This window comes from Eublepharis macularius, chromosome 5 (genome assembly GCF_028583425.1).
Source record: "Eublepharis macularius isolate TG4126 chromosome 5, MPM_Emac_v1.0, whole genome shotgun sequence".
Classification (NCBI taxonomy): Eukaryota; Metazoa; Chordata; class Lepidosauria; order Squamata; family Eublepharidae; genus Eublepharis; species Eublepharis macularius.
This window is the reverse complement of record NC_072794.1, coordinates 114996653-115246934: the sequence shown is the minus strand read 5'-3', so window position 1 is coordinate 115246934 and position 250282 is coordinate 114996653. Positions and strand designations below refer to the sequence as shown.

Sequence of the window (250282 nt, the reverse complement as noted above, 5' to 3'; positions counted from 1 at the left end):
TTACAACATAAACATATCAAAACACACCTATCTACAGGAAATCTCTTACAATATAAGGGGATATTTGAAATCAACAGTGAAATCCTAACCAGAGTTACTCCAGTCTAATCCTGGGGCACCAACTTGATAGGGGACCCAAGTTAGATGTTATTAGAGGTCTTGTCTGCAACGTTAGACTTTAAGATAATGATTCAGAAGCTCTTTGGAGACTGACTGGTCCAACTCAGGCAACTACCTGATTTTTTTTTCTCTTTTAAAAAGCAGGTACATAGATCCTAATTTCAGATCAGGACCATGATGCAGTGGGGGGAAGGAACCATACGGTTTTCTCTGAACTGAAATAGTTTGCAAAGCTGTTACTTGCTCCATTGCGGTAATGAATGTTCCAAATCAGGCCCCCACATATCTGCTTTTTAAAATCAGTCCTATGAACATTTATTTATTTATTTTGTTTATGCACCATCTTTCCCATAAGCGGGGACCCAAAGCAGCTTACATCATTCTCCTCTCCTTTTTATCCTCACAACAACCCTGTGAGGCAGGTTAGGCTGAGCAAGTGTGACATGGCTAATGGTTGCCCAGTAAATTTCTGTGACAGAGCAGGGATTCAAACCTGGGTCTCCCAGATCATAGTCTGACACTGTATCCACTAGACCACACTGGCTCTCTAATTTACCTGAGAATAAATACCATTGAAAACATATACATGAGCTAATTTGTTTCCAGTGCTGCATTAAAGCATATTGCTTCTCTGTCCAAATGTGCTTTAAAAAGATCCTTTGTGCTGGACACACACTAACCCAGTCTGCAGCACCTTTCTAAATCATCATTATAAGACTGTAACATATTGCTGTAGATCACAAATTCCAAACTGATAGTTATTTTAGCATGTTACAGCTAACACACGCAAACACAAAAGAGAGTCATGGTGCCTTAAAGCCTAATATTTATCATGGCATGAACTTTTGTGGACTGAAGCCCATTTCAGTAGATGTATGAGGTGTGTCCTTAGATAGCAGATATATATGCACAGGCCTTTTGCCATGTATAACCACATGGAGATAGGCTTAATAACCACCAGGTGGGGCCTGGAGTTCTCATGGGATTACAACTGATCCCAACTACAGAGATCAGTTTCCTTGGAGAAATCTGGAGGATGGATTCCATGGTATTTTACCCCAGTGAGGTCCCTCCCCCAGGCTCCTCCCTCAGATCCCCAGGAATTTTCCAACCTAGAGTAGGCAACCCTACATAAGCATATTTTTCTCCCCCCTCCTTTTTGTAAACATCTGGAGTGGTTCTGCTCTGCAATAATGCTCCTTTTCTGCATTTAGCTGCATACATAATTGCAATGAAGAATCCATGTGGATGCTAAGGCCTTTTTTGCAGGAGCAAGTTTTGCCACTTCTGGCCCCATACCTCTTTGGGTTTTCTTCTGAATTCCGGAAGCTTAACTCACCGTTCAGATTTCAAGGCAGCATTTCAAGGGTTCACTTCCAAATTTTCTGCCTGTGTGGAACAGAAGAACCCTTGAAACACCACACTGAAATTTGAAGGGGGAGATGAGCATCCAGAATTCAGAAGAAAACCCAAAGAGGTATGGGGCCAGAAGCTGCAAAAATTGCCCAAGTGAAAATGGCCTACGCCATGGAAATCATTCATCTCCTCAGTCTTCCCATCCACACAAGAAGGTTGTTCTCTTCAATCTGCCCCTTCCACTGTTCACCAACAATAGTGCAGATATCGCTGTATCATCTTTTTAAAAAATGGGAGATGTACTAAAAGGAATGACAGAATTGCCCATTGAAAATAATGGGAGAGGCTTGAAGGCCCATTGGAAATAATGGGAAACAGGAATGCCCATTTACTTACATGGGCTCCATTGAAATACATTGGGGAGTGGGGGAGAAAAAGTTGCAAAGAAAATGTGGAATGGAATTTGAAGGAAAGTCTCTGGGCCCAGATAGACTATTCAGGGACTGGAATGACAGGTCCCTGAGTGGAATGATAGCCCACAGGTGTGATAGAAGGGCTCTGAGATTGGAATGACAGGCCCTTGCATGAAATGACGGCCCCCTGGGTGTATCAGAAGGGCTATGGAAGTGGAATGATGGACCCTGGGTGTAACAGAAGGGCTCTGGGATTGGAATGACAGGCACCACAGTGGAATGACAGCCCTTGGGTGGATCAGAAGGGCTCTGGAACTGATGTTACGGCTCATTCTTTTGGGCCAAGATAGGTTGAAATTGCTGCTTGTTTTTCCCCTCCCCCCTTCCTTCCCATCATGATGTATAGCCCTTTGTGAAACAAGGTGGCAGGGAGCTGCTGGGAGGAAATGAAGCACCAGTATTTTGATCCTTTCCTACTTTGGCTCTAACAAAATAAATGAAAGAAGAACAAGCTTAAAAATACAGGTTTTCCCCAGAATGCCACTACCAATTGCCTCTCCAGCAGCCACGGGACAGCCCAATCAGCAAATATGGTGGAGGGAAGGGCTCCAACAATGCAACGTTACCACAACTGTGACATCAGGTCCAGCCCCCCCCCCCAATGCTGCTCCAAACAGACACATCTCAACATGTCAGCAGACACCAAATCGCCTTGAGGTTGTGCAGTGCAGAACGATGGAACCACAAACCATTTCAACATCAATCAATGTGAATGCTCAGCATAGCCAGCTTAAAGTGTGCCTTGCAGACTAGGCCATGGTTTTCCTGGTGCCCACCAAGTGTTTTAAGAAAGAGGGTGGCCAGATGTGACACCTACCCAGCAAGGCTACTGCTGCGCTGTGCAGATTTTAAAAAATATTCCTTTGGCAGCAGCTGAAACCTCATCACAAGGATCTTCACTGTGCAACCGAAGGAACACTGTGGCCAGTCTTTCTTGACTAGATCACCTGCTGCAACAGTAATTTTGTGTCTGCACCCACCATGGTGTGTCAGAATTGCAAACGTGCCTGCAGGCTTCAAAAGTTTGCAAGTTTGGGGACCCCTAAAGTATTTATTTGTTTCTTTTATTGGATTTATAGTCTGTTATCCCTGCAACCAGACTAAACGTGGATAACAACAAAGTAAATAAAGAGATAAAACAGTAATAGTATACAACAAGATAAAACGATTAGTTTGTTAACTATTTGTTAACTTGAGTATGAGATGGGATTTTTCACAGAGAGACTATGGAGGAGTGTTCTGGGTCAGTGGTCAAGAGAGTGAGCAAAAGTGAGCAAGGAACTCATGCAGGATGTGACACTTAAGGGGAACATGGAGGTCTGGAAAGCTGTGGAATAGGCCAGGGAAACAGGAAGGGGGACAACAGAAGAATACATGTTTGAAAACAGAGGAGGTGGCCAATATAAACCTCATGAAAGTATAATGAAATTGAGCAGGTAACAGGAAGGATAAATATACAAATGGAGCTGATATGGTGATAGCAACACATCTCCCAAAAATATCAATTAAAATATAAGTCTTGGTGACTCCAGCTGCAGACCACTATCTCTACGCCCAGGTGCCATCATTCCACTCAGGGGCATGTCACTCACAGAGTTCTTCTGCAATATTCAGGGAGCATCATTCCATTTAGGGATGAGTCATTCAGGTCCCAGAATGCTTCTGCTACACCTAGTGGCTGTCATTCCACTCAGGGGCCTGTCATTCCAGGCCCAGACCCCTTCTGTCACACCAAGGGGGCATCATTCCATTCATGTGTCTGTCATTCCAGTTCCAGAGCCCTTCTGATACACCCAGGGGCTGACATTCCAGTTAGTGGCCTTTCATTCCAGTTCTACAGCCCTTCTGTCACACCTAGGGGCCATCATTGCACTCAGGGGCCGGTCATTCCAGTCCCAGAGCCCTTCTGTCACTCCTAGGGTCTGTCATTCCAGTCCCAGATCCCTTCTGTCACTCCCAGGGTCCATCATTCCAGTTAGGGGCCTGTTATTCCAGTTACAGAGCCCTTGATACACCCAGGGGCTGTCATTCCAGTTAGTGGCCTGTCATTCCAGTTCTACAGCCCTTCTGTCACTCCTAAGGTCTGTCGTTCCAGTTAGGGGCCTGTCATTCCAGTCCCAGAGCCCTTCTGTCACACCCAGGGGCTGTCATTTCACAGAGGGGGGCTGTCATTCCAGTCTCTGAATAGTCTATCTGGGCTCGGAGACCTTCCTTCAAAATCCATTCCACTTTTTCTTAGGACCTTTTTTTTGCTGTAATGTGTTTCAATGGAACCCATGCAAGTAAACGGGCATTCCTGTTTCCCATTATTTCCAATGGGCCTTCAAGCCTCTCCCATTATTTTCAGTGGGCAATCATGTCATTCCTTTTAGTACATCCCTTAGTACATTCCCATTTCAAGATGATGCTGCCAATGTGCCACAACTCAGGGCAGCAAGCCCTTCTTCCAGACCACCTGTCCCCAGTTGGCCAAATACTGCATTTAGTTACAATATTTGCACCCAGTTCTTCTGCCCCATCAGGGCCACCACTCCTGGGTACCAAAGGAGTAACACCCTTTTCCAGGAAGCCCACTTAGCATCTTTGCCAAGGAGGGGTTATTGATAGACAGGCCTCATCCTCTTTAATAAAGAAAGGAGCCAGAGAAGGCACTAGTGAGGCTCCTGCTAAAAGCCAGAGATTACCAGGAATGTGGGTTTATTTGGCAGCCCCCCCCCCTCCTTTTAGGGTTGCCCACGCAAAAGAAACACTGTCCTTTTAATAGGGGCTTAATGCAGAAATGGACAGCTGAAGCTTTTCATGGCAGGGAGGTAAACAGCATCACCGGGTCATTGCTGCAGCTTAAACAGATCCTAAGGGGAGGAGGCCTAGAGGGATTAGTTAGCAACCTTACTTGGCAGAACCAAAGACGGTCCAGCTACTAGGACACTCAAAGCAAAACTTGCAAAGTTTAGAAAAGCAGCATGCTTGCTCAGGCCAGTAAGGTAGACTGCCTTTCTCCTGGAGGTTTGCATCATCCTTCAGTTCTAAACTGCCCCCCCCCTCTATTTTGCCATGCTCCAAAGGCCGGTTTGTTAACTACCTTTTTAAAAGAAACGGAACAGGGCAGGAGTCTCTCAACAGGGACAGGAGTGGCCTAACGGTGCAAGTCATGCCTTTCTGATAGGTCTCTGGTAAAGGCTTCTCATTGTGGCGGGAATTTCCAGTTACAGAACCCTTGATACACCCAGGGGCTGTCATTCTCTCTGGATCCCCCTCGCCACTTCGGTTCTTTGTTTTGGGGAGCCCCTCACCAAAGGCTTATATGGATGTAAGTGCCAACCTGGCTCTCCCTAGCACTGATCTGTGCTGCTGCTACAGACAGGCACCTTTGTACAGACAAGACCTTAACCAAAACTGTAAGTTTATTTAAAAACAAGAAAAGAGATACAAAGTAGCAGGACAAGGCTCTATAGCCAAGCCTGTCTGCCCTTGACTATTTCACAGCTAGCAAGAGAGAGAAAACACAATCAAGTAAGCATGCAATAATACAATACAAAGTCCCTTCCCCCCAACAAGAACGCTCTTGTGACCCCTGTTGGCAGTCACAGGACCAGACAGGTCTCTGTGTGCTACCAAGAGAAAGTGCAGAGTGCCTTTTGCCTAGCACTTTTATAGACCGATTCTCCAAAACTCATATGTAGTTTGACACCTCATCAATTGTGTAGGCTTTGTTCTTCAGTGGTATTTCTGACATGGGGATCTAACAAAAACATAATTTAGGACATTCATTTCTTTTTAAAAAAAACAGTTTTCTTAATATACTTACTAGCTAAAACTGTAAATAACAAAGGAATTTTCACGCTCAACCAGTCTTTGACAAGATCATACTGCTCCAGCTATAGATAAGGTGCTCACTCAGCCCTCTCTCTCTGTCCTGTTGCAATTTACATGTAAAGGCCAATAGGCCTCATGCCAATTAGTGTTATTTTATAGCTCTATCTGGTTCCTGTCACAGGAGGGGGTTAAGACCTTCAGCCAGCTCCCAAGAAACAAAACTTATATGGAGAGCTTTAGGAAGGTGCTTGTCAAGCCAAAACTGGTTTCATGCTACAGTTTGGGCCTAGCTGCAATCCAAACTCCAGAATTCTCATGGCACTCGTCATCAACATACTTTCCAGCTGGCCAGGTGAAAACTGCCCTGTCCCGGAGGCCGAACATGTGCAAAGGGTGAGCTGAGCATTCTCCGGGCATTTAGATAAAGACCCACACACACACACTGGTGATTGGGATGCTGAAACAGATCCCAAGGGTGCAGCAAGGGTTGCCAGCCTCCAAGCGGTGGTGGGAGATTTTCCCAGAATTGCAACTGCTCTCCAGCATTGGGTAGCGGATTCTACATGGGCTGACTCCCCGTGCCCCAGAAAAGCCACCCGTGCTTGGCCTGGAAGCCAGCGCCCTCCCTTTTCCTGGCACACAAAAATGCAGCGGCCCCTCTCCGGTGCACCCTTCTCGAGCCGACGTGCTCTTGGCTGGTATCCCAGCGAGAAGACAGACACTGCCAAGAGCAGGTGGGCTAACAGGGCTAGGGAGGCTGGGCAGGGTCCCAATGCCCAGCAGGCAACAGAAGAGGCAGGAGCCGGGGCAGGATGAGGCGGAGGTAGCAGGACATGGTATGGCTGCTGCACCAAGGATCTGCTGCATCTTGCAGCAGTCCTCCTCTGGTTCCTCCAGCCTGGGAGGCTGCTTGTCTGTCCTTCCTCCCCAACTCCTGCCCGGCTCCACCTTGTCTGGACCGCAGCCGGCATTCCCTGTAGCCTGCTCCAAGCTGCCCAAACACGATAGCTGGTGTTCCCCCTGGCCAGCAAGGCTTGAGGCCACCCCTCTTCTGCACACCTGCTGGTGCCAGCCGCTTAGCTTACAGTCTAGGCTGTTGGAGCAGCCAGCGCCGTAGGCAAAGTGCGTAAAAGGGAGTCTTGAGCTTTTGATTAACTTTCCTTAGAGTCTATTTGTCATGAGTCAGCCTCAGCCTTGACTGGCCACCTTACTTCTTGCACCAGAGTCCTCCTCAGAGGATGAGCAAGAAGAGCCAGAAGTTGCTACTCTAAAGCCAGAGCCAGCCATGGAAGAGCCAGCAAGATCTACTCTGGAGCCAGAGCCAGCTGTGACAGCTGCTGCTCCGGAGGAAACAGGAGCAGCCAAAAACCTCTGCAGAGGCTGTTGGAGACAAAGACTCCCCCAGAGCAAAAGAGAAACCTGAGCTCCCTGGGCCAACTAAGAAGAGGAAAAATAAAGCAAAAGCAGCTCTGTTGGAGAGGAGGAAAAGTGCTCGTTTGCAGGCACAGCACCGGCTGGGGCTATCAGGCAAAGAGACAACACCTGCTCCTTGTTAGGACAGTATAAGAGAGAGAAGCTGAAGAAGCCAAGTGTTGAAGCAACTCAGCTCACTACTCCCTGTGACCAAAGTGCTGCTCCTGGAAGTGCCTGGCCTGGCCTGTCCTTGTCTTGTGCCCTGCTCTGCTTCTTGATTGATCAGACTCTGACCTCGGCCTGCCTTCTGACTTCCCTTCTGCCTGATCCTCCCTCTGACTGATGTATTGGCTCTGACACTTGGCCTGACTTCTGGACTCTCGTTTGCCGGCTACTGACTTCTAGGTAACTAACCTTGGAACCATCTGTAGTACCAGTGAGCCACCTGCCTGTCATGGCCAGCCCTGAGCGTGACACTATTCTGTTTTGTCTTCTTTTGAGGCCTGCGGATGTTTCACGCGGAGGGTTGCGAACTCTGGGTTGGGAGAGAGAGTGCTGGAGATTTGGGGTGGAGTCTGGAGAATAAGGCCATAGAGTCCACTCCTGAAGCTCTCATTTTCACTGGGGTCTTGAGAGTGGAGGTAATTTAGGGAGGTCCCCAGCCCTCACCTCAGGCAAATGCTTCCTAAAAGGAAGTCTTTTTCCTTGCATAAAACTATGGGTTTGAAAAGCCTGAGGAATTTTTTAAAAGTATTCCACTGGAAAAACTTAGAAAATGGGGGGGGGGGAGGTGTTGAAAAAAGTCAAGGGTATTATTTTCTCTTTTGTCATGAAGTAGGTCTTCCTTATACATGGGATTTCCTCACTTAGAATGCTGGGATTGAAAAGGATTTTTTCAGGTATTCCAATGGAAAATCATGGAAATGTGGGGGTGCTTGGGGGGAAAACCCATGGGAACTTTTCCTCTTATGTCATGAAGTAAATGCTTCTTTAGACAAGGTTTTCCCCTGCACTAAGCTGAGCTTGAAAAGTGTGAAGACTTTTTCAATTCCAATGGGGAAAATGTGAGTGGTATGGGCACTGGCAAAGAGAACCTAATAAGAACTGTTTCCCCTTTTTTCATAAGGGAAATGCTTCCTATAAGGAGTTTTTCCTCTCACTAAACACTGGGGTTAAATAGCCAGAGGACTTTTTCAGTTATTCCAAGGGAAATCATGGAAATTTGGGGGATGCATTAAAAAAACTCTCATGGGAACCTTTACCTCCTATGTAAGGTAGCCATCTCAAAGTTGGCTCAGCCTTCCATCCTTCCGAGGTTGTTAAAATGAGTTCCCAGTTTCCTGGGGGTAGAGTAGATGACTGGGGAAGGCAATGGCAAACCACCCAGTAACAAAACGTCTGCCAAGAAAACGCTGTGATGCGACGTCCCCCACCCCACCCCATGGGTCAATAATGACTCGGTGCTTGCACAGGGGACTACCTTTACCTTTTTAATGAAGTAAATGCCTCCTTAGACAATGTTTATCCTCACACAAAATACTGGGTTTGAAAAACCTGAGGAATTTTTCAGTTATTCAATGGAAAACAACATGCCTTTGGGGGGAAGGGAATGGACAAAAGAACCTCATGGGAACTGTTTTCTCTTTTTTCATAAAGTAAATGCTTCCTATGAAGAGATTTTTTCTCACACAAAATACTGGGTTTAAATAGCCTGGGGACTTTTTCAGTTATTCCCATGTAAAAGTCTGGAAATTTGGGCATACACTGAAAAAACAAAAACCCTTATGAGTCCTGGCTGTCACAACTATTTTGCTAAGCTGAAATTGAGGAAGGAGGGAAAGCAGCTACACTCATGGGGGCTAATTGGGGAGGGACCAGATTGCAAGCCCCCCTCCCCTTAATTTTGCTGGGGTGCCAGTTGCTAGCTTTGTGAGGCAGGGGTAGGCAGTGCAACTGGTGTGCTCAAGACACAGACTGCAACTGTCTCAACGTTGAGTTATTTGCTTCAGTTGTACCCTGCTTTTCTCCCCAGTGGGAAACCAAAGCAATTTTACCTCATTTTTCTTTCCTCCATTTTATCCTTACAACAACCCTGTCAAGTAGGTTAGGCTGAGAATGTCCCTGGCCCAAGGCCCCTCAGGAAGCTTCCATGGCAGAGTGGGAATTCTCACAGATCCTAGTCTGACACTGTAACCACTACCCCGCACTAACTGTCAGCCAGTAAATTATTGCCAGTTACACGCTCTGAGCATAGACTGCCTCACAGGGTTGTTGTGAGGATAAATTTGGAGGGGAGGAGAATGATGGAAGCTGCTTTGGGTCTCCAGCAAGGAGAAAGACAGGTTATAAATGAAGTAAATGCATAATTTCCACACACACCCCATGACAAAGCTTTTTTCAGTTTTTTTAAATGCAGCATTGGATATCATATTGTCATAACAATCTGTGGAGTAATATGCCACCATCCTCCATTGGGTGGGGGTTGCCTTGGAGTAGGGAAGGACTCAAATGCCCCAGTCTTGCTAGCTAGATTTGATTGCCCTCATTTCCCCCTTGGAATAATTGCCGTGTCCTACCATGGAGAGGTTTTTGAAACTCAGAAAAACCAGGGGTGCTCCTTTCCCCTCCCCCACTGCTTTCCTGCCTTTCCCCAGTCTTTGGCAGGGGTATCCTTCCCTCAGTTCTCCCTCTGCCACTGAAAGATGTTCCCTTTCCTGAAGCACCTTTCCAGTGGGCAAAAAACAACTAAAAAGGCCAGCAATGGAGTGTTTTTGGAGAGAAACAGAGAGGAGCTAAGTCTTTAAAAAAAAAAATGGCACAGCTGGCTTTTTTCAAAAACTGTACATCTGTGACTCACTGGCTGTGAGGCAAAAAGTTCCCTCACACTGACAACCATACTTTTTAATGCCACAAATTGGTAAAGAACAATGAAACATATTATAGCTGCATTGTTGCTATGATATAGATATTAATGTAGCAGGATTTCTCCCTCCTCCCCATCACCACCCCATTCCAGAATCTGCCTGACAAAAAATAATGTGGGTTTTCAAACCCTCCTCACAGGGACTTTTGTGCCCTGCAAATCTCCCTAGTGTCTTGAGGGTACAGTTTCCAATTGTGTGGTGTTGCGTTCCAGCATGAAACACAAGCACATCCTCAAAGTCAGTGCAGAATAGCAAATTTCCTCCTCCTCCTCCTTAGGACAAGGCTTTTCTCAGGCAGAATGTACAGTATTAAAAATTCTGAGGGCATTTTCAATGTTTCCAGTGGACAAAACAAGAAATGTTGGGTGCACTGAATAAATACAGCTGTAGAAGGGGGGGGGTTGTTTGTAATGAGGCCAATACTTCTAAGATGAGGTTTTCCTCAAAGAAACAGTTGGGTTTGAAAAGCCTGAGGACTTTTTCAGTTATTCCAGTGGAAAAATATGGAAATCTGAGGATATGATGGGAAAAAACCCTCATAGGAACTATTCTCTCTTTTGTCATAAGGTAAATGCATTTCCTCACACACAATCCTGGGGTTTGGAAAGCCTGAGGGATTTTTCATTTATTTCAAATGAAAAATATGGAATTCAGGGGCACTTTGAAAAAAAAATCCCAGGAACTGTTTTCTCATTTGTCATGTAATGAGGTCAATGCTTCTAAGACTGGGTTTTCTCTCAAAGAAAAAGCTGAGTTTGAGAAGTCAGAGGGCTTTTTCAATTATTCCAACGGAAAAACGGAAATGTGGGTGTACACTAAAAAAAAAATCTCATGGGAACCATTTTCTCTTTTGACATGAGGTAAATGTTTCCCAAGAGAGGGTTTTCCTCACACACACTCGTGGATTTGAATAAACTGAGGAACATTTTAATTATTTTATTCCAATGGAGAAAATGGAAATTTGGGGATGCATTTTTTTAAAAAAAACCTCATAGACACTATTCTCTCCCTTGTCATGAGGTAAATGTTTCCTTTAACAACAGCAGCAGCAGCAGCTCTTATATACCGCTCTTCTAAACAGATTAGTGCCTCACCCAGATTGGTGAACAAGTTAGTGTTATTATCATCCCCACAATACAGCTGGAGAGCTGGGCTGAGAGGAGTGGCTTACCCAAGGCCACCTACTGAGCTCATGGCTGTAATGGATTCAAACTAGTAGAGTGCTGATTCACAGTCAAACCACTTAACCACTGTGATGTAGCAGCTTCTGTGAAATATGTATATTTTGTAATGAGGGAAATGTTTTTTAAGGCTTCTCACAGGCAAAACGTATAGTATAGAACAGTCTGAGGACCTTTTCATTAATTTTGTGGGGGGGAATCGTGAAATTTGAGGTGCACTAAAAAAACCAGGAATGATTTTATTTTTTATAATGAAGCAAATGCTTTTTAAGACAAGTTTTTTTGTTTGTTTTTTTAATCAGGCAGGTCTGAGAACCTTTTGAATTAATCCAGTGGAAAAAATGGGAAGTTTTGGAGTGAACTGATCATAACTCTGTGAATTATTATCTCTTGTGTCATGAGGGGAATGATTCTTAAGATGAGGCTTTCCTCACTTAAAATGTATAGCATTAATAAAGTCTGAGGTAAAATGGGGAAATTGAAGGGAGTACTGAGAATTCCACAAACTAATGAACTTTGTGCAGAACCAAAATTGGGACATTTCTAGAGCTAAGATTTAGGAGAGAAAACTTCCTACTCCCAAAATGTTCTTCCTGCCTCCCTTGTACTTGGTGAAGGGCCAGCATAAGGCTATATAAGCACCTGGCCTCAAAGAAAGGCAAGCTAGATAAAATAGAGGGCTCTAGATATGTGTCAGAAGAAAGAACCATATTTATTTTAGCAAGGAAATAGAAACAAACTGGCTAATTTACAATTTGTTATCACTCCACAGAAGACAAAGAAGGCATGCTTATTCGCCACAAGTGCTGAGAAGATTTCATCTAGAAAGAACCACAAGGCTTGGACTGGCTTTAACCTTAAACAGATTTCTTCCATATTAACGAAGTGGGATTCTCTGTGTTTTCTTGCTGGACCCATATCTATCAGATAAAATAAAATGGCCAGCTAATTCCATAGTCTGTGCAAAATCTGTGGACGATTCCTCTGTGCCTGTGATCTGCTATCAACTTTTGGATGTGGTGCTGTTAACAACTTCCAGCAGGGTAAGCTGGTCTTCTGTCAGTTTTCCACTGAAAGGGACTTCATTTCATTGATGGAATGAATGTCCAGAATATTTTAAAATTGTCAAGCCACTTTTTAACAATGACCTCACTTTTAAAAAGTGAGGGCCAGCATAAGTGAGGTCATTGTTAATTTTGTCAGCAGTAGTGTATTTTCTAGCCCTATGTGGTTGGGACCAACACTCCTGAAGGACCGCTTTGGGCCTTTCAACCTACTGGCCCGCTGCAGTCATCTTCAGAGGCCCTGCTTTTGGGTTCTCCTGCCTTCTGAAATTAGGAGGGTGGCAACCTGGGAAAGGGCCTTCACAGTAGGGGCATCGAAACTGTAGAACTGCTTCCCCAAGGGAGATTTGTCTGCCCTGTCTATTACACTCTTCCACGAACAGGTGGAGATGTCTTTGTTTTGCTTAACATTCTTTCTGTGATCCCTCCTCTATGCCCAATATTTTAATTGTAGTTTTTAGCTTGGGTATGTATTTTAATGCATTAATATTTTTTCAATGTTTCTGTCTAAATACAGACTGTTGTCCTGCTGTGCCTGTGAGGTTCAGGGGCAGCTGTGAGGGGAGGTTGGAGGCTGCATAGTTCCAGCTTCAAGGAATGTCTGCAAAAAGGTAAGGTTATGTCTCTTGTTCTCCAGTACAAATATATCTGAATGTTTACAAAATTTGAATACTTTTTTAGCATGCTTACGTTTGTGGATGTATAGTTTGTAACATAGTCAAAGAAGGGGAACCATCTTTCCATGAAACTTGATTGATAGTCTGGATTGTCATTTGTAGCTAGGTGTTCTGCTATTTTGTTTGTTGCAATCAGGTCCCAAATTTTATCTGTCCATTGTGATTGTTGGTATCTTGTTGATTTTCCACATTTGTGCTATAAGAAGTTTAGCTGCCATTATTAGTAGAGCTATTAGCTCCTCTCTTAAAGTTGGTAATGGTGAGTGGTTCCAGAGGTTCAAAAGTATGGTTTCAGGATTGTATGAGATTGAGCTTTTTGCAATAGATTCTATAGTTTTTACAACTTTGTTCCAAAGCACTTGAGTTTTTACACATGACCACCAGCAATGTATAAAAGTTCTAGTTTTTCTACATCTTTTACAACATTTGGGATCATTACCATTTTTATAGTAGTGTAAAATTAAAAGTGTAAGATACCATCTAGTGGTTAATTTAAAAGCTTGTAATCTAATGTTTAAAGATACATATAAGAATTCCAGATTGATTTCCATTGATTTCTGTTCAATGTTGTCTTACAGTCTTTTTGCTGCAGAGTAACCCTTAACCATTGTTCTTGATTCAGTTGTTTATATATAATTGAGATTAATCCTTTGTTTTGAATGTCCTTACTTTTTAATATAACTTCAAAAGGCTTCAGTTCTCTATCAATTATTTTTGCTAAGCCCATTTTGATTACCATATGATGGACTTGGTGATGTTGCAGCCAAGGTATTGTAATGTTGTTTTGGTGGTTTAGTTGATTTTTTGGCATAATATGCCCTTTTGGAATGATGTCACAAAGTCTAGTTATGCCTGTTTTCCTCCAGATTCTATAGGCTCCAGGATTTCTTCCAGGCTCAAACCAGTGTTGGCCTAAGAAGGGGGTGATTGGAGATACTCCTGGTGCTAACATTTTTTTAAACTTGTCCCATATTTTGAGAGTTGTTGTTAGATAGGGGTTTGGTTTAATACTCTCTGGCCTTTTGTTTGGTTTGTTCCATATGATCTCTTGTAAGTTACTTGGAGTTATGTATGATAGTTATATTTGTACCCAGTTTATTAAATTGTTTTGTTTGGTATAATTTAATATATATTGGTATAGATTTGGGAATCCCAGTCCACCCTGGTTTGTGGGGCGTGTCATATAAATAAAATTTACTCTTGGTTTTTTGTTATACCATGTGAATTTGTTCAATTTGGCATGCCACTGTTTTGATTTCCTTTTGCTGTAATATAATTAAGTTTTGGAATATAAACAAAAATTGTGGGAATATGGTAGATTTTTCCCAGTCTTTTCAATAAATTGTTTATTTTTGTTATAAGAGGTTTGTAGTTATAATCAAAAAGGTTTTTCAGATCGGTAGTGATGTTTGTACCTTGATGCCTCCATGTCTTTGAGATCAATTTGTACTGAAAGTCTTTGATAAGTCGCTGATGTGTGTTTGGTGATACCAAGATTGGGTATATTTCTGTTTTTGTTTTGTTAACGTTAAGTCCTGATACCTTGGCAAAATTTTGAACTGTATTTTGTAATCTGTGAACTGACTGAATTTGGTTACTTGCATATAGCACCATATTGTCTGCAAATAAACTTAATTTGCATTCCAAGGTGGTGATTTGGATGCCTTTAATTTTTTGATTGTGGTGTATTGCCCAGGCTCATGGCTCTAAGGAGATGGCAAATCATATGGGTGAAAGCGGGGCACCCTTGTTTGGTTCCTCTGGTCAGAGTCAAGTTCTCTGATCTGTAGTTTTCTTTTTATTTCAGCCTTTGGACTTGAATGAAACGTTTCTATTATACATAAAACGTGTGGGCCGAAGCCCATAGTTTTTAAAGTTGCTTTTAGGTAGGGAATTTCTAATCTTTCAAAGGTTTACTCAGTGTCTAATGCCACAATGACTGATTCTATATTTTTTGACAACAACAATGGATAATATTGAGGGTTTTCCTGATATTATCTGTTACAGATCTGCCAGGCATAAAATCAGTCTTGATGTATATAATTCAGGATAATTTTGTTCAGTCTTAATGCAATGATGAATGAGAATATTTTCAAGTAATGGTTTAATATTGAAATTAGCCTGTGGCATCTTTCCCTGGTTTTAAAATCACTATCACCCTTGCTTCCTTCCTTGATGTGGGCATGCTGCCATATTTCATTAAAAAATTACATGTAGCTGTTATTGGTTTTAAAAACTGTGATTTAAATCAATTACTAAATTCATTTGTGATACCATCTAGTGCTAGGGATTTGTTATTTTTAAATTTTTGGATTGCATCACCTACTTCAGATTGTAAGATTTGTTCGATGGTTGCCAAATGATTCTTGGAGAGCTTGTTTGTATAATGTATTGATTTTAAATATTCTTCAATAGACTGTTCTTTAGGATTGTCTGAATTACAGAGTTTTTGGTAGTAATCTTGAAAAGTTTGGACTATTTCTTTCGCGGGTGTTACCTGGAGAGTTGCCTATTCAGTAAATAAAATGTGACTTCTTACTAGTTACGTTTTTGTGTAACCATCTAATCAAACATGGAGTTTTCATTACTGATTGTTCTTCTCTTAAATAGAGAAGACTCTTGTACAGCCATCACGGCTGACAACATTTCCCTGCACCTTACAAAAGTAGGAGTTTTGTAGCTTTCATAGTCTTACAAGATATTCCTCTTTTTGGCTTCAGGCCTGAGGAAAAATAATTTCATGGAAGAGAAATAAGACTTGATTGGAGCTTTCAAGGCTGACTACATAATTTATTACATTAAAAATTTGAAATCTTCAGGTGGCTTCATGCAGGAGAAGATTTCCTTTCCTGTAAAAAAAAAAAAAGAAGAAGCTCCTTCTGGAACTCTAGAGAGAGAGTCCTATATTCTGGCTTGTAAAACCAGAAAAGAATTCTGTGCTGCCTTCATGGCTGACAACATTTCAAAGAAACTAACAGGAACAAGAGTTTCGTGGCATTCACAGCCTGAAAGGACTTTCCGCTTTTGGGGCTCAGGCCTGAAGAATATTTATTTCATAGAAGGGAAATACTCTTGATTGGAGCCTTCAAGGCTGACTACTTAGTTTAGTACATTAAAAAGTTGAGATCTTCTGGTGGCTTCATGCTGGAGAAGATTTCCTTTCCTGTAAAAGAAAGAAGCTCCTTCTGGTACTCAAAGGAGAGAATTCTATATTCTTGCTTATAAGACCAGAAAAGAATTGTGTGTCGCCTTCATGGCTGACAACATTTCAATGCAACTAACAGAATCAAGAGTTTCGTGGCATTCACAACCTGATAGGACTTTCCTCTTTGTGGCTTCAGGCCTGAGGAATATTTATTTCATAGAAGGGAAATAGACTTGATTGAAGCCGTCAAGTCTCACTACATAATTTATTACAGTAAAAAGATCAGGTCTTCTGGTGGCTTCATGCTGGAGAAGATTTCCTTTCCTGTAAAAGAAAGAAGCTCCTTCTGGTACTCTAAGGAGAGAATCCAATATTTTTGCTTGTAAAAGCAAAAAAGAATTGTGTGCCGCCTTCATGGCTGACAACATTTCAAAACAACTAACAGAAGCAAGAGTTTCGTGGTTTACACAGATCTATAAGATTTTCCTCTTTCTGGCTTTAAGCCTGAGGAATATTTATTTCATAGAAGGGAAATAGACTCGATTGAAGCCGTCAAGGCTCACTACATAATTTATTACATTAAAAAGGTGAGGTCTTCTGGTGGCTTCATGCTGGAGAAGATTTCCTTTCCTGTAAAAAGAAGTCTATTGTGGCACCCTAAAGAGAAATCCTATATTGTTGCTTCTACCAGAAAAGAATTCTGTGCCACCTTCATGGCTGACAACACTCAATGCAACTAACAGAAACAAAAGTTTTGTGGCTTTCACAGATCTATAAGATTTTCCTCTTTCTGGCTTTAAACCTCAGGAATATTTATTTCATAGAAGGGAAATATGACTTGATCGGAGCCTTCAAGTCTGACTACATAATTTATTACATTAAAAATTTGAAATCTTCAGGTGGCTTCATGCTGGAGAAGATTTCCTTTCCTGTAAAAAAAAAAAAAAAAGCTCCTTCTGGAACTCTAGAGAGAGAGTCCTATATTCTGGCTTGTAAAACCAGAAAAGAATTCTGTGCTGCCTTCATGGCTGACAACATTTCAAAGAAACTAACAGGAACAAGAGTTTCATGGCATTCACAGACTGAAAGGACTTTCCGCTTTTTGGGCTCAGGCCTGAAGAATATTTATTTCATAGAAGGGAAATACTCTTGATTGGAGCCTTCAAGGCTGACTACTTAGTTTAGTACATTAAAAAGTTGAGATCTTCTGGTGGCTTCATGCTGGAGAAGATTTCCTTAACTGTAAAAGAAAAGTCTATGGCGGCACCCTAAAGAGAGATCCCATATTGTTGCTTCTATCAGAAAAGAATTCTGTGCCGCCTTCATGGCTGACAACATTGCAATGCAACTAACAGAAGCAAGAGTTTCGTGGCTTTCCCACCCTGAAAGGACTTTCCTCTTTTTTTTTGGCTTCAGGCCTGAGGAATAAATATTTATTTCATAGAAGGGAAATAAGACTTGATTGGAGCCTTAAAGGCTGACTACATAATTTATTACATTAAAAAGTGGAGATCTTCTGGTGGCTTCATGCTGGAGAAGATTTCCTTTTCTGTAAAAGAATAGTCTATGGTGGCACCCTAAAGACTGATGCTATATGATTGCTTCTACCAAGAAAGAATTCTGTGCCGCCTTCATGGCTGACAACATTTCAATGCAACTAACAGGAGCAAGAGTTTCGTGGCTTTCACAGCCTGAAAAGACATTCCTCTCTTTTTTTGGCTTCAGGCCTGAGGAATATTTATTTCATAGAAGGGAAATAAGACTTGATTGGAGCATTCAAGGCTGACTACATAATTCATTACATTAAAAAGGGGAGATCTTCCGGTGGCTTCATGCTGGAGAAGATTTCTTTTTCTGTGAAAGAAAAGTCTATGCTGGAACCCTAAAGAGAGATGCCATATTGTTGCTTCTACCAGAAAAGAATTCTGTGCCGCCTTCAAGGCTGACAACATTTCAGTGCAACTAACAGAAGCAAGAGTTTCGTGTCTTACACAGATCTATAAGATTTTCCTCTTTCTGGCTTTAAGCCTCAGGAATATTTATTTCATAGAAGGGAAATAAGACTTGATTGGAGCCTTCAAGGCAGACTACATAATTTATTACATTAAAAAGTGGAGATCTTCTGGTGGCTTCATGCTGGAGAAGATTTCCTTTTCTGTAAAAGAATAGTCTATGGTGGCACCCTAAAGACTGATGCTATATGATTGCTTCTACCAAGAAAGAATTCTGTGCCGCCTTCATGGCTGACAACATTTCAATGCAACTAACAGGAGCAAGAGTTTCGTGGCTTTCCCAGCCTGAAAGGACTTTCCTCTCTTTTTTTGGCTTCAGGCCTGAGGAATATTTATTTCATAGAAGGGAAATAAGACTTGATTGGAGCCTTCAAGGCTGACTACATAATTTATTACATTAAAAACTGGAGATCTTCTGGTGGCTTCATGCTGGAGAAGATTTCCTTTCCTGTAAACGAAAGAAGGTCCTTCTGGTACTCTAGAGAGAGAGTCCTATATTCTTGGTTGTAAAACCAGAAAAGAATTGTGTGCCGCCTTCATGGCTGACAACACTTAAATGCAACTAACAGAAGCAAGAGTTTCGTGGCTTTCCCAGCCTGAAAGGACTTTCTTCCCTTATTTTGGCTTCAGGCCTGAGGAATATTTATTTCATAGAAGGGAAATAAGACTTGACTGGAGCCTTAAAGGCTGACTACATAATTTATTACATTAAAAAGTGGAGATCTTCTGGTGGCTTCATGCTGGAGAAGATTTCCTTTTCTGTAAAAGAATAGTCTATGGTGGCACCCTAAAGACTGATGCTATATGATTGCTTCTACCAAAAAAGAATTCTGTGCCGCCTTCATGGCTGACAGCATTTAAATGCAACTAACAGGAGCAAGAGTTTCGTGGCTTTCACAGCCTGAAAAGACATTCCTCTCTTTTTTTGGCTTCAGGCCTGAGGAATATTTATTTCATAGAAGGGAAATAAGACTTGATTGGAGCCTTAAAGGCTGACTAATTTATTACATTAAAAAGTGGAGATCGTCTGGTGGCTTCATGCAGGTGAAGATTTCCTTTCCTGTAAAAGAAAGAAGTCTATTGTGGCACCCTAAAGAGAGATCCTATACTGTTGCTTCTACCAGAAAAGAATTCTGTGCCGCCTTCAAGGCTGACAATATTTCAGTGCAACTAACAGAAGCAAGAGTTTCGTGTCTTACACAGATCTATAAGATTTTCCTCTTTCTGGCTTTAAGCCTCAGGAATATTTATTTCATAGAAGGGAAATAAGACTTGATTGGAGCCTTCAAGTCTGACTACATAATTTATTAGATTAAAAAGTGGAGATCTTCTGGTGGCTTCATGCTGGAGAAGATTTCCTTTCCTGTAAAAGAAAGAAGTCTATTGTGGCTCCCTAAAGAGAGATCCTATACTGTTGCTTCTACCAGAAAAGAATTCTGTGCCGCCTTCAAGGCTGACAACATTTCAGTGCAACTAACAGAAGCAAGAGTTTCGTGGCTTTCCCAGCCTGAAAGGACTTTCCTCTCTTTTTTTGGCTTCAGGCCTGAGGAATATTTATTTCATAGAAGGGAAATAAGACTTGATTGGAGCCTTCAAGGCTGACTACATATTTTATTACATTAAAAGTTGAGATCTTCTGGTGGCTTCATGCTGGAGATTTCCTTTCCTGTAAACGAAAGAAGCTCCTTCTGGTACTCTAGAGAGAGAGTCCTATATTTTTGGTTGTAAAACCAGAAAAGAATTGTGTGCCGCCTTCATGGCTGACAACACTTAAATGCAACTAACAGAAGCAAGAGTTTCGTGGCTTTCCCAGCCTGAAAGGACTTTCCTCCCTTATTTTGGCTTCAGGCCTGAGGAATATTTATTTCATAGAGGGGAAATAAGACTTGACTGGAGCCTTAAAGGCTGACTACATAATTTATTACATTAAAAAGTGGAGATCTTCTGGTGGCTTCATGCTGGAGAAGATTTCCTTTTCTGTAAAAGAATAGTCTATGGTGGCACCCTAAAGACTGATGCTATATGATTGCTTCTACCAAAAAAGAATTCTGTGCCGCCTTCATGGCTGACAGCATTTAAATGCAACTAACAGGAGCAAGAGTTTCGTGGCTTTCACAGCCTGAAAAGACATTCCTCTCTTTTTTTGGCTTCAGGCCTGAGGAATATTTATTTCATAGAAGGGAAATAAGACTTGATTGGAGCCTTAAAGGCTGACTACATAATTTATTACATTAAAAAGTGGAGATCTTCTGGTGGCTTCATGCAGGAGAAGATTTCCTTTCCTGTAAAAGAAAGAAGTCTATTGTGGCACCCTAAAGAGAGATCCTATACTGTTGCTTCTACCAGAAAAGAATTCTGTGCCGCCTTCAAGGCTGACAATATTTCAGTGCAACTAACAGAAGCAAGAGTTTCGTGTCTTACACAGATCTATAAGATTTTCCTCTTTCCGGCTTTAAGCCTCAGGAATATATATTTCATAGAAGGGAAATAAGACTTGATTGGAGCCTTCAAGTCTGACTACATAATTTATTACATTAAAAATTCGAGATCTTCTCGTGGCTTCATGCTGGAGAAGATTTCCTTTCCTGTAAACGAAAGAAGCTCCTTCTGGTACTCTAGAGAGAGAGTCCTATATTCTGGCTTGTAAAACCAGAAAAGAATTGTGTGCCGCCTTCATGGCTGACAACACTTAAATGCAACTAACAGAAGCAAGAGTTTCGTGGCATTCACGGCCTGAAAGGACTTTCCTCTCTTTTTTTGGCTTCAGGCCTGAGGAATATTTATTTCATAGAAGGGAAATAAGACTTGATTGGATCCTTCAAGGCTGACTACATAATTCATTACATTAAAAAGGGGAGATCTTCCGGTGGCTTCATGCTGGAGAAGATTTCATTTTCTGTGAAAGAAAAGTCTATGCTGGAACCCTAAAGAGAGATGCCATATTGTTGCTTCTACCAGAAAAGAATTCTGTGCCGCCTTCAAGGCTGACAACATTTCAGTGCAACTAACAGAAGCAAGAGTTTCGTGTCTTACACAGATCTATAAGATTTTCCTCTTTCTGGCTTTAAGCCTCAGGAATATTTATTTCATAGAAGGGAAATAAGACTTGATTGGAGCCTTCAAGGCAGACTACATAATTTATTACATTAAAAAGTGGAGATCTTCTGGTGGCTTCATGCTGGAGAAGATTTCCTTTTCTGTAAAAGAATAGTCTATGGTGGCACCCTAAAGACTGATGCTATATGATTGCTTCTACCAAGAAAGAATTCTGTGCCGCCTTCATGGCTGACAACATTTCAATGCAACTAACAGGAGCAAGAGTTTCGTGGCTTTCCCAGCCTGAAAGGACTTTCCTCTCTTTTTTTGGCTTCAGGCCTGAGGAATATTTATTTCATAGAAGGGAAATAAGACTTGATTGGAGCCTTCAAGGCTGACTACATAATTTATTACATTAAAAAGTGGAGATCTTCTGGTGGCTTCATGCTGGAGAAGATTTCCTTTCCTGTAAACGAAAGAAGCTCCTTCTGGTACTCTAGAGAGAGAGGCCTATATTCTTGGTTGTAAAACCAGAAAAGAATTGTGTGCCGCCTTCATGGCTGACAACACTTAAATGCAACTAACAGAAGCAAGAGTTTCGTGGCATTCACAGCCTGATAGGACTTTCCTCCCTTATTTTGGCTTCAGGCCTGAGGAATATTTATTTCATAGAAGGGAAATAAGACTTGATTGGAGGCTGACTACAAGGCTGACTACAAAATTTATTACATTAAAAAGGGGAGATCTTCTGGTGGCTTCATGCTGGAGAAGATTTCCTTTTCTGTAAAAGAATAGTCTATGGTGGAACCCTAAAGACTGATGCTATATGATTGCTTCTACCAAGAAAGAATTCTGTGCCGCCTTCATGGCTGACAGCATTTAAATGCAACTAACAGGAGCAAGAGTTTCGTGGCTTTCACAGCCTGAAAAGACATTCCTCTCTTTTTTTGGCTTCAGGCCTGAGGAATATTTATTTCATAGAAGGGAAATAAGACTTGATTGGAGCCTTCAAGTCTGACTACATAATTTATTACATTAAAAAGTGGAGATCTTCTGGTGGCTTCATGCAGGAGAAGATTTCCTTTCCTGTAAAAGAAAGAAGTCAATTGTGGCACCCTAAAGAGAGATCCTATACTGTTGCTTCTACCAGAAAAGAATTCTGTGCCGCCTTCAAGGCTGACAACATTTCAGTGCAACTAACGGAAGCAAGAGTTTCATGTCTTACACAGATCTATAAGATTTTCCTCTTTCTGGCTTTAAGCCTCAGGAATATTTATTTCATAGAAGGGAAATAAGACTTGATTGGAGCCTTCAAGTCTGACTACATAATTTATTACATTAAAAATTCGAGATCTTCTGGTGGCTTCATGCTGGAGAAGATTTCCTTTCCTGTAAACGAAAGAAGCTCCTTCTGGTACTCTAGAGAGAGAGTCCTATATTCTGGCTTGTAAAACCAGAAAAGAATTGTGTGCCGCCTTCATGGCTGACAACATTTCAATGCAACTAACAGAAGCAAGAGTTTCGTGGCTTTCCCGGCCTGAAAGGACTTTCCTCTCTTTTTTTGGCTTCAGGCCTGAGGAATATTTATTTCATAGAAGGGAAATAAGACTTGATTGGATCCTTCAAGGCTGACTACATAATTCATTACATTAAAAAGGGGAGATCTCCTGGTGGCTTCATGCTGGAGAAGATTTCCTTTTCTGTGAAAGAAAAGTCTATGCTGGAACCCTAAAGAGAGATGCCATATTGTTGCTTCTACCAGAAAAGAATTCTGTGCCGCCTTCAAGGCTGACAACATTTCAGTGCAACTAACAGAAGCAAGAGTTTCGTGTCTTACACAGATCTATAAGATTTTCCTCTTTCTGGCTTTAAGCCTCAGGAATATTTATTTCATAGAAGGGAAATAAGACTTGATTGGAGCCTTCAAGGCAGACTACATAATTTATTACATTAAAAAGTGGAGATCTTCTGGTGGCTTCATGCTGGAGAAGATTTCCTTTTCTGTAAAAGAATAGTCTATGGTGGCACCCTAAAGACTGATGCTATATGATTGCTTCTACCAAGAAAGAATTCTGTGCCGCTTTCATGGCTGACAACATTTCAATGCAACTAACAGGAGCAAGAGTTTCGTGGCTTTCACAGCCTGAAAAGACATTCCTCTCTTTTTTTGGCTCCAGGCCTGAGGAATATTTATTTCATAGAAGGGAAATAAGACTTGATTGGAGCCTTCAAGGCTGACTACATAATTTATTACATTAAAAAGTGGAGATCTTCTGGTGGCTTCATGCTGGAGAAGATTTCCTTTCCTGTAAACGAAAGAAGCTCCTTCTGGTACTCTAGAGAGAGAGTCCTATATTCTGGCTTGTAAAACCAGAAAAGAATTGTGTGCCGCCTTCATGGCTGACAACATTTAAATGCAACTAACAGAAGCAAGAGTTTCGTGGCTTTCCCGGCCTGAAAGGACTTTCCTCTCTTTTTTTGGCTTCAGGCCTGAGGAATATTTATTTCATAGAAGGGAAATAAGACTTGATTGGATCCTTCAAGGCTGACTACATAATTTATTACATTAAAAAGGGGAGATCTCCTGGTGGCTTCATGCTGGAGAAGATTTCCTTTTCTGTGAAAGAAAAGTCTATGCTGGAACCCTAAAGAGAGATGCCATATTGTTGCTTCTACCAGAAAAGAATTCTGTGCCGCCTTCAAGGCTGACAACATTTCAGTGCAACTAACAGAAGCAAGAGTTTCGTGTCTTACACAGATCTATAAGATTTTCCTCTTTCTGGCTTTAAGCCTCAGGAATATTTATTTCATAGAAGGGAAATAAGACTTGATTGGAGCCTTCAAGGCAGACTACATAATTTATTACATTAAAAAGTGGAGATCTTCTGGTGGCTTCATGCTGGAGAAGATTTCCTTTCCTGTAAAAGAATAGTCTATGGTGGCACCCTAAAGACTGATGCTATATGATTGCTTCTACCAAGAAAGAATTCTGTGCCGCCTTCATGGCTGACAACATTTCAATGCAACTAACAGGAGCAAGAGTTTCGTGGCTTTCACAGCCTGAAAAGACATTCCTCTCTTTTTTTGGCTCCAGGCCTGAGGAATATTTATTTCATAGAAGGGAAATAAGACTTGATTGGAGCCTTCAAGGCTGACTACATAATTTATTACATTAAAAAGTGGAGATCTTCTGGTGGCTTCATGCTGGAGAAGATTTCCTTTCCTGTAAACGAAAGAAGCTCCTTCTGGTACTCTAGAGAGAGAGTCCTATATTCTTGGTTGTAAAACCAGAAAAGAATTGTGTGCCGCCTTCATGGCTGACAACATTTAAATGCAACTAACAGAAGCAAGAGTTTCGTGGCATTCACAGCCTGATAGGACTTTCCGCTTTTTGGGCTCAGGCCTGAGCAATATTTATTTCATAGAAGGGAAATAAGACTTGATTGGAGGCTGACTACAAGGCTGACTACAAAATTTATTACATTAAAAAGGGGAGATCTTCTGGTGGCTTCATGCTGGAGAAGATTTCCTTTTCTGTGAAAGAAAAGTCTATGGTGGAACCCTAAAGAGAGTTCCTATACTGTTGCTTCTACCAGAAAAGAATTCTGTGCCTCCTTCAAGGCTGACAACATTTCAGTGCAACTAACAGAAGCAAGAGTTTCGTGTCTTTCCCAGCCTGAAAGGACTTTCCTCCCTTTTTTTGGCTTCAGGCCTGAGGAATATTTATTTCATAGAAGGGAAAAAAGTCTTGATTGGAGCCTTCAAGGCTGACTACATAATTTATTACATTAAAAAGTGGAGATCTTCTGGTGGCTTCATGCTGGAGAAGATTTCCTTTCCTGTAAAAGAAAGACGCTCCTTCTGGTACTCTAGAGAGAGAGTCCTATATTCTTGGTTGTAAAACCAGAAAAGAATTGTGTGCTGCCTTCATGGCTGAGAACACTTAAATGCAACTAACAGAAGCAAGAGTTTCGTGGCTTTCCCAGCCAGAAAGGACTTTCCTCCCTTTTTTTGGCTTCAGGCCTGAGGAAAATTTATTTCATAGAAGGGAAATAAGACTTGATTGGAGCCTTCAAGGCTGACTATATAATTTATTACATTAAAAACTGGAGATCTTCTGGTGGCTTCATGCTGGAGAAGATTTCCTTTTCTGTAAAAGAATAGTCTATGGTGGCACCCTAAAGACTGATGCTATATGATTGCTTCTACCAAGAAAGAATTCTGTGCCGCCTTCATGGCTGACAACATTTCAATGCAACTAACAGGAGCAAGAGTTTCGTGGCTTTCCCGGCCTGAAAGGACTTTCCTACCTCTTTTTGGCTTCAGGCCTGAGGAATATTTATTTCATAGAAGGGAAATAAGACTTGATTGGAGCCTTCAAGGCTGACTACATAATTTATTACATTAAAAATTTGAGATCTTCTCGTGGCTTCATGCTGGAGAAGATTTCCTTTCCTGTAAAAGAAAGAAACTCCTTCTGGTACTCTAGAGAGAGAGTCCTATATTCTTGGTTGTAAAACCAGAAAAGAATTGTGTGCCACCTTCATGGCTGACAACATTAAATGCAACTAACAGAAGCAAGAGTTTCGTGTCTTTCCCAGCCTGCAAGGATTTTCCTCCCTTTTTTTGACTTCAGGCCTGAGGAATATTTATTTCATAGAAGGGAAATAAGACTTGATTGGAGCCTTCAAGGCTGACTACATATTTTATTACATTAAAAGTTGAGATCTTCTGGTGGCTTCATGCTAGAGAAGATTTCCTTTCCTGTAAAAGAAAGAAGCTCCTTCTGGTACTCTAAAGAGAGAGTCCTATATTCTTGGTTGTAAAACCAGAAAAGAATTGTGTGCCACCTTCATGGCTGACAACATTAAATGCAACTAACAGAAGCAAGAGTTTTGTGGCTTTCCCAGCCTGAAAGGATTTTCCTCCCTTTTTTTGGCTTCAGGCCTGAGGAATATTTATTTCATAGAAGGGAAATAAGACTTGATTGGAGCCTTCAAGGCTGACTACATAATTTATTACATTAAAAACTGGAGATCTTCTGGTGGCTTCATGCTGGAGAAGATTTCCTTTTCTGTAAAAGAAAGAAGTCTATGGTGGCACCCTAAAGACAGATGCTATATGATTGCTTCTACCAGAAAAGAATTCTGTGCCGCCTTCATGGCTGACAACATTTCAATGCAACTAACAGGAGCAAGAGTTTCGTGCCTTTCCCGGCCTGAAAGGACTTTCCTACCTTTTTTTGGCTTCAGGCCTGAGGAATATTTATTTCATAGAAGGGAAATAAGACTTGATTGGAGCCTTCAAGGCTGACTACATAATTTATTACATTAAAAATTTGAGATCTTCTCGTGGCTTCATGCTGGAGAAGATTTCCTTTCCTGTAAAAGAAAGAAGCTCCTTCTGGTACTCTAGAGAGAGAGTCCTATATTCTTGGTTATAAAACCAGAAAAGAATTGTGTGCCACCTTCATGGCTGACAACATTAAATGCAACTAACAGAAGCAAGAGTTTCGTGTCTTTCCCAGCCTGAAAGGATTTTCCTCCCTTTTTTTGGCTTCAGGCCTGAGGAATATTTATTTCATAGAAGGGAAATAAGACTTGATTGGAGCCTTCAAGGCTGACTACATATTTTATTACATTAAAAGTTGAGATCTTCTGGTGGCTTCATGCTAGAGAAGATTTCCTTTCCTGTAAAAGAAAGAAGCTCCTTCTGGTACTCTAGAGAGAGAGTCCTATATTCTTGGTTGTAAAACCAGAAAAGAATCGTGTGCCGCCTTCATGGCTGACAACATTTAAATGCAACTAACAGAAGCAAGAGTTTCGTGGCATTCACAGCCTGATAGGACTTTCCGCTTTTTGGTCTCAGGCCTGAGGAATATTTATTTCATAGAAGGGAAATAAGACTTGATTGGAGCCTTAAAGGCTAACTACATAATTTATGACATTAAAACGTAGAGATCTTCTGGTGGCTTCATGCTGGAGAAGATTTCCTTTTCTGTAAAAGAATAGTCTATGGTGGCACCCTAAAGACAGATGCTATATGATTGCTTCTACCAGAAAAGAATTCTGTGCCGCCTTCATGGCTGACAACATTTCAATGCAACTAACAGGAGCAAGAGTTTCGTGGCTTTCCCGGCCTGAAAGGACTTTCCTACCTTTTTTTGGCTTCAGGCCTGAGGAATATTTATTTCATAGAAGGGAAATAAGACTTGATTGGAGCCTTCAAGGCTGACTACATAATTTATTACATTAAAAATTTGAGATCTTCTCGTGGCTTCATGCTGGAGAAGATTTCCTTTCCTGTAAAAGAAAGAAGCTCCTTCTGGTACTCTAGAGAGAGAGTCCTATATTCTTGGTTGTAAAACCAGAAAAGAATTGTGTGCCACCTTCATGGCTGACAACATTAAATGCAACTAACAGAAGCAAGAGTTTTGTGGCTTTCCCAGCCTGAAAGGATTTTCCTCCCTTTTTTTGGCTTCAGGCCTGAGGAATATTTATTTCATAGAAGGGAAATAAGACTTGATTGGAGCCTTCAAGGCTGACTACATAATTTATTACATTAAAAAGTGGAGATCTTCTGGTGGCTTCATGCTGGAGAAGATTTCCTTTTCTGTGAAAGAAAAGTCTATGGTGGAACCCTAAAGAGAGATCCTATACTGTTGCTTCTACCAGAAAAGAATTCTGTGCCGCCTTCAAGGCTGACAACATTTCAGTGCAACTAACAGAAGCAAGAGTTTCGTGTCTTTCCCATCCTGAAAGGACTTTCCTCCCTTTTTTTGGCTTCAGGCCTGAGGAATATTTATTTCATAGAAGGGAAATAAGACTTGATTGGAGCCTTCAAGGCTGACTACATAATTTATTACATTAAAAAGTGGAGATCTTCTGGTGGCTTCATGCTGGAGAAGATTTCCTTTCCTGTAAAAGAAAGAAGTCTATTGTGGCACCCTAATGAGAGATCCTATACTGTTGCTTCTACCAGAAAAGAATTCTGTGCCGCCTTCAAGGCTGACAACATTTCAGTGCAACTAACAGAAGCAAGAGTTTCGTGTCTTACACAGATCTATAAGATTTTCCTCATTCTGGCTTTAAGCCTCAGGAATATTTATTTCATAGAAGGGAAATAAGACTTGATTGGAGCCTTGAAGTCTGACTACATAATTTATTACATTAAAAATTCGAGATCTTCTGGTGGCTTCATGCTGGAGAAGATTTCCTTTCCTGTAAAAGAAAGAAGCTCCTTCTGGTACTCTAGAGAGAGAGTCCTATATTCTTGGTTGTAAAACCATAAAAGAATTGTTTGCCGCCTTCATGGCTAAGAATATTTCAATGCAACTAACAGAAGCAAGAGTTAAGTGGCTTTCCCAGCCTGAAAGGACTTTCCTCCCTTTTTTTGCCTGCAGGCCGGAGGAATATTTATTTCATAGAAGGGAAATAAGACTTGATTGGAGCCTTCAAGGCAGACTACATAATTTATTACATTAAAAAGTGGAGATCTTCTGGTGGCTTCATGCTGGAGAAGATTTCCTTTTCTGTAAAAGAATAGTCTATGGTGGCACCCTAAAGACTGATGCTATATGTTTGCTTCTACCTGAAAAGAATTCTGTGCCGCCTTCAATGCTGACAACATTTCAATGCAACTAACAGGAGCAAGAGTTTCGTGGCTTTCACAGCCTGAAAAGACATTCCTCTCTTTTTTTGGCTCCAGGCCTGAGGAATATTTATTTCATAGAAGGGAAATAAGACTTGATTGGAGCCTTAAAGGCTGACTACATAATTTATGACATTAAAACGTGGAGATCTTCTGGTGGCTTCATGCTGGAGAAGATTTCCTTTTCTGTAAAAGAATAGTCTATGGTGGCACCCTAAAGACAGATGCTATATGATTGCTTCTACCAGAAAAGAATTCTGTGCCGCCTTCATGGCTGACAACATTTCAATGCAACTAACAGGAGCAAGAGTTTCGTGGCTTTCCCGGCCTGAAAGGCCTTTCCTCCCTTTTTTTGGCTTCAGGCCTGAGGAATATTTATTTCATAGAAGGAAATAAGACTTGATTGGAGCCTTCAAGGCTGACTACATAATTTATTACATTAAAAATTTGAGACCTTCTCGTGGCTTCATGCTGGAGAAGATTTCCTTTCCTGTAAAAGAAAGAAGTCTATTGTGGCACCCTGAAGAGAGATCCTATACTGTTGCTTCTACCAGAAAAGAATTCTGTGCCGCCTTCATGGCTGACAACATTTCAAAGCAACTAACAGAAAGAAGAGTTTTGTGGCTTAGACAGATCTATAAGATTTTCCTCTTTCTGGCTTTAAGCCTCAGGAATATTTATTTCATAGAAGGGAAACAAGACTTGATTGGAGCCTTCAAGTCTGACTACATAGTTTATTATATTAAAAATTTGAGATCTGCTCGTGGCTTCATGCTGGAGAAGATTTCCTTTCCTGTAAAAGAAAGAAGCTCCTTCTGGTACTCTAGAGAGAGAATCCTATATTCTGGCTTGTAAAATAAGAAAAGAATTGTGTGCCGCCTTCATGGCTGACAACATTTAAATGCAACTAACAGAAGAAAGAGTTTCATGGCTTTCGCAGCCTGAAAAGACTTTCCTCTCTTTTTTTGGCTTCAGGCCTGAGGAATATTTATTTCATAGAAGGGAAGTAAGACTTGATTGGAGCCTTCTAGGCTGACTACATAATTTATTACATTAAAAAGTGGAGATCTTCTGGTGGCTTCATGCTGGAGAAGATTTCCTTTTCTGTGAAAGAAAAGTCTATGGTGGAACCCTAAAGAGAGAGGCTATATTATTGCTTCTACCAGAAAAGAATTCTGTGCCGCCTTCATGGCTGACAATATTTTAATGCAACTAACAGAAGCAAGAGTTTCGTGGCTTTCCCAGCCTGAAAGGACTTTCCTCATTTTGGCTTCAGGCCTGAGCAATATTTATTTCATAGAAGGGAAATAAGACTTGATTGGAGCCTTCAAGGCTGACTACATAATTTATTACATTAAAAATTCGAGATCTTCTGGTGGCTTCATGCTGGAGAAGATTTCCTTTCCTGTAAAAGAAAGAAGATCCTTCTGGTACTCTAAAGAGAAAATCCAATATTCTTGCTTGTAAAACCAGAAAAGAATTCTGTGCAGCCTTCATGGCTGACAACACAATTTATTACGTAAAAATTTGAGATCTTCTGGTGGCTGAAGATTTCCTTTTCTGTAAAACAAAGAAGTCTATTGTGGCGCCCTAAGGAGAGGTCCTATATTGTTGCTTCTACAAGAAAAAAATCCTGTGCAGTCTTCAAGGCTGACAGTATTTCAATGCAACTAACAGAAGCAAGAGTTTCGTGGCTTTCCCCGCCTGAAGGGACTTTCCTCTCTTTTTTTGGCTTCAGGCCTGAGGAATATTTATTTCATAGAAGGGAAATAGGCTTGATTGGAGCCTTCAAGGGTGTCTACATAATTTATTACATAAAAATGTTGACGTATTCTGGTGGCTTCACGCTGGAGAAGATTTCCTTTTCTGTAAAAGAAAGAAGTCTATAGTGGCATCCTAAAGAGAGAGTCTGTATTCTTGCTTGAAAAACCAGCAAATATTTCTGTGCAGCCTTCGTGGCTGACAACATTTCAAAGCAACTAACAGAAACAAGAGTTTTACGGTTTTCACAGCCTGATAGGACTTTCCTCTTTTTGGCTTCAGGCCTGAGGAATATTTTGTTCATAGAAGGGAAATAAGACTTGATTGGAGCATTCAAGGCTGATTACATAATTTATTACTTTAAAAAGATGAGGTCTTCTGGTGGCTTCATGCTGGAGAAGATTTCCTTTCCTGTAAAAGAAAGCTCCTTCTGGTACTCTAAGGAGAGAATCCTATATTCTTGTTTGTAGAACCAGAAAAGAATCCTGTGCAGCCTTCATGGCTGAGAACCTTTCAATGCAACTAGCAGAAGCAAGGGTTTTGTGGCTTCCACAGTCTGATAAGATTTTCCTCTTTTTGGCTTCAGGCCTGAGGAATATTTTTTTCCTAGAAGGGAGATAAAAATGGATTGGAGCCCTGAAGGCTGATTACGTTACTGATAGGTTAAAAAAACAATGTTTAAATCTTCTGGTGACTTTAGACTGGAGAAGATTTCCATGTGTGTATAAGAAAGAAGTCTGTTGTGGCACCCTAAAGAGAGATCCTGTGTAATCAATTCTAAAGCCCGAAATAAGTCCTGAATAATCTGCACGGCTTACATTTCTATCAGTTGAGGAGGAGTAGGAATTTTGCAAAGGCTCTCACATCCTAACAAAGTTTTCCTTTACGGAACGTTGTGTCCTTCTGGCTTAAGGTCCAAAATGGTCTTATTGCATAGAAAGGAAAAAGAAATCTATTGGAGCCTACAAGTCTGGCCACGTTATGAGACCTGTTTCTGGCTACCATAAGTCCTCTCATGCTGTGTGTGAGGAAGATGTCATTGAATATAAATGACATTGAATGCTTTTTATCAGCTGTAACCATGAAAAGATATATTCCTTATTAATGCTACTGTGGCTTCATGCTGGGCCCATATTTATTAAATAATGAATGAACCAAGGTCTTCTGTGCGCTTCACGCCAAAGAAGAGTTCCTTTTCGGTAAAGAACAAATGAGTCTCCTTCTGGCTTAAGCCCAAAGAAGGTTTTAATGTGTAGAAGGGAAGCAGGAGTTTAATGTGGCCTTCAAGGCTATCACATTGCATGATTTTTTCTTAATCTCTGTGTGGGTCACACGGACGGACATTGCTCTTGCTCACAGCCACAGTTTGGAAACTTCTGGAGGAAGGTATTAGGTGGGAAAGTTTCCGCTCCTTCAGAATTTTATTTCTGCAGCCCTTGCTTTTCGTGACAGGGCAGTGCTGTGCCATAGGCCTCAACAGTCATATCAGCCACATACAAGATAGGTGCTCTTAACAGAAAGGGAGAAAGGTACCTAATAATATTTTAAATGTGTAAATAAAGTAAGAAGTGTTTTCAATAAAAAATAAAATAATAAATGTCTTAAATATAATTAATTAAGCTAAAATTAATGAATGGTTAAATAACTATAATTATCATTAATAACTTTTTATAATTAAATAGTTTACTTAATAAATGACTAACATTCTTGAAGTAACTCAGGAACCCACACAGGGACCTTTTGAGGTTACGCTCTCCCAGCCAGCACATCTGGAGGGAGCAGTCTTTCCCACCTGACTTCCAGCTCCAGAAGTTTCCAAATGATTGAAGCAGGGTAAAGTCCATCAGGGTGACCTCTGGGAGAACAACAGTTAATAGCTGAGCGACTTGTTGTTTCCTGTAAAAATAAGCAGATGTCTGTCTGCTGGCTGCTTGAAGCCTGCTACTCTTTGCTTAGATAGAAAGCCAGTGAGATGGTTTCTGTGCCTGACCCCTTTTTCCTAAATGAAAGAGCAGCAATGAATGCTGTGGTGGCGTAAAGCCTCACATGCATTAATGAACAATAACTAGGCAGGGATTCTCTTTGGGGCTACAGTCTGGCCAGTTCCTCTCATAGTCTGTGCAAGATCTCTGAAGGACTCTTCTGTGCCTGTGACCGGATGTCAGCATTTGAATCTGGGGCGGAGTGATTCACATCGGGAGGAACTCTATTCCAGTAGGGTAAGCTGGTCTTCTGTCAGTATTCCACAGAGAAGGACTTCATATCTTTATTGGAATGAATGTCCAGAATATTTTAAAATCGTTAAGCCACTTTTTTTAAAAAAAGAGATCATTGTTCATTTTGTTCACAATGGTGTATTTTCTTGCCAAACGTGGTTTGGAACTGACATTACTGGAGGACCGCTTTTGACCTTTCAACCTACCCTCCCGCTGCAGTCATCTTCAGAGGCCCTGCTTTTGGGTTCTCCTGCCTTCTGAAATTAGGAGGGTGGCAACCTGGGAAAGGGCCTTCACAGTAGGGGCATCGGAACTGTAGAACTGCTTCCCCAAGGGAGATTTGTCTGCCCCTTCTATTACACTCTTCCACAAGCAGGTGGAGACGTCTTTGTTTGCTTAACATTCTTTTTGAGAGCCCTCCTCTATGCCCGATGTTTTAATTGCCCTTTTTAGCTCGTGTATGTATTTTAATGCATTAATATTTTTCAACGTTTCTTTCTAACTAGAGATTGTCGTCCTGCTGTGTCTGTGAGGTTCAGGGGCAGCTGTGAGGGGAGGTTGGAGGCTGCATGGTTCCTGCTTCAAGGAATGTCTGCAAAAAAGTAAGCTTGTGTCTATTGTTGTCCAGTGTGAATATGTCAGTATGTTTTTATATTTATTTTGCAGGAAAGACTTTATGGCTGAGAAATATGTTGATGGGTACTGAATAGAGAGAATGAGAATAGTATTTATGTAATGTTTCTGAGTACTCAAAGTAGTAGCAGTGGGAACTTCAGGTCCAGAAGCACCTGAAAGACCAACTCAATTTCCAGGGTATGAGCTGTCAAGAGTAAAAAAATCCCTTCCTCAAAAGCTCATGCCCTGGCCCCTTACCATTAAAAAATGTGAACCATGTACAAGAGGGGTACCTTAACCATAGACTGAACTAGCTAGCTCAATAAGACTGAACAAGCTGAGTGTTTTTTTTCTGGATAATTTTAGAGAAGAACTGGGAACAGCAACATTCCATGGCATGCGTGAAGAATTTCTTGCATTTACAGGAACCAGGAGGCTTGGACTGGCTTTAACCTTAAAGAGATTTACTCTACATTAACAAAGTGGGGTTGTAGCAGTGGCTTCCTGCTGGACCCATGTGTATTAGATAAACAAGTTGAGGTCTTCTGGTGGCTTCATGCTGGAGAAGATTTCCTTACTTGTAAAAGAAAGAAGTCTGTTGTGGCGCCCTAAATAGAGATCTTTTATATAATTGCATCTAAAACCAGAAAGGAGTCCTGTGCAGTCCTCACGGCTGAAAACATTTTAATACACTGAGCAGGAGCAGAAATCTTGGAGAGGCTTTCACAGCCTAACAAGGTTTTCCATCATGGAAAGGAGTGTCCTTCTGGCTTAAGGCCCAAAGTGGTTTTATTGTCTAGAAGGGGAAAAGGAGTCTATTGGTGCCTACAAGGCAAACCATGTTATGAGACTTGTTTCTGGCTACCATGGGTCCTCTTGTGTTGCGCATGGAGAAAATGTCAATGCATGTAAATGACACTGGATGCTTGTACTAGCTTTAACCATAAAAAGATATATTCCTTATTAATGCTACTATGGATTCATGCTGGTTCCACGTTTATTAAATAAAGAACAAGCCAAGGTTTTCTGCGGAAGAAGAGTTCCTTATGGGAAAATTAACAAATGAGTCTCCTGACTTAAGGCCAAAGAAGGTTTTAATGTGTAGAAGGGAAGCAGGGTCTATTGTGGCCTTCAAGGCCTATGACATTGTATGAATTTTTCATAGTCTCTGTGAGGGTCACACGGACAGACGTTGCTCTTGCTCGCAGCCACAGTTTGGAAACTTCTGGAGGAAGGTATTAGGTGGGGAAATTTTCTTCTCCTTCAGAATTTTATTCCTGCTGCCTTCCTTTTTGTGATGGGGGGGGGGGCAGTGCTGTGCCGTAGGCAACCAGCCTAACAGTCATATCAGCCACACACAAGACAGGTGCTCTTAACAGAAAGGAAGAAAGGTACCTAATAACTTTTTAAATAGTTAGAAATGTTTTCAATTAAAAATAAAATAACAAATGTTTTAAATAATTAATTTAGCTAAAATTAATGAATGGTTAAATAAATATAATCATTATTAACTTTATAATTAAAAAATTTACTTAATAAATGACTAATATTCTAGAAGTAACTCAGAAACCCACAGAACCATGTATCGTTGCTGCACTGTCCCAGCCAGCACATCTGGAGGGAGGAGACTTTCCCACCTGTGTTCCAGCTCCAGAAGTTTCCAAATCATGACTGAAGCAGGGGTGAAGTCCATCAGGGTGACTCTGGGAGAACAACAGTTAACAGCTGAGAGACCTGTTGTTCCCTGTAAAAATAAACAGGTGTCCGCTGGCTGCTTGAAGTCTGCTGCTCTTTGCTTAGATAGAAAGCCAGTGAGATGGTTTCTGTGCCTGACCACTTTTTTCCTAAATGACACAGCAGCAAGAAATGCTGTGGCGGTGAAAAGCCTCACATGCGTTAATGAACAGTAACAAGGAAGGGAATCTCTTTGGGGTACAGTCTGGCCAGTTCCTCCCATAGTCTGTGCAAGATCTCTGAAGGACTCCTCTGTGCCTGTGACCTGATGTCAACATTTGAACCTGGGGCAGAGTGATTCGCATCGGGAGGAACTAGCCACTCTTCACTCAGTATACAACAGAGAGGGACTTCCTTTCTTTGTTGGAATGAATGTCCAGAATATTTTTAAATTAAGCCACTTCTTTAAAAAAAAGATATACAGGAAAGTTACTTTAAACACTGTGAGAATTAGCTAACTAACTAAGGTTGAGCAAGCTTATGTTTTTTCTGTATTATTTTAGAGAAGAAATAGAAGTGTCCATACATCTTCTCATGGCACGTGTGGAGAAGATTTTATTGCCTCTACAAGAACAGGAGGCTTTTTCTGGCTTTAACTTTCAAGAGGTTTATTCTGTATTAAGCAAGTGGGATTCTTGTAGAGGCTTTGTACCAGACCCTTGTTTATTAGATAAACAATATTGAGATAATCTGGTGGCTTCATGCCTGAGATTTCCTTATCTGTGCAAGAAAGAGGATTGTATTGGCACCCTAAAGACTGCTCATAGATTATTGTATCTAAACCAGAGTGGAGTCCTGTGCAGCCTTCGTGGCTGACAACATTTCTGTGCAAGTAACAGAAGCAGGAGTCTTGTAGCTTTCACAGGAATTGAACCTGTGAACCTATATTCTTCCACTCTCTCCCTGGGGACCTGTCCTCTTTTTGCATGACTGCTAAATTTTCTGAGGAGGGATTTTGTCAAAAGCTTTTTTGAAGTCCAAGAATGTCTCCTGTATTGTCCTTATACATGTGTTTTCAATTCAGAAAAAAGATATCTACAGGGGGAAATGCTGGAATTTTGTAAAATTATCCCTCAGTAATGCTTCCTTTATGTGCTTAATCTTTCATTAATTACAGTTTCCAACACTACCTGGAACAGACTAACTAAACTGGTCTATAATTTCCTGCATCTTCTCAAGATTCCCCCCACCTTAGCTTTTAATAACATTAGATTAACAACCTTCTAATTATCAGGGGGGCTGATTTTAGCAGCCGGATGCACAATTCTGTTACAAGTTTAGGAATTTTGCATTTGTGACCTCTAAGTGCCTTTGGGCATATGCTGTTTGGACCCAGTGACTTTTAGTTTTTAATTTATCCATCAGCCTCAGAACTTCATCTTTCATCACCTCTGTTTAATTCAGTTCTTTCAACACCTTCCCAAATACATGCTGACAGACTCCTGTATTCATTGATTGGATGTTGCATCCACATTAAAGATAACTGTGTCTATTCCTTGAAGCAAAAGAGTTATCGAACTGCTTATTAGCATGCTGCATTTAGCAGTGCTGTGATACATCTTTAGTTCTCCCTGGCATTACCTGACCTTTGGGCTTCATTGGAAAACCTGTCTTCTCACTGTCCCAAGGGTTACCAAACCCATCCACCAAGGCAACATCTTGCAGCATCCTTGGCCCAAGGAACTTTAGGCCACAGTAAACATGTTAGTTTTTAAAACACCACAAGAGGGCTCGCTGCAATAAACTAACTCAAGCCACCTCTCTGGAATTGTAATGGATTGCAGTTGTCAGAGAGCCCTTGGCAACCTCTTGTGCAGTTTTCCTTCCAAGGGCAGGATCCAGCGCTCAGGCAGGATGCTCATGCTGGAGGCAAAATGCCATTGATTGGGGGGGGGGGGTAACTAAGAGCAGCAGGCTCTCAGAGCGTGCATGGGAATATGCCTCGCCAGCTACATGATGCTTTCTGCCAATGGAATATCCTTGCAATCCTATGAAAGCCACAATGCAGGTCAGGGTTTTGCTTTCTTGGTCTGTGCATGCCAGTGTTGTTTAGAGATAAACCCCACTGCTTCTCATTTCACCCCACCAGAGAAAATAACAGTTTGACCGTATATGGATGTGAGAAGGGGAGGCTGCCGAGTGCTTCACCATGAAACTGCCCACCCAGAGATCTCAACTAACATAAAACACTAGTTGGAGGTAAACCAAAATTTCTTACACATTCATAAACATATGTTTTCTGGAAAAGTGCAAGGTGCTAAAGTGCTAGACAAAAATATATAGGTATAGTATGTATAAATCTAATCCAACATCCAGTAAATCATTTTCCTGTCAATCAATAATACATCCACACACATACAATAATACATCCAATAATACATCCACATAGATAACACACAAAAGACTTCAGTTCTTAATAGAAAATCTCATACATTACAAACAACCGGTGAAGAGAATCCTACTTAAGGAGAACCATAAGAGGTAAATTGTAAAGTAGATGTAATAAGAGTTCCAAAGATTATATCTCAGACTTTTTTTCTTTTCAGGTGGTATAGTACTTTCTAAAGTGAGCAGATTCTCCAAGGTGATAACAGCAGTCTAGAAAATCATGTTGAAAATGGAGTTGAAGCTGAAGAGCCTAACGGGTTTTGCCAGCATATCACACATCTCGTTTTGCCATAAACGTTTTCAAAGGCTCATATTCAACAAAGCATTCACTGTAATAAAAATATGAATATCAATAAACTCAAAAGCTTCCGTCTCTTGAAGATACTGTCCTTATTCATACTAAACCCACAGTTATTTACTTACAGCCTGTAGGCACATTCTGTCACAACACCAAGTTGGTCTAAAACTGACCAGCAAGGCCATATGAGGCAACATTTGCAATTCTCATTTAGGCAGCCATCAATTTGCTAACTCCTGACATTTTAAAGAAACACATGCAATTTCATAAAAAACTCGGTTTCATTATTTAGTCCATATGGGGCAAGAGAATTTAATCTTAAAATCCATTCAGACTCTGTAATTTTTGTTGTATATCATAATTAAGAGAAGCTTTTATAATGCATAGTACTGAGATCTTAAAAGTCTCTGCAGTCCTGATGGCACTGTATAAAATGAGAAACTAGAGGGGCTTCTATGTTCTTATTCTTAATTCTTTGTTCTTGAATTCTAATATTTAATGGACAGGAAGTGCTTCCTACATATAACAAAGGGCAACTACACTGTATCACATAAACCACATTGGGCGTCTTACATGTAGAGAAAGCAGAATTATATAAGGGTTTGTTTGTCTTGGGGTTCGTGATAAGTGAAACCTTAATGGAAAGACTGCATATATTACAATTTCCACAAGGGAAATGTCCTTTTGGCTGTTGCACTGTGTTTGGAGAATCCTGGAAATTAGACTGTACAAGGATATCCCTCAGATTCCTTGTTCTCCTATATCCAATAGTGGGTGAGCCAGCTATGTCCCTCACAATATGTCACAATATTTTTAGGGATAAGCAATTAGCTCTGGGGTATATGAGCTGCTTTTCTATTAGCTTCTTGAATGATCCTCATAGGGTAACCCCATGCCAAGAAAGAGCTATCTAGAGTTTTGCTTCTGCTCACAAAATCCATGTTTCTGGATGAGTTTCCTAAGGTATTGCCTGCCGATATATTCCTTCTCAGATGTCCTGGGTGGAAGGATGAGAAGTGTAGGAAGGAGCATCTATCTGTCAGTTTCTTAAAGGGATGTACAGCTAATTTACAGTCTCTATGTTTAAAGACAGTGATGTCCAAAAAACTGTTGCATTGTATGTTGCCCTCCCTTGTGAAATGGATATTGGTGTCAACAGTGTTTAGTCATTCAACTAGTGCCCCAGCATGATCTGAATTATTCATAATCAAGAAAACGTCATCTAGGTACCATTTAAAGAAACAAATCTTTTTATAATAAGGGTTAATTCCCCCATTCAATACGTGACTCTGTTTGAGATGTGACATATATAAGTTAGTTATGGAGGGGACAGCGGAACAACCTAGCACCACCCCCTTTGTCTGGTAGAAATACTCTTCACAAAAACTGAAATAGTTCTTTTCCAAAACAATATCAAGGAGATCAGGGGTGGGGGACTAATTCTTCCAGGCATACAAAGCTGTTTCACTGTTCTGGCTCTTTGTGTGTCATAGTACAGCCTGAGCTTGACGAGTCCTCAGAGGAGGAGGAGCTGGAACAGCTGACGCTTGCTGACAGCCTTGCTCCTCCTGAGGAGGAGCAGCCTGCCTCCCAGCAGCCGACCACAGCTGAACGGTCAGATGCTGAATCCCAGCCAGAAGCTCCCCTTCCCCACCCAGAGCCACCAGCCCAGACGCAGCCAGCTTCCTTATCCCCTCCAACATCTCCAGACTATCGAGAGCAACGTCGGCGTAGCAGGGAAAGAAGAGACTTAGACCCGACGTCAATCTGCACGCCTCCAGGCTCTAAACAGGCCAGCCTTCTCAGAAGAAGGAGGGGCTTCAGAGGAGGAGACTTGAAGCAGCTGTGCGAGCTGACTGAATGCTCTCAGAGTATAAAAGCCAAAGAGAGGGCTCCTTTCAGCGTGGCTTCAACGAGTTCTCTAAGCTGCTACTGTGCTGCCTGTGTTTGCTCCTTGGAACTGTCTCTCTGACCTCCGACCCGGCCTGTCCTCGACTACTCCCTTGATTTACGGACTTTGCACATTCCTCGCCTTGCCAGCTGGACCTTGTTACCTGTCAGCAGCACTCTGCAGACTCGGCAGCCACCGGAAGCAGGACATTGTGGGGGGTTGAGTTATATAAAATTTAACATCTAGTGCAGTTTTGAGGACTTCCAAGTTTTCTGTCATCATGGTGTCATTAATATAAGCAGGGGTTCTTTGCACAAAAGAGTGGAGAAAACTGTCAAGATAACAAGCCATTCAAAATTAGAAAACAAGAACATCTATCAAGAATGAAGAATAGTAACATAGAAGCCCCCTTATTTTCTCTTTTTATACAGTGCCATCTGGACTGCAAAGACTTTGTCTGGCTTGGAGGGGGGGAGTTCTACAGTCAGGGTGCAAATTTCAGCCTTTCCCCCGCCCCGACAAGTCTGTATGCAAGACAGGCTGCTTATTGCTTTGGGGGGAGGGGTAAGTGTAGCTACTGTCTGTTCCTTCCTCCTGTTTCTGGATCCCTGGTTATCAGTCAATTAGTTCAAGTGAAATGTTTATCTCAGGTGAATGCTGCCTACCTATTTCACAGTGCAAGGACTGAAACCATTGCCCCATTTCAGCCTGCCTTGCCTGGCTTTCAGTGGGTCCAACCACTGTTTCCCCTACCCTAGCATGTGGTCTTGGGAGCCACATTTACATTCAATCAAAGTTGTTGCAGAGTCAGTAAGACTGCACAAATCTCAGCACAAATGTGCCATTCAGAATCATCCAGTTTGGTGGCACGTCTGCAGAGTCTGTTCCAGCCTCTCCTGCCACCCAGACAATTAAAACCTGACAGTGAGTTGCCAAAAAAGTAGGCTGACATTCTTCTGCCTTGCCAAAAATATTGGAAGCCATGCTCTTAGGAGTCAGAGCACTTATATTTCTGAATGAGATATAGTTCAGGTCAGATTGTGGCCCAGACTGAGGCTTCAGGTCACCTCCTTCTCCTGTAATTCCTTTGGTGGTGCCTCCTTTTGCAAGGGGAGTGAGACCTGGGCATGCAATCAAGCCTGAGATGTTTAAGATTCCAGCAGGGAGTACAAACTCGTGTTAAAAGAGTTAATTTAACAGAAAAGAAGTTAATAAGTTCTCCAAAGAATAAATTGCTTGCTGATGCTTTGGTCAATGAAACATATCTCACTGGGCTAGTGGAGCAGAGACAAGAAAAGGATCAGGGGTCCCTCATGTAGCTTTAGCTGAACTGATCCCTAGTTCACCTGTAGATTTCTTTATCCAAATCTGGGCCAATCAATAGACTTGTGCTCTTTGCCTTTGGGGACACCTTCCCATCCACAACAGCTGCCTTGCTGAACAACTACAGGAAGTGGAGAAGAATCTAATGAGTTTTCCAGAGTCCCTGCACCTTGCTGGAGGCTGGCTGCAGTCCCCCTTCCCTGCCAGAATGAGTAAAAAGGGCCCATTTAGATGCTTGAATTTTGCAAGGATTAAATTCTCCCCAGAGAGTGAGAAGCTGCCAAATCTTATTCCTAAGATAAATAAATACAGAGCTCATTGGCACTTGAAAGACCCGTTCTCTGGCCATGACACCCAAGTGACTGGCTAGGGAAGCCCAATGAAGAGGGTGTCTGCTGGAGAAGCCGGGTCTCCCTCTTCTCTGCCCCCCAACACTTGGGCCATTTCCACATGGCTTACCTGCTTGCATTATGTCCCGGCAGATCGCGCAAAAAACGCAGAAGATTGCGTTTTTTCACGTGAGATTTGCGCGACATCACATAACGTTGCTCAAATCTCGCGCGAAAAAACACGATCTTCCGCGTTTTTTGCACGATCTGCCGGGACATAACGCAAGCAGGTAAGCTGTGTGGGAAACGGCCTTGATAGAGCAGTGGGGAGAATAGCCAAAAAAGGCATGATGTCACTTCTAACATATACTTGGAAGTAATGTCACATTGCCCCCAACTGTATGGTTTGACCCCAAGTGTATGGTTTACTGCAGCATTTTAGCAAATCCCATAGTGGCACATTGTCTGATGTCACTTCTGGATACTTGCCAGCAATGACATTGTACCATTGGCACAATGTCATCACTCCTCGTCCCCACACCTTCCCTCTGCCACGGTGCCTGCCGATACACCACAGGAAAAACCATGGGCGGCCCTGGAGCAGTTTTTGCGAAGAAACCACACGATGCCAGGAAACCACTATAGTAATTGTAAATATATTTCTATTCACATATAAAAGTGCAAAGTGCAATGTGTTCAAGTATACAATTCCTAAATACACAAAACAAGAATACACAGTATAATCATATACAGCACATATATTATTCAAACAAGTCTTTACAGTCCGTATAGTTCCTTGCTTTCATTTAAAGTGCAACATGCAAAATTTTATACGGAAGCCCATGGAGAGTGTCGTGGAAGATGTTCTAACATTCCCAGTCCCAAAATTCAAGATATGTCCAACAACGCCGATGGGGATGTGCAGGCAATTGTCATTAACCCGTTTCGTGAGAGAAAGCTCACTTCATCTTGGGCATGAAAAAATTCAGACTGGATACAAGAAAATTGCAAGATCCAAACTCATACTCTGGGGGCTTGAGAAGAAGGTGGTGTTAACGGACTAAGTTTGCACTTCGCACTTTTATATGTGAATAGAAATATATTTACAATTGCTATAGTGGTTTCCTGGCATCGTGTGGTTTCTTCGATACACCACAGGAGGCAACCAGCATCCTTTTCTGGGCCTACTAGGCCCCTCTTCCACAAAAGCTTTGCCTTCTAAGGCACTACTCCCAAATCTTCAGGAATTTCCTAAGCCAGAGTTGGCAATTATAGGGCCCATAGTACTATTGGCTGGGTCCAAGCCAAGTAGACATGGGCACGAACGGGGAAAAACCCCCAAACATGCCGTTTGTTGTTCGTTGCCTACGACGAATGTGAACAGATGAACAATAACGAACATGTCCCCTTAACTAACATTTTCTCTGTTTGTTGTTTGTGGGATCCAGAATGGCTCCCGTTGGACTTAGAGAGCCCATATTCACAGGGAGTGTTCAGCAGGCTCTCCTCCAGCCATCACCCAAGTTTGGTCAAGATTGCAATACAGATCTTGGAGTTATACATTCAAAAATCCAACGCCCCCAGGAAACTCCCATTCAACACAATTGGAGCCACCAGTTGACTTTGGCCCTGTGTACAAGTGGTGGACTTGAAGGCGGGCCACTTCCCCTCTAGGGGGCAGGGGGGTTGGCTGCTCACCGGTGGCACCCCCCATGTGCCCGGCCACCAGGCCTCCCAGTGGCTACTTTCCGCCAAGGCATTAATGTGGGTCATGTCAGCAGCCGCCGAGCCTGGCGGGCTGGGGGAGGCAGAGGCAGGCTGCCTCCCCTCTAGGGGGTGGGGGGTTTAGCTGCTCGCTGATGGCACCCCCCATGTGCCTGCTCACCAGGCCTCCCAGAGGCTACTTTCCACCAAGGCCGGAAGGTGGGTGAGGTCAGCAGCCGCTAGGCCTGGTGGGCTGGAGGATGTGGTGGTGGGCCACCTCCCCTCTAGGGGGTGGGGGGTTTGGCTGCTCACTGGCAGCACCTCCCATGTGCCCACCCACCAGGCCTCCCAGAGGCTACTTTCCACCAAGGTATAATGGTGGGTTATGTCAGCGGCCGCAGGGCCTGGCAGGCTGGGGGAGGCATTGGCGGGTCACCTCCCCTCTATGGAGCAGGAGGTGTGGCCACTCACCAGTGGCACCCCCCATGTGTCCACCCGCTAGGCCTCCCAGAGGCTACTTTCCACCAAGGTATAACGGTGGGTCATGTCGGTGGCCACCACATAACCAAATGACCCAGCAACAGTCTGCAAAGAAAACCCTCCAGCAAGACATGATGGCATACCTGGAGACCTTGCACACACAAACACCCTGGTGGGTCAGAGACACCAACGTATGTCCACCAGATGGGGACATCATGGCATCGGGGCCAAAGCTGTTGTCCACACATCGCGTGTTGCTGCCCAAACACACCAGCTGGGCATGGAGCATTGGATGTTTAGGTACATGGGATAGACAGGTTTCTCAATAGACAGGTGCATAGCAGTGTGGGATAGGTGTATAGGATAGAGGGATGCATGGATACATTAAATACCTGTATTGGATTGACAGGAGAGACAGATATCATGTACGGGCATATTGGGGAGACGTGGATTGCATAAATATCTGTGTTATCCCATCATTAGAAAGTTGGAAGGAAAGAACAAAGGGCAGGAGGTGGGGCCCGCCCCTAACATGTAGAAGTGGAGGCTAATGTGCTAGCCGGCTAACGTGCTAGCGGGGGGATGCCTCTCCCCCATCGTGGGGGAGGCATTGGTTCCCCTAGGAAAGGGGATTGTGGGCAGACAGGTAGGTGCCCACGTGGGGAGCTGTGGGCTGCCCCCTGCATCACCCACCTGCCTGCCATCACAGACATGGCAGTCTATTCAGTGCATCCTACAGAAGACAGCAGTTCCACAGAATCCACACCACTCAGAGACAGCTTACCTGTGCAGGCAGTACAGACAGGCTGCCGCCACCATCACCCACCTTCCTGCCTTCGTGGAAAGGATGGGTGTTGCAGCTGGGACCCATTTCCCACTGTTCAGAGGGGACAGCAGGTGCCCATGGATAGGGGGCCCTGTGCTGTACAACCATATGTGCAGCAGCAGCTGAGCTGTCCCTTGTGCCCAAAAGCAGCAGCAGCAGACAGCACCCACCTTCCTGCCCTCATGGAAAGGGTGGGAGTCACGAGACCCATCCTCCCCTGCCCAGAGGGGGCAGCCAGTGCCATTGATAGGGGGCACCGTGCGGAACAACAGCTCCTGAACTGCCCCTCATGCCCAAAAGTGGCAGCAGCAGACAGCACCCACCTTCCTGCCTTCACAGAAAGGGTGGGAGGGACCCATTCCCCCCTGCTCAGAGGGGACAGCAGGTGCCATGGAATGGGGGGCGCCATGCAGCAGAACTGTATCAGCAACAGCTTTTGAGCAGACCCTTGTGGCCAAAAGCTGCGGCAGCTGACATGACCCACCTTCCTGCCTTCGCGGAAAGGACGGGTGGGCAGGACAGGACAGGTCATTGGGAAGGGTCGTATTGGTTCTATCCACAGAGAGCGAGGATGAAAGAGGAACTTGACCAGGAACTTGTCAGGGAGAGGACGCGATGGGCAGGACAAGTTGTGGGGAAGGGTCGTTTGGGCACCATCCAGAGAGGGAGAGGTTGAAAGAGGGACCGGGACCTTGTCAGGGAGAGGGGAACAAAGGGTGATTGGCTGTATTGAGGGGCAGGACCATGAAGACCCCTTCATTGGTGAGCCATGAGCCAAGAAACCCAGTGAGTTGTGGGGCAGCAGCAGCAGCTGACATGACCCACCTTCCTGCCTTCATGGAAAGGACGGGATGGGCAGGACAGGATAGGTCGTTGGGAGGCATCTGAGCAGTTCTGGAGAGGGAGTGGTTGAAAGAGAGACTGGGAACTTGTCAGGGAGAGGAGGACTCCTGCCTTCACAGAAAGGATGGGATGGACAGGACAGGAGAGGTCGTTGGGAGGGGTCTGAGAGGTTCCAGAGAGGGAGAGGTTGAAAGAGGGACCGTTAGGGAACTTGTCAGGGAGACAAGGACAAAGGCTTCTTGGCTGCATTGCGCTGCAGGACTGGGAAGCCCCCAACAATTGCGAGCCATGAGCCAAGAAACCCACTGATCTTGTCAGCGGCGGCAGCGAACATCACCCATCTTTCTACCTTCACAGAAAGGACATGACTGGTTGCGGCAGGACCCATTCCCCTCTGCCCAGAGGGGACAGCCGGTGCCATTGACAGGGGCCACAGTACCGCACAATTGCATGTGCAACAGCAGCTGAGCTGTTCCTCGTGCCCGGAAGCCACCACAGCTGACATTGCCCACCTTCCTGCCTTTGCAGAAAGGATGGGATGGACAGGAGAGGCCCTTGGGAGGGGTCTGAGTGGTTCCAGAGAGGGAGAGAAGGACCGGGAAGGAAGACCCCAACATCCACCATGAAGGATTACGCAGACTGCTCCGGGAGAGGGTTGTCCGCCCCTCCTGTGTCTTAGTGGAGGCTGTCGACAGCATCACTCACCTTCTTGCCTTCACAGAAAGGCCGAGATGGGCAGGACAGGAGAAGTCATTGGGAAGGGTCATATTGGTTCCATCCAATACATCCTTCACTACGAGAGATGCGCCCACTGTGCTGCAGCCAACCACACAGCCCACCAACAAGGCCCAGAGATCAAGTGGGGCCATTTGCGTGGGTCTCTCCTGGCGTGGCTCTCTTCCCACCTCCTCCCACCTGCTCCTCCTTCTCCGCCGCCTGCCCCTCGCCCCTGTCCGGTTCCCTCCGTCCTGACTTCTCTTTCTGGAAATGGAGCACTGCTGTGTGGAGCTCCTTTTTCCAGCGCTGCATCTGACCTGCCCGCATGGTGATGCTGCCCTTGATCTGGAAGTCACAGAGGGAGGCCATTTGGTACAGCACCTCGTGGCGCAGAGGATGCAAGCGCTCGGCCATGCATGCCTGCATCCTCCTCACAACTAGAATCTAGATATAAAAAAGACAGAGATCTCTCAGTGTCACAGTGAGAGACTGTGACACTGAGAGATCTCTCTCTTTTGGTGCTACACCTCTGAAGATGCCAGCCACAGCTGCTGGCGAAACGTCAGGAACTACAATGCCAAGACCACGGCAATACAGCCCGGAAAACCCACAACAACCATCGTTCTCTGGCCATGAAAGCCTTCGACAATGATCCTATAGGCCTTGTCTATCTCTGTTTCCATTTCTTCTGGTTGAATATTTAGTGCTATTGCCAATAGCCCTGATGCCACCTTTAAGGTATTTTCTCCTTCTTCCTCCTTCACATTCTGCAAACGCAGCATCAGTGCTGCTTTCTCCATCTGTAATGTTATCAGTTTAGTTTCCATCGTCAACTGGCTTTTGGATACCTTCTCAATCTTATCTTCATTCTGTTGAGTCTTCTCCGCTTTTCGCACCTTAGATGTTAGTTCAGCTGCATCCTTCTTGGTTTCTCTCATCTCATTCTGGAACTCTTCAAACCTATCATTCATGGTTTTCATTTGGTCAAGCAACTGGGCCATGCTAGCCTGTATTGTCTGGATTGATGCCTGTGTGGATATAGATGTCTGTGCCATAGCTGATGTCACAGATTTGAGGCTTCCAGGAAATGGTTTTTGGCCTTTTTCTTTTTCTTTACCTGACAACATCTTTAAACAAATATCTCCACTCTATTATTTTTACTATCTATCCTCAGATCAGTAACTTAAAAGTAGTCAGGTCTCATTTACTCCACTCCCTCCTTCTAGCCGCTTAAGATAGAAAAAAAGTTTTCTTTCATAAATCACAATGTTCCCAAACAGTTCCCTTCCCAGCCAGACAATATTTAAATATCTCTCTAGGAGAAAAAACACAACATTCTCTCTTGCTGAACCAATTTATGCCCCAGAAGTTACAGTCGTGGGAGATCTTCTTCTTCTTGAAGCTACAAGAAATGGGAGAGGCACTACGCAGATTCAATTATTTTGTACTCCATTTTGGGAGCCCCCCCCCCCAAAGAAACAAAAAATAAAAAATAAAGAATGAAGATCCAACCAAGTAGAGGTCCAGCCAAACTTCAGCAATAAAAAATAATCCACCATTAAGAAAAGGGAAAGATGAAAAGGAACAAAAAATGCAAAAATATATGTTTATATCCTGGAATGGGAGAAAGAAAAGATACAGGGACCAAAATCACAGAAGGCAAAAGGGAAACAAACAAACAAAAAACACGCAGGCAAAAATCACACTGTAAGCCAGAGAGTCTTCATCAGTAACTCAGAGGTCTTTCTCTTTTTCTGTCAATCCCAAAACTTTTCTGAAAATTGGCAACGTAGATCATATGTTGATGTTACTAAATATAAATTGGTGACCATATAGAAGTCTATTGAGCCTCTTCTCTTATTTTAAGGGTAGTCTTAATTTGTCACTTAGTATAGAATAAGCAAAAGTCTGTCCTTATGGTACCTTGGATCTTAAGCAATTAGTTTCTTCTTCTCCCCCCCCCCCCCATGATTCAAACAAGGTAAAAAGAGAAGCACAAAAAGAGAAGGGGGGGATACTTGAAACTTCTCTAGGTTGGTAGCCACTTCAGTTAGGTTGAAAAGAAAAAAGATTAGATCTCACCCATATGTTCAGAATGTATTAAAACATTTGCTGTTGCAGATTCATGGTGCTTGTCATTTTCAGTTGTGCTAAGTTATGCAGAGTTCAGGATTCCCAGCTCACAGGCCACAAGGCTTCCTCTTCACCCTCCGCCAAACGAGCAGACTGGGGGTCGCAAGCCAAGCTGCCACTCCACCTGATGCCCCCTGCCGCGCTCCAGCTTAGCCCTCCTCTCCGGGCGGGGGGCGGGACTTTTAAAGCTCAAGAGCTGACCCTCAAAGAGGATGCGAGGATTGGGTTTCTGAGCTGATGCTCAGCAAGCCCGACAGTACTGCGCCATTTCCCGGAACCCGGGAGCAGCTCTTTCTTGTGCTCAAGCTCCTTGGCCAGCAACTGGTCGAGCCCATGGATCAGGGGAATGACCTGACCCAGGATGGCCCCATACACGCACAAGAGCTCGGTGGCCTCCTTAAAGGGTTTCAGCATCCGGGACATCTGGGCAAGGATTCTCCATTGCATGGAGCTGAGGCTCAGATCCTCTTCCCTCCTCAGAATGTCCATAGATGACAGGATGTCATGCAACAAGCCCTTCTGCTCCACCAGATGACATATCATATCGTAGGTGGAGTTCCAGTGGGTGGGCATGTCCTGAAAGAGTTGATGCTCAGGGTTCCCCCTCCCCCTGCCTCTGGAACAGCTCGGGGGAAGAGTTGATGCTACGGGAGAAGTGGGAAGCGATGCAGTGGCAGCTCTCCAGCAGATTGCACGTCCACAACATTCCCTCATCCCAGCTGTCCCTTGGCTTGCTCCCCAGCATGAGCACATCCCTCATCACTAGGTGCAGCTTGTGCGCCATGCACACCAGGCCTGGGAGGGATGCCTCTTTCAGGGCTGCCAACATGTTGCTTACCATGTACGTCACCCTGAAGCAATGGACAAACGCTTCCCCCCCAGCTGTCCCCTCCCTCAGTGCCACCTTTACAGTGGTGGCGATGTTCTTCCCAGTATGGACATCATCCATCCCCGGGCCTGGAGAAGAACTACCCTGTAGCCCGGTGTCAAGCATGGCACCTTTTTCTGGGTGCCAGTTCTTGGCCTGGCGAGGCGGAGGTCCTCTGGTTGCAACCAGTGGGCGGTGATGGCAAGGTACCCATGATTTCAGCCGCTCCAGAGGCCAGCCGTCAAGTGTACTGTATGGCCTTTGGCGGCCGACAGCTCCCTGAGCACCATGTCTTGCACAGACTGGTAGAGGGCAGGCAGGACTCGACACCCAACAGTGTGCCGTGATGGCATGGAGAACCATGGGCAAAGTGCTGAAGCAGCCTTTGGACGCCCACACCCTCCATGACGGATAGGGGGAATCCTTGCAGGGCAATCGTCTCTGCCACCACATGAATGCCCGCCTCCTGAACCCCTGACCTCACCCTTTTCAATGGCACTATCCCCGACCCGGATGGAACAACCTCCCCAAGAAGGCCTGCCTGACCATCCCACTCCCACCAGCAGCACCCTCGGGGCAAGGCTTCTTGCTTGGGGTGGATTCCAGTGACCCTCCCACTGATCCCGGCTCAGAGGAGCTGGTAGCCCTCTGTCTCCCCCCGCCAGATGTTTCGCTGGCCAAGGATGGAGACCACAGGCTCAGGTGGCATGTCTTCAGGTGCCTAGTCAAGACCATCAATGACAGGTGCTTTGGGTCATTGCCCCTGTGCACCAGGTCATCACAGACATGGCACTGCACCACACGGGGGTCATTTGGAAGGGCCCGAAAGTGCCTCCATACAGAAAGTTTGAACCATGGCCCACTAACTGTTCCAGGGGGAGGAGGATGAAGGGTTACTGGCTGCGCTGCAGAGCTGGCAACAGAAGACAGAGTGGGGGTGGACTGCAGGCAGGGACAGAACCAGGAGTTTGGAATGGGGAGGGGATGGATGTTTCATCAAACCCCAACCGTTCCTCCATGGATTCCTCACCCTTCTCCTCCTCAAACAGTTTAAAGAGTTCCTCTTCCCCCGGTGGCAGGAGCTCTTTGGCCTCCTCCACGGCCCCCACAGGTGATTTTTGGGGAGCGGGAGTCTCTGCTGCCCCAGAGCCCTGCCCAGTACTGTTTCCCACACCGGGACAATCTTTGCACTTCCCCCCATGACCACTCTTGGCCCCCACCTCAAGCCTCATTGTGCCAGCAAACAAGAATTAAGGAGGAAAGAAAAGGAAAAGAACACTGTCAGCCCTCAGCCCAGGTGCCCACTGAGCTTGGCCCCAGGGCCTGGCAGCAGCCCTGGAACCAGAGGGGATAGCTCCCTATCCCACTCACCACACACAGAAAAAATCCCAGCTCCAATGCACTCTCCCTCTCTCTCTCTCCCCAAAGGCTAGCAACAGCTCTTTCCCACTCCCTGCTGAAACTGAAAGGCCAGAACTGGGAGCACAGTGCCCTTTTATAACCAGAGGTCTTACAGAGAAAAGCAGGAAGTCTGTGGTTGGCAGTCAGAACTGCCTAACAGGGTTCGCAGGGATGAGATTGGAGTGCCCATGGCTACAGAACACCACCCCTCCCCCTCCCTCCCCCCTGGTCTCTGGTCCTATGTAACCAATTGTAACCAATTTAGAGCTCCACACTTTGAAGGAAGACCTGCCCATTAAGCTAAGTTGGGCTTAAATTGGGGTTTCCAGGGCGACAGAAGGAGCGCAGACAGAGTTCAGGTAGTCCCTGCCTCCGTTGCCAGGGGAATTGATTGAAGGTGCCTGACTGTCTGGCTTCATGAACAGTGGACGAACACAACAAATGAGGCTTGTGACAACCACTTGTTCGTCTACAGTAGGGTCTCACGAACAGCTTGTTTGTGAACCGCTGAACAGGCTGTTTGTGGCTTTTTTGCATTCATAATGCTGTTCGTGCCCATGTCTAAAGCCAAGTCCTTGTGCTGTTGCTGCAGGGGCTTGGGTTGGACTGGGTCAGTTGTAGCAAGAGCCCAGGAAAGGATGGTATAATTGGAGTCAACAAAGGACCTTGAATCTGCTAACAAAATTCTTGCATCACATTTGGTGAGCCACAAGGCACTTCTGCTAATTCCCTGGAATTTCTTCCAAGAAAAAAATGTAATTATGGGCTGCTACTCTTTTCCAAAAATGTATTGTTTTAAATCCAAAATCCACTTCGGACATGAGTTTTCCTGGACTGAGATGAAACTGTAGTTAACTTTTCCCCTAACCTTGCTGTAATGATTTCAAGTAAATGTGTGCATGTGTCTTTAAATGATTGGTGTGAGATAGGTGAAGAGTGGGGGTGAGAGGGATGAGTGAGTGATATGATTGGCTGATGACTGAGAGTGTGGGAGGAGTGAATGCAGTTTTAGACTGAGAGTGGAGAGCAAAGTTTCAGTCAGGAGAAAGCAGGCTAGCTGTGTGCTGCCTGAGCAGATTTAAGCAGTTCTGTGAGAAATATTGAGTCAGGAGAAAGCAGGCAAACTGTGTGAATGAGTTTAAGTGAAGTAACTTTCAAGAACTGAGAACTGCTCTTATGAAACCGATACGTTTCTTGAAAAAATAAAAGTTTACTTTTTGTTGTATCCCGGAGTATCTGTCATTGCTATATCCTATTCCTATCCTCAGGGCCACATAGAACCACAAAGGAGCCTGACGCTTGGGCACATTACTAAAAGGGAAATTTAAGTAAAATATTTTGGAATATAATATTCCTGGTAGCAGCAATCTACCCAGAGGGTGTAAGGGAAAGATTAAAGGAAACATCTACCCTAGAGAAAGAAAGGGTCATAACACTTGCTAACAAAATTCAACAGAAATATTATTAAAACTAATGCCTGTTTTTGTGCCGGTGATGTGTAATGGGCATAAAAAGGAACTAATCAGGATAGCAGCAATGAACATGAGTGGAAAGGAAAAAGTTCTTTCAATGACAACATATGAAAATGCAAAAGAAAAGGCCATTTTTTGTGACATGGTCACTGCAAGCGGACTGACAGTGGCTGCAGAAGCCTTTCTTGTATGGGAAATAAGCAGCTCTGGACTTGGTAATAGTTCTCAGTTCTTTTCACTAGATGGCACTAAAGCACCAGGATTGTTTGGAGGGGCTGCTGCTATTGTGCTGTGCTGGAAGAACAGCTGGACGTGCAGGTGAGCAGAGACAGGTGTGCTGGCAGGCTGGGATGATGAAGCAGCCCAAGAGTTACTGATAGCAATGCCTGCCCTAATTCCTGCAAGGAGCAATAAGTTTGGACCTGCACTGCACCCAGTTTCCTTTTGGCCGTGGGTGCTCTTCACCTGTATCTAAACTCGTATGACCTGGAAAATGCTTATTTAAGAATAAGAAAACTGGGAATCAAGGATGATAAAGCAGTGTGACTGGAAATGAAAGGCAGTTACAAGGGTTTTTTAAATTGTTATTTATTTTTTATTTATATCCCATCTTATTCTCCAATGGGGACCCAAGGTGGCTTACATAATTCTCCTCTCCTCCTGTGAGGTAGGTTAGGCCAAGAGTGTGTGACTGGCCCAAGGTGACCCAGTGAGCTTTCATGGATGTGTGGGGATTTGAACCTGGACCTCCCAGATCTTAGTCCAGCACTCTAACTACTACATAAAACTGTCCTTTCAAGAAATGGCAAAACAGCTGACAAGCCTATTGCAAGACCTCTGTTGTAATCCCATGCCCTCTTATTCAGGAGTTTGCCCCATTATACAAGACTTTCTTCTGAGTAAACACATCCAGATCGCGCTGAACAGAAAGGAATGGCAGGAGATGAGCCTAGCAAGAAAAGCTGGTGCTCAGAGCTAATATGTTGTGATGGCCCCAAAGGTAGGCCTGACTTCCACAAACTTCCTGAAAATTCCTATGCTTTTGTTTCCACAAGGAAGAAGCACTACAAAGCAAACCACCACCATATTGCAAAAGGAAACTAGAGTCCGAAGTCACAGACAAAAACAATTTTTAGCATTACAAGAATAACAAAGCTAAATGTAGTCGGGAGTTATTAATCCTTAGAAGTGCCGCTAAAGTTTCTTAAAAGCAAATATTTCCATTAATGCTGCCTTTATAGGGACAGAGAAGACCCAGAAATACAGTGAGGCAACTTTTAAGGGCTAGAATCCACTTTATTTTCTCATCCTCAAAGTTGTCCTCTGGGATTCAGCAAAAGCTTGTGGGTATCTCCTAATATCATCTATTGAAAAGCCATATTTCTTTTATATTGGTAGCTGTATGCCAAAAGCACATTTGATCCAGGCTGACCCAGATCGCGCCCTTCCCCATAAAGTTCCTCTTATGCCTGTCTCTTTTCCTTGATTCTTCCTGGAGGCAGGCTGAAGTTAAGTTTCCTCACAAAGCATGTACGATGTGAGGACAATTCACGGCTGATCTTTGGGCTTTTGATGCTTGTAATAGTGTTTTGCATCCCTTCTCCTCTGTTTCTCCCTTAAAGGATTTAAAGGGGTCCTGCTCTGCCTTTGTTACTCCTCGGCTTCATTTCCACTGTAACAAGAAGACACAAATTAACTCTTGCAGGATAGCAGAGAAGCCCATTTTATTCACTTTGTTTAAAATGGTGGTATTTTTTATTCCTAGTTTTCAGGAATATAAAACTTTACTGTGCTTGCAGCCAACCTTCATACTTTGCTTTGTCTTTTATGGCTCCCTCTGCAGATATTTCTTACACATAAATAAGACTACACTTGTCTAAGAAGCCACAGCCACTCAGAGCAGTTTCATTAATGAGCCTTTGCCTATGAATCTTCCTTTCATTCATACCATGTCCTGAGATTGGCCTGGCTCTGCAGCATCCATGAAGCTTCTCAGCAGGAGAGGAGGAGAAGCAGCTCAAGAACTAACAGAGCATAGTGGTGAAGAGAAGGAACTGTGATCACCTCTCTGCCACAAGCTCCCCAGGTGGCCTTGGGCAAGCCCCTTTCTGTCAGCCCCAGGACAACAAAGACAGCATGGGGGGATTACACATGTGACAGAAATGTCTCCAGCTCTCTTCCCGATTCAACCCCTCTCTAGCACTTCTAGTGCTCCTGTCATGTGCAAGAGGAACCAGCAGTTCTAAAAGATGAACAGATTTGCTAAGAATTCTGGGAAGCCCAAATCTTGCCAGGAAACAGACCTCATGAAGAGTTTGGTGACGCCTTAAAGATGAACACATTCATTGTGGCAGAAGCTGCCATGAGCCGGTGCCCACTCGCTGGGTTAGTCTTTCAGGCATCGCACTCTGCAGGGCTCCTCCTCTGCAACTGGTCTGGGCCGAGGGAAAGCAGCTCTGCCGCCTGCTGCTCGCCCTTGGCAACCTCCCTCTCACTCCCAAACACAGATGGTCCTTGTAGTACTGAGGAAAAGGCATTCAGTATCACAAATATCTTTATATATCTTCATAGGACTGCATCCTGGCATCAGGGAAAAGCTTGATTCAGTTCAAGTCCAGCATTAATAGGAGTCAGGGATATATATGAGTTTAAAATCTTCCTTTATTGGGTTACCAAACTCAAGGGGGGGTCTGGAGTTCTCACAGAATTAATAATAATAATAACCTTGTGCTTAACAACTCAGTGTCAATATTATCCTCACAACAATCACCTTGTGAGTTGGGTGGGGCTGAGAGATCTAGAAGCTGTGACTAACCCATTGTCCCCCAGGTGGCTTCAAGCAGAAGAGTGAGGAATCAAACAGGATTCCTTGCGAGAAAACCCGTTGCAGTTGCTATTCTTTCATTTGAAAATTTTTGATGTATGAATTGCTATAAGCCTTGTGCTACTAACTGAAACTGACTTATATCTTGTATCTTGGTTTATTACTCATTATGTTGGGTGTATCCTCTGTGGTTTAAGGAGGTGTGATTTGTTGAAGCTAGCCCTTGCACTTTAGAATTTAGAATCGACTAAGCACTTTTGCACTTTGTATATTGTTTTTGTACGATGCTGCTAGCTGCTTCATATACTGCACTTTCTATGTATTGACTGTTGCCAGCTACATAACCATTTAGATTGTTTTAAATTGACTTTGATTCTTGTATAAAGACTGTTTGATATTTTGTTACATTGTATCTTTAATTAGCATGGTAAGTAGGTCACGGTTCACTCTTGTTTTGCATGTCATCAAATAGCAGGTGTTCCTTTTAGGCATGCAGAGTGGAAAATAATGTTATGCACAGACACAGTTCAACAGAATAATACCTATGACTGTGAAGTATACACAGCATTGAATGCCTATAGCATTATTTCAGGAGAAGAGTATGGTACCTTACAAAGTGAGAATGCCAGAAACTGGATAGAAGTAAACATTGGTTTGCAGTAAACATTGGTTTGCAGTTGGGAGCTTTCTATCAGTTTACTTTTGGTTTCGCTTTCCCTAATTGGTTTAGCCCAGAAGGGGCCAAGTAAATGTATGGACTTTAGCCTAATGCTTTTGCATTTCAGCAGGTCTTCTGATTCTACATTTGAGATATGATTGGCTGTTTAGATTTTTAAAATCATTACTTGGCAGAAGCAACCACCACATTACAGGAATCTTCACTGTGTGAATGAAGGTACACTGGGGCCATTCTTTCCTGGGTGGCTCTCCTGCTGCAGCAGTCATTTGGGGTCTGAACTAACCATGGTGTGTCAGAATTATAAAGGGACCGAAGGCTCAAAAGATTGAGGACCTTTGAAATATTTGTTTATCTTGTTGGATTTATACTCCACTCTCCCTGCAAGCAAGCTCAGAACGGGTAATAACAAACCAAGTGCATAAAGGGATAAAACAGTAATAGCATAAAACAAGATAAAACCCTCAAAACAATTTGTTAACTGTTTGTCAAGTAGAGTATGAGATGGGATTTTTCAAAGAGAGGCTACGGAGGGGTGCTCTGGGTCAGTGGTCATCAGTGTGTGCAAAAGTGAGCAAGGAACTCAGGCAGGGTGTGACACATTAAGGGAACATGGAAGCCTGGAAGGCTGCTGAATAGGAGAGGGGAACAAGAAGGGGGACAAAGGGAGGATTTATGCTTGAAAATAGAGGAGATGGCTGATATTAACCACATGAAAATAAAAGTAAACTGAGGAGCTGACAGAAAGGATAAACACACAGAAGGAACTATACCTACACATCATCGAGAAATATCAACTAAAATGTAAAGTATATTTTCTTGTATATCATTTAAGACTCTGTTTGCAAATGAAAATTTCTACTCCTAGGGGTTGTTGTTCCACTCAGAGGCCTGTCATTCAGGTAACAGAGCCCTTCTTCTACGCTCAGGGGGTTTCATTCCCATCCCAGAAGGCTTCTGCTACACCCAGATGCTGTCATTCCACTCGGGGGGCATGCCATTTCAGTCACAGAATGCTTCTGCTAGATCCAGGGGTGTCATTCTACTCCAAAGCCTGTCATTCTAATCCCAGAGCACTTCTGATACATACAGGGGCTGTCATTCCATTTAGAGGCCTGTCATTCCAGTCCGAGGGCCCTTCTGATACACCCAGCAGCTGCCATTCTACTCAGGGATCTGTCATTCCAGTCCCAGAACCCTTCTGTCACCTCCAGGGGCCATCATTCCACTCAGGAGCCTGTCATTCCAGTCCCAGAGCCCTTCTGATACACCCAGTGGCTGTCATTCTACTCAGGGGCCTGTCATTCCAGTCCCAGAACCCTACTGATACACCCAGGGGCTGTCATTCCACTGAGGGGCCTGTCATTCCAGTCTCAGAGCCCTTTTGTCACACCCAGGGGCCATCATTCCACTCAGGGGCCTGTCATTCCAGTTACATAGCCCATCTGATACACCAGGGGCCGTCATTCCACTCCAGGGCCTGTCATTCCACTGAGGGGCCTGTCATTATAGTCCCAGGGCCCTTCTGTCACACCCTGGGGCTGTCATTCCACTCAGGGTCCTGTCATTCCACTGAGGGGCCTGGCATTATAGTCCCAGGGCCCTTCTGTCACACCCTGGGGCTGTCATTCCACTCAGGGTCCTGTCTTTCCAGTTCCAGAACCTTTCTTTCACACCCAGGGACTGTCATTCCTCTCCAGGGCCTGTCATTCCAGTCCCAGAGCTCTTCTGATACACCCATGGGCCGTTATTCCACTCAGAGGCTTGTCATTCCAGAGCGCTTCTGCTACACCCAGGGCCTGTCATACCACTCAGGGAGCTGTCATTCTTGTCCCAGAGCCCTTATGTCACACCCGGGGCCGTCATTCCACTCCCAGAGTGCTTCTGCTACACCCAGGTTCCGTCATTCCCATCAGGGGGCTGTCATTTCCGTCCCTGTTACACCCAGGGGCCATCATTCCACTCAGGGCCTGTCATTCTAGTCCCTGAATAGTCTATCTGGGCCCACGGACCTTCCTTCAGAATACACTCCACATTTTCTGTTCAACTTTTTTTTGCTGTAACGTGTTTCAATGGAGCCCATGCAAGTAAATGGGCATTCCTGTTTCCCATTATTTCCAATGGGCATTCAAGCCTCTCCCATTATTTTCAATAGGCAATCCTGTCATTCAATACATCCCAAAAAAATGGTGGTCCCATAACCCTGCTCGCCTGTCTCACAACTATTCAGCAGCAAATCTACCAAACTTGAATCTAATTCCCAGGGAACAAGTTATCACTCCTACACCCGTAAGTTTCAGTTAACTCTAGTTAGAAACTCCTAGCTCTCCCTTTCAAATTTAGATTTTCCATTCGCTGACCACATAAGAAATTGTACTAATTATTCATGGTATATAGTTCAAATGATTTTTAAGGCGTTACAGCTATAGCTGTACCACTCAGAAATAATAGACCAAGAAAGTTGCAATGAACTGGAAGAATCAACTGGAATTGTAGTGCAATGACAATCCACCTCATAGAAATTCTGCTTCTATTCCAGAGACTCGCTGGGCTGGGGGGGGGGGGGACAAATTAACTCAGAAAAAATTGCGAATTTAACGGGGAAAGAACGTGAACAACTGTAGATAGTTGCTGACTTGTTCGGAGTCATCCTAAGACTGGAGAAGAATTCTGTAGCATTCGAAATTTGCTTTGTAATTTTTCATTAGAAGTAATATGGCTTTGTTCCTGTTTGGGCTCGGTAAGAAAGGTGCACACGTGTAGCCTGATCTTATGCACGTTTATAAGCTGCCCTGCCCCGCTTTTTCAGCGCAACTTTCCTTCCAAGCAAGCCGTACGCAGGATTCCACAACAGCGCTAGAAAGTATAAGGGATCCTTCTTGTCACGACGCGGCTGTCAAGAAGCCTTCCATGCCCGTGTGATGAATAACCAGGTCCTCTAATGATTTGCAAAGAGGAACCTGTCTGGAAAGGCCCCCCCAGCGGCGGCCGTCAGAGTGCGAAGTCAGCAGCAAAGCGAAGCAAAATGGCGGCGCTCAGCCCTCGCTCGCGAGGGGTGCTATGGGCTGTTCTCTGGGGGTTGTTGGGGGCAACGGTCGCCCTCTTGGTCGTGGTGCTTGCTCGAACTTACTCCGTGCGGCCCCCTGCGTCAGCGCCTACGATTTGGGCGCGGAAGGGAGAGCGGCATATAGACCCCGCTTTTAGCCCCCAGGAGCGACGGGAGCTAAAGGAGGCACTGAAAGGTAAACTGAGGGTGTGGGAGAGAAGCAACGGGAAGTAGCCCCTCAACGCCCCCGTCAGGTGGAAACTGGTGCCACAGCCTCAGGCCGTTGCCCCGGGAGTTCTCCCCTCGCTTAAGTCTTGGGCAGGCTAATTTGTCATCTTTCCAGTTTACGAAGTGCGTAGAAGAAGAAAACGCGTGAAGAAGAGAATCGTGAACTTCCCAAGACACAGTACTCCATGTAACTACCATTCAGTTACCATTACGTTTATTTAAATAGTTTTTATCTGCCCTATGAAGTGTTGTGTTCATTGTTCTGGATTTGCTTTTGGAACTTAGGCTATTTCCCCCCTTCTGTGTTTCCGGGCTGTAAAAATAGGATAAATGATCTCTTCTAAACATTTAATTCCTTTGCAGATTTCTTCTTTTATGTGCGATGTAAATAAAATCTACACTGATCCTTCTAAATTCACATGATTTTTAGGTGCAGATCACACAAAGCAGAATTGTGTACAGACTACACAGAAGTCACAATTCCAGTGGCATGAAAACAAGAATATTAGTACCTGTCGTTAGAGAGAAATCCAAAGCCGATATTAAAACATGGGCAAGATTGTACTGAACTTCATGAGGAATGCTAATTCAGTAATTGCCCATTGGACTCTTCCTTTGAAGTTTTTTTTGTAGAAATGTCTTTTAGATCAACAACTGAGTGTCCTGGACGATTAAAATATTTATACAGTGTTTTCTGAATATTGTGATTTTTAACATCATTTATTCCTATGCTCTGTCCAATGTACAGAGTAGAAGAGCATTATTGATATGATGATGTATATTGCATAGGAGGATGAGCAAAAGGATGAGCCCAAGATAGTATTGCTGATGTTATTAGGTCCTGTAATCATATTGTTTGTATATGAGGGGAAAGCATCTTGGCTTGTTGAGGGTCTGGTTCCTGAGTTTGTCGCTCTGTTAGGTGGTCTCTGGTTGCGGGGGGGGGGGGTGTACAGGCAAGGAAAAGTCTGCCACCCGAGGCTTGTGTGAGAAAAATATCATTATCCAGGATAGGCTGCTGAAAAGTTAGCCTTTCTTTCCTTCCCTGGGGTAGTGAGTTAAGTTGTTTGAGGGGTGTGTGCTGAATGCACAAGGAAATATAGCAACATTTTGTTCCCAGTACCAGAAAAGGCATTTATTTATAGACAATAGGTTTTCCCAAAGGTCCCAGGGTCTACACCCACTCACTGCTGCAGCCGACTGATTTTACTGCTCTACAGACGCTAAGTAGTTTTAAACCTTTTAAGCCTTTTTTTTCTTTTTTTTCGATTGTTTTTATTTTCCTCACACTTTGAGGAGGTGCTTGGATATTTTGGCTGCATTAAATTTATAGCTTGTTTGCTTAGCAAAGACCCCGCAACTCTTGAGATAAGATAAGACAAGAGACAATTGGGAGGACTTTCTGCAGTTACTGCAATTGGGCTGGATGTTACATGTGTTATTCTAGTCGTCACTTGAGTGGATTTGGGCTGCAGAAAGATTACCAAAAGCTATTCAACAACAGCCACAGTTACAGCTGTAAAAAATTCTTGGAGGGAGGGTGGCTCCCAGGAAAGACGCCGAAGATATCAGCATGGACTGGTGTGTTTTAGTAAATTATCTGGCTTACAGCTGTGAGAGAACTTCTTCTTGAATGTGGAGTTTCTAAACTATTGCAGCATACTGTTGGGTTATTGCCAGCACATTGCTAATTAGTTTGTGGTATTTATTTCTCTCAAGATGAAATCCTGTAAGCGCACTAGACAGGATGAAGAACTCTCGCCGCCCCTCTCAAAACAGTTGAAAATCGATGACTATTACCTACCTCAGATTTCCATCTCTAACCGCTTTGAGGTGCTGGGGGGAGCCAGGATGTGTCAGCAGAAGAGCTGGGCTCTGCCCCTTCTGGTGGTTTAATGTCCAGGGAGGAGGCAGAGTGTGATAGAGAGGAGGGGAGCCTTACGATGCACTGTGGTGCAGGGAAGGAGGATCTGCTGGAAGCAGACAAGGATTTTTTTGATCTGCTGCAATTGACTGCGAGAACAGTGAATCATGTTTGCAAAATGCTACAGCTGCTGCATAATAAGATGGAAGCCCTCAGTGAACAAGTCAAAACTCTATCCCACACTGACAGTAAGGACGCTACGATCGACAGGGTTGTCTCTGAGTGTACTAAGCAGGCTGAACTCAAGAAGATGTTCCCAAAGCATGGCTCCACACAGAAATCAGACCTGGCTTCTGGTCAAGCTAGACAAAAGCCTGATAGTTACAAAAAAAAATCTTTACAGCTAACTCTGTGGGCCTCTAAGATCTGCTTGTACATCTACCCTTATAGGGGCGTGACACCAGACTGGAGGACCAGAGCAATGGCCATGAATCATCTGAAAGTCTTGATGGGTGATAGGCCGGAGGTAGGTGAGTTAATGGATCTGGAATTGCTACCTAGAGTGAACCGGACAGTCAGAGTTCTTCTGTCCTTCCGTACACACCATTTTGCGGCTCTTCTATTGAAGAACAAAAGGTCTCTTAGGGCAAAGGGCATTTTCCCAACTCGTGTTTTTGGCAATGGTATCATGGAGCCTCTCTTGCCGAGGGAAAGCACTTTAGACTCACAGCGCCAATTTCAAAAGACATCCCCAAGTAAGGGACATCCCAAGGAAATAGTCAAAGAAGCGTTTCTCGTCAATAAGATTAACTCAAACATCATCCTCCCAGAGTCGACACAAGAAGAAGATCTTGTTGATGAGGAGGTCCAGAAAATGTTCACTGAGTTACCGGACCATCAACAGCGTGGATTGATTGATAGACTGGGGGGACTGAGGGACAAGTTGGTTAAGCTTAGTGTAAGCAGCCAGCAGACCATGGCCTTTGTCACTAACGAGACAGTGATGGAAACTGATATTAACAGCACTCTTCCCCCCTCTGATATTTTAACACCTCCACAGGCAGTTCAGGAGAGTGTGCCGGCAAGAACTCAACAGTGTCCTGTGGAGGTGGAGTCAGTGATCAGAGAGTCCAGACGTCCTCATAGGGAAATAGAGTGCAAAGTTTCGAGAAATGGTAGTGTGTTCCATGACGAGAATGAGACACTTAATCAAATAGTGGAAACTGAATGAATCGAGCCAGCATCCCCTAATTTTAACATCATCTCCTGGAATATTGCTGGCTGGAAGAATAAGTCTACTGATCCCTCCCTTAAAAACTTCCTTACAGGGTTTGATGTGATTCTACTCTAAGAAACCTGGGCCTGTGATGAAATTTCCTTGGAGGGATTTAGGGCTCACTCCTTATGTGCTTTTAAAACGAAGAGATTTGGTCGTCCTCAAGCAGGTCTGGCCATACTTTGGTCTAATAACCTAAATTGGGAGCTCTGCCCCCTTGGGGATTGTGGCCACCTAGCTCAGGCTGGTATGCTGAAGAGTGCAGGGAAAGTCTTAATAGTAATTAATATTTATCTGCCTCCATGTGCAGATAGGGATGCCTTGTCCTCTCATTGGGAGACTCTCTTTAAGTATTTAGAGGAAGTGGAGCAGAGCTATCCAGGGGCAGATTTATTGATTGCCGGTGATTTCAATGCTAGGGTGGGTCAGCATAATGCAGAGGTGGCTGGAAAGTCGAGACTGATATACTCTCCTGTTTCTTTGAACCGAGACTTTCTAAAGATGAAACAGTTAATGAGGCTGGTGTTTATCTGGCCCAATTTTGTGTAAGGTTTAATCTTGTCATCTTGAATGGATTGTTTCCTTATGACTCTCCAGGCGAATTTACGTTCGCCTCATCTAGGGGTTGCAGTGTGGTGGACTACATGTTAAACTCACCGCCCCTGAGGGATACGATGAAAGCCTTTGCAATATCAGATCGTACTGAAAGTGGCTACTTTCTGTTGACCCTGGTGTTAGACAGTTCTGATATTGCTCCTGGGAGCTTTCGCGGGAGTGAGAATGGTGATAGTGCGTTATCTAAGCTCCCCAGGGTCAAGTGGTCACAGAGGGCAGCAGAAATGACTGCTAATCTACTCATCCCTAACACCTTAGACCAGTTTATGGGTGCATCAGAGGCCACTCCATCAGAGTGGATTCTGCTGTATGACAACCTGGTCAGTGATCTTGCCGGGACCATGACGTTGTATGCAAAACAGCAAGGGGGCAGCAGGGATGCCACTACATGGGGTGGTTTGACAGCGAATGCCAGTTGATGAAAAGGCGTGTACGCGGCATTTACCAACGTTATAGGAAATTAAATCTAGAGGATCTCCCTTCGGAGTATTTTGAATCCAAAAAGGCTCTACACCAACTCTATAAGGACAAGCAGAAACATTTCTTGCTCAAAAGCTGGGAACCCCTCCTTCAGGCCACAATTAGCAATGACTCAAGGAAATTCTGGTCCCTGATAGCAGACTCTATGGGAAGAAAGAGTTTAGCAAACAACTTAATTACGGCGAACTGCTGGCACAAATATTATTCAGAGATTTTTCAGGACAATAGGTGCAGTCCTAAAGAGGAACTTGATCTCTATCTGGAGGATTGTCCTCTATGGGAGCCAGTGTCGACTGAGGAGACCGAATCTCTAATTGCAGCACTCAAACTGGGTAAAGCCCCGGGGTCCGATGCTATCCCCCCTGAGGCTATTAAGGCTTTCCCTCAGTGGTGGGCCCCCTTCCTGGCTGCCTTGTTTTCAGCTATAGATAGGTCAGGAGTAATTCCTAAAGAATGGAAGAACGCTGTTGTAGTACCCATTTTTAAAAAAGGTGATCCACAGCTTCCTAATAATTATAGACCAATTAGTCTCTTATCCATCATAGGGAAGCTATATGCGAACCACCTGGCCAACAAGCTCAAAGCTTGGATTTCAGACCAGCAAATCCTGGGGCCTGAGCAAATTGGCTTTTGCAAAGGTAAATCAGCCCTGGACCACTGTGTTGTTCTTAGTCACCTAATAAATAAATATAGAAAAGGGAAAGGCCCTAAACTATACACGGCCTTTTTAGATCTCAAGGGAGCGTTTGACTCAGTGCCTAGGAATATTATGTGGAAGAAACTGAGCCTAATGGGGATCGATAGGCGTTTGCTTTACCTGATACAAAAACTTTACTCTGAAACCACCTGTCAGATCAGATGTTCGAAAGAAGGAGATCTAACTCCCAGGATTGCAATTACATTGGGTGTCAAACAAGGCTGTACTCTGGCCCCTTTACTGTTCAGTCTTTTTCTAAATGATTTGGCACCCTTTTTGAGCTCTTTCAATGGCCACTTCCCTAAATTGGAAATGAGACACATCCCCTTATTGTTGTATGCCGATGACGCTGTACTCCTTTCACTCTCAAAAGTCGGGATGACAAAGATGCTGACGCGTTTCTTAAATTATTGTGATAAGAAAAAGCACTCCCTAAATTTTGAGAAGTCCAAAATTATCGTATTTGGTCGAAGCTGGAGGCCCTTTAATTGGACTGTACAAGGTAACTCCATTGAACAGGTGAAGAGCTTCAGATATCTCGGAATCCATTTCCACTACAGTGGAAATTGGGCCACTCATATTAGGGAAGCGGCAAGGGCAGTGAACAGCAGTGAACTCACAATCTCTCACTTCTTTTACATGAAAGGAAACCAATTTATACCAGCTGTCCTTAAAGTGTTTAACTATAAAATATGTGCTAAGCTACTTTATGTTGCTCCTATTAGGATTTCTGCTTCCAACGAAGCGATCGAAAGAGTCCAATCTAAATTTCTTAGGAAAACCTTGGGGCTTCCAGCTTGCGTACCTTATGCGGCAATTTGCCTCGAGACAAATCAGAGACGTTTAGTTACAAAGGCATGGATCTCAACCTTCAAATTCTGGCTTCGCTTACATTTTCGAAGCGGGCCTAATAGTCTCATAATGTATATGTTACACAAGTCTAACACGTGTGACTGGTTGAACTATATTGAAAGGAAAATTACATTGATGGGGCTCAACGTAGAATCTTTTATCTTTTATCTGAGAAGAATGCTTTTGTTAGGATTAAACAGAGGCTAGTTGACATGGAGATGCAAGACCTTAGAAGCCTCGCTTCGGGACATTACTCTCCTGTTCAATGGGGGATTCCATTTAGTGATGCGCCAGCAGAATATTTTTCCTGTTTAATCGATCCCTGTATTCGAAGGGCATTTATGTTGGCCCGTTTTAATGTGCTCCCTTCTGCTGTCCTATTTGGGAGATTCAAAAAAATCCCATTTGGAGAAAGGTTATGCCCCTGTGGGATGTTGGAAATCGAGGATACAGCCCATGTACTTTTATCATGCAGATTTTATGATGATTTACGTGCATTTTATTTGGATTACCTACTGCAATCGCTGGAGGGCAAATCTGTTGAGAGTAAGATAGTGAGTCTTTTAGCCTCAACCAAGGTTGAAATCACTTAAATGGTGGCAAACTTCCTTTACCATGTATACAAGAGGAGAAGTGTGTTTAGAATGTTTAACAATTAACAGGCTCCACTTGTTTTTGACACTGTTACGGTTATGCCAATAAAGGTTCTGTCTTGTCTTGTCTTGTATAGACAATAGGAAAAACGTGGGTGGAATTGGGAGTAAATAAGTTGTTACTGGGGGTCATTTGACTCAGGCAAAACCCAAAGAAACAGAAATAACAGCATAAGCACATCAGACTAGCTAAGCACATTTTCTATTATAGTCTAAATACCTTATGACTAGTGGTGTAAAGATCAGGGTCCAGCCTTCTTCCTAATACTCCAGCAGGGTTAAAGGACAGAACAAGCAGCCAGTGGCTAAGTGGCCCTTTTATTAACATTTTTGAATTAGAGATCCCTTCAACAAACACTTTTGAATTCTAGAGCATAGTTGTTGCACTGGGTTTTTTTCTTCCAGCAAGAAACTGGGAAGAGTGCTAATCTCCTTACCTAGAATCATTTTCTTGCCAGGAGGGACCAGTACAGAGGTGCAGCAGGCCCTTCACAGGTTGCTTCTGCTAGCTGGCCAAGTCTTGTGAGTGTCCAGCCAGACTTTGGGCATCTACGCTCTCCTTCCTTAGATGGCCCCTTTATCTACCCCTTAATCCTCCCAACCAGTTACAGCAGCATTATGGAGTTTTGTGACACAGGCAAACAGGTCCATTCTAGACATGGAGGAAAGGGATTCTATGGAATCAGGATGAGCAGCAGCATCACACCTCTGTATAAGGTCACCAAAATAATAAAAGTTGTCTTGAAAGGCTTAGTAACATCATAGAATCAGCTGTATTAGAGATTGACAGCTGCTGACACAATGGTGGACCCCTTAGCTATGCCCTTAGTTTACCAAAAATGATTGGCTATTAAGCAAAAAAAAAAATCTTGCATAGCATTAGATAATTTACACAGGACCAAGGATGAAATATGAAGGTGCAAATCCAATATAATCCACTATTTGACATGATTTGTTTGCCAAGTCACAAATGCAAAGCTGAAAGCAAGTGATAAGTACCCATGTCTTCAAAGTAAGTGTCTTTTTCTCGACTTCTGTGCAGAGAGTCAGTTCTGGTGATACCTGTAAGCAAAATATAGCCCGTGCTTTTTGACTTTAGCCTTTAGATATTAACCACTTCTGCACCAGGGATGTACCTCCTCGTTATCCTAGAAATCAAGCCAAAAGGCATGGAATTGGCTTGTCAGGGCCTTTTTGCACCTCTCATGTTTGGTCAATGTGGTGCCATTTTTTTTAGCCTGTACCGTGTCAAAATGCATTGGGATGTATGAGTGCTGGATGCCATCATTGGTGACATCACAGTGCCAGCCCTTTCCTCCCCCCCCTTTTTTTTGCACGCATGATAATGCATCATTGGAATGCTGGATCAATCTGTTTCCTGGATTTCTCCTTCTCAACCCATTGGTGCATAGATCCAATGCTGGATCTGAAAAAAAAATGTTAAAAAGAAGGGGAGGGGGAGGAGTGGAGGGCGAAGGGAGTGGCTGGATAGACAACAGTGGCCAATCACAATGAAGTGGGCTGACAGAGGATGGGAGGGGGCAGAAGAGGGTGGAAAAATAAAAGATGGAATAAAGAGTGTGCATGGGGAAACAGCCAACTAGAAACCAATTTTTTTTAAAAGTCGGGGTATAAGTGTTCCCAGGAAAGTTGCAGAAAATCTGTATAATAGCCGGAGTAACTACTCATGGCAGCCAATCATGTGCAGATGGTCACAAAAAAACTGTTGCAGTATGGGAAATGAACTGGCGAAATTGGCCTGTACAAAACGGGTTATTGTCAGGCTGAATTAATTAGATCTTATTTGTTCCTGGCTCAGATCCAGTTCCACGGCTATGCACAGTGTAACGTAACCTGTCACAGAGCAGTATTTCACTGTTATTTACTCCACAAATGCCTGCTGCTGCTGAACTTCCATTTTATTTTTTTAAAACATCTTCATATAAGTTTTCATACAATAACTATAGCACCACTATAACTCCATAATACCATCTAAAGTTAGTGTAGAACCACTAATACAAGCTCAATTCCATTACTGGATTAGCTTCTAATTGGGTAGGTATCTTGGGGTATGTACTATGTGAGCCACCAGACATACCTTGTCTCATGGAGTCTGAGGATTTCAGTCAGACTTTGATGCACCAACTGCATACATTTGAATGAAGGCACCTGAATATCACTGAGAGATGCAACATACTGCAAAAACAAGTGGTGTTCAAGAAAAAGAGATTTTATAACTGTAATCTCAGAGCAGTACTTGTTTGGCTGTCCGTCTGTTGATAATAGCTTCTGCATAGTCTGTGTAAATAATCTGTTTTCTAGTTTTCAGCTCATTACACTTTCAAAAATGGTAAAATATTTTCTTGTATATTACAAGGTGCCATCCGACTGCAAACAGTTTCTTTTGCACCAGATGACCAGAATACAACAGCCCTGGCAGAGTTTGGGCCCTATATCCGTAAAGGTACCTTAATTTGCACTGCTGCTTTTAAAGAGGAGGTGGGAATTTTCTATATCGAAATTTTCTAAAACTCTGTTCGGACTTCTCATTCAATTTGTCAGTGGAACTGAAATACTGCATGCACAAAAATGGGAGCAGTTATTTTGAAAAGTGCAACTTAACTAACTAAAGAGGCTATGGGATGTTAGAAAATAAGACTTCTGAGATACAATTTATCATTATGTGATTAAGCTTATAAAATACCTAAAAGGCATTTATTCTCTAGATGGTTTTTGGATCTGTCTGCATTGCAAGTGTTTCTGTTGAGTCCTTATGGATGCTGCTGGAGTTAAAATCTTGGGTCTATTGTGATTCCATGAACAGTTGTAGGCATACTGCATAGTGACTAAACTGTGAACTTGGAAGTCTTGTGTTCAGATTTCACTTCGTCTGTGAATTTGCAAGGTGACCATAGAAGGACCATTATCCCTTCTCCTCAACCACATGTTTGATATAGTGATAATATAGGCCTGGCCGTCCTTCCCCTTCCTCCTCCCTTCTCATCCTCTGATTCCAGAACTTCCTAGTTCAGGCAGAATTCAAAACCTAGTTTCTAATTTTGGTTTAGAAGGCAACATGAACCATATTTTGCCAATCTGAATGTAATGGCAAACTGTGGTTTGTCTGAACTATTAAGTGAATTGGATTATGCAAGGAGAGAAAAGAGGATGAGGAGGGAAAGTATGTGAGCTCAGGGCTTAGATCAAATAACAAAGCATGCTTTGACTGTTTCATTCAAACTAGATCAAGGTATTCTATAAATGCTTGAACTACTAAATATGATCTTAATTATGTTATTCAGAAAAGTCTATTAGTTTATTATTGTTTTGGCCCTAACCATTTTAAATCTTGTTAATTTTACTGGGTGACCAATAATGGTCAAGTAGGTAATATTGCTATTTTTTTTAAAGAATAAGATGCATTTGTAATGTTATTCAATAAAAATCTATTAGTGTTTGTAGCTGCTTAGTGAGTTTTTTAGATCTTGTAGACATCAGGAGAGATGACAGTGGCTCTGTGAACGCAGATGTCTTTATGCTTTAAAATATATACAAATATATCATCACATTGAGAGAGCTGTAGGGTATTCATTTTCTTATCCTTTTAACTAGCCATAATTCCCTGAAATATATCAAGCTTTGTGAAACTTAAAAAAACTTAATCTGTATTTTTCATTGTGCATCCACTGATTTCAGATGTGTTTATACAGTGTATATCTTCAAAATCAGAGCAATTTTATCTAATTTATTCTCGTCTTGTGTTTCTCCTTCTTAAAGTCTTCCCTGCAGTGTTCTCTGCCTCATTCATCCAACATGAAGTTATTGGAGAATATAGCCATCTATTCACTGTCCAGGGCTCTGACCCTCAGCTACAACCTTACATGCTAATTGCACACATAGATGTGGTTCCAGCTTCCCCACCAGGATGGGATATTGATGACCCATTCTCTGCGGAGGAACGTGATGGGTTTATCTATGGACGAGGAACACTGGATAACAAAAATTCTGTTATGGTACGTTTTGACATCATTCCTAGTTTTGGAGTTATGCAAAGTTTTTTTGTGATTTGACTACAAAGTTTGATGTGCCACAAGAATAATGATTTACTATACAAAGGAAAAGAAGAGATTACGTGGCAAGACGAGCATTCGATACATTTTTGTAATCCGAAGACAGTTCTACTAACTTTAGAAGCGACCTTGTTAAAATGTTGTTGGCTGTATTTTGCTATACTTCACCAATTTCTTACAGCACATGCTCAAGTTCAACCACAGTTAGTTGGCATGGTGGCGCAACACCCACTCAGGTTACCAGTCTCTGGTGTACTAGTAACCATGCAGGCATAGCTGCTTTCCACAGGTAGAAGCACTTGGAAAGTCACCCAGGTAAGTTGTGCCTTCCTTGCATCATATTTAAATCAGTCCTTACTCAATCCATCTGAAGTGTATCAAACTCTGTGCGTATGAACTTTGCTTTCTATTTTTGTTGCTCACAGTATGGGGTATGTTCTCTAACTATGATGCAAAATAGTATGGTGTTGAACATTTATTTCTGTTCCTCAGGGGATTCTGCATGCTCTAGAATTCTTACTGAGAAGAAATTATAGGCCTCGCAGGTCTTTCTATATTGGTCTTGGGCATGATGAAGAGGTATTCCTTTATGTCTTTGTCATTTTCTCCCTTGTTTATGTTTGTATTTAAATTTATTTTCTACCAAAAGTGAAACAATATACTCCATCATGGAATCCAGTGGCCTACATTGTTAATGAACTTGAATAAGTCAGATTGTTGCTCCTTTACTTGAAGATTCTCTAATGATTTGTGCTACTTTAGGTATCTTCCATGTGTTGTAGAAATAGATGCCTAATTGCTGATCAGCTTCAGCACCATATGAACATATAGGTCCTTATACACATTAATGTAGCAAAGACTTCATTGTGGAAAGAGGTATAATGAACAATTATTTTATGAATCCATTGTTGGAGATACATTGGTGCATTGTTACTTTTCCTTGTGCTGCTGGAAGAAGACCAGTTTCAGGTGGGTAGCCATATTGGTCTGTAGTAGAAGAAAAACAAGATTCAGGTTCAGTAGCACCTTAAAGACCAACTAGATTTCCAGCATATGAGCTTTTGAGAGTCAGAGCTCCCTTTGTCAGAAGATGATCAGCTATTGAACTGGTAGAAGGGAACAAGTAGAGTAGCTGCTACACTTGTGGCACTCAGTATGCCTCTGAGTGCAGGATTATAGCAGGATTCAGAAAATAATGTCATTACAAATGAAATGACGCAAAGTTTGTTAAACTGCAAACTTCAGTGTTTGGGAGCATAACAGATCACTTGCATGTGTCTGTCCTCCACTAATGCACAGACTCATTGATGCTGCTTGAGACAATATAGTCAGCAAATGGCTTGATTTGCTATGATGATATTGTTATGGAATTGACAGGTGGGTGGTCAAAAAGGAGCAGTGAAGATTGCAGCTGAGCTGGAATCTAGAGGAGTGCAACTTTCTTACTTGCTTGATGAGGGAAGTTTCATTTTAGAAGGGGTCATCACTGGAATAAAGAAGCCTGCAGCTATGTAAGTACGGAAGGGTAAAAATTTGCCATTATTAATGCTGCCTGCAACTACTAGCATTCTAAGAGCCTCTCTGCTGTACAAACAGACAGGGTTCCCCAAAGCTGTGTAACAAAAAATGCATCAGCTGAAACAGAGATCTATAACCTATGGCTCGTGTGACTCAGTAAAAAAACATGACCTTTTTTAAAAAAGAAAATGAAATCTGGCAACCTAACATTATGTGAAGGAAATGGTGGGCAAAGATTTTCAGGGAACTAAAGGACTTCTTAGAGATGTTTTGTAGAAAAGGACGTGACAGATGTAAATTCTTGTCAGTAATGCAGGTTACTGGTTAGCAAACCATGTACAGATTTATGGCAGTGCGCTAAAACAATCACTCAGGATGTTCCTGTATATATTTAATACTTCTTATGAGACTGCATATGTGTTACTTCCTAATAAAAGACCTGCAACAACCATTGTTTGACCTGCAGAAAATTTATGGATTATTAACCAACATTTCAGTTATCAGTAATGTTAAATTGTATGTTTTCAGTTATGCAAATGGGATTTCTTATGCTGGCTCTTTGTTGATTTCTTGCTCTGAATTCTGATACTGTTTGGCTGTTTAAATTAATCCTCTGGAGCATTAACATAGATGCTGTGGCTCCTCTTCCTTCTGGGACATAACTGATTAACCTTAAGAATATGGATACCTGGCCAGGCTGTTGCAAGCCTGTGCTCCTGATTTGGCATTACTGCCATAGTCATGCAAAGCACAGCCATACCTCTGAAAAGAGCAATGTTGCTGGGCCTTGTAGTCATTAGACCACAGGAATTGCATTGGTTTTCTAAGTCTGAAAGATCCAGAGGTGCATTAGCGCCTCCAATTAGAGGATAGGGGGAAACTCTACTTCATTGCATATGGAATCTCATTGTTCTTTTTTAAATAATTCATCAGAATAGCTGTCACAGAAAAAGGTGCAGTTACAACACATCTCAGTGTGACATCAGTGCCAGGTCATTCTTCTGCACCACCTAAGAGGACAAGTATTGGTATTCTCTCTGAAGCATTATCCAGGTAAGAGTTTGTCTGAAGGTCAAAGATGCAACATGATACTAGCTCCATCTGTGCCCACTGAAGTAGACACAGCATTCTATACAGGATGCAAACAAGGGACCTTAAGATCATGGCCAAAAGATCTTCCCCCCCCCCCCCTTTTTTAACATGCTGCTGAGGAAGAGTTCTGGAGAACTCATGGTGTTATTTTGGTTGGTCTTTGTAAAAGGATATTGCATAGCTTTTGTTTTTGGATTTTTCTCTGAGGAAGCATCGTTACCTATATTCTTTAAGGACCCAGAGCCACACTAAATGCAGTTTTGTTCAGTGGTTTCACACTTCGTTTATTACATGTATTGATACATTTCTCTCTGTGTATTTAAATGTTAGCACTACAAGAGAAAAGTATATATTCTAAAATACTTAAATGCTGCGGGAGCACCAAGACAGAGAGAGAATAGTGAGAGAAGTCCAAGCATTGCAGGAAACGGGACATTAAAATAGCAAACAGGAAGCCTTAAAAAGAGAGAAAAGCTGCGTGATTAGCACTAGTGGATACATCAGGAAGAATGAAGAGGCCCTACAGTTTTGCCTAAAGGAGGTCATTAAACACCTCACTAAAAGTAATTTCAGAGAAGTTGTGCAGCTAGAAGCCATGCTGAAGGGGGTCGAGAAGAGGCATAACCAGAAGTGAAGACAGGAAAATTTTCAAGGCGTTTGGAGGAGAGGAGAAAATGAGAGTGAAATGGGTTGGTGGGTGGTGAGGAAGACCTTTTAAGAATCCTGGAAATATTAATAAGCTTGAAAGCAAAGAGCCAAAGGGTTGGGAAATGTTAACAAAATAATAGAGAAGGCATGAATGGTGGGAAAAGAAGAGTATGGGACTGGATGTGGAGAGAAAGTGAACTAGTTCATGGGGGAAAAGGCAACAGCAGAGGACAGAAGTGGAGGTAGGGAGGAAAGGAACAAGTATCTCTTATCCCTAAAACCTTTGAGTCTGATCAAAAGCTTAAGTTAAACAAGGAAGTGTCTTCTGCAAAATGAAATTGTAATTGCATTAGGCCTAGATAATGTTGCCTTTGGGTTCCGTATGTCAGTAACTAAATGCATGCTTATTAATAATAAAGTTAAACCACATCGTAGAGGTTAATCCTTTAATACCAATGTGGTACAGTTCTCTTTAAACATTGACCAGGTCGGCAGTTAGAGCACACCGTTATCAGAACAGCTCTCTCTTGTTCCCATTCACTGCAGAATTGTACTGCAGGGGGCAAGTAATTCACATGCAAGCCAACAAATGTACAGTCTTTTGCCAATATAGAACAGCCACTGTGCAGGTAATATATATGTTAAATGTTCCTGCTTTGCAAACTTCTTTATCCTTGGATGATGTAATTGGTTTGGATAGTTTGATGGTAGACTTTATTTAGTATTTATTGATTCATTTAGCACATTTTTTATCATGCCCAAGGTGACATACTGTTTTTTCCCCTCCTTCATTTTTGCCCTTGTACTTGTTACATCCCTGTGAGGTCAGTTAGGCTGAGAATGTGTGGCTGGTCCAAAGTCACCCAGTGAGCTTCCAGTGCAGAGCAGGGATTCAAACCTTGGGCTCTCAGGGCCAAGCTAGACGTGCAGGTTTTTAAAGAGTTGGGTCTAGGTTCCCAACCCAACTCAAGTTCCCTGCAGCTACACAGCAGATTTGGGGGATAGCTGTTAAAAAATAAAAGAGAGACCAAATGGCTGTGGAATGCTTCCGCAGAGGGGAGGAGGAGCTCCCCCACCCAGCCATTCCCCCCTGTCAAAATAGCAGGGGAGGCAGGTTCCCCCCCCCCCCCCGCCGTTTTTTCTGCTCCACATGGCGTATTCTGTGCACATGAAGCAGTAAAAAAGGGAGGGAAACTCCTCCTCATGCTATTGTGACTTGGGAAACAGCTTGAGGGGGCGGGGAGCCCATCCTCCTTCCACTGAGGCATTCGGAGGCTGTTTGGATGTCTTCTTAATTTTTTAACATCCATTTATTTTTTAACAGTTGTATGGTTGCGGAAACCCAAATGGGGCCTGGGGAAGACTCAGCTCTTTAAATACCTGCACATCTAGCTTGGCCCTCAATTTCTAATCCAACACTTCAGCTGCTTTGCCATAATAGCATCTTGCATGTTTCCATGTACTAGTTTTCTGTTTTTCCCTCTTGTCCACATGGCAAACTGTATAATTGCTGAACAAAAGGAATACAATTGTAACTGATTTTTTCCTCTACCTTTCCATCTCATTCTTGTAGGTTGGAGCTGCATCCCATGCCCAGTCTGTTTGGTGAGGGGCCTGAAAGCATGATGTTTGAAGAATTGGCCCCGGAGGTAAGTATTGAACAGGATGTGTTCTCTCTTTCTGTGAAGTAATCTTGAAATTATCCATATTTATCATTCTCAGAAAACTCCTAAGCAGGTATGCTCAGTAATAAGTTCTGTTTTATTTAATGAGGCTTCCCCCCTCCCAGGAAAGTACTGAAAGGTAAGCGTTGAGTCTTAGATCCTAGTGTATCTTACTCACAACTGATTCCTGCAGAATTTACAGGGAAAACTCACTGCCCTGCTCTTGTGTATGCAATTTCCTCCTGCTGTCCTCATTTACCCGTTTGCTTGCCTCCTATGCATGGAGGGTTTGGTCTGGATCATGCCCCTTATAAATATCATTTTCCAGGGCTTTTTTTCAGCTGGAACGTGGTGGAAGGAGTTCCGGCACCTGTTGAAAATGTTCACATGACTGGTGGCCCCGCCCCCTGATCTCCAGACAGAGGGGAGCCTCCAGACGGCGCGGAGGGCAATCTAAACTCCCCTCTGACTGGAGATCAGGGGGTGGGGCCACTGGCCATGAGACCATTTTCTCCGAGGGCGATTTAAACTTTAAAAAACTCCCCCTTGTTCCAGCTGACCCAAAGTTCCACCACTGAGTTCCACCACCACTTTTCCCAGAAAAAAAGCCCTGTCATTTTCTAACCTATACCCTTACAGGATCTCTTCAACAATACTTTTTTTGAATGGCAAATGTTACTGTGGAGGAAACCTAGAGATTCATATCTGGAATCGGGTTTCCTGATGTGTGTGTGCTTTTTTCTCTCCTCATGCTATTCAGTTCAGCTTCCCTCTCAATATCATCATGGCAAATCTGTGGCTGTTTGCTCCACTTCTTAGCAGGTAAATTAAATGTGTGTGTGTGTTTGCAGGGGTGGGGTGGGGGCAAACTGTAGGTAGAGAGTACAGAATTTCCCCAAGTACAAAATATTGCAGTTTCAGTATGTTCAGCCCAACACACACAAAACATGTGCACATTTATTGCTTTAAAAACATACAGCTGTTTATGGAACAGTATGGCCTCTACTTGTTTAATTCTGATCTGTTAGAATGTTTGTGTTACGTTTCAATTTCTAAATCTTTATGCAGGTTTCTTGAGCAAACACCTACCACTAATGCCCTAGTTCGGACCACCACTGCAATCACCTTGTTTCACGCGGGAGTCAAGGTACTGTTAGATTAACTATCCTGAATTTTTCTTAAATTATACAAATTACAAACCAGGCATCCTCAATTACCACTCTTTGTAGATAAAAGGATATATCCCTCTTTATTAACCCTTAAGAGACATTTCCTCCCTAGGGTCTGTGCTGTACATCATTGTCTTTCTTGTTTGACCTTAGAACATAGACTCGATTCTTGCCCCCTTATATACAGTAAAGAATACCCTATTGACTGCTGTTGCCAGTGACCTTGTGCTCCTGGGCAAAAGTTCAGAATGACTTAATTGCCAGACCTACTGAGATGGAAAACTGCACATGACATTTGAAAGTTTTACTTGAGAGTTGGTTTATGAACATAATCACAGTTTGTCATGATTACAAAAAAGAATAGTTAATCTCTACTGCAAGTAGAAGGCAGGGCCATTTCATTCATTACACTGCAATAAACCTGAATCTGCATCAACGAGTGTATTCTACAGGACGCAGGGGCCCTTCTCAGCCTTCTGATCAGAATTTCTGTATAATGCACATGTTTTCAAACACCTACCTGTTTGTCATAACCAGTGATTTTTATACCTAAAAATGCAATGTATGGAAAATGATCACTGAGGAGACAACACCACAACATTTTCTCACCAACTTGCATGCATGTGTGTTTGCCAATTTATATTATTTTTATGGATTTTATGGATTATTTTTATGGAAGTCTATATTATGGTGGAGGTGGTGGTGATAAAAAACTTCCATAAAATTAAAATCAGAGGCACTGAGCTTGCTTGCACAACTTCTAGATGACAGTAGTTTGCTAGTCTGATTAATTAATAGACTGAAAATATAATACTAAACCATGTGTGACATTTTTATTCCAAAGGTCTTCCTTGACTTGAACGCAGAGGTGTGACACAGTTAAACAGTGACACCTAGTGAAGGAAAGGGAAATAACACATTGGGTTTTCTGTTGTTTTACTGTTTAAAGCTCAAACCATTTCATCATGCAGCATTCACACAGGTATATGAGAAAGATCTCTTCTCATAATGGTTTGGTTTTATTCAGAACAAATTATGATGATCAAAGAGCAGAGTGTGAACCCTCCCCAGTGTTTCTTAGCAATTTTCCTAGAGAGTCAGAGAGAGAATGTCATAGACCTGCCTGAGCAGGACATGGGACCAGATTGCTCAGATGATAACCAGGAGGAGCCAGAACCCTGGAGGCTCAGGAGGCACCAACACCACTGATCCCCCTCAAGATGCAAAGCCACTTTCAGACCCAGGAACCGTGGATCCTGAGGTCTCAGTTGAAGGACCTACCCCAAAGGCTCAGCTCCAAGCAATCCTGTCAACATGCCAGAATCCAGGGCAGCCAGTCCTCTGCCTTGTAGGGCTAGTTCTGGACTTCCATCCCCCAGGTTCTCCCCCCACCCAGTGAGAGTCACAGAGACAACAGATCTGTGAGGGGGCACCATGCTGGCAGCCCATGTTTTACTTAGTGACGGGGCTTTTTCTGGGAAAAGAGGTGGGGGAACTATCACCCAGGGCAACTCCCGGGAGGAGGAGGTGTGCCTCTCACTACATGCTTTGCGTGATGACATCACTTCTGGGAAGTGATGTCATCACACAAGCCGTGGCTGCTCCAGGAGTGCTCCTGTGCTCCATGGGGGGCCCAATTCGGCCCAGATAAGGCTGAATTCAGCCCAGTTCAGGCCTGAATTGGCCTGAAAGGGGCCACTGCACAGCATGGGAATAATCCCCTGCCTGACAGCAGCTGGATCTGGGCCTTCAGGCCCAAATTGGGCAAAAATGGGCCCGAAATGGCCCAGATCAGCTTGGAACAGGCTACTGCCACATGAGAGAGCACTCCCCCGCCCAACAGTGGCCCGAACTTGGCCGTTTAGGGACTGATCCAGGCCACTTTGGCCCAAAGTGGCCCAAAATGGACCGAATTGGCCAGGAACGGTTTGCAGCCATGTGAGAGACACTCCCCCAGCAAGCAGTGGCCAAATCCTTGCCATTTTGGGCCTGATCCTGACCATTTTGGGCCTGAATTGGGCCAAAATGGCCAAATAGGGCCCAAAAAGACCAGCATAGGGCTGCTGCCAGGTGGAGAAGTGTTCCCGAGCCCTGCAGAGTCACAATCCTGGCTGTTTCAGGCCCGATCTTGGCCATGTGGGGCCAAAATTGGGCCCAAACTGGCCAAAATGGGCCCCAAATGGCCAGGATCGAGCCTGAAACGGCCAGGATCGGGCCGCTGCTGGGTGGGGGAGTGTTCCCCGCCCGGCATAGGCCCAGTCCTGGCTGTTTCAGGCCTGATCCTGGCTATTTTCGGCTTGAATTGGGCCCAAAATGGCCAGGATCAGGCCGCTGCTGGGTGCGGGAGTGTTCCCCCACCTGGCAGAGCCCCGATTCTGGCCGTTTCAAGCCCCATCCTGGCTATTTTGGGCTGAAATTGGGGCCCGAAATGGCCAAAACGGGCCCAAATTGGCTAGGATCGGGCCACTACTGCGCCAGGGAGGGCTCCGCTGCCTGGAAACAGCTGGTTTCAGGTCGATTCAGGCCCAATCCTGGCCATTTCAGGCCTGTTTTGGCCATTTTGGCCCAAAATGGCTAAAAGGGGCCCAAAATGGCCAGGATCGGGCCGCTGTTGGGTGGAGGAGTGTTCCCTGCCCAGCAGAGGCCCAATTCTGACAGTTTTGGGCCTTGAATGGGCCCAAAATGGCCAAAAAGAACCTGAAATGGCCAGGATCGGGCCACTTCCAGGCAGGGGAGGGATCCCCAGCTGGGAAGCCGCCAGTTTCAGGCCAACTTGGGCCTGATCCAGACTGTTTTGGGCCCATTTAGGGCCCAAAACAGCCCAGATTGGGCCCAAGTTGGCCTAAAATGGGCCACTTCCAGGTGGGTGAACCCTCCCCCACCTGGCAGTGGCCTGATCCTTGCCTTTTTGGCCCTGATCTAGGCCATTTCGGGCCCTATAAAGGCCCCAAATGGCCCAGATCGGGCCTGATTCAGCCTGGAACAGGCCACTGCCAGGAGAGGGCACCCTCTCCCACCCAGCATTGCCCTGTTCCTTGCTGTTTTGGCCCTGATCCAGGCCATTTTGGCCCCGAAATGGCCTGGATTGGGCCTGAGATGGCCTGGAATGGGCCGCTGCTGTGTGGGAGAACCCTTCCCCACCTGGCAGCAGCCCGATCCAGGCCGTTTCAGGCCCAAACGGGCCCAAAATGGCCCAAACAGGCCATTTTAAAAATACCCATGTGACAGCAGTCACATGGGTATTTTAAAGAGCTGCCCGAACGCTGTTCTGGCCCCCCAAAAAGTTCTGCTTAGTGAGCCAAATATCTGCCTAAGTGCATGTAGTTTCAGGTAGGTAGCCATGTTTCTGATCAGCAGAATTTGAGTCCAGTGGCAGCTTAGAGACCAACAAGTTTTCAAGAGTCAGAGCTGACGAAGGGAGCTATATACCCTGAAAATCTTGTTGTCTCTAAGGTGCTACTCTGTTTAATTGCACGTAGTGCTTCACAGAACCAGAACTCAGTCAAACCCTGTCCTAATGAAACCCAGGAGCAGGTGGGGCCTCTTGCCCTTCAGGTTACTTAAGTCTCTGCTTACTTAAGCTAAGCAAAGAGACTTGTGGGTTTGGTTAGTTGATGAGGTCTTAATTCTTGGGCTCTAGAGCTGGTGCCGGCATTCCAGACCCTGCTATGCAACAACTGGCATGGTATGTACTGGTTCTCAAGAACATCAGACCAGGAAGCCTGAGGCTGGAACAAGACCGCCAGAAGGAAAACCTGTCTTGGCGCTGCTCCAGAGTTTGATATTCTGGAACAGTAACAAGAAATAGAGTGGGTTTCAGAATATTACACATGTACAGAATGATATGTGGTTTGAAGTACAAAGGCGGCATGTGGGCAGAGAGTGCTGTATGATGTCCTCCTGCTGCTGTTTTTCTTGTGGTGTCAGAGCCTGGAGGAGGGGAAAATATCCTAGAGGAAAGGTCTATGTCGGGGTGAGCAGATACAAGTCAGTATGCACACCCCACCCACACACCGCTTTTGCTCAGTAAAGAGCCTCTCCTACACATGATTTGGGGCAGCTTTCCATTTAAAGACATAGGCCATTTCCACACAGATTATCTGTCCCAGGTTCAATGTTGTTGGGAGGTGTTTTTTTACCTTGCTTCCCCACAGCATTGTGAGGATATTCATGCACCTCCTGGGATTTCAACTTATTCTCAGATCTTTCTCAAAATTTGTTTGCTCTGAAGTTTTTGGAAACATCCAAGTTTGGGGAAAGATAAGGCCATCTACTTCCCTACTGTGTGAGTAGGGACATGGCAGCTATTTCCTCCCACCTTTGCCATGGCTGGGGAGGGGGAGCTTCTTTATTTTTTAAAAAAAGACACTTGAATAATGTTGTATTAAAATACCATTGTAACAGTATGAGCAACAGATTCTCTGAATTCCAAGCTTTCATTTTTTAGAAAAGGGATCAAACTAGATATGATGGCATCTATGGGTTTGAACCATGGATGTCACTGCCATTTTAAAGTAATTTAGAAATGGGACTGTTCTCCCTCACCTGCACATTTTGAAGTGCTGAAACAGCCCCGAGGGCAAGGGACAGCTGTTTGGGCACTTGAAAAGGCACAAGGCAGGAACAAGAGTGCCTCATCCTGCCATGCTGCAGGCTTGCCCCCATAGCATTTTTAATAGTTTTAAAATTGTGGCAGCATCCAAAAATTGAACCATAGATGCTGTCATCTCTAGTTTTGCCCTAAGTTTCTTGCTCCTTCCCTTGAGGAGATATAAAGGTAAAGGCATATCTCCACAAAGGAAGGGTCTAGAGACTTACTTTTTAAAATGAAGCTTGGAATTCAGAGAACCTATTATACATATAGTTATAATGTTGTACTGATATAATATTCTAGTGCTGGTTTTTTTTATTGCAAAAGTTTCAATGACCCAGAGAAGAGGAGGAGGCTGCTGCAGGGGAACTAGGGCAGGGAAACTGCTGAGAAAACTGTAGTTTGGAAGTCCTGTTGCCACTGCAGTGTATCAGCAGCCACAGCAGCAACAAGGAAACCACACAAGACTGTCCCTGCATGGAAACCACCATAGGTTTGTTGCTGCTGTGTGTGATTTAACACTGTCTTTAAAGTCACCGTGTGTCTGTGCATTAGTACAGATACATAGATTTCATATAAAAATATCTCATTTTATTGAGTTATGCTCTGTGTTTGAAATTATTGGAACTGATAATATATAATCCACTCTTCTGGTATAGAACCATAAATTTTCCCTATCATGCTTTTTAATTGAAAACTTCACCATTGGAAGGGGGGCGGTCCTTGTTATTTACCATACACCACTCACCTGGGAAAGCATTCAAAGGGCAGATGTTCCTGCCAACAGTCTTTGAAGCTAGACAGAGAAGAAACTAGTTGTGTTTCACATTGCCCAATTCTGAAACGAGGCATGAGCAGCTGGCATTTCCCGCTTTTATTCATGGGAAGATGGACACAAGCCTCCGGGCCTGAGGAAAGAAGAAATCTATTGAATGTGCCCTTGGCTTCCCTCTGTCTTGAATGTGGGCATGGCTTAGAAGAGTGCAAGCAAAACTAGAGCCTTTGGGGGACAAATGGGATGTGCATTCACCCAACTCAGTCTGATCACCTCTGCAACCAATGCACTTACTTGGTTCCCCCCCCCTTGCTGAAAAGGGAAGAGCAGAGTTACATTCACTACTGGAATAACGATACAGGGAAGGGAGAAGAATGATGGCACATCAGGAGAGAAGCATACAGAAGTCAGTGACTGCCTGCGCCCTAAATAATACATGCAGAGTTGATTTAATAGGATGCCACATATTAGGTGAGGAATCTTGAACGGCTTTGAAAATTGCCAATAGTTGTGGAGCTACTATCTCATACTACAGTCTTTTGGTCTGTGATCTGTCAAGGTGGTGGAGGAAAGTGCTGTTGAGTCATAGCTGACTCTTGGTGACTCCTGCTGGAGTTTTCAAGGCAAGAGACTAACCGAGGTGGTTTGTCATTGCCTGCCTCTGCATAGTGAGCCTGGTCTTTGGAGGTCTCCTAACTAATTACTAACCAAGATTACTCCTATTTAGATTCCAAGAACTGATGAGATTGGGCTTGCCTGGACTATCCAGGTCATAGTGTGATCTGTCATAGCCTGAAGCTACTTTTATACTATCCTGCATGTTTACACGTCTTTTTTCCCCTTTCTCTAGTCTAATGTTATCCCACCATCTGCAAATGCAACAGTGAATTTTCGCATCCATCCTGCCCAAACCGTTGATGAGGTACTATGACTGAGTGATGAAGTTTAACAAATTCTAAGGTTGAAACATTACAGGCCATGCCAGTCTGGCAGCTAGATTAAAACAGGGCACTCTCTGGAGATATGGGGGCAACATAGCAAGGGTCTGGAAGGAAACATTTGAAGCAAGGAACAGGATTATACCAGACAGTTGGAAGCAGAGAACTTGAGCTCCTGTTCTGTTGAATAGCAAGGAAGAGAGGTAGCTGGATTCATGACCAGTCCAGATTCCTTTGCCTATTAAAACTGTTGAATCTTATCCCTGCATGCGCTTAAGTAGGACTCAAAGGTTTGCAGTCCAGGAGACTCTCTATGGTTTTGTCATTAGCACATCCATGGTTGGGTTTCAGTTCAAGTTGCATTCACTGCAATTGTGATCCAGTATCCTACACATCCAGGGCCATTTGGGAAGGAGTAGGGGTAGGGAGATGAAGCGCTTATCTCCTTGTTCCTTAAAACATGTTAAATTGAGGATGAGGGTATTGACAGGGTATGGATGGGCTGGAAGCCCTAATTCTAAGCCTAACATTCTTAAATGGACATACCCCCATACTGCTGTTACCTGAGGAGGGGGGAAATGCCCCTTAGAGACGCTCCATTCCTTAGCTTAGTAGTTTTTAAAGAGCTGTTTGCATATAGTTGGGTCCATGAGGGGAGATGACGAGTAGCTTGACCCTTATCTGCCCCCATGCTCCCCCCTCCACAAAGGCTCGGCAAACAACAGCCCTATAGAACTGGTGAACTAAACAGTGAAGCTTGAATTCCCAAAGCTCTGATTTTCACATATGCAGGGTCCGAGGCTGCCTGATTGTCGTGCTTCTCTTGAAGCACGTGGAAAGAGATAAGCAGCATGCCCCTCACCTCCCGCTTACATCCCCTCTCCCACAGGAGCATTATAGGCATTTATGCTGACCGTAAGTGCACAAAATGCAGCTTGCTTCCTTTCAGCCCAACCAACAGTGATGAAACTGAAGGTTGGTAGTACACAGTCTCAGTCCTCATTCTATTTTGTTTTTGGTCCCCCTTACCCATTTTCTGGTGAAGAGGGAAATCAGATATTTCTGCATATCTGAAGTTTCTTCCAGCTGTGCCAAAACATCTTTCTATCTGGTTGCTAGTCTGCTGTGCCGCTTTGGCTATTGCCACAAGCCATCAAGTTTACTGCTAGAGGGAATAACGGCAAAGCAAAATGTGGATACTGCTCTGAGATGTTTATGGGAACATATGTGGAAAATATCTGTACTTAAAGGGTGTCTAAAGGCAGATTTTTTTGAGGCAGTGACCCAACACCAATTGCCTGGCAAGAACTTTGACCTGTCATATTACCAGGAAGACAGATTTCCAAAGTGAGGTCTTTGAAGGACACCTGCCTGATTATGCATCTTTATTTGGAGAACTGTGACTGGAAATTGATTTACAAAGTTGATGCAAAGACTGGAATATTTGCTTATACCCATAATGGAAGGCACCGTGCTGCTTTCACTTATTTGTTTTTTTGGGGTGTGTTCTTAGGTCCTGGAAATAGTAGACAAAACGATTAATGATAAGAGAGTGAAGATAGAAGTAGAGAGTGCCTTTGATCCACTCCCAGTTAGCCCCTGGGACGACCAGACCTTCGGACTGCAGGTTTTCCGGAAGACCATCCAGGATGTTTTCCCAGATGTTGGCAGTGTGGCTCCAGGTAATGGCAAACACATGATCATTGTTTTCCTCTTCTGTTTCCATTCATCAGTCCTTGCTTACTGTGTTTCCACACCCCCATCCCCATAAACACAGTATTCATGATAGGAAACAATTGCCTTTCCCCTCTTCTGTTCCATCTTTCTGACCTAAAATCTTTGGTAGTTTTTAATGGTGGTAGAATGAACATAAAAACCAACAAGAAACTGGGAAACAGTAAACTTTGAGTTGAACCTCTGAATTCATACATGTAATCTTTTTAGGGATTTGTGGAGGAAGAGGCAATAAGACTGTCCCCTGTAACTTTAGACTGTCCCACTTTCAAGTTATTGTCTTGTAGACTGTTCCAGCCTGGTTCAGAATGGCTTAATGGGTAAGCCTAAAGACTTAAACAAGAAGATTGGAAAACTTTTTTGAGATGTTAAATTTCCTTCTATTGCTTAAGTAGATAATTTTTTTAAAGCATGTAATGGAACTAAGCACATCATTCCTAGTGCCAAGCTATAGAACTGGCTGGAATATTATTTATTAATTCTTATGCTGATGATTTCTTCTCCAGGCATTTGTATTGGAAACACTGACAGCAGGCACTTCGGCAGCCTCACAAATGCCATTTATCGATTTAACCCAGTGGTCTTTAAACCTGATGATATGCCAAGGTATTATATTTTATTTATTCTTCCCGGTGGAAACACCTGATGAGAAACACGTGTGATTGGTTAGGAAATCAAATAAGACATCACCATTGAGACTTAACAAAAAGTTATATTTGTCTATAATGTTGGTCTGTATTCAGAATATTGCCCCACTAGTCAAAAGATTGAGGCAGCAGAGCATGAGCCTGTATTTGATTTTTAAAAAGGCAAACTAGAGTTGAAGCATCTCTTCTACATGTGAACTCTTGCAGTGCAGTCCTAAAGCAGTTACACCTTTCTATGTCCATTGAACTCAATGGGTTTGGAACAATGTAATTCTGTTTAGGATTGCACAATGCAGATACACAATGCCAGCCACCATCAGAAATTAGGTTCCCAAAGAAAAGAACATTTTTCTTCTGTTTTTGAAAAAAAAAATCACTTAGTTCATTCCTCTATGCATTTCGTTCAAGTGTGGCTATAATATGGCCCTTATCTTCTTGTTGTGTATACAGGTTCTTGTAGATTAAAAATGAAAGTGTTTAGAGCATATCTTCAACCAATTTAAATCCTCTTCTGTCATGGCTTTTGAAAAAGAAGCCTACTTGGACCTGAAGTTTTCGAGAGGGTACTGGAAATCTCTGCCCTACCCTGTCTCAGAATATTGCCAGAAGAAAGGCAGGTGTCAGTCAGAGATGGGGCCCTCTTTTTGTAGTAGTAGAATACTCCCCCCAGAGAGGTCCACCTGGCCTGCTTTTTTCTTTGTCTATAAGGCAAGTAAAACAGTTTTGTTTTTAAGCCTGCCTTTGATGGAGGAGTGGGATAAATGTCTCTGGGAAAACATTTACTGCTTTCTATTTCTGTCATTTTGATTTATTGTAATTTAAGTCCAGTTGAATTGTTTGTTTTTGTTAGCTTCCTTGGACACTTTAAAGTCAGGATATAGATATTTTAAATAAATTCCAATTCACAGAATACCTTGCGAAGTAATTTTGTCAGTTGAACAGATTTGTAATGCACAGTGTAGGCATGCTCTTTAGAACTGCTGGGGAAGAGCAAGTGTAATTGTAAGGGGTTTTTTCTAAAACACAGAGTACTTTAAAATAAATCCCCTTTCAGTAATCCCTGATCCTGATATTTTACAAGACATCTCAAAACAGGCCACTGAATGCAGGAGCAGACTGGATGCAACTTGGAGTGTGACTCCGGTTGGATGGAGGGCACAGAATGAAGCAAGCTTGCTGAAGCTCACTGGGTTTGAGTCTGGTTGATGCTTGTTCAGCAGAGCTCCTGTGAATCTTGTGTGTGCCGCTTTAAGATCCTCGATAGAAGAAAGGAGGGGTATAAATGCAAATTAATAGATAAGGTTTGCTGTGCTTAAATGAAGTCGATGCTGGCCTTTCTGTCCTGGTCAGGTCGCTTTATGAAGTGAAGCTTGCAATATTGCTGTGCTGCATTTGTCTCTAACGTAGGTTGCTGATCCAGCTTGGAATGAAAACAGCTTCTTGAGTCTGTGTGTGTTTCTTTTTAAATCAGGTTCCACGGGTTGAATGAAAAGATCTCTGTTGAAAGTTTTGAAAAGCAAGTGGGATTTCTCTTCCAGCTTATTCAGAATTCTGATATTGACCAGCCTCCAGAGCCTCATGCAAATTTTCACGAGCTGTAAGAACAAGAAAGTGAGGAGGCTTGTGGGTATTATTAGGGACTGGAAATAATCAAAGAAGCTGTGTTTCATATTGCTGTCTGTCCTGGAACTGAATTATTAGGAACAATGGACCTGCATACAGATTTAAAGAAATGAAGCTGCAGCTTTGCACTGCATGCAGTTACAAAACATACTAAAAACAGAACAAATCATTTCAGATCAAAACAAAAGCATTAAGCTTCGTGCTATGTTGTGCCTTGCAACTACTGCAGCCCTGAGAATCTTAATGTTCACCATACAGAACAGCAAAGTGTACATAATAAAGATGGTTAAGCTGTTCTCTGAAAAGAAGGGGAGGACAATTATCCATAAAGCTGGTCTCTCAAAACCTACGGGAGTTGTTCTGTTGTATGCTGATGGCAATAGGTATTGGCAGTATTTGGTGCCAACTCTTCAGTATTAATCTTCTGAAGTGTGAACTTACTGCACTGTTTTCTTTTTATTTTCCAATTCTCTAGAATGCCAGCAAACCAGTTTTCACTCCTACCATGCACATATTTTCTGGCTGTTATGTTTGCAGTGATTTAATTTCTTGAGTTGTGGTGCATCTTTATACCTAAATAATTAACAAGTGGATTAAAATACTTCCAAATGTGGTATAAATATTTCTGCTATACTCACCAAAAAAAAGTAGCTTTCCAACTAAGCTTGTGCCAAATTCATATAGAGCATTGGGGGGGGGGAGATTTAGAGTGCTCCGTAGGTAGATGGGAGGGAAGAGCTGACAAGCGCCCTGTTTGCATTTTCTTCCCCCAAATCTCTCCTACCAGAGGGAATGCTTCTGATCCCTGAGCACCTCTGGAAGAAAAATAGTTGGAATGAAGCATTATGGGGAGGGAAATCATAGGCGGATGGGAGATTAATCAGTTCTACCTGCTCATACTGTACTTGCTGCCTGCCACCTGCCCCATGTCCATGATAACCTTACACACAGTCTGCAATCCTAAGGACACTTTTGTGGGTGTAATGACCCATTGAATAATACAGGACTTTCTGAGTAGACCTGCTTAGGATGGCTCCCATAGAGGTTTAGATCAATGATAATCTGATTTGGTCTTCAAGCATTTCTGTCTTGATCTCATTTTGACCAGGATTTTTACAAGTGAGATATCTTAAATGATTCTTTCCAGGAATCCCCCTCCCCAGGTTAGTTGGTCAGTCTTTTTTCAAAATGCTGGACATTCCACGGTATCTAGAGCTGGCTAGGAATTCACCAGCTCCTAATCTAAAGCAGTATTTTAAGAAAAAAACTTGCCTAGGCAAAAATCATTTTACTCATTTCTGCTTGTGATGGGGTGTTGATTAATGAAAGTTCTACTTGGCCATATTTATGCTTGAAAACAGATACTTTAATTGCTGCTTCTTAGAATATGTGGGAACCATGTTGCTGGAATATCAGACATGTACGGTGTAGCCTTTTAGAGCAACTGAATTCACTGGTATATTGTCGAAGGCTTTCACGGCCAGAGAATGATGGTCATTGTGGATTTTCTGGGCTGTATCACCGTGGTCTTGGCATTGTAGTTCCTGCAGTTGTTTTCTGAAGGCACTGTCAATTTTGTCTTCCTTTAGTGGAAGGGCACTTGACTGGGCAAAAAAATAATATCCAAGTTAAATCTAACTGTGGAGTCTACCCTGCTTCTGTGTGCCATTTAGCCGGGTCTGTTCCCTTTAAAACCACCAGGGGACAAGCTGCCATAGATCTTTTTCAAAGTGTTGTTTTGCAGTTGGCTGAGCCTTGTCACTAAAAGCTTGAATAAATAATTGCCAAGAAGGCGAGCTTGAATTGGAGGGGGAGGGGTGTACTACAGATATTTTAATATTTCTGTTGCTGCTTTGTTCTCAGGGATGTTCAAATGTCACATTTTGGGGCTTGAATGATCTTCCTCAGAATTTCTGGCATAAAACATGGTTAAATGAAGCCTGCAGTGCCAGGAAATAAAGATAATTATGGATGATTACACTGTGAGTGTTAGAGTCTGTTTCATGCCATTCTGCATGTATTTGCATTGTCTTTTATGTGGATGTGAAAGTGGTAACTTCCAAGTCGTGAAAGAGATCTTTTGTATTAAGGAGATTCTGATTATTCTTCATACATGGTCTGTAATCACTGTGGAACTGTTCTGAGATCAGTAGTCTGTCCACCTGAGGTTTCATGAGTGCTGAAGGAAAAGTTTCCATCAAAACAAAACTTCCCTGGAAATAAACAGGATGAACCCACTATTTTCCAGAACCCAGCTGTCTTCCACCCTCATCCTATATTTCTTCCCGTTGACTAAAAATCCACATTGATTCACTTCCTGTTCCTCCCACAAATGTTTAATGGGTCGACCTTGAAAACACAAGGCTCAAATAAAATTGTGTCACACTGTTTCTGAAGGCTACTGTTTGAGGCAACTGAGAATTGACACCATAACTGAGTACTGTTTGAATGAGTTACTTGTATAGCTTTATAAACTGAGAATAGGCATTTCCCTTCCCTATACCCTGTCTTCTTTTTCATCTACACAAGCTGGGGCTCAAGAGAGCCAGGGAGGCATCAGAAGAGAAGAGGGCAGGCACTGCAACACGTTCAGCAGGTCTTCAGGTGAGGGAGGTCTTTTGAAAGTGTAGGCCAGCCAGACTGGCAAGAGCTGCACTCTGTTCTGCAGCTGACCTGGGAAGCAGCAGGAAGGTGCACAGTTGTCTGTGAGTTAGATTGTGAGGGGAGGGGACCTGTTGGAGATAAGTATTGTAAATATTATAAATATGCTTCACAGAAGAGAGATTAAGAAGCCTCACCCTTAAATACGCAGAATTTATTAAGCTCCTTAAGAAGTGTTTTTATAGATGATTTTAGTTCTGATTATTTTATAATACTATCAACATTGTATGCTGAATATTCATGGCTTGATTTTTTCCATTGTGAAAATTAGCTGGGTGATTTTTTTTGTGGTGGGGGGACATTTTGTGAAGTCCTACCTTCTTTGTTTTCATGTGTGTGTGTTTCTACCTCTTCACTGCTCTTGTTTCTCAGATGTGCTACTGTTTGCGGTTTGTGTTCTTTTAAATATGACGATGGGGTTCTTTGCTGTGTGGTCTTAACCATTTATTTAACATGATGACATCACAGCACCACACACTCAGTCACATTTGGCTACACGAGGATGTCAGTGAGAGAAAATGAAGCCCTCCCATTTTCTTCACTTTGAATGGGGCAGAGGTAGGGATGCAACACATCCTGCTTGGGCGCACTGCAGTTTCATTGGATACTGTGTGTCTATTACCACTTTGTTACTTTTATTTTTATTTATCTTATTTAAGTTATCTATAGTCTGCCTTTCTCACTGAGAGTCTCTCTACTCAATACATTTTACACAGGGATGCTTAAGTGACCTACTTTCTGCGTGGTCTTATATTCAAGTGTACTCTGTCTCCCTAGCAGTGCATGTGTATTCACAATGGAAGGACAAGTGGAAGATCCTTCACTTGAGCATCCCTGTGCGAGATGTCTTGTGTAGAGAGACGCTGTGACTCAAGGCAGATTATACAGTGTAGGTCAATACTGTCGACAGCTGCGACATTCAATAGAGTAAGGATTGTAGAAAATTGAAAACAAGCAGAAATCCAATGTGCAGCTGAAAACAATGCAAATTGACAAGATATATTACATGACACAGAACTATCTAGTTGCATACTTACAGCAACAGACAGTACATAGAAGTATAGTTACAGTCCCTAGCCATTCACTAACACATCTTTCTGAACCATTTCCTTAAGCACAGTCCCATCACCTAAGTAAAAAAGCCCTCGTGAATAATTCAGTTTTGCACAGTTTGCAAAAAGCCAGATGTGTAGGAGCAGGCCACCACAGACAATGTACGCAGATGAGCAGCAGTTGATTCTGCTCAGGTACAGGCGGCATCTACAGAAACTATACTTTACTACATAGGTATACAGATGGCTACAAAAGGCTCTGTTCAGATGAGCAAGGCTGTCATGGTGGAGCTTAGGGAGAAAGCTAGTCCTGTAGATATGATATACACTTGATATATTTCCCATTCTCCCTCAGACTAATCAACTAGGCACAACTGGATTATTAACAGATAATAATAATTAGATAATTAGGCAAAATGCATAATTCCTCTTCTCTCAAATATTTCCCTCATTAAAAGTTTTGCATCTTCTTGCAAAAAGGGTGGAAAACGTATGGAGTGGTGGTGTTTCATTGGGGGCAAAAATGTCCATAGGATGATCACTATGATTATCAAAAGTTCTAACGATTACGGAGAAATCCATCCAATCTCAAAAAAAAGATTTCCTTCCCACTTTTCAAAGATTGAAAGTCAGCTTGTCAAGCTATGCAAATACAGCTCCAGGAGTACAGCTTGTCCCCCTGACAAGGGCAGCTCTCGGTCCCAACTTGCTGCCATTGCCTGGTGAATTAGGCTACAAACAGCAATGCACAGATTCCTCCTCCCCACGAAAGTGGCATAATAATGATGTCTGAGGCTGGGAGGGAACAAGCTGGAATTACCTGGTTTTGTGCCTGGACTCACACACAGTTTGTTCACACAAGAACATTTCAGTGTGTTACCAATGAAATAATTCATTCTCATGCCCTGAGTGAGCTGCATTTGCATCATAAATTATACTGCAGTAGGCTAATTCATGTTGCCTTCCCTTTTTTGTTTTGTTTGCAGCTTAAATTAGTCCTGCAATGACAGATCAGTAAGCACTGCTGCTGACTTTCATAAGGGTGAGAATGTATTGTTGTGTAAAACAAATTCTTTCCTGATGTAACAGAAACAGAACAGTGTGCAAAGTTGGATATCTATACTTTGATAGCCTTGAAAGTCTGACATGGATGACAGGTTCATCTGACACATTGCCTCTACTACTGTTTGCTCTACTCTGTACTCTTTGGCTCTTTTGACTCCTTTTAGCCTTGACAGTAAATATGCTGCAGGTTTTTTTTGATCAACTTTGTTTTTTCATAATGAAGCACTGCTCTTTGATTTCATGTAAAGAATTTGGGAACCTGTCATCAAAAGTATTCGGAATGAAAAGGTGGTGGTGTTAGGTAGAAAGGCAAAAGCAGGAAAATCCCTGGAAATGGGGAACACTATTATAATCTGTTCTCTCGTCTCTCTACACAAGACGCTCAAGTGAAAGATCTTACACTTGTTCTCCCATTGTGTACACACATGCATTGCTGGGAAGACACTTGAATATAAGACCACACAGAAAGTAAGTCACTAGAGCATCTCCGTGTAAGATGTCTTGTGTAGAGAGATTCTCAAAGAGGTATTGTTTCTCATATGATTTTCACAGAGGAAGGGGAAATGTGCTGTTTTGGCAGACGAATTAGTACCTCTCCCAGCTGCTATGCACCCTTAAACTCTCCTTTTCCAATCCAGTGCCAGGATTGTGAATTTACCACAATTCTGTGACACAGCCAGTGGGAATTATCAGGACTTCCATACCCTGGTTGGAATGTGCTTTAAACACTGTACTGCACAAGAGCTGGAATTTCTGTACTTGCCATGATCTCCTTAACCAAGTAGGACTTCATCTAGTGGAAGAGTCTTCAAGTTCCTACTTCTAAGTCCACTAAGAGCCATTTCAAAAACATACAAGTAAGGCACATGATAGTAAAGCCCTCTATGGGTTTTTCCATCTTAGACTATATGTGAAGGTCACATTCCTGATATGCTCGCATTTCCATGCACCTTGCCATTCAGTCTATTCTTCTTGGCATACTTAGTTTGTGTTTTCTCGAATATGTTAACATGGAGACATTTTCAAATCTTTTCTCTCATGCACCACGAAGTTGGTATTGTTTGTATCATGTGCTCTGGATAACACAGCATTTTGAGCAATTACAGGGCATGGGGTGGCATTTTGTCTATTTAAGGGCAGGTCCAGAAACAATACACATCTAAATATGCATCTTTTCTTACACATACCCCAATAATAGAAGTGAGATGAGAACCAATGGAAAAACTGTGAAAGTTATACAGCCTAAACTGCTTACATGGAGCTTCTGTTTGTCCCTACCTACCATTTGAGTGGATGGACAACTAGCATGCATTGGCTGAAGCCTCCTAGGTGCATGGACTATAGGAATCAATACATCCAGCCATCAAAAATAGCAACGTGCTGATATCAAATCAAATGCAAATCACATCTTCCTTAGACATCTTTACTTATGGCCTCTAAAGCCATAAGATAATGATTCAAGCAATCATTCCTACTTTCAGCTTCCATTTGCTTTCAGTATAGTGGTGACATTTTGACTCATCTCTGAAAATGTCTAAAAACCATTAATATGTCCCTAAAACCATCTAAGTTTTTCTCCACACACCGATTTCCCTTTTAAGTTCTTGAACGCCACTGTAGCAATCTAATTACTACAGTCTTAAGGATCCTGCAGTGTTTTTTCTTAAGCTTGAGAGCACTAGCGGTCTGACATGCTGGTTTTGTTTGTGTGAGCATGCACATGTGCTTTATGAAAGAAGCAAGCATTACCTGTGTCTGGACTAGCAGTTCAGATTGCAGATAAGTAAGTATGTTATGACTGAATGCATCTCCACGCTTAAAAAAAAAGAGCCAGAGTGATGTAAGAGTTAATGTCTCAGACTAGTACGGAAGAGACCTGTTCAAGTCCATACTCAAGCATGAAGTTCACTGGGTGACCTTGGGCCAGTTGCTCCTCTCATGTGCTCTCTCCCCCCTCCCTTGTCACATGGGTATTATGAAAACAAAATGGAGAGAACTTTGTATGCCACAAAGTTCTTTGAAAAAATAGCAGGAGACAAATCCGATCAATGGTTCTGTCACTGTGCTGAAACAAGAGGGAACCCTGAAGTGTATGATTTGGGTGAATGTGTCTTCTACAAAAGGTTCACAAATCTTTTTCATTGTTAGTAAAGCTCCACTCAGCTCGCCTTGGAATGCCATCCTTGCCATCTGTTAAATTTAACCTGTTTCTTTAGCTCCACATTAGTCATACGGAAAGGCTAAAATTGAAATGGAGGATCTCTGCATTGGCAAACTAGATTGATCTGCTCTGGGACTGTGTGTTGTTTGTCTGCTGGTCAGTCCCTTTTTGTAATTGCTGCTCTTGTGGTGCTGTAAAGTTGTGTAATTGGCTAAGCTGAGTATGCAGCAGCCTTGTTAGGCAACTGTAGCACTAAAGCATGCAAAAAACACTGCAGAATGTTTCAGACAAGGTCAAATCCCCCTCCTGCACTTTCAAAAGCTGTTTTGTCAACTTCTATTTTAAGGCTTGGATTTATTCACAGCCTATGACTACCCAGAGCAATCTGTTATCTCATAAGATGCCAAGAACTGAGTGTTTATCAGGAGCAGCTGGTGCCCCAGACAGACAACCATTCATCTTACTTTTGCTCCTTGATGCCATCCCAAACTGTTCCAACACCTATCAGCTTTGTCCAGTCAAGCCGTTTCTATCAGTCAGGATAGTTAAATGGACACTCCATGTGCAAAGGCAGTATATCTCTGAACATCAGATGCTGAAGGTAAACAATGGGGAAATGTTGTTGCCTTCTTACTTGGCTTGTAAGCATCCCAGAGATGTTTGACTGTCTGTTGTTGGAAATTGAACAACTGACTAGTTTTACAGAAAGTCCTTCTGAGAAGGTGCAAGTTGCCAAGGATACTTTGCAAAGGAAGTCCAATTATGTTGGCTGTATTTACCTCACAAGCAGGAGGAGAAGCCTTCTGTTTTGTTCTGATGGAAAGTTTGGGTCCAGATAGAAATTTCTAAATTAATTTTTTAAGAGCACATAGTATAGCTTTTGAGCATTAGCATCTCTCTCACACTCAGTCCAATGCTTTCTCTTCCAATATCATGTTTGCTGTCTTCTACGGCAACAGGCTCATTCTTCGTGCCCAAGAAAGCAAACTTGTGTTAGACATATTATAAGACCAGTACTCTAATCAGCCAGCAAGGAATGAAAAAAACCCACATGCCAATGTTCTTCTGTACCTCACAAAGCTAAAAGCACCATTAAAGCAAATAGTCAAAGATTGGCATGTATCCCTCATGCTAGACTAAGACAAATTATTTGCACAGGATCTCCTCTACAAGATAGATCGGGGATGACCCCAAATTCTTTTAAAGCTTTTCATGCTCCTTTGGCTGCCCAGTAACTCTGGCTGCAACTCAGAACCTCAACAAATATTTTTAATAATGCCATTCATGCATATCTGCGCTGTTCTGGTGAGGGGCTGGCTTTCTGAATAAGAAACCTCAAGTGATTTCGTTCAGGTTCTGACAGCTGGCTTTCTTAATTTCACTTCGCTCTTTATCCTTGGCCAACTTGAAAGTATGTTGAAGTACTTTCATGTGCAGATGCTGGGAAAGCTTTTCCTCTCTTCAGCTCTGCTGCTGCCTCCCTGGCCTGTAGTCAGGCCTCAGCTGCCCCTGCTCAACTCTCCTATTCATCGCAACCCCTGCTATCTTATGCTAGCAGTACAAAAAGTAATAAATGCTAGCTGAACTATTGCCAGTCTTTTAGTTGCTAAATGCTAATAAGTGGCCCTCCTGGGAAATATGGTTTTGATAGTTGGTGCTCTCAGAAATACCACAGAACGAACATTTTAGATTTTTTTAAAACAATTGTACAATGTGGTGTATCTGTGGCACTGCTGTGCAGGAACCCTCAGCTTAGTTTCCGGTCATAATGGTTTCCCAGGACATGAGGGACTGCAGATACCATGAGCTCAGCGTAATGGGGAAGGGAGTGCCGTTCAGCATCCACCCAGCTCCCACCTTTGTGACTGATTTAGGAACAGCAGCAACCAGTGCAAAAGGAAATGGTATCAAACAGGAAGGAAAATGACCACATCAAGGGGAGGGGAGGTGATGGATTTACCGATCGCTCAGCTGCTTGACCCTAGGACAAAGTAACATGATGGGCCACAGAAAGCAGGGCAACTTAGATATGGAGGCTTTCTTGTTCAGAGCATTATTATTTTTAATTTATCTCATTGACAGACTCATAATTGTTCAGAAGGCTGTAACTTAGTCAAAATCTTAAGCATCTTCCTATAATACCAAAGTTTACCTCTCCTCTTTCTCCTCCTTTTCCTTTCTGTCTACAGAGTAGTACAAGTGAGATGTGTCCTAGAATCCAAAGAGGCCAACCTACTATCTTAGTATAAGTAAAATCTCCTGGCAGTATAAAAGGGGGGAGGGTATGTGTGGTGCCAAATCAGTCCACAAGCAAACACTTAAACCACAACAGCACAAAAAGTTCTTTGAGATCATATATGACATTACAGACAACTGATGTCTCCTAGTGACTTTGCTATAAAACCCAGACACTAATTAGAGAGCTCCTTGCTTAGAGCCAAGTGTTGTCTAATACTAGCTATGGATCTTCAAGACTGATGTCTCAATTAGCTTCTCTCTGGTTCCAAAAATCCATGCATAGTAATTTCTGAACCAAAGTTTTCTTCCTTCTTCCAAATCTCTGGCAGTTACCTTTCTATCCATTTCTGCTGCACACTTATTAATTCACAGTAACACAAGAATGGGGTGATAATAATGTCTTTGAGACTGTGTCAGCAATTGAGCCAATTAAGCAAAAGAAAACTGGTGCATACACAAGCTACATGATCAAAGGTCAAAGAGAAAATATCTCATCAAAACCTTACAAGTAGATTACATTCTGATTATTTTTGTTCTGACTGTTCTTTTTAGGCTGTATTTTGATTTCGAGGCAGTGTGCTAAAGAAAACAATCTACTTTAAGTGGTTTAGAGATTAAGGAGGGTGTGCCAGTTTCGTTTAACGAGATCAAAATGAAGAGGATCATCAGTTTTCTAGTCTGTGGTTAGTAACCTCAGATCAAGCTTATGAATCCATGTCCTGATGCTTCCTTCTTCTCTCATCACTTGACGCTTTGTGAAATCCAAACTTTTTAATATAATGAAAGGTAATCTTTAAGTTATGAAAGAAGAGCTAGAAATACAGCAACAGTTATCTCTGAAACCAATAATGAAGTTGGGTTCAGCATGAGACTGGCAGCTGCTCTGTACCTCCCCTTTCCAGTCATAGGATGCGGGGGGGGGGGGCGGGGAGGAGTAAATGATGTTGCCACCATTCATGTTGCACTTTTAAACATGCAGGATGAACATGCAAATAACCTGTCTCTGACTTTCTCCCAAGTCTCAATAGATTAGTCCACAAAGATTAGCCCAATTTGCCTCCCAGGAGAGTTTTGCTGAGCAGCCTATGAGAATGTGCAGAGTGCAGTAGAAACCCCATCAGTGCTTCCTTCAATTAACGGGAAAAAGTTTACTCCAGTGTTGAAAAGAGGATAAAGGAAATAGAGATTCTACAGAGGAATATCAGCTTAGAAAAAAAGGGCAACTACTATTAAACAAATCCTACTAAAATGCAAATTCACCAAGGAAGATTAAACACAGATGCTTCCCTATCTACAAAGTGTTTTCCTGGAGATCTCTTTCTTCCTGAGGTACTTTTCCTGAAGTCCAGAGCACAACTCATGACTGAACACAAACAAGAACTGACAAAGGATACTCTTAGGTAGAGATGGGCGAACCGGAAAAAAACGAACCATGTGGTTTGTGGTTCGTCAAATTTCACAAACCACGAACTTTCATGAACCTGACCCTGATTCGCAAACTGGTTTGTTTGATTTGTGAAAATGTCACATCCAGGTCAGAAAATCATCACTTCCAGGTCAGCAGAAGGTCTGTAAGAAGTCCATCTGCTGTTGCCTAGGAAACTGATTGATTGGCACCAGGCTGTCTGCAGTGACGAACCAAAAAATGAACCAAACGAACCAGCCTAAAGTTTGTGGCGGTTCATCAGAAATGGGATCTGACGAACTGCTGGTTCATTCTTAATTTTGGTTTGTATTTCGGTTCGTGCCCATCTCTACTCTTAGGCCTTTAATCATAATTTTAAAATTTAAAACTATGGAATTGGTTGAACTTGTCCGGGGTCTGGGTCCCAGCCCCCAGACTTGGTAGGAGGGAACAGCAGGTCAGCCAGGCTGACGGGCAAACAGAGGGGGCAGCCAGCAGACAGCAGGTCAACCGGTCTGACTGGCAGGCAGAGGGGGCAGCCGGGGGACAGCAGGTCAACCCCTCCCACGGGCAAATGGAGCCAGAACCTGCCGGTGCCAGGGGCAAGGGGCAAAAGCCCAGGGCCTCAGGAGGCAGGGGGAGACAGAGAGAGGCCAGCGAGTCCCACTCCCCTAGGGAAGGAAAGGGGACTAAGCAAGGCGGAAGGGGGCAAGGGCAGAGGGATTGGGAGCCCAGCAGTCACCCACCCAAAGACCTTACCTGAGGAGGAGAAGCAGCAGCAACCCCAACAACCCAAAGCCACGCCCCAGCTAGAAAATAGTAGCCTGGCCCAGGAGTTGCCAAAAGCCAAGCCACTCCAGGTGGAGCTATTGGAGGCACTCTGCAGGAAGCCCTGGGCAACCAGCCAAGGAGCCACAGCTGGACAGGCCTTCAGCAATCAGCCAAGGCAGGGAGGCTGGGCAGCCAGGGAACAAGGCACAGCTGGTGCTGGTCAGTGGGACTAGATCAGCTACCCCAGCTGCAACTGCTTGGTGCAGCCCAAGACCAGGCTGGAAGAGGGGTGGGGCAGTAGAAGGAAGCCCTATAAAAGCTGGCTGGGAAGAGCCCTGTGGTGGTGGGTGTGCGTAAGGAGTGATGATGTGGAGTGAGAGCGATGCAAGCATGGAGGTTTGGAGGAGAGCTCTGGGAGGAAGAAGTGAAAGAGGATGCAGAGGGTAAGCAGGCCAGGTTGAGCAGGCCAGTGAGTGGACTGAGAGGGAGTCTGGGTGAGGTATACCACCCCTCCTTCCACAGAGCAGGGTCCTGCAGAATCCCTGGCCCCCCTATGACGTCAGGAGCAGACTGCCCAGTGCCACGCCCAGCGGTGGCGGCAAGCCCTGACAGAACTATTCCTATGAGTTATCTTCCTATAGATTCCTGCCAGCTAAGGCTTTTGCTTAAAGACTTCATCTATAAGGTGAAGAGGGTTGTTATCCCTTGAAGTAATAATCAATCAATGCAGATGGTATCTGTTTTAAAGCCTTTGGTCAGTCTCTGGCACCCTGCATTGCTTCCAGGCCAGCTGGCCAATCTTGTCTTTATTGCCCTAACCAAACTCAGTTAAGGTTGTATACATGCATACACACAAACCAGAGGAAAGTGGGGTTGGTTGGATGATGTTTGGATCACCCCCCCTACCCCAATCCCTACTCTCTTCAGCTTCAGTTGCATTCATCATGTTAAAGGTGATGGGGGGATTGAGTTTAGATTTTTGACAGGTGGGTTCTTTGTCACTAAATGAACAGCTGCAAAGGAATTTGTGACTTCATGAGGCATAGGATATGAGAATATTTTTATCTGGATTGTCCCAAAAATCTCAATAAAGCAGGAGGGAGAGACTGCCTTAATCACGGAGCATTTTACATTCTCCGTTGCATGTTATGAAGCATGTGGGAGGGAGAGAAGGAGGGAGGGAGGGGGTGCCGACGATGCCAGACACCTAAAAAGAGAGCTCTGTCTTCCTGCGTCTCCAGCAGCCGCTTAAAAGCACCCTAAGGACACCATCCGAAATAGCAAGTAATGGGAAAGTCTGGGGGAGGCAAGGGCAAAACGGCCGAACCCACTTCCCACTCTGTAAAAGCCTTTTTTCCTTCTGGGCCTCCTAAAGAATCGGCTAATAAAAGCACTGCTAAGTGTTCCAAGATGGCCACCATGAGCCCCGAGGCAGGCAAAGAGGAAGAAATCCTTCCACTAGACAAGGAAATCTCCCTTAAAATACACCTGCTTGAGAGCAAGCTAATCAATAAGCTGGAAGCCTTGCTAAAGCCCCTGACATTGCAGCTTCAGGAGCTGAATAGCAATGTTCAGCAAGTGGCTAAAACGGCTGAAACTGCGCTGCAACTTGGGCTCGCTGTGCAGGAAGAAACTAAAAGCTTACAAGAGGAGGGCAGTTGGATGAAGGCACGAATCCTTGATCTTGAGAACAAACTGAATTTCAATAACCTTAAATTTCGAGGTTTTGATGAACATGTAGAAGGCTCCTCTGAACTGGTGTCTTTTATAGCCAATTGGCTGGCAGCCTTGCTGAGCTTAGAGGAGGGCATAGCACCCTTAATTGATTATGCATACAGACAAGGCTCACCTCGCAACTCTAAGCTTAAATAGGGAAGGGACATTATTGTCAGATTCTCAAGCATCCGCACTAGAGGCAAGATCTTACGCGAAGCAAGATCAAGAGGATACCTGTTATTTCAGGAGGATAAAATCCAAGTCTTTCAGGATCTCACCGCTGAAACGCTGGCCCACAGATGGGAGCTGAGAACCACCACGGCTAAACCTACTGAAGAAAACATCAGATACAGATGGATCTCCTCTACTAAACTCCTGGTCCACCATCAAGGCCGCTCCTATCAAGCACACGACGCTGACTCCGGCAAGAGGCTTCTGAAGGACTTAAACTTATGCTCTGATAAACGCGCCAATGTTGACTCCGACACTGAATCAGACTTGTCAGCCGACACCAGGAAGAAAAGAAGCAAGATTCCCACCAGATCGATGCTTAATAGATAGACAGTAGTCCCACTGCCCGATTTGCTATATGTCAGTGAGTAGGCCAATGTAGCTGCTGTTTAGCCAATTGGCCCTATCTACCAACCTGATTGTTATTAACCGCTTTTCTGTCCTTAGGTTGTTCAAGCGGCTGGAGATGTGGCGGGGGGGTGACTTCTCTTTACCCCCACATAGGGTTAGGGCCCTCCAGGATGAGGGCAGAGTGCCCTCAATGCTCTTTTTCTCAACAGCGCAGCTGGAGTTTTTCCTCTGCGAGAGGAGTTAGTACTGTTCTAACTGTTTCTCATGTTTGGTTAGTTTTGGGTGGGGAGTTGGGGAGGGAGGTGGGGAAATGGTGAGAGGGGAAGGGGTACAGGAGGTAAGAAGGGGGGTGGGAGGGGAGGGGTGTGTGTTAAATCTGCTTGGCAACACTTCAGAATGTTGGATTAAATGGTCTGCTCTTTTCTTGCAACATGTTAATCATAGTGACCTGGAACTGGCCTATAACCTTGTTGTTCTCTTCCCTTGGTCTTTCAAGACGCCATGCGATCACGGTGTGCTCTTCACTATCCACCACACTAGATTCAGTCTCAATGAAAAATTCCCTTCTGTCTCAGAAGGCGGAACTGCGCAGGGAAATCGCCAGCACCGTAAGGGGATAGCATTTACTACAATAAGCCATGTCTGACAACCTCAAGGTAATTTCTTTTAACTGCCGGGGGCTTAACAACATTATTAAACTGAAGCGAGTGACATCCTGCTTAGTCAAGCAACGCCCTAACATTGTGCTGTTGCAAGAAACCCATTTGAAGAGTAAATTGCCCCAAGTTCTCAAGTCAAACTGGTTCCAATACCACTTCCAAGCACCAGGATCCTCTAAAGCTAGGGGGGTGGCTATTCTGGTCGCTAAAAATATCATGTTTCAATCTTTGGCAGTTAAGGCTGACTCCCGAGGGAGATACTTGTGGGTCAAGGGAAAGGTAAATGGCGCTATAGTGACACTGGCGTCAGTTTATGCCCCTAATAGCAACCAACTGGAATTTATCCAGGAATCGCTGTCTGATTTGGCAGCCTTTGCCGAAGGGGGGTTATTAATAGGTGGGGACCTTAACCACATTGTAGATAACACGCTAGATAGGTCCCACCCACACCAGCCTAGATATCACCCACAAAGCTCTACAAGCTCATCAAAGCTTTCTGATCTTTTTAACAAGTTCTCCCTGGTGGATGTGTGGAGAGGCCTACACCAAGGCGAAAGAGATTACACCTACTTTTCCCCCCGCCACAACATCCACACCCGCATTGATTTCATTTTAGCATCCCCAGACCTATGTCGCCAAATCACCTCCTCCACGATCGGACTTAAGGTGTGATCCGACCATGCCTGGGAGGAATGTGCAGTCCAACTTGATCCAAATAAAACGCAAGGTTTTCAGTTGAAACTAAACAAATTTCTTTTATTAGACCAGTCCTTTTCAAAAGAAATAGAGGAAGAATTGACAGTATACTTTCAAACTAACTTGATTGAAGATACTTCTCAAGCCATAACATGGGACACTATGAAGGCAGTGATTAGGGGCAGACTCATCTCACTGGCTACACACTATAAGAAGAAGAAAGACCAATATAAATCAGAGCTGCTAGACAATATCTGCCACTTAGAGGCTAAACATAAAAAGACCTGCAGCCCCAAAATCTACAGGAAATTAGTTAGTGAAAGGAAAAAGCTAGAAGCCCTAGAAGTCCATAAAATACGTAACAACCTTCTATTTGTTAAACAGAGACACTGGCATAAGAGCCCCAAGTCCCTTAGTGTGCTGGCTTGGAAAGTGCGCAACAAATTATCATCCAGTATAATCTGTTCGATAAGAAACTCAAAAGAAGATCTGACTTCAGCTGCTGGGGAAATGCTGAAGGTCTTCACGGATTACTATCAAAAGCTATATTCCTCAGAACAGCCTGCTAAACCCCTTATTAACTCTTTATTATCAACTGTTAACCTACGCAGACTAACTCAAACCCACAGGGAGGTAATGGATAAACGCATCACCAAGCGAGAAGTCATTGAGACAGTCAGGAGGTTGAAATTAAACAAAGCCCCTGGCAGGGACGGATTCTCGGCTGAATTTTATAAAAAGTTTATTAACGTTTTGGCAGATCCCCTTACCTCCACTTGTAATTCAGTACTGTTAACCGGTTCCATACCCCAAACATGGTTAGAATCCAAAATTATTGTAATACCCAAAAAGGGCAAGGACCCCTTGTGCCCGGGCTCTTATAGACCCATATCCCTGCTCAATCAGGATGCCAAAATTTTCACGGCCCTATTAGCCAGCAGACTTAACAAATTTATCACCAATTATATCTATAACGATCAAACCAGCTTCATGCCCCAGAGAAATATCACCAATAATGTAAGAAGGACTATTAATATAATTAACCACTGCAAATCCAACAAAATCAGCTCTCTTATTCTATCGCTTGATGCTGAGAAAGCCTTCGATAGATTGGAACCTCAATATCTCCACAACACACTTGAAGCAATAGGCTTTGGCCCTGTCTTCCTTAAGACCATACAACTGCTCTACTCACAACCTAGAACCCAAATAGCTTTGAATGGCCTTCACTCAAAAGATTTTTACCTGACCAGGGGCACTCGTCAAGGATGCCCCCTCTCCCCTCTTCTGTTTGCCATCTCTGTGGAGCCCCTAGCAGAACAGATCAGAACCATAGAAGGAATTAAGGGGGTCACCATCAATAACCAAGACTATAAACTTAGCTTATTCGCCGATGACCTGGTAATTTATATCACAGACCCAATGAACTCACTTCCTATTCTGGAATCAACAATCTTATCATTTGGCACTGTGTCAGGCTTTAAAATCAACTTTAACAAATCAGAACTTCATCCAATACACCTTTCCCCATCCCTAGCCTCCTTACTTAGGGAGTCCCTACACTACAAATGGATCAGCAATCACTGGAGCTACTTAGGGATTAAAATCCCACTAGATATGAGGAAACTAAAGGAGTGCAATTACAACGACTTAAATTACAAAGTTAATAGTATCCTCAGAGACAACAATAAAACTAATCTTAATTGGAATGAAAGGATTAGCTTAGTCAAATCATTTATTCTCCCCCTCTACTTATTTTATTTTAGAATGCTTCCCATCTCCCTGACACATGGGGAAATACAGAAATGGCAAACTAAATTGTTCAGCTACATCTGGGAACACAAAAGGCCCAGAATCAACCAAGAAACCATGCTCAGAACACCGAGGAAAGGAGGCCTAGCCATCCCCTCTTTAAAGGGATACCACATAGCATCTCATCTAGCTAATTTAGTAACCCTGCTATCTTTTCAGGAGCATGTCCAATGGGTCACGATAGAAAGCTCGTATTATAGCCCTAGGAATATCAGAGACGTTATTTGGAATGCTCCTAGTGAAAGGAGTTCCCCTGCCGCACATAATGTGCTCTGTTCTACTACTCTAAAAGTATGGGATACCGAGAGAAAATGGCTTCTGCCTAAATACTCTCCAGTAATGTCTTTTTGGGGGCAAAGTTGGTTTCATCCTGCTTCACAGCCCCAGGAATATGACTTATGGAGGAAATTAAACAAATGTTGATTAAAGGACGTCATAAAAATGGGCTTATAATAGAAAAAGTTAACTCTAGAAGCAGGTCATAACATCACACTCCCATGGTTCCAGTACCTTCAAGTGCAACACCTAGCACATCACAAGGAGGTCAAAGAGGCATTTAGCAGAAACCTCACAGACTTCTTAACCGGGACTGCTTACAGAGGAAAGGTCTTATATCCAGAATGTACCAGCTAGTCTCAGGCAGAAAGGAGGATTCACCACTCAGATATCAGTCGCTTTGGGACAAGGACTGTGGCCTTAAACTATCTGAGGCTCAATGGGTGGAAATATGGAAGGCTAAACCACTTAACTCTAGAGCAGTCACATTACACACTCTCTCTTTCAAAATCCTGGCCAGGTGGTATATGTTTCCCAGCCAACTACATAAAATGAAGCAAAGCTATAGCCCACTGTGCTGGAAGAAATGTGGTCAGTTGGGAAGCTATATACATTGCTGGTGGACCTGCTTGGCTATCCAAATATTTTGGGGGAAGGTCCTTCTCCATGTTGGAGAATTGTTTGTTACACTATCCCTATGCAGCCAGAATTAATTCTGTTGGGGCTTTGGGAGGATGGTAGCATCCCAAAGCTTAGAAAAGACTTAACCATGTACCTCTTGGCGGCTGCCAAATTAGTCATAGCCTCTGCGTGGAGAAGGGCTTCCCTGCCCCCAGTAGCTATTTGGTTCAATAAATTGTGGGAAATTTTCCTAATGGAAAAGCTGACTGACCACCTTCGCTCTCTAGATAACCCAAACTTTCAATCTACTTTTACCACCCTATGGCTTCCCTATCTTACCTATGTGCTATGGTCAGACCAGACCCGTATTTCAGATACTATGCTAATTACAGTCTTGTCCACTTTATGAGCGAAATCCATGTTCTACAGGTGGTTAACTGACATTCTTCAATTAACCTGGAATTTTACGGCTCTCTGGAGTTTAACTTTGCATCTGCAGTGTTTTTTTTCCTCATGCTATAGTTGTATCTGTAAACCTGTTGTTGTTGGTGTTGTTGTTTTTTCTCATTAAAAAAATGAAAATTGAAAAATAAAGTTTATTTTTTTTAAATGAAGCATGTGCTTAGTATGTTGGCAAGCTGCTTTGTGTTTGTAGACTGTAAGGCCAGAAGGAGCTGAAATTTGATGTTTCAAATAACGAGACTCCTTTCAATCCCTGCATCAGGCTCACAGCCATTATGGATTAATAACCACTGGAAAGATTATTGCCATACTCAAGAGTGGTTAACAAAGTCAGTGTTATTATAATCCCCACAATACAGCTGGGGAGCTGGGGCTGAGAGGAGGGGCTTACCCAAGGCCACCTGCAAAGTTCATGACGGTAGTGGGAGTTGAACCAGCAGAGTGCTGATTCGCAACCCAACCACTTAACAGAAGCTACAGAAGGGCTTGAGTTGCATCGGTGCTCAATAAGTTATCTGTACTTCTGGCCAAAAACATGCCAGAATAGGGTTACAGAGGAAAGGGGTTTTCCACACAGGTTTTTCTTCATCAGTTCTGGGTCCATACTGCTTTGATTTGTCCCAATTTCCAGATGCATTTTTTTGGCTTTAGTTTTAGCTTCTGTTTTTTTGTCCCCCCCCCCCAATTCTTTTGAGACCACTTTTGCCCCAATCTTTTTCTGGAAGCCAATTTTGAGTCAATTTTTAATGTAATGGAGTGTTACCCACTCCTATTCACCTCCAACCCATTTTCAACAATAGGACATTTGTCGTCATCAAACCACTCTCCCCCTTCCCCCCGTTTTGTTTCCTTTTTTAATTGTCATTTTCATATTGATATATTGACTTACCATTGTACTAATAGATGAAGCAGATTCTCAGAATTCTCAGCTTTCATACAAAAATAAATAACATTCTAGTTCTTTTTGTTGTGGAGATAAGACTTTTTCCTTATATTTCCACAAGGGAAAGCGCTAGAGACTTTTTTTTAAAAAAAAGAAAGCTGAGAATCTGCTGTGATAGGTCAAGATAACACTAAGAAAATGATAATTTTTTTTAAAAAGTCAAAATCCTTGGGGGCCCAGGAAAGAGAGATGGGTACTTCTGGTACCAGAAAAAGCAGCATGGTTTGAAAAGCACATAGCCTCTGCTGCTCTGGATTCCATCCCAATGGAAGTTGATTTGCTCCACAGCTGCTGGCTTCTGCCTCCTACCTCTGGGTCAGCCTGGGCAAGCCTCTTCAGCTTGGACCGTGGGGGGGGGGGACTTAGGTATGAGTGGCAGAGCGGGTTCCATTTTAGGCTTCCCCATGCAAATACTTCCCCTGTATTCATTTTCAATCTTTTTTCTTAATTCAGCCCATGACATTATAAGTATGCCCCCCAAATAAAAAGGTGTGTGTGCTGTGACATCCTTGATCATGACAACACCATTGACAACAACACCCTCAAGTGAAAAATCCTGATTAATTAAGGCACATACAGAACAAAATAAACTTACTCCACAATTGTAAAAATATAAGAGGACAGATGTGCAGAAGAACCATACCCAAACCGATTCCAATACTTGGGGATTGACTGCAGAGAAAATCAGGAATAAGTGCGCAGAAAAGCCACATGAAAGTTAGGTTCACCAAATCAAAAACCAAGACAGCTTGTAAAAGCATAAAAAGAAGCAAGACACAGAACTGGGGAAAGAAGACATGAAAGCTCCTTTCAAAGCCGTACCCAAGATGGCCATAGCCCTTAGATTGCTTTTAGACAGTTACTGGGGACAATAGGTAACCAGTACAACAAATCAGTCAAACGGATTAACTACTCAGATGGACTATGGCAAAGATTAATAGTGGCTGGAGAGGGCAGGGGGAAGACTTTGGTAGAAAGTTGAAGCCATCAATGTAGCTAAAGAGTTTAATTGCCGAAAGATATTCACAGATAGAGGTTTAAGAATGCTATAGTGCAAACAACAGCACAATCCTCCTTACTGTAAATTTATCTCTATTAACAGAGGAGTTTTGCATACTGCCTCTTTTTGGAAGCGCAAGGGGTTGGTTCCTCCTTATAAAACTGGAGCTGAAAACCAAGTGTATTCACTGAAGAGATGTAAAAATAGACTGGTAATGTTAGCTTAGATCTAGAAATGCTGGTGATAGTTTATCATCTTTGAGCCCAAAGGAGTCAGGATTTGAGAAAGCTCTTTCTGGGACCTCTGCTTATCTGTCTTTGTACCATATTGATCCCTGCAACATTAATTCATTGTCCAAAGCTTGACAAAATATCATTCTGGAGTGGGGGTGCGGGACTTATTCCATACACTGACTGAGAAGAATATGGATTCTGCTTTTCTTTGTATACCTTTTTTTAAAAAGTCTTTAAATGCTAGAATATTTTTAAAATGTTTGTTTCCAGGAATTTGCTGATAATTTGATTTTCTGTATAGATCCAGAAGGTGACTTGAACATGTCAATATTTCTCTACATTGTTTCCTCACAAGCCAAAGTCCTTGACTCCTGTACTTAGTTTGCCAGTAAGATCTAACGTGATGCTACTAAGTGGGGGTGAGTAGAGGATGAAGTACAGGTTCAACCTATGGCACACTGTGCTGGATATTTGCACAAAGTCAAGGAATCCTCGTTAATTAACAACTTAGTGTCAGCTCTGCTCAGAAAGTTGAAAATGAGGTGTCTGCAAAACCTAGCTTTTCATGCAACTCTGTCTTGGACAAGTCACTTAGAATACATTGTCAAAAGATCATAAGGTACAATTGAGTCTTATTCCTACATGTATCCTAAAACAGCAAGAACTGTTTGCTTCATCTTCAAGACAGATTTTATTATTATTATTATTACTATTACTATTATTACATTTCTAACCCGCCCTTCCCGCAAGTGAGCTCAGGGTGAAGTACAACAGTTATAAAAATACAATAAAATATTAAACAACGGTTCATAAAATAACAAGGACTCTTGGCTTTATTTTGCAATAATTTCAGAGTAAATGTTCATGGATGAGTTTATACCTCTGCTCTCAAACAGCAGCAGTTCACTTCTGCAGTAAACAAACATCACTTCTGTACTATATGAACTGACAAGCTGTTGATGAAGCCAGTTCAGGAGTGTATTATTGTTGAAATCACTACTGGAATAAGCTACCGCTGTTTGAAAATTATAGATGAGGATACACACAACCTGTTTCAATAATATATTTAATGCTGGCTGGAGGAAGGGTAAAGTACTTATTTCTAGTAGAGATTTCATGTAACATCTCCCTTCCCTTCATTGTTATGCCAAGGTCTCTTGCTATCCTCAGATAACAATCTGAATGCATTCAAGCAAGTTAAAGCTGATACGGGATAAACACTCCTGAATTCAGACCCTGGTTGTGTAAGAAAGTTCCAAAGAGGCATTTCACTCCCTTTTGACAAGCTGTTGTTATAATATTTTCATTATAGCTATCAGGGCTTTTTTCCTGGGAAAAATGGTGGTGGATCTGAGGGCCAAGCTACAAGTGACAAATGACACTTGAACGGCAAGTGTATTTCTCCCTGTTCACTTGCCCTCCACTCAATCCACTTGCTGTTCAAGTGTCATTCGTCACTTGTAGCTTGGCCCTCAGTGGTGGAACTCAGGACTGCACAATGACGTCACTTTGGGTCAGCTGGAACAAGAAGGGAGTTTTTTAAAGTTTAAATCACCCTCGGCGAAAATAGTCACATGGCCGGTGGCCCTGCCCCCTGATCTCCAGACAGAGGGGTGTGTGGAAAGCAATCTAAACTCCCCTCTGTCTGGAGATCAGGGGGTGGGGCCACCAGCCATGTGACCATTTTCAAGAGGTGCCAGAACTCCGTTCCACCGCGTTCCTACTGAAAAAAAGCCCTGATAGCCATTATTTGTATGCTTTTTGCTTACTGTGTAGCTTCATTGTGCACATATGCACAGTTGCCTTTGAATATCTGGAACATTTTAGGATTGGAGCATTTTAGGACATGCACAACTATGTTATTAAACAACAACAAAAAGCATCTAGCAGACCCCTAAAATGAATGGTAGCTTAAGCTGTTGAGCCAGTAGCTGCAGTATGGCATTCTGGCTTGCAACTTGAGTAGGGAATTCAACAGCTCGTACTATGTCAGCGCAAGAAGTAAGCACAATTCACATGTAACAGCAGACTGTAGTTTGGTGTTTCAGGAATGAGCCTTGGGAAATCTCAGACTAATGCACACCCTCTCTCCTGCCTAACACATCGCATAGAAATTAATCATTTTTACATTCTAAGCAAACCATAGTCAGTATTTATTATTATTATTATTATTATTATTTATTCAATTTATATACCGCCCATCCCAGGGGCTCTGGGCGGTGAACAGTTAAAATTGATAAAAACAAAAACTAAAATCAATATACAAATAATAAAACAAATTAACAAGGTGCAGTGGTGGGGAGAACCTTCCCCACCCCAAAGGTGGGAGGCTGACATGGCACCGCCCCCTTCAATCACCAAACGCCTGGCGGAACAGCTCTGTCTTACAGGCCCGGCGGAACGATAATATGTCCCGCTGGGCCCGGGTTTCCATTGACAGAGCGTTCCACCAGGCTGGGGCCAGGACTGAAAAAGCCCTGGCCCTGGTTGAAGCAAGGCGGGCTTCCTTAGGGCCGGGGACCACAAGTAAATATTTATTCGCTGATCGGAGCGATCTCCGGGGAACGTACAGGGAGAGGCGGTCCCGAAGATATGCCGGTCCCAACCCACTCAGGGCTTTAAAGGTAAGAACCAACACTTTGAACCTGATTCGGAATTCAACTGGAAGCCAGTGCAGCTGGCGCAGGACAGGTGTGATGTGTGACTGGTAAGGTATACCAGTCAGGACCCGTGCCGCCGCATTCTGGACCAGTTGTAGTTTCCGGATCAGGCCCAGGGGTAGCCCAGCGTAGAGTGAGTTACAGTAATCTAGCCTGGAGGTGACCGTTGCATGGATCACTGTAGCCAGGTCCTGGGGCGTCAGGTAGGGGGCAAGTTGCCTGATCTGATGAAGATGGAAAAATGCAGACTTGGCAACCGCCGTGACCTGGGCCTCCATCGATAGGGAGGCATCCAGGAACACACCCAGACTCTTTACCACTGGCAAAGTTGCCAGTGGTGTCCCATCCAGGGCAGGGAGCTGGATCCCAACATCTGGCAGCCCCCGTCCCAGCTGCAGGACCTCCGTCTTCACTGGGTTCAATTTCAGTCTGCTCTGTTTCAACCATGCCGTCACAGCCTCCAAAGCTCTGGCCAGATTGTCTGGGGCCGTGTCTGGCCGGCCGTCCATCAACAGAAAAAGTTGGGTGTCATCCGCGTATTGATGACAACCCAGCCCAAACCTCCGCGCCAACTGGGCGAGGGGGCGCATATAGATGTTAAATAACATTGGGGAGAGTATCACCCCTTGGGGAACCCCGCACACCAAAGGGTGACGGGCCGATAGATCTCCCCCGATAGATCTCTGAACTTCAAAATATAGTTTGTTTTCTTGCCATCAAATGAAGTTTCTCAACTATCATTTGGAATCTTTATTGGGAAGGAAGAGAACAACCCATGGTTTGTTCAGACAAAACAGTTAAGATAAATAAAACCTTGGACTTCTGTTAAAGCAGAAGCAATTTATTTCTGAGCTATGCATAAGGGAAGGATGGAAGAGGGAAACCAAAAACCTGAGGGTTTTTTTCTGTGCAAGTTACATCTGTGGCCCTGAGGGCTGGTTGCCAGAGTCCCGAGTTTGATACTCATAATGAAGTAAGCTGGAAAGAGAAAGGAGGGGGAATTAAAAGGGCAGTAGCCTTAGGAAATATCAATAGCACTTTGATCACCCAAATGGAGGAGACTGGTGCAATTTTTTACAACCTTCATAAAGTAAATCCTAGAAAGACAGAAAAAAAAGACAAGAAATGAAAGAAAAATCTGAAATGTAATATATTGACAATAATGTCATTTGGATTCATCTGAGAGTACAAACTGATGATACAAATAAAGGCCATTCTCAGCTAGTCTAGAAACTGTCTTCCCATTCTGTGCTAGACTGCTAGTTTCCACATTCTTCAGCAATAGTGGAGCTCACCACCCTTGTTTTTGTTGTTATATAAAGAATACACCCAACTGACTCAATTCTTTGGTATCTGAATTCACTGCCATCGAGCAATATGGTTGTTTTAAAAAGCAAATATTCAGTCTCCTGTGGTCTAGGGCATCCAGATGAAAACTGCTTCCTTTTTAATGCATATGCTGACATTACTACCTGCTGGCAAGACATGAGAAACCCATATTTGATTTTTAAGTCATTGCAGTCTCCTGCTCCTCCCTCCCCTCCAAGATTTTCTGTTTTCACTTATTTTCTCAGTGGTATTTTGCATTTTTACATCAATTTCATGAATTTAGAGCAGGTGACACTACTTATAAGCAAGGTCACCTTTCTCTTTGCTGGTTTTCTTTTTGTGCCTAGTGAGGTAGTTGCTCTGAGTAAAGAACCCTGATTTGCTTTCCGAAGTTGGAACAAAGTAAAAAATAATAATATTTGATTTATATACACTGCCCTTCAGGACAACTTAATGCCCACTCAGAGCAGTTTACAAATGTGATTCTCGAAAGCTTATGCTACAATAAAGTTGGTTAGTCTTAAAAGGTGCTACTGGACTCTTTTTGATTTTGCTACTACAGACTAACACAGCTAACTCCTCTGCAAAATGTGTCATAATTATCCCCACAGCAATAATCACCCTGTGAGGTGGGTGGGGCTGAGAGTGCTCCTAGAAGCTGTAACTGACCCAAGGTCACCCAGCTGGCTTCAAGTGGAGGAGTGGAGAATCAACCCCGGTTCTCTAGATTAGAGTCCCGAGCTCTTAACCATTACACCAAACTAGCTCTGAAAAAGAATGCCAAGTGGTCTACACTTTAGCCTGGAACATTCACCATCAACAGATCTGCTCACAAACAAACATTCCAGTCTCTGGTATAAAAAACACGCTGGGATGCACACCTACAGTAAAGCATATGGTGAATTTTGGGTGGTGGACTATGTCACTGGAATGTTCTAGGGAAAAGGAAAACAAACAAAGGAAAATTGAAGACAAGTGGCTACAAGAAGCATTTACTGTAGATCAGCTTGACTTCATTCAGAATCAAGCTGTGGTAACTTTATCCCATTATTTTATTTATTTACATTACTTATAGTCTGCCTTTCTCATTAAGACTCCAGGCAGACATCAGTAGTCATTTGAATAATTTTGCCAGGGGGCAAAAGGAGATCCTGTGGCAGAGAAAGGAATGATTCCATCATGCCCTGTCCAGACATCATAACCGCAAATGCTAGAGACCAATAACATACCTGGATCCACCCACAAAACCCCTGCATTTGGTGAAATTTTACTCTAAGGCACGCAAGTCTTATTTATACATCAACACAAATAAGATCCTATTGCCACACCCAAAAGAGCTGTAAACACATCATGGGGAAGTAACATACGGACCCCAAAGGGAGAACAAGCATCTGCTGGGAGATCCATCTTTAGAGTTCCTGGTAATTTTTAAAACTTAATTTTTAGGTGCATAGGTCCAAATTTGGATTAGGATTGCAGCATTTGAGGAAGAGTTTTCAAATCTCTCTGTGGAAGCGTGTTTTGGTAATAAAAATGTGGTATGTTTTCATTTGGTATCAGATCAGTCACTTTCCATGGTCTGCTGTTTATTTCTGCCTATTTCCCATCCCCCCCTGCATTTTTCTATGAGTTGCAGAAAATCAAGCCGATTCTAAATCTGCACTGAAATCTTCGATGAAAATTGTGCAATTAAGCAAAATATGTGACATACGATTTTAAGTAAATGGCTCAAATCTTTGGAGCATTTTACAGTGCAATCCTAAGAAGAGTTACACTCCTCCATTGAACTCCATGAGCTCAGAAGGGTGTAACTCTGTTTAGGATTGCACTGTGCAATTACACCATCCCTGAATAAAGCCTATGCACATCTTCTTGGGAATAAGACTCAGTGAAGTTAGTGGTACTTCCAGATAAGCATGCACATGATCAGGTTCCAAATGTCTTCTAGTTAAGCCACAGCAATAGCAGTCACGAAAATTGTCTTCGCCAGAAACATGATAAGGCTGTGCAACCGAAACAGTGTCTCCTGAGATACAAGAGCAGCAAAGTAATACATATTGTGATGTATTTCTTTTAGCAAATGTATGTTTTACTTCCTATTGCTAAAATAATACATCTTTCAGCAATAACATCCTTTTTAAAAGTAAAAATTAATAAAAGCAGTGGGTCATCAACAACTAAACACCCATGCATTTCAGTGTCTGTACATGTTTTGGCAGCCTAAAGTAATCTACTACAAGCATCACATATCAATCCGCACACAAATCAGTCTCTAAAATCCATCCTCCTCAGCCCAGAGAAGCAGAGTAAAGCCTAAAGATTAATCTTTGGCAGATTTAGTTTGGCCTTTCTCTTCCCTGCTTAGATAGCCTTAAAGAAGCCCAATTTAAATGATAAACAAGAACTTACCTTTACAGCATTGCATGATGTGCCTGACTACTAGTTGTCTCAGTTAAACCAGACCCTCAGCTGCTGATACCTCTGCTGTTAGCATGCCCACCTTGGGTCCACTAAACAGCACTCACGCAGTTGAGGGTCTAGTTTAAACAAGAGAGCAGGCGTCATGGTTCGCTCAACCCCCACCCACCTTCAAATCGGTCTGAGGCCTGGCCTACATATTCAGCAGTATGACATGGTAAAGGGGGTTGTAGTGTTTCAAAGAGGAGGAAGACACTCCTTCTGCAATACTCTCGTGTGTGCGCGTATGTTTGTTTTGCATTTCTGAAAGTAGAAAAATGGTACAGCCGGCACAAGAGTCATCTCCCTGATAAGCTAGTTTTCTGCTTGCAGTGGCGAGTTGTTATTGCTCGTTTGCAGTTATCCAGCCCAGTTTGTCACCTGGCAGAATAGCATTATTTCGATCTCCAAACGTTCTGACCACCCCGCCCCCGTTGGTCTAAAAAACAGCTGCAGCAGCTGCCCAGAAATGCGAGAGCTTTTGCGAAAATAAAAAAGCATGTAATTTTGTAGAGAGCACGTGATTGGTTCTTTTCCTAAAGCGCTCCCCCCCCGCCCCTCCCGGCTGGGGAGGGAGGCCGCAGAGCACAGCCCGCCTCCTTCCCTGCTGCGATTAGCCAGATCTGCCCCGATCCTTTCCTCCACTTCGAAACTTTTACGTCATTTCGGCGAAGCCAATAGTCAGAGAGCAGGGAGGGAAACGGCGCGCTCCTATTTGATAGCAGTGATGTCAAGTCTCCGAGTGAGGGAGGGGGCGATATCCTGCTCGCCTCTGACTTGCTCCTCTCGCAGCAGCGGCGTCTTGCTCTTCGCCCAAATGCAATCTCGCCGGGGTGGCAAGCGGCGGCGGGGGAAGAGCTCGCGACTGGCTACCCGGAGAAGAGCCGCCTGGAAGCCGGGGGCTGAAGGGGCCGGCCGCTGAGCTCAGGTCGGCTCCCCTCGCGGCTCTTAGGAAGAGCAAGAGGGAGGGAGGGATGTCGTCCGCCGAAGGCTTCCCAGCGGGTCTGTACGGGGATGCGCCTCCTTCCGAGAGCCAGGCTGGCGCACCGGGCAGCGTTTGGCTAGCGAGATTTAGTTTCCGTATCCCAGGCTCCACCGGCCAGCCTCGCTTGCCTAGGGGCTTTCCTTCTGGAGCCAGGATTCGCAAGAGTCCTGGGGAAAATGAACGCTGCCCCTTAGGGATAATGGTTGTGGGATGGCGTTGCTGGCTGGGAAAGGAGACCCCGTTCGGGAATGCTGTTGTGTTCTGCTGCCTGCGTTCACGCCCTGCTTTCTATAAGACTTTTGCCTTTTGGAAGGTTGAGGTTGAAGGATGTCCTAGAGGTAGTAGAACGGGACGCCAAATGGGGATCGAGCCAGTCTGCTTGATTGGGGCTTTCCTTTCCATTGTAGAATGGATTCGATTGGTAGTGTAGCTATTGGAAAGAGCACAGATCGATAACTGTTGGGTCTCGCTAAATTGCAGATGATTTGCATGTGACTAGTGTGGAGAAGGCAGGATTAGGCTTGTCAGCCAGTTGATTTTAAGGTTGTGATCGGCTGATGGCTGGCTGGTCGGACTGCACTGGGGTGCAGGTGCAAAGAGAGTGAAATAAGGTCCTAAGCTGAGTTGTGGAATGTAACATGCGACTGAGATGGGCTTATGTTTGTAAGCGAAACTGGGAGAATTACTCAGAATGCTGAAGTGCATCCTCAGCAATCTGTGCATGGCCTCGTGTGATGATGCCACAAGAGCGGTTATCTTACTCGTAGACTGTCAAGGAATTTGGAATGCTAAAATTTGGCTTCCTTTGCTGACTAAGGAGTAGTGTCTGTTTCCTTTTAGTGAGTTATCTGATGCATGTGTGCACTTATAAACATTTCCAATTTGCCTCTAAAAGTATTTGAGTAAAATTATTTGAAAACAATTTGCAAAGATTTGAAAGATTGAAATGGGTTTGGCTTTTAAATCTATGAACTGAGTAACTTGGAACCACACAGGCTGTTAATACCTAAGTGCTGTCTCAGGGTGTGATGTGTGTGATACATGTGACAAGTGCTCCCCAGTATATAAAGGGAGCTGTGTAAAGAATATTGCAGACCAACATGGCTACACACCTGAAAATATTCTGTAGAGGTATCTTCTGTTGCAGACTGGTACAGCTACCCGCCTGAAGCTATAAATGTTTGTGAGCCTTACTGCTTGCTGAGGGAGAATAAAATGAACCCAACTCACTCTAAACAAGACCTCAATGGATATTTCTTATACTGCAGATGGAAAAGCCAGACTGTGCACTGCAGAGACTTCACATCTAAATAAAAGAATAACTCACTAAAACCCTTACTTGTCCGCCCTTGATGATACGTTAGATATAGATACAAATGCAGCTAGCTGCTGGAATGAAAGAATGCAAATAGCAGAGGGCAGTAGTGTGTATACACCAGCACATTCATCCATGTCTCCTGTGTGGTGTTCTTCCCACACCTCACGCCACGCTAGTAGAAAAGACTGTCCTGTTTAGGACTTTGGAATAAAAAAATGTGTATGTCCCTCCTGACTGAGGAATAGCACTGAGGGTACAAATGCTGGCCTGTCTCAGTTTCAAGGGGACTCAGTGGCTGTAATTACACTAGCAGTGAACAATGATGTTTGTACTAGTCGTGGTACACATCTGTGCTTTATGTCTTGTGACAGTGGTGCATAAGGAACTCAGATTGTATGTGTTGGGGTGTGTTTCTAGTGTCAGGAAGGAAAAATGTATATGAACAGAGGAAACGTAAGGACCTCTTTCTTTGCAACTGTTTTATATAGTGGCTACACATGTAGAGTTCTTTAAGAAAGGAGAGCTAACTCCATTAGCATCGACAAGAACAGTAAAGCTATTGATGTATATTTGACTTCATGGGAGGGAGGAGCTTTGTGAATGGAAGAGTTGTTCTATGCTTACCTAAAAGTTATATTATGTGTTGTCTCCTCCCTCTTTTTAAAGGTGAGAGCCGAGTGATTCCTGAAACGTCAGTGGAAGAATTTTTCAGTCTAGCACAGGATAAGCTCACAGCATAAGCCTCTCTGGGGACTTCGCTTGCTTTAAATAAGAACCTTCCTTGCCGCATGATGTAAAGTGAGAGATTTCCTTTCTGAGAAAGAGGTTAGCTCTGCTCACAGCTCTTGGGAAAACAGAGACTGTCTTGCAAGGAGTGTGATGGGCTGCTAGAAGGTGAGAAGACCAGCAGCAAAACTTTAACCAAGCTTTTCTTAATTGCCTGGAATCCCATGAAAGTAGAACTTTCTTTCTGGGGGAAAGGGCTAATGAGTCCAAAAGTTCTATTTTTCAAGTCTCCCAAGTAGGTAAAGCACCAACTGGCTAGGAAACTGAATTCAGAGCTTTATCATTTTTTAAAGCTAGGATCCAAATTTGTGTCAAACTTGTTTTTAAATATTCTAATCTTCTGTGTGCCTTTCTTTACAAAGAAAATTGTCTCCCGTCGTCTGTAAGGAACAGTTGAACTATTCCTAGCAAGTTGCAGTTAAAGAAGCAAACCAAACCAAACAAACCTGGACCTGAAATCAGGAAGATACGGATCTGGGAAGATGATGCTTCATGGAGTTATAAACCAAAGAAGTTAATAATCTGTTCAGTTTGTGGATTGTGTTTGAAAGATTCTTGCCTACGGGAGAACTGCAGGCAAGGCAAACCAGAGTGGATTTGATCTTGTTGGAATCTGCTGCAGTTTCTCTGCTGGCTCTGGGCTGGCATCTCCAGTTCTGGATTGTGCTTGATGGGGGTTTTTGCTAAGGAAGCAGACCTTGCAGCTAAGGACAGAACTGTGGATTTCAGGGAGTTGGTGTCTATATGCCGAAAGGCATATTGGCTGAACCCCAAAGCAAAAGTATTTTTCTCTAGCAATTGTCTTCTGTAGTACATTGAAGGTTTGGGAAAGACTTAATAATCTTGCAACATGACGTCCAAGCAGGAACCAAAAGAAGCTCATCATGCCAATGGAGTGGTGCTACCCATTGTGGCTGGGTCTATAGACTGCCTCTCCAGCCCTGACAGAGAACATCTTGTTGAATCTTCTGAGTTTTTAGGACCCAAAGAAGGTGAAGTGGAGGTGATAGTGATAGAATCTCGAGCCAATGCCAAAGGAGTACGGGAGGAGGATGCACTGCTGGAGAATGGCAGTCAGACCACTGAGAGTGATGATACCAGCACAGACCGGGGCCCAGAACCAAGCTCTCCTCTCAAAGAGACCTCCTTTTCCATTGGGCTGCAAGTTCTCTTTCCTTTCCTGCTGGCAGGGTTTGGGACGGTAGCTGCTGGGATGGTGTTGGACATGGTGCAGGTAAGACTAAAAGTCTTTAAGTGGGCCATAGGCTCATCTAAGAGCCTGTCTGTAGTTGTAAATTTGTACTATTTGCTGTTGGTGGCTTTAAATCCTGTAAAAACTTGCTGCCCCTCGGCTGGATTGGATATGGACTTCGTCTGGGATAAGCATAAGTGAATCATTAGGATGTATGTCCAATTGCTCAAGGTTTCCCCTCACTAGCCAGTAGCATATGCTGCAGCACGATTAGCTTACTTGTGCTGTTGTAGAAGAAATGAGATTTCAGGTAGTTATTAGCAGTGTCTCTTACTCAGGCAGGCTGTTTTTGAATACTGCTATCAAGTAGATCAAGAACCATCTTTATATGCTGCTAACATAGAAAACTATGAACTGTAAAATCCTACTTCTGTAATCAGTGTAAACTCCTGTTCCTCACAGTTGGAGACGCAGGTGTTCTAAGGTTCTTCTAAAAGCCTAAACCCCAAGTATGTACTTCAATCTGGGGTTTTATTTTAATTTTATGGGGAGGCTTGATTTGTTTGCTATTGCAAGAATAGAAATCATTTCTAAACTCCAGCTGTAGCATTGATGATAGTATGTACATGCCTACAGAGCTGCCAATTGAAGAATGATTCAAAGTGCTGCAGTAGATTATGGAGCCAGTGCTGTACATTAGCCAAGTCCGGTGACATCAATGCTGACAAACTGGAGCAACTGCTGTGCGGCTAAAAGACCTCTTTAGTTGTGGATTGTACCTGTATACCCTATAATTTGGCTTTTCCTAAACCTAGCTTTCCCTATTCTGTGAAATTGGAAGTACTGGATTACCACTGGATAGCTCCAGCAGGTCTCTCGTGAAACACTAGCTGCCATATGAAACTTGCCCTTCTCAAAGGACATTTTTCTGTTTGGGTTATAGTTTCACTGACCTCTGTGCCCAAAGTCCAGCTAACTGTCAGGTCAGCATTAAAGGCCAAGACCTTGACTTTAGAGGCTCCTCTGTCTCATTTAAGGAGGCCAGATTGCAGTTTAGATAAAGTAAATCCAAATTATGGCTGTTTTAGGAAATGAATAGGTGGCATAATATCGGTGGTCAATTGAGCTCGACTTTGGAACCGCTGCTGCTCATTAGCAGGTTATATGCTACATGTGCTGTGGAGTAAGAGGCTCTTCTGTGAAACCAATAGTATGCTATCTGCAGCTGAGTAAAGCATTATTAGATACTTTAGATTACACTAGATTCCTAGCTTCAATGTCTTCCTTACATTTCTTGATTTTTAAATACTTGTTGAAGTCTCAGTTTCACATCCATTTGCAGGGTTTGCTTGGGGGGAGTTTAAGCACCCTCTGTTACTAGGCCATACTTAGAAAAAGCATACTAGAGCAGTGCTACATCTTGAGCCACATATCCTTGGTTCTCTTGGTAAGTAAACTAAATAAAAACGAAACAATACAGTTCTTGAAGTTCATCACTTCACTGAACATTAGCATGTATTTCCTGAGAAGATGGGGCTGTCCTGATAACTCCATTGTGGTATCCTGTGTGTGTGAAAGAATGATTTGACTTTGATAGCTAATACATCTGTTGCAGAGATTGGCACCTGTTAGTTTTTGGTCCAGTATATTAGATGCCACCTTTGCTTTTGTGTATAGTCAGAGACACATTTTGTTTTTCTGTGTGAGTGCTCCCTCTCCCTGGATCTGCATGGAATATAATGCAGGAGTTTGGGGCATGTGAGTCTCTCCCCTACCAAGTTGACCATTGGTAATTGGGTAGTACAGAGTGTGACCCTATCTTACTTGCAGCAAGAAGCATCTCTCAGACACTGGTTGTATAAAAGCCCTGTACGTAGCTTTCCTGCCTGCATAGTGAAGGAGCCCAAGGCACAGCTTGAACCACCATCATCACAATGGAATTACATAAAAGCAAGATATAAAGCCAATACCCTAAAAAAATAAAGATTAATCTTGTATTCACCTGCTATGAATAAAGTCAAAGCTGTAGTTAACACTTTTGCCCTCAGTTCATTCCTGTGGTAGTTGGGATGTGCTTTGTGAGACATTTGAAGCTCTTCTGCAAAAAATGTTCACATTTTCACAACAGGAGCCTGTTGGTGTTACCTTATATGCCAGGGGCTTCCAGATCAGTTACTGATGGAAAACAGTTCATGAAACTGACTTTTTTCCCTGAGCAAATTTAAAAGCTCTTTCCACGTTCTGCTTTCAGCTGATACCTTACACACTGAGGGTAGAATGAGAATCAATTGGCTTAAGGTGCAGATAGGTCAAACATTAAGCAAAACTTGTTTGAGCAGTTCAGCCTTTGGAACAAGATGTTTAAGGAAGCTATGGGATTGTTCTTTGAGGCTTTCAAAGGAAGATAGGATGAGCTTTTTAGAATGCTCAGAACTGAATAGATCCTTTCATAGGGCAATTGAGTAAGACTTTTAAAGCCATTGGTTCCTTGGTATGATTAACAATCATATTCTAAACTGTAAACATTGTTAGTTGTACAATAGTTCTTTCTGCAGCATTGAGTGTATGTGTATATTGAGATCCTGATTTATGGAGCTGACTGTAGTATGCTGTGTAATAGAGAAGATGCCTAGGTATGAATGATCTTTGAGACAGAACATGGCAATTAAGGACTGGTATGGAACAGTCTTTCATCGGGTGATCAAGTTTCTCTTTTGCCCGCTCAGTGTCAGGACATACTCTTGATCAAAAAGGATTGGGCTGTTGTAGGATGTGTTGAAGGTTGTGTTGAAGATAGATGTGTTGATTCCCTTTTCTTGATCTCCAGCCTTTCAAGGGCGGATAAAAGTAAATATGGGTGAACAAGCGACATATATGTGCCTTATGTCTATCAGTAAGACAAATGGAGGACTTGAAGATCATTTGGCTAGGGATAGGAATGCTCTGCTTTGAATAAAGAAACCTTCAAATAGGAATTGGCTTTGTAGTTCAGTGTCTTTGAACAGCCATGAAATCATGGAAGTTTTGATATGTCTGGCATAACATGGCCTCGATACCACTGTAGCTAGCCCCTAATTTACCTCTTTACCCTGGTACAGCTGTAGGTAAGACTTGATGCCAGTAGCCACAGTATTGGAAAGGCTTTTAGTGTGCTTTGCTGCTTGCTTTTGTCATGCATGTTAGCTGAATATTTGTGTTGTAGTTGACTTTCAAATAGGGCAAAACTCAGCTAACATACTTATTTCAAAGTTAATATTCAAAGTTCTTTTATCTAGAGGCTATATATAATATACCCAATATCTGGTGAGGATTAATATTGCTGTATAGTTTCAAAACAATATCTGTTCTTTCTAGCTTGGTTGATACTTTCAAGCTTGCATGGTAGATAACATTTGTTGTTCTGGAAAATGATGACTATAGAAGAAGATGGTGGAAGTACTACTAATATAATAATAATAATAACAACATTTGATTTATATACCACCTGTCAGGACAATTTAATGCCCACTCAGAGTGGTTTACAAAGTATGTTGCTATTATCCCCACAACAAACACCCTGTGAGGTGGGTGGGGCTGAGAGAGCTCCGAGAAGCTGTGACTGACCCAAGGTCACCCCACTGGCTTGAAGTGGAGGAGTGGGAATCATTTAAGTCAACAAGGCAATTATGGTATGGTTTTGTGTGTGTAAATATGCACATGTAAATAAGCAACTGGGCTTAATTTGGGCCAGATATCCCTAGGATTATTCCTATAGTAAGGAACTAGTTTTAGCACTAGGGTTGTATCCTAGAATAAAATACACATCTGAGCATATGCAGAGTTGCTACAGGACAATTAATAACCCACCTTTCATGTTAAGGAATCAGGGCTTCTAGGCATGCTTCAGCCTTGGCACTTTTTGTTAAAAAAATACGACAAACTGCAACTTAGAACAGAGAACACAAGCATTCGTGTGTGTGTGCCCACATGTGCTTGCTTCCCTTAGAGCAGGTTTAGGGCTATAGGATACTCATGACTTATGTAAATTGTTCTAATCTCTGTGCTTCCTTTTTATTGTCAGTATGAGTGCAGGTAAAGTCTGTGGGACTATAAACTTTTATTGGGGGCAAAGAATTGCATATGTGTTAACTTGGGCTTTTTGAATTATCTGTAATGTATTAAGCCTCCAACTCATAATGGTCAGCGTTTTATATATGGCTACTCTGAAGCAGGTCTCACTGAAGTCAGTGAGTTTGTTGCTATGAAATTTCATCTTTTCCTTCCTAGAATTCTTTGGAAAATGCTTGCTGCCTTCTGTCTATACAAGAGTCCTCTAGTAGTATCTTGGCAAAGAGTTCACATATCCTTGCATCCTTCTGCACTTGTTGCAATGTGTTTACTTCCTGTGTTCATTCACAGTGTATAATGACAAGGATTTTCATCTGCCTGTTTTGCTACAGCAGCATATTGATACCTACAAGCATGTCACCACATCTGGAAGAAGTAAACACTTCCATGCCATTGACTTATCAGATTTGGCATGCTTTACAAAAGGTCTGAACATGGTTGCTGCTTGAAATGTAAAAGGCTTAGGCACAGCTGCTAGACTTTGCTGGTTTTGCTCACTTGCCCAGTAAGTCTGAATCACTGAAGTGGGCGAGGGGGAAGGGAGAGGTTCTGCTTGAAATATTATGAACGAACAGCCCAGTGTATGGTGCTTGCAGCACTGCGATGCCTGGAAGTCATGGTGACATGATAAATATGAAGCATTTCTTTCTTACAGCAGGGGGCAATTGGCTATGGTCAGAATATATGTGTCATATATGCCTGTCTGCATATCTGCTATGTATGTATTCTGTGTTATGTACTGGTCCTCTGAGGGCATGAGAAATTTCTTATTGATGTTAAGGCAGTAGGTTATCTTGTAAATATTTACTTTCTCTTTTCTACACTGCCTCCAGCAAGTGTCCTTGAAGTTCGAAATGTATCCTTCTTGGGAACTGAGATGATTTCATTCTTTGTTCTGTCTAGCCTAAATCTAGCTTCTCCTCTTCACTCCCCCCACCCCCCAGTTCTTTCGCACCCAAACTTTAACGGTCCCTATCCTGATGGCAGGAACCTTCCCTATAACTAACACTACCAACCCCATCCACGTCCCTTCTGCCAATTCAGTTGTCTGAGCAGCACCTTGAACTTGATAGCTTCTTAATAAAAGTTACTTCAACCAACATACCTGTGTGTTTGCTGTGGAGAACTTGGGAAATCTGCCTTCAAGGACTGACAGTGTGTTTGTTTAACTATCAGCAACACCAGCCATCTTCCCAACCTTAGCATCTGTGATTAGTTCTACTCTGTTTTTAAAAACTTATCCTAGTCTGTAAAATTCAGACCAGGAAATACTGTAAAAACCACTTAAAAGCATTTATTTCATCCCTTACTGAAGTACAGCTATTGCTTCAGAAAGCTTTGCCAGAAAAATAAAGTTCTAAAACTAAGGGAAGCATGTGCATGTGGACACACACACATGAATGTTTGTGTTCTCTGTTCTAAGTTGCAGTTTGTCCTATTTTAGACAGGATTACTCAGAAATAAATACTACTTACTATGCAGAGACTTCCTATACACACTTATGAGGCAGTAAGCTGCTCTTGCCTAACCAAGAGGGATATAATGAAATGTAAGGATTACACTGTTGAGAGCTACTTGCTCTGTGTTCTTCTGTATAGCAGTCACTTGTACAAATATGGCTAAGGTGCCTGGACCAGAAGTGTTGTTGGGACTTTGAGGAGCTTTGCATATTTTTTGGGCTCATATCCCCCCCTTCCTCCAAGGAGTTCAGAATGCTGTGTGGAGGGTCTCTTAAACATTTTTTCATCTAGGTAGTAGCCATAACTTGAGACAGTTAACCAGTTTCTTTTCTCTGTGGCTTAATCCTAGCTGTTGGCCTCCAGACTACTTATCTAATTGGCTTGTGCTAGAATGCTGAACTACCATTCAATGCCTATAATTTCCCCCTGTTCTATTTTTAATGATCACTCATGGGAATTCGGCTGCAACAGTATTTTGCCTGAAGCAGAATTAATACAGCTTACTTCCTTTGCCTGGCCTTCCTCAAAATTTCACTATTGAAGAACAGAAGTGAAAACTGCTATCCTTGGTCTTTGGAAAGTGATGGCTATGTCAGAAGATGAGTAAGGGGTGACAGTCCAACAACTTGAGTTATCTTCTTATCGTTGGGTGGTGAGTGGAGGTGTTTGATCTTATGGAGAACACAAAATGTTCTGTGAACAGAAAGTGTTGAGAGCTGGCCTGTGACTACATTCTGGGTGATAACTGGGGAGTGAGAGGATATTTGACAAGTATGAAATAGAGAACAGCAGTTGAAATAAGTTCTGTTCATAGCAAATGGGAATCAGATATGAATATGTGAGCCCTCTGGATGTCTGTTCACTTTTGTGTCCTTGACAGATACATTTTCATTTTTTTAAATATAGTTTTTATTTTTATTGTGGAAAAATTAAAAGATAGAACAAGAGACAGAAAGTGAAACATAACAAGAAGACAACTAAAAAGGGTCAAGAATGGCCAACAAATCAATCTATAAAGTAAAAACAGTAAGCAACATAATAGGCATATTATTAATCCATTACAGTTTTTCACCTATAACATTCCCTCTTTATTATCAATCAGCTTGTGGTCTCAATATCTTTTTTCTATGTCTCATCTTCTTTATCTCAGAACCTTATTCTTAAAAATCAAAGCCACAAATCATTAATTCATTTTTCTTTGTCTCTTGCAGATAGTCCATAAAAGGTTTCCAATTTGCCATGAATATAGAAAGTGTTTTATCGCTAATTAACGCTGTAATTTTGGCCATCTCAGCTAAGTCCATCATCTTTCCAGTCCAATCTTCCCATACAGGTAGCTCCTTGCACTTCCATCTTTGAGCATATAAGAGCCATGCCACTGTTACCATATATAAAATTAAAACACTGGCTCTTTTTCCAATTTGTTGTCCATAATTCCCAACAAATAGAACTCTGTATTAACAAATGTACCTCGTAACCAAAGTTTTTTGCTTTGCTGCAAGTCCATCAAAGATGATAAAATGTTCCTTCCTGTTCACATTTTCAACATTTATTTGAGACACCTTTGGCCATTTTTACAATTTTGTCTGGAGACATATACCACTGGTACATCATTTTGTAAAAATTCTTCTTGGGAGTGGAACACACAGTAAATTTGAGGTCCTTAACCCACATATTTTCCCATTGATTCATTTGTATATTATACCCAAAATTCTTTGCCCATTTTGTCATATATTCTTTGACAGATGCTTCCTCTGTATCAAATTTCAACAACAGTTTATACATTTTCTTAATTATTTGATCATCATTTGTACATATTTCTTTCTCAAAATCTGTCCTCTCTTGCTGAAATCCCCATTCTTTTTTGTCCAATTTAAACCTTTCTAACAATTGCTCATAAAAGAACCATTAACATTTGTAACTTTTAGCTAATAATTCTTCTTTTGTCTTCAATTTACACTCCTCTTCCAGAAACACTACTAAGTCTCCAAAAGTCAACCAGTCCTGTTTAGTTATCATTTCCTTTCTATAGAAAGCTTCTTGTGGTGAAATCCACACTAGTGTCTTCGGGGACAATCTTGGTTTATACTTATTCCATATTCTCAGAATTGCTCGTCTTATAAAGTGACATTTGAAATCCACACTAATCTTTACTTTGTCATACCGTAAGTAGACAACCAAATCCCAAGTCATCTCCTTCTAGTATCAAGAGTCTATCATTTGTCAGAGACAGATACATTTTCAGAGAAGCACTTTCAGAGAAGCATTTAAACCAGGACTGATACTCATATTGAGGGATTTTTTGCTTGGGTATTTACTTTGATACCTCCATTTCCGTAAGCAAATTCACATTGGGCCAAGGCAGCTAATACATAAAGACATTAACCTCTCAAAAGGCTGGCATGACAACAGAGTAGGGTTTAGTATATGGAAACTTAGAGCTGGAAAGGATCCCAAGGATTATCTATTCCAGCCCCCTGCACAATGAAGGAAATTCACAGCTATCTCGCCCCCATCTCAGAGGGTTTGTCAGTTTCTTCTTTGCCTCCAAAAGGCTCTGTCAGTTTTACCTCTTCTAATAGGCGAAGAGGAATTAAACAGACCTTCTGAGCAGCAATCTCCCTGGCTCTGTGGAGAGGGGAAATTAATAAAGCCTTCCAATCTCTTTTAAAACTCAGCTTTCCGGCTAACCTCGCAACTCCCTTCATGTGCTCCTCTTCGTGTAATTCATCTCTTGTAGCTTAGCTCTTAGTTAAAAGGATCTATCCTCAAGCAAGTGTACGTAGGACTAGTAGTAGTAGTAGTAGTAGTAGTAGTAGTAGTAGTTAGCCTAGACCAGGTGTCCACACCATGGCGTGGTTGTCTCCACAATATAGCTGGGGCTGAGAGGAGTAACTTAACCAGGGCCACCTGCTAAGCCCATGGCAGTAGTGAGATTCAAACCGGAAGAGTGCTTATTTGCATCCCAACCACTTAACCCCTATGTTACAGCAGAGGGTTGCTTTTACACACTTGTACTATTGGAATGAGTGTGACACAACTGATATCTGACTAGATACAAAAGTGCCAGCAGAACAGCCTTGTGAGTGATTAAAAGACCCAGGGACTTCTGATGCATGGGAACAGAGCTTCATGCATCTAGCTTATGTTTTGAATCTTTTCTTCTGCTGTGATGCTGTGTTCGTACTGCCCTTATTCAGGCTCTGAAAGCTTTCAAAAACATTTTTCCATTTCTTTGAGCCAATATTGTAGCTTTCAGTGCTTTGACAGGAACAATTTTTAGTCAAAGCACATTTTCTACCTGAAGCAATCTTCCTTCTAGAGGAGCCAGCTAGGAGTTGTGAGCAGGCCAATGTATCAGGGTTGTGTGAGTTATTAAGGGAGCTGGCAGGCACCCATGAATTGCACCTTCTGTCATATGTGAAGAGTCTCATTTTCTCTTTTTGGAAAGAGCTATTTTTTCCCCCTTGGGACCGTCCCTTGCTTGGCTTCTACTCTGGCTAGTTCCAGTTATATCACATACCTAGTTGTGGCTCAAAGTGCAGACACAGCTGAGCTGTCAATGGAATGGTGTAAACTTTACTCATTGCAGTGTTTCCTCTAGCAGATTACTATATACTGCCTCTTGCAGAGCCTTGGGAGCTAGCTGTGTGTTGTGTGCTTATGTCTGTAGTAGAACCTTGAGGTGGATTTTAATAAAAATGCTTCAGATGGGATAGGGGGTGCATTTAAGCAGTCTCCTGTCTGCATTGTCTCTGTTCCAAATTGCCTTTCCCAAGCAGGCCAAGCCATCTTAAGCCCCACTTGGACAAGTGGACAGAGTTATGTGCCCATCTCCCTCCCACTACTTTTCATTCAAACAGACCCCTTTTTAAAAAAACAGAGGTGTAAGTGCTCTAATGCATGTTTTGTGCATAATGTGTAGTTGGCTTATATATGGCTACCTTATGGACAGCAGCACAAACAAGTGATAAAGCTTTTCCTAATCTATGCTACTTCTGACTCAAAGTGGGAATTGTATATTTTTGTATGGTGACTTCTGGCTGTGGGTGTGTTAACTCCTATATAGAAAACTGGAATCTCAGATAAGAGTTTAGCCCTTTATTTTTCTGTAGGAAGGATTTTCCCCCAGCAGTAGAGCTTTCAGTTGTACAGCCCTTCAGTTGCCGCCTCAACTGGAAGTGTGGAGAGGACCTTTCCAACTTGATTCTACTGCATTGGCCCTCCAAGATGTAAAATACAGGATGTGTAAATATGTCGTTTGAGACCCTGTTATCACTGCTGTTATGTTAGGGCTTTCTTTTTGACATGAAGCTAAAAGAATTGCATGATATTAGAGTCTGATAAGGAAGCCCCTGAAGCTGAGACTACCAACTGCTAGCCCTAAAGTTCCCCACCTCCTCAGAATTTCTTTCCTCAAATTAGTTGAGGTGTCTTTGGGAGTCTTTGTGGTCCCTTAAGTCCTAGTGGAGATCTTGAAAGGAAGTGCTTGAAGGTGGCCACTAAATCCTTGATGGGTCACTAGAAAGAAACTGAAAAAAACCTCTATGTTGATTTATCTCTAGTGCATGTTTACCCCTCCCCAAGAATCTCATGGTCGTGTTTCTCATTTTTATCCTCACAACTGTGCTGTGAGTTGGTTTAGGCTGTTTGTGACTGGCCTAAGATCGTCCATATCAGTTAATAGTTTCAGGTGTGTAGCCATGCTGGTCTATAGTAGAACAGCAAGATTCAGGTCCAGTAGCACCTTAGAGGCCAACTCAAAGGTGCTACTGTACCTGAATCTTGCTTATCAGTGTACAATCGGATTATCAATTTCAGTTAATTTCCTTTAAAATTCAGATTATTTCTCCATGAGTAGACTTCATTGCCTTTCTTATCTGCTTATAACGGCAAATCCTGTTCTGGTCACTTACTCAGAGAATTTACACTTGAAAGACTCATGACAGAACTTTCTTAGCCCCTCCCCATAAAGTTTCCCTTAAGAAGAACTCCAGGGTCGTATCTGAGGAAGTGAGCCCAGATTTACAAAAACACATATAGAAAATAATGTTGTCTTTAAGTCCGACTACCAAGTTAGTCTGGACCCTACCAAGATTACCCAGCAAGTTTTGTGACAGAACAGGGATTTGAACATGAGTCTTATTCCAGCACTCTAACCATTACAGCACACTGGCTGTGCAGCTCTAAAGCAAGCATCGAATGTCAGAATAGCTTTAAGAGTCTGTTCGTATCCCTGTTGCCCTTGGGTTGCTAATACAATATGTGCATTTACTGATGAGGTTGACATATGTAATAGGGCATTTAGATTGATGATTGAAAAAAACTTCTGGATTAGAATATATTTTCAGTATGCAATGACGTTTTAGATTACAGTATACCTTTTGGCAGGAAGGCCTTGGCCGTTTCCAGACGGCTTACCTGCCTCTGGAACGTTGCGCCATCTTGCAGGGAAAACGCGAAATACCGTGTTTTCTCGCGCGAGTTTTGTGCGACATCGCGCAAAACTCACGTGAGAAAACGCGATATTTCGCGTTTCCCCCGCAAGATGGCGCAACGTTCCGGAGGCAGGTAAGCCATCTGGAAACGGCCCTTGAGTTATTCCTGAGGAAGGCAGAATATAAATATTTCAGTTAATACAACAGACAGGTGATGTATTGGGAAAAAATACTTCTGAGGTTAACTGGCAATGATGTCGATTAGGCTACAACACAAGGATCTAGTTTCTGGTTCTTCAGCTTCTAGATCCTGTGGAGTGTTGTCATGTTCTTATTATACAAACAAAGCAGGAGAGTATCGTGATAACAAATGGTACAACAGAAAGGAAAACTCGTGAAATCTTACTAAGTACAAGTTACAAAATCAACAATAAATACGATTTACACAATCATTTACACAATCATTTACTCAAGAATCATGAAACATTAATTCATATATAGTCACACAATTTTCTGAATGAACAGGAGAAATATTCAGTCACCATACCAACAAGGAAATACTTTCTTAAAGTGGCATGTGCTAATAAGCCAGTACTATCCAAATCTTTGAAATATGGTATGCTGTTACTAATAAAGTACAAGTGCTTCAGTGTTCTTCAGCATATAAAAAGTATATTGCACAATTCCATAAATAGATCCAAAGAAATTCATATTGCACAAATGCAATATGTGCAATTAAAGCACTGTTCAATTCATGCTACATCGAAAGCAATGAATCTCAAAAGTCCATGCGCACTCTGTCCTTGTTGAGTCAATCCATCCAACAATAATGCCACAGTCTTAGCTGATCACTTACTGGGTTTGAAAGTAGCTGTGATTATCTTCTTGTTCTTAAGAGTCATCTAAATCCATTAAGTCCCGTTTCAACATGTCTTTTTCAAAGAATCACAGACTCTGTAATACATTTAACAAACTATATTTCTCTAGCCAAAGTTACAAAAAGTAACACGTTTTGACTATAAAATCATATACTTACAAATCAAATTGTATCATTCAGGCATACTGGTGCGTGCAATTCTTAACCAGTATAGTGTTAGGTGTGGAGTATCATTTGTCTTGGCTAGTTATAATGAACCCTCTCCCACTTCCCATATGGAGATTGAAGTCTTAAAGAGGACTCTAGAGGAGATACCAGTTCACCTATTTATTTACACAATTTCTCAACCTGCCAGTCTGCAGGAGAGGTTTACTTAATTATCTGTGGGAATTATGTAGGGAATACAGTCTGCCTGATTCGGGTTCGTATCTTAGAACATTTGTTCCACATTAGAAATAGAATCATGGAGGCAGCCTTGGTGGAACATTTTGTAAATCACCATGATAAGGAAAATGAGTTCAACTTTACTGTACTGCATATTGTTGTAGGAGGTTCCCAGCAATGCATTCAGAGGGAACTCCTACAGAAGGAGGCGTACTGGATTCATACTCTCGATAGCCTCACACTAGGAGGACTGAACAGTGACTTCAACTTATCTTATTTTTTGGAAGAAAAAAAAAGTGTTTGTAAATATTCACTGATGTGGTTGCTGGTAAATCGGGTTGGATGTACTGTACCTTTAAGTTGAGTGCCATGAATGAGTGCTTGCTGCTTGGGACTTATAATGTGAATGATTAAGTGGGGTGTAATGCTCAGCCATTCCTTTTGATGAGTCTCCGTTTGAAGGTTGCAGATTCTACACTTATTGCATGGTAAGCTTAAGAACTGTGTTTTTCATTATGAGAGACTGAGGCACCATATTTTGAAAATACCTGTATTATTACAGATATTGATGGTAGAAATTGGACCTTTAAGTAGATGCCCTTTAAAAAGTAAAGCATGAAACATACGGTTTGAATATCTGCCCCCCCCGCCCCGTCAGGCAGGGGGCTTGTGGACATTTTCCTGTGCCCCCCAAGATTGGGATCCTACCTGAAAGAGAAGCAATATTGTTGTTAATATAGACTCACTCTCCAGAGACCAGCTGTTTTCTACACCCCTGTGCTTGGGGGATGTATACTCCATGGCACACCTAAAGAGGAAAGAAGAAACAATCATCAATATTATATTGAACAAAAGCTTAACATCATTTCTGCTGACGACCGGTGATTTTTGTACCTAGAACTTGTTAACCGTATATATGGATTTGAAATGTATTTATGGCATGAATTGAATTTTGTATGAATCTCAGAGATATTTATTGGTATTATTAAGATAAGCACATAGTCACTTTATACATTATAAGAGACATTGAAAAGGGTTGAAATTCATATATTTCCTAATTGGTTAGCAGTACAGTTGGTTATTTCTTCAGGGAACTGGCGATCCTCACACCTCCGGTCGTGGTTGATCTACCTTGGGCTTTTGTGCTCGTGACATTGGCTGCTGCTGGCCCAAGAGTGAGGGAGGCCTGGAAGTCTGTAGGGGCTCCTGCAACTGAGATACTGCCAGAGGTGGTGCTGCAGGGCCTGAGGATGGTGACTGCTGCTGCTGGACTGGTGAGAGGGGTGGACAGGAGGACAGTATCGCCAGACACAGAGAGCAGGGAACATTTAACAGAACTGTCTCTTAAATAGTCCTACACAACTGCCAGCCACTTTGTCCTTTAAAGAATCATTGGGGGAAATGCTGCAGCCAGAATGTTGACTGAACTGGGTCATAGGAACCATATCACTCTAGTCTTGTTCCATCTACACTGGCTCCCGGTTTGCTTCCCGGCCTGATTCAGGGTGCTGTTGAAGTCCTATATGGCTTGGGGCCAGCATACCTGAAGGATCTCTTTCTTTTATATGAACCTCCCTAACCATTCCAGTCATCTTTGGAGGCCTTGCTTCAGATGTCCCACAATTTGAGGCTAGACTGATGACAACCCAAGAGAAATCTTTCTTGGTTTTGGTGCTGAAACTTTGGAACTCTCTGCCCAATGGAATTCACTTATCTCTCTGTCATTGTCTTCTGGCAGTGGGCGAAGATTTTGTTTCATTTGGTTTATCTCCAGTAAACTCTTATTGGTTCTCCTCCCTGGTATTGTGTATGTGTGTTTATATGTCTATATGTTTTATTGTATTTATATATACATATAAAATGTTATTTTAATGTTTTAATATCTGTTGTTTGCCGCCTCAAGGGCTCTCTGGATGGAAATGCAGCATAGGAATGTTTATAATAAATAAAATGGAGTTCTGCAGACTGTAGAAGGGGGGAAAGGTAGCTTCCTACCCAAGACCATATATCTACTACAGTATTTGTGCTTTCCTGTTTAGGCAGGTTTTTTTTCTTTGAGACTACTTTTGAAAGCAACTGGGTCTAAATGGATTATCCAACAAAGGGGTTAACGGTACTATCCTAAACAGAGTTGCACCCTTAGATAGGAGTTGCTCTTCTTAGGATTGTACTGTAATGTCTCTTTGTCAGTTTGCTAGGAGTAGACCCTTCAGGCTGAGTGAAAAATGGGATCATATTTCATTAAGTGTGCTGTGTGAGGTTCATGGGCCAAACTGATACTCTTTGATGTTTGACAAGAGTGTCTGCCTAAATGGCTTGGAGGGAATTTGAGTGATGGTTAAGTGCATTTTGGATGAACTCTTCCATTTGATACAATAAGGCTTAATTACTGAAGTATCATATAACAGGTGTACTGTTTGGTTTTTTTTACTAAGGAATGGATACAAGCATATACAAAAGCTCCTCAGTGAATACTTGTAGATTCCTGAGATGATTCTGTTGACATAATTCTAATACATTGGTCTTAGGAAATACACCAGTTTTTCTTTCCGGTAGATAGTTGTGTTGGTCTGCAGTAGAACAGCAGGATTTTAGTCCAGTAGCACTTTGAAGGACCAACAAGATTTTCAGGTTAAAAGTGTTTGCGAGTCAGAGCTCCCTTCAGCTGATATCTGTGGAAGCAAGCTTTGACTCTCAAAAGCATATAGCCTGAAAATCTTGTTGATCTCTAAGGAGCCACTGGACTAAAATCCACCTGTTTTTCTATTCCTGTATGCCCTCAAAGAATTGCATTAAAAAATTGAGTCTGTAGGATATTTGTCTGTGGAAATGATTAGCTACCGGTGGGAGAAAATTGTAATTTTGTAATACGGAGATCTGAAGAAGCCTGAATGAAGCACGGGGGAGGTGCTGTCATCAGCAGTCAGGCTAGAATATTAATAGTTGAAAGATGCAGGTTTCCGTTCTGGGCTCTCTCACAACTTTTTGCTTGTGACTGCCAACACCAGCTTCTGTAAGCTCTGTGAAGACATCCTGTTCTTCCCTAGACTTCTCTTCAGGGTCTATTTTTTCATGTGAGCATAGTCTCTGAAATACAGTAGGTGTGATCATAAGAGTGCCTTCTCTCTAGAGGGTCCAAAGCTGAGGAAACCACCTTGGTGAGCTTTGCCTTGCCCCTTTGCTGCTGACTTTCTATAGTAGTTTCTACTTGAATTATGGGAATGGCAATTTTAAAATCTGCTGTTTTTTCAGGTGTGTGTGTATTTCTGCCTTTGGAGTCTTGTGAAGTTTGTAGATGGTGTGTTTAGACCTGTTGCAAGCCAGCCAGTTGATCTAGTCATGGGCAGAATGGGGAAATAAGAACATTGTGAATGATACTTTAAACTATTATACTGCATGAAAGAACTTTTCTTGGATCAACCCACTGTATACAACCAAGTAATGGAGATGGAAGTGGCATAGTTTCTTCACTATGCTTCAGAGGAGCAAATAGCAGATGCATAACCATATGCAACTCCATCTGTTGACACAATTAACAATATACCCATCAACCTCCTTGGTTTGCTAAGGTGATGTACTTGGTTGAACAGACTGTTTAGGGGCTCAGTAGGAACCAGGCTAGGTCTGTGATATATTCTAAGGTCGTTCAGAACAGCTCACTTTAGACCATTTGCTCCCCCTCCCCTTGGCTGACTTCCAGGGAAAAACCTGATCCTTTCCAAACTGTTCTCTTCCAAGTAGAAATTAAGCTGGTTAGTGGTTGAAACACATATGCTGAAATTAACTGAGGCATCCTTCTCAAGGGGGAGAGGGGCGTAAAAGGTCGTCTGGTATATTTTCAAAATTTTTATTTTTGCCTGTAGTTTCTGTGGTTTTTTGTCCTGCAAAAATCCTACACTTACAGTTATTGCCCTGTAGTTAGTGTGCCCTAAGAAACCCAGAGTTTGGAAATGCATGCAGTGTGCTAAGGTTTATACTGGGAGGGACAGGATGTTTACAGATTGTGCAGGTTTTGGAATAAAAGAGAAATGGGTTGATTTCTACTAGAGTTTTACACTTTTTTGCCCATATTTGGAAGTTTATAAAATTGTATCTTGCAATCCATGACCTGAAGGGGAGGGGACTCAGGGTTGGAGCATTCCAGGAAATTTGGGGGGGGGGGGTTTGAAGCCTGGGGAGGGCAGGGACCTCAGTGGGGTATAATGCCATAGAGTCTACCCTCCAAAGCAACTATTTTTCCCTGGGGAACAATTTCTAAAGTGTGTACATCAGGTATCTGAAGAAATGAGCTGTGGCTCATGAAAGCTCATACCCTACCACCAATGTAGTCAGTCTTATAAGTGCTACTGGACTCTTGCATTTTCCCACTGGGCATCAGTTGTAATTCTAGAAGGGAAATCTCCAGGACCCACATAGAGGTTGGCAACCTGACTTGCAACTGCTCTTGTTCTCGGAATTCAAACCAAGAGTTTGGGCCCAAGAGGCGCAAGATGTGCCTGACACAGCTCAGATCTAATTTAACTGTTGAGGAAAAATAATGTGAATCCAGAGTTGCATTTAAACTGGCCTGCTACCTGTGCAAAGCAGCAAAGCATTCTTAGTACATTGATGCTGGACTTATGAAAAGTCACATGGGGTAAGTTTTTGCCATATCAGCCTTGTCACATATAAATTTGGGCTCAGTGACCCTGGATGCAGCTTCTCTGGTTCAAGGCTATAGCCTTTGGGACAAATAGGTGACTGCTATTTTTCTCAGCGTGCAGCTCCAGTAGTCCTTCTTTCTTTTTTGTTAATCTGTCTTTCCCTTCCTTCCAATAGATAAGGAATCTTTTACTACCCTAAAAATTCTTGCCTTTTACAAAGGATTCCATGGCCCTTGCATTCATTCAGCTTGTGCCTTTTGGACATACCTTTGTTAACTGAAAGCATTCTCTAGGTAGAAACATGGCCTGAACTCTCCTATGGCTGCATGTTGAACTTTTCTTCCCCCACTGCAGGCAGTTTGCTTGCTATTGCTGATGCCATGGACAACCTTGTGATAAGCTGTTGAAGACACCACCACCCCTTGTAGAAGAGAACCTGTTTTGAAAATTGCTGTCTCATTTAGTAATCTTGTATAGGTCTCTGAACTGTGTCCTTGGTCTTGCAGCACTGGGATGTATTCAAGTATGTGGAAGAAGTATTCATCCTGGTTCCAGCCCTCCTTGGACTGAAGGGAAATTTGGAGATGACGCTAGCATCTCGTCTTTCTACTGCTGTGAGTATTTTGGTCTTTATGGCTGGCAGGCAGGCAAGTAGCCTGCATGTGTCTAACTGCTTTTTCTCTCTGCAGATGTAGTTGAAGGTGGTGTTCACTTACAGAAGTTTTCTTGCATTTTTAAAGTGAGTTCAGCTGTCTGGTTTTTGCTGCTTTTGGTCACCTGATTGGTTCTCTTCCAAGCAAATGATGAGGACTAGAAAGATATTTCATCATTTCAAATGAAGAGATTCCTGACTGGGAAAAAATGCAGTAGAAAGCCAAGGCTGCCATCTCAGATGAGGCTGGACTACATTGGGGAAATCTGCATATAAACCTGCTGTTCTCACTTAACATTAGTGAAACACAGCCAGAGCCGAGAACTGCAGACCTGTTGCCCAAGTTTCTGTGAAATAACATTCGATTTAAATCTGGTTGACACTACACAAATTCAGAGTACATAGGCTTTTGTGTCTTCTTGTGCATAATAACAAAGTGGTGTCATCTTCAGATACAGACTGTCAGGGCTTGCCGCGGCTGCCGCTGGGCGTGGCACTGGGCGGTCTGCTCCTGACGTCACAGGGGGGCCAGGGACTCTGCAGGACCCTGCTCTGTGGAAGGAGGGGCGGTATACCTCACCCAGACTCCCTCTCAGTCCACTCGCTGGCCTGCTCAACCTGGCCTGCTTGCCCTCTGTGTCCTCCATCTCCTCCTTCCAGAACTCTCCTCCAAGCCTCCACCCTTGCATCCTACTGCTCTCATTCCACATCATCACTCCTCACTCACACCCACCACCCCAGAGCTCTTCCCAGCCACCCTTTATAGGGCTTCCTATCTCCACCCCGCCCTCCTTCCAGGCTTGTTCCCTCTCCTGACTGGGCCCAGCTGTGCGTTCCCCCAGGTGTTTCCCTCCAACCACTAATCCCTTCTGGGCTCCTTTGCCTAGCTGGCAGGGTGGGGTTGAGTGTGAGCCATCCCCAGCTGAGGGCTCCTTGGCCTTGCTCACGAGGGGCTGCCCCAGCCAGCCTCTGAGCTACTGAGCTTGCCTGGCCTTGCTCACGAGGAGCTGCCTTAGCCAGCTTCCGTGCTGCCTGCTTGGCAATGCTGGGCGGGGCTACCCATCTTCTCCCGCAGAATGCCTGTGGCAGCCCCCCCTGTAGAGGCTTGGCTTCTAGCAACTCCTGAGCCAGGCTGCTGTCTTCTAGCCCTGGCGTGGCCATGGGCTGTCTCAAGCTGCTGCAGCAGGGGTAGCTGGCTGGGCTGCCGGGATCAGCCACAGCTGCACCATGTTGGCTGGCTACTGGGCTTCTCTGGCTGAGCTGATGAGGGAAGGTGGGCCCAGCTGCGGCCCCTTGGCTGGCTGCCCAGCTCTTCCCACAGAGTGCCCTCAGCAGCTCTACCCGGAGGGGCTGGCTTCTGAGCACCTCCTGAGTCAGGTTGCCATCTTCAAGCTGGGGTGGATGCTGGGGCGTGGCTCTGAGTTGCTGTGGCTGCTTCTCCCCCTTTGCAGGTAAGGGCCCTGTTTGGGCTGCTGCTGGGTCCCAATTCTTCCTGCCTCTGCCCTCTCCCTTTGGTGTAGGCAGGTTCTGGCCCTGGCTGCTGGCTGAGGTGGCAGGACTGCTGTCTCCTGGCTGCCTCCCCCTGCTTCCTCTTGTTGAGGCCGGGGGCTGTGCCTCAGACCCCGGACACAGACCTACATTTGGCTTTTTAATAAACACTCACCAATATGTCACCTTCTCTCCTTTTTTCACCTCCCCCTTAGCCCCAGGGGTCCATATTTTTATGGCCAGCCAAGAACCAACCAGTGGATGAGATCACGTTCCCAGGCTGTGCTGGCTCTTTTGGATTTAGTTCCCAAGGCTATTGGGCTGCAAATGGGGGGCATAAGGCTCAGACCTTCTGTGTTCTCAGTATTAATATCATCTTTCAAGAAAGACTTGCTGTCGTGCAGTGCTTGCTCATGGATTGGTTGTGTGAAGGAGCCTCTGCAATTTGAGTTCCATGCATTTTGCATTTTCATTTATTTATATCCCAATTTTCTCCCTAGTTGGGAACTCAGAATGGCTTAGAATATTATTCTCCCCTTCTTTATTCACTCACAACAATGACCCTGTGAGGTAGGCCAGGCTGAAAGTCTGTAATGGGCCCATGGTCACCCAGCAAGCTTCCATGGTAAAAGCAAGGATTTGAACCCAGGCCTCCCCAGATCCTAGTCTGACACTCTGTCTGCTATGCTACACTGGTGCTTAGCATCTCCGCGCACATTTCTAGAATGTTCAGTCACTTACAAAACTTGTTTTCTGTACTGTTTCTGAAGGATACTGTAATTTGCAGAGTTTTCCCATCAAAAGCTAAACACATTCAGGTGTTTTAAATGCAAAAACAAGCAGCTTTCTGGCCTCTTGACAGTAGTGGGTACCTCTCTAATGGTGTCCTGTTACTCTGCTGTAGAGTGACTGAGAGAGAACTTCTCCGCAGCTGTTTGATCTTGGAGTCCTGGAATAGGAGTGCAGAGTGTTGACCACCTCCTTCTGAGGAGCAGCGCATGACACTTTGATATGTTTGTGGGTTGTTGGGTCTCTTCTGTGACTGTATGGCTGAATACTTCAAACTCTCTGTTTTATTAACAGAATACGATTGCAGCCATCAAAGTAAACTTCCTGCTCTTGACTTTCAGGTGTAAGACTGCACAAAGCAGTTCCGATATGCTAAGAAATGTTGCCAAAGAAAGATTCCAGGCCAAGAAGCTCCTTGCCTGGGCTTATATCTTATGGTAGGGGGACTAAATCCTCTTTGTAACATGCAGGTTTGCCATTCGTGAATGTTCTCTTGTTGAGGGGAGGGTGTTGAATACACGCAGATATACTGGAGCATATGGGGAATATGAGGTCTATGGATATGAATCTCCTTGATAATGCTACTGTTGTTGGAGCAAGGGGTCTTAGAGGAAACTGGTGAGTAAGAAGATCTGATTACTCTTTCCATTGGGCTTTATTTCTCTCTTCCCTCCCCTCAAAGTAATATAACTATTTTCACCAGCAAGCCTGGAAGGAGGCCAAGCTGCGGAGGAGAGAAATAGCCTAAAGGGGATTTACATTGGAAAATTAGCAGGTACAGGAGAAGGCTAAGCACTCCTTCCTCAGTGAATTACAGTCCCTTATAATTTGTGCCCCCCCTCCCGACATCTCAGCAAACCCTGGGGTTGGGACTAAATGTTTGATCAACCATTGATCTAGTTTGACCCTCACATAGAAGAGCTGGGACCAATGCTGGTATGCCTAAATGCACATCTTTGAAGGTGTCTGAATCTCTCCACGGTCTCAAGCCCAAGGCTAAAGTGGAGATCAGTAGCACATCTCCATGTTATGCAAAGAAAAGTACGAGGGAGGTGTAGGCAGGGCTCTGTGAGCGTGACTAACCATTCAGGCCACTTCTGCCACTTCAAAGGGCCTAACAATACATTGTGACTTCTCCAGGGATGTTCCCAAGATGGGTTGAAAGGTGTGTTCTCAAGTTCTGTGTTTCCCAAATGCACAGTGGTCCAATTCAGATCCAGACCATTGCATGCAGAGAAAGGGGCTTAGACCTTCCTCTGACCCAAAATGCCCCCAATGGGGAATGCTTCTTGCCCTATTGTAGAAATGTGCATGTAAGTCATCAGTACATGTGCAGTCCCTAGCAGGGCAAATATGACCCCATCCTACCCAGGACCATTTCAGGTTAGAAAGGTGTGCGGGCTCAACACAGAATGGTCAGTCTGTGTTGCTGGAGAAGTTTGAAAATATGACTGACTTCTCCAGAACGAGGCCTCTTGCCAAATTCTGGGTATGAAGCAAGATGGTAGAGCATCTGTCAGCTGCATCCTACATGGCCTGTGTGGAAGAAACATTAAAATAAATAAACCTGAAGTCATGCTGGCCACCTCTTACAAAGCAGCCTTTGCCAGTTTTGATCTTTCTCGCTGCTTTTATTAGCGGTCAGCTTTGTTGTCCCATTGCCAATTGGCGCTGACTGGTGCCCCTTGATCTGGTGGATAGTGAAGCTGCTTCCAGTGACAGTTGTGAACAGCTGTAACTCTGACAAGGGGGCAGCAAGGAAGCCACTGATTTGTCCTTTGTGGAGATACCTGCTCCTGTTCTGTCCTTCCCTGCTGATTAACTTTAATCAGCAGCTGCTCTGCCCTGTTCTTGCACATTTGCAATCCTTAAGACTCCCAGTAATATAAGAAACTGTTATCACTCTTTGGAAGGATCAGCTGGTCAGATGCAGTAAGGTTTAATTTTGTTCTGCTTCCAGTGACTTATCCTCCCTTCCCAACATTTCCATGTGACTTTTGCAAGCTCCTTAATGTGTAAGTCTTGAAGTGACACACATCTTGTAGGATATCTTGTAGGATATGTGCAAACATATGGAGAAGTGATATGAACATGATTGTGCTGTGCCAAAGGCGTCCAGCAGCTGTGATTGTTGTGTTGGACAAAGTGAAGTGGACCAAGCCACTATTCAGAGAAACTCTCCAGAAAGCAGAACCATTGTAATGAGCATCAGCTTTGAGACACTGCTCTCTGTTTATACTTCCTCAAAGAAGAAACTTCAGGAGACAGCATCTAAAATTGGCCTTAAGAGATCTACCCCATGTCCACCAAAACGAGAAGTTTTATCCTGGGTTTTCCACATCCTGAACAAATGCTCTAACCACAAAATTCGTTCCTGACTTTGGCTTGAAGACTGTCCTTTCTCTTGGTAATCCTTTTCTAAGTCATGTTTCCGCAGGATTAAGTCAGAGTTGCACCACTTAAGCCTCTGTGGAATCCCAGCAGAATTTAATAGTTGGCAGTGATAGAGACTTGACATGGAAATGAGACTCCCCCTTGCTGTGCAGAGAAAGTATTTTTCCTGTCTGCTTCCAACCTCCCTCTTGCCTTTTTCTGGAAGACCTTTTCAAGGAGTATAAATTGGCCAAATCCAGTAGTGTCATCTAAACTCACTTGTGTAGGAACGATTTTGTCTTGGCCATGGTGTTCGTCTGCTGCCTGATGCATGTCTATTTTATAGAGCAATGAATGTGATTGGTGGGTGAGTCACCCTCTGGTTTGGGAATGACTTCTTTTCACTCTCCTAGCCCTCCCATGGGAAGGACTTTAGGCCCATTGGGAAGAGTGTCTTTGATGTTCTCTTGCCACTTGATGTATGCAGCAAATATCTCCCATCCCCAGATATTTATATCTTGTAGGATATGTGTAAACATATGGAGAAGGAATACAGTAGCTCATTCTCACATTAGTAATCCTCTCCACCACTCTAGTCCTGCTCATCTGTATAGTGTTGAGTGCAGCTTTGAAAGGGGCACATAGTGCATGCTTGACTGGGCAGAACGTTCCTTAGGGTTTCACTGCAGAAGAATTCTGAACACAAAATGTATGGTTGGAAGATGCATCCCCCAGTAGGATTTTAGATCTCTTTTTAAAACAGGTTTTCTGTATTATGATACCTGGTGTGCCTTGCATGTGCAAATGCTATTTTGTCAAGTATGTTCTTGCTGCTACCAGAATTCTGCTGCATTTGAGCTTGTAGACAATGTATCGTATGTGCTACAGCTTCTGAGTGCATTGCACTACTTATTGCAACACTTTTTTCAAATAGATCTTTATGGCATGTATCCCTGTACCCTGCTCAGTGAGTGTGAAGCTTCCTTGGAGCCCAAGGAGTCTTCATCCGGCTTGAGTGGCTCTTCTTCTGAGTTTAAGTTGAAATAAGGCTCCTTAGGCTGGAGGAAGGATTCAAGTTTTACTGAGCAAAGTGATGAGGTGAATGCAAAAATGGCATCTCAGTTGGCCAGTTTGTTAGGCAGCCTGGTAAGTTAGTGTTTCTTGAGAACAAGCATCATGGTTCTGTATATATAAAATCTCATGTCTGTTCCTGACTACTCTTTTAAGAACTGCAGCTGAAATGTTTTTGCCTGAGACCCAGGAGAACTGTTGTCCATTAGTATTCAGTAGAAAGATAATAGATTGGACTCTGAAATAAGGCTGCTCCTTACATTAGGGCTGAAATGGGATTTCATTCTTTCCCCCCTAGATTCAGAACTACTCTACAGAGGCTCCCTTTTTACTTTCACTAAAGAAAACTGTAACTAGGGATGGGCATACAATTGGTAAAGAAACGTATGAATCATGATCCTATTAATCTAGAAGGAAGGGACTCTAAAAGTAGGAATTAAGGGCTGCTCTGACTTTTGGTACTGACAACTGCTTACAAGGGGAAGGCATGCCACCTACATGTAGATAGCCATATACAATAATGCCAATTTTTTTTCCTTGCATGGAAGACATCTGCCTGAAAAAATATCCAAATGGTGTTCCCTCTCACTTGTGTGCAGGAGGACTTCCCAGTGGATTGCGAGAAATTCTCTCCTCCCCTTCTTCTCTGTTAACCTTAGCAGTGCCGAAATCAGCACTTTGTTGCACTCCTAGTTAAGGCCACACCTGTGTACAAATGTATCGTGAAGTCACAGTTGGCTGTAACTTCCCAGCATGTATGTAGACACAGTGGGTAAACAAACACCAGCATCATGTCTGCAGTTTTATATTTGGGATTTGTGCTTTCCTAATACTACTTAGGTATACGAAAGAACCTGAAGAAGGCAACGGTTAGAAGAGAAGATGGTGCTAGCCCAAAGAGGCTAGGTTCATACTTGGAAGACAGCTCACTTTGTGTTCCGTTCCACTTGATGCAGCTTAATATGTGTAGGACTCATATGGTGGTGCAGCTGGAGAGAGAACTTTGCTGTGCCCTGGCTTCTATACTTGGTGGACTGTTTATCAAATAATAAGCCCACTTTTCTGTGGGCTGCAGTTTGAATATGTGTGTGTTGGAATCATCTGAATTCTTTTGCTAAGGAAAGGGATCCAAAGAGTACTAACTGGGGTAGGGGTGGGGGATGGGACCAGGAAGAGCTTCTAAAATAAGCCTTCTGTGGATTTGGTTGCTGAGCTTGCTGTGTATGAAGGAAGCTTAGTTCCACTTCTCATTATCTGGGCATTAAGGATCCTAAAATAGGGTGCATGTGTTTTTTAGTTTAAGAAAGTATTTTTTCCATCCTGTGCAGGGGATTAAAAGTTAACCTAGCTATGAACAATGGCAGCCATGCTGCTCTTTAACCTAATTGCAAAGGCTCTCTGAGCCAGGTTCACAACGGTCCCTGTGGCACTGCATGAACATAATGTCTTGTGTTCCCATTTTCTCAGTGGTGCTGGCCATATGTAGAGCTGTCATAAGCCTCTTGTGTCTGCTGGAAGTTTTACTTTTTATTTTTTTATTTTTTTATTAACCCTCATCCTGCATGAGCTGATGAAATGAGATATGAAGGGAAAGCAGCACCAGAAATCCATTCACGTAACTGTGCTGTATAGAAATGGTTGGTGGTAACTCCCATGACAGCAATGGAACCATGGGTATAGCTGTTGGTTGTATTAGTAACTTCCCAATTCGCAGGTTACAGATTTTGACTACTACTAGTGAGAATACAATCATTTTGTGAATCATCCTTTAGATTCTCTCTGTAGTAAGGTATGCTACTGTTCAGGTGCTGCTTTAGAAGGAGCAAGGCTACCATATTCTGGAGGTTGAATAAGTTGACAGCCTTGATAGCTTTATTTTGCTTTCTTCTAAGTTGCTTCTTTGTATTTGTCAGCGGCATTTGCCTGTTCTTTCAACAGAGAGAAATGGCCTTGCTCAGATTGGCCATGTGTCTTTGGAAGATATACCTTTGACATGTTCATGACTGATAGCCGACATGGAATTACAGCATTGGTCTGCAGTATAAGGAAGGATTAGAAGGGAAACAGAACCCTGCTCAGTTAGGCATGATGATACTTGAACTCAGGGGAGGAAAAAAGCCCAGAGAAGTTGCATAATATGTAGCACCACAGCTGTCAGTAAGCTCTTTAAGGCAGTGTGTTCTTGATGCTATCCAGAGATTCCCAGCCATCGCAGGCTATAATCTGTTGATTTGTCTGATGGATGCTTATTAGGGGTCTAATTCTATAAAACTTGGATTCTTTATAAATCTCTTGGCTTTGAAGTTTGGACAAGGCATGTTTCTAGTCCACATGATGGCTACAGCTGCCATTGGTAAGATGTAAACAATATCTGGAAAATTCAAGCTTGGGTAGAGCTTGGCATGGGTGGCACTAGCTTGCCTAGTGAAGCTTTTGGTTGGGAAGTGGGATTGTAAATATTTTAAATATCTCCAATTTTCTCCTATACACTGGTTCACACTGAAATAGTAACTGTGTGTGTAAAATGGTACAGATGGAAGGCTCTACAAGTGGTTCCTTTTTTCTGGGCAAAGGATTCACGTTTGCCTGGTACCACGTTTCTGGTATTCTCCCAACTCAGACTAGCCTGGAAGATGGCCCTCTACCTTGACACAGCTGATCTAGGCATCTGAATTTATGGCACGGTAACATCAAGACTAGACTACTGTAATGCACTCTGCTTAGGTCTCCTCTCTAAGTCACTCTGGAGACTCCGGCTGATACAGAACACTGTAGCTTGATTATCATCGGAACTAGACAGAGCATGCATAGTACTCGCATTCTGCAGTCACTTCAGTGCTGATTCATCAGTTACCAGGCTCAATTCAAGGTTTTGGCTATCACGTACAAAGGCCTTCATGGACTTGGCCCTTCATATCTGCAGGATATGCTCCACCATCTTCATTCATCTGAAACAGACTGTTCGCAGATGACACCTTGCAGTTGAGCTAAATCAGCAGCTGACCATTTACACGCATTCTCTGCTGTGGCCTCCACCTTATGGAATGGCCTGCTTGAAGAAGTCAGGAAAGCTTCCATTTGTTTGATTTTCTGAGAACTATGCAAACCCAAATTATTCAGGAGGGCTTTTTTACTCAGGTAATAGGGCTTGGTTGTAAGAGATGGCTAAAATAGATCCTTTGGTAAAGGGGCAGGGACTGCAGATCATGCCACTGGCCTAGATACTGTCTGTTGATGTATGCTTCTACTGGGCAGTGTCTACATTGCTAAACATGTCATATTTAATTACATAAGCAATGTTTCATCAGCTTTGTCTGTTTTCAAATTTCTGCGACCCATGCCTTATGTTATTGTTCATTGAATGCCCTAACTGTTGATTGTATTCTTGTACCATATAATCTGTCTTGAATCTCAGTAAGAAAGGCAGACATAACCTAAAGAAATATTACCATTAATAACTTCATTTTGAACTTAACACATGTTGGGGAAGCTCACAATCCATTCTGGAGCCGTGTGTTAAGTTTTTTCTCTGAACTAGGGTAGCACAGTTTATCCTTGGCTAGGGAACCGAAGGTATCATAGCTATTCCAACTGATTCAAGACCCCAAATATTGCAAAATCACTCTGTCCTCAATGAGTAGTCACTTGGCATGTGCTTTATTTGCTCCTAATTTTCACTGGTGGCACTCTGACCTTCTTCCTTATTATCAGACCTTGAGCTCCTTCCACAAGTAGTTAAGTCAACATGACCAACGATTTGTGAGCCAGAAATGATAATACATGCTTCTGACAAGGTAGTATAACTGAGTCAGTAGCTTTTATTGGCATTTGCTGGGAGCTTTGGGTTAGGGGCTTCTGTTCTTAATCTTTGAACTGCAAAAAAGTTTCAAATGCCGATGGATTTACTCTTTCTACCTTAAAGTGGATCAGAATGGCTGCCCGCATTGCAGAAAGCCAGTGGGATATAATGGCTAGAATGTTAAACTAGGATCTGGTTGTCCAAGGTATAAATCCCCAATCTGCCATGGAAGCTTACTGGGTGACCTTCAGCCACTAACTATCAGCCGAACCTACCTCATCCGGGGAGGGGATGGGGGCGTTATGAAGATAAAATGGAGGAGAGGACAAATGAAGTAAGCTGCTATGGGTCACCACTGGGGAGAAAAGCAGGGCATAAATGAAGTAAATAATTAAATAATGGGTTACTGTCCAGGTATTGCAGCCTTTACTGTTATAGGTACAGTCTGGATGCGTAGTACAGAAAGGTCACTTGTCAGGTGGCCCCGCCCACCTGACTCTCAGCCATTTTGGGCCCGTTTCAGCCTGGATTGGGGCCAAAATGGCCTGGATCAGGCCTCTGATGGGTGGTAGATCACTCTCCCACTCAGCAGCGGCCCGATCCTGACCATTTTGGGCCCCTTTTTGGCCATTTTCAGCCCCTTTTTGCCATTTTGGGCCCAATTTCGGCCCTGAATGGCCAGGATTGGGTCCAAAACAGCCAGGATAGGTGATGTCAAGGGGTGTGGCATATGCAAATCAGTTATGCTAATGACACACTTCCGGTGGTGGCAAGGGCATGGCATATGCTAATGAGTTCGTCCAGCTCTTTTTCTACAAAATGACCCCTGGTTATAATAATTCAGAACTTTTTCCTAATTTGGGTCTTCTCTCCTGATCCTAGTTCTGAGGAGGTTTTAAATCATGTATAGTTGAGAGGCGACTGAAGATACTTCTTGAAAGCTTGAATCATAGCTCGTAAGAGGCTCTCTAACCAGCAGTTCTCCACAAATTAACCTGTATGGTCCAGATCAGTGTTTACTGAAAGCAGGGTTTAATGAATGCTGCAGAAAGCAGAGTAAATTGATAAATGTGGAATCCCAAGCCATGTTGAAACATACACTGCTCATTTACTTTGTGACTTTTTTTATTTTGCAGGCTAACATTGGGCAAATGGATACCCCCAAAGAGCTCTGGAGGATGATAATTGGGAACATGGCTTTAATACAAGTAAGTATTGAGGTAATTAGGAGGGCTTTGGGGGGAGTTGGGGAAGTTTGTGAGGAGGCTAAGCCCTCTCGTACGTTGCTGTTATGGGATCCATCATCACTCCAGTGGCTGTCAGTCCCAAAGAATGTTGAGCAACTCATTGTCACAACCTAGAAGAAAACTCTTTTCTCTCCAATTTAGCAAAATACTAGTCATGGGATATTACTAATGGGTGGCAAGAGGGAAAGAGCTGAACTGCCACCAACAGCAGAGGGGATGCAGCCACAAGCCTTTGGACAGAGTTAGGGTTTCCATCTGGCTAGGAGCAGGAACATACTTTTTTTTGTCTTGTTGGTCTCCTCCATTAATATCTGGCTGTGTCTTCTAGGTTCAAGCAACAGTGGTAGGTTTTCTGGCTTCAATTGCTGCGGTGATATTTGGCTGGATCCCAGATGGACACTTCAGCATTGGCCATGCCATTCTTCTCTGTGCCAGTAGTGTGGCTACAGCCTTCATAGCCTCTCTCGTGCTGGGTAAGAAGGAAATTCTTTGGAGGTGGGAGAAGGAAAGGGGGAGGGGGGAGGGAGAAGGAAAGTGTTCAGTCCCTGCACTTCTGGTGCGACAAGACTAAACTGCCTCTCTCTGGTCTCTAGGCATGATCATGATTGGTGTAATCATCGGCTCTAGAAAGATGGGCATTAACCCTGACAATGTGGCTACCCCTATTGCTGCAAGTCTGGGTGATCTGATCACTTTAGCTTTGCTTTCTGGGATCAGCTGGGGCCTCTACATAGAACTGGGTAAGGCAAAGGAGGTTGCTTATATATCAATGTTGCATGTTACAGGTGCCATAAGGAAGTGACTAGAAATTATCCTGGACTCCTAACCCATTCTTATCTATAGCGTTCTTAAGGTGCATGTGATGCTGCGCTGCTCTAGTAGATATAGTGCTGACTGTCTGCACTGCATGGTTTGCAAACCAGGAGCTCATTGTAGATGCATGCTCCCTTCTCCAGAGCAAACTTTCCTCTCTTCTCTTGTCAGTTAGACCCAAATTACATGTGCATTATAAAGCATGGGAATGTTGAAATGCAGTTGCATATAATTCTTCCCATATGGTCATCTGATTCAAAAATCTGGTATTAGCACATTTAAAACTTTCGTTCTGGTGTTTGCACATCAAAATCAGTTTCTTACATATCTAGAACTGCCTAAGTTTTGTATGCCCTGTCCAAAGTGCATTCGGTGGCATTTACAAATTTGGCCTTACTCAATAGTTCAGAGAACTACACGTATCATGGGCACATCTAATAATAAGCTACCTATGTATTTGCATCCTTAAGGATTGTTGCTCTGCTGATTCTTCTTAACCTTCATTGTGTTGATTGTTAATCCATCAGTGCTCATAGAAAATTTTAATCAAGAGTCAAACTAAGCAGCACCCAAAGGTCAGCTTGCACTTAAAGCAAGATCTGAACTGCAAACTCCACAGCTGATTAACTGGAAATCATCTCTCAACCACGTGGCCTGTGAGAGAGCAGCTAGGGCTGAAACTGTACCTGTGTATACTGCATGGAATAGCTAGGCTGGAGCAGTTTATTTGAACTCCTAATAAAGAGCTTTGCTTCTTTTGTACCGTGTGAATTAGAAGCTAGTGTTGGCATATGTTATATAGTATACAGATAGCATTGCTGCCTGCTTCTGTGGATTGGAGTAGGATCTGATGGCTGCTTACCACTCTGTATTGGCTGCTCTGACCTCCTGTTTCTTTCCTCTCAGAGGACAAAGCCTATGTGAATCCTTTGGTGTTTGCTTTCTTTGTTGCTCTGCTGCCCCTTTGGATCATCATCGCTAAGAGGAATCCAGCTACCCGGGAGGTTCTGTACTCTGGCTGGGAGCCTGTCATCATTGCTATGGCTATTAGCAGGTAGGAAGGCTACAAGTGGCTGTTCCAGTGAAGGATGTGTCTTGGCTTCTCTTCAAAATCTTACCTGGAAGTAATTAAAACTGAGTGAGGAAAGTATCATAGTTGAACTGGGTAGACTGTTCCAAGGCTGAAATTTAAATTAGATTGGGATAAATGATCTTGTAAGCCTGCTCTTTGAAACTATTTAATCTCCATATTTGGCCAAAAGAGATGCTGCGCCTTGTGATGATATCTGTATATTGCTATGGGGATCCTTAGCCAGGGAGTCTGGCAACAAAGAACAAGACAAGCAGCAGCAATCTTTCACGTAGCTAACAAGCAAAACTGCTTGATAGCTACATGGCACCAAACAATTGCTTGAAAGGAAGGTGGGCTCATAGAACTCATACTAGTTGGGCAAAGTTTAGATTGGAGACATGCTTTTGCCACATCAGTCATTCACATGGATCAGGTTCTAGGCCCCATTAAATCTGTCTTCTAAAATGTCCTCTTCATAATGGATTAGCAGATTTCTTCAGTTCTGCCATGCTTTGGATTAGATGCTTCACTACTCCTGGGGATTCAGTCTGAAGATCTTCTGCTAAAGTTTGCACACTTCAGTGTAGCAAAGCCTCAAGAGTAGAGTTGGATGTACAGAGACTGAGAACACAGAGGAGGGAAGGGTGGATTTGCAGTCCTGGAACTTGAAGATAGTTTGTTAGGTGCCAGGATTTCTTCTTCGAGCCCAGCAGTGTCAACTTCTGGGTTTTCAGTGCTCCTGGAATTTGAACTCATCTCCAAGTGCAGACATCCTATCTCAGACTTGAACATGATCTGACTGCTTGTGAGAAGTTCCTTAGAACAGAATGAGCAGCCTGAGGAAGTGTGGATCTTGATTTAATTGTAAGAGCCAGTTCAATTAGATTTTGTGACCCCTACTTCTGCCCAGCCCAGGAGCAGGCTGCAAAGGATTGTTCCTCTGTGATTGTAAAGCATTTTGTATGTTGCTGGTGGGGAGCGGGGGTATATTGAAGAAGAAAACTGAATGGATGACCAAGCTACAAACAGGAATTCTGCTAAGTAATTAAATCAGTGACATTTTGGGGATGCCTCTAAATAAACCTATTCCATTCTCAGCTTTTTTTTTTTTTTGCAGTGTTGGAGGACTAATCTTGGGTAAAACTGTGTCAGATCCAAATTTCGCGGGAATGGCAGTCTTCACGCCTGTTATCAATGGTGAGTTCTTTGTGTTTGCAGCATTTAAATCCTGCAGAGTCCAAGGTAATTAAATCTTGTATAGATCTGCCACTGTGTGTGGTGGGGGTGGGAGCTCCCACAGAGACAGTTTTTCCTGTCTCGGTTCTCCCTCTGAGTCAGAGGACATCTTGATGGGTGATTCTCACCCTCCAGTTGGGGAGGCAGGAACAAGTTCTTTCAGCTTCCTGTTTTCCTGGTGGGTCACCCTTCTGTTCAGTTTAGTTCCTGCCTCGACAGGGAGAGCAGCTTCTCAGAGGCACTATGTACCCTCTCAGCTAAAACTCGTATTAATCATCTACCTTTTTCTTCTCACTTCTACCTAAATTCCCTTTCTCTCACTACCCTCCATGGTTCAGTGCTTGCAGGGAATCTCCCCTCTCCTTCCTTTCCTGCCCTTTTCTGGCCATGGCAGCCATCTTTTCTTGGAGTTCCTCTCTCTCTCTCCCCCCTTCTCTCGGCCTCTGTCTGGCACTGCTCCTCTTCTCAAATGGAGACTCAAGACAGCTTTTAATCGGAAGGAGAACTAGCCACTCCACTCAACACCACGGCCGGAGACAGAGACAGCAAAATAGCCAACGTGAGCAAGGAAACTGCAATTGCTGTCACTCTTACCATCAAAAAGCCGGAAGCCCCGAAGTGCACCAAGAAGCAGCACCACACCTCATCCGGCAAAAGAAACTTGGCAGCCACCTCTGGCCTAGCCTGCACAGCGCCCACCACGCAAACAGATGGAGCACAGGGAGTGGTGCCTTTCTTATCTGGGCAGCTAATCAAGAGGCCCAAGACCAGTAAGGTCCAATTGACCCACTCTGTTGCATTTGGGGCCCACTCACCGGCGCAAACCATAGGGCCTGACAAGGGACAAACCGTGAGTAATACACGTGAATCTGGGCCCCTGCCTGTTATACCAGAATTTGTGGGCGCCCTCAAGCAAATTATGAGGGAAGAAATCTCCAGCCTTCCATCTGAGACTGGAGAAGACATAAGCCCTCCCACCGCTCACCGTCCTAGGCATCCTCCTGCTCCTCCCCATCCAGGAGAAATACAGAGGGGGCAGACCAGGGCTCTCCCCCCCCCCCCCCCCGATGGCCTGACAAAACATCTAGAGCAGAGACCACACCTAGGACAGCAGAGAGAGAGATGCCAGGCCAAGGGACTACCAGTTCTTCCTTTCTAAAGCCATGCCGGCACTGGACCTGCAGGAGTCAACGGTATGAGAGGACACAACCTCCTCCTCCGCTGGGTCTAAATCTAGGCCCAAGGGAAATAGGGAGTTGTTCCCTATTAGGGAAGAATTATATAGGGAAATAGGAAATTCTTCCCAAGATCTAACTCCACAGAAGAAGTATTCCCTTTCCCCGATTTCTTTGAGGAAAAAACTAAGGCCAGATTGGACCAAACCCCTGGCCAGCAAATCCTTCCCCATATCTGTTAAGAAATTGTACAACTTACCATCCTTTACTGACTAGTTCTTAAAGGGGACAGTCCAGTAATAGCCCTACAGTTTTCTGGTCTTGTCTCAGCAGATGGGGAGGGCTCCATCTAGGACAGTATGGACCGAAGAGCGAACTTTGCCTTAAGGAAGGCACACGAAGCTACCTCCATGGCCATAAAGGCATCAGTTATCGCCTCCACAGTGGCCAGAGTTTCCATAGTCTGGTCAAGAAAGATGATCCAGCTCATACCATCCAGCAACTACACCTCATCAAAGGGACCAACAGATCCTCAAAGCTAACTCCTTCATGGCCAATGCAACTTTAGATATGCTGTTCTTCTCATCTTGGTCAATGCAGGGTCTGGCAGGCTGATCGCCATTCAAAGGTAATCGTGACAGCCTACCCTTTCCAGAGTGACAGATTGTTCGGAGCCTCCCTGGATCAGATACTAATTGAGACTAAGGACAAGAAGAAAGTATGGTTCCCAAGAAATCATTAGTGTACTTCTTGGATCCAGAAGGCAGTCCACAAACAAACTATCCTGGAAGGTCTTTGTACGTTGGTGCCAAAGAAAGAAGGTTAACCACATTGAACCCAGGGTAGAAACTGTTCTTTCTTTACTACAAGATGGTCACACTAGTGGCCTTAAGTCATCTACCCTGAGATGCCAAGTAGCAGCTCTAGTGACTGTTCTACCACCATACCAGGATATTAGTCTCTCAAGACACCCTCACATTTGCAGCTTTCTCAAGAGCACCAAACACAAGGATCCTCCACAGGCCCACACGTTTCCAACCTGGAGCCTACACATGGTTCTGTCAGCTCTCACCAGACTGAGCTCATAAAGGAAGTCCAAAAGTGGCTATGGATGAAGACCTTATTCCTCATGGCAATCACAGTCCTCAACTAGGAGGATTTCGGAACTGGGCGCCCTGTCCACCAGCCCTGAGCTCTGTGTGTTCCATCGGGACAAGGTGGTACTGAGACCAGATCCAGCCTTTATCCCTAAGGTCAACTCTCAGATCCATAAGTATCAGGAAATCTACCTACCTTCATTCTGTCCCAACCTATCTCATATCAAAGAGAGAGCTTGGCACACGCTGGACATGAGGCGCTCCTTAAAAATTTACATAGCCAAAACAGAACTATTTAGAAAAACTACCTTTGTTAATCTCTATCTCACTATCGAACAGGGGTATGAAGATGTCACGATCGGCCATCAGTTGGACGATCAGAGCTTGTATTATTGAGGCATACAAGACACAAAGACTCGATGTGCCAGCAGGAATCACGGCACACTCTGTGCACAGCAGAGCAACCAACACAGCCTTTGCCAGACACACCATGGTGGAAGAGGTTTGTAGGGCAGCCACTTGGTCCTCTGTATCCACTTTCGTCAAGCGCTAAAAGCTCGATGTATATGACTCTGCATGACCCACCCACAAACTAAAGACACTACTTTGGGAGATCTCATCAAGATGTCCTCCATCTCAGAGGGAGAACGGACCATTGGATACTTACCGTGAAGGGTCTTTCTCCTTTGAGGAATGGAAGACATCTTGGCCCTCCCAAAGTCATCGTCATAAATGTCACTTTCTGCCTATCCAATATATTATCTGTTTACTTTTCCTGTTGTCCTTCACTTATCTTATGCTTCCTGTTTAACTGTTTTAATTGTTCAGAGTTCTTCCTACTATATAGACTAAGGTTATTACTGTTTGTGGAGTTATTTTAACTGAGTAGAAGGGTGACTCACACCAGGAAGGCTGGAAGCTGAAAGAACTTGTTCCTGCCTCCCTGATTGGATGGTGGGAATCACCGATAAAGATGTCCTCTGTTCCTCCGAGGAGAAGGACCCTTCACGGTAAGTATCCAATAGTCCGTTTTGCTTTAAGATTCAACAACAAGGATTCTTCCATTAGGGACGTGGACTATTCCATTAGGCTGATGCGGACTCGGAAGTATATGATCCTCAAAAAAAAAAAAAAGAACTGAGCTGGCACAGAAGCAGCAGCTTCTGTGTGCTTACTGTAATGGCTTTGTCTTGTTTCTACAGGTGTTGGTGGCAATCTAGTCGCCGTCCAGGCTAGCCGCATCTCCACTTACCTCCACATGAGCGGGATGCCTGGAGAGGCCTCGGAGACGACTCCCCGCAAGTGCCCGAGCCCTTGCAGCACTTTCTTCCGTTCAGGTAGCCTTCAAATGTGTGGCAGTGGCCCAAATCCCCTGTACTCTTTTAATGTTCTCCCTTTACCCCTTTTACGTTGCATTATCGGAAGAGGTTGGTGGGGAGCTGCTGCATAGAACAGGAGGTTAACTAGAGACTTCTTGTTTGTCCAAACCAGAATGCTTGGACATCTGCACTGTAGCAAACAAATCTGCTTCTCTGCTTGCTTATTATCCCAGAGAACATTTGGAGAGCTTCATGTGGTAGTTACAAATAGAGTTTTGGCCTTGCTGCAGTCTTTACAGTTTTGCTTATCCTATTTTTCTTCCATATGATGAAAGAAAATGTTTATTCCTAAGTAATCTTGGCCTATAAAGGTCTCTCTGTCATTTAGCCTTAGTCATTTAGACACTGGAGGGTAGGGTGGGGTTAAGAATCAGGGGAATGGCACTACTGGAATCACTTGCTAATATTAAGGAATTCATAAACAGTCCTGCATATTTTCAGATTTTCCATTGCTAAGTTCTTCTGCTAGCTTTAATAGTAATACGTTGTCCAGCCACAACAGGAGGCTTGGTCTAGATCAGACCATACAGCTGTGCTAGGGTTGTGTGGTCCGCCCTAGAATTCATACGGCTGTGCTTATATAGTGTAGCACTGAATAAGACTTATAATGCAGAATCTAATACCTTCTGAAGAAACTTGGCATTTTCTTTTTTACCATCTTGAGAGCTGGAAGTTGATGTAAAAATTTCTTAACACTTGTAGCCCTCATGAAGGTGGGGAAAAAATGACAGTTTCTTTAAAGAAGTACGTCTGGATGGGGCTTCTTTACTAGCATTGCTCTATGTTACTGGTTGGTACCATTCATAGTCTTTTACATGTGAGTTTCAATCTTTCTATAATCGCTGATCAACCCAAACTAATCCACTCTAGGAATAAAAGTCAGTTAACAACATGTATAAGTTCAGTGCATTATGTTGCATGTTTCTGAGGACTTCAAATTTGTCTCTGGCATATATAATCCTCACAGTTAACGTGCATTTGTGTCCAGTGGGCAGAACTGAGGCTGAAAGAGGAAGGGAGGGCTGCTTCCCTTCATAACGTGTGCCTGGTTAACTCCTGTGCTGTCTCTTTGTGTATCCCACAGATGTGAACTCCCAGTCTGCTCGGGTGCTGTTTCTCTTAGTAGTTCCTGGTCACTTGGTTTTCCTTTACACCATCAGTTCCATGAGGGCTGGCCACACAACACTCACATTGATCTTTATTGTCTTCTACATGACAGCAGCACTTCTCCAGGTAAGCCTACTCTAGTTGCCTAGCATGTGTTGCCAGAAATCAACACATGACTGGAATATGGCTAAAAGAGTGGGTGCAAATTACCTACTGAGAGCTGAAATCTGACCACCACCTATGATTGAGGGAGGGGTGCTTTCTCTGAAAATAAACCTGTACTTTCAAAATGAGCTCAGTAAGGCTTTCCTGGGCAGCCTCTTACAATTGACAGAGCTGGGCATGGCTGTTGTAGTCCAGTGGCTCTTAATGCAAGGCACCATTAGTCTGGATTGTTTGTTTGTGGGCTAGTGTGTTTTCTTTCATACGAGAGAATGCTCGAACGTTTTCAACTCCTTTTGCATTCCATTCTAGCAACTGAGAGCAATAACATCCAGGGTGAAGTGGGTGGGGGGGGGGGAGAGAGAAAGGATTACTAGGTGGCAGATAAATGTTTTGTTAAGCTAGCCTGTGCTTCAGGTGCTTGATACATTTTGTCAGGGACTCTGGCCACTTCCACATCTGGAAACAAGAGCACTGTTGAATTGGCTGGAAGCAGAAATACAATGATAGCACCCCATTAGTCTTAATATACTGCTGTATTTCCTAAAAGAATCTGGCAAGTTCAGATCTACTAAAAGTTAACTCAAAAGTAAAAGCCCTGCAACTTTTCCTTTAGTTTCCTCTTGCTGCTACCTTAAAAGAGATTTTTGTTTCTTAGCTTCTAAGCTATGCTATCTGAATTCTTTATTTGTTAAGTAAACTAATGAGGTCCATTCGACTACCCTTCCACTTAAGAGCATGGGTGGGTTGGATTCAACACAGTTCTTGCAAGAGTTTGCTAAATAAAGTTCAAGCATTGATTGATACTATGTAGCAGTTTAAATGTAATGTTTAATTAAACAAAATAATTCCCAGCTCTTCTTAGCCATCCTGTCTTCTTGAGGTTTGATAGATGTACTTTTTTCTAGTGCTATGTGTGTTGGTGTGGCTGCAGTTAACATACTAGTATCTCTGTTGCCTATTACAATAGCATTATCTCCAACGTAAGTATGGTATATTTATTGCCATCTTCTGATCTTGCTCTGGATTCCGTGAGGCTGTGATGTCATGGTTACATCAGAGTCACCTGAAATTGAATCCCCTGAAGATGGAGGTTCTGTGTCTCGGTCGTGGGGTGATCGAGCTGGGGACCCAGCTCCCAGCCCTCGACGAGGTACAATTGATGAAATCTTCGCCGACGGTGAGGAGCCTGGGTGTTGGATGCAGCAGCTGCGGCCCAGCCACGCCAGCTCCGTGGCGCGCGCCTCCACCCCTGACACCCCTTCCGGCGCCCCTCTGGTGCCCTCGTGCCCTGAGGCCACCGCCTACCTGGCCTCAATGGGCGCGCCAGTCCTGGGGATGCCAATCTGAGCGCACATTCATCCTGTGCTGTGCCAGCTGCACTGGCTCCTAGTGGAGTTCCAGATCCGGTTCAAGGTGTTAACCTTGGTGTTTAAAGCCCTTCACGGACTGGGACCTGCATACCTGCGGGACCGCCTCTTCCATTACGTCCCCTGCGGGGTGTTGCACTCTGCAGACAAGCAACTCCTGGTGGTCCCCAGTTCGAAGGACATCTGTCTGGCCTCAACCAGGGCCAGGGCTTTTTCTGGTAGAACGCTCTCCCGCTGGAGATCCGGGCCCTGCTGTTACAGTTCCACAGGGCCTGTAAAATGGAGATGTTCCACCAGGCCTTTGGCTGAGTGCCAGCGGGTGTCCTCCTTCTTCCATCTAAGACCACCACTTTTTCTGGGGCTGCCCTTGGCCATCTGCTTTGCCCATATACGGACCCCCAATATATGTTTAAATAGCCTGTCCTGGACTATTTTAATGACTTTTAAAAAATTATTATTGATTTTATGGTTTTGTGACTTTTAATGTATTTTTGAATGTTGTTAGCTGCCCTGATCCCATCTGTGGGGAGGGCGGGGTATAAATCAAATAAATAAATAAATAAAACCTAGTAGCTGTTCTGTAGGACTACCATATGATGTCACTTTTCTTTGAATAGTGTCCACATCAAGCTTTAGATTTTTTTTTAATTCCATGGTAAAAAATATCACTGTCACATTTTTGAAACGGTTTTCTGTGATACTTAGCACAAGACTTAGGGAAATTTGTATGACATAAGATTTATATGACCAAGCAGAACAAATACTTTAAAATAAGTGTATTTTTAATCATCTACAAACACAGATTTTTCATATTCTTTAAGTATATGCTTTCCACCTTTGAGACATTAGAAAAGATCTAATTTGCAGATATTGATGATTACCTCAGTCATAAGTATCAGTTACTTCAAACATTCTTCGTGAAGCTGTATAGTAAACCACTGACGTTACATAATTAATTGAGTTATGGTGACTAAATGGCCAACCAGGTTTTTAACATTTATTTATATGCTACCTCTCCAAAAACGTGCCTGAGATGGCTTACAAAATAAAAATAATAAAAACTAACATCAAAATCAGCATTTTAAAAGTCCAGCATAAAACATAGATCATAAGAACACACCATAGACAACTTAAAATAAGTTTCCAGATTAAAATTGTGGAGATTTTTTCAAGTTAATTAAAAACATGGGTGAACGAACAGAAATGTTTTGGCCTACCACCTAAAAGAAAGCAATGTAGGCACGAGGCAAGCCTCAAGGGGAACCACATTCTACCAGTGAGATGACACTACTGAAAAATCTGTCTCTGGTTGCCACCAGCCTCACCTCTGAAGGTGGGGTACAGAGGGCAAGGCTTGTGAGACATAGATCTTAAATACTCTTCAGTAATTGAAGTAATGGTGAATATAGGTGGAGTATCTCTCCATTTTATGTTGCAATCAGGATATGGCAAATCCTCTACTGTTATAAGGAAATATTCTTACTTTTTCTGCTGAATCACTTAACTAGTGACCATAAGCTAAACCATTATATGTGGCCCGTTTCTAAACCAATTGAAACTGAAATTGCAATATAAAGCATTTGAAACAGCATAGTTAAAAGAGACAGTGGGATATTCCAGTGGAATATCTAAGTTGAACCCTGTAGTTATTGCTGTTGTAATATTGCTATAAAAACTACAGTGTTCCATCTTATATGCCATTGAGACTTCTAGGACCCATCATTGCAAGTTGTTCCAAACACCAGGCATAGATGTTTGCTTATACAACTTTCTAGATATTTTCCTAAAAATAAGTGGAATGAGCACTCAAAATAATTAAAGTGCTTTTCTGTAATTTAATGAAAGAAATGTATTATGCCTGGATCCTTTGTTACCCTATTTATTCCAGTGCTGCCTCCTTATGACCATCATTAAATGGCAAATTTGAAATTTGCTTTCCTTAAAACTCGATGTACTTTCCCCCTGAAAATCTCAGTATGTTTTTTCCTGGTTTTTTTCTAGCTTTTTAATGGCTTCAAATACATGCTTGAAATTGTGCAGATAACGTGAAGATCCTTTGGAAGCCAAAATGATGGCAGAAGTAGCTTTCCAATGGATTGTTCATTTCAACCTGGACTTTCTGAGCTTCAGCATATGTCCTTGTCCTTTATGAATAAATGATATAGTCGCTTAAAATAAATAAATTATGCATTCTGAAGTTCTGTCTTTAATTTGCAGGTTGAAATGGAAAACTATCTGTGGTGTTCACTTTGTTTAGACTTTTCTCTCCGTATCCCCTCCAAATAGCTTGGAGCTTCTGTCTTGCAAGCAAATAGAGATGAAATTGTCATTAAAAGAGCAACAGATGTTTGGATACTTCTGGTTCTAATAACTTAGGATGACTGGGTGTATTCTAATATGAGGTTAAATTTTTTTGAGGAGCTTTTCCTGAAAGTAAAACTTTCTGGCCAGGGAGCCTGCATGCTACAGGATGGTACAAATCGGCCTACCTGCAGAGAGATGAGGTGGCTGGGTATGATCCCTCTCAGGACCAAGCCTTATCTTGTACACCTATAAGCTGACAAGTTGGGCGGAATGAATGATGGAATGTGAGTCACTCTGAAAGGAATTCTGGAAATGCCAATTACACTCAGTTGTCTGCTGTGTGATCTGGACTTCGCATAATTCTTGGGCAAACCATGTGGGAGGGGAGCTTCCAACCCACTCTGGCTTCCCCCTCAATGTTAGTTGAAGTAGCTGTTTGTGTGGGTGGGTGGGGAGTTGAAGCAGGTGGAAATAAGTCACTAGGAAGAGAAATAGAGCTACTAACTATAGGTCAAAGCCCCCTGCCAGGCTCTCAGGCACTTGAAGTTAGAAGCTTTTGCTGGCTAGCAAACGCTTTTTTAAAATTTGAAGTTCCTCTGTTCTCTGTAATAGTGTTTCCCCTGACACAGCTATTGTTCCAAGGATGTGGTGTTCAGAATGTAGTAGGAGGTCCATAAATAGGGCTTCTACTGCGATAGAGAGTACAGTAAGGACTGTGGATCTGGAACATTTACAGCCCTTATTAGCTGGTGCCTGCAGTGCTACTAGTGAAAACAGAGAACCTTCTTGACTGCCTTGTAAACTCTCTTTTCTGAAAACTTAGTGTGTGCAGTGCCTCCATCAGTGAAATACTTTGTGTGTATCTGCATGCACACACACACATGCCCTCATACACAATTTGCAGAGGACAGAGAAAAACCAAACTCCCATTATAGTGCCACAACTGCAGCCTCCAGACCAAGTGAAGAAGCCAGTGGCTGTCTTGACCACTTTCCACCTCCCTAGGGTGGTTTTTCTGTATCTCTATTTCTTGCCTTCCCCAAACAAGAGAAGGAAACAGCAAGCAGGGTGTGGGCCATTGGCTTCTTTTTGTGGCTATCAGTGAGGTGCATCATCTGCCACGCTGATTGGTAAGCTCATGTGCTAAAGGGAATGAGTGGGGCAGAAGCAGCAGCTGTCTGCCATTGTTTACACTGCCATTTGAAATGAGGATTTTACCTTTCATGTCTATCTCTCCTCCCCCTACTATATTCTAGTATCCAGCTCACATCAGTTGCATAGTGACCAGCTCTTGTACATGACTTTTAAAGTTGGATCAAGTCTCACACTTGCATAACATGCTGGATAACCTCTCTGTGAACCCAGAACTTGGCTGTAGAGACAAATAGTTTGTACTAATATAGAAGTCTTAACATGCTGTTTCAAGAAAATCTACCTTAATGCCTAGATATATGACCACCGTGTTTCTGTCTTCCAGGTTTTTATTCTTCTCTACATTGCTGACTGGATGGTCCACTGGATGTGGGGCAGAGGCCTGGACCCAGACAACTTTTCAATTCCTTATTTGACGGCGCTGGGTGACTTGCTTGGGACGGGTTTCTTGGCACTCAGTTTCCACATCCTCTGGCTCATTGGAGACCGGGACACAGATGTGGGGGATTAGAGGCATCCTTCCTCCTCCCCCCCCCCGCCCCACTCCTCAGCTCTTCTCCTTCAGTGACATTCCCCTGCCCCCTTAGCCTTACTGCCACCCTTTGTCTCTCTTTGGGACTTTAACTTTGATACTGGATTCTCATTATTTTCAATGGGAATTTTATGTGGTTTATATTTCAAGCCATGTTTGTACAGAAAAAAATAGTTTTAAGAAGGGCAAAAGGAACAAAGTGTAAAGACAATCACCAAGTGCAATTTCATAATTAATATCTAAACTAATAGAAAATGGATCAACAGTTCATATTTTAAAGAAACCCCACTTCCCTCATTCTGCACCCATGGAAGACACTAGATGTAAAGGGCCACTTGTTTGTCTATTTTCTTTTAATTGTTTGAGATGCAATTCAGTTTGGTTTTTGTTATTAAGCTTAGGGGCAAGAGTTCTTCACCTTATATTTTCAGTTGTGTTCTGAAACTGATTAAATGGTTTATGGTTACTTCATATTTAATGCATACCCACTGCCTGCTTGCTTGCACTAATATTCTGTCTGATTTTGACCACAAGCCTTTGACTTTCTTGGTTCTGAAGTCCAGCTGTTTGCTATTGGTGAATAGCAAAATTGGCATTTGCTGTAGTGTGTAACATCCTTTCCTTTGCTGATGAATGAGATCTTGAATGGAGGTTGAGTTAATCAGCAATATAGCTTCCTAGCACCAAGCATTCCAAATCTGCTAAGACCATGAAAGCACAGCTCTAGAATACTTGCTTATCCAGTGTTCAGCCCTTTAGTACTGGCTATTATTCATGTCAATCATAGATTCACCAATCAAGCTGCTGCCATTTTATATACTGAAATCCTACTCTAGCCTCCTGAAAAGGCTGAGAGCTGTATTATTTTCCATGGCATCATGTCATTCCTCAATGGAAAACAGTGTTCCATTAAACACAAGTTACTGCCCATCTCCATTCTTAAAGATTGGATTTTTACTGTTTTACACAGCAGATTATGTTCCCTGGACACTTATTTACTTATTGCCTTTTTAAAATATATTGCCACTTTGGATGCACTATGTATAGTCCACATGGATCTAAAAAACTATGAATTAATTGGATTGGAACATTCAGCATTTGTGTCTTGGATGCCTAGTACTAAGTGAAGTCTAAATTTTAGATGTAGAGCAATGCTGCTAAACACTAAACCGAGGGAGCTTTGCATCTACACAACATCTAGAGAAAGAAATACAAGATTATTGGGGAGATATAAAACCCCACACATTGACTTCACTCTTGAGTAGCATCTTTCATATTAATCCTAACATACCATAATGCAGTTGGTTTGTAGCAAAGGCCTTCATACACATTCACGGTTGAAAGCTCTTCCCTTGTGAGTTAGGGATTTGTGTAGAAGTTTAGGTCAACCTTACGGGTCTGTACCTTCAATAACCTGTTGGACTTATGCAACTGCACTTCTGAGAGATTACCCCCTAAATGCTGGCAGGTGCTGGCCATGTTTCTTGCCTTTGCACTGTGTGATCTTTCATGTTGCATCTGGTTTGAGAGAGATGTCTGGATCTCCTATATTATTTGATCTATTTTAAGTCTACAGAAATACAGTTCAACTTACAATGGTGCATCTGGCCAAAAACTGACACAATGCTTTGTTGGGAAAGTTTTTCTTAAATCTCAGATATCCTCAGTTCATCTGAATTTTAGGAACCAAGTTCAAACACTTCAAATGTTTTGTTCACTGTATCCAGCTGTTCAGAAAGTGACCTGCCACCAGGGGGAATCAGAAATCAGAGGATGGGTTGCACGGATCTGCTGTATTAGCAAGACTTTCTCCCTTTCATGCAACTGGCTTGTTGAATGCTAATTTGAGGAGCTTTGAGTCCCGACCTCAGATGTTGTGCACATGGGACAGCTGTATGTAGTTCAGTTCACATTGGTGTAAATAGCCAAAATTGCTCTCACTTGCATTGAAATGTGTGAAAGGAGGATCCTTTTCATTCACCACAGGAATAAAAGGGTCTTCCAAACACAGTGGCCTTGTCAGGAAGATGTCTGTTGTGCTTCAGTATTAAAGAAAATGATGTAAATCTAAAATTACAGAAATTTTATTTGGCTGTAGGTTATGCCTGCCTTTTCTAAAGTTCACTAGTTAAATACATTTCCCTACAGCACAATTACTTTGTATTTCCCACTTTTGCATCAGTAACTCTGTGTGTGTGTGTTTTCTTTCCCAAAGGTGAACAGGAAGGATAAAAGTGATTATATTTGTATTAAGAGTGCTCTGTAAATCCAGGGTCCCAGATTTGACTGACAACTCTGAATAGGGCCTAATTCAATCTTATATTAATTAGATATTGCCTTCAGAATGTTGGCTGGTCCTGCCTTTTATAAGCTCCATAAGAAAGTACATTGTTTCAGCCTTAGTACTTTATGGATCATAATAAGGACTTGCCATGCAATATGGATTTAGGACTGAAGCATTTGGCAGAATTGTTCAAATTCCAAAGGCTTCATCAGAATGATAGCTCTGAATGGCAATTTATATCTAAAACAACATAGGGACCGTAGGACCATTGTGGCAGCAATGCTTGAACTACTTCAGAGTACTCTTACCAGTTCTGTAGGCCTACTTTAGATTGTGGCCTTTATGTTGCAATCTTGGCTTAATATGTTCCAAACAGGAAATCTGGGACCAGTGTGCAAAGGTGTCTGTAGGGTAAGCCTTCCATTGCTAGGTGACATCAGTAATGCGGACGACAACCTCAGGGTCGCCCTACCTCTGACAATCTAATCTGAAGTCTAATCAGCAGAATACCTCCTTCAGTATTTTGGTTTTGCTCTAGATTAGACCTTCATAAAATAACTTGAAACATTCTGTCTGAATTTATACAGCTCTGAGACTTTGATCATTGCCTCCTTAACCTCTAAAATGAACTTTGTCTCGCCAGTTTGTGTGGATATATCTTGAGTTTTTACCTTCTTGCCACACAAGCTTTTGGTATTTGCATGAAACTTCATACAAATATTTTGTTAGATTACTGTTTTCCCCTAGTTATGGTCTGTGTCTGTGCATCTCATGAAAGTGTTTAATTCTCCCAGTCTTAGTCACAAGATTTAGCCCAAGGTTCAGAAGCTGAGTGCTTAGTGCTACTTAATTCTTAACTTAATACTTAAGTTAAGAATTAACTTAATACTTAATACTTAATACTTAATACTTAACCCGAGTGCTTAGTGCTACTTGGGTGATATCCCTAAAAAAAAAAAAAAATTGGCCGGGGGTGGGGGGGTGGGGTAAGAATGGGGTAGGTAAACAGAATTTCTTAAAAAGTAATTTTATTCTCATCGGTTGCACTCAAATGCATGTATATTTAGATCTGGCTGCAAATGAAAATGAATGGTTTACACTTCTGTTAAGAGAATTCTTAATTATTTATAGTTGATATAACTGAATTAATAAATGCCAACATAACTGATAAATTATATTTGGTAAAATAAAGATTACATTTATTTATAAGGCTTCTGGTTCTATTTATTTTGTTTAAAAGAAATTAGTAACCTACAAGTAAAGATTTTGCTGATAAGTTACAATCCATATTTCAGACTCTTCCTGCTGCTGCCCAACTCTTTTGATTTGCCCATTTTTATGTGTGCCACAGTCTAGCGATGCGAAACCCACAACCACCTCCTGTTATAGTTGGCATGGAAAACATTTTCCATGAGCTTTCCATTTTCTCACAATTAATCAATACTACCTAGGCCTCTAATTACTTCCGCATGCTCCCCCTGCTTTGTCAGGATAAGAGACTTGCATATAATCAGTATCTTTTTTTTAAAGAAAAAGCCCATAGCATACAGAAAATTGTGCCTTGCTACAGTTGTTGCTAGGGCTCATCTGAATAAAAGTCCTAGAAGCTCTACAGTGCAAAGACTGAAGCGTACTTTGTTATTACCAGTGTTCCTTTCCATTTCCTATATACCTAGATAAGGGAACTGAGGTGAATTGATTCTCATTTCAGTGGCTTTTGTTACTGTAGCCATGTCATTGGAAGTACTGATGTGGGCCTTGTTGAACCCAGATACTTTTGTAATCTATGCTAGACCAGGAGGCACTCCCATTTGGACCAAATTAATAGGTTACGGTGCTTTTAGACACAACTTTACCTACAGAGCTTAATTGCTTTCATGTCTCTAAGCATCTTTCACAAACTTCTATTTATACCAGTTGCAGTACTGGTATGTTCTGGTTACGTGAATTTTTTTATTGTAATTCACTATGTGGGGCTGCTTTTCAAGACCTAGAAAATTCAGCTGGTCTAAAATGCTCTGATAGAGATCTGCCACCGTGAAAGTATCGCCTTTTTCTTTATAACAGCTATAGATGCCTTTTTTATCACAAAGGAGCTCAAGTTGACATATATATCCTCACCATTTGCTCCCTTACAATAACCATGTAAGGTAGGTTAGGCCTAAGGCAACCCAGGCTAAAGGCCTAACTAGATGATACACTGAAGTTCTGAGAATGGAGCTCAGCATTTTTAGAAAACTTGCTCACCTTGCTCACTGGAGCATGATAAAAGTTTTTCCAACAGAGCAAAGGGCACTAGCTCCATAGGACCATTTCAGACTGTGGAAGATGGTAGTGGAAAGGCTGACACACACAAACCCTCATACTACTGTCTTGATCTGAGTTGGATCTTGTGTGCCTAAACCTTCTGGGAGCTCAGTACTCATGATGTTGAGTGAGGGATTTGCTCAACACACTAACGGTTATACTTGCTTTCATAAACAGGCACGGGCATGAATCAAAATACGAATTAAATTCCGTGACGAATCGGGCCAATTCATGTATCACGAAAACGTGTTTTATGGAGCTACGTTTTTCATGAACTCCACAACTTTGGGGGCTGATTTGTTCGATTCGTGAATGCTTCATGCTGGCAGACAGGCTGGTGCCGATCCATTGATTTCCTAGGCAACATAGGCCTGGAATGTCTGCAGACCTTTTGCTGCCATGGAAACCCCAATCTTAACCCACATAGGCAGCTCTCCCTGCCAACCTGAGAGCTGAGCAATGCGGGTCTGCACAAATTTACCTGGGAACTGTAGTCAGAGATTCCTTTCCCTCTGTTTCCCTTCTCCGTTTTTAAGAATGAGATGGTGGAGTAGCGGCAGCCTCAGCAGCTCCTTCTGCCACTGCTCGCTGCTCACCAGCTTCAGGAACCCTTCACTGACTATCTCCCATCCTCCTGCTGCACTGACGTGCCTTCCCACCCCTCCACCCCCAAGCTCCCTGGAACAGATCATGAGCAGATCTGCTCTGCTCGGCTTTTCCTTTGAGAGCTTGGAGGCAAGGGGGAGGGCATGTCAGAGCAGCAGGAGGACAGGAAGGAAAAGTCAGCAAAGAGAACCTGAAGAGAGGAAAACCCAAGCAGATCTGCTCTGCTTGACTTTTCTTCCAGCAGTGGCAGAAAACAGGAGGCCAGGAGGGAAAAGTCAGCAAAGAGAGCCTGAAGAGAGCTACTTGGAGGGTGGCTGGAGGAGAGCCTGCTGAAGTCTCCCTGCGAGTTTGGCATCTCTGGGTATGAAGGGGGCCATTGAAGTGCCCTGGGTTCTGACCATGAAATTAATGAATCGTATCGCAAAAAGGGACAATTTCATGGAAATTCGTGTTCTGTAATTTGTGGAATGAGACAAAGTGCGAAACTCTCGTTCCGTTTTTTCCCAGTTTCATGCCCATCTCTACTCAAAAACTTCCAGTTTGTTTCCGGGAGCAATTCAAAGTGCAGTATTTGACCTATATAGCTTCTAAACTGTTTGGGCTGTGGTAAGTCTCTCTCAGAAAAGTACCTACTCCTGTCCTGTTGACAAAACATGCTTAGAGTATAAGCGCTGCATGCCTTGCAAGTCTGATTCTCTGTGGGAAGAGGCTTCTTAAGCTTCCCCCACTCTGCTGTTTTCCTGACCTGAAATGGCCCCAGGAAGCTGCTGTGTGCCCTATTGGAGAATCATATCTGTCAGTACACGTAAGTTTGCTCAATGAAGTAAATAGTAGCTCCTGAGACTTTTCAGGTCAAAGAAGTGGCATTGGGGAAGGCAAGGCTGAGATGGACATATGTGGGACACAAGGACGTGATGGGGCCTTGATTAGAGATCTTTCCCTGGGTTCCTCTGCTACTTGAAGTAAGATTGGTAATGATCAAGAAAAGGGCTGTTTCTTTGGATTACCCTTTCTTTGGAAGTTTGCCTGATGCTTTCCTCACTGGTGCATAAACATCAGTCATCCTTATTTCGTAAATGGCTGATGTGTTTAGTTCTCTGCTTGGTTTGGATGGCTGCTGCTGGCTTGCTTTCTTTTTTGTAAGTCTAATTTACACTAGATTTTTCAGAATAAATGCTACGATGGTCTCAGATCCAAATCCCAATACTGTAGTCTTAGAAATTAATGGGCCAGATTTTTTGCCAGCATAATGTGCTATCAAGCAAAACAGTTCTCCCCACAAAACTGTTCATGGAATTCTCCTTATTCCCTCTCTATAACAGTTTATAAAATTGTTTTCCATCCCATAAGACCTCCAGTCTTGGCTCTTTCCCTGCTTTACTTTTTTGCCAGGGCTCAGCCCATGAGTCTGTTAAATAACAGGGCTGGATTTTGAGAACACACTTCTATCTCCCCCCACCCCCCACCCCCGCCTCACAAAATACTCGAGGTTTTTTTTCCTTTCCAATTCCTTCCAAAACTGAAGACAGATAACGAGGAGGGCAGGGTGACCTTGGTGAAAACTTCAGTTGCCAATTCTGTTTTTTGTGAGGCTGGGGTGCAAGGGAATCAATCCTTACACACTTCTATGTCCACTAATGTCAATGGGTTTAGATGGGAGAGTAAGACTGCACTGTAAATCTTTGGAAACTTGTGATATGTGAGGTATCTATAAACCAGGGAGATAGAGTGGCAGATTGGTCTTTCCTTTTTGAACCACCTATCAGAACATAGATTCAAAAACCTAGCTGTGTTTCGACTTACTGATGGGCTGGCATGCATTTCTCTGGTATAAAAAATGGGAATACCACAAATACTTCAAAAATCACTGGATAAGGAAGGCATTAGTGTCGGTCTGGGAAAGAGTAAGATACACCTATGAGAAAATTCCCCTATGGGTGTCCCCAACTGAAGCATTTACACAGCCCATCTTGAAAAAAGAGGGGAAAGCCCCCATTCATAAGGAATTACTGAAATCAGGTGGTTTATTAAAAAACTCAAAAGAGATGGCAGATTTAGATATTGAGTTGGGATGGTGGGGCCAGGCACAATTGGAATCTAGATACAAAGAAGATAACGGGTTTCTATGAAACAGATGAAAATATTGATGATATTTGTGGTACTAATGTTAAAATGATAAAGAAAATATATGGTATGCTTCTACATGTAAAACTACAGGGGGAAGAAGTTAAAGATACTTTGATAAAATGGGCAGAGAAAGTGGGGCACACAATAGATTTAGAGCAATGGTCACAAATGTGGAAGGGCAATTTAAGGATGACAAAATCGGCTTCTTTGAAAGAAAATATATACAAAATGTTTTATAGGTGGCATTTAACTCCCATTAGGATAGCTAAAATGTCTTTAAATATGTCAAATAAATGTTGGAAATGTGAAAGTATCCCAGGTTCATATTTCCATATGTGGTGGACATGTAAAAAAGCAGTGGAGTTCTGGAAGATGGTTCATAGAATGATTCAACAGATACTCAAGATTTCTCTACCTTTGAAACTGGAACTCTTTTTACTAAACCACAAAAACCAAAAACACTTGATTTTGAACATAATTACAACAGCCAGGATTTTATACATGAGATTTTGGAAAATGACAGCCATCCCAGCGCAAGAAAACCTGTTTGAAAGAATACTTGAGACAGCTGAAATGGATAAACTTTTGAGTTTATTGAAAGATATTGATAGCATAATACATAATGACATTTGGGAGCCATTTTACAATTGGATACAAAAGAAGATTGAAGAAACTTAGCTTTTAGTTAAGAAGACCTTTATGGACAATACTAAAAATACATGGAAAAATTTGCAAATAAATAACTGATCTGCAGAATATAATGATGTAATAAGAAATATATTAGATTGAACGGTGCAATGTATTAGATTTGTATAATATGAATCTCTCTTCCCCATCCCTTCTATTCTGTATTCCCTATTTCTAGTAAAAATAAAAAACTTTATTTAAAAAAAAACTAGCTGTGTCTCTCTGACATTTTCTTTCACATACAGTCCTAAGCTAAATTGCAAATCCTATACAAGGAATCCCAGTATGGCTGTAGGCAGGAGAGAAAAGGGATAGGAAAAAATCTTGTGTAAAAGGCTGTGCTCCTAAGGAAAAGCAATAGATGAAGTCCAGCTGTCTTCCCTATCTTTGCAGGACCTAATAAAATGTTACTTCAATTGTCAGTATATCTAAAACTATTTTTGCTCCAAGATAGGCAAACACCTCTCATATTTCCTGATAAACAATAGAGGGGAAAGCTGTCAATGGATACAGAACTGAGGACCAAGTTAAGCAAGGAGATTTGGGGGTCTAAGTCTTATGTGTACTCATAGTTTAAATCTTTATATTGTTTCTCCTTCTCATGGCCCAAGCATTATTTGTGGAGGACCTAGTACAATCTTATAAAATGACCCCCAACCAATACCACAATCCCTCATCCCATACATACAATTTCATGAACCATGAAAGAAGTTTGTTTAGGATATAACATCGCTGTTACATATTCTACATTTTTGAAAAATTCCCACTTTTGTTACTTTTGTTTAATAACACCCAGCCTGAGAGTCCTTTGAGTTTGCTAACTATTTTGTAACTTCTTGGTCACTAAAAAGGGATTATCTTGTCACTGGCTTAAAAAAAATTATAATGGACCAATGTGGCTGCAAAGATTAGGCCAGTTAACTTAAAAACTTATGTTCCTGGCCTTTTTTCATTGCAAAATCATGAACTAGGCCCCCAAAGCAATTTTCTCTTTCAAGTTCATACTCAAGAGACAAGATGGCTAGGTGGCTTAACTATTCTTGACCCAGTGTAGAACACCTGCAGTTTTGATGAGTACTGGCATGGTTAAATGTCTTTCAGCTTATTCTACAGTCACTGGCAGTGTGCAAAGAATCTGCAGGGCTATGCACTAGGGCTGATGTCAGTACTTAAGGTGATGTGGGGCAGCTGCTAGGGCCTGTGGCTTCTGGTGGGGCCCATTGCTGCCAAATCTCTACTCATGCATCTCTTCTGATGCCTGTACCTGCACTCACATCCTTCCACTACCTGCTTGTGAGTGCTTTGTCACTTCTTCTCCCAGCTGCATATGCTGCCTAGCGCTGCTGGAGAAGCGCATGTGGGTGGTTTATAAAGCATCAGCATCCCTGGTGGCCATTGCAGTAGCACTACTAGCTGCATCCACTACTATCAAGGAAGGGTATGCAGGCAGCTGTGACTGCAGGTGGTGGGAGAGTTTGCAAGCAGGCAGAGGAAGGATACACAGGCAGGTAGGGGTACATGGGTGGGAGGGCAAGAAGAGGAGCCTCATAGTGGGCATGGGGAGGCTTGAGCACATTCTGCCTGGAACTGATCTTGCTATGCACACTTCACTGAAAATTTGTTGCCACAGACTCATATTGAAATCAATTTCATCTTGATTTTGTTTATCTGCTTCCCTAGTTACTCATTATCACAGGTAACTGATTTCCTTTACAGAGGCGGGGTCAGGGGGAGTCCAGTGGCACCTGGCGTGGGCTTTCGAGGACCACAGTTCTCTTTGTCAGATGCATCTGGCAGGGAGGACTGTGGTTATCGAAGGCTTGTGCTGCAGTGGAATTGGATAGTCTAGGGGTGCTGCTGAACTCTTTTTGATTTTGCTACTACAGACTAACACGGCAAACTCCTTTGAACCTTTACACAAGCAAACTGATCCCCACACCAAAAGGAGCTGTTTGCATCTCCATATCAAAGGAGTTGTTTACATCCCCCCTCTCCTCCTTCCCCCTCCCCTCCCCTCCTCTATATTTGACCAGTTTCCTTCTGCCCTCCATGCATCTGACGAAGAGAACGTGATTCTCGAAAGCTTATGCTACAATAAAATTGGTTAGTCTTAAAGGTGCTACTGGACTCTTTTTTATTTTGCTACTACAGACTAACACGGCTAACTCCTCTGGATCTAGTTACTTACTGCACTGTTGCATGACTGCAGAAAGGCCTTGTCTGATTTGAAAAATTGGAGCACAGATGGGTGTTCTTTAACTTGTTCCCCTTTCTCTACTCCTTACATTTCTAGCTGCCTGATTTGTATTATAGCCACCACCAGACATAGCAGCATGGAGCATGTGAGTTAGACGCTCACATATATTTTGAGCCTGCAAATCCTAGCAGAAGCAGCAGCAGCATTGCTTTGTTCCGATTGGCTCCAGCCAATCTCACAGGATCTGAATAATAGATACATAGATACAAGGAAATAAGTTTCTATGAATATGCTCAGGTATGATCTACAGTTTATCTACAGTTTATCCTCAGTTTTTTCTCATGGCAATATGGATTACAGCCTGGGCTGGGCCTTTACAGACCTCCAGGCTCTGGTAAAATGTTTCCTCTCCTCCCCCTGCCCCTGCCCCTGCCCCTGCCACGTAGGGCCTTGCTTTTCCTGACCTTTGTTGTATCTCGATGGTTTCTAGAGAGTTGTAAGAAAGGCAAACCAATGAAGTGATGGAATACAAGTAATTGTTTTTTTTAAAAGAAAGCACCAGCACGAACAGCACCATATAAGGTGGAGGAGGCTGAATTAATCCTGATTAGCTATGAAGGAAGGAAGGAAGTGGGGAGGGGGGAAATGTTAAGTACATCCTTGAGCCTCTGAAGGTATTTCTGCAAAAATATTTGGGATCTCCCATCCTAGAAAGGGCTGTTCACAGGTGTGACACTTCATTATCAATAAGAAACACGGAACTGAGGAGGAACTGGACCAAGATTCTTCAAACGATTGAGAGTGTTGTCTTGAATATATTTAAGACAAAAACCCCAGAACCCCCATGATTATAAGTGTTAACTCTTAACAAAACTAATGAATTTAAAAATTCACTGTATATAACAAGCTTGCCTAATGAAGAATTACTGCATGGCACCTGAAAAAGTGGGCACTAGTTCATGAAAGCTTATACTGTAATAAAATTGTGTCAGCCTTTAAGGTGCTCTTCTCACTTAAGTCCTTATTTTTACCAGTTTTATTCGTGGCGCTAAAATACCCTTTCTGTGCTATTTTTCACTTATGCAGAAATGCTTTTAATATGAGATAAAAGTATAAAATCAGAGGACAACCTGTTCAATTTCCATCAGCTTGACCAATCTCCTAATTAATTCCTAGGGTCTTAATTACAACCAAATTTCTGTCTCACAATGTACCTGCCAGTCTTTCAGAAAATGTGATTCTCCTTCCTCACCACGGCCATGGTGTGGGTGATTTGCACTGCAAGCCTCAAAAGAGTTGCTGAGGTCAATGAGTTTAGAAAGATGTATCCCTGTTTAGGATTGCACTGTTATCTACTTAACTAGAGAATGTTTTGTCAGGCAAAAGGCAAACAGGAATATAGCAAATATACTTTTCCAGATACAGAGAGATTGGGAAAGCTTTGAGAGTAATTCTAAGTGGGTCTACTCAGAAGTAAATGCTGTTTTAGTCAATGGAATTTACTCCCAGGAAAAATGTTGTTAGGATTTTATTTATTATTTATGGTCTACCTTTCTCAATGGGGACCCAAAGTGGCTTTTATCGTTCTCCTCTCCTCAGTTTTATCCTCACAACAACCCTGTGAGGTAGGGTTAAGCTGAGAGGGGGTGACCGGCCCAGTGTCATCCAGTGAACTTCCATGGCAGAGTGGGATTCGAACCAGACTGCAGCCTTCATACACAGAAGTCCCCCCTCCCCTATTCCATAAATACACTAACCTTAAATTAACAATAGTCCTCCTTTGCACACCTGTAACGTATCATACAGCAACCCTATAGATTTTTCCTACCTGAAACACTACCTTTCCCGTTAGGCAATGCTTTCCGCCGTTAAGGACCCTGCTCATTCTATGCATGCCGGGTAATGTAGTTCATTTAATGGGCCACTGAAGCTGGGCGCCTTTCTCACATGATAGTCTGGAGCAGGCAGAAAGGCGCGGCTGGAGAAGAAGAAAAAAGTGCTCTCGGGAGACAAGCGCGTGCCCCGTCTTAAAAAAAGAAAGCCGCGGTTAAACTCTCGCTTGAATCAATGCTCTGTTGGCATTTTCTTTTCTAGTTGGAGGATTCGTTCGGCAGGGCTCGGCGTGTTGCTTCTACTGCATGTTTGCATGTGGAGGTTCGGGCTGCCCGCCCAGCAGATGCGCGACTGGTGTTTATCGGGTGTAGACCGCTTAGGATGCATTTAGACATTTTTTGAGACGTAAATGGGGCGGGCAGATCTCTTGGCTAATAATTCTTGCAAAAGATGCAGGGTGCTGGCTGCCTGAATGACCGGCTAGAGGTCTGTTTGCAGAAGTTAAACGCGGAAGCTGCACAAACCCGTTTCTGACCCTTCTTCTCGCTCCGGGGCATACACGGAAGAAAGATTTCTTTCCTTAGGAAATGCTGCTTGTAGACGGGAGCAGGTGTTAGGGTCTGGATTGCCTGTATTTCGAAAGCTACATTGAACTGCAGCTCTTGCTTCTCTGTAGAGGAAAGCGCGGTGCCCCTTTTCACACCTGGCAGAGAACAAACGGGGCGCTTCTATCGGTCTGCTTGATTGCTTCGGAACATGGGTCATCACGACCATATGTTCAAAGTGCTGATTATTGGGGATGCCACAGTGGGGAAGACCTCGCTGGTCCAGCGATATGCTAACGATAGTTTCAACAAGCATTATAAATCTACTGTTGGAGGTGAGTGACTTTTCTCCCAGCACGTTTAAGAGACATAATTGCAATGGAGGGAGGGTGAGTTGTGATGAAATTATACGATTGATTCTAAAGATTTGGTGTCTTTTAACCTAATGTCTGATCAATAGTGGTGTGTGTGTGGCTTTTGGTCTCATAGGAGAAACTGCCTACACCAAGCGCTGTGTTAACATTGACTGACTTCAGGCTTGCGTTGTCTGCTAGAATTCTTGTGATCTGTGGCATGAATTAAATTTACAAAGCAAAAATGCATTGTCAGGCAAGCCTTTGCAATGAAGGTGTAGCTCCCTGGGCAGAGTGATCCTGAGTATGCTGTTATTTAAGATCTTAAGAAACACCTTGCTGGACTTGACAAGTGCATGATTCCTGGGAAGAATCCAAGGGCTTGGTGGCTCACTGGAAACCAATCAGTAGTCCACTAACGGACTGTCATCTATCTTCTGCCTACCATTCTCTGCATTTGTTCTGTTAGAACTCTAAAGTACTGGTTGCAATCCTCCAACCACATCCTGAGGAATTTTCCTTTCTTTCAAGAATATTTTTTAGACATTCGGCCTGATAAAGGGTTCTAGTGAACTTGAAAGCTTGCACACTGTTACATTACATGTCATTTGGTTTGTCCTAATTAAAGGTATTATGGAGATTGTGCAGTTCTTTTAGGGAAATGTATATTAATATGAATTGGAGAGGAAAGATTTAGGCTGGGTGTGTCGAGCAGGGGATGATCCTTTCTGGTTTCTACATTTTGCAAGGAATCAGCTGAGGCCATTAACTACCACTTTAACAACAGAAGTGTGTGTGATGTAATAAAGACAGGTTGTGGGAGTGTGAGTAAAACAGAGAGAGTGCGGGCAAGCGAGTAAGTGCCGCTAGGGCAATAATTTCTTGAGTTATTTCCTACATCTAGATGTTATCAGTATTGTGCAACAAAAACACACAAAATGTGTGATGTTCTAGCCCAATAGTGTTCTTTAGTAATGCGCTCATTCTATGAATGGTAGGCCTGCCAGACAGGATATTCGGAGCGGAGTGTAGTCAGACTCTCCTCCCCCTCCCCCTGGAAGCAATGGAACTCTTCCAACATAAATAAGTCAGCTTGATAGATGCATTTAATGTGTGTATGCTCTCTTAATGCACTTGATTCTTATTCCCAATTTATAAAATGGGGATGAAAGCACTAGGTGATTTTCATTTCATTTCCAGCTTGGTCTTCATTCCAGAGATTCCTTATAGATTTAAACAAAATGAAAGGGAAAAAACACTCTTAGAATAGAATGCTCATAGCATTTAAAATTCCAGGGCTGGCATTAAAACATAGTAAAACTAATGAAAATCAATAAAAGTGTCATAATGAGGCAGCAAGTAAAATAGAATGAAATTAATAAGACAGTCAAAGAGCTCTACAAACAGCAGACAAACAGAAAGAAGCAGTATGTGTGTGCTTGAATGACCAAACAACTCAAAAGGCCTGGATAAATAGGTTTGCCTTCACCTGGTGCCAGCAACTTAATAAATCTGGTGCCTGGTGGATGATTGAAGGGGCGGGCAATTCATATTTTGAGTGCCACACTGAAAAGACCCCTCTTCTCAGAACAGTACTCTTCACCTCCAAGAAAATAGGAAAGTGTAGGAGAACTTCAGGGGATGAACTCAACTGACAGACACAGTCCTGAGAAACTGGGCTTAGGAACAGGGATGTGAGATGTAAGTATAGTTTATTTATTTTACTTCATTTATACCCTGCAGATTTCCCTAATGGAGACCCAAAGCAGCTTACATCAGTCTTCTCCATTTTATGCTCACAATAACCCTGTGAGGTAGGTTAGGCTGAGAGAGTGTGACTGCCCCATGGTCACCCAGCAAGCTTCCATGTCAGAGTGGGGATTTGAACATGGGCCTCCCAGATCCTTGTCCAACACTAACCACTGCACCGTACTAACTCTTCTTGGCCGTCGTCACACGGGCTTTTATTTAGCGCTAAAATGGCGCTATTTCCCGGCAAACACCCACCTTATTCCAACACTGTAGCAATTTTCTCTCTTCTGCTTTGTGCTTGATAGTCGCGCTATTTTGTGCCTCAGTGTGAATGCCTCACATCAATGTATTTCGCCTCGCAACGTCCTATGCCCTCCCTTCAATCCCAGAATCCATTTCTTCCTGCGACTCCCCTTTTTTAAAATTTTATTATGTCCTTATAACGCCATAACGACATAACACAATGCAAACTTTCTGCTGAAGTAAAAATGACTCAATCGCCATGGCAGAGTCTTCAGCGATGGGGATCACGTCAGACAGGGAGTTTTCTGCGGGCAAAGGGCTATTTATATAATTTCAAAGCTGGAAAAACAAAAGGGTCGTAATGTTTTGCTCTAACGGAATGTTTATATGCTGTTATTCCGTTATAGCAGAATTAAACGACAGAATAATTAAAAAAAGGGGGAGGAGCTGCTTCTGCGCGGTTAGAGAGAACAGAACAGAGTGCTTCGGTGTAGACAGCTGGTGGCGCGAAGAGCCGTTAGGTGACCCAAAGAAACGTTACTGTGCCGATAACAGGTAGGATACTATATGCTGTAAATTTAACAGAAGAGATGCCCGTGTGATGACGGCCCTTGTCATAAACTCTGAGTTTTTCAAGTGCCTGTGTTTCTGTGATGAGTAGCTCTCCTACACATTGAATTATATGGTTCACATCAAAAGGCATTACAAATGCTGAAGTCACAGTATGAACAATGAGCAATGTGATACACCACTTGCTATTCTGATTCTAAATTCTTGAAAACAAACACATCCTGAAGAATTCTAAATGTCAAGGCCTGGGTATTTATTTATACATTTCTAGCCTGTTGTGCTTCTAAGGAGCTCAGGGCAGCATGCATCACCCGCCCCTCCTCTAGTTTATCTTCGCAACCACCCTGTAAGGTGGATCTGGAGCGAGCAAACAGGGGGTCCCTTCCAGCTCTGATTCTATGTTCTGTGTTTCTAAGGTAGATTAGGCTGAGAGAGAATGACTGACCTAAAGTTATCCCGTAAGCTTCATGACAGTATGGACGTTTCTGAAGACTATAGCAGGTGCAAAAATGGACTATGACTGAAATTGTTTAATTATTAGATGGACAGCTTCTTCCAAGTTTCTTCTAATTTGTTTTTGTTGTCTTGGCTGGAGGCAGGGCTTTTTTTCAGTGGGAACACAGTGGAACAGAGTTCCGGCACCTCTTAAAAATGGTCAGATGGCTGAGTGGCACGGAGGGCAATCTAAACTCCCCTCTGTCTGGAGATCAGAGGGCGGGGCCACCAGCCATCTGACCATTTTCGCCGAGGGCAATTTAAACTTTAAAATACTCCCCCCCTTGTTCCAGCTGACCCAAAGTGATGTCATTGTGCGGTCTTGAGTTCCACCACTGAGTTCCACCACCTCTTTTCCCAGAAAAAAAGCCCTGGCTGGAAGAAACACCCGTTCTGGCAAAAGTAGTGGGTTGGATCTTGTGGAGGATTTCTACTGACAGAAGAGGCATTTTTGCTGATTTCCTTTTCGTCTGCAGACCTCAAACCCCCCACCATTCTGTTCCTGGTGATCCCCATCAGCTTTCAGCATTTTATGTTGTAGCAGGAGGGGGAGGTGCTGAAGTTGCATTCTGTTGAAGGAAATGTTAGCAGGAATGCCTGGTGGGATCCAAGCCACTGCTGTTTAAGACAAATTAACATGCAGTTATGGAGGAGATCAGCTGCTTAAACTGGTATACTTCATGCTTAAACTGGTATACTTTGTCCTGGTGTCAGCTGATGTGGCTCACCCATCATGCAACTCTCAGTATGCGTAGGGTCTGCAGAGGACGTAGAAGATCTTGATGGAAATCAGAGCCAAGCTACAAGTGACGCCTTACACAGGTTGGACACTTATCAGCTTCCCTCAAGTTTTGATGGGAAATGTAGGCATCCTGGTTTTATAGCTTGGCTCTCCATTACAGCTGCAAGAACAGGATGCCTACATTTCCAATCAAAACTTGAGGGAAGCTGACAAGTGTCCAACCTGTTTCAGGTGTCACTTGTAGCTTGGCATTCAGTTGCATATTTAAAAGCTTCACCTGAAAGCTATACAGGGTTTGGATAGTTCACAAGCACTAGAAGACATCACATATTTTAATGAACAGTCTCTTAATCTTAATAGATTCATGTTATCAACTAAGGGAAGCCCCTCTCATTTTCTGTTAGCTTTCATCTACTCATTGGTGAGTCCAGAATGAAGATCTGGGTCAAAGATCACTAACACTGAGTCTACATCCTACTGAGGAGTTGATGCACAAAAGGTTCAGTTTCATTCCCCTGCATTTACACGCGCGAGAGGGTTGCAATAGTTTTTTCCTTCTTTAAGATTTCTGAGGGGAAAGGCGGGTTACAGCGCAAACATTTAAGATCTTCTGAGGTAGGTAATAGCTGTGGACCACTCACCCTGTTCGTGTTTGCAATGTGTTGGGGCTTTTTGCCTTAGGAAAATGTACAGTTCTTGGGTGTCTGGGATGGGATTTGTTTTGTTTACTTGGATTGGATGCATGTGTTGTTGGCGGTTGCATTGTTATAATAATTCACCTCAACTAGAGTTTATGAAACAGTTACTATATAATGTATGATACGTTACTAGTGATAGAAGATAAAATATTCTAAATTTGCAAGTAGTTCTTTGGCGGTTCAAAACACTGCTTATTTTTAATACATTACTTGTCTTTAAAAAAACTTATTGAGCATAACATTTGTATGTTTTTTCTTTCATTTTGTACTAGGTCTGTAAAATCATTACTTAAAGAACACAGTCAGTCCCTGGGTAAGATTAGTAGGGTTAGACTTCTTAATTCAAACTATCTCCATTATGTAAGAGGGACCCTATTTAAAACAGTATGAATTATTTTTTCCTGCTCTTTCTATTGTGGCTGCAAAATGTGGTCCTCTCTAATATTTCATTGTAGCCTTGAGTTGATAGAGGGGATCAGATGGGAAGAGGTGGGAGGAGTTGGAGAAAGAGGCTCCTATGATCTCCCTTTTGATAGTGATGAGAAGTGCCGTCAAGTTGCAGTCAACTTAGACTCCTGCTGGGGTTTTCAAGGCAAGAGACTAACGGAGATAGTTTGCCATTGCTTGCCTCTGAGTAGCGACCCTAGTCTTTTTTGGAGGTCTCCCATCCAATTACTAACCAAGGCCAACCCTACTTAGCTTTGAGATTTGATTAGATCAGGCCTGTTTGGGATAGCTGGGTCAGGGCTTTGGTATCAAAGCTTATTCCGTTGTTGTGGTTGTTTGCTGCAATTGCTATTTGAGTATAAGATCCATCTAGTACGTTATATATGTTCACAAACTTACAGCATGCTTAGAGACTGGTATAGCCCTAAGAGCATTCACTTAGCGTAGGTGGGTGTATTTATTACAAACTGAATGCCGTTTTTCTTACTCGGTATCTATAATTTTTGCTGAGCTTGCATGTTTGTTACAGGGTATCATAGATTCTCAGCATCCAAAGCCTGCACCAGATAAAATATGTTGTGACTCTTTATTTTTTCTTTGTAAATGCAGCATGGATTGTAATGGTAGAAGGGTAATCATATCTACAGAGGAAAACAACTTATCTGCCATGTTCTATCACATAATAAGATTATCCTTTAAACTTTTGAGATTTTATTTTTTGGTTGCTTAGCTGTTGACAGGTTGTAGTTTTCCCCCTTCTGCCCTATTTGGGAGCAAAGGATATATCTTATGAGATTCATCTAGCAATGAAGAGCATCACAATTCCCCATACACATACACCAATCTACTTGTTTAATATCTATGTTGGGGCCATGAGGAGACAGTACTATTGAGTGTCTGAAATGGCTAAAATTTAGTTGGGCACAGTGCAAGTGACTGGAAAGGTCCTATGATCTGTCACTAGACTACCAAGAGGACATCATCACAGTCAAAACATTAAGGTATTGCTGCACTTAAGCAGAGTGCTTGTGCCCAGCATTACTTCTGGGGCAGAGGCTGTTATTTACCAATAACTCTTCAGTAATTGCCACTTTCCAGGAGAATCTTGATGAGTCCTAGCACTAGGATATGTGCATGTTCAAGTGCTGGGTAGCCATGTTTGTTTGCAGTAGATGAGCAAGTTTGGAGTCCAGGAGCGCCTTAAAGACCAACAGGGTATAACCTGATTCTTGAAAGCTTATACCCTGGAGTCTCTTGTTGATCCTTGAGATGCTACTGGATTCAAACCTTCTTCAGCTGCTGTTGGAGACAATGGCCCTTGTGCTAATGGCAGATATGATAGTGCTGCAGATACTATCATATTGTAATGAATGTAATTGTGCAGAACAAAATGACCTATTGAGAAATGGTTGTTGTGGGTTTTCCGGGCTGTATTGCCGTGGTCTTGGCATTGTAGTTCCTGACGTTTCGCCAGCAGCTGTGGCTGGCATCTTCAGAGGTGTAGCACCAAAAGACAGAGATCTCTCAGTGTCACTGTCTTTTGGTGCTACACCTCTGAAGATGCCAGCCACAGCTGCTGGCGAAACGTCAGGAACTACAATGCCAAGACCACGGCAATACAGCCCGGAAAACCCACAACAACCATCGTTCTCCGGCCGTGAAAGCCTTCGACAATACATCTATTGAGAAATGTTAATACGAAGTTTTCACCTCAAGGCAAATTAGGATGTGTTCTGTGTATTATCTGCTATATTTCAGGGAAATACATTCTGAAATAGAAGGCTTAGGATTCAGGACTTAATTGTGCGTGTGTGAGTTTATTTGTACATACATACACGTGCACAGTCTTTTTACAGAGTTACTTAAGATAGTAACAGCGCTATTTTTTTTATTTGGATCCACTGGAGTATTTCTGTGGCATTTTGTGCTGCAGAAGAAGTGGGAGGCAACACTGGTGGATCCAAGCCAGTGAATGGCTGCAGCTTTTGACCTCCTGTGGTGGATGCAAGTTGCTGCAACTACCTAGAAATGTTGAGTGGGGTGGGAGTCAAGGAGATGATGATGCTTAAACCACAAAACTAGAACCTACAAACCAGCTGTCCAAAGCACAGTTAAAACCAAGGGGGGTTGAGTAAAGTAACCACCACATGCTTAGTGGTCCTCAGGTTTTATCCATCCTTCATGTACTGGAACATAAAAATATTCTATGAAGTGAACAGTGCTAACTAAATGCTCTAGCTTGAGCATGACACCTCTCCCAATAGGGAGCATAATTGCTCAATTCTTTTTCTTTCTTTCTTTCCATGACTACCCAGTGGACTTTGCTTTGAAGGTGGTACAATGGTCAGAGTCTGAGACTGTGAGGTTACAGCTTTGGGACATCGCAGGTGAGCTATGTAAAGTTCCCTGGATCTTTGTAGCATTTTATTATCTGTTCTAATTATGCTGCTCATTTGTCTTTCCCTTCAGCGAAGGATAACTTCCAAGTGCTGTTTTTGTTAAGTAAGTCTTGTATGATGCATGTAGTAGTTTCCCTAAAAAATTAAGAGCTTTGGAAAACAAATCTTTGTAGATTTGAGCAATTTTTTGGTAGCAAGGAAACATCAGCTGGAAAGCCCATTGTCACCTATATGCAAGGTTTGCCATTCCCATTTTAGCCAGGTAGTGTACCTAGGTAATATTGGGTCTTGCTATTTTTGTCTGCTTTTTTTCTAAATAAACTACCCTATTTACACAAAAGGAAGACTGTTTTTTCCACAAGTGCAATCAAGAAAAGGAGAAGAGTCTTACATTTGCATACAAGTTATAGTAATGTGTAGTAATAAAACCTTTTATGTATAACCTTTTTTACGGGAATCATTTTACGTTCAGTGTTGTCTTCTTTTTGGATAAACACAGTACCTTTAGCAAAGGAAACTTAGATCTCACGCTGGGACAGGAAGTTGTGGATGTCTTACAATACTTCATTACATCAAGTTCTGTTGGTGTTGGGATGTCCGCATTGACCCTAACAAACTTGGTGGTGGCAGTTATTAAATATTAGTCCTTGGTGTGAGTGTTTTGGTACTCTGCAAATACAGTTGGGGTAGGGAGTGAAAAGTAAAAAAGGATTCAAAAGCACTCAATCCTATCACAAATTTTCTATGAACATATTTACTCTGTTGTATCTGTAATAACAACAACATTCGATTTATATACTGCCCTTCAGGACAACTTAACGCCCACTCAGAGCCGTTTACAAAGTATGTTATTATTATCCCCACAATAATCACCGTGAGGTGGGTGGGGCTGAGAGAGCTCCTAGAAGCTGCGATTGACCCAAGGTCACCCAGCTAGCTTCAAGTAGAGGAGTGGGGAATCAATCCCAGCTCTCCAGATTAGAGTCCCGTGCTCTTAACTACTACACCGAACTGGCTAGTCCTGGAAATGGCAGTTCTTGGAACACCCTGAAGATGGTTGCTGGTAATGGTTATTGCCCTTATAGCTAAACTACACAAGACGAATTACACAAGGACGCTCAAGTGAAGGGAGATACAGTGTTAGCCGGGAAGCGTAGTTTGAATTTCACCAGATCCAGCAAAGATCGCTCTTCAGAGGGTTTGTTAATTTTCTCTTTGCTCCCCAAAGGCTCTGTCAATTATTAACAAACCCTCTGAGGAAGGATCTTTGCAGGCCCTGTAGAGAGGTGAAATTAACAAACCCTTTGAGGAGCAATCTAGCCTGCTCTGTAGAGAGTGGTGAAATTCAAACTATGCTTCCTGGCTAACATTGTGTGTAATTCATCTTGTGTGGTTTAGCTCTTAATACTTACTACAAAGGGGTGTGCGTGTTCTCTCATTGCACAGCCGCATCTTTTCTTACTGGTTAAACTGGAATGATTCCCTCTGCCAAAAAGGAAATCTACTGTTCAGTTTAAAAACTGACTTGTTTCTTCAGCAATTGGGAATCGATGTGGTGAAAACAGCAAATGAAAACTCTAGCTACATGCAGAATTCTTATCCTCTCATCCACATCTTTCTTGCTTCTCAGTGAGGACAACTGATATTCAAAGCAGCTTTCAAGCTATAAGGGTGGCTTCCCTAGCAGAGCACCAATTGTACTCAAGGAAACATACAACTTTCAAAGAGCCAAGCTATAAGAGACAAATTACAGGAGGAGGAGCACATGAAGAAACTCGCAATGTTAGCCCGGAAGCTGAGTTTTAAAAGAGATCAGAAGGCTTTGTTAATTTCCCCTCTCTACAGAGCCAGGGAGATCACTGCTCAAAAGGTTTGTTAATTTCCTCTTTGCCTCCCTAAGGCTCTGTCATTTTCACCTCCCCTTCTAGGAGGCAAAGAGGAAATAAACCTGAGCAGCTAAATCCCTGGCTCTGTAGAGAGGGGAAATTGACAAAGCCTTCCAGTCTCTTTTAAAACTCAGCTTCCTGGCTAACATTGCGACTCCCTTAACGTCCTCCTCCTCGTATAATTTGTCTCTTGTAGCTTAGCTAAAAAAGTAGAAGGCAGAGTACCAGCTCCTCCCAGGTGGAACAATTCAGAAAATCCCTACCGTGTGGATTACCTTTCATGTTTGGAGTGAGCAGGGCAACGACAGTAACAAGCTTTGCTTCTGTTCCTTTCTATCTTCCTTTTATTATTTAAGATATTTATATGCTGCTTTTTTCTCAAAGCAGCTTCCAACCTAGTTATCCCTTCCTCCATTTTATCATTCTAACAGCAGTCCTGTAACATAGATTGAGAATGTGTGTCTGGCCCAAGGTCACCCAGCAAGCTTCCATAGCAGAGTAGGGGTTTGAACGTGGGTCTTCCAGACCCTAGTCTGACACTCTGACCACGATACCACACTGGCTCAATCACAGATACCTCAAGCATACAATGCATACAATGAGCCCACTTTAGTCAACCTTGTTCCACTTTTTGTTTCTTTATTTCACTTGCCATCAGGCAGCAAGTAGGAGTGAATCCATTGGTATAATAATGCTGTTTGTGTTTTGTCTTGCCTTGATAATTTCTGTATTTGTGGAGACTTTTTATTGTGTGGAACACTGTGGACCATTGTCTCAAGATAACAATTAAGTCTCCACCTTCAACTTCCAGGTCAAGAACGGTTCACATCCATGACTCGGCTGTACTACAGAGAGGCATCAGCCTGCATCATCATGTTTGATGTCACCAGCATTAGTACCTTCACCAGCTGCCAGAAATGGAAGCAGGATTTAGACAGCAAGCTGAAGCTGCCAGATGGAAGCCCTGTCCCTTGCTTGCTGCTGGCTAATAAAGTGAGTGCAGAATGGACAGGTCCATCTTTTCCTATAGGTGGCTAACTAGGGCAACGGGGGGAGGTGGGGCGGGTATGATGACAAGATTGCTTTTGTTCCAGCAGCAATTGAAATGGATTTACCTTCCCTGGCATCACTTCTGTGCATTTGTTCTTTGCTGCTCAGGTGTTGGTGATCCCACTTATCTAAACAAGCAATAGATTTCCACAGTCAAGAAACCTGACTGGGTGTTTGTGATAAGCAGCAGCATTGTAGAGTCTCTAAGGCCAGGGCTTATTGGGAGATGCAGAGAGTGAACAAGCAGTTTGTAGGCTGAGGTGGCAGGTAGGCAAAGGGTGAAGGAAGTGAGCAAAAGGGGATCTGCTGTAAAGCTGAGGTGAGGGTGAACTTATAAAAGATGGCTTGTGATTACTTATTCTGGTTCCTTAGTTTTAACCCACTAAGGTTAGCGGGAACCTTTTCTCCATACATTCTTTTTTCCCCCTCCTCTTGTCTTGGAGCATCAAGAAGTACCATGACTAGAGGTATCATGTTTAGAAGATGGACGTATATCCTGTGCCAGAGTAATTGTGTTACTGTAAACCTTTGGGAAGACTTGATAAACAGACTTTCTTTATGCTCAAGCTTTTAACTGCCTTGTTAGGTTAGAAAGGAGTTTTTCCACTTGGCCAGGCTCGTTGACAACCTGGGGCGGAAGTTGCTTGCCCCTGACTTGGTGGCTTGACTTGCTAGTTTATGTCATCTGGTGGTATTTGTGCAGTGGGTCCTTTATTGACAGTGCCCCTGCTCTCTGCTTATGGCTGAGGCTAACCTGGACTGCGCAGGATGATCTGTGGGGAGAGATGGGTAGACTGCTCTGCTTTTAGGCAATCAGTGTAGTGAAAGCCAACACAACTTTCTAGAGTTGAATAGGAAGGCCTCAGTTCAAATCCAGCTGTTTGTGGGCTCATCCAAAGTCGCTTGGGCTAGTTGTGTCAAGTTCACATTGCTCTTGTGAGAATGCAAAGGGATAACCTCCATCTGTGCCAGCTTGGAGATCCTTGGAAAGATGCAAATGTGTCAGTGGGATGGAGTCTGCTGAGATAGTATGTAAACATAATATACATTACATAATAGGCATACGCAACCACACCATTTACAGTATTTGCTTAAGCACTTAAAAGTTTGCTAAGTGACTCGTTGTGTAATGGCTACTTAAATGATGCCATCTTTAGCTGCTTGCAGTCTGTTGTGGCTGATGAGCCCACAGTTTGAGACTGGGGGAGTTTAAATGATATAACACAGAAAAGAAAGCCAGATCTGCTCCAGGTTTTAATGAACAAGATAGTTTCCTGTGTGCCCCTCCCCCAACTAAACACACCACTGCTGCCTCAGTCTCCTCATTGGTGCTGGCCTTATTCATGCATGTTGCTTTATGGTGCTGCCTGAGCCACTTGGCCAGTAAGTGTGTGATGATGACTTCTAGGAGGAGGGGCAGGAGCAGCTGCTGCCAAAGGACAAAAGAGGCCAGGGAGCAAGTCGCTTCCTCCTAAGTTGCCATCCCTGCTTGCCAGTGCACAAGTGATCAGTGACAGCAAACAGCACCTTCCTCTGTATGGTGAGCCAACATTTGCTTCCCCGCCCCTCTCATCCAGGATACCACTTTTATCTGAGTAGTGGAGCTGTTGCTCCCAAACCCAATTCTAGTGGTTACAAGGATAAGCAAGTAGTGGTGGCCCCTAGGAGCAGCAGCAGCCCTCCCTAAAAGGAAAAGGTAAGCAGCAGTGCTGTCTGCTCCTGGCAGCATTTCTTGCATGCTCACTTGTTCAGATGAGTGAGCCAGTGACTGGCAGAAGCAACCTGTTCCTGTCCTGAGGGAGAAGATACTAGTTGTTTGCTCTCTCCCTATGAATGGAAGGGTAGTCGTCAACACATGTTAGAGATACTGGGCCAAGGGCAGGGAGGGCTCCTAGCAGGGCCAGTTCTCCCACTGCTGTACAGCAAAAGGGGGCAAGTAGCCATGGCTACTGTTTTGCCATATGGGGCCAGTGGGTTGGCAGGGGTGCTTGGGCTTTGGTGGCTGCCTGTTAACCTTAGCCCTCAATAGGAGAATCTCTGGCTGATGTTTTGCAGCATTTGGGCCAATTCAATTGTCAGGAAGATTTGTTCTTTTTGTAACTACTGCAGGCTATTCCTTCCCCATAATGAGTTTTTTTGCTGAGATCTGTGATGAGGATCCCTAGCTCATTGCTCATATTCAGAGCCAGCAAGGTACTCTGACTTAATCTGGGAAGCTGTCTCTTTGTGTATCAAGGACAATTCCTTAATCCAGTGGAGATAAAACCAGGCTAAACTCCAATGGTTGGGTCCTGAACGTTGGGCAAATTCACATTACAGCAAAGGTTTTTTTTTTTTTTTAAAGGATGCATTCAGACTTCTAGATTTACAGCTGGGCACTGTAGCAGGCTCAAGGATCTTGCAAATCCTTTCTTAGTTTCTTTAGGAACAAATAAAAAATGAGCCCCAGAAAAAGGGTTTTTTAAATGGTTGTATTGCCTTATGCAAATGTATGCAATTTCCAGTTTCTGCTTGATGAGGGTTAGCTATCTGCTTCAAAATAATTGGCTCTTATTGGGAGAATAGCAGAAGGGGAGAATGATAGCCCTTCCGTTTCCTTTTCAGGATGAGGGGAAGGCACTCTATTATGGCATTTAACATAATTATGCCAAGAAAACCGGACCAGAGTATAAGCAGCCAGTCCCTATATACCGCTATTGCAGCTTTGCATTTTAGGAAGTAAATAACTATAGATTAAACCAGCTCCCTTTGATATGAGTGATTATTTTTCTTCCTGTTTATTGCCCTGATTTAGAGCTGAGTCAAACTGGTCTATTTATTTTTGTTTTGGCTTTTGCTATTATGGAAAAGGACTATTTTTTTTTCTTTTAATGTAGTTCCTCAAAATTTCGTGGTGGTGTGTTTGTTTGTTTAAGCCATGTAAAGTAATGTCTGAGCTGTGCAAAAGCCTCAAAGGGCTGATCTGGCTTTAATGTCTCTGGAGAACTGTGCAGGACCTGAGCCAGTTCAGAGAAGCCCCCAAGAGAGCTCTTCAGTCCCTGATCTTGCCTGACCAGTTGGGGGGGGGGTGGATCAGCGGAGCTAAAGCAGCATCCCTAGACCTACAGAAGGCAAGGGTGAGGCTATGATCGTCACCCCCAAGATCGTGCTGATGGACATAACAGGTGGCTACAGGCCCCTTTCCTGGCCCTCAAGGGCCAAAACTGAGGTATTGAATTGGAAATGAAGCAAATTATCCTTATGTCCAAACTTGCCTTGACCTCAGTGAGACTCATTTTGAACTGTGAAAATCTGAAGCAGAGCTGCATGTTCTGTTCCACGACTTACTTTGCCAGTTTAAGCTGTAGTTGCATAAACGTTGTTCTTTTAATAAAAATGCAAGGTGTAATGTCTTGCCATAAGCAGACTTTTGAGTGCGACAAGAAAAAGACACATGCTTGTTTGTAAGCAGTTTTAAAGGTGAGTTGACCATTCCTGAATTTTCTTTTCCAGTGTGACCTTTCTTCATGGGCTATGACCAGGGAAGAAATTGATCGATTCAGTAAAGAAAACGCTTTTACTGGGTGGACTGAAACATCTGTCAAGGAAAACAAAAATGTAAATGAATCTATGAGGTAGGTAAAATGCCATTTTTAGGATGTTTAAAAGCTACTGAAGCCATCGCTGACTTGTACAAAGCCTATACTTATTAAGGGATTTTTTTTTCATTCTAATGTGGTGATGCCCTGGGTTTGGAGTAAAACGGATAATTTCAACGTCAGAGATATTACACTGGTTTGTAGTGAGATGGCTGCCTTTTAGGTAATGACCATGGTTTAGGATGTAACAGTGGCTTGAGAAATTGGAGCTGTGGTGAACAGTGTCTGTAGATGAAGTCCATAACAAGCCCATGTCCCTTGTAGTTCAGTCACGCAGCAGAGCATGAAAGACTTAATTTTTGATCACTTGACTACAGATGCTGTTGATGGTGTTCATCTTCAAAAAGACCCATTTTAGTTTTGTGTGAAAAGATGATTTTAGATATTTCATTTGGGACTTGATGTAAGGAGGTGAATGGGACAAACTCTCAGATCCTTACTCATCCAGTGCAATGGAGCTGCTAAAATTTAGTCTGTAGGCCAGTAGGCATTCAAACAAAAAGCTGTTGAGGTTATGGGGAGGATTAGTGTGAGACTTCAAAGGAACTGGTTAGTAGCAAGGGAGAACTGGGAAGGTGAAGCTGTAGAGCCTAAGACACTTTGCAAGTTATAAACCATACCCACTACCAGGATGCTTTTAGTTTTAAACTTCTGGTTTGAAAGGTGCAGCATAAATAGTGATAGAACTCCATAATTACATGATTCTAGGTGTAAAGATAACCCCCTCCATTATGGAGAGGCTGTAAATGTCTTTGCTGCTTCCAGCTGAGTGCTTTTAGTTCTTGCTCTGTAACCTAATTCTGTTGCTTCATAGAGTCCTTATTGAGAAGATGATGGCGTTGTCATCAAGTGAAGGAGACTCTTCTGTTCCAGGCCATGGAGACTACATCAACCTGAAGGATGCATCCACACCCAACTGGGGATGCTGCTAGCTGCAAACTTAACAGCAATAGATCAGGGAGCAACAGTGATTTTCAAACAAGTATTGGCTTTTTAAGTGTTGAATTGGCATGAGCAGCAGCAGAGAAGGAGTTGTTCTACCCAGTAGGGATGACTGAAACCATTATCTTTGAAGTTGAGGGCCACCCAGTGTTGACTTTCGCCATTCCATTCGTCATTAAAGCTTGGATTGGCTCTGGAATGAAGAATCTTCTGCTCATTGCAACGCATTGCAGGTCTGGGAAAGTGTCTGCCATGGCTGATCCAAGATGCTAGCCTAAGAAAAGTGGCAACAGAAACCTTTCATTGCTAGGAAAAAGAAGCCAAAGCAACCTGGTTGTGTCTATCTTATGGGTATGCTCTGTCTTCAGTCTCCCTTTGGAACAAACTGCCTTTAATGTCTCATCTGTGGAAACTCACTTTGGACTGTGATGATCCTTTCTTATGGCACAACTGCAGAATGGTCTTACAGCAACTTTTCTTGTGGTGCCATATTTGTCTTGAGAAGCTCACTGCTGCTTTTGTGTAATTTAGCCAACAGCATTTAAGTGGAAGAAAAATTACAATGAACTTGGTGGCCTTTTTTGTCCGTTTTTATTTGGGATGCACAATTAAGTCCTTTCCTGATGTCATTTTATTAGAGCAGCAAGCAATGAATTGAGGCAAAAGCTGTAAATGGTTTTGCATTGATGCCTTATTAGTGCACCAGCAGTATTCTTTCGTTTTATAGTCCTTTCCCATCTAGGATCTCATTTGCCTTTTCAAATTCTGATGAATTACTTCCCTTCAGCCATCCTTCTGTGGAGGGCACAGACAGCTGTAGATGGCTGAAAGCCCACCTACTGGTTTTCGTGATCTAAGGAGAATACAGGACACAGCAGGGCAAGAAATGAGAGTTAAATCTTCCCCGTGCTTTTTTGGTACTTCACCTTTTAAAAGATTTAACCATAGCTGGATTTTTCTGCTTGAAGAATGTTGTATAAAGTGGTATTTTTAAAAGTTTTTTTAATTGGCCAGTTCACAATTTAGGAAGATTAAAGTTTAAAAAATGTTAAGATGTATTGAAATATGTGCGAGTGGATGTATATTCTTCTGTTTAAAAACAGACAGGAAGGAATTTTTGTCCACAATTTGGTTAATTTATAAGCTCCTATATGGACTGTTGGAAAGATTATTTGCTTTTTGCATATTATCTCTGATAAAATATTTCAGCAATGTTTTAAACCCTCAGTCCAAGTTGAATAGTGTGCCAGGTATAATAGGAAGATACATTCTCAGCCTTTGGATCATAACCCTTTTTCCTGTTTCCACAGCAGTGTTCTTCATGGCAGAGTGTGGTTGTTCTGGTGCTAGGCACTTTCTGCTCGTTGCAAACCAGCATTATCCAGTAAACAGAAAGCACCTAAGTGGCAGAAGAACGCATTCTGCAGTGGAGCACTGCTTCACAATGCAGGACAAGACTTCAGAAATAGAAGAAAGGGTTAAGATCAAAGTCTAACAATTTTCTGAATTTTCTAATTAAAATGCCCTTTATTATTCTGTTGAACTTAGCCTGTAGTGTCTATCATGGGGAGACTATTCTGTAGGTGAAGGTTACTAAACAGCTGCTATTAAGTCAGGAATTAGATATGGTGTGAACACTGGAAGGGAAACTAGGATCTTGATATGGAGCCAAGAGGCATTCGGTTGGAACCAAACTGTTTCCATGGGTACAGGGTTTTCCAGCTATGAAGTCCACCCCCCCCCACCAAACACACACACTTCTGCAGGGAGTCTGAAATACATTCCAAAATCCTGTTACTGGGGTTCCCTCTCCCCCAAGAATGGGGTTGGGGTGTTTCAGGCTGCCATGGGAGAGGGGAAGATCACACACTGTAGGTGGAAATCTTTGTACCTGCAGAAGTATTAGTCTGCATCCAAACCAGCAGCTGTTGCCACCTAGTGCATTTTTATTTTTAAAGGTGGTCAGAGCTGTCAGTAGGTTGCAGGGCTGGATCTGCAAAATGCTGTAGAAGCTAAGTGAATAGATAAGCAGCATTCCAGAACTTTGTTGTGGTTTAGTGCATTCAAATATGTGTGTAGACTGTTTGCTACAGGAGCACAACAGAACTAGCCTCAGACAAGTACTATATAAATTGCAGATTTGGGATTTTTAATGACATTCTACAGGTGTAAATGAATGAGGTGGTATCATGTTAACATTACTTGAAAGTGTCCTTTGTACTAATAATACAATTTTTAATTACTGCTATGCACTTTTAACCTTGGTTATTCCAATAGCACTTTCCCACTGTGCCAGTTATAAAAGGCAGTAGATAATGCAGAATTTAACATACAGGAAAAGTTACTGTGTGGAAAAACATAGGTTGCTTTCCCATACTTAGAAGCACTGGCTGGATGTATAAATTAATGTGGCAGATAGCTGGCACAGATATCCTATGGACAACTTACCCAAGTTTGTTTCAGACGGCGTCTCTGACATCACCAATCCGTATCAGAGCAACAAGTTTATAACCTAATCTGGTTGTGCTCGGAGTCAAAGCTGCTTTTTTAATTGCCTGTAGTAACGCATTTGAGGAAAATATATAGAAATGTTTTATGTGGTTATTATAGTATTGGGGGAGCAATTCAAGTCATCATAACAGGTTATCTAGAAATTGGCACCTGAGAATATGTGCATGTTATCTCTTTCACATCCCTTTTATGGATGCTTGGTGGCTAATGAGCTTTGAACCAAAACAACCACCTCAAATCACTATCATGTATAGCTCTCTTGGCTTGTGAGAAATGAATAGGCAAGCAGAAGGACAGCTAGTTCCAAGTAGTTTTTTTTCCCCAAAGGGGCCAGGTGGAATATAATTGAAACATAAGCCTAAAACCACAGAACTTCTAACTGTACAACTATGCTTTGCAAAACTAGCAACTCATTGTCCAGATCTGGTGTTAATCATTCATATGTTGTTTTACAAAAGTTTCTACCACTGCACTCTTAATATTTAAAGGGTTCATAAATATATACTTTTCTAAAAAGCATGCATGCACACAGCTTTTTGTGATTTATGCTACTTCGATTAGCTCTGACATGAAACATTTATTACATTTCCCTTCATTTTGTGAGTAAACTGGAAACAATTATAGATATGAGATCAAGTGGCATCTGATATATTTTTTTTCTATTAGGAAGATCTGCTCTCAAAGTGCTTGTAAGCCAGACATAGCCAGGTTTAGTTATCTGTTTGTAGTACCCTTTTTCCCACATTGTTTGGTTGTGGTAGGGCTAAAAAGAAAATGCAGAAATACACCCCCACCCCTAACGGGATGGGGAAATCCCATACCACAACAACTTCTTTAATTCTGTCAGCGCATGATACCCTGGCATCTCTACTGCAGCACTTAGTGGGATCACACCTGGTAACATGTAGGCAATACATATTTTAATGGTCTTGGATGTGGCAAATATCCAGATGATAAAAATTGGTCTTTAATAGACAAATCCTCAATTAAATATGCACTATGTTGTATAGTAATGAAGCTTATACTACTAGAATCTTTACTGCATGACTTTTTTCAAATTAAACTGTTCTATCAATATTGATTTAAAACCTACCCTAAGCAACTGGTGGCATTTCAGAAACTCCCGAATCCTTCTCATATTCTTTTCACTTTCAAAATATTAATATGAGAACATTTGTTTTTATGTCTCAGTGGCAACAATGTTTCTACCTGTACCAATCAACAGCCAATGCAGTATTACAAAAACTGAATTAAAACTGAAATAAAATGTATGGCATTGCTTGATGGACTATTGTTAGTTTCTTGTTTCAATAATCTTTATGGCAACTGAGTTAAGAGTTGGATTTTTGTTTTTTAAAATAGTGATGCACTCTACCGGTAACTTAGGCTGCAATCCTAAGAACATTTTCCAGAAAGCAAGCTCCACTGAATAAAATTCTAATACTTGCTTAGATTTGCTCCCTTAGTTTGTGTATTTGCAATTGTTTGAAATGGCTCAGCTCATGTAATAGAGGCTGATTTACACTTCCAAATGTCCAGAGGAGTTAGCCATGTTAGTCTGTAGTAGCAAAATCAAAGAGAGTCCAGTAGCACCTTTAAGACTAACCAATTTTATTGTAGCATAAGCTTTTGAGAATCAAGTTCTCTTCGTCAGATACATGGTACAGAAACTGGTCAAATATAGAAGAGGAGGGGGGAGGAGGGGAGGAGAGAGAAGATGCAGTTGGGGGGGAGAGGGAGGATGAAACCAAAACATTCCTTTGCTAGTAAATGTAAACATCTCCTTTTGGTGTAGGGGTCAGTTGGCTTGGGTGAGGCTTCAAAGGAGTTTGCCGTGTTAGTTTGCAGCAGTAAAACAGACCATCCAATTCCTATGTAGTCTAAGCCTTCGATAACCACAGCTCTCCCCGTCAGTTCTGTCAGATGCATCTGACGGGGAGAGCTGTGGTTATCGAAGGCTTAGACTACATAGGAATTGGATGGTCTAGCTGTTTTACTGCTGCAAACTAACACGGCAGAGATTGGCAACTCTAATTGTATATGGCTGTAGATAAATAATTCCTTCTAAATGTTGTTCAAAACAGCAAGTGGATCTCTGCCTATAACTTTTGTCTGAATATGATACAGAATTCTATGGGGAATGTTGTGGGCTACTTATGGATAAGTATAATCATGGGCAACTGAAGTAGACTGTACTGTTTTCCTGCTGTTTATTTCAGCAGGCATTAGCTAGTAACTAGTTTCAACACCACAAAGAAAAGCCAATGCTGAAATCTGTCCTGTCCTCTTTATTATGGTTTCTCAAAGTGATATGCTCCACCAGGGGTCATTTCGTAGAAAAAGAGCTGGAGGAACTCATTAGCATAACTCATTAGCATATGTCATGCCCCTTGACATCACTGGAAGTTTGTCATTAGCATAACTGATTTGCATATGCCACACCCCTTGATATCACCTATCCTGGCTGTTTTGGACCCAATCCTGGCCATTCAGGGCCGAAATTGGGCCCAAAATGGTCAGGATTGGGCCGCTGCTGAGCGGGAGAGTGATCCACCACCCATCAGAGGCCTGATCCGGGCCATTTTGGCCCCAATCCAGCCCCAAAATGGCTGAGTCAGGTGGGCGGGGCCACCTGTCATGTGACCTCTTTAGGGAACTACTGGAACTGCGTTCCTGCGCGTTCCCCCTCGAAATGAGCCCTGTGCTCCACCATTATGAATTCAGAGTATATGCAGACATAGTGGAGGCTGGTCATCAGTCATGATATTCTGGCCCAAATTCTGGTTGTGTATTTTTTATGACAATACAACTTGCTTTCCGTATTTTGGTAAGAATAAAATTAACTGGTGTGATTTATAAGACAGGATAGCCATTAGGTCTTTTGTTGATACCATCATCGTGAGCAATCAGATCACACCAGGTAATATGTAGGCAATGCACTTTTATGTGTGGGTTAAGGCAGTCTGCATGCAACTCTGAAAGAAACCTCAGTGTAGTCTGTTCCAACTGGAACCATTTTACTGCATCTTAAAAATGCACAATTTTGTACACACAGAACACTGGCCTAAAGGAACCAAGTGTTACTTTCAGTCCTGTGGTAATTACTGTGACCCTCTAATTAAATATATGATTGAAATGTCATTTAAAGGCCTGTATAAACCACCCAGCCCTTGCAGCCAGCCACCATGTTTCTCCTTGCTAGCTGCATCATGCTCAGGCCAGGAGGGGTGAAGTTGGTATTACTGTGTTTGTGGTGTTCTTCACTGATTGCATTGGACCCAGGATACTATAAGGCAAAGTTTAGCACAGCTATGCTCCTCCTTATTGGCCCCACTGTGGATGTGGATGGGGCTCAAGGCAGCAGCCCACCCAATAAAGTTAATGGCCAAGCTGCCCTGGAAGAAAGTGGGGGCCGCAGGATTAAAAGGAAAACAAAATAGGTTTAGACCCTTCTTGCTATTGTGTTGATGAAGGAATGCAGCCACATTTTTCTACCTTCTTATATCTTTTAAGGTGGCAGATATGATCTTGCAGGATGCATCCAAGGAGGCTGTTGCAGGTTTTCAGAAGACTTGTTCTATAAACATGAAGCAAACTAGCATTGGCATCAGCATGAGTGTTGCTCATCTCCATCCATAAATCTCTGATGGTGGTGGTGAATGCCCTCAAGTCATAGCTGACTTATGGCGACCCCTGGTGGGGTTTTCATGGCAAGTCTAACAGAGGTGGTTTGCCACACTGGTCTTTGCTGGAGGTCTCCCATCCAATAACTAACCAAGGCCGACCCTGCTTAGCTTCCGTGATCTGATGAGATCAGCCTTACTGTCCCAGAAATATATTCCACACAGTACTCCATAGCGTGACTGCTGTTGTTAGCTAAGGAATTAAAAGCACTTTCGTGGCATGGTGTTGTGTTGCGGGGAAAATTTGGTATGCAGGCGACTTGGATGAAAGAGCCATTTGTACTCACAAAAAAAGTAACAATTCTTCTTTAACGATGTTGGTGACGACGGTTACAGACTAAATGGTAGCATCTGTTGCTCCCTGGGCCAAATCCTGTTTGTGTTGCCAGTGCCACCCTATCCATTAAACTTCCTAACTGTAGATTCCACTTTTGGTTAGAAATTGCTAGCCAGGAGAAGATAGTGGAGCTCTATGAGGTAGGAAACAGAGTGCGATGAAGCTAGAATAGCAAAGAAGCAAAGCAGTGCAAACTTGCTAGCAGCATCTTGTAAGAAATGGGAAGACTCCTCGCCAGCAACTTTAGGGTTGACCTGGGCCACAGACGCAGAAACGTGAAATATCGCGATAGGTGCCACGGACATATGGGGTGGGGTTGAACCTGATTCTCTTTTCCCTCCAAAAACCTAGCCCGCCGTTGTTGTCGAATCTGCAGTTTGGTATGCATGTTATTATTTTATCTAAAATCGACAGTAATGCTCTTGGCTAATTATCACGGCTGCGAAAACGTACGATTATTGACTGGCAAGATTGAAATACGTGCAAGTATGTGGCGAATCTGTGTTTGTAAAATCTTGACCGTTTTGTCAGGCTGTTGTTGGCTGCCCCCTCTCATAGCAGCTTTAGAGAGGGGCTCCCCTCCATCGCCTTCACTCCTCCCGCTCGCAGAAGAGGAGGCGGGGCATTGCTTCCGTGATTGTTCGAACCGACCAATAGACGATGACAATGCAGAGAGCCAGCCAATGAGAAGAAGAGGTAGGAGATGCCAGCTGAGTAGGTTGCACCGCCCTCTCAGCACGGCGCATCCCTTCTGCTGGACGAAGTGCGACCATTTTGCAGGGGGGAGCGGCGAGTGGTGGCGACTGACGGCGTGAGAAGGCCCGGTTTGTTGCGCGTAGCGGCTGCTAGAGTCGCTGGCCCGGGGATCGACGGCCCCCCGGGAGAGCGAGCGTGGCCTGTGCAGACGCTTTTCGGTTCTTTCGTCAGTGGACAGCGCCCGCCTGAGGGCCTCGATTTGAACAGCCAAGATGTCTAGGCCCGTCAGGTGAGCCCTCTGCAATGGAGAAGGGCTCCGGGCCACCCGCGGTTTTTCCGACGAGGAGCTAACGGACGGGGCCTCGTCCCATGCGAGGGAGGGAAGGGAAAACCCGGAGTGGGACATGGCGGGAGAGCAGAGGGGAGGGGCGTGTGCAGGCATGCAGCATGCTTCTTGGCGGTGTGTGTGTGTGGGGGGGGGGGAATCTCACGCCGCCGCCCTGCAGGTCCTTTCCTGCGGGATGCGAAGGTTAGCGCAGCGAAGTTGGCGTTTGCACAAGGGAAGGGAAGGGCTTGTGAGGGCTTCTCTGTGCGTATCTCGACTGTAAGGATCGAAGGAAGGCATGCCACATGCGCATTGTGCAGATGACTTGTATGCGTGTATTGTTCCAGACAAATGTGGGGAGGGTTGGTAGTTTGCCCCCGTGTTTCGAGTTATGTCGTCGAGAGGCGATGTGCATTTGCTGCCGGGAGGGGCGATGTGCATTAATTGGGACTTTTCGTATGGAGTTGCTGGATTTCAGCGTGGGGAGGTGCTTGTTTGCCAGAAGGAAGAGTTCGTAGCAGAAGGGTGCACCCTGGTGGGAAGGAGTGCATGTGCGTTTATTATGCATGGGAGGAGGGGGCTGCGCTTTTGCAGCGGTGGACTTAATCGGAGCTCCACGTATAAAGAATGGGTGTTCCGTGTGGTTCCTGTCTCACTGGATGGTAGGAAGGAATCCAAGAATGCAGAAAGCATTTATAGAAAGGGTTCACTTAGAAATTTGGGGTGGGGGATAAGGAATACCTAAGGAACATTTCCTGTATCATTTTAGTCTTGGATGACATCTTTGATCACTTGCTCTACTTTCATACTGTGCTATAAGTTTGTGGGGCAGGGCCAGGAGAACAAGCAGCAGTCTGAAATGATCTGATCTTTTTCAATTATAGTATCACTTAAGTTTCTAGCTTTATGTGGCCCTGAATTCTATCAGTATAAAATAGTGATGCAGTGCATTCAGATTATTTCTTACTTGCATTCAGTCAAGTAAATTTTCACATTCATTTTCCTGTCTCCAAGGAATTAAATTAGAGTGGGATCAAAACATTTTTCTTCTGAGGACCACATAACAGTAAGAACTTATTAGCTGAGAGTATTTGAATGCTTCATTGTATTCTATGCATCTCATCAGTGAGGGGGGGGGCAATGTGGGTGTAAGTGATTAGAATGCTGGGCTAGACCTGGGATGACCTAGGGTCAGATCCTTACTCTCTAGTATAACCATAACCATAGAGTTGTGATCAGAATGCAAAGAACTAGGTATGCTGTTCTGGGAGAGTGGGCAACATGAAAAAATAATACCTGCTATTACACTTACAAACACTAAAACATGGAAGTGTTTAAGATTAGCTGGTAACTGCTCACATTAAGGAAGGAGGCCTGCCAAACCTTATGTCTCTGTGACAATCCAGTTTGCAAATGGCTTTTACTTATGATGCCTAAAGTTGCTGAAGTATGTTAAAAGTTCATTTAAATGTCTATCTAAAATATATTTTTAGTCTCTCTTAAATTTCTAATTGATAAACATACTTACACTTAATGAATTATTTCCTAACGTGAGAAGGGGGGGGGGCTATCTGTCCTTGAGTTCAGCTTCCCAGATCATCACTTAAAAGTGTTCTGTTTTGGGGTACTCAGAGGCTAGGGTTGCTTTTCATCATCTGTATCTGATGTCTTTGAGGCACAATTTAAGATAATGCCATTACTTGGCATCTCTCTGGATTGGCAGTTGGGGGTGAAATTCACAATGAATTTCTGCTGTTAGAGTTTTGAGGGTAGATTTGCATATAAACTTAAAATTGAACTCAGGAACTAATCAGGCTTGCCTATTTTTAAATATCTTTAGGGGGAAATTTCACAAGTTGGTAGAACCACATTATTCCATTACACTACAATAATTTATTTTAAAACCTGACTATAAAATCATGCTTGAATCATTCAAGCATTTTGTAATTGTAGCTAGCTTTATTTGTTTAATCATGACGCTTACCATTAGCCCAAATATGTGTGTTTGTATGAGAATGAATCTGCTCCACACAGGCTAGAACTGTGGCAGCCCAGAGCTGCTCTGTGTGTTTTGGTATGTTAATTCTTTTGAGTCGAGATAAATAGGAAGTTGATGGACTCATCATGTATCCTTTCCTGCACTTTTAAAAAGTATATTGTAACTATGCCTAGTCTCAGTTTGGATTGGGACCACATGGAGGGAGGATATAATGCATAATTTCAAAACTTCTCATGTACACACTCATGCAGTTGTTAGTCTTGGAAAAATGTGTCAATCTTTTTTTCTATTCTAGGGTTGTTAATGGTGGTGGTTGTGGAGAGAGGGTTTTGATTTCATAGAACATAACGATATTTTCCTTTGGTTTGTCCTGGTTTAGAAAAAGGGGAACTGGAATTACATTTTACAATCTGAATAAAAATTGGAGTGAGAGTCTTCATGTTTTGGCTGCAAGGGGAGGAGAGAGGGAGTACACGAGCATACCAGCACCTAGATTTGTACCTATCATGATCAAATCTCCATTCATGATTTTAATAGACTGTAGATGATAGCTTACTTTTTATTTTGTTATGGATTTTTTCCTTAATAAGGATTACTTACCCACTTCCCAGCAAATTTAACAGTATAGCAAGATTTTCTCTACAGGCTCCCTGTTATAACCACAGGCATCTCAAAGTAGATTTTTGCTTTGAATAGTCACTGCCACTTTGTTTTATGTTAATATAATTATTTCACAGTAAATTCATTTGTTTTTGTATTTAACGTAAGTGTTAGACAGTTCACTGATTAAAAAGTCTTCTGTTGTTTTAATAAGGTTTTAAAATACCTGAGTATTAGTTAGCAATTTTTGACTCTTGAGGCTGGGAAAGGACAGCATCCCAAGTAATATCCTGAAACTGGATATTAGAGTCAGGGAATGTGTCCCTAGCAACTCTCTCATACAGACAGAATTAACTGTTTGGATTTGGTGATATATGAGCAGCTTCCTACTCAGTAGTCAGGATTACACGACATTTATTCATGCCATTTTATCCCATACTTCTGTTAAGAAGGTTAGGGTGCTGCTTTCTATTTTATCCTCACTGCAACCCTGTGAAGTAGGTTAGGCTGGGAGAATGACTGGCCCAAAGTCCAGCAGTAAATTGCTGCCTCTGCTGTTGTTCTTATTCTACCTTTCTCACTGACACTTGTGAATTACACAGTATGAGTCAATATGGTCAATTTCATGGAAAACATTCTAAAATTGATTATCTTTTCCTCATGCCAGCCAACTCTTTACATGTCTCAACCTGGTTCTGAGCTATTTAAATGTTTCCATGGAATGGAATCTGTTGGGTGCTTATCCTTGTGGTTTAGTTGAAGAGAATCAATGCAGTTATTAATCTTTTTCAAATGTAGATGGCAAACCACTTTTTATTCTGCTGTATAAATTTATTTAAAGGAATAGTGTGCTATATTAATTCTTACAACACATTGTATCAATGTCCCTCTTCTCAAGTGAACTTTTGAGGAAGAGTATTAGATGCTGGACAATGATTAATGATTTATTTGGAGTTTAACATTTACTAGATAGGGTAATAGTAAGCACACAGTTTGAGGAATAGCAGTCAGAGGAAAACTGTGTGATTTCTCATCTCCAGTATTTTGTTTCTGTAAGAAGTTAAGATCGACCTCTTGAGTGTGCTGCTGGTTGAATATTTCCCAGGATGTGAATAGAAAGCAAGGGAAGTCCTTGTGCCTTTTTGTTTACCTTTTACTCATAGTGCTGGTATTGGAGGTATATTTTCATAACTCAGTAGAATTGTGGTTAAATGTGAGAGCCTGTATTTTGTTTTCTATCTTAAAAGTTTTTAAAATCCTTTGCGAGGAAAACATTCTTTTCTTGATCCAGCAGTGATGGTGTGTTTAATACCCTTTTAGTCAGAACTCAGAATGATCTTCTACCATATGCTAATGTAAGGGATGAATAAATCCAGGAAACTCAATTAATAAAGTGTAGAGTAATGGTACTATTAATTCCTACTTGTTTATCTTCAGGCTACTTGTATTCATTATACTTATACAGGGCACCAACTGAAATAGGGCTTTTGCTATTATTTATGTAGTACTTAATGTGGACCAGACTCTTTGCATTAAAATACACGTGTTTTGAGGTGGTTGTGGTAGTAATGTATTGGTTCATTAAGGCTTGATTTTCTGTATTGGGTAACAGTAATTTTAAACATATTTCATTGTTTGCAGGTATGGCCTGCCTACCACTACACCGTGAAAGCTCTAGTCTACCTGTCGTCTGTACTGAGCAAGTCCAACTGTGCTATAGTGACTATAATAGAAAGCAATGGATTTCTGACTGGCCATTGGAGATTTGATTGGCTATGTAGGGCTTTAAAAACATTGCTTTGGCAGCAACTGCCACCACAGCACAAGGATCTTCACAGTGTGACTGAAGGTAGGCTGCAGCAGCAATTCTGTGGTGGCCTACACCTCGTGTGGCAGCCATTTTATGGCTAAGCCCACCACACTGTATTAGAATTCTAAAGGTGTCTGCAGGCTCAAAGGCTAGGGACACCTGGTCTTTAAAAACTAATGTGAATAAATATTTCTTTATTGAACAAATACCCTCAAACTTCAACCTGCAGTTGATAATGAGTAGGTTTTGTGTGTATTTCAGTAATTCTTCTACATACCTCACTTGATGCTTTTTGAGTGCCTCAGGAAGGCTCCCATGCTTAATCACTTGAAATCTGTTACTTAGCATTGTAGGACCCAGCTCCCCAAAGAGCTTCTTTCAGGGTTCCTGAAGGCTTGGGAACAGAACGACAATGTTATTAACAATTTTGCGGTACTTTTAACATGTCACTGTGTATATTATAGGCTATTGAAGTATGAAAGGAACCATTGGGGCAGGGTAGGGAGTGTGAGAATGCTGCCTTGGGAGGGAAGATGAAGAAGTATCGGCAGGAGGAAGTAGCTGCACAGTTTCTCATTAATGATCATTGTTTAACCCTCAGCATGTTATATTGGTAACAGTGATTTAAGGTAAAGGTAAAGTTAGTCCCCTGTGCAAGCACCAAGTCATTACTGACCCATGGGGGACATCGCATCACGACGTTTTCTTGGCAAGCTTTTCACGGGGTGGTTTGCCATTGCCTTCCCCAGTCATCTACACCCCAGGAAACTGAGTACTCATTTTTCCAACCTCAGGAAGGCTGAGTCAGCTTTGAGCCGTCTACCTGAACCCAGCTTCCACCGGGATCTAACTCAGGTCATGAGCAGAGCTTGGGCTGCAGTACTACAGCTTACCACTCTGTGCCATGGGGCTCTAACAGGGATTTACATTTTGTATAAAAAAGAATCTTGTTAAACTTGAACATTTTATCATTTAAATATGAGGAACAGCATCAACTAAAAGGGAGTGGGATTGACTCTTAAATGTATCCTTATCAATAAACCAATGGTAAATGTATCCTTATCATTTACATCTCTTAATTGGTAACTCTCACCAGGCCTGGGAGGAAGGCTTGCTTTGGAGCTGGGTATGTTTATCTTAGAGAGGAGGTGACTGAGAGGTAATATGATAGCCCTCTTCAGGTATTTGAAGAGCTGTCACATAGAGGATAAAGCAGAGTTGTTTTCTGTTGGCCAGTGGGTTGGACTAGAAACAAAGGATTAAAATTAAAACAACAAGAGTTGTTAAACATTAGGAAGTTGCTAAACATTAGGAAGACCTTCCTGACAGTTAGAGCGGTTCCTCAATGGAACAGGTTTCCTCAGGAGGTGGTGGGCTCTCTTTCCTTAGAGTTATTAAAGAAGAGACTAGGTGGTCATCTGACAGCTGTGATGATTCTCTGACTTAGTATGAATGTACACAGATCAAGAGAGGGAGTGCATGAAGGGATGAGCCTCTGCTTGGCTCTCATGGCCCTTTCTTGTATGCCCAGGGTAATGCTGGCTGCCACTTGGAGGTCGGGAAGGAATTTTCCTCCAGGCCAGATTGGCCAGAGATTCTAGACGGGTTTTTTCCTTCCTCTGGACGTAGAGCAGGGGTCACTGAGGGAGGGGAGGAGGATAGCTGTGAATTTCCTGCATTGTGTAGGGGCTGGCCTAGACCCTTGAGGTCCATTGCAGCACTATGTTTCTAAATCAATGAACATACGTTTCATATTTTCTTGCTCATATTGTTTCATCCCCATCCACATATTTTGCATACAGAATTTGGCTGCACACATTGATTGACTTCCACAGTAGCTGATATTTGGCTTTGAAATTAGGCTAGATAGTTGCATAAGTTTGGAAGGGTGACCTTAAATTCTGAAGTTTGAGGGACACAGGTTTATCATCTGCTAGGTGCTATGCAGAAAATAAATGAAGGTACTCAAAATACAAAAGGTTGAATTAAAACACACACACACAAAGCACCAGTGACTGAATGGATCTTTTCCATATCCTTCTGTTCTGCAGCCCTTTTGTCACCTGCAAAGCTATTCCTTAGTGTTGGATTCCTTGGAAATAGCATTGGATACAGTGCAGAGCTGCTGCTTTAGTGGGAAGCTGGCAGAAATTGTGAGCTTACTTTGTATGAACAGAAGTGCTTTCTGCTCGCACAGGGGTACCCTTGGATCCAACCCCGAGACCTTATGCTATATAATAGGTGGGCAAGGAGAGGATTAGAATTGATAAGTGATTAGTAGGACTGCATATGAGGAGGTTAGAATAAGTCCAGAACAATATTTTCAAGTATTCAGCATGCAGAACTGGGATGCGTGGCAATTCTGTCAGTTATGATCTGGTAAATTACTCTACCCCTAAGAACAGAACAGAGAGCCATCCATGGAAATGGCTGCCGTGAAAATCTTTATGCAAGTTCAGTTACCATTGCTGGGCTGCAGATAGAAGCACAGTTCTGCTTTCCAGCAACAGAAAGGGTGCAGGTGGGGTGGAAGGAAAGAGGTGAGATGAACAGTTTTCTCCCTTGCACAAGCATTCAGACTGCTGGTTCTTAAAGCCACAATAACCCTGTGGCAGTAATGCATCCTCTCCAGAAGCAGCTGTCATGAGAAACTGGGGACATGGCGGATAGGGGTACTTTGAGCCACAGATTTTAAGTGTGGCCCCTAGCTGTTGTCTCTTCCTCTCTACATGAGAGAGAGTGTAAAATGGCTGATACACAAATCTTTATGGAAGTTTGAATTAATCTGTTCTTCAGTAGTGGAGAGTCTTAGAACTTTCATACTCAAAAGAATGAAGGCAGCTCTTCTTTGTGTCTAGTTAAGTGTGTACATTGAATTCCTATGAATTACTTATTTTATATTTACATATATTTCTGTGCTCCTTTCCCATGGGCATTCAAAATATAAAACAATATAACAGCAGTATTGACTAGCAGCATTAAAAACCAAGATAAAAAAAACAATGCAAAGTCACAAAGGTGAATATGAAAGGTTTTGTTGGCCAGCCAAAGATTGAGAAGGATTTTTCATAAACAGGGTGCATCCACTGAACCCCCTCATCTGTAGTAAACATCTGCTTAACTTCTGAAGATGGAAGCACCCATAAAAGAGCATTCAGTAACTTCCATCTGCCTTTACATAACTTGGTCCCTGATAGAGATGGGCACAAACCAGGAAAAAGTCGAACCGTGCGGTTCATGGTTAGTCCTGTTTCACAAACCATGAACTTTTATGAACTTGCCCCGGTTTGCGAATTGGTTCATTTGATTCATGAAAACGTCACTTCCAGGGCAGCAGAAGGTCACTTCCGGGGCTGCAGAAAGCCCATCCCCCCATTGCCTAGGAAACTAATTGAGCAGCTCCAGGCTGTCCACAGTAACGAACCGACCTAAACGTTTTTGGTGATTCATCAGAAATGGGCTCTGTTGAATCGTTGGTTCGTGAACCACAAACTGCCCTGGTTCATGATGAATTTTGATTCGTATTTTGGTTTGAGCCCACCTCTAGCCCCAGACCTTTTAAGATTTAAATGATTTTATAGCTTGAATTATACCTTGAAACAACCAAGCACTGGAGAAGTATCACTGTGACAGGTCCTGTTAACAGCTTAGCTGCAGTGTTCTAGACCAGTTGGGGTTTCCAAAGAGTTTTGAAAGACAGCTTATTTTATGTGCTGGAGCTACTGCATAAGAGCAATTACATTTAAAAATATAATGATATTATAGTCTTAGTTGTTGAAACTGACCACGATCAGTCTGATTTCAGTCTGATTAAACTAGTATGCTTTTCTGCTTTTCTAGGAACAGAAAGGTGGTGGACTATTCACAGTTCCAGGAATCAGATGATGCAGGTAACTATTGATTTTTATGAGTGGGGGAAGGGGAGAATATGGAGACTGTTCTGTAACTACTCAAACTGTATTTTCATATTCTGAGACTCTTTTCTTGGTCTGCTCCAAGTAAAGCCTTCTGGAACCCTTACAGTGTTTTGTTATTGTTGTTGGGAAAACAGGCATGCTGTTGCTGTTTAGTAGATGGAGCTATGATCATTAATGAAAACAAAATATGGTGCAACCCTGTGTGCAATTCTAATGCCAGTTTATTAGCCAAGTTCAGTTTATTTACAAAATGTGCAAGACTATGCCATTTATTAGAAACAATAATTGGGACATTTAAAGCTTTAACTAGTATTTGAAATTGTGAATTGCTGTTTTTATTTTTTATAAAATATAAGGTCTGGCAAAGCAGTATTTATGACAGAAAGGATATTACAGAGAAAAGGATACAGCATGTCTGGAGTTGAAGGATACAGTACATTCTGCTAACAGTGGAGCTTTTCTCCAGTCCACCTGGATAGCCCAGGCAAATCTGATCTTATCTGATCTCGGAAGCTAAGCAGGGTCAGCCTTGGTTAGTAATTGTATAGGAGATCTCCAAAGATCAGTGCTGCTATGCAGAGGAAGGCAATGGCAAATCACCTCTGTTAGTTTTCTTGCCTTGAAAACACCAGCAGGGGTTACCATTAATAGCTGTCCCAAGATGGGGTCAATTCCAGATTCCTGCCCATCAGCATACAGGGGGCGGGAAGCTGAGCAATAATGTACTGCAACCCATACATGGGTCAGCTGACGAATGAGCACTGCATAGCCCCGTGCTGTACCCATATGTTGGGCAAGTCAGATATGACTTGCTGGCACTCTCCACCATCATTGATTGTCCCACCTGCAGAAGAGCCTATTTTGTTGTGGATGACTTTTTGCACTGGGGGACCAATGTTAGTGGAACAGCATCACAGGCCGTATATTTCAGGGACTGTGTGTATTGTACCACTTTTGCAAAAAGTTCCATTTTTTCGCCTGCTTCTTGTAGCCCAGCATTGAATTACTTGAACCACGAACCAGTTTGCTTTCTTGCTCCATTCAGCACAGATGCAAATTCAAGCATGCAGTGTGATCTAAGAGAACTAATACACACTCCTAGTGACTTCTATGATTGCTCTAACAGGCAATTATCTACTTTTAAGGAACATTTTCTGTGCCATTTTGTTTGCTATGGAATCCCTATGCATTGCAGTAGATTCTGTAGCACACATTTGGTTCATACAGGGCATGGACCAGGCCAGTTAGTCTTGTGTAGGCTTAGCTTATGTCCTGCAGCACGCTCAACTTTGTATTGCTGTTCCACATTGCGTAGCCTTGGTAGCAGTGAGCAAGTTGTTCAGGAGTCTGGTCCTTAATTTCTGATCTCAATAAGTAATGCTTCATAAGTTTCCAAAGAAACACTGCTATGGGATATTGTTCATTTCTTTAAAACATAAACTTTTTAAAAAATAATGGAGAGGATTGGCTATCAGTCTGCAATACAGAATGAAAACCAAATCACCAGGTATGTGTTAACCAACATGGAAACTGGGGACACAAGTGTCTTGAACCCTATGTAGACACAAGGACCAACACCTTATCCCTTCATTTGTGCATATATCCTTCTGTAGAACTGTCCTTAGTGGTTATGCTTGTTCAACTTTGTCTGACCTCAAAAACCATTCATTTGTTCATTTAAACAAACAAGGTTGGTTTTCCGGGTCAATCAGACCTAGTTGAAGCATCAAGTTTCCCCTTTTGTTTATACTTTGCAAAGTCCCCCAAACAATTTAGCGGTGTTAAAGCATTTTACAAATAATAGTTAAAACAAATGAATTCATAAAATCCTATCTAAATGCTTCAGTAGTTCCAACATTTCATCTGTCTCATCCAATTGTTTCAGGAAGTTTTAGCAGGATGTTGTTGGTGCTAATTTTTGAAGGTTACGGCTTTTACTGGCTGTCGCACTTGTAATTGCCCAGTTAAATCTATCTCATCACCTTTACTATATAGATGAAGAATATGGAAGAGATTCAGCTCCTCCAACCAAGAAAATCCGCTCATCACCACGGGAAGCAAAGAATAAGAGGCGGCCTGGAAAGAATTCTCAGGAGGACAGGTGAGCTGTGGTTAGATTCTTTCTTATCTGTGTGTGCCAGCTTTCAAAGCTGATAAAAATCAATTGATTTTGTTTAAAATCAGATATTTACATTTGGATTTTTAAAAAAGAAACAAATGTTAAATTTCTCATTTTAAGGATTACCTGGTTAAGATTGTCTTTAATCACTTGCATGTTAAATTTAGAGTTAAGAAATAATAATGAATTAGTGACTGTGTGTCTATCACACGCTGAGTTAAAGGCTGCTTTTCTGCACAAAGAACCAGTTTACTTACTTCTCAAAGTATTTACCATTACCTATCAATCAAGCATGGACATTTCCTTTTACATATCATAAAAATCAAACCACCAGTTGAAATAGCTGGAGTATGCCTGGAAATTATCAGCTCTTGTTTCTGGAAAAATTAATACAATTAGTAGCTCATTCTAGGCATATATGCAAAAACATGGCTTCATTGAGCAAAAAACTTAGTTCCTGTGTTTATAAGATGTGGGTGGAGTGAACTAAAGCAGATGAGTTCTACAATCTAGGAAAGGATCAGAAAAGCACATGGGGAAAAAGTATCCAATTTCTTGCACTTCTCCACCTGGCTACTAAATTGTCAGACTTCTGGGTGTAAGACCCTTTGGAGAACAGCTGCTAAACATGACCCATGGAGATAGATGGAAGGGGAAGTAGAAAGGGAAGTTCTAGGCAGGTAGGGTTTGAGCTTTGAGGGTGGTGAGTGGGGCTAGAACTAATCCATTCTCAAAAGTCTGTGTTTGTCTCAGAACCTGGCTTGTGTAGAAAATAGATTGATATAGCAAATGTTTGGAGAGAGGAGTCTGAGCTTCTGAAGGTTAAAGAAATCTATAGATCTGGGCCCAGAAAAAAATGGGGAAAAGGAGTTTTCCCTCTGTTTCTTTCTAAGCCTTTTTCCATTTTTCCAGTGAAAAAAATTGGAAATTTGGGGAAGTATGGATAAAAACTCCTATGAAATATTTTCTCTTTTAGAATTAATGAAATGCTTTTTAAGGACAAGGTAGGCATGCTGTAGACATATACAGCATTTAAATCCAAGATGAATTTCTGCATGTGAGGGAAGCATGCAAGGCTTTCATTGCTTGCCTTCTGTTGACGTTTTGACCTGACTCTTTCCTCGTGGTTGACCTTTTCATTTCTCCTTCAAACCACTGTGACATACGTATTCTCAGATTAAGTAACAAGTAGCTTATTGCCCTATCTTGCTGGAGGTGGAAGAAAAGATCCGAAGGGGGTGGGGCAGAAACTGCACCAAAGATTCAGAGGAAAACTCTGAAAAGTTTAATTGAGAACAGAGCTCTCTAACCAATAGCCACAGAAGGAAGAAGGTAGCATCTAGCTGGAAATGCATCTAGCTTTGCAGATACTCTTATTGAAAGGTAAGTGTTTTTATTTATTGTGAATTTAATATAAAACTGTATTCACAGTTTAATTGCTGAGGTCTAATAACATTTTTATGTATGTTGATTAATTTATTTCTACCACCCTAATATTTGAGTCTTTAATGTTAGCAGTGAGGGCTGAGAAAAAGGGGTTCACCGTCAGCCTTACTGGGGAGGTGTCTATTACAAAAACTCTGACGTGCTACATCAGTATGTATGCATGGCATCATTAAATATCCTTTTTTCTCCCTTCCTCATTAAAATGTTGCAACAGTCTTCTAACATATGGAACCATTTCCACACTTCAGATATCCTTCTCGTGCAAAAACTTTGTTGTGCAAATACTGCCAAATAATATACGTATTTCTAAATTACCAGCATGGTCAAACACATTCTTACATGTAAAAAATACCCTGGAGACATTAAAAAATATTTCTTGAATGTGAGATGGGTGACAGTGGAAGTAGTGCCAATCCAGAAGCCCAGTTTCTTCTGTGGCCTCTGTATCACAAAGTCCTGCACAGTCAGCTTCATCTGGTGATGGTGAGCTGATATATCCATCAACTCTATGTAAAAAATTGACAAAGTGCTTACAGTATATGCCTGTGGGACACCATTACTGATCACTGAAATTATATATTGGCAGGAAGTATTAAAAATGTTAAGAACATGATATAATTTGCCCATTAAATATTCTTTAGCAAACCTGGAATCTGAATATGAACATGTAACATAATCTGTGCAGGAAAAAAATCACTGAAGCATTGTGCCTTGCAGTAGTGGACAAATGTTTGGGGGGGGGGGTGGAATCAAGAGTTTTGTGATAGTGCCTCAATCAGTGTTTTACAAAAGTGTTGAAACAGGACAAAATAGACAATGCATAATATGTTAGTAGTAAAATATGTAAAGTCACAAAAAAGGCTAGGAGTGGTAAAATATTTGACTGACAATTAGGGGTGTGCACCAGGGAAAAATTCTGGTTTCCCATTTCGAGTTTACCCGAAGCAGGAAACTGTTCCAGAATAACCCAAACCCCGAAGTGGCAAGCCACTTCGGGATTCGGGTCTTTACATTGCTTTGGTGTGCTTCGTAAAGATTCGGAGCATACCAAAGTGAGGAGGGGAAGCATTGTCCCACCCTCCTGCCACTTATCCCCACCCCCATCCCACGTACCTCTCAGGACCAGAGGGAAGCTCAGCTGGGCGGCAGGAGGGTGCGCTCCTGGTTCCTGCACCACTGCCGTGGCACTGGCCAGCTAAGCAATGGGGAAGGCCAGAGCCAGCTCACTGCTGCCACCACGCTGAGTGGCGGGGAAGGCTGCAGCCAGCGCCCACACCGCCAACTCGTCCTCCACCATGGGAAGGCTCAGGTAAGTGGGGTGGTGGGAGGGAGCCCTTTTTAAAGGCTCTGAAGCTTGCTGAAGCGCCCCAAATCACTTTGGGAAGCTTTGATTCGGGGTTTCCAAATCTACTTGAATCGGGCCCAATTCGGGTATTTAACCCAAAACCTGAAGTGCACATCCCTACTGACAATGCAAGTAATAAAAAAGTGAACACAATCTTGGGAAAAAGTGAACACAATCATGTTTAGCAGCATAACATCTGAATCACAGGATGTCAGTGTCCCATTATATACCATGTCGATCAGACCCCATCAGGAGTATTGTGTGCAGTTCTGAAGGCCTCCCTTCAAAAAGGATGTGGACAAATTGGAACGGGTACAGAGGAGAGCAATCAGGATGATCAGGGGCCAAGCCCTATGAGGACCTGGGAATGTTCAGTTTGGAAGAAGAGGAGGTTGAGGGGAGGCATGATTGCTCTTTATAAGGCTGTCACTTGGAGGGAAGGGAGCTGTTCCTGTTGGCAAAAGATGATAGGACTCGAAACAACGGGAGGGAGAGTACTGTCTGGACATGAAGAAAAATTTCACGTTCAGAGTAATTCAGCAGTGGAATCACCTGCCTAGGAATGTGGTGGGTTCCTCCTCATTGGCAGTTTTCAAGGAGCAGCTGGATGAATACTTGCTGGGAATGCTTTAGACTGTTTCTGCATTGGGCAGGGGTTGGACTAAATGGTCTATAAGGCCCCTTCGAACTCTTTGATTCTATGCAAGCAAGCATGGGAAATCATAGTAGATAAGTTTCTACATATTACTGCAACTGGTTGTGCTTTCCATGGCCTAAACCTGCTGCTTAGTGCTTTCCTGAAGTTGAACACAGTGGGGGAAAACCTACAGAAGAGCAAAAGAAATTATAAAATATGTATTCTACTCATTTTGTAGCTGCAGTCTTTAAGAAGCTACAACTAGAAAAGAATGGTAAGAATTAGAACAGCGATACCCAAAATGTAGTAAAAATAGATGGGGTTGCATAATCTCATTTTAAACATTTACTGTAAAACAAAAGCCCTTTAAGAAATGGTTATAATTGAAGATCTAGAAGTGTACAGAACACTGTTCCTGATGAAGATATCTTCTGGGTTCAGTTGCAGAACTCGGCAGATTCTACATCCAGTTTCCTTAGCTATCACTATATCTGAATCAGACAATGCACTGTCAGACATTATTGCACAGATAAAATCTACTGTATTTTACAATCAAAGCATATCACCACTTACTAGTTAAGAAGAAAGAAAGGAGAAAGATTTAATTCAGAAACAAGGAGAATTTTGTTGCCAGTTATTTCATGCAGCTGCAGGTCTCTTGATCTGAGATTCAAAGGTAAGTAATGTCAGTAAAGAGACTGCCTTGCTGTTGCATTTAACTATATTAGCAAGCAAGCAACAGTATTGGGACTTCATATCAGAAAGGTTCTTTATAACATTGCAGAATACAGGGTATCATCAGGAATTTGGTCCAGGAGTTCAGTCTGGGACTCTGCAAAACATATTGCTTCTGCAACATGGTGGCCAGGCCTGTGCACAACACAGCCATTGACTCCTCTTGTTTCTCACCTGTTTCTGATTCCCCCATCTTCTGCATCATGTGGAAGGTACTGGTCCATATTTGGAAACACTCTCGCCAAATCAAGAAACAAACTAAGTTGTGAAAGAGTAGAGAAGCTTGTTTCAGTTTGTCCAAACTTCAAGTTTTCCAAAGAGTTGCATGAAGATTAAAATAAACGTTCAGAATCAGTTTTAGACACTGGTTCTTATTGAGATGCTGATACTTTTAAATGTGATAGGTTTTGTATATAATTAAAATGCTGTAATATATATCCTGATAATCCACTACTGAAGCCAGTTTGGTGTAGTGGTTAATAGCACGGGACTCTAATCTGGAGAACCGGGTTGGATTCCCCACTCCTCCACTTGAAGCCAGCTGGGTGACCTTAGGCTACTCACAGCTTCTAGGAGCTCTCTCAGCCCCACCCACCTCACAGGGTGATTGTTGTTTGGGGATAATAATGACATACTTTGTAAACTGCTCTGAGTGGGTGTTGTCATCCCGAAGGGCGGTATATAAATTGGATGTTATTATATTATTGTAGTTCAGTGTTTTAATGTTATAAAGCTTTACTACATATTAAAAATTGCTACTAGTTTTATTGAGTGTGCGTGTGATCCTTTTTCTGACCACATAAAATGTTACTTGCCACAGACCTTGTGTTTTACTTTATTCTTTCTACTAAGGCATTTCTAACTTAAATTCCATAAATATGTCAAATACTGCAATTTTTCATACTAAATAAGTAAAATGATTAATTTATATTAAGTAAAATTGGTTTAGGTTTGATAGGACAGGTAAGTATTGCACATATTTTCCCCAAAATTTCAGTATTCCCTCCCTCCCCCTCCAAATAAGTAAATAAACCCCTTTCCCGTGGCTTCAAAATGTCCAGAAATTTTATGTCTAAAGAAATCTTTTCTCACAAGACTTGTGTGTCTCTTAGAGCCTAGCTCCATGAGAGTTCTGGCTAAAAAGTTGGAGTTGCTATGAGGAGCTCACACTCATACTGTGTGTTTTCCTAGAGGTGAGTAAAAGGCAAAAGTTGATCTCAAATTTAAAAGCCTGGTTGCTAACAACTCTGTGCACTAAAAATATTAACTGTAACAGGATTACTGAGTGATGCAAGATGCAGCAGATGCAAATAGTTTCAGTCCTCTTTACTGACTATCTTTATTTTCACAGGAAATAAATAAAAGTTACCTGTTTTCTCCCCTGTGTCTCTTGTGAAGTTCTGGGGTGGGAGGCAAGGCATTTCTCAAACATAACTCAAGCAGTGTAGGAAAGAACACCTCAGAACTTTCACAGTCTGCAGCAGCACTAAATAAGCTGTGGTAAATAGGGGTGGGCACCCCAAAGATGTTTGATTGATCCAGATCTGGGTTTCAGGGAAACAAAAAAAGGTATCCCTGGAATCCAAGTAAGACTCTCTAATTGGTTTGGCAAGATTAGAGAATCCTGAATTTATCCGGCCATTATTCCCTATGGGGATAATCATGGGGCTGGGGGGGCATTTTTTAAGGAAACGCCACCAAATTTGCAGGAAAACTACTTCTGACTGTCCACTAAAGATTCCTCCCCCCCCCCCAGGTTTTGGGAAGATTGGACCCTGCAGTACAATTCTATAAGCCCATGAACAAAGTGCCCCTAACCACTCTCCATTGTTTCCTGTGGTGGGGAAAAAATTCTGAGTTGACTCTCAGGTGAAAATGCACAGGGCAAGGTAGCCACTGGCCAAGGGCACAGTCCCAATGCAAGCTGAACCAAGCATAAGTGCAACAGAACCAAACTTGAAGTGGGGGAACATGGCCTCCTGAACCCAGCCCCACTATCCATTGTTTCCTATATAGGGAAAATTTCCAAACTGGCTCTCAGGCAGAAACACACTCAGTTAAGGCAGCCACTGGCTTCAGGCATAGTATCAAATGCAAGCTCAATCCAGAGAGAGTTCAACAACCAAACTGAAGCAAGGAAATGAAATCCCCCCAACCAAACTGAATTAAGGGACATTGTTGCAAATCCAACAGAACCAGTGTCACTCGTGCAAAACCCAGGGCCGATGGTGGAGCACCACAGAACAGGACCAAGCAAGAACCCACAGCTTCAGCCACAGAGCAACAACCAGCAAGTACAAGGCAGTAACAAACACAGTTGTAACTTAGTATAAGATGGATCTTTCTTGGGAGAGGGGATCTTGGAAAATCCAAGTTCTCCTTTCTCTAGTCTCTTCAGAGCAGGAGAGCGCCAGTTTGGTGTAGTGGTTAATAGCGCGGGACTCTAAGCTGGAGAACGGGTTTGATTCCCCACTTCTCCACTTGAAGCCAGCTGGGTGACCTTGGGTTAGTCACAGCTAACAGGAGCTCTCTCAGCTCCACCCACCTCACAGGGTGTTCATTGTTGTGGGGATAATCATAACATACTTTGTAAACCGCTCTGAGTGGGCATTAAGTTGTCCTGAAGGTATATAAATCGAATGTTGTTATTGTTGCTGCCACTCTCACTGGCTCAGAGTAGCCTTGAGACAGAGCTGCAAGCTGCAGCAGTCCTTCATCAGTGGCCATCCTTTACCTTCCCACCCCTGCAATGAAGAAAGATAACGTTACATACAAGAACAGGCAGCAAATAACTAGCTCTTAACAAGTTCATACAATAAAGCAAAGCGCCCCCAACACCAATTAATTAAAAGCAATTAATAGCTAAGATTGAAACTTATAAAACTGCCCCTTCTTCCCTTTACCTAACTCCCCCCAACCCAAGACCAGGCAACCCCCCCCCCTCCAAAAATGGGGAGTGTCTTGGAGGACTCAAAAATCAGGCGAAGTCATGTGGCCCTCAGCTAGATAGCACAGCAGGACTAGGCAGCGGTGCAGCCAAGTATATATAGTAAACCAAGGCAAAGAGCAGCCAGCAGCCGCAGTCTCTCTGCAGTATCAGATCTGCAAAAAATGTATTCTGCTCTGAGCCAAGCCTGCTTTTTTTAACCCCTTCTTTAGAGAGAGAAAAAAGTGGGGGATATAAATGTAGTAAATTGATTAGTTCCAGACTACAGCCTGAATTGCCAACTTTAATCTTGCCATAAATGTCTAATAAGTAGTAGGATATTTGAGGATCCTCCTGGGGTATTTGAGTCTCGTTGAACTTCAGTGTTCAGGGAGATTATACTGGATCCAGTGCTTCTGCTAGAGAAGCAAGTAAATGTTGATACAAAAAGGCCTTCTCCATACCTGGAAAATGGCCCTCTACCTTGACATAGCTCATCTGGTCACTTAGATTTATGCCACAGTAACATTAAGACTAGATGACTATAATGCATATGTCTCCTCTCTACATCAACTCAAGAGACTCCAGCTGATTCAAAATGCTGCAGCTCATTTTCTTTCAGGAGCTAGACACAGCATGCATATCACTCCCATTCTACAGTAACTCATTAGCTACCCATCGATTACCAGGCTCAATTCAAGGTAATGACTGTCACATTCAAAGCCCTTCATGGCCTGGGCCCCTCATATCTGTGCAAATGACCCTCTCCCTATGTCCCATCATATCAGCTTGACTCATCTGAACAGGGCCCTCTGCAGAAATCACTCCGCAGCTGGGCTTTTGAGAGTCAATGATCCCTTCATCTGATTTAATATGCCTCATTAATACTTATCTTTTGTCTCAGTCCTGTTTCAGATTTCTTCAATTTTAATCCTACTGTACTGCATTGCTGACTGTATTGACTTATCCCGTGTTATCTGCCTTGAGTCTCAGTGAGAAAGGCAAACTGTAAATAACATAATAAATAAGTACAAACTGCACTGAATTCCTTGGAAGGATAAAAAATGTAATTCCAACTTTATTCCTGAGGAAATACTTAAATCATTAGATAAAAGATGCATTAAATGGGTGCTACAGACATATTAGTTTTAAGCTCCTTCACTGTTGTCTTTTTCTCATCTTTGCTACATTTTCAACATTGTCAGCAACATAGCTACACATTTAATAATAATAACATTTCATTTATGTACCACCCTTCAGGACAACTTAATGCCCACTCAGAACGGTTTACAAAGTATGCCATTATTATCCCCACAACAAAACACCCTGTGAGGTGGGTGGGGCTGAGAGAGCTCCAGAGAGCTGTGACTAGCCCAAGGTCACCCAGCTGGCTTCAAGTGGAGAAGTGGGGAATCAAACCCGGCTCTCCAGATTAGAGTCCCGAGCTCTTAACCACTATACCAAACTGATTTAACACCTAGATTTTTTTTCCCAACAAAATTTAAAACAATGTAATTCAATAATGGCAGCAAATATATAGGGATTAACTAAAATACTCAGCAAAAAACTACAGCACACGTTCTCCAACTACCCTCTCCCTACAGAGAATGCCTCCGGAACCCTGGTACCAAATAGTTTAACGATTTTCACATGAAATGGATTTCTCCCTGTTCATCTCAATGGGCTTTTAAAGGAGGAATTACTGGTGTATAATACTCATTGAATAACACTCCTGTTAACTATGTTAAATCTAAATTAAACCTTAACTTAAGAATTGAACATTCAGAGCTTGTTTAGACCAACCAACCCAAACAGGGGCACCGTTTTGTTTGGAGTCTCTTTGCTGGCACTCTAATCTTTCTAAGAGAGTAGATAATGAGCACTTGGGGAACCAGTGGAAGAGACAGTTTCATCTGTAGTCTTCAATTTTCTGTACTGCTCTTCCATGTTCAACCATGGAACATAAAAACCATCTGCCTCCAGGTCTGTGAGCCCCCCACCCCTGGTCCTTGCCAAATGTGCATAACACCTGAATTTTGTTAACAGTTCATTAGTTTGTATAGCTGCTCTGATGTGTGGATGTTTCCTGATGAATCTATCATTTCTGAAATATATGTAACCTCATCTTCTGTTGTCACATAAGCTCATAGTACTAGATTAATACGTACACTGCTCCACACATTGAGTCTTACATTGACAAACTTTCTATTACTACTTCTTGCACATGGTCATTCTTGCACGCCTTCCAAGTTCCTTCTCATATACCATACTAGTTGGTCTTTGAGGTGGACCCAAATCTTGCAGAGCAGATGAGTTATACAAGAAGACCTGAAGTTAGTTTGCTGCTGCTTTCTCAATCACTTTAGCCAGAAAGGGCAAATTAGAGACCAGGTAATAATCATATTTTCTAATTTTATCTTCATACAAACCCTGTGAGGTAAGTTAGGCTGGGAGGTAGTGACTAGTTGTTACAGGCAAGTAGAAGTCTTGCCCATTTTCTGAAACCTTCCAATCCCCTTTAAACCTGATTGGAATGTTCAGTGGCAGTAAGAGCAGCGTAGTAGGTTATGGTGTCTAGAAGAGGCTCACACAAAATGATTAGTTCTCATTCTTCTGTCATCTAAGGTTGAGGGAAGCAGAAAAAGAAAGAATGTGGTTTCAAAGCACTAATATTTGTAGTTGGAGTTCAACAGCCCTGAATTATATTTTGTAAATATATTGAGCCTCAGAGATCTTGCTAAGCTTTTAACCCTTTCCAGGAAAATGTTTTATTTTACCTCAGATCTGCTATGTGGGCATGGTATTCCAGTTATTAACTCAAAACAGGAGAAGAGAATAAGAAGCTTACAACACACGTACACTTCAATTTGGCTAGGAGGAACAGACTCACAGTTTACCTCACAGCTGACAACTTTCATACCTTTTAGCATCAACGCACCTAGATACATTTATTTGACCACACTGTACTGTTAACGAAAGAAGGACAGTGTTGGTTACATATAAAAACTCAGAATGTGTCATCCCATTTAGTCATTTATATGTATTTCTATCCCAATCTGTTGTACTGGCCCAAGGGCACCCAGCAAGTTTTGTGACAGAGCAAGCCTTTGAACTCTGATTTCTAAAATATAGTTCAACACCCTCATCACTATACCATGCTTGTCTCTTTGCTTCAAGATGCATAGTAGATAAAATTCTTCCTCAAGATGTGTGCTAGAATTCAGTGATTGTTTGAACAGTATAAGAACTAGCCTACCCTCATTAAGTTTTGTGAAGAAAATTGTGACAGACTAGAACTATAGTATCCAACATCTGGTTTAAAGAAATGTAGGAGGATATGCTCATTATAAAAGGTAAAGGTAGTCCCCTGTGCAAGCACCGAGTCATCACTGACCCATGAGGGGATGTCGCATCACAACGTTTTCTTGGCAGACTTTTGTTAGGGGGTGGTTTGCCATTGCCTTCCCCAGTCATCTACACTTTACCCCCAGGAAACTGGGTACTCATTTTACTGACCTCAGAAGGATGGAAGGCTGAGTCAACCTTGAGCTGCTATCTGAACCCAGCTTCCACTGGGATCGAACTCAAGTCGTGAGCAGAGCTTGGGCTACAGTACTGCAGCTTACCACTCTGCGTCACGGGGCTCTCTCAGTATACTGAAACCTGTATCTGTAGCTTTGGAAAAACTCGAGAATTTTAGCTGCTGTATTGCTGATGCTGTTGAAATTTGGAAAACCCTTCAAGAGAATTAGAGGAAGAAATGCATATCAACAAAGTTAAACTACAGATAATAAAATGCAAGTGGATCAAGCACTGACTCCTCCACATTCGATGTTGCTGGCATGATATAGATGTGCTTTCACACACATTGGATAATGCACTTTCAATGCACTTCAGCAATCATTTCATACAAGAAAATCCAGTTGCTAATGGTTGCTAAAGGGCATTATCCATGTGTGAAAACAGCCATAGGCATCTAATATTCACTGTGGAGTTATTGCAGCCATAACATGTATCAGGGCTGAGGGAGAACCTTTTAAGTAGTACATGTTTGCCAGTGATATTCTGAACAAAATCTCTTCCCTGAATTGGAAGTCATTAGCCAGACACCGTAAACCGTAGCTGCTAAACTTGCTTTTTATAGCAGTGGCTTCATCTTAGAGAGCATTTTCTCATTATTTGGTGGTATTCTGTGCAAGATCAGAAATTAGGAATAGAAGAAGCAGGAACACTTGTATTTCTGTTTCAGTCTATAAATAAAAATAGCACTGCGAGTGATAGGATGAAATCTAGTTTACTGTTTTGATGACTAGTCTGTGATAGTTAATAAAATCTGAAGATAAAATGTCTAACCTTGGTAACTTGGACACTGCTGCATATGTGAAGCACTGATTTATTTAACATTAAAGATGTTAGTTTATTAAAATATGCTATTTACGTGCAATTTAATTTTAGCTACCTTTCCTAAAGAACTGTTGTTTTATACAGGTAATAAGCAAAAAAAGACTTAATTTTTAGACACTAAGTCCTTACTTAAACAAGTTTTGGATGATTTCCTTCTAAATTCAGAGTAAATGGTAAAGAGTTCAGTAGCACCTTTAAGACTAACCAACTTTATTGTAGCATAAGCTTTCGAGAGCTACAGCTGTCTTCGCCAGATGCATGGAGGGTATGAAGAAACTGGCCAGTTTCTTCATACCCTCCATGCATCTGACAAAGAGAGCTGGAGTTCTCAAAAGCTTATGCTACAATAAAGTTGGTTAGTCTCAAAGGTGCTACTGGACTCTTTACCATTTGCTACTACAGATTAACACAGCTAACTCCTTTGGTTCTAGATTCAGGGAATCGACTTAGCTCCAATTTGTAAATGATGCTTTAATTACTGAGAGAAGTAAAATGAAACTACATAATGGGTTGGATCCAGCCATCTTCTTTGCTCAGGGTTACCCAGTTCTCTTAATCACTGCAATCCCCATACCCAATGGCTTTTTGTCCAAGCAGTTCCCATGATCCTATTCTGGTCGAAGAGGACCCTTCCTTTTTTCACCAATAGAAAAGTTAGTTTGATACAACTCTGTATATCCATCCGGGGCTCTTTAGAAAAAAAAAAGTGGGGGATATAAATGTAATAAATTGATAAGTACAAATCTACAGCCTAAATGGCCAACTTTAATCTTGCCAGAAATGTCTAATAAGTAGCAGGATGTTTGAGAATCCTCCTGGGGTATTTGAGTCTCTTTGAACTTTAGCATTGTATTTAGAATGAGAATGACTGGTGGTTCTGCAGACTCTGTAACTTGAGTATTGAGTGTTCAGTCTAGTGCCAGACATTCTGCCTTTTCTGAAGAGCATAACATACCTGTGAAGTATTGCCATCCTGAATTGCACTGCAGAACCTACATTATATTGGAAGTTAGCAAAATGTGTCACCATTCTGTTTTAGTGAGCTATTTTTGCAGCATATTAACTTGTGCATGTCAGATAAAAAGTGGGTGGGTTTACTTACATCCTACCATTCAAAAGGTTTTTGAAATGACTTTACTGATCCCGTGCAGAGGGACCAGGCCAGTACGGTGTTATAGACTGTTAATGTCTCATTGAAAGGGGGGGGGGGTCACCATCCTGGAGACTATGGTGAGTTTTACAATATGATCTGCAGTTAGGACATTCAGTGAACAGATACAATAGGGTGTGGTAGTAGAAAATTTGAAAAACAAGCATGAAGCCGAAACACAGAGATGAAACCTTCCTGAAACGAAGTCTAACTAATTAACATGACATCTAGTAGCAACATGGAACTACCTCATTAGGAGCATATCTACGTCAGCAGACAGTACCCAATAGCATAGTCCTGTCACTTAGCAAGTAATCTCTCTGTTTCTTATGATACAGCACTATAATCTGAATGGAAAGCCGCCCTGAATAATTCAGTCTTGTATAGTTTGCAGAAAGCCATGGAGAGTGGGAGCTTTCATGACCTGCTTGCCCAGCAGAGTGATTTCTGCAGAGGGCCCTGTTCAGATGAGTCAAGCTGATATGACGGGACATAGGGAGAGAGTCATTTGCACAGATATGAGGGGCCCAGGCCATGAAGGGCTTTGAATGTGACAGTCATTACCTTGAATTGAGCCTGGTAATCGATGGGTAGCTAATGAGTTACTGTAGAATGGGAGTGATATGCATGCTGTGTCTAGCTCCTGAAAGAAAATGAGCTGCAGCATTTTGGATCAGCTGGAGTCTCTTGAGTTGATGTAGAGAGGAGACATATGCATTATAATCATCTAGTCTTAATGTTACTGTGGCATAAATCCAAGTGACCAGATGAGCTATGTCAAGGTAGAGGGCCATTTTCCAGGTATGGAGAAGGCCTTTTTTGCATCAGTGTTTACTTGCTTCTCTAGCAGCAGCACTGGATCCAGTATAATCCCTAGTCTCTAAACTGAGTCAGCCAGGATCAACTGAGCCCCAGGAAAGGTCAGAAGCACAATGTTCTTCAAGTTCCTGGACTGTTTGGCTATGAAGGGATTGGATGGTACTGTCTTGTCATGGCTCAGTCCTTCCTGAAAGTTGCGTTCTAGAAGGTATAGTATTGGTTCTATAGGAAACTGTGGGGGGGGGGTCATTTGCATCAGTGAATTCGCATCAGTGACACCCAGCTCTACTACTCTGACTGAATTTAGAGGAGTGATAGAGGTGGTAAATCAGTGTCTTAGGTCAATGACAAACAAGATAAGAGTGAATAAGCTAAAATTCAGAGAAAATGGAGGTGCTGGTGGGCACAGATATAGCTGATCTAGAGGCAGGTTTTCAGCTTGATTTGGATAGGGGTTGCATTCTCTCTGAAAATAAAAGTTCACAGTCTTGGGTAGGTTCTTAGACTTTGTGCTGCTTCTAAATGTCCAGGTGGTAGTGAAGACTAGGGTGCTTTTTTAAAAGAGAGCTGACTTGCCAACTGTGCTGCTTTCTTGACAGGACCTGGCCACAATTTATTCACATCCTGATAACTTCCATGTTCAGGATGCATCTCTTAGGCTGTTAACAGGGAGAGGTTGGCTGGAGCATACTATTCCAGTTTTAAACTGCTTCAGGGCTCTTGGTTGTTACCTGAGCCTAATTCAAGGTGCTGCATTAGGCATTTAAAGCCCCAAACTGTCTGGAACCAATGTACCTTAATGATGCCATCATCCAACATAAATTTCCCTGAACAGTCAAGTCTTTTCCTGAGACCCTCAGAAATTATGTGTGCTTCCATAATTTGATATTGATGAATGGCAATGCAAGATAGTGGGTTGTATACAGTAGTCCATCAGCAGACTTAACAGTCATGGAACTTTCCCACCAGTCAGCAGACCTTTCTAACTCTGAGAAAGCTTATTCCTGGGGTTGTGAGACCCACATTAATAGTTGCTTTCCCAGAATTGGAAAGGACTGCTGGGGGGTAGGGGTGGCATGTGAGGAAGAGTGTTGTGTCTGCGAATCCCTGGAATCAACCCTTTTCAGTGGTGACATCAAAGCCGGGGAATGGCCTCCTAAGGGATACAGCATTTAGGTAACAGGTAAAAACGGTTCTGTTTCAATGATTATTTGGATTTGGTTAAAGTTGTTATTATTTTGCTAGATAAAAAAATTGGTTTGAGAGCAATTCTAGTTTTATTTGGCTTGCATTTAGATTTTATATATAACTATCAAAATAGGCTTTCTGTTGGTACATGGAAGGTGATTTGTCAAAATTGTTTTCCTTTTTACAGTGAGGACTCTGAAAAAGACATGAAGACAAAGAGAGACGATTCCCACTCAGCAGGTAGTTATATTTCTGTTACAGACAGGATAACCAGTCAAGTGGGGGCTGATAATGTCTAGAACGGAGTTTGTGGCTTGTTGCTCTACCATTGCTAATGTCTAAAACCCTAATGTGTCCTGTATGTGTGTGTTATATGCCATCAAGTTGCTTCTGACTTATGGCAACCATATGAATGAAAGATCTCCAAAACATCCTATTGTTAACAGCCTTGCTTAGGTGTTCTAAACTTGAGGCTGTAGCTTCCTTTATTGAGTCAAGCCATGTTGTTTTGGGTCTTCCTCTTTTCCTACTGCCCTCCACTTATCCTAGCATTACTGTCTTTTCCAGTTAGTCTTGTTTTCTCATAATGTGACCAGTTACATCCCCTCTCTTCCTCTTGCAACCAGCTGGATGACCTTGAGTCAGTCACAACTCTCTCAGAGCTCTCTCAGCTCCATCCACCTCACAGGGTGATTGTTGTGGGGATAATAATAACATACTTTGTAAACTGCTCTGACTGGGTGTTAAGTTGTTCTGAAGGGCGGCAGATAAATCAAATGTTGTTATTGTTAACCATCTAGAGACAATTTAAAACCCACTCAGTGCGGTTTACAAAGTATGTTGTTATCCCCACAACAATCACCCTGTGAGGTAGATGGAACTGAGCTCTAGAAGAGCTGTGGCTGACCTAAGGCCACCCAGTTGGCTTCAAGTGGAGGAGTGGGGAATCAAATCTGGTTCTACAGATTAGAGTCCTGCCGCTCTTAACCACTACACCAAACTGGCCCTCGTCAGTAGTTGCTTCAGATCTTCACTGTTTTCTGCCGTAATGTGGTGTCATCTGCATATCACAAATTGTTAACGTTCCTTCTACTAATTTTCACTTCACCTTCTAAATCTAGTCCATCTTTCTTTATGATATGTTCCACATATCTGACATATTTGCCAATTGGAAACCATTTTGTTTTCCCATTAGAGATGGGGACGAACCGGGGGGAAAATGAACCGTGTGGTTCATGGTTCTCGCATTTCATGAACTAAGACCTTTCATGTACCTGCCCCCAATTCGCGAACCGGCTCGTTTAGTTTGTGAAAACATCACATCCAGGTCAGCAAATCGTCACTTCCGGATCAGCAGAAGGTCATTTCTGGGCCAGCAGAAGATCTACAGGAAGTTGCCTAGGAAACTGATTGATCGGCACCACGCTGTCTGCAGTAACGAACCAAAAAACAAACCAAATGAACCAGCCTAAAGTTTGTGGCGGTTCATCAGAAATGGTCTCTGATGAACCGCCGGTTAACAAACCGGCCTGGTTCATCACGAACTTTGGTTCGTATTTCAGTTTATGCTGATCTCTATTCCCCATATTCTGTCCTAATAGTATCCTGTTGTCCAGAGTACAGGTTGTGCATCAAAACAATCAGATGTTTTAGCTTACCTATTTCCGTAAACAGGAAATACCCTTTCATGATCCATGCAGTTGAAAGCTTTGCTGTAATCTATAAAACACAGGATGATTTTTTCGCAGTTCCCTGGTATATACCATTAATTATCATAAATCTGCAATATTTCTAATGCCTCTTCCTTTTATGAATACAGCTGGATCATTGGCATTTCTCATTCAATGTATGTAAGAGTCTCTGTTACTGAATTTCACTTTGCTTGCATGGCAAATTAATGTGATGGTCAGACAGTTGCTGCAATCATGGCATCTCCTTTTTCAGAGTTGGAATTTAGATTGAACGTTTCCAGTCTGAAGTGCATTGTTTTGTTTTCCATATTTATTGTCATATTCTTAAGATTTTGATGGATTTGGTTTCTGTAGCTTGAAATAGCTCTATTGGTAAACCATCTGTTCATCTCCGTGGCTTCTGTGTAGTCCCACATTGGGACTGTGCATGCCAGCCACAAGATTTCCAGAGCTTTTTTAGAAGACTAGGAAAGCTCCTCCTCCTATTTGCTCTTTCCCACCAAAAAGTCACATGACCAGGAGGAGGGATGCTCTTCCTTCAGTTCTCTTTTTGCTGTCACTGAGAGAGGATCTCTGTTGCTGTTCTCTGCTTTTCTCTAACCTCATTGTTGAGGCTGAGGAGGATTATTTCTTTTAAAAGTTTTGAACCTTTAATAGACATTCAACTTAAAAATATAACAACATTTAGAGAAGAAAAGTTTCTGATTTTTCCCTTTGTCGTTTTGACTTAAGAGAGGCTTCTCCAAGATGCTGGAAAATGCCAACCTGATTAAAGGCATCTGCTGGCTCCCTGGCATTCTTGAGTACCAAAGGCTAAGTTCAGATCTATGGCCTGTCAGAGCCTCCCCACAACAGCTTTTCTCCAAATCTGTGGCTTCGTGCCAGCCTGATTAACTGTAAGTCCAGAGGTGTGGCTCATCAGAGCTTTTTCACAATGGCTCTTCCTTCAAAGCTGCAGCTGCATGCCAGCCTGATTAAAGGCACCTGCCTCCTCGGTTCTGAGGAGAGAAGCCTAGAAATGTAGCCTGATAGAGCTCTCTGTTTCCAAGGCTGTTTCCCAAAGGTTTTGCCTGTATCCCAAAGGTTTTGCCTGGCTGGATAAATGCCCCTCCTCTCCTTGACTATGTCAGCTCTGAGGGGAGACGCCTGGAGGTGTAGTGTAGCATAACAGATCTCTTGGTTGGGAGGCTAAGAGGCTTTTTTTCTAAGGGCTTTGGCTGCCTGCCAGCCTGAATAGGCCCTTCCCTCCCTTGGCTGTGTAAGCTCTGAGGGAAGACACCTGGCGGTGTAAGTTAAGGGAGGCCTAGGATCTGAGCCCAAGAGGAGGAAATTAATATATTCTTATTTAATTGTATTAACTATCTTAATATAATATTTATCTAAATTAAGAGTATAAAAATTATATAAGTATATAATAGGTACATATACTAACTAAAAGAAATATATATATGTAATATACTATTCCTTAAATACCTATTATCTATATTATAAATCTATTGCTTCTATTACATCACTAAAATATCGTATATACTCCCTATTGCCTATACAACCTTATTGTTCAACTTTATTACTTGCCATATGAATATGCTATTTTACTCTTAACTTTATAGTACTATATTACTATAACTCTATACTAATCCAATAATATATAATAAAATATACCCCCTTTTAACCTTAAGTAAATTTCTATCTCCCCCTTAACAACTATCCAAAGACCACAATTTCCCCTTCATGTCCCACTTTTTCTCCACATATTTCTTGAATTTTTCCCAGCTTGATGTATATTCCAATACTTCTTGCTCTTTCAATTTCCTCGTTAATTTGTCCATTTCTGCCATATTCAAAACTTTCAGAATCCAGTCTTCCATAGATGGTATCTCCTGAGTCTTCCACAACTGTGCATAACACATTCTGGCCGCCGTAATCATATAAAATACCATAACTCTGTCCATTTTATCAAAGTCTTCTAGGTTCATGCATAATAACAACAATTCCGGGGTTTTAATATATATTCCTTTGTGGTACCTCTTTCATAATTTGAACCCTTGTCCCAGCTATTTCCAGTGGAGTCTCAAAATGCCTTATAGTAATTTCCTCCTTCATTCTCCTCGTGATCAATTGGACAATAATATCTCTTGGTAAATTCTTTTGTTCTGCATACTTTGAGTTGACTCTGTACACGATATCCAAATGTGTCATCGTTTCCTCCTCTGTTTGTCCTAAAAATTTTACCAATATTTCAGCTACTTGTTTCAGAGCAGATCCGTCCATTTTCTCCAGCACAGCCCTCATACGAATTTGCCGATCCATTGCTTTATATTCCATCATCACAAGTCTTTCACCCATGCCCATAGTCTGTCTTTATAGCCGCTGTTTTTTTCTCCCCATCCTGCACCATCTGTTGTGTTTCTTGCACTTTTTGTTGGGTATTCTGTAAATCTGTTTTTATTTCCTCCATCTCTTTTTTAACCACCATTATTTCCGTCTTAATCACTTCTTTAATTTCCATCATTAAATTTTGCTGCAGTTGCTGTACCATCTCCCGGATCTCTTTATTTCCCTCCGTTATTTTTTTATCCAAATTCTCCATAGCAGCTTGCCAGTTCTTTTCTTTTTTTGAAGCCATCGGGCTTGCTTTGGGCCCCCACAAATCTGCTCTCTTTCTTAACTCCGTCTTCTTTTTAATTAAAGTCTCTATTCTTGTATATCAAAGTTTTAAGCGTCTGCCCTCAGTTAAAATGGCGGTTAAGGCTTCCCTTACCCTTAAGATGTCGGGCAATGTTTTTCTATGGTATAAAATGTCGGGCGATCTTTATGGTAATGATGTCAACACAATGATCTTCCCTTACTTTCAATGGAGAGCACTTTACTTCCTCTTCCTCTTCCCTTACTTTCAATGGTGGGTGCTCTGCTCCCTCTTCCAAAGTTGTTTTCCTTCTGGCTCTTCCAGCTCTTCCTGACCTCTCCCTCGCCGCTCTATCTCCTCTCCGTCTATTATAGTTTACTGTAGCCACTTCCTGCCTTGCATCGCTTCTTCCGCTTCCCACGATCCTCCCTCCACGTCGCTATCTCCCCAACCGCAAGTATGCAAAACAATATTCTTTCTTTGCTCTTTTTAGCTCTTCCTGACTCTCAAACATCAAATTAAACAACTCAGTTCTTTGGTATGCCTTTTCCGCTTAATATCTCAGTTTTTCATTTTTATAAAATCGGTCTTTGTTCATTAAAACAGTCCGTTGGGGGAGATAGTAATCTTAACTTAGCACAAACTTCTTGGGTTGTACTCACTGCTTCAAATGTCCAAATCTGTCAAATTCTGTTCCCGAGGCTTGGGGAACAACAAGCCTATGTCAATTTAATGACTCCAGAAGCTGCTGGAGTGATTTTAGCCGCCCTTCTCCGAGGAGGATCTCAAGACTTGGGAGGAAAGCCCTTAATTCAGAGCCTCCCACCCGCCGAGACCCTTCACTCTCGGGGCTTCAAGCCTGATTTTTTACTGAAATCAGGGGGCTGTGGGCGATCGATGCACCCCACCAGCCAAAAACAGCACTTCGGATGGTCCGGAACTCCGGATCACGACGGTCTCGCCATTACCCCAAACCAGAAGTCGTTTTCTTACAATTCTTTTTCACATCTGCATTGCTTTCTGGGCTCAAAAAACCCAAGGTCTTCCCCACCTCTCAATAGAGGTCGCCTGTACTCCCATTAATTGTACTATTCAGTTCGATACTCTCCCCAAGACTGAAAAAAGGGTATTATTTTTTAGTGGTCCTTATTTGTTAAGGAGGAAAGGTAGAAAAAGCCTGTTTTAGGTCCAGGTTATCTAATTTTCTGTATAGTAATCTTTACAGTTGTCCTTGGTGATCTTATTCACACACATCTCTACCCTGCTTGCAGAGAGTCTGTCTACTGTTGGGGGTGTAGACGTCTAGAATTCCAACACCCTTGGATGTTTATAAAATGCCTGATAACGAGAGTATCCCATTTGAGGCCGCAATATAGTTTTTCCCTCTGGTCTGTTGATAGTTGGTTACAGACCCTTTATAGGGCAACTCCCCTTTTTGTCCTACTAGTTGAAAAAAGAGTTTTGTTTTTTCATTCTTAGATGATCCACATTTTACTGGTTTTCACTTTCACAATTGCAGTTCTGTGTTCTTATATGCCTGTATGTGTCATCTTGGCAGAATGTGTTCAGTTCAAGTTTCACGCTTTATGGAATACACAAATTTATTTTCCTTCCTAGGCAGAGGATATATGTACCATTTTCATGCTTTCATTGCTCTGTTCTTCTCAGGGCACTCTCATGATGCTGTGACTCTGAGATATAGTACCATCTCAGGGGCTTCCCCTGTGGTGTGGGGGCCCTACTATGAAAGTGTGCCTCCAGGTGGCTCTTGGTCTTCTGCAAAATGACTTTGTTATACTACTACCAAGAGTACTAGATATACTTTACCTTTGCAGTGCATTGCAATTATGTTTCCTCAACTAACTGGCACCACCAATTCCTAGATACTCTGATTGGTGACACAGGCTATTTGGCCTTGTGACACAATGTGGTGATCCATGGCCTGACCTTTTGTTTGCTCCTTTGCTGACAGGGACCCCCATCATTGGGGAATGCTCTTGCTAATCCACTGGCAAGGTAATCCATTTTAATATTTTATCCCCTGGCTGTTTTTTGCTGCACAGATTGTTCTGCCAGCAGCACAAGGTTCATTGATGGTGCTTACTCTCTGTCTTTTCATACCAGCTTCATTGTTTTCATTATTCTGGTATGGATCTGCTATGTTTTCATTCCCGCTGATGGCTTTGGCTGTTTTGGTCAGCTCCTTTTCCTGCACTATAGCAGTAGTCTCAGTGTTTTTTTCTGAGTGGCGACTGCTGCCCCTTGACTATCATATCTTGCACCTATGAGTGGGTACAAGTCTCTACTGAGGCTGTAGCAGGACTTGGACCCTTCTTGTGCTATTGATTATGTTTGGGGTTCAAACATTCTAAATTTTCCCCTTATTGGATCTCCAAAGACATTTAAAGTAGGGATGTAAACCCTTGTTATCTTTTTGCACCTCCCTGATGCTTCATTTTTAGTGTATAACACTTTCACATGTGGAATGAGGACACTGGCCATTCATAGAGTTTTACAGTGTTAACATGTCCAGTGCCCTGGCTAGGATTCCCCATGTCTCACAACACTATTGGTTGTATTAGTCATTCTGGCAGTATCCTGACACAACCCTTCTTTGTGGGTTGGTAGAGGTTATCACACTCTCCCTTGAATGCATGACTGTTCAGTCACAGCTCTCCCTACCAGAGCACTGTTTTTTCCTTTCTACATTCCTGCTTGTACATTGACAGGAACACTTTTAAAGAGCTCCCACCTTCTTTAGAAGCACCTCTAGGTGAATGTTAATGAGACGCTAAGCATCTGTTGGGAAGATGGTCCTCCATAGTCTCTTACTTTGAGAGCTTCACACCCACCTCCTTCAGTAAGTGAGCTCGCTAGTTTCCCAAGGTAGGACTGCACAGAAGCCACAAAGATAAAAACGCTTATACTTACCTGTAACTGTTGTTCATTGAGTGGTCTTCTGTGCAGGCACACTCTTCCCTCTTGCCATGCTGTGAACTCTCTGAAGCCTTAGTTTCGGGAGGGGGGGGCATCTCCGGAAGCAGCATGGAGAGAACTGAGGGAATATCGCCCCTTCTCCTGGTGATGTCATGTTTTTGGCAGTAAAGTGCCAAAGGGAGAAGGGGCACTCCTAATCTTCTAGAAAGCTCTGGAAATCTCCATGACTGGCCCAATGTGTGCCTGCACAGAAGACCACTCAGTGAACAACAGTTACAGGTAAGTGCAACCTTATTTTCCTGATAGACTTGTTTCTCCCAGTTTCTTTGAGTGCAGCTTTCCTTCACTTTCTAAGATTACGGGGGTTTTGACAAAAGATTGTTCTTTTAAGGAATCTATCCATCCATCTCTTCTGTATAGTTCTTCAGTATATTGTTTCCATCTTTTTATTTTTTTCCTGATCAAATGCTGTGTTTCCATGTTGATCTTTCAGCATTCCTAGCTGTAGTTTGAATTTCCCTTTGGCTTCCTGCATTTTGTGGAACAGTTCTCTTGTTTCATTTTTGTTCATTCTCTTCTATTTCTTTGCACTTATTATATTAGTTCTCTTTATCGCTGTGTGCAAGTTGCTGAAAAGCTGCATTTATAATTCTGGTTCTACTCTCATCTTTTACTATAACTATTTTAAGAGTTTCATCAGTTACCCAACTAGGCTCCTCCTTTCTTTTGGCTACAGGAATAGTCTTTGCACAATCTTGGATATGTCTCTGGATTCAGCCCACAGTTCTTCTGGTTCACAATCAGTTAAACTTAGTAATGCAAATTTGTTCTTTACATGGTCTTTAAATTCTTCAGGACATTATTTAGATTCTACTTTAACACAATGATTCTTTTTTATTTTTTTGAAAGTTTTTTTATTTTTTAATTACTAGTACTACAAAAGGGAAAAAGTGGGAACAGGGAGAAGGGGAAGAAACAACACACAACAACACAAACACTACATCTACAAGTAATGCATTCCCTTCATACTGCAATTATTTAACATTAGAACTTTGTAAAATGCTATTAGATTGGTAGATCTTATAAAATACAAACTACAATCAGGATTAGGTCTTCTTCCCCCCTCTGGGTCTCGGTCGCAATTCTCTCTGAACAGCTACAGTCACTGTGCTCGTTCCCTCCTCCCCTCCCCCTTCAGGCTTGAAATCCTCTTCTTCTTGCTGAAAATCTTGGTGTTTAGAAACAAAGTCCCTTAGCTGATCTTCTGATGTTATCTTGTGAGCTTGATCTTTGTAGCTAAACCAAATACCTTCCGGAAATAACCATTTGTACTTTATTTCACGTTTCCTCAGAAGAGCTGCAAACCTTTTATATTTAAATCTTCTTTTCCGAGCTAAAAATGGAACGTCCTTCAATATCTTGACCATATTGCCCAGAAAGTCCAAATCCGCATTGTATGAATTATATAGGATGGTGTCCCGGATCTTCTTAGATGAAAAGTCAATAATAATCTCGCGCGGCAGCTGACACTTCGTTGCATATTTTGAAGAAGCCCAACGGACTTCCAAAATGGCGCTTTTAAACTCTTCTTTAGTTGCCTTCGCGGGTATCGCCAAAAGTTCCGACACCAGATCCTTTAAATTCCCATTTTCCTCGTCCTTCACATTCTGGAGACGCAATATTGTCTGAGCACGATCCACTTGCAACCCAATCAGTTGGTTCTCCAACAGCTTTAGGTCTTTGTTGCCCTCATGAGTGCTGCGTTTTCCCAAGCAGACTTTTCCGCCGCCCCCCCCCCCCCCCCGCTTCTTCCTTAATGGTTTTCACTTCACTCTCAGTTAAGCCAACCCTTTGATCAGTTTCGTTTAACTTGTCAACAAAGGGCTTTATTGCTTCGACGACCGACCGCTTTACTAGCTCCTCCAGAGACTCTGCTTTTTCGTCGCCATCTTAGGGGGCGGAATCCGCCAGCCAAGTTTCGATACTCAGTGAGGGGGAAGAAATCCGAGCCTTCTTCGCTTCAAATCCCACCAATCCTTCTCATACGCTTGTAGTAACAGAAGGGATTCGCTACTTACAGTTTTTCACCTTAGATCTGCTTTTTGCCGTTCTCCATGGCTCGGCAGCACACGAAGTTTCGCAAGTCTACCGGCCTCCATAGGAGCAAACGGGCAATTTACCCCCCGCATTGATTTCGGGGGGTTCTTCCCGTCGTGCTGCGGACCCTGACACCCTCACTGGGAGTCTTGGAGGCTAACCTTTGCAGGTCAGCCGCCCGGTCAGGCTGCTCGGGCGCTTCCTCCTGCGGAGAGGAGCGTCCGACATGGCCAAGAAAACGAAACCGAATCACTTTAACACAATGATTCTTATAACATTTCTCATTAAAATTTTTGATATTAACAATTTGCTGTCAGTACCACAGTCAGCTCCTAATCTTGTCTTATGAGAGCGAATAGAGCTTCTCCTTCTGCTTCCAATTTTGTAATTGTTTGGTTCACATTTGGTTCCCATACTGGCCATTCGGTGATTTCCCCTTATATGATCATCTGGTTGCCTGAACCATGTGTTTGCAATGATAAAATTGTTGACTTCAAGGAATTCTATAAGTCACTCTCCTGCTTCATTTCATCATCATAATCCAAAATTTCCGATAATGTTTGATTATGCTTCGTCTCCTACTTTTGCATTCCAGTCACCTATGATTATCAGCACATCTTGTTTAGGTGTATGATCAGTTTCTTCTTGGACACTTGCATAGAAGCTTTCAATTTCTTCCTCTTCAGTATCTGTCTGATTGATACTGTTCAGTCAGAGTTTGCAGTATAGCTCTTGATTGCTTGTGCTGCATCTTGCCTCACTATTAGCTTAAGACAGTTCTTCTGAGTTGGTCATTTCCAGAATCAAACACTTTGTAATTTTCCGACTGAAAATCCAGTTCACTTTAGTTCACTCACACCGGGGATTACAATGTTTAAACATTCCAGTTCTCTTTTTATGATTTTGAGGTTACCATGATTTATATGTCTCACATTCCATGTTCCTATTATATGTGCCACAAAGCTTTGTATTTTTTTCTTTTTGCATCTGTTCAAATCAGTAACTGGATGTCCTTTAGGCTTTAATCCAGTCCAGTCATTAATAACAGAACTATTTGTAGTTGTTCTCTGCTCTTCCCCAGTAGCCAATTTAGTGCCATCCAACCTGTGTTAGAATACTTTCTATTAGATGTCCTGCCTTAAATAATTTGTAATCATGTCACATTCACCCCTCTTTTGTCTTTCAGATGAAGATTTTGGCAGTGAGGATGATTTAGGAGCAGATGATGGCAAAGCTGATAGCGATTATGAGAGTTCTCAAAAGAACAAAAAAGGGAAAAAAGCCACCAAACCCGACAAGAACAAAAGAGCAACTTCCAAATCCAGGAAACGAGCAGCAGGTAAAAACTGTGTGTCAGTATTGATGTCACTATAATAACTTCAGTATTTTCCTGTTGTATGTACTTAATACTCAATTCAGTTAATACTTGTTAACTTACCGTGATAAAATGCTTTGTCAACAAGTTCAGATAATGTATTTCCAGAAAAATGACAGGATCCATATCTTAATTAACAAGGTTTTCACCCATACGTTGTGTGTGTGAATGGAAGACTAATAAAAAACAAAGGTTGAGCCAGTTCAATAACAGGTTGTCTCAATGCTTGAGATGCTTGAGCTTAAATAAATATACTTATGTGATTCCTATCTTGAATTGGCAATTGAAACCTCGGTTCTTTTCTGTTTTTTCTGTTCATCCCAATTACCTTATCCTAATTGCGTGTTGAAACATTTAATAGAAAGTATTCTAACACTTACCTGTCTTAACTAGCACTTACCATTTTCTAGTTTTGTTCTAATGTTCTCCTTCAAAAAACAAAGAATGAAAGTCTGTCTCATAAACCTTTGTTTAGATGAGTGAGACAGAAAAAAAAGGAACAGCACACTGAAAAATCCAGGAGCGATAATTTGCCCAGCTTCTGGCTTGTATCATTCTGTGAACAGCAGCACCCTGTTCCATTGTCAGCCACAACTCAAAGCACAAATACTACAGTACAAATAAATCCCTTTGGTAATTTTTCCAATTAACTATTAGTATTCTAGTGCAAGTAGACTCCAACCTTTGGTCTCATGAGATAAAGTTGAATCACTCATTACCAGAAATACACTCATCTTTTTGGTACACTGTTTCTTATTTGTGCTGTTGTTTTTTATAAATTTATTTTTGTCAAAAATGGTCTTCTGCAGAGGTCTCTGATCCTTGTAGAGATTATTAAACATGCCAGTGGGTGAAAGTTTGTGATGAACTAGTAAGTAAAACCATTTAGCTATGTAAATTATAATGCTCAAATTACTGTTGTGTGCAATGTAAGAAATAGGCTGTGATCACATAATGGAGCACAAGTTAAAATTGCTTATTAAATATTTTTTAAAATATTTAGCATGGTAGCAATTCATTTAAATATTTGTAAAATCTGTTGACTACTTTTCAACAAATTTTGGAGTAGCGGACATATAAAAACAAGTGGATCATCCATGCTTTTCCCCAGTAGCACTTGTGCTGTCTCCAGAAGCCTCTGCTAAGAGTACTCTTGAACAAAATGTCATGTGACATGGAGATGCAGGAAGAAAGGAGATTTAGATCGCCCCCCACCAACAAAAAAGCCCCTGACTTGCTCTTGCATGAGCAGAACAGGTAGATAGCATTTGCCTTATACCCTTCTTTTCCTGTACTAGTCCTGCAGCAGTGGCTTTCATGAGAAAGGCGGAAGGAGCTGGAGGAGGAAGAGGAGGAAAGTGTAGAGAATCTGCTTTCATAAATAAGCTCCTCCTGTTTGCAGGATAAATAATTTAAAAAATAGAATAGGGCAATTGCATAACAACAATAGAACAGAACACTGTGAAACATTACAGCAACAACAGTTAAAAGATTGCAAGACTGAGCAATCAGAGTTAAAATTATGAAGATCAGGCGGATATTTAACACTGACATGTGTCTAGAGTGACACTGAATCTTATGACTTGTAGCGTCCAGCAGATCTCTATGACTAGAGAAATATTTTGTTGTTGCTCAATCTTTTTCCTACCCTGAATTAATAATGTCCATCTTCACTGTTGTGTGATGACTTTGTAACAGATGACAGCGAGGATGAGAAAGAAGACCACAAAAATGTGCGCCAGCAGCGGCAGGCAGCATCCAAAGCTGCTTCCAAGCAACGGGAAATGCTAATGGATGATGTGGGCAGTGAGGAGGAAGATGAAGAGGAGGAGGAGGAGGCATCATTCCAGGAAAGTAAGTGAATTGACTGGCACACTGAGAATAATAATGGGATTGATAATTATTGCCATATGTGATTTGATGACTAGGGTAAGCTGGTCAGATAAACAAACCTGACACTTTAGTTGTTGAGTACTAAGAGCAGATCATTGTTAGTTGGCTTTTGGCAACAAAGGGAAAAGTCTGTCCCCTGAGTTCAGGGCACCAAATCTATTCGGACATGTCAAAAACTTTTTGAAAATATTTTGACAATATTACCTTTTCACAATGTCTCCATTAGTAAATTCACAATGAAGGCAAGGTTGCCATATTCGTCACTGTTTTATCTTCAGCACTGGACAACAGACTGAACAGGCCATTTGATAACAGATACCATCCTGTTTGGCTTCATGATACGCTGCCGGGTGAAATCCCCTCTTGTTTTCATCCTTAGAATTTACCAACAGTTTAAAACCAGTATGTTAAAGTGTTTAATATTTGCCTTTTAACTTGTCTGTTGTGTGAATTAACAGACATATGCTCTAAAAGTTGACAGTTGGGGACCAGCTATGAAATTTGCAATGAATGTGTACAAATAAACACAGAAACCCAGTGAATCAGTGAACTGATGAACTGGATGAATCATGGACACCTGGAATCAAAACATGGAAGCTGTATTGTGCTGCTGTGTATCCATATATAATAATATTGGCTTCAGAGGGCTCTTCTACAACTTGCTACAAGATGGAAGACCATATTGAACAAGAAAAAAGTCAGGCTGGGAAGGGCATTGATGTAGAATCTACAGCAGCTAGTACAGGAAATGTTCACTCTGAATCTACGCATAGTTGTTCTTGAGGAATGGAGAAATTTACTTTTGCCACTAATATTTAAAGTAATAGCTGCTTTGCACCAGTCATAAAGCAGATTTACATCAGAACATACAGATTTACATGAGAAAATAAAGAAGTTGTGATTTCTCCAAGTTCTAGCAAGTATATTAACAGAATATAGAAGCCAAGAATACTGACTCCTGTCCCTTGATCAACCTACCAGATTATCTCCCTCATTCTGTCTCCCTTCCAAGTGAACAAGGACAGCCCTTCTTAGAGACATTTCATTCCTCTCTCTCTGCACAGAAGATTCTGGCAGCGATGAAGACTTCCTTGTGGAAGATGATGATGATAGTGACTATGGCAGTTCAAAAAAGAAGAACAAAAAAGTGGCTAAGAAATCCAAACCAGAAAGGAAAGAAAAGAAAATGCCTAGGCCCAGGCTAAAGGCTACAGGTGAGCTCAGCTTGCTTCAAGTTGTTATTTTGCCCTGTTGGCAATCACATAATGGAGTTTTGCTTGCAAGTTCAGTCTCAAATATTTGTTCAACTAGCATTCTGTTCAGATGAACATACATGGCAACCTTTATGATAGAACTGATATACAGTAAAGTTCATGTATGGATTACTCCTATTTTCAGAGATTCTAAGGACTGAGTGGCTGAATGAGGATGGAATTCTTAGACTTCCTAGTTGCCAGTATTGTGTTCAGACACTTGCCAGTGCTGATTAAAACAGGTGATCTTTTGAGCCTACCAATCGCAGTGATCTTCTTTTATTCTAATTGGAAGGAAATAAGATGGTGAATCTTAACATAAATCCCGGTTGCACGAGAAAAACACACACACAGTGTGGGGGTGGGATCTCAGTTTTGTTAAACCCTGCCTATAGAAAAGTGCAGTGCTCTCTTTTCATTTTGTGTCTTGGATTAAACAGTCTCTTAAGTAGTTGAATCACTGTTGTGCCAGCTGTACATTTCTTAAATTTACAAGGTGTGTTATGTGTGTGGGACAAACAAGGTGATAGTGTTCTTCTTTCACATGGCAGGATGAATACAAGAACAGGTGTGTTCAGAGCCTAAAATAAAAGAATATTTGAAAAGCTAAGCTAATTATTATGTAGGCATGTGGAAAGTCAGATTCTTTCTCCAGAAAGGCTTTATTGCCTTCATTTTATAGTAGGTCATTCTGTATTGGAACTCCTGCTTTCATCAATGAAGGTTATTAGAACTGATGCTTGTCCTACAACTGTTCTCTGCAGTGATTATTTCTTCCCTGCACTGTTCCATGGAACAGAGCAGAAATGTTGATGTCACTTTGAAACTGAAGTATAAAGAATAGCCTAGTTTGAGCTGGCATATTTTGCTGCTCATATTTGTCACAGACTTTTGATTTTAAAATAATCATCCTTACTAGATTGAGTAGGGCATTTTTATTTCATAGCAGTGCAAGCTTTGCTCAAACAGTATTAGTGTCAGTGCATTCATTCATTCTTAGATACCAATAGCAAGGGATGGGTAGCCTGCTTAACTATGTAGTACATGCTCAGATGCTGATCTTACTTAATGAAATGTATGGATTTTACTTGTAAAATGGATTACGTTTTGGTGTTTTTTCCCCAGTTACACCTAGTCCAGTGAAAGGCAAAGGGAAGGTAGGCCGTCCCTCAGCTTCAAAAACATCAAAAGAAAAGACCCCATCTCCAAAAGATGATGATGAAGAGCCTGAAAGTCCTCCTGCAAAGAAGAAATCAGTCAGTCCTCCTCCAGAGAAGTCTGGGGATGAAGGATCTGAAGATGAAGTCCCCTCTGGTGAAGATTAAATGGTGGTGTAGAAAAGAAACTTTTTTTGAGAGAGGAAGGAAAAGAGGATATACTTAGGGGTAGAACATGGTTTTGGTTGTGGCTTGACTCATGGGCTGTGAATGCCACCTTTATTTTAGCTGTTTTAATAGTACAGTATTTTCTTTTTTAAAAAAAAGAATCCTTACACAATAATGTTTTGATGTCACAGTCTCTACAGGCCATTCCATTCTCCCCAACCAAATCTGAAAGCCATTTAAACTTAATTTAACAGCTTACTAAAGATTATATTTTTGGAGGCTTAACTGCAGTTGTAAAGCAATAAGATTGATGCTGACACTCGGAGATCATAACTAGTAAAATAGATAGGTTTTCAAAAGCTGGGAAAGTTCTTCTAAGGCAACTATTGCTTAATTGAATCCAAAATACATATTATTCCATATAGCATTTCTGATGAAGAAAGTTCATCCTTACTTAATGAATAATTTTTATTATTTTAAATTCCATCAAGGTTTTTTGGAGTTCCAATATTCCGAAAGTTTGGGGTTCCACAATCCTACTTTTAATAGCCAAGATAATTTGAATATGTGATCTGTTAAGTATTTAAGTCTTTCGAAAAGGGCCTACCTGTTCATGCTGTGATATCCTTTTTTATTATTAGGATAGCGTTCTGGTTGGCCAAATAATTTCCTTATGATATTTGTTAATTTTGAAACTCCTGTTTTTTATGCTTTAAAAATATTTTCATAAAATTTAAAGCTTGGTTTGGCGGAGATTCCTAAAACAATCATCCTGTGAGTCATGGCTTAATGTTTCTTTTACCTTTTATCCTCCTTAGGCCCACAGCTTCCACCAAGAGATGATATAATTTGCCCTTATCCATTGCCTAGCTTAGTTTCTCCTCCTTGCAGGATCGATTGCAGTTGATGCTTCTCCATTGCTAGGTCTTACATACTTAGGCTGAGTAAGGAATAGGGTGAAAACTGGAAGAAGCAAGAGATAAAGGCCTTAACAGTATAGTAAAATTATGCTACATCACAAAACTAGGATATCCTGCCAGTGTACAATACATTTAAGAGAGGGCAAGTGCTGTCATTTTGATGACTTTTAACTGGTGCAATGGTACTGCCAATTTAAGTGGATTTTTTGCCATCTGTCCTAGATAAATGGATTGCAGTATTTAGTATTAAGTTGGAGTGCCGTTTGCTTTGTTTTCCATCGTGTACAATCATAATATACACCCTCAACCAATCATAATTTAACAAACTAAGATTGAGTGATAGTGTTCTGAAGCCAGATTCTTTGACTTCCTTATGTATTTCCTACAATTAAAAACCTAGTGGATTCTTTTCATCAGTATAGTATTCAAAGATCATGCCTGCCTGGGTAGTATTGGAAAGCCAAAGCTAAGAATGCAAAAGCAATTAATTACCACTGTTGTGTTTAGTGGTGGCATAAGTATGTGTTATTAGCAGCTCTGTTCATGTCTTCATGATTTCCTCTATACATTTTTCTGGGTTTAGCTAAGCAATACAAGTTCAATCTGCCTTTGACCATTTTGATCTTAAGTATTTTCAAACAATCCCAAGAAAATGTAAATATCCTGAGTACTTGAGATGAACCCAGTTCGGATAGTAAATCTGGCCAATTTATCCAAAGTTCAAATGTTATATATCTATCCAGATACTATTGGGGATGAAAATTATAGCGCTCTGTTCAGAATGTTCAGTTTTTAATGATAGTTGATATCTTGTATTACACTTTATGATCTCATTTTATTTGGCTGCTCCAAATGTACAGGTATCAGAGTGATTACTCATGGAATCTGAACATAGCTGATTTATACTTGTTCCAAAGAATGTGCATCTTTTTTCTTTAACAGATACAACTGTATATTTGAACCAGTGAAACAGTATGTGTGCCTGATATCATGTATGATGAACAGGTTACTGTACATTGAATCTCAGAACATAAATTCTCTTCCTGATTCCTTTTTTATTGGCTTTGTGTATGTCCCCATAGAAACGAACATTTTGGGAGGAGGCTCTGCAACTTCTAAATTCTTATATAGTTAACAACTGTTTGTTCTCCCCCATTAGTCAGTCACTTCTGTATTTTTCAGAGGTTGAAGTATCTTTTCTGTCGTTAATATAACAGTTATGAAACAGTATCAATATTTTAAATATTTTACTGTGTTATACAGAAATTCACTTCCTCATTGTCTCTGTGTCTGTATATGTGTGTATCACTTTTGTATGCATTACTATAGGGATGGAATAGTCATTATCAGTTCAGTTTTGTTCCCTGGAAGCATTACTAGTGAAACAAATCAGTCTACTCCAATATGTATTAATCACTCTACTTTCATTGCTTCCTGGGAATGGCAGATTAATAATACCCTACTTTAATTAGCTATTTCTTGCAAATTTGCTGGAAAACCAAAAGCAAATGTGATCATTGTTTTTAGTAATAGCTTTGCAAGCGGTTGTGAAAGCAACAGGGATAGAAACAGAATTTCAGTGAGGCTTTGGAAGGGTGCTTGCAGCTTTCCTTTTGGATTTGACCGGGTAATGGTTGCCGTGATGCTGAAGAAACAGCCTGCACAGTGAATATCCAAATACCATCTTTGTGATGGCTTTTCTCTTCCATATAATTTTTAAGGACAGATCAAAGAAACTTAAATGCAGGGGCTTAGAGTGATTGGTTAGATCTAATATGGAAATTAAATATTAGGAGCAGTGGGGAAATTATGTACATTCAGGTGGTCTGTAAACCCTTCTGGAGTTATTAGAAGGGTTAATATAGTAGTTGAATATCCTCAATCATAATGTGGCTGCACCAAGTACTGAAACTGTTAAATTATGTTGATTGAAGAGATTTTTTAAAAACCTGATTTTAAAAGCTATTGCCCCAGGTACAATAAACAGCTAAACTAAAGTGGAGTTGAGAAATGGGGAGAGCTATAACATGCTGGAAGCTTATGAGCTGTAGAAATTGGTGCTTTGCTTTATGTAATTTTTCTGTGGAGTGTTTATTTTTTATAACAAATCATAATGTTGGCACATGATTTTATAAAATAAAAGGAAATTGATTTCCATGATTTTAGGTATGTGGGAAGTGATATTAGTACTTGTGAGGGGGGGGTGAATTTTTCTTCAAGTAGTTTCATTGAATGAGGCCCTGCCTGTGTGGCTTGGATCCACATGTAGCTGAAATTTGATAGCCCCACCCCATTGCATAAGAAATAAAACTACTAGTGGAATTTAGGGCCTAAATGGGAATTGTGAAACTGGATAACAAATCCCTCTTGTACATTGTGTGAGTGAGATGGTCATGAGTGAAATGTGCAAGGCAGAAGTTGGAAAGGTTCTTAAAAAAATTGTTCCCATAATAATTTGGCGGGCCCTAGTTTAACACAACCCAGATTACTTAGGTATTCTTCTTCTCCTTCTGCCCTCATATAGATTTTCTTCTTCACTGAGTGGTTCACATTTTTTATTCTCTGCTAAACTCTTTTAACCCAGAAAGCAAATGCTTTTCCTATTCAAATCTCTTAAAGCATTCTCTACATGATCTTGATGTGTTAACCACTGTTAAAAACATGTTGCCCCACCTGAGAATGGAATGGCTCCATCAGTTTGAGCATGCTTGGTGTGTCTGCAAGTGCTATTCTGCACATGCTTTGTATAACTGGGGAGGGGACTTTTTAGGGATTTCAGGCAGAACAGTACACAAACTTGCTTAAGCCACAGTAGTATGACAACCCCTTCAAGTATTTGTGTGTGCGCTCATGAGAGAGAGAGTGCGCATGTGTGTATGCATGTATGAATGTCTGACAAATTGTCGTGTTTTAGAAATTTGTGAATTTTACTTTTCCTGCAGAAACACTTATTACAAACGTTGTATATAAGAGAATTACATAATTTGTTTACCAGGAACATGTCACAGTAAAACCCTGAAATAATTCTCAAATATAAAAAGTAAAAATACTCTCAAGTGAGGCAAGCACCCTTAGCCTCAGCTAGGAGTTGCTGAAATAGAATGCAGTGGATGTTTGTCTTGGGTGTTCAGTACCCTGTTGATTTTTTCATGAGTGGCCATGGAAAAAGAGGCTGCTAACTATAATACTCAGCTTCTAGTCACTTACCTGAAGGAAGCCGTGATCACCAGTCATGATGACAACTGGTAGGGTTATTAGTCCCTTGACAATGAAATCTGCAGCATGGTACTGGGAATTCAGTCTGAATGTAACATTAATGCTTTATTTAAAAATGCATTTTTTAAAGGGGGGGTGAAGTGAACATGACGTTGTTGACCATGTTCGTGAATTATAGATGCAACATGCATTGGTAGAATTGTGTGATGGTCTTTTGTGCTACTTAATTTTACATATTCCAGTCTCTGTATGTACTTGCAATTAAAAAAAATTAACAATCCCTGCTTTGCTTTTTATTGAAGGGTTCCCAGGACTGCATATCTGTTCCTGAGCTCCGTTTTAAGTATGTGTATCCTTGGCTTGTATTTTGTATTAAAAGGAAACATGGAAAGAACCCTTTATTGTTCAGCATGTTGGAATTGTGTCCACCTCATTTTTTCTCTTCTTCTTCTTCTTCTAGTTTTTTTTTTTTTTGGAATATATTAAACAACTTATTCTTCTGTATCTTACTTTCTTTTGTAAACTTTTTGGTTTTGTTTAAAAATGGCTTTATAAAAGGGCTTTTATAACCCATACATATGCCTTCTGTGTTTTTTCCACTCATTGTATAATGCCCAGTTGCAATTCTGCATTTGCTTTGTTAAAACACTAATAGTCTGCAAGTAATCTGATATTCTGTGTTAAGGTAGTTTACTTTGTGTTTTGAAGAATTACATTAAGTGTTCACCCATTCTATACATTTCTAATGCATGCACCTTCCATATCTTTGAGAGAACAGAAGAATTTGAGATGCTTTTGGAATTACAGTCATACAAGTTAGCTTTCCTGCAAGGTGATGAGACTGCTCCAAATTTGAAATATATTTGGTATTCAGTAGAAAGGTGAGACTCCACCAATCTCTGACCTTTATACTAATGCTAGAATAGCTACAAAAAGTACTCCATAATACGTCATGAAATTTGGATCCTGTGCACTGCTGGTAGAGAAAGATCTTGTCATCCCCCAGCTTCCTCCTGTGAATGGTGAAAAGGTGATGCTGGATACTGAGGCATGTAAAATTATGGGTGGTTGCAATCCTGCTTGCCTCTTGTGCCAGTAAAAGTAGTTCTGATGATTTTAACCTCTTCTCCATCTTTCTTGTGGCTCTGTTTTGTGTGGCTTTTTTACATGCAAGCTCCCCCAGACTCAAATGTTTCTGACTTACCAATAAGATAACTTAGCCAATGGGGAAATCCGGGTCATCTATTGGAAGTCTTGGGCAAAGTATCTTCCTTTGTATACTGAGGTCTGCTTTCCTATTTGTTTCAAAGTATATCTGTTTGTGTGAAAGGCTGTTTTTTTGGTTCCTGTAAAGGAAATTAACATGAATATGGAGAAAACCAACACTGTTCTAAATTTTCCTGCTGATGTTAACAGAAGAAGCAGGCAACTTACGCAAATAGGGTGGAGTGCAAGCAGCTCAACCTTAGCTGTGTAGTTGTTCCTCTGAAGCAGTAGAGGGCGTAGCTCAACCACTAAATTGTATTTTCTTCCTCCTGGAAGGAATATTTTGAATTGTGTGTGTCAGTTTTCTATATAACAAAAAGCTTTTTGTTTTTCTCTAGCCTGGGTTGTGCTGGCAGCTGCTTAAAGCTCTTTCTGTATTGACTGTTTTAGACATAATATTAAAAATATTTGTATTCCAATATTTTCACATGCATTTGCAGTTTTGGTTCATGTTTTGACCATGCAAACCTAGCATGGTTAAATAACATGAATGTAACCAATAAGATGCTACATTTTATATGGAAGACAAAAAATTGAGAGCGCTAAACATGATTGAGTGTTTTTTTAATAAGTAGTTATTAAGCCAGAGAAAAATTGTTGACAGTTTCAGGCACCGTGAGTGGAGGAAAACCTTAAATATGTTTAAAATGATTTAGGAAACAGTTCAAGATACTTGAATTTCTGGAGCTAATAATTTTGTTGTTGTATCACTTTGTGGAAGTTGGTTTTTCTCCCTACATTTTCCATGGCTCAGTTGGCAAAACATATTATGGAACAGAATTTAATGACTAGGAGTGTATTAAACTGATGCCATCTTTTCCTGTGACTGTTCTCTTCCGTAAGTTTTTATTACAATCTTGACATAATGACATGCATTGTGGAGAATAGTTAAAAGTGAATACTGTGGTGGCCATCTGTGAAACTGGTAACACTTCTTATGGAGTAAGATCAGACAGTTTCTGGCTTTGATATCTTATATGACAATAAGACTATTGCAGTATAAGGTATGATTCCCCTTCTTTCTTGAAATATGCACCATGCCTCTTTTTCTAGCTAGCTTTCCAGTCCTGTTCTTGATGGTTTCAGTTTGTTCTTATGCAAGGATTTTTTTTGATGTCAGTTTTCAATGTATCCATATTTGATAGATGTACACCACAATTCTAATCAGAGTTAGGCCCTTCTAAGCCAACTTAATTCAATGGATTTAGAAAAGTGTGCTTAGCAATGACACTGCCAGTGTCCAGGATTGTGGTCTTGCAATTAGTTTTACAGGAGAGTTATTTTGAGGATTTTCCAGGATCCCAGTGCCCTTCAGCTCCCTCCACAAATCTCCCATTCTTCTATCAGGACCATCTGGTACTAGGAGACCACTCTTTGCTCCAGGGTTTACAGTTTCTGATTGCTACTGTCCTTATGTATCCATGCCTCTTATTGCCATCATGGCACATTCATGTTTGTGTCCTATATTTGCCACCTATTGAAATAATATTTATAATATTTATTTGCATTACTTATAGTCTGCCTTCTTGAGACTCAAGACAGATTATATAGTTTAAGTCAATGTGAACAATAGCTGGGACACTCAATAAACAATACAATAGAGTATGGGTTGCAGACATTTGAAAACCCACAGAAATCTGACACAGCTGAAACAAAGGATATACAAGTTAACATGACATATTAAAGTGGAAACTACCCAGTAGAGCACACTCACAGCAACAGACAGTACACAGTAGTATAGTCTACAGTTCCTATTCCTTTATCGCAGTATCTTTCTGAACAATATCCTTTAAAGCACAATCCTCTTACCTGTGTTAAAAGGCCTCCTGAATAATTCAGTTTTGCCTAGTTTGTGGAAAACCAGAAGAGAGGGAGCTTTCCTGACCTCTTAATGCAGGCCATTCCATAAGGTGGAGGCCACTACAGAGAAGTCATGTGTGCAAGCAGTTGTTGATTTTGCCCATTGGCAGGATGAGTAAAGGTGCTATTGTGGAGCATAGGGCCATGAAGGGCATTGTATGTGATAACCAATGTTCTATTGGGATTGATAGAAAAGGATTGATAAACTGGTAATGTTTATTTAGGAATAAAAATAGACAAGAACAATTGTCACCTGGTCAGCATTCATTCAACTGTTGTTTAAATTAACAATGCATCTTTATCATCCTTTCTTTACAACCATGTATCTGTTCTTCGTTGCTGCTTCTACACTTCATTTTCACTAGCCCAATCCATATGCAAAATGGAATTCTGCCTCCAATGAACAGTTTCTCAACTTGTGCATTTTATTTTGACTGGAAATCTCTGGATTCTTTGACCCAAGATATATTATGGTCTGTAGCCGCTACAATTGGCACTGTAGACTTAATTAAATTCAGCAACCTAAATAGCTTATATGAATTAAATTTGCATATTTTCACACATTCTGCTTATGCTACTAGCCAGGAGTGAGAGACCGTTGCATATCCTCCCCTACAGCTCCACTGAAAGAACAGCTTAGCCTATGCCTTGACTTCTGAAACTTCCCAGTTTCTCATGATTCCAAGTTATCTTAGCCAACCTAAATCTTAACTGCTTACTTTTAAAAAACCAAAACAGGTGAAATAGCCTGAATCCTTTATTTGATACCATCTTTGCTTGGTGCAATTGCAGAACGACTCTGACCATGGCCAGAAAAACTTGCACTTCTGCAGTCATGCTGTAGTGGATTTCTAGCTGTTCTTGCTAGGTATCCTCAGACTAGTGTATATGCTTGATTTCTTGATATCTACTGCTGCACACTTCATTCTGTTTTTCTTTCCCCTTTCCTCATGATCATTTACAGCTAATTTGTCTTTGGACTGTGTTTGTGCCTTGTTCTTGTACAAGTTGTGCCATGCAGTGTTGTAAACACATTCCCATTGTTTTTGATAAATAAGGAGTGGTTATTTATCATGGGTTGAGTGCCTATATCAAAGGGCATGTTGTCACTTGTAGCTAGAAAGTATCGAACAGGTGCTTGAACAGGGATAATAGTTTCTCTGATGCCAAACCCTGATGTATAGAAGAACTGTTCTCTAAAAATGGATGGAGCTTTCCTGAGTGGTATGGCTGCCCAACTGTGAGTATGGCACTAGAGAATATAATTTTGTTTTGGAAGCAGCTGTGTTGTAGGTGTGGGATGCATCATACAGAAAAGACTTCTTTAAAAAAAATAAGGTCTCTAGCTCTTAGGTTTACAACAATAAGCTTGAAAGTGTGGGCAATGTCTGATGAAGCCTTCAAAACTTGGGAGGTGGCATGCTAGTGCCTTGCATAATTCTTTTCCCATCCCTGTGATTAGTGGGATAAGGGATATTTTAAAGCAAGCAGCACATTCTTTTCTTGAAATAGAGTTGAATACTTCATTTTAGGCTCAAAAGTAGAGCCACCTGAAAAAGTAGAGGCATGCACTCTTAATAGGACTCCTGAATTCTAAATTTTCAAGATAACCAGCCAACATATTTTCTGAAGTGCTGGGGTAGTGAGTTGTATGTGGATTATTGCTGCCCTTGAGCATTTTGCTCCCTTTTCTGTTTATGGCAGATCATGAGTGCCTTACAGAGGATATGAATATCGTTGCAGCCTGGTGTTTGTTTGTAAGACTGGTGAGTCATGCCACCTTAATTGGTGAGACTTGTGATGGAAATCACTTTAAAAATTTCCTTAATGCAACACTCGAGAGATGGAAAGTAAAGAGTTAAAAACTGCCTGGAACGAGAGCTTGATTGACCGGCTTCTCCCTCCTCTCTGATTGGACAGTCAACCAACCCTCATGATGACAGTTGGTGCTGACAGATTTTTTTTTAGTTCAGTTGAACATGTGAGAGAGTCTTACAAAGAGGGTCAGACAGGTTCCCCTCTGAAGTGAGGGAAAGGAAAACATTTGCCCTAACTGTAACAACCTTGTCCTAAGGAAGACTCTTAGTTAAGGATTCCACATATAAAAGCCAACACCAGTTAAAAGCCATTTACACAGCCAACATAGAATTGGGTGTGTGTTTTTGGCAGAGTGAATTGGGTAGCAAGTGGAGACTTCTATTCAAGCCAAGTGAATAGAGTTATGTCTTCTTAGGTGAAGAAGAATTTCTGCCCAGTGTCTAGAAGGGGGTTTGGCTCTAAGGAGGACCCTGGGTCTGTTGTAAAGGGAAAACAGTGTTGAACTAACATCAGAACACCTGAGTTGAAAAGGAAAATCAGTGAAGAAACATCGTTGCTTTAATCAAAGTATTAAACAAAACACCTTTATCTCTTAAGGACTGTAAACATTGAAACTAAGCTGCCAGAAAACTATTTTGCCTATTACTTTTAAAGTGTTCTATTTTACCCAACAAATTTTACCTCAGCAATTTCATCCCAAGTGCCCATATTCCATCCCTGCCTGTTCAATAAAGTTGCTGTTTCTTTCAAGAGTTGTTCAGCCTCCAGTGCCATTTCATACAAAGAAGAGAGCTCCTTTTCCCCTATCAAGTTTCTAGGCTGGGCTAAAAAGCCAAAAATATAACTGCTTGTCAGGATTAGACAAAAAGAACTTTACAACCATAAACAGAGTCATGCTACTTGGGGTTGCTCAGCCATAGTAAGCAAATTTGGATTTTGGATGGAAAATCTGCTTTAGTGTGAGGAAGTGATGGGGGGGTCTGTTATAAGATCCATCAATGCAAGATGGTAATAGTTGTGAGATCACATAGCAGTAAATGCAACTGAGCAACTCCATTACAGTCTCGGCTGCATTTCTAATAAAAGTATGGACTTGGTATCTGCATCTTTCCACCAATAGCTAATTGCTTATCTAGGGGAGGGTATACGTTCAAGAGGCTATTCACATTGCAACCACAACCCTCTTGATACTACTTGTGATAGTGCCAAACAGCCGTGTTCTTTGCTGTATGAGGAATACACATGGATTATCACCTCTTCGGCCATTTTGTCTGCCATTTTGTCTGAAATGTGGTTTCTGCCAAGTTGTGCCACTCTGATGGTAGCCAGAATGCTGAACTACTTAGTGGGAATTAAGCAATTGTGTCTTGCACGAAGACTGGTACAAAATGGAAGTGGATTTGCCATCACAATTCACATTTCATCATTTAGATCTGATCATTTCTGAAACAATAGTACTAAACAATGGTTTGACTAGAGAGAACTCTTGTTTGTGTTTGCTTAGTGGGAAAAATGCAAGAATCCACTTGTATCTTTTGCACAAACTATAAATGTGTTAAAGGAACTGGGGTGGGTTAAGACTGTACTTCTTTCTTCCGGGTGTAGCAGAGACCTTTGGGGCTTGTTCACTCACCCAATGAATAACTGACCCAGCATTCATTGTGTTTCCAACATGTTCAACATCCCTCTGCCACAAATAATAACAGGAAGATCTAAGATGCTTAACCAAGTATATTCTGAGCTTATCTGCTGTTACCCGTTGTAGAACCCATGATACTTTCCTGGAACTGCAGGTTTCAGATGAAAATATTTCAACCCACAAAGATGTTTTTATAAAGCTGCTTTTTATAAATAGTATGTTAGCTGGTGGTTGTGGATTTTCCGGGCTGTATTGCCATGGTCTTGGCATTGTAGTTCCTGACGTTTCGCCAGCAGCTGTGACTGGCATCTTCAGAGGTGTAGCACCAAAAGACAGAGATCTCTCAGTGTCACAGTGTGGAAAAGATGTAGGTCATTTGTATCTACTCAGGAACTACAATGCCAAGACCACGGCAATACAGCCCAGAAAATCCACAACAACCATCGTTCTCCGGCCATGAAAGCCTTCGACAGTATGTTAGCTGTTTGCAATATGTATTATCCTACTCTCACTGCGTAGTTACACTTACGTAACACTGTTTTCTGCATTGTTTAACATACTATGTCAAATACTTTTTGCTTTGTTTCAAGTTTCTCTAGTTCTGACTTCATTGCTCATTAGATGTCAAATCCTATTGCTTGCATTGACTTACACTGTTTAATTCGCCTTAAATCTCAGTGACACAGGCATACAAATAAATAAATAAATAAATAAAACCCTTTGAATAAGCCATAGGCAAAGTGGGAAATTCCAGTATTAAAAATAGCACTGAAAAACCGTCACCTGTCCTGCCTGGCTCTAAAAGGATTCTAATTTTAGAACATATGTTGTCTATGAGATAAACAGTGTGTTGTCCTTAATTTTCTGCTGCAAATATCTTCATGATTTCAAACCTAATCTGGTTGCCAAAAAAAGAAAAGCAGGAAATGGTGCAGAAATGAGAAAGCAAAAACAAAAACTAGAGAATTATGAGGTGTCCCATCCTCAATCTGGAATGCCCTCTAAAAGAAGCAGAGTAACCACCCCTATTCTCATTCCATGGCCTGAGTGACCCCCCCCCCCTCAACGACCCATACATTTCTGTAGGCTCTTTATCCTCTGCAGGCTTGATTCACTTAAGATGGATGCACTAGTCAGTCCTGCACACTTCTAAAAAGCCAAGGCTTGGGTCCTTTTTTCTATGTGAAAGTGGTGCTTTGTTGTGGGCCGTGTTCCACTAGTCTTTCTACTTATCACAGCATGCTAATCCATGTTCAAGAAGGTGCTATACTGTTTGTTACTTTACTTTACTTTATTTGGTATTTAGCCCGCCCTCCCCACAAGCGGGCTCAGGACGGGGAACACCATCCATAAAATACATAATTATATAAATACAATTAAAATATCAAAATCATAACTCAGATGGCCTGTTGCGCATTGTTCAAGATATGCTACGAAGTCATAATAGCCTTAAAATCAGCCGCACTCGGCTGTGTGCTACATGATACCCTTATTGTTTCTGTATGCATGTACATTAAGAAGTATCCATCCCTTACTTGGATTTTTTTTCCTAGAAACCCAGGAACCCAAAAATTAGAGCAACATTCCAAAAAGACAAAAACTAGATACAAGTATGAGAAAATATCAGTTAACCCAGATAAAACAGGACAGTTGATATGCATGTAGATATTTTATAGGTGGAATTTCAAGATTTTTATAAGCCTTTATTCTCATGGAGAAGGTGGGTAGTCACACAACCTTCAGCCATTTGTTCACTACTCTGAAGATACTTTTGCCCAGTATAAAGAAAAGGTGGGCCCTTTCATCTTGTGAGTGTAGAAGAGCATAAGCATCCCAGCAAAAATGAGCTGGAGATTATTTAGGCACTCCTACAAAGCTTTTTCCAGTGACGGCTGAGGTTGGATGATAAGTTTCCAGTGCAAGCACTGGAAACAGATTGATTCACTTTAAACCCCCTTGCCCATGAACTCTAAATTCTGTGTGTTCTTACTCCTTCCTGCTGGGAGTAATTGTTCCTTAATCTGCATATGATTCCCACAGCCTTTAACTGTTGGTGAGAAGGGGAGACTAAAGATTGTATAAAATGATTTCTCCCACCAAACACTTTTTGTTGCTTAAATGCAAAGCTTTGTCTAAAGCCACTTTCAAGCTGGTATCTTTATTTCAAATAATCCCCTTGTTTTTCAGGTTGAATAACATCACTTGTGTTTACAGGAGATAGGATGCCTTTCCCAGCAATGATTGATTTCTTTTCTCATGCTAGCAAGCTTTTGCCCCCAAGCAGTTTGGACTGGTCTCAGTTGGAGACTTATGGTAAGTGTTTTTTCTTAATGGATTCTACCAGCTCTGGTAAGTCTTGTGTACAACTCATTCCACACACACACCCCATCCCTGCCTCCGAACATGTTTTATGAATGAGAACATTGTGGATCCTGAGAAGTGCTCTGATGAATTTTTGTGGGATAGCCTTGAACGTTGGTTTGTCCTTTCTGGTTCTGCAATCCAAGATCCTAAAACACTCAGTTTGCCTTTGTCCTAGTCCTGTGAGATTAATGTGAACTTCTCTTTACAGATGAAAACAACTAAACTGCATCTGAAATGATACTTTTGTTCTAATGTGCATACTTATATGACCTTCTATATTTATGTTCTTGGAGATAATAATACTTAGATCACCATAGTATGCATATGAGAAATAGCTAGAGGTGGGAACATAAATGTGTTGCAAGGTGAAAGTCTCTTTTAAATGTAGAGAACTTGATTCCATATCTGCCAAGGAGCTGGACTCCTAGCAGTTCCTGTGTCCTCACTATGGATTAAAAAAAAAATCTTGGCATACTGAGAAATGGGTAAAAGTTGTTTAGAAAGCTCAGTCTAAAAGTCACTTGAGGTTTTGCATATACTTGATAATAAAGCTTTCAATGAGATCTTCCACATTCTAGGCAAACCTTTATCAGCAAAGTACCATTTATTCTGACGTACTGAAGTAGTCAATTTTAGACTTTGGAGGGCGTGATTTTTCCCAATCATTCATCCTAAGAGAAATTGGTACTTAAACTTAAGGCAGCCATTTTCGGCTTGCTTGGTTACCTAGGACTGACTAAAGTGTCCCATGGCACAGAGTGGTAAGCTGCAGTACTGCAGCCCTAGCTCTGCTCACAACCTGAGTTTGATCCTGGCAGAAGCTGGGTTCAGGTAGTCTGCTTAAGGTTGACTCAGCCTTCCATCCTTCCGAGGTTGGTAAAATGAGTACCCAGTTTTCTGGGGGTAAAGTGTAAACGACTGGGGAAGGCAATGGCAAACTACCCGATAACAAAAAGTCTGCCAAGAAAACTTAGTGATGCGACATCCCCCCGTGGGTCAGTAATGACTCAGTGCTTGCACAGGGGGCTACCTTTACCTTTACCAATTGTCTTAAGTATATCCACAATGTTAGTATACTCTTTATGTACAAAAAGTACAACTGCTGTGTTTTCCCATCTCAAAAAACATAATGTTCCTTAAAGTCATAGGAGGGTGTCCAGTACTCTGAGGAACTAGCCATTCTCTGTAGGATGAACACCAGCACCTTAGAGTATGGTTGGAGTTTATTTGCAAAAATACAATTTTCTTTTAGAAAAGCAGTCTAGAAACCCTGTTCTGTGGCAAGAAATTGCTACACTTTTAAGAGTTAGGTTGAGGTAAATGAACTTGCCCATGCTCTTACCAGTGACGAGGGAATCTTTGTTAGAGAGGATTGTAGTGATAGTGTGTTTCCAGTTTAAGTTCAGGAGCTATAAGGCATTGGGTGATTCACGCCAGCATGGTGTGCCACTGTTGGGATTCTTTTCCTGGCTTTACTACACTCCTGCCTGGCCAGCTGCTTCATTTCTCAGTGTTTCAGACCCACAGATAATATGCTGGTTTATTTTATAAAGCATAACAAGAATTGCTGAAAAGTGCTGTATGAGAGCTAGGTGTGCTCTTAGGTTGGTTATGAAATTACACTAATCTTGGTGCTACCTCTGTTCTTACCATCTGACTTGCTGAAAATTATGTCTGACTCAGTCACATTGTTTTATGTCTGGCAGACAATGAGGTTTCTGTTCATGGTTTAAAATGCATTTTTACATAATTAATAGGCACTCCAAGCTAACCAAGGATTGACTAAATTCTTTGGCACATGATAGTGCCCTGGGGGTAGGTTATGGTATTTGCTTGACGATCCATGCATATTTACAAATTGTATATGAAATGCAAGACCCGAGACCTTAAACCATGCATCAGGCATGAGCTGACAACTCAGAATTTTCCCTTGGGATCAAGTGCCTGGTATAAGGAGTAATCAAGGGAAAATGTCTAATGAAGACTTACTGTCTGATTAAAAAGGTAAAGGTGCAAACACCTGTGCAAACACCGAGTCATTACTGACCCATAGGGGGACATCGCATCATGACATTTTCTTGGCAGACTTTTTACGGGGTGGTTTGCCATTGCCTTCTGCAGTCATCTTCACTTTACCCCCAGGAAACTGGGTACTCATTTTACCGACGTCGAAAGGATGGAAGGCTGAGTCAACCTTGAGCTGGCTACCTGAATCCGGCTTCTGCCAGTATCGAACTCAGGGTGTGAGCAGAATTTGGGCTGTAGTACTGCAGCTTACCACTCTGAGCCACGGGGTCTGATTACTGATTTGTTTTTTACTGAAGGTGATCAACTATTATTCCCAGGCAAGTCCCTAAGTGGCAAGCTGTACTTTCCCCTCATCAGTTGCTCTCTTCATAGAAAGCCATACCCCTCTCTTTAAGGACAAAGAGTTCTACCTTCCTCTCGTCCTTTCCCACCTTCACTGCAGCCTCTATCCCAAGCAAAAGAAACAAGTTACAGTTGAGAGATGGCAGCCCAGAAATAGGTTGGTGGAGGAGGATAGGGTTCAGGCCATAAGAAGAGGGAGAGGCTAGGTCCCTGTGAATTTTGTGATCCACACCAAATTCTGAATGGGATTTTGATATATTTTGCATCATGGAAACAAGTAATCTTGTTTCAGAAAAATGTAAATCAACTCTGAACTTTTTTCTATAGACAAAACAAGTCACACTTGTGGCCAAGACCATCCGTGCCTCAATTCTGGAGGTCTTTTACCAGCCGCTTGTCTCATGCTATTACATAAAGCATTGATTCTTTTATCTATAAATTGGTGGGTTGGATTTTCATCCTGTCAGAGAGAGACAGGATTGGAGGCCAATTGGCAGTGAACAATTTGAAAATTGTTCACTGCCATACATAAAGAGCAGGCTCTTCACTTATATGTGTAGTCAAAGGAAGAAAAAAATGCCAAAATTTCTAATATTTCTAATATAAGGTTATATCTAATCAATTGCCAGTGGAAAGTGCTGGAAGGTGGATTTTCTCCTCATTCCTTTTTCCCCAGCAGTCCCATTTGGTATCTGGAAAGTTGGTGCTTAGAGTTGTAGAACCCACACGGGCAAACAGCCAACTGCATTGCATGACTTTTTCTCTACGTGGGTCCCACAGCTATAGGCATCATCTTTCTGAACTTCAAAGGCATTGCTTAGAGAAAGAGAA

At 42.3% G+C, this 250282-nt stretch overlaps 4 protein-coding genes and 1 long non-coding RNA gene across 7 annotated transcripts; all 5 read left to right on the top strand.

Moving 5' to 3' along the window:
- The first annotated feature begins 32556 nt into the window (after nucleotides 1–32556).
- On the top strand, nucleotides 32557–37878 carry LOC129329731 (uncharacterized). The gene is made up of 4 exons (XR_008597014.1): nucleotides 32557–32847; nucleotides 33351–33446; nucleotides 37283–37392; nucleotides 37740–37878. It is a non-coding gene; the product is annotated as an uncharacterized LOC129329731 (long non-coding RNA).
- A 20507-nt stretch (nucleotides 37879–58385) lies between these two features.
- On the top strand, nucleotides 58386–87524 carry PM20D1 (peptidase M20 domain containing 1). The gene is made up of 13 exons (XM_054981462.1): nucleotides 58386–58608; nucleotides 67455–67541; nucleotides 68855–69090; nucleotides 69640–69726; nucleotides 70525–70658; nucleotides 71599–71718; nucleotides 73979–74054; nucleotides 74830–74891; nucleotides 75138–75216; nucleotides 81455–81526; nucleotides 83056–83224; nucleotides 83783–83882; nucleotides 85395–87524. The coding sequence occupies exons 1-13, from the start codon at nucleotides 58392–58394 to the stop codon at nucleotides 85522–85524; spliced, it is 1569 nt and encodes a 522-aa protein (XP_054837437.1). The 5' UTR covers nucleotides 58386–58391; the 3' UTR covers nucleotides 85525–87524.
- Nucleotides 87525–113136: 25612 nt separating this feature from the next.
- Nucleotides 113137–161178, top strand: SLC41A1 (solute carrier family 41 member 1). Of its 2 annotated transcripts, XM_054981151.1 has the most exons (12): nucleotides 113137–113273; nucleotides 115315–115542; nucleotides 115797–116668; nucleotides 134042–134149; nucleotides 144844–144915; nucleotides 145283–145427; nucleotides 145548–145694; nucleotides 146674–146821; nucleotides 147957–148036; nucleotides 151550–151684; nucleotides 152811–152959; nucleotides 158147–161178. In XM_054981151.1, exons 3-12 carry the CDS (start codon nucleotides 116285–116287, stop codon nucleotides 158330–158332), a joined length of 1554 nt encoding a protein of 517 aa, XP_054837126.1. In that variant the 5' UTR covers nucleotides 113137–113273; nucleotides 115315–115542; nucleotides 115797–116284; the 3' UTR covers nucleotides 158333–161178. The 2 variants fall into 2 exon arrangements, with proteins under 2 accessions (XP_054837126.1, XP_054837125.1); XM_054981150.1 differs by having other exon boundaries at nucleotides 115315–116668.
- Nucleotides 161179–170528: 9350 nt separating this feature from the next.
- On the top strand, nucleotides 170529–189946 carry RAB29 (RAB29, member RAS oncogene family). The gene is made up of 5 exons (XM_054982017.1): nucleotides 170529–171274; nucleotides 178555–178626; nucleotides 181336–181517; nucleotides 185067–185188; nucleotides 186027–189946. The coding sequence occupies exons 1-5, from the start codon at nucleotides 171151–171153 to the stop codon at nucleotides 186142–186144; spliced, it is 618 nt and encodes a 205-aa protein (XP_054837992.1). The 5' UTR covers nucleotides 170529–171150; the 3' UTR covers nucleotides 186145–189946.
- A 3473-nt stretch (nucleotides 189947–193419) lies between these two features.
- NUCKS1 (nuclear casein kinase and cyclin dependent kinase substrate 1) lies at nucleotides 193420–238709 on the top strand. 2 transcript variants are annotated; one of them, XM_054979934.1, is made up of 8 exons: nucleotides 193420–193670; nucleotides 201956–202005; nucleotides 204028–204133; nucleotides 218989–219041; nucleotides 229339–229491; nucleotides 231226–231381; nucleotides 232485–232634; nucleotides 233799–238709. In XM_054979934.1, exons 1-8 carry the CDS (start codon nucleotides 193654–193656, stop codon nucleotides 233996–233998), a joined length of 885 nt encoding a protein of 294 aa, XP_054835909.1. In that variant the 5' UTR covers nucleotides 193420–193653; the 3' UTR covers nucleotides 233999–238709. The 2 variants fall into 2 exon arrangements, with proteins under 2 accessions (XP_054835909.1, XP_054835910.1); XM_054979935.1 differs by lacking the exon at nucleotides 232485–232634.
- The last annotated feature ends 11573 nt before the right edge of the window (nucleotides 238710–250282 follow it).

Coding starts and splice junctions, on each gene's coding strand:
- RAB29 (XM_054982017.1), top strand. CDS start 171,151: ATGGGTCATCACGACCATATGTTCAAAGTGCTGATTATTGGGGATGCC. Junction 171,275..178,554: donor TTATAAATCTACTGTTGGAG/GTGAGTGACTTT, acceptor ATGACTACCCAG/TGGACTTTGCTTTGAAGGTG. Junction 178,627..181,335: donor ACAGCTTTGGGACATCGCAG/GTGAGCTATGTA, acceptor TTCAACTTCCAG/GTCAAGAACGGTTCACATCC.
- SLC41A1 (XM_054981151.1), top strand. CDS start 116,285: ATGACGTCCAAGCAGGAACCAAAAGAAGCTCATCATGCCAATGGAGTG. Junction 134,150..144,843: donor CATCTCGTCTTTCTACTGCT/GTGAGTATTTTG, acceptor TTTATTTTGCAG/GCTAACATTGGGCAAATGGA. Junction 144,916..145,282: donor GGAACATGGCTTTAATACAA/GTAAGTATTGAG, acceptor TGTGTCTTCTAG/GTTCAAGCAACAGTGGTAGG.
- NUCKS1 (XM_054979934.1), top strand. Junction 231,382..232,484: donor GGAGGCATCATTCCAGGAAA/GTAAGTGAATTG, acceptor CTCTCTGCACAG/AAGATTCTGGCAGCGATGAA. Junction 232,635..233,798: donor GCCCAGGCTAAAGGCTACAG/GTGAGCTCAGCT, acceptor TTTTTTCCCCAG/TTACACCTAGTCCAGTGAAA.
- PM20D1 (XM_054981462.1), top strand. CDS start 58,392: ATGGCGGCGCTCAGCCCTCGCTCGCGAGGGGTGCTATGGGCTGTTCTC. Junction 71,719..73,978: donor CTCTCTGAAGCATTATCCAG/GTAAGAGTTTGT, acceptor TCATTCTTGTAG/GTTGGAGCTGCATCCCATGC. Junction 83,883..85,394: donor AAACCTGATGATATGCCAAG/GTATTATATTTT, acceptor TTTTTAAATCAG/GTTCCACGGGTTGAATGAAA.